This window comes from Pecten maximus, chromosome 12, assembly GCF_902652985.1.
Source record: "Pecten maximus chromosome 12, xPecMax1.1, whole genome shotgun sequence".
Classification (NCBI taxonomy): Eukaryota; Metazoa; Mollusca; class Bivalvia; order Pectinida; family Pectinidae; genus Pecten; species Pecten maximus.
The window spans coordinates 17,858,711-18,065,940 of record NC_047026.1 but is presented as its reverse complement, the minus strand read 5'-3'; the positions used below and the strand labels follow the sequence as shown (position 1 = coordinate 18,065,940).

Below are 207,230 nucleotides of genomic sequence, written 5' to 3'. Positions count from 1 at the left end.
TATGACTTGCTTAATTGCTCTTGTTCTTTCCATCCTAAGCAAATGTCCTAACCAGATGTCTATATCATGTACGTCTGCGGTCAGTAGACCTCCAGCAGCATTCTTCTTAGATACTTGGGTAAGAAGGTATCCCGTATCTCTTTGTCCCCATTATTCATCTTTCAAGTTTCACTTTCGTATAGCAGTACTAAATTTTAGCTCTACTTATCCAGCTGTTATTGCCAATATCAAATAACCTTTTTTGAAGACGGATTGTGCAGGCCCTAATTGATTTTCCTGATATCTTTTTCTCTCTCTTTTTTTTACCCGGAATTCATCTGTGGTATTTGATTTCCATTGGAGATAATGTCTTGTACTTCCTGTTAATGCAATATCATCTGCGTAAGCGACCACAATGTTCTCTCTAGAAATCCTGACATAGAATGTCATTGTTTTATGTCAGTTATAAAGTTGAATGTGTTCCGCCTGTTACTGTAGATCTTCTGCACTTTCATGGTATTCCATAAATTAACTCAATGTTCCCTCTAGAAATCCTGACATAGAATGTCCTTGTTTTATGCCAGATATCACGTAAAACCAGTCCATACATTTTCCAGTTATATCTGTGTACCATGCAGCTATCATTGTAGACGAATTGAATTAATCCTGCACATTCTATCAGAAAAACATAGCAGTGTTTCATGGCATCACATGACGTTTCCTATGTTCACTGTTGTTAAGCCTTTTTAAATCGACGAAACAGATTACAAATTATTGGATGATATTGCGGAGAATGAATATCTGTTGTCATTCTTATGTATGTTTCCTTTTCTTTTTATTATGTTTCTAAACTCTTCGTTGTCCCCTTGGTTATTCCAAATGATAAACAGGATATAACCATTCAAAACAAATTCTGGGTTATATATATATACAATAGAGCCGAAATAAATTGTAATCAAAATACTAAGGGATGAAACAAGATCTAGATATACATTAGACCCTGACAAAGCCAAGGGGATTAAGACCAGGCGTTCAGAATGATTACATGCTACACTTTATACATAGGACCAAAGTTTTTGAGGCACAAGTTTAATATGTTTGTATGGCTGATATTTCAATGTAAATTCTAAATTACAAAATAGAAATCCAATTTAATTTCAGTCTTTTGTTTGATTTGTTGTTCATATTTATTTAACAAACATTACGAAATACACATCCAATTAAATTCAGCCGTTATGAGACTTTTTAAACAATTTCACTAAGAAGCTAACCCTGGCTGAAGTCATGTATGAACTTCTCTTACGTAATTGTGTATCATTAAAACAACAAACAAACAATAATTCAATGATCAAAGGGAATCCAATACCTAGATAATGCTGATGTTGACATGCTGATCCATTTCCTTCGCGAAACAATCTTGTTAATCACACCTTTTGTTTGTATAGGATTGATTGTCTGTCTGGTAACAACACTGCGCACATATTTGTAATAATGAAAAACCTCTTCATGTATTTTAGGTGGAATAAATATCAGGAGCATGCATACAATTCTACAACAAAAGACACTTAAAATTGATAAAAGGTTTCCGGGATAATGACGTAAGCTGTACCACTTGGGAAAATATGACACAGGTGTACTTTTAATTTCCTTTGATTACATGTTCGATAAAATTTTCGATTTTTGGCTGGATAAGACCTTGAACATGTTTTACGTGTTCTCATAATATTATTGCTGTTTTCTAATTAGATTAGTATTATTCGACAAATAAGTAATGTAATCAGGGTTGTCTACCTGTTTGTCAATAACATACATTACCAGTTTAATATTAAAGTATTGTTTCTAGTTTTTAACTCGTTGAGCAATAAATAACTTATTTAGGATTTCAAACCAGTAAAAAACGTAATCAAAGTTATATACATGTTGACCACAGAACAAGCATTTGCTGCAGAAAAAGCTTCAATCTGGTTTTCTTTGAAATGCAATCACGATTTGCTATTTAAAATGGGATTCTAGTATCTGTCTAGATTTCAACACATCTGGCCTAATTTAACGAAGAAATATTTGTCACGTGATTGGTGTATACACTAATATATACACTATATAATAAATATATTCCAAAGAATGGAATATACAAAAATGCGAAAATGATTACGTTGTATGACTGACACCTCCCCCTTCTCTTTGCCAAGTGACCATTTTTTTGGAAGAATTTCATCATCAAATAGCGGTGCAAAAGCATATATTGGGTAGAAATATTTAAACGCCCTATATAAGGAAAATATAAAAAAAAAATTAAAAAAAGAAACCCACTCAGCGTTAAAATTCTTCCGTGAGTAGGATGGTGTTTCCTTTCTGCTTGTCGACGTACTGTACGGTGTTCAACGTACAGGTGATTGGATTAGATTTTATATATCGTATAGGTACTATACAACCTGTTATTACTGTTCTCTATTGTATAGTAGTAAGAGGTTATATACTCTCGTAGTACAGTTGTACCAATAAACAATGTAAAACTATGTACGATCTATCGTCACGGGCAGTGCAGTTTCACACAGCAGATTTTTTATCATTAGGCCTATAGAACACCTCATTAATCCACTCGATACATTCGAAACAACTTAGGCGCGGAACGTGAGACTCTACTACCAAACAATATGGCGAGAGAGTGGGTCTTTCCTGAACATGTTAATATTTTACCAATGTTAAACGTCATACCGTTGGTCTAAGACTGATATTGATTCTTTGTTTGATGGTCTTAGTGTTGACCTTCTACAATAACCCTTTTCGACAAACGATGTAGTGTTAAATTTGTTTGTCTTTTGGGAAAAGGCAATCACTTTTGAATGACGCTGTCATTTACATGTGACCTCAAAGTTCCGGATTGCTTGACTTTTTCTATTTCTTTGTAAGGGGGTTAAGTGCACAGGCGCTTGCATAGAAAATGTGATTTCATTTTTTTATATGACAGTGGTATATGTACTCTGTAAGTACTTAACAGAGTACACATACCACTGTCATATTTATATTAAAAAAAAGAAAGAAGGAAAATCACATTTTCTATGCAAGCGTCTGTGGTTAAGTGCCCTACTCTCCCAGATCTCACGATCGAGACCCTCCCGCTGCCCTAGCAATTGTCAATCGCAAAATCGTTAATGCTTCACACATCTAAATAAAAATTTGTATAAAACAAAAACAAAAAAAGAAAATGAAAAAAAAAAAATGGTTTCTGACACTAAATTTCAGGCCCCGCCCCTCGGGAATAGAACAATTGATGACTATAATTAAGCGCCGTTAAATTTCAAATACTGCCCGTTTCTTCACATATTTTTCATTTTCTCTTCACCCTCATATTGAAAACTCAATTTTGATAACTTCTGTGAGGATACCACTACAATACAAAGAAGTCATGATATTGCCTACCACCTTGTTATTGTTTTCTCCTTTAGTTACATGCGATCGAAATTGATATAGTCACACATATAATCACAGGATTTTGAACCAATTCTCTGAAAGCTTCCGGGGTTTAGGCACCCCTTACCCCTCGCCCTATTTCTTTATGTCCCACAACCCCTAGCATACCATCCTGGAACTTCAGAGGCAAGATTTGATTTTTTTTCTCACTAAAATGCTGTCATTCAAAACACTACATGTTCCTTAAAACTTCAGTTATGATTTTGTTGGAAATGTGGCCCCGACAGTCTCAGAATGCAGGACCATAGGTGTCCCCAGACCCCTCGCCATAACTTTCTGTTTCACCCCCGCCCACAAACATCAAAATCCTAGATCCGACCCTGTTTACCCCAGCATCACTGAAGAGTCATACAAAAAGGAAGAAGCAGTTGTAGGATGTCCCTATCATTACTGACGAGTCCTAGAACGAAGGATGTCCCTATTATTACTGACGATATCGAGTCATAAAATGAGTAAACATTTGTTTGATTGAGTTTTATAGTCATATTTAGACTTATTAGATATCCGGCATTTATTTTATTGCATTAACTACAAAATTTATAATTCAATTCAAGTGTTTATTGCACAATTCCTATTACATAAGTAATTTGATGTCACTACATAAACATAGTACAGAACAATTTGAGTTAAGTATTTGCCAATGTCTGTTGACATATTTCCATTTTATTGAACAAGATATGTACAAAATCAATCATTAAACCGAACATTTTTCAAGATTAACACATCGTTAAAAACAATATGGTTTTATCATGATACCGTTTGCAACAAAAACCAATAACATTCTCCGAAATACAACATCGCTAGAGACAAAACTCCAATGCTTTAATCGATAGACATATATAATGCATAATTGATTCTTCACATGAAATTATACGTTTATATTCGTATTACAGTATGACGTTTTCGGGTAGGCAATCAATGTAATTTATCACGAAATCTAATCGATACTATTTAAAGCGAGAAGCACCATATCATAATAATGAAAATCACTGATAAAATTTAAAATGGGTATATTCCATTAATTTTGCACAATGACACTAAAGAATGAAAAGGTTATTCTAACTCTTAAATCGACAAAAATAGGACAAAATATCAACAAAATATAGATTGCTGGAAACTCTTGAAAATATATAAGGAAAATAAGACCAGGTGTTTCATTAGAGTTACCGTCTTCAGCAACGACACCCGCCATGCAAACCCTTTCGCAAAATATAATTCGAATCCTAATTTTGAAGGGTGTAATTACTATAAAATAACATAAGCTACCACAAAATGACAAACGATAATACCAAAGTACCTGGAGAATGTAGATTCTCATCCCGCAACATAACCAAATTGGGCTAAAGGGATATTAATGTTTGTGAAAATATGAGATGTATCTAAAACAATATGTTCATCATTAGTAAATTATTGACAAATAGTATCGCTAGGTCCCCATAAAAGCGATATGTACAAATGTATTTATGCACAGGCTTATTATGAGAGAGAAATATTCACAATAACTGAAGATGAACAAACATGGTGTCCTATAAATAACAAAGTACTAGTTTATGTTATACGAGTTATATTCATTTACATGTTTGATGAAGAATAAATCAACACATTTGGAATAAGCAAACTATAGATGATGAAAGAAAACTAGTATTTACAGTAGGGAATATTTGAGCTTATGTAAACAATCATTTTCTTTTTGGGAAGGACTAAAGACCGTTTGTATATGATTGCCAATTAGTTTTTTTACCAACACCAACCTTAGAATTTATACATTTTCATTTTCCTACAAAATGGAGTTATTGAGAACAATTCGATAGACGGTGTTCTCACATATATTTATCTAAAACCACATCCATTACATTTTACTTTTGTCCACAAATCCTTTATACTATTACAATAGATATAAACAATAGATTCACAATTTGCATCGATTTTCATATGATGACGAGATCGAGTACAGGTATATTCAGAAGATATTTTACAATAGTTTGCATAATTAGACAGTTTTTGAAAGTGTCTCAATATTTCGCCGACGACATTAAGCAAGTGTGTGCGTGAATGATGCAAGTTCCCATGAATAAAATGTTAGACTGTCACGAAATCTGAAGAACATTAATTTCACCATCAATCAGTCGTTAATGAATTTTAATATACGTCCAACATCTACAATGGCTATACGGATCGATTACGCATATAGCGCGTGTATATATTAATGTAAAGTTTATAATCACTATTACACAATACACATTGATTTTTCCGCAAGCACATTACATCACCAGGAACAGATTTACATGATAATCCCTTGGATTAATATCCTTTGATCTGATGAGGGAGGCCAGCCGTCCATGTTCAACCGTCGTCGCCCCCACAATTCATGTCTACAGGGGGAACTGGCTTAAACGATCAATCGAAATGCGTCTTATTAATGAATCTTTTATTCATCTGGAAAATAGAAATGATATACCAAGATGGCTGCGCCCATGTGTCGACATTATTTATTATCCGACATCTTGTTAACCAAACCAAAGAACATATAATCGACGTTTCTGATTGGTAAGATTTTCCGTTGTCATTTTCTACGGAACCAATCAGATTACTGGATTTGGTTCATGAATAATTCATGAATACGAGATTCATTGTGCAAATGCTCCAACGGAATCTATCGGAGCTACGCGTGAGTACCAATGATGCTGTCCAACTGGCTTTCACCACGAGTACATCGGAATTGGTTAACGATACATGTCGTTCTGTTGATCATTGGAAAACGATTAAACTATGCATATGACCAAGTAGGCGTGGTCATATTTAAATGATGCATGGTTATCCTTTGTCAAAATATCATTTCCATAGAAAAGATAATTTCTCAAACATAATCCACTTTTGATAAACCTTGATATATGTCTTTCAGTACCGTATATGTAGTTTATCCCCAAGATCGATCCCATCGATTTTGACTTTCACAAGTCAAACCATTCGTAGCCACAGTGGCTCCTTCCTGTTGTTTTTGTGAGTTGTGTTACTACTCCGAAGGTCTGTACTCATGATTCTGTTTGGATGCATAACCTCCTCACGGTCGCCATTCGACAACCTACACAATTGTACATCTCTACCACAAGGTCTATTGCTGTCACCCACAGATGACATTCCTGAAGACCTTGCCGATGACTTTCTAGAAGTGTTTCTGGAAACGTTTCCCGAAGTATTTGAAGACTGTTTAGACAAAGAGCTGTGATAGCTAGGTGAGATATCAGAACCTCGATCTGTCCCAGTTCGGTTTGAAGAACTTCTTGATATCACTGACGACACCGAACCTGAGCATGATGGCGAAAGTGAACATTCATTGTCAATAGGTATGGATAGCATTGACATATCATTTCTAGCTAACGTCAAATCTCCCTTCTTTCTTTTTTCCGCAACTGGGGATGCAGCGGAACTCACAACAACTGGACAAGTTGACGCCGTAAACATTTTCACTTCTGACACGGTTGGATCCACATGACGCACATGGCGCACGTGACTTGCCTCTTTGTCTCTACAGAAACAACTCCTAACATTGTGGTACATGTTATGTAAGTCTGACTTTAGCGTGCCTATGTCCATTATAAAGATGGAGAGAAGGACAATAACAAGCATCCCTACACCAAAAGATCCTATACCCGTTGCAGACATCCTGTCATCACTTGCACTTATAAACTTCCGTTTGTGGAGAGAAGTGTTTTTCTTATTTACTGTGAGGTCCTTTTTGAGTTTCTCAACCTTCTCTTCAATGGTAAGTTCCGGCTGATTGTCAGTGTTACAAGCACACACACACATTTGTGGAGTTGTCGTTTGGGATACTCCTGTCGTCGGTAAGACTGCAGTTGTCGAAATTTCAGTGGTACTTGCTGTATCTGCAGTAACAGAAAAAGTACATGTATATGCAACTTTAGTGCAAATTAGATACATTTACTCAATTTTTCATTTTTAAATAGGAATGGGAAAAGAAATTGGTAAAATGTTTCTTTAAAAAATCATAATAATAAAAATAATCATATGCAATAATAGGTGATCCAGGGGACAGGTCCTGAGGCTTATTTTTCATTCCGGCTCCTTGGAACGTGTCAAGTCCCTATTCTCCGGGGGGACCTATTCCCCACCAGCATGCACATCGACCTAGTGACGTTTACTACATTTTACAATTAAACGGCTTTTGATAAACATTTGTCATTATTTCATGATTGATTAATCATAAATTAGTTTTACCTGTAGAAATACTTGGTTTTTGTTGTGTGAGACAGATGTCGGTAGGATCTGGGTCCACATTGATAATGTTGCCTGTATCACCGAACCCTGAAGCAAATTAAGCGAAAAAAACAGTTGAACATTGTTTACGCAATATATCGGAAAAGGCAAACTATTTTCTATACTTTTTTCAATAGGCAACTTTTCATGGGTCATAAAGTATATGCACCTTATCAGAGGCAGAATATATTTCATTGGCAGGGACACATATAGTATACCTATATGGCGATCGTTAATACTATTCTTATCTCTTACTGCAACTTCGCTAGTCAAGTCTGTTCAATGCGATACTCCCCTTACACAAGTTGGCTGGCGAAGTTGTTCGTACTTTTGAGTTACCTATAATAAGCGTTTACATTTCCCCTTTAATGACATTCGTCTTCGGTCGATATTTTTTCTCATTTTAATAACTTTCAATTATGGACCTTTAGAGAGTTCAATATGGTATCATACCGACATGGTAAAATCCAATCACCCTTGGGCAATATTTTAGATTATCAGGTTGATATAACATCATAATGACCGAATAAAAAGGTCCTTAATTTTTATATTAGATTTGAAACTTGTTTGTTATAGGGTTGAATTGCATTATAGTTATGGAAATTTACAATGGGGCATTGTGACGTCACAACGATTATATAACGCCATAAACGTAATATCTCAAAACATTTGGCCATTTTTTAGCAACTGGGAATGGAGAGAATATATATCGACCTAATCAAAAAGAATAATTGTATATTACTAAAGACACCAAAAATATATTGATCATTACTTTTTTCACTTATAAACTCCTCAAAAGTACCATACATCATAAATCCATTAGAATATTAACAATTGTGATATAATATATCTCCTTTTGTATCCAGCTTAATTTTTGTGATTTGTGTTTTTTGTTTGTGTTAGCAAAACTTTTTCTTCTTCGCACGTGCAGTTTTCAATGCAGTGAAAATAACGATTGGTTTGAAAATTCTACATACTATATATATATATATATATATCTAAATATAGAAATGAAATATTAACATGGCAACTGTAATTCTTTAATATTTCAATTGTTTTTATCTATATACAAGATACACAAATTGTTTCTCTTATTTGAACTATATATACACGTTATATACTGATACCTCAAATAAAACTTACCATTATTATCTGGACAGGTGTTTATGACATCATGTCCACTTAGAAAACATATTCGATAGAAGGCGGTGTTCGGCTGGATTGCTACATGCAGGAATACATGACAAATCCCCAAACCGGATATATTTGTAAAGTTAGTGCGGCACTCTGGGTAGTTATCGGTGCACATGCCTGTACATTCACTGGTATCCCTGACTACACGGACGTGCTCGTCACAGCCATGCGCAATACACGTGTCATTTCTCACTACAAAATACAGGATAAATTTATTGACAATTGTTTACATGATTTTTATCGCCTGATATTTTTACGGCTGCCATCTTCAAGTGACTATTAGATTTCTATGTCTACAATAATAAAGCAATCATAAAACTCAAGGTACTTTACTAACATTCTTTCTATGGTTGATGCTGTATTTTTTTACGTTTTGGAATCATTCTGATTTTCCAAGTTGATTTTAAGTTCGGGACAATTTTGTGTAATTTCGGGATGTTCCATTACATATGCCCATCTTGAGTTATACGGCGGTGAAGTTTGATAGGGAGATTAAAATAGGTTTGACAAAGTACTGTTGATACTCCAACAATGCTATTAGTTTAGTCACACATGTGTATTACTTACTAAACACATGATATATACCAAAAATAAATCTAACTTCTGACGTGCTTTTCATGCAATCCTTCACAAATTGCAGTATATTACCTCGTTATTGATTTATAAATACGTTTTCACCTCTTTACTTCGAAGTCAATGGGTCATGAAAACAACTTCGATATTTCCCGAGTATCCGCGAGATAACCCATTATATTTTTCATCGCACTTTTACAGTAGGAACTCAATATCTACATCGAGTAAAGTAGAGTATTCGTGTTATCAGAGTTCGAGATAGCAATGTTTGGCTGTATGTATTGTGAAACTATTATTGGTTTGTATTCAACATAAATTCCTTTCATATAAAGAGTGGGCACTGTTAATGATACCCCGTCACTCGAAAACTAGGTTTTATGTATACGTGTATAACCAAGCGGTTAGTATTAAAATAACCATAGCTCAGATTATTTTGATATATGCTTTGCCACTTTATTGAAGAAATAATGCTTCTAATATTCTGTAGTGAAAACAGACAATATATTGAAATTATTTGTCAACAATATGCTTTGCTTATTATGACGTCATCATACCATGCGGTTTCAGAGAGAACGTTTAGGAATAACATTTAAAAAAATCAAATCTAGATAGACATATATGCTTATCTCTTCTTAAACAGTGGAAATTCAGAGCATGCTACCTTAACACATGGGGGAAAGGGTTACATGCAGGGACTTCAAGACGATTAATATCTAAAAACGTACCCGTCAATGGCTCGCTACAGACGAAGAAATTTTCCGTGGAACACGAGTCTGCCAACCAGATTTTGAGCAGAATCGTACTGAACGGTTTAAAGAAAACATCGAATGCTAAACATGGATTGTCTGGGACATAATTACGGCCACCACTTTTCCACTCTATCCAGGAAGGATCAACACAATCAGCCCACCTCAATGACGTCATGTTGTTTGGGTCTGGGGCATGAAGTCCAAACCAGTACCTAGAGTTGTCAATGTCCCTGTGAAGGGCTCCATTTTCGGGATTCCTGAAATAGGAAACTATATCTTACGAGTAAATTACAAATTAATTTTTATTACATTTTTACCAGTGAAATATCAAAAATTATTCATTCTATAAAAGTGATATTTTTCACTAGTGAAAAATATCACTTTTGCTGATTTGACCAATCAAATTAATGATCAGAAAATACCAAAATAATTGACCAATCAGAAAGCCCGACATATATGTCAGCACCTGGACAGGGGAAACTACTTTTTTTGTTTACAAATTATCGCTGTAGTCCTAGTTAGCATACGGGGTAGGGTTTTCGTTGATAAAAAATGTAATAAACAGAATATCTAACAGTGTCTTCAGTAAAACCAAATATATTTCACTCGTGTGGCTAATATTTTGATATTTTTCACTCGTGCTGCGCACTCGTGAAAAATATCAAAATATTAGCCCCACTCGTGAAATATATTTGGTATTACTGAAGACACTGTTAGATATCCTCTATATCTTAGACATAGTATCTATTTAGCTGGACTACAATTTCAAAAGTATAGCACCACCTTGTCGTGACTGGGCCATATGTTTGGAACCGTTTTCTGAAAATGTTCGCTGTTTCTGTTAAACAACGCTGTTTCGCTTGCTGATGTTATAAAGTCAAATGGCGCTCTATCTTTGTAACGCGAAAAACAAAAATGCCCCTATAATAAACCACCAAATTTGTACGATGTTTAAAACCAAACATGAAATGATGGGCTTTCTCCCTTCCCAGGCCTAATTATTGCAGCTTATTGAGTTATAAACATCAAGCTAGTTTGCACAGAGGATGTGGTCTACCTGTACCAATCTAGTGCCTTACCAGCGATTTGCAATCATCTCTCAGGCCTCAAAGGTCAAATATGGGACATTTATCCAAAAGCAGTACATATGTAATTAGGATTGCGGGGAGCAACATGGAGCTTTCCTTAATGCGTGGCTTACACTGGGTCAACCGTAGGCTCAAGCTTTCAGCCGCTCCATTTCTAGCCCAATGGAGGCCAGGGACAGCTAGCTGGTACCCATGTATTATGGCAACTACGGTCTAATTTGTGAGCTACACATGTGACCGAAGTGAAGTGAGCTCTTAAACTAGCTTGTATTAAAAAACGTATGGGACTATAACATAATGACCTGGTCAAATATGTAAAACAATTTAAAGATATGCAAACAATGCAATTTGGTCATATTTTTGATGACAAATATCTTGGTTCGAGTTATACCGGTAAACAAAGTATATCCCAATTTGCTGTCCCTTCTATGTTTCCATGTGGTGTAATTAGCCCTACGATAAATGACCTTTTGACCATGAAGGATTGACACTAGTCACAAGATGTTCGCATTTTTTCCGTGCAAATCGAAAGCCATAAACTTTAGTACATAGAGTCTAAACAAAGGAGGACCTAGGAAATTCAAAGTAAGGGATGTCAAATCTGGATGGGTAGGTGCAAAAGCCCTAAAATTAAATAAATGTCAAAAATTTCAACATTGGATTTCAACGGAAAGTCAAGTACATGTCTCACAATTCAATTGAATTGAAATGTTACAGACAGGTTTCTATCAGAAATGAGCCTCACTACACTGCATCGCGTTCCTCATAAGCATGTATAATGTAACAGTCTATAGTCAATGCAATATTATATTTACAATATGAATAATTTATATACTGGTAATGAAAAATTACACATGTATTCAATTACTCCTATCATAATCAATACCAAAAAAATATACATGTACATATACATGTATTATCTAATTAATGTAAACTTTATTTTATTCATTCATTGGTAACACATGAAAAGTAGACACAATCAGAAAAAAATACAGCATGAAATGGATTCAGAAACAAGTTTTTTAAAAACTTATATTAATCCGTCTCCGTTGTTGACTCATCAATTTAGCATGGTAACAAAGTGGGAGAATGAATATGAATATTGAAATAACTCTATATTGGAAAGAGACAGGTAGTGGGAAATGATAAGATGAGAAGGGAAAGAGAAAGAGGGAGACTGCCGATACCATTGTTCATTTAAAAAGAACTGCATGATGATACAACTGTGAAAACGATAAATACAGAGTTGAAACGTGGAATTAATCGAATCTCTTGGAGCTGATAATGAATTGTTGCACACATTTAAAAATCAAGGAATTTTCGTCAAAAGTTAAGTTGTTGCTGCCAAAAAGTAATATTTCTGTCGAAATAGGATGATTTAGGGCAAAGAGGGAACGATTTCGAAGGTCGGAAAAAAGTCTACAATGTAATAAAAAATGTTCGTTAGTTTCATCAACTTGACAGTAGGAGCAAAGTGGACTATTTACCAGATTCCTACGAAACAAATAATATTTTATTATCTAATTGATTCATAACAATAACATTTTCAACAATATCGAAACCAACTATTGCATAAGCCTTTTTCCAATTTAAAAGCAATATTGCTATGTTTAAAGGCGCATATTCTTTATGCAAATCTATAATTATTGTATTCATTCTTACCCTCATTTTATCGAGTTTGAATTAGAATTACGGTTCCGTTTACATGTCGTATTTCCTGTTATTTTCAAAGAAATAAGTAATTGGATCAGGTTCTGAAACCATGCATGGTGACAGAAGTTCTCCCCGAAAAGCGATTGAGAGTCCGGGTAAATCCTGAGTAGACTTTCTTAGCCTTATGCTATGGAGTTCATTTCCATTATCATGTGCGCTTACAGTTCCCCAAGGGCAATAGAAACAGAAACACAGACCAATTTACCAAACTGCATATTTAATACCGGTAATGTACTTTAAACCAATAGAAATCGTTGGAGACAAGGTTGATATATCTACATTTGAAATACTGAGAGACAATCATAGGAAAAATAATTCTTGATACTTATAGCAATTTAAAAATAACTGATCGATAACAAATGATATTATTTTTATACTGATATGCTATGGATGTATATGCTGTATCGTATCATATTATATATTAATAAAGTATAGCATTCAGTATTCAATGAATAAACTTAATTTCCGAAATACTCATAATCACTGTCATCTGAAACACTACTATCGTGTTACAGGTCATTAAAGATAACCAATCAACTGAGTTTATTATGTATGTATGGCGATTCACTACCTTATTTCTTTGTTTGATGTGATAATACACAGATTCGGTATTGATATATCATCGGTTATAGCTGGGAAGTTCAATGATCCGGAAATAGAACCATCCATGATCAGTCAGGCCAAAACAAAACATGACCTTTACATGAACCAGAGCTACGGCGATAATCTGCGGCCGTTAGATGGTATAGGTGGGGGTCTGTGCTTTTCACATTGTTTACGGCATGTAGTCATTTACCTTGCATTCAAAGTGAAAATAATCATACATGTGAGCAAAATAGTTATACATTATAAATACGATATGATACAGTAGCCATAGACTACAGCAAAATCCTCCGCTCAACAGACTCAAGCAAGACAAGCACACCCCTACACATTCAAACACATATCTGCTACCAGACACGTATGAATTCTGGTTGGTCGGGTGGCACAGTGGTAACGCACTTGCCTTTCGCCTAGGCGGCCGGGTTCGATACCCCAATCCGACGTGAAAAGGTATGGGGTCACCTGCCTGACCACGTGGGTTTTCCCGGGGTACTCTGTTTTCCTCCCACAGTGAGACCCCTCACGCGCTTCCATCCGGGCCAACAAGCGTAATTAATATAAGTTCATATAACTTGTTTCGAAATTGTCATAAAATAAATAAAGTTTATATCTATATACGAATTCTACTTCTGACACACAATTGCACAATGGAACCTCCTCCTCCCTGTAGCAGCATGACAATGCACTACACTAGAGGACTTCAATGCACACATACCACAGACAGTCCTTTAAGGTCTCATTAAAAACGCTAGTTCTAACATATCTCTTCTGTCCTTTGCACCACACTAAAACATCTTTGAACTTTTACTAGCATCTCTGTGTTCCCCTCAAACCCCTGTAATCTTCAGTATTGACGGAGGGAGCCTTAATAGAAGAAGAAGAAGAAGAAGAAGAAGAAGAAGAAGACATGTTGCATGACGTTGATGCCTTACAATTTAAGAAGCGAAGGAGATGGTATATCTGAATAACTTATATTTGGTAGGGCATTGAACTCTGATGTCTTTTTATTTACTGAAGGACTGGTCGCTGGCCCTCAACGCATATTCATATTTACTCATACACGTAGATGTAAAGACAATCCAGTTTTAATATTCATTTGTATAGATATTTGGAAAAGCATTACATCGCTACTAGTAGACAAACAATATAGAAATATGTATTCAATATACCACTATCCTTTGTAAATTTTAGCTGGTCAGTGTTCCAGTTAAAAGAATACAGTAGATAAACTGGTTGCAAATGGTTTGTAAACAAGACACCAATTCATACCGGAAGTAAGACTTGGAAAAAGCTTTCAAGGGTGAAATTTGAATCATCAAAACACACTTCGATGTAGAAATGGCAGAACAATACGTAATACAAATTTACCATTAATTCATTACTTGTTTGAATACATATCTTCTCAAACCATTTCTAATGTCATATTGTGTATATGTGATATACTTAACATATAGGAAGTGCCAACCAACGAATGAAATATTGACCCCGAAAAAGTTCAAACCAACGAATGAAATATTGGATCCGACAAAATAAATTGAATCTACACAGGTATACTGTAATTAAAATTGTATAGAATAGCGTATACATTCCATATTACAATTAAAGAATTAATTGTTTCGAACAATGAAATTTATAAAATAGATATACAAGACATAATCACTATGAAATATCCTGAATTTCTGCATTTTGCATTTAGTAAAGTTGTGTATCGAATAAAACGTGTAAAGCATACTTACATGTCCCCTTTTTTGGTCGAATATTTTTTTATGGTGATGATGATAAAATAGTTCATAATTTACAAGACTTTAAAGCTGACCTCGCCTTCGCCGGTATTAGAAAAATATATAAAAAATATTTTTAGAAATTTAATGAAACGTTTTAGGAGGTCCTAAACACATTTCCTCCAAACAAGATTGACGTAAAGTTGATGAATTAGTTATCAGGGGTTTGCTGTGATGTTAGTGTGTTTTAAACAAAATGTTTACGTTTATTAGTTAGGTTTTGATACTGTCGGAATGACGAATTAAGAGTACATCTGATAAGTGATGTTTTAGAACTGCTAGGCCCACTGGTTGTGATAAAGTAGAATCAAGTCTCTCATACATTGTATTAGCATATCATATTTCCAATTCATTTCAGTGGGCTAGATTAATGATATTGTTGACATGGTCGCGAGATTATATGCAAATTGGTATCCATTTCGGGATTAAATTATCCAATTGTTGTTGATTCTGCTAGTTTGATACCATCATGTTTATTGACAAGTGTTTGTATTCAATATAAAATTAGCGCCAATGTGGACATCACATGTAATCGATATACACAGACTATAGTGATTGATCGACCTACCATTGGACGTTCATTGGAAATTATGGAGAACTATGGTGAAAGCAAATCGACTAAGTGGATATGAGCAGGGTTTTTATTACGCAAGAGCACTTATGTATTCTTCTTTGCAGGCGATACTGACGAACAGATTTTCCTCGTGAAAGAGGATATGATAAAACGAAAATTAATGTTGAATTCAATCTGTTTCAATGTCAATGCAAAGAACATCAAGCGTGTTACACATTAATCACTGTTAACATATCTATTTGAATGAATTTTAACAGATTACCACACTGATGAATAGGCGCGCCCAGATTACTTTCCGGAGAAAACAATATACCGACACTATAATGAGCGTAATCAACGCGAAAAGATAAGATTGACGATGATGTATATATACATATATACGTATATGTTTATAGTAATTAACTAGTATTCGATTGTTTACGTTTGAACCTCTGAAGGTAAGTATTGTTGGACACAAAAATGTTAAAGTAATGTTTAACTAAGAATATCTTTACCATGGCCTTTATTGTGAAATATTTACTCAAATGTAATTCTACAGAATTAACCAAACAGATAAGTTTTGGCGAGGAAATTTACAAAAAGTAGCCGTTAATAACCAATAAGCAATTAAAGAAAGTAAATGATGATAAACCTTTTAAAACAACAGAGAATATCGATACAATAACAATTGTAAATTTAAATTAAAAGCAATACATTATAATTATAAACAAAAATCCGAAAATCTAGACTTACAGGGACCTTGCAATAGAACAAGGATAATAAGACCAGGGGTGCCACTAGAGTAAGCGTGTTTTTTTATCGATTACACCCGCCATACCAATCTAGGTCAAATTCAGATTGAGTCATATTCTCAAATTGAAATCTAGAGTGGTGACAACGCAACCATTGAGCATTTAACAAGTATCGAACACATCTGACTTCATATACTAAATCAAATATTTCCAAATCTCGTGGTCTTCATCACCCTGCATATCTCGCAACCTCGCGTTGTTATTTTTTTCGCTATAAGGATCAGACCCTTAAATATCGATTAAACTGGGTATGTAAATACCGTCGGAGAAGTAGTGATGCTACTATCTAGAAATAAAAAAAAAGGTTCCGATTGACATATTTTTTCACACACTGTTAGCCCAACGCAACATACGCTGTCATCAGTATAACAGGAATTTGCAAAACTCAAATTCGTCATAATACAAAACAACCAACCAACCAACCAACCAACAATGTAACCAACCCACCAACAAACAAACAAATAAACAACAACAATAATCATAAAACAATGTATTTAGTTATCACAGAAGATGCCATCAGTGAAAATTTCTGAAAAATGATGTATACTTACAAGACAAACTTCCAGAATGTCCAGTAGTTACTATCTGGTATAGTAAGAAGTGTGTTGTTATTGTGTTCACAGATTTGTCGTGCTTCATTCCACGTGTGTTTGTTTCGGAACACTGTGAAGGCGCTAGGTTGTACAACCCAGCCCTGAACATGATTACACACGTCAAACAACAGACCTGTAAACGAAACATAATCATATTAGTATTTCACATTATCAATAGATATTTTTAAAAGTATATTTCTCAAGATACATGCATTCATCAAAATGTACATGTATTGTAGGCTAAGTTGACGTCGAAATATCAATGGACAAGCTTGTACTTATTTGTCCAGTATAAGTGTGATAAGTTCAATAAGCACAGGGATCGAGCTAGCTTTTTTCTTTACAACTTCTGCTGTCAAAATACAACTTTTTCAGAAAATATGACTAATGTTATCTCCTGCGACAACTAAATAATATTGTTGTTGTTGTTTGTTGGTTGGTTGTTACGTCCCCAATCAAAACTCTCACCTTGTACTTTGACGATGTCGATTCCTGATTAAGTAACAACTTCACAACTATACTGCAGATATTTGTTTCAGAGATTTTCATTTGAAGACGTGACATTGCTTTGATCTGATCTAGATTGATTGACCCAGATTAAGATGACATTTGATGGTTTGGTTTGTTTAACGTCCTATTAACAGCCAGAGTCATTTAAGGACATGCCAGGTTTTGGAGGTGGGGGAAAGCCGGAGTAACCGAAGAAAACCACCGGCCTACGGTCAGTACCTGGAAACTGCCCCACGTGTTTCAAACCCACAACCCAGAGGTGGAGGGCTAGTGATAAAGTGTCGGGGCACCTTAACCACTCGGCCACTGCGGTCCCTTGATGTACCATTCCCAACATGTGGTCTTATACTGAAATTCCTTCTCAAAGATTTGTTTTCATTAATCCTTAATTGATATTCAGATTTCTACTCTAGTTTCCTCGATTGTCAGTTAAAACAACAGGTACTACTATTGAAGAAGTACAAGGAGGGTTATGTCATCTGTTCCGAATAGGAAGGCGTCTTCTGTTTTGTCGACAATTACTGACATGGAAATCTAGATCAAATCTGGGTCAAGTCACATCCTCAGAATGAGGGCTAGGATGGTGTCAACGGAACCACTAGGCATGACAAGTATCGAACACGTTTGACACTACTACATTCAAAATTATGTTATTCCCTATTTATATTGTTTGTGATTTATGTGTTAACAAATTTTAAAGGACAGTCGCTAGGATGTAGTATGTATGTACCATAAATCAATTCAATCATTTAAAGTCGTGTAACTGAAAAAACAAGGTAGATAATGTTATAATGAAATAGTGAAATTAAAAATACTTAATGCCCTTATAGTTATGATAGGTGAATCGTCACACATCTGATTAATTCAAATAACCAGTTATATTATCACTTTTTTCAGTTCAGAAGAAAGAATATTCAAGTATTCAATCATAAAAGTTCGAAAGCAGAAATTGTAAAATAGTCTTTTACTTCTACATAATAATGTATTTGAAAGCATGATTTGTGTCAAACATTCAACTTACTGAAGACCAAAACTGCTCTCATCATCGTTTTGATTCAGCTGAATGCAGCGGCAGTATTAGTGATTGCAGGTTCCATTAAACTCCCAGAGTCTATCTTTCGTATCGTTTGCATACCGCTGTTGTGTTTCCTGTAATCAGAAGTCATTACTACGTGTTCATATTTTAAAATGATAATAAAGAAATATTAATGCACATATATATCGATTCCAATCTAAACGCTAATTCAGATGAAAGAATTAATCATGTGCTTACTAAAACACACACAAAAAGTGACGGAAAATTCAATTTTAATTACATTTCAGCAGCTTAATCATTTTTCTAGCATACTGAGGGAACCGAATATATGGGTCTCATTTCATATGAGATTTAATGAAACGAGTCTTAGAAGTTTTGTTTTCCGAACAAAAATTAAAAGTTCGAGACGGGTTTTAAACAATCTTATATGAAATGAAAACACATATAAGATACTTCTTTTATAAGACAATTGGGTAAAATTCCATTTTGACAGGTTTCAGAGTCGAATTGTAGAACGCTTGATCAAACAATTCATGACGTCACGTCATTGTCTATATCATGACGTCAAAATCGATTTTTGAATGGCATGGCCAGTTAAGAACGCCACATGGTATATTATACTAGTGACATATACAACGTTATTCCATGACAGATCTCGGCGGTTAATAGGAGGATTATGTGATAAAAATAAGTGTTGTTGAAATAATACATTGTGTATAATAAACTGCGTTTTTGGAATTTGTTTCTGAAACAGACTCAACTCACTTATATGCATTCGTTACATTAATGATACAAAAAGTACAAACATAGTTAAAAAAATTAATTCTTCATAGAAAGTTTAGATATAGCAGATATGTTTTGATTATCGCAATTTATGTCTTAAAACCTTTATATAGAATTGTTAAAAAGTGAAAATAAGAACAAAAATAGTGCATGTAAAAATTACGTCGATACCAACCGTTTTGTAACCTTGTTTTTACTGTTAGTCTTTGGTCACATTTAGTTAACAATCCATGTTCGTCTTTGACACTTCAGCATATCATCACATTTTTCTTGAAAGAAAAAAAATCATTGCTTCACATTGAAGATAATCACAGATTTAAAATCACTTAAATAATCAATTAAAACTATTTTATCAAATTAATTCCACAATGTTTTACTGTAAAGTAATCCTGACGATGAACTAACGAAATTCAAACGAGGTAATTCAGTATCCTCTTGTAAGACACACTTCTAGTGGTCATGGGCTTCGAAAACAATCACCGACTCAACTGTTGACAACACGCTACCACGCATATATTGGAGATGTTATCGATTGTCCAGGTAACACTAGCGCTGATGAAGCATTGAATTGCTAATCGATCCCTTTTACATAAACTATCAACATTAATCAAATTCTGTTCTAGGCATCTTTTACAAGCTTCTATTAGTTGTTATAATGAAGGTTCATTGAAATGAGTAATTACATCTAGTGTACTTTGGGATGTTTATGGCACCGGAATTGAAGGGCATTTTCTACTGAATCCTCAACTCTTCACAATGATGTAACAAGGACGTTTATCTGCCAAATAGTCTTCTAATATAGTTCAGAATTAATGGCAATCATGTCATTAATCATGCGTTGTCATGTACTCATTTTTTCCACTTTCTAAATTTATATTTAAGAATGTTTGTTAGGATTTATACACATACATATATTTATAGATGATTCCTCTATTCCCATGGCAAGCTTGTTAGACTTGTAACACATAATAAATTAACAAACACCAAATTGAATTGAAATAAGGCCGTTTTATTAACGACGTAAGGATATCAATAATGTATATATACATTTTACATACATTGTTACATCAAGTCTAAGATGGGGATATACAAAACGCCCATCAAAAAATATGTTTACATACATTGTTACATAAAGTCTAAGATGGGGATATGCAAAACGCCCCATGGATCTAGGTGGATTGAAGGGGAGGTGGTGGGAAAAGATATAGAGCTTCCAGCTAAACTATAATTAGTAAACACTAATTATAGAAATAAACAAACGTGTACAGACCTTGTTCCTCCATATCTCAGCGGCCTCTGACCTCTGCGACCAGTGGCCCTGTACTTATATAGGAGCTATAAATAGAAGCAGACTAACTCTGCATCCTTAGCCAATCACCTCACTTCAAATTCTAAAATGGTCAGCATCCATATGATGCACAAAAACTTGAAATAATTACGAATGGAATAATCCATAATATAAATGACATGATAAAGTGGAACATACATAAATGACATTAAACAAAGTTTAATTTGTATTTATACCATTAGTTTAATTAAACAACCATATGTGCTATGTGAACCTGCCGTATAAGACTTTCTTTCATAATTCAATATTGAAAATTCTTAAATTTATTAAATATCGGGCCTATTGCACCACCCCATGCAGATTGAGACATTTCGTTTGGCCTATTTTGAGTTTTAGGTCACCTGGATATCATAACTTTAGGACCTTAGCGTCACCGACATGTCCTAATAGGACAGAACAGCTTTATTATGATGTATTGTTATTAACATTTCCATTCGCTCTGCATGTCCACTATATAAGTTTACCACACAAGAACAAAAATCACCAGACCATAATTCTCACGTAATCCCCATAGGTGTAGTAATGTGAAGAACAATGCTTGTGACGTCGTCACTAAATTCGTGCTTCCGGAATGAAAACAAATAGCTAAGGAACTTGCAACAGTTTATTAAGATCTGCTGTGTAAAGGTCGAGTATCCTGGAATATATTCAAATGTTAAACTTGAATTGAAGATATTTTGTTTACTTTCCACGAACTATATTTTCTGTCGGGAACGACCGCGTGGAATCATGACGTCATAACAGTACGTGACAGCGCGGAATTTAACTCCGGAATACGATAACGCTTGTTACAGGTTGATTATAACAAAAATCTGAACTTTTGAAATGGAATAATAAGCATTGAACGGTCTTCTTTATTGACCTATAATTCTCGCAGGATTGTAGATGATTTAATTGTGACGTATTAACGTGCGTTATTAAATATGTCTGCAATCCTGTGAGAATGATAGGACAGGAATGCAAAGAATACTTAATTGGTTCTACGCCATCTAACTCTCAATGTTTAGAAAGGTGTACAATACTTTGTGCTTTGTCACTATTTTCATACATTATCCGTTAATACGTTTGATTATCAATAGCCTTATTTCAAACGTTTCAATCAGTTCTTGTTCAGTACTTATTTTTAGGAATTTTACTTGAGCAGTATGAATAGCACTGGAGTATGGTGATGTTTTACAAAAAAAATATCACATTTTCTAAATCATGTTACGATTGAGAAATGCAAACTGTCACATTCTTTGTATTGTGTATTCAAGAAAAAAAAAGAAAAATCATGATAGGCAGTGGAACTACCTTTGCAGAAAACAAGTCGCGATAGTCCTAGAAGGTAGTCTCTCCGAAAGACTACCCCAGGTCGATAGTATGAATCTAACAGTAAAATACATTATGCAAAGTACTCGGGACAAACTTTTTTGTTTTGCTTTAACAGGCCCCTGATTCACCAATATCCTATTTTTTTCTATTGAAAGCATAAGAGGTTTTAAAGAAAGGTCTTTAACTATGATTCCCTTAAATTCAATAACATTTTCCCTAGAAAATTTAATTCAAGGAATATTAATGAAATCGGGGCCATATCACTTCCTTATAATGAATTCCTTCACAAAACAAATTGAATCTAAATTACCAATGTTTAAACCGGTCGATCATTGAGTGACAATGGTTAGAGTCACTGGAACAACATCAAAGGTTGATATATAACATCAGAGGTTTTAATAGCACAGACTAAACAATGTCCTAGAACAGAACAAACACTCATTCTATCGTGTCAGGTGAGTAAAGTAAACATATTGTAAACAAAAACAATGACGACGAGAACGCTGGATACATTTACACTGCTGTTAATTTCAACTGTGATAGTGATATTAACATGTTCAGGGCAACTCTACAAAACATCGGTATAGGACACCATCATAATAGGCCTGATAACAGCCAGGATGTTCAGCTACAGGGTTTTCCACTTTACAGACGCCCATGTATATTCAAAAGGACATCCTTCTTAAGATTTTAAAGCACAATAAACACACTTACAAGTAACTAATTTCATATAAAATTCAAATATTTTCTCATAGATTGGAAAGGTGTTGTAAACATCATTCATTTATTGCATCAAAGGTAGGAGACATATGTATTTTATAAATATATTCAACATCGTTTAATACTGTAAGGTATGCCTTTACGATACTAAACACTTGCTGTTGGAACGAGAAATCAATCATCAATTCAGTAATTACCTAACCGGTTTTACACATAAAACCATCTCGGTATAAAAAGATCCTTTTCAATTTGTTTTCCCTAATACTTATTGAGTATAGCATTTCGTAATGGGTTACTTTACATTAAGTAAACCAAATAAAGTTACAGGAAACTGCAGGAAATGCTGACTACATGTCAGAGTCTGATGAAATAGCATAGTTATACTCGGGAACATCAGTCAATATACCAACTACAATTAACACAGCATTCACGTGCACCGACATGCAAAGATGAAAAATACATGTTGATCTACTAGGTTAAAATTTAAATTAAAAGGGAGCATGATTAAAAGACAGTAACAGACAACAATGGGCATTAAATCGATATGATGAACGACAACGGACAGCGAGGGGACAACAAACCAAACGGACAAACAACAATGGGCGCGAGGGGACAACAAACCAAACGGACAAACAACAATGGGCGCGAGGGGACAACGAACTAAACGGACAAACAACAATGGACAGCGAGGGGACAACAAACCAAAAGGACAAACAGCATTTGACTCAGATAGGATACCGAGCGAAAAGGAGATGACAAGATATGGGACACCAGATATTAATAACAGACAGCAAAAGATATTTACCAAAGTTACACCATATTGAAAGGATTGACAGGAGTAAATAGCTACGTAGCACCATATCACTGTGACAACAATGGATGAGCTGATAAGGGGTTCACAACAAGCGTCTCTCCTCTATAACATAGGAGCTGCTTGTATGTATACGTTGAGACGCTAAGGTTGATCCCACTCCAATGCAAATTAGAAGACAACATTTGTAGCCAAACCAATCACACTTAATCTATATATGAATAGAACATGCGTTATCTTCTTGTCCGACACCATAAAACAGACAAAACAACTAAATAATCGTTAGAATGGGACATCTCGGACTTCTAGTACAGTTGATGGAGGATGATGTTTTGCTAAAACTGCCATGTACACATCAGCACATTACACCCTAGTATAGTAGTTAACACTTCCTAGCACTTGTTTCACGCTCCAGTGGACATTATGTTACAAAAGATAACAAGCCTAATAAAATGATTATATATTGCATATAAATCACTTTGATAAACGAATTGGAAATATCGGCATTGCCATGTGTGATCAGTAACAGATTAAAATGTGTGCTATCCAGGTGAATGTGGCTGGTGTAGCAGCCTGCACGCCATTCATAAAGGTGATCTGTAAACCTGATTAAATTCCCCCAGAAAGAATCACGCAAACATCGTCTAAACACACATAAAAAGTTTTATTTCATATAAACCGAGGATGATGAATTTCTTTTCTGATCGAACGTAAAACCGAGAATTAGAGGAGATATAACTATGAGTCGATATTAGTAATCAATGCATTATTATGAGTGTGTCTCTGGGCACTGCAAATTCTCTAGACACTTGTCTCCTATGACCATAGCGGTGTACCCTAGACCCCCTATCCTCCTGGTTATCAATCTGGCCAATCACAAAGCTGTTACATTTCTTTTGAAGCTGAATTGTTCCCTGGCTCCCCTGGACATACATCATCATGTGTCCCTGTCTGTTGGAGTCCCCCTATACATACACCCTCAAATGAATCTCGCTGTTGTGATCGGGTGGTACAGTGGTAGCTTGCCTTTCACCTTTGAAAAGCCTTGGGGCTACCTTCATAACCACGTTGCCCGCCCCCCTCCCCCCCTGCTCCCTCCCAGAGTACTCCAGTTTCCTCCCACAGTAAGACCCCTTTTCCGCTTCCTTCCGGGCCAAGAAACGTTATCAATGTAAGCTAGTAGAACTTGTTTTGCAATTGTTGTAAATAAGATAATCTTAATCTTAAAAAAAAACAAACAAACGAACAAACAAAAATAAACAAAAACAAAAAACAAAGCAAGCATCTGCCACATCTCGATACATTCATACATAATATAAGATAACATTTCAATGGTTATTATTTTTTCCATATTAGCCAAACGTTACATCTATAATCTAGCTTATCAGGAAATATGTTCATAGACATGTAGCTATATAGACAATTCCCCATTCATGACTCATCTGACGTGCCAACATTGTGTTCGTTCGGTGTAGGCACACTTAAACACAAATGTTTGTTCTTTATATCGAATATAGAACCTATCTTGTGAATTATTTTGTCTGATCACACCAAACGATGCCCGGAGCGGTTTATACAAAATCATATATTCGCTCAAATGGAATAATTGTATCTGGTGTGATAAAAAAAATACAAAAAAAAGAAATAAAAAAAAAAAAAAATCTGATCGATAAATTGCATGCATGTTTGTAAAACCGTGGTGATGATAATTGCTTAATTGTCTTTATGAGTTAAATTTCCATTCTCGATAGTTGCCCTGTTGACGTTCTCACTTAATGTCGCATAAATCTGCCAGGAAGGTGTCGCCTCACCTGACACGTTGACACAGCTTTTGAGATCAATTACAATCACCTCCCCGCATCCCTTATCTAAAGCATGTCATGCAGCAGTCAGTCTGTGTCCCGATCAATCCGCTTGTCGAGATGGGGAAAATGTCGCTAAAACAGCATGTTGATATCTTAGTTAATGTCTACCATTATCTAGGCTTTGTAGAGCTCGATCTGTCAAATATTCCAAATAATCAATATACGTGTAATAGGCATGATTACATTTTTTTTTTATCTCGATGGGGAAAACACAGGTTGTTTTCCAATGCGTTATATAATTTGATCTGTCACTAAAAATATACAGTAAAAATAAGAAATATAAATATGCATGAAATATAATTATTCAATAATAAATTCTTATCTTGATGTGAAAACGCTTTGTTCCCGATTATCTATATTCTCTGTAACTCATTTTGTCACTGATATAGGGGTATACAGCGAATATATCAATCAAATATAATTATTGTTATATATTATTTATTCTAAATATGGTTGAATCAAACCAAAAAAATGTAATTTGTTCAATGATTGTAATGCCAATTTATGTTAATTTTTCATTTAAGTTACATTCAGTAAATTATATGATATGATGTCATATGCTTTTATTCGCCTAGTGGTTCCCTTGCCGACACCTTAACTCTCAAATAATGTGGTTACTGAACCCGGATTTGACCTAGATTTGTATGGCGGGTGTCGCCGTGACGTAGATTTGTATGCCGGCTGTTGTCGTGACCTAGATTTGTATGCTGGGTGTTGTCGTGACCTAGATTTGTATGCCGGGTGTTGTTGATGAAGCAGAAGACGCGTACTCTTCCGAAACACCTGGTCTTATTCTCCTTGTACTTTTTCAGGAATCTAAAAATGCAAAGTAATTTTGTTGATTGTTTTTATTTCGATTTTTTATGCAATTAATGTATATGGATATTTACGTTTAATTTCGTTTTCTTATGCAATTAATGGATATGGATATTTACGTTTAATTTCGTTTTCTTATGCAATTAATGGATATCGATATTTACGTTTAATTTCGTTTTCTTATGCAATTAATGTATATGGATATTTACGTTTAATTTCGTTCTTTATGCATTTAATGTATATGGATAATTACGTTTAATTAAATGTCTTGATATCTTGTGTTAGCCTGTCAATGCGGTATCGTCACACTGGACAATGTAATTTGCTAAATGATTGAGTTCTATTAATTTATATTCAATTTAAAGTAAATGCAGTTCAGACATAATTAACATACATTGTATATAATAAGTTTTTTTTATGCTGTACGTTATCCTGTCTATAGAATATCTATAATTACCTGACAGACATTTCCCCAATCAGGACACACAGAAACATTATCATCCCATTATCGGCCATTGTAATGACATGCCGCAACATTTTAACATTAAAATGCCATATTCCAATCACCCTCTACGACAATCTGTCGCTAATCGTTATCGCAGTAGAACGGAATGCCATTCAGGGGTTGACACCCGAAGTATGTAAATATATGGCTCTTACGTATCTGATCTTATGTCTATACCATTAAAATGTTATTTTGACTGTCAAACAGGAAAATCTATACACACAGCTCAATAGCTGATGGAAACACTCCCACTTTTGATATTTAAATGTTATAATCCATTGTTACCTTTCACAGAAAGATTCAATTGCTATTTCGAAAAGCTTAAACGTTCAGGTGCAGTCATCGATTTCCTTGTTGATTTAAACAATGGCTGGACTTTGTGTTTTTGTTTTGTAAGTAGTAGATTAACGGGGAAAAATACATGCTCAGCGTTTATCAATTTATAAGCCAGTACAAAATCAGCGGGATACTGTAACGATTTAGATGATTACTCGATATATATTTTGACACATTAACAAGACCATTGGATTGAGAACTACTTGATAAATATTTTTAATCAAATCGAATTTACATTTGTACACCTTGATACATATAATATGATTTTACAGTAACTTATTGTTTTTATGATATGGTTTTAAGCTTAAACTACGTAGCACAAGAGATAGCATTGACAAGGTCTATGTGTTTGATATATACCAACATGCACCCTTCGAAGGTACTTCATGTTGTTGTTTACTTATTTATTTAATTTGTCTTTTATTATTATTGGGGTGTTTATGTTTCTTGATGCAAATTTCCATGAAAATCCAATAAAAACAAAAAGTATTCATTATTTCTATTCATTTATTGTTATTTGAAGTGCCCTGTGATACAAATTTCTATGGATAACCATCTTCTAGTTGCAATTTCCACAAGTAATACTAGTATTTAAACGTTTGTTCAGGCAAGTTTTCATTATGCAATCTTTCCGTCAGGATTTTTTTATCCTTTTGACTCCTGTCATCACCGTTCAAAGAGTCGTATATGTAACAATTGTTTGATGCAGTTTTATAACCAGATTACAATCTGGTGAAAATTTTGCGTTAAATTGTATTTTTCACTTGCATGCCTTTTGTACTTCCCTTAAACACAAAATATCGTATTTTAGAACACATTGGAAAGTGATAATATTTAGGAACCTTAGACGGAGAAAGTAAGCATGCTATTTAGAAACCTTAGACCGAGAAAGTAAGCATGATATTTAGGAACATTACGCCGAGAAAGAAGCGTGTTATTTAGAAACCTTAGACCGAGAAAGTAAGCATGTTATTTAGGAACCGTAGACCGAGAAAGTAAGCATGCTATTTAGAAACCTTAGACCGAGACAGAAGCGTGTTATTTAGGAACATTACGCCAGGAAAATAAGCGTGTGTACAGTATTGAAAGAAAATCATTACTGATTAATTGCCGTGTCATTTCTGGCGCAATTTTCTCATTCCGCGAAAAGCTTAGATAATAATAATAATAATTTATACAGGGCAACCACCAAGGCAAGCTTGTAAGACTTTTACAAGCAAAATAAATAAGAACAAAGACACTTAATGTTGAATTGAAAATGGCCGTTTATTATATTAAACGACGGATGTTAAAGAATATAACATCATAGATAACAATTCTTTCCTTAAACGTCTTAGATGGGGGTCAAAACTTGCCACATCAAGTACAAGTGTACATAAAAAATAAGTTCTCATATAGATATATAAGAGTTAAAAGTCTTAGATGGGGTCGAAACTCGCTATATCAAGTACATGTATACAAATTTAAAGTTCTCATACAGATATATAAGAGTTTCTACAGAGAATATCCCTGCAGAATTTACAAAATACGATCATACGGCACAGACCAACAGAGGTTTAAAATGATAATTGATGTTCGTTAAGTACCTATGAAAATCGTAATATGGTATTGATAACAACTTCGGAAAGGAGGCAGTAAGGGGAAGGTGGTGGGCAAAATAGAACGTACGCACATATAAGCGTTTCGCTGGCGGTTCAACACATATCTTAAAAGGTTTCGTCTTAACTCCATCCATTAGGAAAGCTACGTGCTTCATGGTAATTGATTCTGAAACATTATACTCAGTTAATTTATAAGCAAAGTAATATCTAGTTGTTTAAATAACCCGAGAACATGTGCATTGTATGTTAGAGTTTGATACCAGTAATTAAAATACATATATTGTACATATATTTAATTAATCAGTACCTGCTCTCCTCTCGTATTGACAGTCCAGTCACAATACCAGAAATCAATTATTATCCCATCTCATATAGACATACTAGTATATGAAGCTGTCCATTCTCTATCTACGACCAAACAATACTATTTCTTACATAACATGGAGCATTATCGCTAGTAGTATTTACCTATAGTGGTTTCGGTCTACACTGAAGAAAATAAAATTTATGATCCCCAAATATGGATGTATCATTAGGCATATGATGACCACATATTTTATGGATATAGAGCAATATATTATGTTTGTTGAAGCTTAGTTGTATTTTGTCATTTTGTTTGTTGAGTTTGTGGTGCATTTTGTCATTACCGATTGTGAATTTGTCACGGTTTATTGAGATAGACGCTCATTTTGTCGATATTTTTAGAGGTATATAGTCATTACTTGTTCAATGTTGCCATTGTTTGTCGAGATAGTTGTAGTTTGTTATTCTTGAGTTTGAGATACACTTTGACATTTGTTGTCGAGGCTGGGGTATAGTTTTGTCATCATTTTTGAGGTAGATGTAATATTTTATCATTGTTTGTTGGAGCCGAGTTATATTTTGTCATTGTCGATGTTGAAATGTATCTTATTATTGAGGGTGATATTTTCACTGTTGCGATAGTCATATTCTGCTAATATTTGTATTAGGTTGATATATATATTGCCATTTCTAGGTTGATATATATTTTAAATCGTTTCTTGTGGCTGTAGTTTTATTTATCCTTCTGTTCAATCTGTGGTAAATTGTCGTGTTGTAGTTTAAGGTTGTTATTTCTATCCATTTTGTGTGCCTAAACTACTCGTACTTATTGATTATTTCTGTTTCTTTCTTTGTTGTGTTTTAGAGGTTTGATGTCCCCACAACAGCCAGGATCATATCCTCAGAACAGCCGTCCCTTTGTGGATCTGCTGCAGAATATTATCTGTGTTGAGGCCGTGCTATATTTTGATAAATTTCTTACGTTTTGTCAAAGTGTGCTGAAACTGTTGTATCACTTTGAGGATGTTCTATTTGACCTCATCACAACAGAAAAGAAGATACAATGCTTAATGCACAAGAAGAAATAATTTAAACCCCTGGTAAGTGGAGGTGATTGCGTTGGTACGTCAGACGGCTATTATTGTCTGGCGTGAATATTCATCAATAAAATGACAATATAATTGTTTACTTCATTAACAATGACAATAAAACTCCCCAGTACAGAACGGTGGCCTGAGTAGATACATTAAATACAAACGTGTCACATCTACTGCAATATCTTAATGCAGTAGATAGGTCTGTGTCAATAAATGTACACGTTACTGTATTGTTGTGAGTTGTTTATATATTTTGTAGGCATATGGCAATATCGATTATAAATGCCATATCGCTGACGTGTGCACTGCTCTGTCACAAAAATACATAAAATGGCATCCATGGTTTAGACATATCTCACTTATAGTTAATAAATGAAAAAAATAAGAAAGGCGTCCTTAAAATGATCGTTTACAAGGCCAACAGTTACATAACAAAGAAAACCCTCGGGATGCAATTCACTGTTGATATACTTTCAATTCAAAGGACTAAGAAGCCAATCATGTTTTTTTCGGTTCACTTTTTTTTTTACACTGGTGTTTGTTTTGTGGGCCGACTTGATACAATATATATTTTTTTCTTATCCAGCAAAACAATATGGAAATATTGCAGAAGAGTAACTTATTTGTCAAGGCAAACCTGTTTCTCTTCACATTTGTTCCCATTTTGTTTAGGAAGAATGTACGTGAGGAAGCAGACACATAGATCTGTGGAAGACATAGTGACACAATAAGAATGGAAGGTCTAAGGACGTAATGCAGGATCGTATTGTCCTACAACAGATTAAAATCTAGCACGTGTTACTGAAGGGACTGTGGACGCTACTTCCGTGGACGGAATCCAGACCATAGACAAATAAACGATTGTAAATGGTTTGTTTTAAACAAGGAATGAAGTCAAGTGTCATCTGTCAGATCAGAACATCACTCTTAAATGTGAAAAAGAAAATCCATGTTTGGTAAGTAGAAGTCTGATGCAAGAGATTCAATGGTCAATCACTTTACAGGACATGGAGGTCAACGGGCGTGGTAGATAGAATGAAAAGAAGGCCAACAAGGCATGGAAAGTAACGAGAGGCTGCCAATCTAATCAGTAACAGCAGCTAGAACCGACCAGTTCCAAACACACAGCGTGAATGAGGAGGGCACCTATAATATCACTGATCTGTACAGCACGTGCATCCTGTTATTATAAAATAATAATCAGCAGCATAACTAAATCATTTCCAAATTTTGTATACAACATAGATGTTTTATTAGTTAAATATGCATGTACAATTGGTGGTAGGTGGTTGTCCCTCTTCAATGCACTATCAGCTCATTAGAGGATGACGCCTGTCAAATGAGGCCAACTTAAGTCTCATATTGTTGTCATTTCACTTGGTATGTCACAACAAGGGGACAGAACCCATAACCATCCTCACTGGGGTGAACGCCCAACTAATGACCAAAAGTGGGACAGTGTACCGGGAAGATTGTTGTTTGAGAAGATTGTTGTTTGAGAAGATTGTTGTTTGAAAGATATATCTCAAATTTAGATCCTACTACAAATCATTCAATGATGACAGAAGGTAGCATAATACAATCATTACAGAACACTTGTACAATTGGAATCCCATGTTAAACATCAAACAAAAAGCATAAGAAACATGAACAATATTTTATTACATAATTTAAGTTTTTGCTTTCACTTTAGATGTTGATGGTCGGTCTGTTTCCTGTTCATATTCTATCTCCACACGACCACGTTTCCGTTTCAACAGTTTCTTTTTACGCATTGCTGCTGCAGCTCTCTCGTCCTCTGACGAACTGCTGCTATCACTGCTAGCTTGTAGTCGCTCGCCATCCTGTAAAGTAGAACACAGTTAGCTCCCCTGTCTTCACAATTGATGGTATGGAGATACAAGTTGTCTCCCCTGAACTCTCATTGCCAGTGTTGTTCATTTTGAAATAAGGACGGACCAAGTTATCTATTTTACTTCCTGGCTAGCCTTTACAAAGACTTTCAAGTTCTGTATCAATATATGAAAGTCTGTCAAGATTTATGACTGCTTAAATACATTAAAAAAGATTAACAATCTGGTTTGTCACAGGACTTTTCCATAAAAGTGTGTCTAGTTGTCAAATTCATGTTTTAAACAGCTTCAGCTTTATTTCAGGAAGTGACAGAAACCTACCTCCATGTCTGACAGATCACTTTCTTCAAACTCATCTTCAGCCACAAACTCCACATCCCCAACATCCTACGATACAAATAATATAACTTGTCATCATTTTCTGTGAACATAGACATCATAATTATTCAACTCTAAATTGAAAAAATTCACCTCCAGAAACTTTTGTTCTCTGATAAAAAAAACAAGTTTTTGGCCCCATTAACAATGGCAAATGGTGACAAAAGTTTCCCTGTACATAGTATACGAGGGTCAACCGGTTGATTGATATTTTGTGAGCCTTGTATTGAAGGAGGTACTCTAGGATGCTCTTTTTTAAGTCCTACTATTCTCTGACTATATACAACCGTGTACCTAAGGACTGGTCTCATTTGGTTAGTATATATTGACGAGGTAGCACTCTAAAGTAAACAAGACAAGCAGCTTTTGCAAAATGGACAAAATCAGTTAGGGTTACGGTGAAAGAGTCAGTCATTGCAATGGCTGCCATTCACGATTGTGGCTTTAAATTTATTGAGCCTTATTCACCTGATCTCACTCCATCAAATTTCATCTATTTCCAAAACTGAAAACAGCTATTTCAGGCACCCTAACCCTAGCCCTAAAATGCAGTGGATGACTTTCTGAACAGCCAAGAAAAGGAGTTCTATAAAAGTGGCATTGAGGCCCTTAAACGCTGCTGGCAAAAGTGTATAGATACTGAAGGAGATTATGCTGAAAAATAATAAAATATGTCCGGCAAAATTCAAATCCTTCAATATAAGGCTCACAACTTATCAACCAGCCCTCATGTCCATTAAAATTAACCAAACTGAACTTTACAAAATTACATTTAACTTAAATCACATCTCTGTTTTCTAGGGAATGCTAATGATTTTTCCCTTAAGAGGTTATAATTTAGTAGAATTCAACCCACCTATTTTCATGTCTAGTCTCAATTTCATTTCATTAATAAATCAATCTATCAAAGGTAAGACTATCTGTGGGCTACTTAAGGTTATATAATATGTCTCGGTATATATCCGTCGGGAAATGCTGCGACATGATTTACAACATCCCTGGAAGCTTGTTTTGGGGAGGGTGTATATGCAAGTCATATCCTGTCACGGAAATTTTACAAGGTTGTAGAAAATATACACACGAGATGATGAGTTTTGATAGTACAAATTGTATAAGTTGATAGTTGTTGATCAATTGAATTCGATTTTGCCACATGCCTATTGTGCGAGCATGTAATCAAAGCCATGGCCTTGTATTGTTGATTTGAGTGTTTGTTATCTTTAATTATTATGTACATGACATATTGCAGTACAATTGGGTTAATTCATCCTTTCTGATTTATTTATCAGCTATTCATATAGACGAGGTGGAACTTACATCGTCATCTTCCTCTACTTCCTCATCTTCTTCCAACTCCTCTTCCCCTTCTTCATCCTTTTCTTTCTCTGTTTCAGATTCTGACTCACTTTCTGCTTCGTTCTCCATTACTTTGTCAAAAGCATGTGTAGGAAAGTTGTAGATATCGCCATACTACAAAAAGAAAACAATTTAAAATTTGTTCATAAAAACAAATAAAAACTTAACAGACAAATGTGTTGATGAAGTGGAAAAGGAAGTTGTTACAAAGTTTTAATCAATCTTGCCTTTAACTTCAATAAGCAAAATAAGCTTTTTGACACTTATTATTTTAAGAAGAAATGGTTTAAATTAAATAATGATTGTGTTAAATTGCTAACTTCCGATACGAAACTAGAAACATTCATTTATCTTTTTGTTAATTTTACTGAATATTAAAGATTTGAATAAGCATGCAACCCACTTTATCTACATGCATCATTCCAGTATTTTATGAATAGTTTTATCATGTTATAATTTACCAATGGGACACTAAGTACATGTAGGCTGTTTTTGACAAAGAATGGATCTATTATGCTATATTCACCAATGGAACATGTACAATATACTATAGCCTGTTATTTACAAAGAGTGGTTTTATTATGCTATACAGTGGACCCGCGATAATCCGGACGCCGATAGTCCGGAAAACTCGCAGTCCGGACGGAATAGCACGGGAACGGATTTCCGTAACGTTATTTGTACTCACCAGTCCGGAAATTCGGTTTCCGATTCCGAGAGCCCATTTTGGGAACGGAAAGTACTTTTCATTAGTAAATTTCCCCCGATAATCCGGACGATTTTTTCACCACGAGGAGAGAAAAATGTCGGGCAAGTCACCCGTGTCGACAGCTGTACAGACTATCGCTTGACACTGTGCGTAGTCATAGCGACCGCTGCCAGGTCATAGCCCCGGGTGTTTACCTTTGTTACAATTAATGTAGCTCTGTTTTTATAACGGTACATTGCTTTTCTTTACGATCGACCTAAATGCTACAGTATTAAGGTTTTATAGTGTAGACTGGTCTTGCTTTTATCAACTTGACGTACAATATCTATTATAGTTATTTTACATAGTGCTATTTCGTAGTTAGCAATAATTAATTCACTAACATACAGTATGTGATACGATACTTAATCAATCACAAATGCATGTAATAAATTTATTATCGGTAATTAACATCACTAACAATTGTATTGGGTAAACAAGGATATCGGCTTGTAACATCGTTACGTGTAATGACGACTCATTGAAAGATGCATGTTATTAATTACACACATGGTACATTTACGTATTAAGCAGTGATCACAAGAACCGGGTTAATTACACACTAATAAGTCGTCAGATACCCGATTTACTTCAGTAAGTGTCACATTGTTAAGTGAATACAGGTTTAATAATTATCGGACAGCTTGGGTAGTTCTCGCTGGTGTCGCGTACTTTTAAATAGGTAGCTTGGAGTTTCTGGTACAGCAAAGTGAGTTACGATTCACCACATTAATTAATGTTAATTATTACGTGGCGTATGTCTGAATTTTATTTACACGATTAAAAACACACAATATTGTGAATAGTTTTTATTATTATTATCCAATCAGAATAAATGGGCGTAACGTGATGCGATAACTTCTTATATAAAGACTGTGAACATACCAAACTACACATTGCAACTTATTCATTGTATCTTCATACTTACGTAAAAATCATATAAAAAAGCATGGACTAATGGTAAGTTGTACATAGTGGGTCTTTCATTTCACGTTTCTGATTTACGTAACAAACGTACATTGTACATAGCAGTTCGTTTATTTCAGGTTTTTAACTTACAGTAAAAAAAAACACAAAAACACAGACTGTTGGTAAGTTGTAAAAACCGGGTCTTTCATTTCAGGTTCATAATTTACGTAAAACAAGAGGCCCATGGGGCCTGTATCGCTCACCTGGTTGGATTAGACCAAATGTCAAAATATTGTTCATATTCAATTTGTTTTATTTGTAAATCTCAAACAATGCTATATAAGGTTATAGTGTGGTAATCCCAACTGCTTTAAAGATTAATGAAGTCCACTCTCTAAGGTCTGAATGACCTCAAGAATTGTTTTTAGAACATGCATTCATAACTTTATGACTAGTAGCGATTTAAAGGAATTACCTCTATTTCCCCTATTGGGCCCTGCCCCTTTGGCCCCTTTGGGGTCAGAGCCACTATTTATGCAAAATCTGTTCCCCTTCCCCCAAGGATGTTTCCGACTAAATTGGGTTCAAATCCATTCATAACTTTATGACTAGTAGCGATTTAAAGGAATTACCCCTATTTCCCCTATTGGGCCCCGCCCCTTTGGCCCCTTAGGGGTCAGAGCCACTATTTATGCAAAATCTGTTCCCCTTCCCCCAAGGATGTTTCCGACTAAATTGGGTTCAAATCCATTCATAACTTTATGACAAGTAGCGATTTAAAGGAATTACCTCTATTTCCCCTTATGGGCCCGCCCCTTTGGCCCCTTTGGGGTCAGAGTCACCATTTATGCAAAATCTGTTCCCCTTCCCCCAAGGATGTTTCTGACTAAATTGGGTTCAAATCCATTCATAACTTTATGACTAGTAGCGATTTAAAGGAATTACCTCTATTTCCCCATTGGGCCCCGCCCCTTTGGCCCCTTGGGGGTCAGACGCACCATTTATGCAAAATCTGTTCCCCTTCCCCCAAGGATGTTTCTGACTAAATTGGGTTCAAATCCATTCATAACTTTATGACAAGTAGCGATTTAAAGGAATTACCTCTATTTCCCCTTATGGGCCCGCCCCTTTGGCCCCTTTGGGGTCAGAGTCACCATTTATGCAAAATCTGTTCCCCTTCCCCCAAGGATGTTTCTGACTAAATTGGGTTCAAATCCATTCATAACTTTATGACTAGTAGCGATTTAAAGGAATTACCTCTATTTCCCCTATTGGGCCCCGCCCCTTTGGCCCCTTGGGGGTCAGCACACCATTTATGCAAAATCTGTTCCCCTTCCCCCAAGGATGTTTCTGACTAAATTGGGTTCAAATCCATTCATAACTTTATGACAAGTAGCGATTTAAAGGAATTACCTCTATTTTCCCTATTGAGCCCCGCCCCTTTGGCCCCTTGGGGGTCAGACGCACCATTTATGCAAAATCTGTTCCCCTTCCCCCAAGGATGTTTCTGACTAAATTGGGTTCAAATCCATTCATAACTTTATGACAAGTAGCGATTTAAAGGAATTACCTCTATTTCCCCTATTGGGCCCCGCCCCTTTGGCCCCTCGGGGGTCAGAGTTATCATTTATGCAAAATCTGTTCCCCTTCCCCCAGGGATGTTTCTGACTAAATTGGGTTCAAATCCATTCATAACTTTATGACAAGTAGTGATTTAAAGGAATTACCTCTATTTCCCCTTATGGGCCCCGCCCCTTTGGCCCCTTTGGGGTCAGAGTCACCATTTATGCAAAATATGTCCCCCTTCTGCCAAGGATGTTTCTGGCCAAATTTGGTCAAAATCCAATAAGAACTTTTAGACTAGTAGCGATTTGAAGCAAATGTTGACGGACGGACGGACGACGGACGGACGGACGGACGACGGATGCTGCGCCATGGCATAAGCTCACCGGACCTTCGGTCCAGGTGAGCTAAAAACGTACATTGTACATAGTGGGTCTTTCATTTCAGGTATTTAACGTATGTAATTTCTACTCGTTTGTGAACCTCTGGGACGTAACCCATGTGTGTTGTTTGTAGGTCACCTATGCCCGCTATAAATAAAACAACTTTCACTTCACATGTTCTTTTAAAAACATTGTTTATTTTTTAGTTTCTACAAAATAAAAGAAAACAAGAATCATTTCAAGAACATAATTATATTTATTTTTTAAAAAGACTGACTATTAGACGTGTTTATGAAACGTCATTAAAACGTCCCGTATTGTATAGAGTCAAGGGAGATAACTCTTACACAACAATTTTTTTTTGACCTGGTAGACGAAATTCGGTAGTCCGGAAAACTCGTAATCCGGACGGTTTGGGCTGGGAACGAAGGTGTTCGGATTATCGAGGGTCCACTGTATTTACCAATAACAGGACAAAATGAACTATAGCCTGTTTCAGACAAAGAGCTGTTTTATTATGCTAACCTCTAATGGGACAATATATAGTCTGTTTCTGAAAAAAGAGCAGTTTTATTTTGCTATATTTAGTTTATTTACCAATGGAACAATATACTATAGTCGGTTTCTCATTAGGCTTTATTCACCAATTATAGGACAACGTGAACTGTTTCTGACAAAGAGTAATATCTAAGCACTAAGGTTTAATAGTGTTTTCCCCAATTATCTATATATACCGGTAGGTAATACAAATGCTCAACGCCAAATTAAAACACTAGATTAAAAGGAAATTGCCAAATTTTAACCCGCCAAAATTTAACTTTCATGTTTTCATGACTAAATCGCCAAATTTTATGATCGCTAAAATTTCCCGGTATCAGGCCTATTCCAGGAACAAAACAAAGAAAATTTTGACACCTCAAAAATACAAGAGGCCCAGAGGGCCTGTATCGCTCACCTGGTTTCATGAGATATGAAACAAGAACTATGCTTAAGTATATTTGCCACTGGTATTGCTATGTCAATATATCAGAGGCATTTTATATGGTTACATGAACATTGTTTTGATTGTAATTCTAAAAATGTAAATTTAGCCAAATTGATCCCTTTTGGCCCCACCCCTCAGCCCCCCGGCAGTCAGCCCCACCAATTGTACAATTTTGAATCTCTACCCCAAGGGGATATTACCAGTCAAATATTTGAGATATCCATTGCTTAGTTTCAGAGGAGAAGTCGTTTATATCAATCTAGCCAAACAGGCCCTTTTTGGCCCCGCCCCTAAGACACCCAGGGGGTTAGCCCCACCATTTGTACAATTTTGAATTCCTACCCCAAGTAGGTGCTACAAAGCAAATACGTGAGATATCCATTGCTTAATTTCAGAGGAGAAGTTGTTTATATCAATATAGTCAAATTGACCCTGTTTGGCCCCGCCCCTCAGCGCCCCGGGGGTCAGCCCCACCATTTGTACAATTTTGAGTCCCCACTCAATAGTGATGCTACCAGGCAAATATGAGCGATATCCATTGCTCGGTTTCAGAGAAGAAGTCGTTTATATCAATAGAGCCAAATTGACCACATTTGGCCCCGCCCCTCAGGCCCCTGGGGGGTCAGTCCCATCATTTGTACAATTTTGAATCCCAGCCCCATAGTGATGCTACCAGGCAAATATGAGTGACAGGCATTGCTCGGTTTCAGAGAAGAAGTCGTTTATATCAATATAGCCAAATTGACCACATTCAGCCCAACCCCTCAGGCCCCTGGGGGGTCAGCCCCATCATTTGTACAATTTTGAATCCCCACCCCATAATGATGCTACCAGGCAAATATGAGCAATAGCCATTGCTTGGTTTCAGAGAAGAAGTCGTTTATATCAATATAGCCAGATTGACCACATTTGGCCCCGCCCCTCAGGCCCCTGGGGGGTCAGTCCCATCATTTGTACAATTTTGAATCCCCACCCCATAATGATGCTACCAGGCAAATATGAGCAATAGCCATTGCTTGGTTTCAGAGAAGAAGTCGTTTATATCAATATAGCCAGATTGACCACATTTGGCCCCGCCCCTCAGGCCCCTGGGGGGTCAGTCCCATCATTTGTACAATTTTGAATCTCCACCCCATAGTGATGCTACCAGGAAAATATGAGTGATAGCTATTGATTGGTTTCAGAGAAGAAGTTGTTTATATCAATAGCGCAAAAATGACCCCTTTTGGCCCCGCCCCTCAGGCCCCCAGGGGGTCAGCCCCATCATTTGTACAATTCTGAGTCCCCTACCCCTAGGGATGCTTCTGACCAAATTTGGTCAAATTCTGATGTGTGGTTATGAAGAAGAAGTCAATTGTTGACGGACGGACGGACGACAGACAACAGACGGACGGACGGACGACGGACGCAACGGTATGGCATAAGCTCACCTTGGTCCTTTGGACCAGGTGAGCTAAAAATGAATCTCAAAATAATTTTCAAATGTAAATGTAAAGGTCATTATGCTTATAATGTACAAACTCAATGTTAACTCTTTTGCCAGTATACAGTGTATAATTTAGTTTTAAAATGAGCAGGATATTGTGGAGTGAATTATAATCCAGTCTTCTGTCAATGTACAATGTCATTAATGCTGAGTGGATAAAATGTGTATCGAGGTCTACTGCAGTCCCACAAGGATGCCAACTAATACTATTGCATTGTCTTGCAATAAAGTAAAGAGTTTTACAGTATATAACTTACTGTTCTCTGCTTCAGTCTCTTCCTACTGTGAGTCAGAGTTTATGTGTTGGTCCCTGGGCTTATTACAGGATAAATATGGTATATAACTTACTGTTCCTTGTTTTCAGTCTCTCCCTACTGTTAGTCAGAGTTTATGTGTTGGCCCCGGGGCTTATTACGGGATAAATACGGTATATATAACTTACTGTTCCTTGTTTTCAGTCTCTCCCTACTGTGAGTCAGAGTTTATGTGTTGGTACCTGGGCTTATTACAGGATAAATATGGTATATGACTTACTGTTCCTTGTTTTCAGTCTCTCCCTACTGTTAGTCAGAGTTTATGTGTTGGCCCCGGGGCTTATTACAGAATAAATATGGTATATATAACTTACTGTTCCTTGTTTTCAGTCTCTCCCTACTGTTAGTCAGAGTTTATGTGTTGGCCCCGGGGCTTATTACAGGATAAATATGGTATATGACTTACTGTTCCTTGTTTTCAGTCTCTCCCTACTGTTAGTCAGAGTTTATGTGTTGGCCCCGGGGCTTATTACAGAATAAATATGGTATATATAACTTACTGTTCCTTGTTTTCAGTCTCTCCCTACTGTTGGTCAGAGTTTGTGTTGGCCCCGGGGCTTATTACAGGATAAATATGGTATATAACTTACTGTAACATGTGTTCCTTGTTTTCAGTCCCTCCCTACTGTTAGTCAGAGTTTATGTGTTGGCCCCGGGGCTTAGTACAGGATAAATACGGTATATAACTTACTGTTCCTTGTTTTCAGTCTCTCCCTACTGTTGGTCAGAGTTTATGTGTTGGCCCCGGGGCTTAGTACAGGATAAATACGGTATATAACTTACTGTTCCTTGCTTCAGTCTCTCCAGCAGTTCCTTTTCTATGTTTGTATCGATCTGTGCTGCCACCAATGCTTTCTCCTAAAATACATTACATACAACAGAAATATAACCATCACTTACACTCAGTGACATTATCTATTACATTAAGGAGACAAATCAATGAACCGTCAATCTAATCAAAACAACTATATTTTTTTTCATAATTACTATTAGTCCTTTGTACCAGGTAATATAAATAGAGGTTACACAACGAGTGGTTGTTGGATATGGAATTTATTTCACACGAGTAAGTTATTTTTTAAAAGTTACAAAAGACACGAGCTTTAGCGAGTGTTTTTTGCAACTTTAAAAAAATAACTTACGAGTGTGAAATAAATTCCATATCCAACAATTTTGAGTCGTGTGACCTGTTTCTACCACAATAATATCGTCTTGAATCAAAGGGAAACGTGGCCAAGTATAATTTCGCGTATGCAAATAAAGTGTACCAGTGACGTCCGGGACCCGGTGATGTGACGTCATTAGATTATTGATGACGTCAATAACAATTACAGCTTGGGTCAAAGTTCACCGTGTTAGCCAATCAAAATGCGTACAGAGTTTATACCACGTGTGGTATAAACAGATTGTTAATCAACAGCTGTAATGATTAACTGATGGTCTGAGAGTTGAATAACACAGGGTATTGTGGTAGAAAATTCAATAATCAATAGAATTTAAATACATTTTTTATATAACAAAACAGTTCAATAAAATTCATTAAGTTAATGAAGTTTCTTAAACAAAACATTCAGTATGACCTGTATGGTAAAAAAAATTTAAGCATACCTCTTTCCTTCTTTCTCTCTTTTCAACCTTCCTGCTCAAAGGTACAAGCTTGTTTCTGGAAAAGAACATTTACAATTCAATGGTAATACTGATGGCTACATATATATTCACTCAATGGTTGTAGGTCAAACGTCAAAGTGACCTACTTTTGATACCCAACATGCACCTCACCAAGGTGAACTTAGCCCCAAGTATGAAGTTCCAGTGACAAGAAGTGTATGAGATAAAGCTTGAACAAGCTAAAGAGTGGACGGATGGAGGGGTAGATGGACAAAATGGAATCCATCCTGGTTCCTTGAGAGGGACTACTAAAATCATGATTATTATTGTATTACTGTGCCAAGTCAAACAACCAAACAGAAATTAAATTGATTAATAGTAACAAAGCTTAAGAAATGTTAAACTAATGTCAGACATTTTGTAAAAACCTATGTAAAAATAGTGTAGCTATGAACAAAGTTTGAGCCTCAATCTAGCTTATTTATCCAGTCATTACTAGACACACAGTAGACAACCTGAGATAACTTACTGTCTCTTCAGTGTCAGTTTACGTATTCTGATCAAGTACTGTGTTATTTTGGTGAATCTCTGTTTACATTTGTGTTTCACAAATCTGCAAAAAAACAAAGATAATCAAGATGAAGGAGTTTGTATTATAATAATGTATCTTTTTTAAAACAGCTACCTATAGTTGGTTTGGTGTTTTTATTGTAGAAATGCAATGTGTAATAGTTATTGTATATTGGAACATACATTTTTGAAATTGATCATTAACTTAATGTTAGACAAATTACATGGTCAAATCTGTAATGCGAACAACTTACAAGAAAATGGATACCTGTCATACATTTACTTATAATCATATACATTTTACTATAAACTGACAAAAAAATATATTTTAAAAACTTACTTTGGCCAGTAAATCAAATTTTCATTAATTTGTTCAATCGCCTTTTCATAGTTCCTTGACAGTTTGACTTTTTCCCACATACGAGCTGGGAATGCCGCTCTCTCAACTGTTTTCATATACAGGTAACATATGCCTAGACAGGAAAAAAATGGTGAAGGGACTTTGTTATACATGTACATGATAAGGATATGAAATACCCATGGAAGTTCCTTTCCTGAATGTCATATCAAATTATTCAGTTTTTTCCCCCAACCAAAACTTTATTTTTCATGAACAAAGGCATTGCTACTGTCGGGCAATCTGGCGACTTCATTAACATGCTTTTAGATATCTACCCACGTAAATAAAAGGTTGACAAGATCATTTGGACTGATTACAAGGCAGTTAAGTCTATATTGCCTTGGCCATGGTTGAATGGTGAAAGTTATTACAGTTTGTAGAACTAGGCAGTAATTTTTGTAGGATTACTAATAGTAAGAGATATCAAGTTTACACAAATTTCCACAGGAGAAGCATGTGTCTAGGTCTAAATTATCTTCATCCAAAAAACTACTGAAATATAAAAACCTTTATTGTGAGGGTAGAATTATCTTTGATATACACTAAAGGGTCTATAGTTGTTACCTTTCTCCTCCCGTACTGTTGCATACTGACTGTTGGCCAATGGACATGATGATCTGTTACAAATTCCTGTCAGATTATATTCATTCCTGCAAAACTTCTGAGCTTTTGTCCTGAAAATAAATCAAAATTATTTGATGATTTTATAACTTACTTTTGAATCTCTGTTGAAATATATTGTGCTTTTTTATTGTTGTGTTTATGCAGCGTAAACTAAGCTGTTTCGCCTAGTTATAATGTTATTTTCGCATAATGTAAAGAGATGTGGTTAACACCTGCGCATTACCAGATAAAAGGAAATGTTTATCTTAGTATAAAGGTATAACAGACTAGGGGTAATTGATGTAGCTTCTGTGTAACCATCAAAGGAAAGACATCAGTCTAGCAATTGGATCAGTTTTATGTCCGAAATCATACATGTAACCAAAAACCTCTCAGTTTTTCATGACAAAGTTGTGTACATTTATATTGTTTACTGTAGAACTAGCCCGAGTTTCCTCTGACCCTGACACCAGACATAGTGTCGTCAGGGCCAGAGGAAACTCGGCTACACTAGAACGTACAATAGATATACATTGTAAGACACATGTGTATGGCTTCTTGGTTACAGTCTTCATTCAAATGTACATAAATTGTATGTAAATCGAGAATGCATCGAGCCAAATAACGTTGGGCTTCAGTTAAACACCACAAAAATTAACATAATTAATATATATGTAATTAATTAAACAAATATATATATATATTTGAATGATGATCATGAACGTGTTTAATACTACTCACCTGACTTTGAAAGAACAAAACGTTCCGTTGATAATACCCCAAATTACCTGAAAGTGTTAACAATATCCAGTGATTAGAATGAAAATTACAAAATAAAGCAGGAAGGGCCAAAATAGAACAGACAGACTAATATATAATAATTATATATAATGTATCATTGCATTGGACAGTAGCCAAAGCATTTGACAGTAGCCAAAGCATTTGACAAAGTCCCACACAAACGCCTCCAGTACAAACTCAAATACTACGGAGTTACAGGGAACACACTCAACATGGATTACAGACTTTCTAACACACAGCACCCAAACAGTATTACTTGAAGGGAAATAATCGGACAAAGTCCAAGTCACTTCAGGAGTACCTCAAGGAACCTGCTTGGGCCCCATACTCTTCCTCATATACATCAACGACCTACCAGACTACATCAAACACAGCACTCTCAGACTCTTCGCCGACGATAGCATCTGATGATCATCTACAAGACAATCCACAACATAGACGACGCACACAAATTACAACAAGACATAAACACAGCAGGACAGTGGGAACAAGACTGGCTCATGAAATTTAACCCAAACAAATGCAATATCATATCCACTTCAAACAAACGCACCAAAACAACATACAACTACAAACTGCACGACCACACACTGCAACAAGTCGACGCCAGCAAATATCTAGGACTCACGTGTTACGTACATTACAGAAAAATCTCAAATGGGATACACACATCAACAACATCACTGCAAATGCCAACAGATCACTAGGCTTCCTAAAACGCAACCTGAAAATAAACTCACAACATATAAAAGAACATGCATACAAAGCCCTAGTGAGACCCAAACTGGAATACTGCTCTTCCATATGGGACCCGCACAACACAAACCAAATCAACCAAATAGAAAAAATTCAACGCAGAGCAGCACGATACGTACAAAACAGATACCACAACACAAGTTCAGTACATGATGGACAAACTCAACTGGCCCACACTTCAAAAACGCAGACTCAAGACCAGACTTTTACTATTATACAAAATCATTCACCATCATGTCGCAATAGACCCATGCACCCAGCAGACCCTAGGACAAGGCAAACACACCCCTACACCTTCAGACACCTATCTGCCACCAATGACACATACAAATACTCCTTTTTCCCACACACAATAACACAATGGAACCTCCTCCCGGTGGCAGCAGTACAATGCACTACACTAGAGATCTTCAAGGCACATTACCCATATACACAATGCAGCCCTTGATGATCTCAAACACACACCGTAAACACACCCTCATGTTTTTATCTTATAGTTTCCATTAAAATTAATTAATAAAAAGAAAAGAAAAACTCTCACTGTACCCAAAACCCCTCACTTTTTTTTTCTTTTAACAGCATCCAACCATCAAGTGACCGTAATCGTCATTTTTGACGGAGGTCTCACCAATAAAGAAGAAGAGCTGTTTATGAAATCAATGAATCTTATAAAATGCTGATATATAAGTATTAAATAACGCTTACCGAAGATCATTAACTACTTAATATATCAAAAACCTACGATCATGAGATGATCAATGAACAAACCTCGTCGTTTTGCATGATTATCTCAATAACTTGTCCAAGTAGACCACGCTTTTTACCAGGGCGCAGACATATTGAAAGATACTAATATTTCGGACGAATCCGGATTTATTGGTTCCGGAAATATGTGTAACGTTTTGCATGTAAATCAATATAAAATAATTTCTCATCCCGGTAAAAATGTTTGCCACTTCCTACCAATATTGATTTTTCTATCATTTTGTGTATTGCATATAAATACATCTTATTTTAATGATACACGAAAAGAAATTATTATTTTTATTTCCGAATGACGGATATTAAAATCCGTTTCAAGTTTTACTTTCGTTATCACCCTGTGTCACATGATTGGCAAAATGGAGACTGGATGATATCATAGTCTTGTGTCAACACCGTCAACAGATATAGAGGAAAATGATTTTGGACATCTCTAAAACGTGAACGATGCAGACTCGTTTTTATTTTGGTTTGTACCATGTTTTCATGATTCACCCTGTCTGTACGTCTGTTGAGAAAGTTAATTACTGTCAAATTTTTATTAGAAGGTTACAGTACAGTATTCAGGTATTTCTCCACTTATCATGTAGTATACTCATATGCATTTGATTGACCACTCATGAGCACTCCAGTAGATTACATGATATATAGGTCATGGCATCAGTGTAAAGTAATTTCAGCACACAAAACGTTTTATACACATAAGTTTTGGGGGATATAAATATAATTTCCAGTAGGATACTGTATAAATTATATTGATAAAAAGCAATTAGTTTTCAAAAATTGTCAGACTAAATATAGAAAATATAGATTCAATATAAATACATTGCATTCAATAATTTTAAAATGTAAAGACATTTCAAATGCCTATAGGTACTGTGAACAGCACCCTGTTTTTGAACATTAAATTAGTTTTAATTTGCATTGTATAAAAGATGGATTTATTGCACTATATTCCATGGTTAACCAATTGTCAGCATGATGTGACAGATTAATTAAATTATGCAACATTGCTCAGGTTATATTGAGCATTAAAATATGGACCGTGACATCTTCCATTGACATCAAATTCATACAGTTGTGAGCGTTACACCGTGGTGCACTATCTTTAGATCAGAGGTATCAACAGAAGTGCTGTAGATCGAACCACTTCAGATATATAGCCCCTAACAGGCAATGGACAGTGCCCTTTGCTACCTGTGGCTTTTACCTGCATGTACAGCTATATATAGTCTGGTTTATTACCTCCCTATTAACTGACTGCCATTTATGTTTGTCTTTAATTAAATTTGTTTTGTCTTTGTTAATAAGAAATAATGAAATTTACTGATACATTTAGCTCTACTGGTCACAGTCTATTATCAGTACTCCTTCTGAATCACAGCTGTTAAGTATAAGGACCTCCACTAATTCACAAGTAAGTAAGGCATATGACATGATAACGAAAATTAGGCCATCACCCACATGACATTCAAGATGGCCACCATAACTGCCATTTTGAAAATCTTGTTATTCCTAAACTCCTTTAGCCTGAATGGGTTAGAAGTTATACATCAAACTCAATATTAAGACAGGACATTCATCAATGAGATGTGAATTGGTCTATTGATGGTCATGACTAAACTTTGAACCCATAAGGGCTATTCTGTGGGGGATTATATATATATAATTATTGTGATACTAATAGGTGCTACATGTGCATATATATTGAACATGTTATATAATGTATGCTTGCAGTTGAATAATTAATTTTAAATGTCAATGAACTTACATAATGACATTATATAATACACACCAGGAGTTGGAGTTACACTTGTGAATTGGTTTATTAGTATATACCCGGTACATGTACAAAATAAATGTACATTGATGTTTATGTTAGTGAGTTTTTACAGACCTAGTAAGTTACTGTAAAAGTGGATATTTTCGCGTGTGGAAATTTAAGCTTAGCCAGCTTCCAAAGTGTTCGTGGTGTGGATATTTTCGCGCCGTCAAGATATTTTTGCGCTCACTTGTATCTTTTATATTTAGTATTTTTATGTGTTAACATATTCCTGGGTGAAAATTTTCGCGGAGATTTACTGATAGCGGAATAAGCGAAAATTTCCACACCGCGAATATTTCCACTTTTACAGTATTTGAAATGTTCACATGTATGGTTAGAATGGTGAAACCCTGGTACATGTATATCTTTTTGAGAACATGTAATAGTGTTTGTACATCTCATGATTACACAGTGACTGGAATTCAGCCCTCCCTCCTTTTCAAAAGAAATCTGTCCAGGGATTCATCAGATAATTGTGTTACACAAGCTTTCTATTTTGGAAGCAGACAAGTGCAACCTTAAACCTAAATGAATGACCAATGATCATGACCATCAAATGGACTTTAGTGTATAGTTTAGAAGTGGAGGTTTTATGTTATGGTGTTAATATGAAGATCTTATTTAAAATCTGTCCAGTGGTTCATGAGATTTAATAATCGTGCATACCGTACATGCTTTGCACGGATGGTCTGACATGTACAGGCAGACACTTACACACGCACACACAGACAAAATGATTACTACCAGTACGTTATATACCGCAAGATTTAAAGGGTTGTGTATAAGAAAAGTCTCACCAGGTTCTTTATATATATGTATGAAGCAGTTTTATGGGTACCTATATATGTATATATATATATATATATATATATGAATTGATTTTTCAGTTAAATTAAAGTTCACAGTGAGAAAGACTTAAAACATGTAATTTTATTTACATGAAAACTTGTAGAAATATTTGCAAGGACATGTACAGTTTTTGGATTTCAAGTACTTAAAGGGACCATGAGAGAAGTATAGATCATAATTATTATTTATATATATAATAAAATCAGATAAAAGCCATTGTTTTAATGTGTATGTAATCTACATCAATAGCTTTTCTATGCAGAATTATCATTCTGATGCTGTGATAAGCGTATACTATTCATGACATCTGAACTCACCCTGTAACCTTTTGAACTTTGATTTTATCAGTCAGACGTCCCGATACCTGACATTTGTATGATCATACGAGTGTAGAGGTATTACTTAATGTACTTTTAATTATATAAATTCGTTATTGGGTTGATATTTCATTTAATTTTTTAATTTTTTTAATAGTTTTCTGTAACTCCTTTTGGAAGAAAATTGAATTAAATTTTGTTTTAAAATCTTTTTCTTCTAATCTAATTAATACCGGATAAAAACAAAAGTCATCCTGTTGTTGAATCATATCAAAATAATCTCAGTGAAAACACTTAATATTATAGTCCTTGATGTTTCAATTACTAATCTTTCTAATTGTTCTTGTTTGGCCAGTACATGCATTAATTATATAGAGTTGCCTAAACGTGACCTAGGATTTTATAATATATGTTTGGGAAGGTGTACCTACACTATAACAAGAGAAAATAATTTATTCTATTTTGAACACAAATTTATGTCTTTTTATTATTATTAGTATTACTTATAATAAAAGATAAATAATTGTTTAATTATTTAATGCTGATTAATAACTAAAAAAATGTTTATTAATTATCCTGTTTACCTGTTGACAGGTGTGGTACTACTACTAGGATGTCTGTACCACCATGTGCCCCTCGTGATCAGCGGGGATTCCACTAATCACCCAGAAAGTGAAGCCTTCTTCAGTCCAAGATCATTCCTGCTCGCTGACATTAACTGCACCAGTTCCAATGTATCAGTTTGTCAGCCATGCTCCGAGGGCAGCTTTTCTAATGAGAGTGAGTAGGAATATATCCATAAATCTTTTCCTGATCAACTTGATTCTGTATCAAATTCATGAATACACAATTATTGTTCCTCATAATTTTCATGAATATTTTCTTGAATAATATACATGTATATGTATTGAATATCTACACAAAGGGTTGTTCAAAGCCTTTTTGATACTGTTGTGGGGATAGATTACTGTTCTATAAGTACTGTATTCAACCTTATAAACACACTTGGCACCTTAAAACATTTTACAAGGAGAAGTTTCTGTGTGAAATTAGACTTGAAAATAGAACAAAGTTGTTTTTGTGAAAAAAACGCTGCTTTCTAGATTTCTCTGGAACTGTTTCAGCTTAACATTGAGAGTGCATTGGCATATCAATGAAGTGCATTTTTATGGGCTTTAATTAAATGCACTCATCCTGTTTCATTGGAAAAATTAGAGGTACCTTACAATTGGGTACGCCTATGATGAAGAATACAGTATGATGAATATGACTGATGAAACTGATACAATCTTCCTTGGTTTCCTTTCCAGGTTTAACAGAGTGTGGTTGTTGTCCTAATGGGGCTACAGGAGAGTGTTTTAACCAGTCATTTTGTGAGAGGTGTGCTAAGGGCCACGCCCAGAACCTTACAGGACAGGAGAACTGTTTCCCTTGTGATAAGGGACATTACCAAGACGAGTTAGGACAGCCCAGCTGTAAACCATGTCCCAAAGGATCTGCCACAAAGTATGGCTATTGTGGTCTTTAGGCTGTTAAATAAGGGGGGAAAAGACTTGATTTATTTATTTGAAATCATATATGATAAGAATTTTGATTGTATGGCGATCGAAGGTTGTATGTAAATTATGAGATGTAGGCTAACACAAAGAGCATAAGATTCATTGAGGTAGTTCTAGATAAAAACAAAAAATGTTTGTGTCTCCAGGTTGAGGTGTACAATTTTGTGTTAACAGAAAAATTTCCAATTTTTGTGCAGTAACACTTTCTTAAGATGGACAGGCTTTACACAAGTGTCAATTGTAATCCCAAATTTTGCTTAAACTTGTAAACTTCAAAACCTTTCAAAACATTTCAGGTATGACAGACGATTTCTTCTAGTCCAGTAAAATTCATTATAAACAAGTTTTAATGTAAAATTTATTTCTCCTTTCAGTGCCGTTGGAACTGTGACATGTTCTAAATGTGAAGCCGGTGAATATACCAATGTCACGGGATCTGTGGAATGTTCGGAGTGTCCGTCAGGGAAAGTACAGCCGGATACTGGTGGAGGGGTTTGTACTAACTGTACCAAAGGACAATTATCAGGATGAGAAAGGAAAAACAGAGTGTAAAAACTGTACAAAGGGAACATTCCAGAATGAAACTGGACAATCAAACTGTCGGAATTGTTCTGAAGGTCATTTCCAAGACCTGGAAGGTCAAGTAAAATGTAAGGTTTGTAATGTAGGGGAGTATCAGAATGAGGAGGGACAAACCGAGTGTAAACTGTGTGCCAAGGGAACACACCAGGAAGAGAAGGCACAGAAGGAGTGTCACAAATGTGAACCAGGCTCCTACCAGAATGAGACTGGTCAAGTCCGCTGTCATAAGTGTCCGGGAGGAATGTTTCAGGAGAACCCTGGCATGTCTGCCTGTGAGCTGTGTAAAGTTGGAACATTTTGTGGGTATGTATAATTGTATCAGAGCTCACCTTAATGCTATAAAGATAATACATGCTAAAAGATGGATGGATTTGATTGAAACTTCATTTAATGTTAGTTATGAGGTAATACAAAGTGGGATTGAGTCAAGGGTAGAAAGGTCAACTATGAAGGTCACTGTTGCTAAAAAATGATATTTTTCGTCAAATTCGGTGTCAAGATGATCACTTCACTGTTGAAATTGGGATTGTGTTTGGGTCCAAAGGTAAGCTATGAAGGTCAAGTTCGAGTTTCAGTGGTTTTTTGGTCAAGATTACTGTAGAGAAAACTGGTATGGGTTCTCACCAGCCTTCTCTAAAGACTAATGAATATGCTCCCGTATCCCAAAACCCTCAACAATGCAGTGAGTACTCACGTTTGTGGTCTTGCTAGTGTGGTGGTTCAGGATCAAAGAGGGCGCTCTCCGTCACCTCGCGGGATTATATACGAGAGCGCACCTCCAGCTCGTGCAGGGAGCGAGTTCCAACCAGGGGAGATCACTTTCCCTGGATTTTCACTACATTACTATTTTTAGCAGGGGCCAGTAGGGGATATGCATTGCTTTAGCAATACCCAGTATTTTTGTTACTAATGTGGTGTAATACGTTGGATTGGTACATTAATGTCCTGTGTTTATGACTTTTGTGATATAGGTAATTGATACTAGATCCTGCATTTATTACTTGTTTTGTATTATACATTGTTACTGGGTCCTGTGTTTATGACTTGTGATATTATACATTGTCACTGGATCCTGTGTTTATTACTGTTGTGATATACGGTAGGTAATAGATACTAGATCCTGTGTTTATTACTGTTGTGATATTATACATTGTCACTGGATCCTGTGTTTATTACTGTTGTGATATACGGTAGGTAATTGATACTAGATCCTGTGTTTATTACTGTTGTGATATTATACATTGTTACTGGATCCTGTGTTTATTACTGTTGTGATATTATACATTGTTACTGGGTCCTGTGTTTATTACTGTTGTGATAGGTAATTGATACTAGATCCTGTGTTTATTACTGTTGTGATATAGGTAATACATACTAGATCCTGTGTTTATTACTGTTGTGATATTATACATTGTTACTGGATCCTGTGTTTATTACTGTTGTGATAGGTAATTGATACTAGATCCTGTGTTTATTACTGTTGTGATATTATACATTGTTACTAGATCCTATGTTTATTACTATTGTGATGTTATACAATGTTACTGGATCCTGAGTTTATTACTGTTGTGATATAGGTAATAGATACTAGATCCTGTGTTTATTTCTTGTTTTGTATTATAAATTGTTACTGGGTCCTGTGTTTATGACTTTTGTGATATTGTACATTGTTACTGGGTCCTGTGATTATGACTTTTGTGATATTATACATTGTTACTGGATCCTGTCTGTGTTTATTGCTGTTGTGATATAGGTAATTGATACTGGGTCCTGTGTTTATTACTGTTGTGATATAGGTAATTGATACTAGATCCTGTGTTTATTACTGTTGTGATATAGGTAATATATACTAGATCCTGTTTATTACTTGTTTTGTATTATAAATTGTTACTGGATCCTGTGTTTATTACTGTTGTGATTAATTGATACTAGATCCTGTGTTTGTTAATGTTGTGATATAGGTAATATATACTAGATCCTGTGTTTGTTAATGTTGTGATATTATACATTGTTACTAGATCCTGTGTTTATTACTGTTGTGATATAGGTAATTGATACTAGATCCTGTGTTTATTACTGTTGTGATATAGGTAATAGATACCAGATCCTGTGTTTATTACTGTTGTGATATAGGTAATATATACTAGATCCTGTTTATTACTGTTGTGATAGGTAATAGATACCAGATCCTGTGTTTATTACTGTTGTGATATAGGTAATAGATACTAGATCCTGTGTTTATTACTGTTGTGATATAGGTAATATATACTAGGTCCTGTGTTTATTACTGTTGTGATATAGGTAATATATACTAGATCCTGTGTTTATTAATGTTGTGATAGGTAATAGATACTAGATCCTGTGTTTATTACTGTTGTGATATAGGTAATACATACTAGATCCTGTGTTTATTAGTTTATCACTGTCACAGTATTACTGTTGTGATATAGGTAATACATACTAGATCCTGTGTTTATTACTGTTGTGATATAGGTAATAGATACTAGATCCTGTGTTTATTACTGTTGTGATATAGGTAATACATACTAGATCCTGTGTTTATTAATGTTGTGATATAGGTAATACATACTAGATCCTGTGTTTATTACTGTTGTGATATAGGTAATAGATACTAGATCCTGTGTTTATTACTGTTGTGATATAGGTAATACATACCAGATCCTGTGTTTATTACTGTTGTGATATAGGTAATACATACTAGATCCTGTGTTTATTAATGTTGTGATATAGGTAATACATACTAGATCCTGTGTTTATTACTGTTGTGATATAGGTAATAGATACCAGATCCTGTATTTATTACTGTTGTGATATAGGTAATACATACTAGATCCTGTGTTTATTAGTTTATCACTGTCACAGTATTTGATGTCATTGGTACCAGATCATGTGTATACCTTGATCCTGTTCTATACTCTGTCTTTTATCTATTAAGTTTTGTTGTGTTACAGTTCGGGTTGTTCCCATTGTTCTGCATGTCCTCCTGGAACCTACAGCGGTAACTCCACAGGACTGATCACCTGTCCAGCTTGTCAACCAGGTACAGTCAAACATGCTTTAATGACCACCTGAGTTAATTGATTCCCTCTCATATGCAACCAGATTTTCCCCTCCCAGTGTAATTTACTGTACTAGTGACCTGAACCTGGATTAAGAGACCACCTGTCACATGTGGCCGTTATTACTGCTTCCCTTAGAAGGTCACATATGACAGGTTTGACTGTATATATATATCTAACAACCTCTTTATTGTCACCCTTGATACTCGAAGGGTTATGTTCGCTCTATCTGTACCCCAGGAATATCTCATGGCAAATTAAAGTCGCACAACTAGCTATTTGGTTGGTATCAGGGGAAAACCCTGACCAATCTCTAAGCTGTTGGATTTATTTTGAAGATCACAGAGAATGACAACCAAGTTAAAAATCAGTTGATTTAATGGTATTATAGCCACCGTACAATTCACTGTTTTATATACAAGGTTGTGGTGACTGAGTCTTCAATTGTACCGTGACATATTCCAGGGATGCAGAGGTGAAAAGTGATGTCCTGGAGGATCAAGGATGTATGATATCATCGTAGACACTAGTACTTCTCCCAGTACATTTAGTCCATTCCCACATCAATCTCGCAGGTTTTGAATTAATTCCAAAACTCAAAGTCTGAACATGTGTCCTGATAGAGTTCTGATTCTGTGACACGCTTCAAAAGAACTAACAAATAAAATATGACAGCTAGATTTCTTTTAATTACTGAATCGGCAACATATCAATGCCCTTCTAATAACTATTATTTCTAAATTTACACCATTCAGTTTTTATAAAATTTGAATGTCTACTGAAAAACTAGGCCATGTGCACCTGTTTAGAAGAAAAAATGGCAGAAATCTTTAAGTATGGTAGTTGTAATAGGAAGGAGTCATGAAAATTACCCTGCTCAAGCTTGGCCTCATACGAGCTACTCTCGCTCTCCGAGCGGACAGCCTACCACTAGGCCTTAGGGAAATTCCTGGTAGCCTCAGCTAGTGAGGTGACCTATACTCTCCACTTTTACAGCCTAGTCCAGTTTGGATAACTATTTCATAGTAAAAAAAACTGGCTTGAGCTGGCTCATTCTCCTTTATTAGACTGAGTGATTGCTGTGTGTAGTACTTGTTGCTTGAATCAATGTGTCAATCACTATATATATATACACAGGTTTTACTATATACAGATTCTGAATTATACAAGTTTCATTAATTACATATTTCAGTGTTAAGGTTTCATTAGTCAGTTTTCACGCTATATAGGTGTTGTTAATGATATACATGTCATGCTATCTAAAGGTTTCATTATATTAATGTTTCACTATATATACATGCTCTGCTTTATAAAAGTTAATATTTCACTAAATATAACATACAAGTTTCCTTCAATTCAGTTTTCACTATGATATACACTGCATTACATACAGGAGTCACTATATATAAAGGTTCCACAATATAGTTTAAAGTTTCACTTTACACTGTCTGAGAATATCAACTTTTGTATTCATGTTGAACAGGACATTTTTCTAAAAATGAAAGCTCCCAAAGCTGTTCCAAGTGTGAGCCAGGGATGTTCCAGAGTAAATCAAATCAAACAACGTGTGTTTATTGTCCTGTCGGCAGAATCTGCAAGTAGGTCAAATAAGGCAATATTGTATTTTCAGGTTTGTTTGGTATAGCCATGATTTCACTGGTGATTATCATGGATAAATATTTTAGGATTAGACAACTATTTTATAAACGATCATGTGTATATAATGGTGAGTGAAATATAGAATGGTGGTCAGTAAGGCTGTGTTAATAGGTTTGTATGATATGCATGCATGATGTTCAGTGAGTGTATAACATTGTGCATGATGTGTAGTGAGCGTGATGTTGTGAAGGATGTGCAGTGAGTGTATAACATTGTACATGATGTGTAGTGAGTGTGATGTTGTGAAGGATGTGCAGTGAGTGTATAACATTGTACATGATGTGCAGTGAGTGTGATGTTGTGAAGGATGTGCAGTGAGTGTATAACATTGTACATGATGTGCAGTGAGTGTATAACATTGTACATGATGTGTAGTGAGCGTGATGTTGTGAAGGATGTGCAGTGAGTGTATAACATTGTACATGATGGTCAGTGAGTGTATAACATTGTACATGATGTGTAGTGAGTGTGATGTTGTGAAGGATGTGCAGTGAGTGTATAACATTGTACATGATGTGTAGTGAGCGTGATGTTGTGAAGGATGTGCAGTGAGTGTATGAAATCTTTACGATGATTATTTTGTACGATTACCGGTACTCGCTTTTTCATAATTTACTTGTCTTTCATGTCGTATGATGTGTATGTGTTTGAAAAATCTGACTAAAGTTGTAAGTTGAAAGAAAAAACAAGCAGTTATTTCAAAGCAGTCTTCATTTTTATCTATTTTTCAAAACTTTTTTTATTGGAATTCATTTCCTTGTCTGATTTAGGTTTATTGTAACATTTGTTACATATATAGATTCATCACTTTATATACACATAGGGTAGATGGTGCCTATGGTGATTATGTACTACATATGTATATTTGTGCCTGGTGTGAGATTTTGAAGTACAAAAGTTCCATATAAGAATGAATAAAAACACTTGTGTTCTTGTATTGCAGTGCTCATGGTTGTGTAAACTGTACTATGTGTCCAGAAGGACAAGAGACCACAGCTGAGGGTAGCACCAACTGTACACTGTGTCAACCAGGTATGTACTGGTACCGACTGTACACTGTGTCAACCAGGTATGTACTCGTACCAACTGTACACTGTGTCAACCAGGTATGTACTAGTACCGACTGTACACTGTGTCAACTAGGTATGTACTGGTACCGACTGTACACTGTGTCAACCAGGTATGTACTGGTACCGACTGTACACTGTGTCAACCAGGTATGTACTGGTACCGACTGTACACTGTGTCAACCAGGTATGTACTGGTACCGACTGTACACTGTGTCAACCAGGTATGTACTGGTACCGACTGTACACTGTGTCAACCAGGTATGTACTGGTACCAACTGTACACTGTGTCAACCAGGTATGTACTGGTACCACTTTGATGTAGGTAACAATTAATACAACATACCAACCAAAACCATCAATCCAATTTGTATTATTATAGTAAGTATTAATTGCGACAATTTGAATGTAGTCCCCTACTGACTACTAGTAAACCCTCTGCCTGTCCAAACCTTTGGTTTAGGTTTTGGTTAAAACATTTTTAATTGCTTACCATTAACTTACTATTTGTTTAATGATGCTGATACATCACCCGTGTGTCACTTGGATTATCTGACATTCGTTATGAATAGGAACTGGTAGAGGAAATGCACAGTACTCTCAGAGAGCTTGTTACAATAAAAAGCAGCTGACAACCTCTTCATCAACTATCATTACATGTATGCTGAGAAAACTGAAAACTCTGTGAGGTATTTTGTAAGCAAGGCAGTTATCAGACGATATCAAATCTAGGTCTTATAATTACTTTATATACATATATATGTACCCGGTAAGCTATAATAAAACTGCCAGAATTTACATTGAACCTTTTGAGATTTTATTTTTCATCAGCTGAAAACTGAAATTTTAGTACTTTATCATATTTTGTCTTACTGGCATAGTCATGAATTAGTGACAGCCAATCCACCATATTTTTTACAGTGTAATACAATACAATATAATGAAATCTTGATTACGCTTAATGTTTCTAATGCAAAATTGCTAAAATATACAATCAACATTTACAGTATTCATGTATTCAGTATTCAGACTTACTTGCTATTGTATTACTAGGGATTCCATCAATGACCTGACGTTGTATTACTAGAGATTCCATCAATGATCTGACATTGTATTACTAGAGATTCCATCAATGATATGACATTGTATTACTACAGATTCCATCAATGATCTGACGTTGTATTACTACAGATTCCATCAATGATCTGACGTTGTATTACTACAGATTCCATCAATGATATGATGTTGTATTACTAGAGATTCCATCAATGATATGATGTTGTATTACTAGAGATTCCATCAATGATCTGACGTTGTATTACTACAGATTCCATCAATGATATGACGTATTACTAGAGATTCCATCAATGATCTGACATTGTATTACTACAGATTCCATCAATGATCTGACATTGTATTACTAGATTCCATCAATGATCTGACATTGTATTACTACAGATTCCATCAATGATCTGACGTTGTATTACTAGATATTCCATCAATGATCTGACGTTGTATAACTACTGATTCCATCGATGATCTGACATTGTATTACTAGAGATTCCATCAATGATCTGACGTTGTATTACTAGAGATTCCATCGATGATCTGACGTTGTATTACTACAGATTCCATCAATGATATGACGTTGTATTACTAGAGATTCCATCAATGATCTGACATTGTATTACTACAGATTCCATTGATGATCTGACGTTGTATTACTACAGTTTCCATCAATGATATATGACTTTGTATTACTAGTCTAAGAGATTCCATCAATGATCTGACATTGTATTACTACAGATTCCATAGATGATCTGACGTATTACTAGAGATTCCATCAATGATCTGACGTTGTGTTACTAGAGATTCCATCAATGATCTGACGTTGTATTACTACATATTCCATCGATGATCTGACGTTGTATTACTACAGTTTCCATCAATGATATATGACTTTGTATTACTAGTCTAAGAGATTCCATCAATGATCTGACGTTGTATTACTACAGATTCCATCAATGATCTGACATTGTATTACTACAGATTCCATCAATGATCTGACGTTGTATTACTAGAGATTCCATCAATGATCTGACGTTGTATTACTACAGATTACATCAATGATCTGACATTGTATTACTACAGATTCCATCAATGATATGACGTTGTATTACTAGAGATTCCATCAATGATATGACGTTGTATTACTATAGATTCCATCAATGATATGACGTTGTATTACTAGAGATTCCATCAATGATCAGATGTTGTATTACTACAGATTCCATCGATATCTGACATTGTTTTGCTTATATTAGTGATTTTTCCCATTGTATAGGTTTCTATAAGATCGGTTTGTCTGGTGGCACATGTAAGCCCTGTAAAGATGGATACTATCAAACTTCACCAGGATCCGGTTCATGCCTGGAGTGTCCATCAGGATTCTTCTGTCCAGTAAGTTTGAAGCTTCACATGATTAATAGATGAGCTATTTCCAGTTATCCAATATGGTAAACAAAAACAAAATACAGGAATTAATTTCACTATGACAGAGCCACTGTGACTGATTTATTCCACAAATCATTTGTAATCATATGGTATGTTTGTATCAGACATAAAACATGTATATAAAAATAAGGGATATGAAAAATAGTAAGTATCCAAATTCCAATATTACCAAAAATACCTCCAATTGAATTAAATGTTTAAAACAAGTTTTATGTCTGTCTGTCTGTCGCATCCTTTGTCGCCTGAATGACACATACATGCATAGTACAGGTAACACGTGGGTCGGGATTTCCACGTTAAATAATTTCATCCTAATTCCTCTCTGTCAATTATCAAACAGCTGAAATTAAATTCTATAAACACTGCAAGTTTTATTGCAAATGTTGCTATTTTAAAGCTATTTTACAGAATATATATGAAATCATGAAAAAGTTTATTCCTACAGTGCTGGGGAGAGAAATTATACATTTTAGCATGTTTTCATAGTTCTTGTGATAAATATCTCTGAATTTTTGCTACAGACATTTGATAGCCTTTTAACACGTAAACAATTATTCAGATATGGAGATTTTCACAATACGAATGGATGTTCATGTCGGTATTGCAAGCAAAACTCATTTTATGTTTGTTGAATTTGTACAAAGTGATGTGGTTTTATTATTATAATAATGGTCAGTGTTGAATGTGAGGAAAATTAATAATATGCAAAAACATTTTGCTGTACATTTAGTATTTTTTCACAATTTTTGTCACAAAGGCACTGAATGCTAATGCATTAGTATATTGATTTTTTTATGACATGAACAGAAATCATGATATGCCTGATATTATCAATTACAGATAGCATCAGAACCGCCCCTACGATGCCCAGTCAGCGCTATCTGTCCCAAAGGTACTGGTCAAGCCATACCTTGTGCTGGACCATTCTATAAAGCCAATAAAGAAAGAACAGAGTGTTTGGCCACACAGGAATTAATAGCTGTAGTGGCTGGCTGTAGTGTTGGTAAGATTCGGCATATATGATACAATGTATCAAATATTACCTGACAATAAGCCCATGTCTGGAAATAAGCCCACCATGTCTATTTTAGTTCAGCTAGTGTAACAACAATGGCTGTTTGGTTGTCCAGCATTGAGTTAATGCCTTACTTTGTGACAAAGATTTTGTGGTCAAGGTTAAAGGTCAAAAATCACATTTGACCACTTTTGAAATAGAAAGCTATGATGTGAATATGAACTAAGTAACTTTATGTACTTGACCCCTTGCCTCCTGGACTGATTTATTTTATTGATGATGGGTGTGGGGTTACATCTATGTGAGCCCTCTGTGTTTGCCCTAGGCTTATTACAGGATAAATACAGACCTCTTATCAATCTAGAATATTTGAGAAATATTTAATTTAGACTTTAATAAAATTGGTGACAAAATCTGAGACAAAAATGATTGGTGTGGTAAAATATTCATTAATGTTTGCAATTTTGATGTTAAGTTGTATCAATTAGAATTTAGAGACTTTGAAGACAGATAACATTTATTATATGAATTTGAAATGAGTACTATTATTTCATTATTTTGCAGTATTGCTAGCATTTTCTGGGATAGTTTTATACAAATGTCGACAGTACAGGAAAAGACGAAAAAATTCTGAAGATAACCAGCTATTAACAACTTCAGGAAGTCAGATTTACTCTGGATGGTGACGAAACAAGGAAAAAATTCTAAAGACAACAGCTATTGATAAATTCAGGAAGTCAAATTTAGTCCAGGTGGTGATGTAACAACGAAAACTTTCCTAAGATAATCAGGTTTTAGTAACTTCAGGAATTCAGATTTACTGCGGGTGGTGATGGACCTGATTTCTTCATTCCATCTTTTTCAGGATACAAGAGTTCATCAGGATATTGTGTACATACATGTGTCAGGCAGGCATTTAATAGACAACTATCTTTACATATTTTGTAATAAGATAATTATTAGTCTGAATTATCCCCCTGTACAACCTTTCAGCAGCTCTGATTAACACAAATCAAATATGTACTAGTTTTAAGTTTTTACAGGATGTGCTTACCTCATGGAATGCCCTTTGCATTATCAGTGTTAAGCCGATTTTAAATTGGGGAGATAAGTGCAGTTCATATTGCAGTTTAATCAGAGTTGTCTCCCCTTGTAATTCATTCATGTCTGACTGATCGCGTGGTAATTTAGTCATGGTTGTTACTTTCTCTATTGATGCAGTCATGGTTGACTCTACTGATGATTTAAATATAGTTGACTAATTGTGGCGATTTTGTCTTGGTTGACTTAATCTCCTGGCAATTTGGTCACAGTTGACTGAATTCCTGATGATTTAGCCATGGTTGACTTATCTCGAGGTAATTCTGCCACAGTTGACTGAATTCCTGGCAATTTAGTCATGGTTGACTTATCTCCTTGCAATTTGGCCACAGCTGACTGAATTCCTGGCGATTTAGTCATGGTTGACTTATCTCCTTGCAATTTGGTCACAGTTGACTGAATTCCTGTTAATTTAGTCATGGTAGACTTATGTCCTGGCAATGTATTCACAGTTGACTGGTCTTGAGCGACACTCTTTGCAATTAAGTGAAAATAAAATGATATATATGTAAATGCCTGTCTGTTTGTAAAACTACTGTACACATGAATTTGTCGCACAAACCTCATAATACTCCTATTCACCTGTCCAAAAGAGGGTATAATTGTGATTTTTCATGCAGAAAGTTTTCAAAGGCTTGGTATTCTATTTATTTTTATCCAGAGTTTATCAAAATCGTTTATTTATAGCACAATATATATATATTCTCTCAAACTGACATAATTTGTATATTTTATAATTAAGAACAATTTAATGTGTAATATCTGTAGTAAATTAAATGTGACCTAGCTCTGTTTCATCAATATTCATTAACTTAAGGAAATGCCTTATCAACATGTTTTTTTCATAGGAAAACACAATTGGATTTACGGGAAAATCTTAGTTTAATAAAAAATTATCCCGAAATATTGTTTCCAGGTTAATTTTTAGTTTACTTCATAGATTTTCCAAAAGTTTAGAAATGTTGATGAGGCTGGGGCCTGGAACTTGCAGCATCCTATCAGGTATAGGATGTGCATATGTTTGACTTTTGTTTCCATATATTATTAATAGTACTGATTACCTTGTTGCTGGTAGTGTAAGTTTAAAACTACTGAGAATTTCCTGAACTGTAAATTGTTGAGACATTCTCCTCTTGAAGAGAGAGAGATTCCTTCCTTGTCACCAGGTCAGGGACAGTTTACAATTTGTGTTGATAAGTCACATTTGGGAACAGTTTAGTACATTATTTCAGAAACAAATATATTTTAAAACATAATCTGTCTTACCTAATTGCGTCAAACACTACATACCATTGGTACTTCTATTGTATCATCAAGAGTTTGTATCTCAGTACGACAGGAAACAAGCTTTTGTGGTTGTTTTAGACTTACATGGTACATTATTTTGAATAGAGAGTATAATACGCCATGCCATGATAGCGATTTATACTAAATAATAGACTTTTATCGTCAGACTTATGCCAGACAATAGACTTTTATTGTCCGAATTATACAAAACAGTAGACTTTTATTGTCCGAATTATACAAAACAATAGACTTTTATCGTCAGAGTTGTACTAAACAATAAACTTTTATTGTCAGAGTTATACTACACAATAGACTTTTATCGTCAGAGTGGTACTAAACAATAGACTTTTATCGTCAGAGTTATACTAAACAATAGACTTTTATTGTCAGAGTTATACAAAACAATAGACTTTTATTGTCAGAGTTATACTAAACAATAAACTTTTATTGTCAGAGTTATACAAAACAATAAACTTTTATTGTCAGAGTTTGTCTGATCTTGTGTCCTGATACAACTGGGAACATGTTCCAGACTTACATATATATTACCAGTTACCTGATGCTTTTCTGTGATAAATATTTATGCAATTCGTTATAATTACACTACACATTCCCTATGATATTTTTCTAAATTTTTGATTCTTTCATTCCCTGTCTATAGTTTGTTGTTTATAAGTGGTGATTCATCTGAACAAAGTATGAACGTGTGTGAGTTCCATTCCGTGTTTAGTATATTGTGTCATTTCTGTGTTTTTATGTATCTCCCCGACTTGTCATATTGCATTGTATGCACATTGTATCTGTGTAACAATAAATTGTATTTATCTGTACAATATTACATTGTACTCTATATGATGTTAAATTTTACCTGTTAATTCTTTGTACAATGTATGCTTCTTTATTAAGTTACATTGTATGTTTCTTTTTTAAGTTTTATTGTATTTGTGTAAAGTTACATTGTATGTATTAGTGTAAAGTTACATTGTATGTTTTTGTGTAAAGTTACATTGTATGTTTTTGTGTAAAGTTACATTGTATGTTTTTGTGTAAAGTTACATTGTATGTTTTTGTATAAGTTAAGTTACATTGTAGGTATTTTTGTAAAGTTACATTGTATGTATCTATGTAAAACTGCATTGTATGTATTTGTGTAAAGTTTTATCTAATTTTGCAGATTACAATGACTGTGTTGAATAGTTAATGTTAGGAGTATGACCACATTTTGGGACAAATACTAGCTATTTAAGATAAATTACTCAACCAAAAAAAAGTTCAATCATCAAATTATATTAATGAAAATATTTGATAAATAATAAAAATCACCCCCTGTCATTTCAATGGATATATTATTCTCTGGACATCTATCTGTATTACCTGTTCTATATATCAAGGTTCTCTTAGATTAATGACATGAAGTCATTTAGGTTGATTCTTTTATGTTAATGGTCTACATTACTTGATATGACTCCAAATTCTTCCAGAAACAGACTCTTCCTTCTGAGATATCACTAAGCAGCTCTTGTAGCCAATCAAAAGGGACGTTACAAACAGCAACACTTTTTAAAGGTGACATTTTAACCAATAATAGTCATCATTATTTATCAGCAAGGTAATTTGGTGGCATAGATAGTTTGTTAAAGTCTGGTAGTAAAGCAGTCAGATGGGTAGTTTCAGTGTTGTTTTATAAAATTTACAAAATTAATTTCTGGTGCATTTTTAAAAGAAATTGTAAAATGTTATTTGTGTGAAGCTATCAAAAATTATCTTGATTTTTTATATCTGATCTGTGTATTCATAATTATCTTGTTGATTATACACAATACATGATATGTAATGGACATCTGTTTGTGACATTGTATCAAGCCATTATATTATACTATTATAATTCAAGGTCTGTAGAAAGACTTTTAATTATATTTTCATGTGTTTTTTGTTATTAAACTGTTATGTATAACATAAGGGATGAATGTATTGACAATATTGGTAATATAACAATATAATAGTTAACAATAAATTATGTGTTTCTAGCTCTAGTTTCAGTCCGTTAGAGTGCTGACCATGTGATCTGAGGTGCATGGTTTGATGCTCGCTACCGTTGTTGGATTGTGTTTCTCAGGATGTGGTCTGGATGACATTCGATGGGCCTCCCATATGTTGTTAAGTGAGGTAATCACCAACTACTACAAGGTGACCCACCTCAAAATGACCCTGGCTTGTCATGGGGCGATAAACCCAGCAACAAACAAACAAACCAGATTAATCAATGTTCTGTATACTAAAAGGAATCCTTTTATTTCAAATTTATAGGAAAGCATTTTCGGATTTAAGGGGAAAAATTTTGCTTGAATTCTGTAAAGCTTTTCACTGGAAAATGTTAAGCAAAAGAATTTTCTAAAATTAAGTTGAAGGATATTGACAAAACTGGGGTTTGATTACATTTATGAAAATTATTTCATTTTGATATTGGATGTGTATGTCAGGGATCCAAAATAGGACATACATGTGGCTCAGGTGTTTAAGACTGCCAAAAAACGTATATATATAGTACATATTACAGAAATGTACAGCTTAGGGTTTAGGATTTGTTAGAGATGTTATAAAACCATTAAAATATCATTAATATTACCAGTATCGCATACTTTAGTTAAAACAAATCATGCCATGGTATTGTGTGGTTTAGAGATGCTATAAAACCTTTAAAATACCATTAATCTTACCAGTATCACATACTTTATAGTTAAAACAAATCATGACATGGTATTTTGTGGTTTAGAGATGTTATAAAACCATTAAAATACTATTAATCTTACCAGTAATGATACTTTATAGTTAAAACAAATCGTGACATGGTTAATCTTACCAGTAACGATACTTTAGTTAAAACAAATCATGACATGGTATTGTGTGGTTTAGAGATGTTTTTAAACCATTAAGATACCATTAATCTTACCAGTAACGATACTTCATAGTTAAAACAAATCATGACATGGTATTGTGTGGTTTAGAGATGTTATAAAACCATTAAGATACCATTAATCTTACAAGTATCACATACTTTATAGTTAAAACAAATCATGACATGGTATTGTGTGGTTTAGAGATGTTATAAAACCATTAAAATACCATTAATCTTACCAGTAACGATACTTTATAGTTAAAACAAATCATGACATGGTATTGTGTGGTTTAGAGATGTTATAAAAAAATATTATAATACCATTAATCTTACCAGTATCGCATGCTATATTACCAAAGCTAAAAACCACGACACGGTATTGCATGGTGCTACTTTATATTATAGAACCGTATATGGAATGCCTTGCACTTAAAATAATCACTGTTGAAAGACCTAGCACGTACTATATGACAGGAAAGTAGCATGTTATAAATCCGTTAAAATAACGTTAATCTTGATTAAAGCATGACTACCTAATTAAAAACATGACATGTATTGTTATATAATATCTCAATTTTGTGTTGTTTTAAATTTTTAGCAAAGTTACAGCTCTTTCGTTTAACCAATCCAATTAAAATACATCATTATACACTACGTTATGATTGGTGTTTAACAGTGTAGTTTTGTTATGTTACAGGAATAAACTATATTATTATCTGTTTTTATCTCAGTGTTTGCTATTGTTTTAATTCATATATTCTGAAATAAACCATATCACATTGTCATAAATCCAACACTTTATCAAACATGCATAGAAATGTTATAAACTAATTACACAAAACATAAAGTGCAAAAACCTTTCATGACAATAAATCCGTTTATATGCACATTTGTTTTATTATTATTAGTCCCCCAGCTACTGGTAAAATTGGGATCGATGGTCGTCCTACATTTCTATCTGTCCGCCCATCTGTCCGTCCGTACTCACTACGATATACTTGTGGGGTGAATTAACGATTCATTCCGTGCTAATATCTTCGTCGCTAATAGGTGAAATTAAATGTAATTTTGTGTTTTCCCCCTAATTCATCATTAAATATCACTGCGCATGTGCTTTTTAGCGACGGAATGAACGATATTGATTATTTGAGGGTCGTGTATTTTAATAAGTTTTGTCCGAATCGATACAAGGATATATAGACATAAGTGTCGTCTTTTACACTTTTATCTTAATCTCCTCTGAAAATTAATAAGATAAAGTTAAGATCGGAACGCGTTATTCAGTATAAGTATCAATTAAGATATAAAAAAAATAGACAGGTACAACTAATTATTGAATTATTGTTCAAAAGCCACAAAAGAGGTATTAGATTAAAAATCAATGTATTGATCCAAGAGGTCAACAGATGGGAAGTGGGGGGATGTAAACTTGAATTGTGAGTAGAATTGATCTGAAAATTGAATCTGCTGATATTAGATAAATTAACAAGAATATGAAATTCGCGGGTATATACTCTGAACCGGTGTCACTATTAAGGAGAATCCGAGGCGAAGTCATGGCACTTTAACTATTTAGTTATTGGCTCGCGCGTTAACTGCAAACCTTAAGGGCATAGTTCACCCATCAATCTCAAAGGATTGCACTCATGACAGCCCAGTTAAATTAATATTAATTGAGGAAATAGTTAAGTTGTTGATCTAATAGATCATAATTTGTTAATGTTTGTTTCTGATCATTTTTGCAGACGATTGCATGTGCATCCAATTAATTCTATCTTATTCAGATTTTTCTAAAGCGTAATTTAAGAGATAATAATTATTTTAATATGCAATTGGAAATATCTTATTTATGTCATATTTATAATTACCTTTGTACAAGAAAAAGTATAAATTACATAAACTGTGTGTTTAGCACACATTAAATATGTTAAATATGCGTGATTGACAAAGTGGTCAAAATGTTACGTCTTAGAATGCTTAATATATATGACTCCAATGTCTACCATTTCATTATGCTACAGCAAAAATGCATTTAAATGTCCATATTTCATATGTATTGAATTAAGCATACGAAAATATGTCACGAATATTTGAATATTTGGAAGTGTGATGAACACATCTTTCATTCGTTTCCATTTACTTTTAAATCAATTAAATCCCGTCTAAATTGTAACTCGCACCAAAAGTCTGATATGAACTTACTGCAGGTCATCTTTGTAGGTCAGTATGAATCAATATTGAATACATTACAATGGGTTTAATAACGAACTATCAAATTTCTTACCTTGACTGTAAATATTTGCTTCGAGATGGATCTTGTTGAAAAAAGATGTGCGAAAAAACCGCATCGTCGGAAACCAACGAGACTCTGTCTGACGTCTGAGCGAAACGTAAGGCAGAGTCTTGTGGGTTTCGGAAGATGAAAAATAAACTTGTCTTATTAGAAGTGTATTAATATAAGGTTGCCCTTCTGTTTTGTTCTGGTACCGATTATCTTTAAACTCACCGTACCGAGCAAGGGAAGGATTTGCCAGCTCTATCTCACTTCATGTCATAAAGGGCGACTAAACTTCATCCTCAATACTCCAGGGCCCCTGGAATCTGTCGAGACAAAATCGAAGACAAACGGCTAGCTATTTGGCTGATGTCAAGGAAAAACCCTGACAAATCTATGAGCTAGACGCATTTCTTTTGAAGGTTACATGGGAGCGACAGCCAATTTCAAAGCCAGCCAATTTAACGGTGTGTCCACCTCGAGACTGAGCATGGAGTATCGATGATGGCTAATGTGTCTCCCCTTCCCATCTCTTGAAGGATAAATACTCCCCAAATCCACTGGAGACTCCAATAATAAGGCTTGCTGTATTCCACTGCCTGTTGATCACAGGAGCCGACCAAAAGTGTCACCATGAAAAATCGAGGAATTTGCTGCTCCAGTCACAACATTTTACAATGTTGAAAAGTTATGAATTCTTTTTTATTGTACCTCCCCATCCAGACATTTGTGTCGGCATATGTCGAGGTTTTTGATTGCCTCCTATGATCATCACTGCCAAGTCCTAGAGGGACAATTAAAACAGCTGTATGATGCAGGCTTAATTGATATTGGCTCTACTGGATCTGATTCTCAATTTGTTTCGCTCTCTTCATCACAGACACTAGCCTCGTGTGCCAACCCGCCAGTCCCCTCATTATTTAATTGACACACCTGTACTAGTAGTACCTGTATTTCGGGGTCGTCATATCGTGAAATTGACTGGCTTTGAACTTGGTAGTCGCTCCTCAGTAGTATTCAAATGAAGTGCGTGGTCAGGGTTTTAATGAAGCCAATTAAATAGATTTTCAAGCACAGGGACCTATGGTCCATATGTAAATGCATTTTAGTATCAATACATGAATATATATATTCAAGGGATGCAGAGAGCGAAAAGGAGCGTGACCTTTGATATATGGTATGAAAAATATTAAAATCGCTGGATGCTTTGAATTATCGGGTTAAAGATACAAATGTATGTCTGTAATCAATGCTAGATATCTGAATGGTATCCGAGGAAATTTAATTATATATTTAACGTTCGATTTTGCCTTGATTTTCCCTCAGAGAGCGCAAGTAAACATAAATACTGGAATGTCAAGGATGCTCCACCCTAGGAATATGTCATAATGACGTCGAAGGGCACCACAACTAGCTATGTGATTGGTGTCAAGGAACAACCTGACCAATCGCTACACTGATGCGTTGCTTTTGGAGGTTTACAGAGGAGTGGCAACCAAGTTCAAGTCAAGCCAATTTAACGGTCGGAGACCTCGAAATTCGTTTTATACTCCTGAAATGACCATACTAGCTTTTTTCTCACAACCTTGAAGTGACAGGGCTGTATCGATTTTGCCATACACATTCCAGAGGTTTAGAGAGCGAAAGTAAAGTAATCACTTCAGTATCGAAGATGGATGGTAGCCATCATTTGAATTTTAGATGGTGAATGCTAAATATACAATGAAAGATATCTAGGTTATGGATACTACATATCTGACCAATGTTAAGTATTAGATGATTGTTATCGGGTAGATATATTGAATGCTTTCTATCTGATCTTAGGTATCTGAGAAAATTTAGATATCTGATGGATTAAGGATATCTGTCTAATGTTTGATACTCTATATAGATTGATGTTGAAATGTGTTCAGTTTTGGAAAACTATTTTATAAGATTTTTTATAACTATAGGTATACAGGTGAATATTGATATCACTTAAATGCTGATATATATATATGTTAAAATATGTTAAATGCCGATATCTAAGATATTTGGTGGACGATGCCCCAGGTGAAAATCGCAGTTACCACTTCCATTTGGCCTGGGGATGCTTATGCTCGAGCAATATCAATATCTGTAAATCACTGCTTTGGATCGATTGTTCTATGATCAAGTTTGTCTTTTAGGTACAATTTAACGACATATTTTTCGATACTGTTTTTCACTGTTTCCTCGCTCTAGAGTAGTATCCGTACCTCTATGGACAGTTAACTACAGTTTGCACATGTTTACATTGTTGAAGACTATTGATATATAATGGGATGTATAGATTCTTTTGATGATTTATACAGACTGGCTTGTGTAGTCTAGACTGGGTCAAATGTCAGCAATCAGATAGGACTTTTGGAAAAGTTCCGGGTTCAAACTCCGATAAATCCGTTCCTTTCCCTGTTCCCAATACACATTTCTTTTAAAATAAAAAAATATATATAATGAAATGATTTAAAGTAATCTTATGTAGCATTTATTCCTCTCATACGCGCATGACAACCAGTAATGTAAACAAACTTCCGTGCTGGTTGCACGCCTATATAACACTGCAGGTAAAAGCACTTACTACCATATAGCTCGATATCGTGTAATAAACGGAGATAAAATACGTCAACAATACCGTTATCAGGAGTTAGATTGACCCCTGACCCCGCCCAGCTATATCAGTCGCAGGCGCGACACTAAAAACAGTCGATCAGGACACATCCGTATTTAGAAAGTAGAAACAGGGATCATACCTATGTCGTATTACTGATGGTCGGATCATCTCAGAGGAGAAATTAGTCATAGTTTGGATCTATTAGAAGATCCATTTGTTTCAGTATGGGGAGGAGACAAGATAAAACCGCAGTTAATCCCCTCACCAAATACTTCCTGTTCTTTGAAAATTTTATCATATGGGTAAGTAGTGTTTTTTTACCATCTATTGATCATCCTTAGGTATGGATTTATTTTGAATTTGTAACATAACAGTATCGATTTAAGCTGACAGGTCATTCGTATGCATATTTAATGTGTTGAATATAGCCCATGATAATTTAAGTGTAATTTTGGTCAACTTAAGGTCATTCCTATCAACCCAGGATCTTTACTTACCTTAATATTGTAATCGACAGGTGACTCATACCATCCGTGTTATGATTTAGAATAACCGTATTGCTACTAAAGATAGTGTATACAATGTACATGTAGTTGTTTCAGTTACCACCCGTACAAGTCATTAACTATCAAAGCCGGTCATTTATACCTTTATTACCTGATAACTGCTGACAACATTTGCTATCAATAACAACCATATATTATGAACTTCAACCATTTGATTCCAACATCGGATATTTAAATAATGATACAAGCCATAGCTTTTCAATATCGGCTCAATATTATCAACATCGAGGCATCAACCATTTGCTATCATTGCCGTCATTTACATCCTATTTACTATCAATGCTATCGATTCACTTATTCATTTACATGTATCAAAGCCAGCTGAAAAATATCGATACCAACGATTTACCATCAATGTCGATTATTTCTTCATAAATATGTTCACAACTTACATACACTGTTTTATCATGGCAATGATTTATAAAGAGATGAGATTGAACGAAGTCTTATCGACATGATAGGACTTCTACTCACCTTTATATGTCTAGTTCATTGGTCCTCGTTTATCAACACGTTATAATAAATCTATTGATGTTTACTTAAGATAGGCGAACACGACACCATTGCAACAGTTTCGTTTACTTACCATGACATTATAACATGTAAACTGTGAATAGCAGAGGCGAGAATTGTAGTTCAAATGAAGTGCTTATGATTGCCTAGCTCGAGTTTCCTCTGGTCCCTGACACCAGACATGGTGTCAGAGGACCACCAGACATGGTGCCAGGGCCAGAGGAAACTCGGGCTAATGATTGCTTTTCTGTAGACTTTTATAACTATTTAATTCGTATATGTCTTTTGCTAATTTATGAAAAGGAGAAGACCTATAATGTTTTAAAATGATTAATTCAGTATATCTTTGATGCATGTCTGAATTATATTGTGGTGTAAATAAAAAAATAAAATATAGTTTGTGTATTTGGATGTGTGGCCTGTGGAAGAAGTTAGTGTTGATCTCATATTGCAGACATGACCATATAAGGAGTCTCTTATACTGGCATGACCTTATAAGGAGTGTTTTATAATGATAATGTTTTAGACATGAGGTTTGAATTGTATTGCAGTGAATACCAAGACTTTTGGTTTTTGTTAGTTTTGCGTTGCCTGTAGAAGTCGGACTGGTCTGATATTTTGAGATCAGTAGAGATTAAGCAATGTTACCGTGTAATTGAGGCGTTGTGCCATGTTTCGACTCTATTAGTACCGTGACATTTGAACTGTAGTTAGCATTGTTTATCACTGCAGTGGCGTAGGAAGCGGGGGGGCAGGGGGGGCAATTGCCCCCCCACTTTTTACAGTGGGGGGGCAAACATATCTTTTTGCCCCCCCCACTTTTTGACATCCAAAATCTAAAAAAGGGGAAAAAACACGAATTTATATATTCATTTCGATAAATATCTGTATATTTTCGAACCGATAATGTTTTCTTGAAGGCAACGATAAAAACTAAATATCTTGTACATCCGGAACATTCCGACTTTTATACTAGTATATAAATCCTCAGACCTGTGTGTCGGTCGTCTGCAATAGCCTGGTAAATCAATATTTATATCTTAATACGAAATTTTGCTTAACTTCATCACATAGATTCAATAAGTTGATGATAATTTGTGAAGTTAATTGAGTTCATAATGAGAACAAGACAGAAACACAACATGAATAAGAATGCGCGGTTTTAACGTGAATAGAGTGATACTAATTACCGACAGGTACGAGGAAATACAAAAAAAATTCGGCTCGCGCCTACGGCGCTCGCTTTATCACTAAATTACTGCCCCCCCCCCCTTTCGATTGCAGATCCACAGGGGGGCTTCGCCACCCTGGGACCCGCTGGGCGGCCCCCAGACCTCTCGCAAAAAGGGGAAAAAATCGGCTCGCGCCTACGGCGCTCGCATGATCACTTAATTACTGGATCCGCGCGTGATCCCGAATTATTGGAAATGTGCTATATTCATTTTCCGCGGAGGGCTTAGACCCCATTGAACCCCCTATCAGGGAGCTGCCCAGGACCCGCTGGGCGGCCCCTCAGACCCCCGCGTAAAAAAAAAAAAAAAGGCAACAAAAAATCGGCTCGCGCCCACGGCGCTCGCATTATTACTAAATTACCCCGCCCTTTCGAAATTCCTGGCCGGGCCTGGTGATTCATGTTTTGCCATAAATAATATATCCTGATTTGCGTAAATAACTTATTTTGTACTACATAAATTATCAAAATTATCATGGGATGTTGAAATGATAATTATTGGCTAATTTTGCGGAGATAGCATACGATTTGTTTAGTGCGTAAAATTTAAGGTTAAAAATTTTTTTGCCCCCCCACTTTTTGACGACTTCCTACGCCACTGCACTGTGATATCTATAGTGTATTGTTGGTCCCAGATGGAAATGCAATGCGTTAATTTGGTCTTACAAATATTACAATGACTTTATCAGTGCGCGCTTGATGTATTGTGAACAATTAAGCTTCATTTTAAATTTACTCGTGATGTATTTGCGTGTGATTAATTGTTACCTATGTTTTTCGCTTGTGGTTGTTTTGAAGTGCATGTATTTATCTGACATAAGTTCTAATGCGTGGACAAGTTACGCATGGTGTGATGTCATAACGTGATGCATGTGTCTGGATTGAATTATAAACATGTATTCTACGTCTAGTTGTCGTATGTCGTTGTTCGTCCTCATTAGAATACGCTATCAAAAGTATTATCTGGGGGAAAGGATTTTATCATAGTCTTTTAAGCATTCCAAGAAGAAGGACTGGTACAAGAATGGTTTCTTTAAATATTCTCCAAATGTCACTGGTAATGTTTTGGATGGCATGACTATAATGGCAACTGTTTGGATATGTTGTGAGGAATAAAGATGATGTAAACGAATTTTGACTCAAAATCGTTAAAAACAATGTGCAAACTAGGAAAAAACGAATACTTACACAAAGACTCGTCAACATTAAAGGACAATGGCACTTTATATGTTCCGGAAGGTTAAGCGTCTTCTGTTCCATGGATGACACACACCATGTAAATCTAGGTGTAAACTCCGGGTTATATAATGCTCCAAGAAACCAATGGAACCACTACAAATAGCAAGCACGTCATATTGTCACACAAGTAAAATGGAATACTAGGCTACAGGGGAAATGAAATCAATAAGTTTATCGTACATCAAATTGTAAACTGTTTGTGCTGATGATTTTTGCAAGGTCTTGCTGTCTTTTCTGAGAAGCTCTTCGATGTAATGACTTTTGTATGAGAACATAATCTATGCCGGAAATGGTGTTTGGACCTTCTACAAGGGAAATTAATATTTCCAATTTCAAATTAGTGTAGAATGTTCTTATCAGAAGATCACTGCCATTTGTTTTCAAACTATTATCGAAATCTCTATATGCACACCAGATTGCCGGACTGGCCATCACGGGGCTTGGGGCGTATGTGCTGTGGGTTAAACAGAAGGTCGTTAAAGATGCTTTTGACTTCTTCCTCGACCCAGCCACAATCATGGTGACAGCAGGGTCTATAGTCGTCTTCATCTCGTTCTTTGGTTGTATGGGGGCACTCAGGGAGAATATGTGCTTTCTCAAAACTGTAAGTATCTATTGTTTAAACTCTTTAAGAAAGATTGTTCACTGGAGCAAAGATTAACGGAATCCCATTGTTTGTACATAAATAATTTTAAAATTGACCAATTCTAAAATTTGTTTCCATATTGACTGGGCATAACCTTCTAAACTAGAGCTTGCATATACATATATTACCATAATGTTGTTTTCGTGTCAAGTCCCATTGGTTTCATTGCGCTTTTCAATTCTGGTTAAAGATAGATTGAATGCACATTTGTACAAAGTCCATGTGAACTGTATGAACACTCATTTGCTATTTCAGTATAACATTATCCTGTCCATCATGTTCTTTGGAGAACTGGCGCTAGTCGTCTTTGTTTTCGTGTTCTACTTTGTTCCGGATGCCCGGGAACAGCTGGGCCTGTTCCCCGGAGACAGCATGAAGGAAGCAATCCGGAAATATGGAGTTGAGGACGACGAGGATATGGTGAACCTCATAGACAATATACAGAAAACGGTAATACATTATAGAGTGGGTACCTTGAGTCGTGGATTATTGAAAGTTATCAATAAGTGATTATGGTATCGACGGTCACTCACTCCTGACTTGTAATCAGGTTCAGAAGGGGTGTGGTTATGTCCCATGTCGGACCCACAATAGTGATACTGTATATTTGTTAAATTTCACGGAGCAAATATTTCGCGGTTTTCCATGGCGGACTTACGTTCACGGCTTGTCGGCATTCTGCAGCAAACACTCTTATATACCAGGTATTCGTTTGTATGCATGGCTTTTCGCTGGGTATTTATTTCCGTGCTATATTTAACGTATGCGAATATAACGAAATTAAATCACTCTCGAATATTACCAACATTACTTCCTACTGTTCCTAGATTGGACCTCAGGTGTTTATTTAGGTGTATTACCTATGTTACAAGAAAACCAACCAAAACCTTTAGCAAAATACCTATGTGTATACACCTACATTTATATATATACTTGCTACATAGTATAAATTAGCAACACAAATGACGAAGGAAGACAAAGTTTTGACTCGTGCCCTGACCGGGCCTCGAACTCACGATCTACGGCACCCAATCGCCTAGCCAGAAATACCCACCGCTTATACCGCTGCGCCACATCGGCGTTGTAAAAAGAACGTTTCAATGGCGCAGTGATGGTCGGCCCGATACCCTGACATGATCATATATATATATATATCATTCTTTGCAAATTCGCTTGACAAGGGTTTTTGATTCAACATGAGTGTTTCATCAAAATGTAAACGTTATTTATTTTATAACAATTGCGAAATAAGCTATATCGACGTATTTAATCACTCCTGCTTTCACCTGATCGTTTTCACTATCGAACCCCGATCCCGGCTGCCTTGGTGAAAGATAAATGAGTGACCACTGCACCACTCGACCACCCTTATCATATAAAACACTCTTGGCTAGCAAAGCATTATAAATTCCTGAATACTATATATGTATTATCTTTGAGAAGCCGTTGAATCTCTGAAAACATATATAGGCTACACACTTCCCTTCCGATGACAGCGTGTACTGTGTAAATTGTGCAATAAATAGGATCCAAGCCAAGTTGACATTAGTTCAGGAAGTATTATTGATCAAGTTTATCATTTTATTGTATAAAATCTTACATAATTTATAATACAGTTGCATTGCTGTGGTTTGAGTGACAACGAGGACGGCTACAAAGATTGGACCGATAACATGTACTTCAATTGTACCATAGCAGGAAAGAGTGCAGAGAAGTGTTCTGTTCCACCGTCGTGTTGCAAATTAAAACCGGTAAGTTTAGTTTTTAACTAAACCATATGTATGAAGTGTTGTTGACGTAATCATTCACCTTTAACTTACCGTTGTTGACGTCATGCAGTAGAGGTCTTCTACTACATCCGGAACTCCTCGAGGAATCTAGTGTATTTCAGCGAAAATACCCGATGAGTTCAGGATGCTTCTACTACTGACGTGTCGGACGATGGAAGAGAATTCCAGTTGACCGTCACTTTGTTCGAGACAACATGTCCGCGTAGTTTGGTTCTTGTTCTCTTCTAAAAAGCTGTCTGCTATTTCCTTGAATGTTAGAAATATTCTGTCTTTCGGAGTAAGCAACAAATTTACTAAGATCAAATCTTCCAGCCCGTGACATGTCATGTACAGGTTGACCATGTCTGCTGTATATCACAAAATTCGTATCAGATCCACAACTGTCAGTTAACAAATGCCCAGTACAATCCAGTCAATGGCAATACATTATTATAGGACTAACCTCAAACCAATTGCATTTATTTCTGTGGTTTGGATAATTTATTAACAGTCAGTATATGATTGCAAGGAATTGGAAAAACAGAAGATAATGTATCGTAAACACGTAATTGTGTTTTGTTGTAGGGAGAATATATTAACATTCTTTGTGGCCGTGGGGTGATGAAACCAACAGCTACGGTAAGTGGTCATACAGCTCAACATATAACAGTAGCAGGCAATTCATACATTTACACCTGTACTTATTGTTCGTCCTAATTGCAGAAGTGATGATGATATATTTATTTTCTAATGATCATGGTTATAAAACTTTGAATTATTTGTAACATAGAATAAGAAGAAAGCATGTATGCCGTTGGGATTTATAAAATGATTTTGCATAGCGGGTGTCATCGATAAAGCGTAAGACACAGAAGACGTTTATCAGTCCGGAACCTCTGGTCTTATTCCCCTTTTTCCAGTAGTCTCTATACAAATCTATATTTGGTTCGTATTTTGCCCCCCCCCCCCCCCTTTTTTTTTATCGATTTTGAGTTGGAATTACAGTATATCTCGAAATTCTGTGTTGTTAATATACGTCATGCCATTCGTGTTTGTTATGTTGGGTACGTTATTTGCTGTTAATACTATTTTTTATCTGTAGGGTAGCAGCATTACTCTGACAGAGACGGCCAAGACGGTGGGGATATATAAAGTAGGTTGTCTCCGGGCTCTGGGGGAATGGATCAACAACAATGCTCTCGTCCTAGGGGGCATTATACTGGGAATTCTCATTCCACAGGTAAGGATACATGGTATCACTGTCATGGTGGGGAGGCGTGTCATACAGGGAATCACCGTCCTGATGGGGAGGCGTGTCATACAGGGTATCACCGTCCTGGTGGGGAGGGGCGTCATACAGGGAATCACCGTCCTGGTGGGGAGGGGCGTCATACAGGGTATCACCGTCCTGATGGGGAGGGGCGTCATACAGGGAATCACCGTCCTGTTGGGGAGGGGTGTCATACAGGGTATCACCGTCCTGATGGGGAGGGGCGTCATACAGGGAATCACCGTCATGGTGGGGAGGGGTGTCATACAGGGTATCACCGTCCTGGTGGGGAGGGGCGTCATACAGGGTATAACCGTCCTGATGGGGAGGGGCGTCATACAGGCTATCACCGTCCTGATGGGGAGGGGCGTCATACAGGCTATCACCGTCCTGATGGGGAAGGGGCGTCATACAGGGAATCACCGTCCTGATGGGGAGGGGCGTCATACAGGGTATCATCGTCCTGGTGGGATGGGGCGTCATACAGGGTATCACCATCCTGATTGGGAGGGGTGTCATACAGGGTATCACCGTCCTGATGGGGAGGGGCGTCATATAGAGCATCACCGTCATGGTGGGTAGGGGCGTCATACAGGGTATCACCGTCCTGATTGGGAAGGGGCGTCATACAGGGTATCACCGTCCTGATTGGGAAGGGGCGTCATACAGGGAATCACCGTCATGGCGGGGAGGGGTGTCATACAGGGTATCACCGTCCTGGTGGGGAGGGGCGTCATACAGGGTATCACCGTCCTGATGGGGAAGGGGCGTCATACAGGGTATCACCGTCCTGATGGGGAGGGGCGTCATACAGAGTATCATCGTCCTGATGGGGAGGGGCGTCATACAGGGTATCACCATCCTGATTGGGAGGGGTGTCATAAGGGTATCACCGTCCTGATTGGGAAGGGGCGTCATACAGGGTATCACCGTCCTGATTGGGAAGGGGCGTCATACAGGGTATCACCGTCCTGATTGGGAAGGGGCGTCATACAGGGTATCACCGTCCTGGTGGGGAGGGGCGTCATACAGGGTATCACCGTCCTGATTGGGAAGGGGCGTCATACAGGGTATCACCGTCCTGGTGGGGAGGGGCGTCATACAGGGTATCACCGTCCTGATGGGGAAGGGGCGTCATACAGGGTATCACCGTCCTGATGGGGAGGGGCGTCATACAGAGTATCATCGTCCTGATGGGGAGGGGCGTCATACAGGGTATCACCATCCTGATTGGGAGGGGTGTCATAAGGGTATCACCGTCCTGATTGGGAAGGGGCGTCATACAGGGTATCACCATCCTGATTGGGAGGGGTGTCATAAGGGTATCACCGTCCTGGTGGGGAGGGGTGTCATACAGGGTATCACCGTCCTGATTGGGAGGGGTGTCATAAGGGTATCACCGTCCTGGTGGGGAGGGGTGTCATACAGGGTATCACCGTCCTGATTGGGAAGGGGCGTCATACAGGGTATCACCGTCCTGATTGGGAAGGGGCGTCATACAGGGTATCACCGTCCTGGTGGGGAGGGGCGTCATACAGGGTATCACCGTCCTGATTGGGAAGGGGCGTCATACAGGGTATCACCGTCCTGGTGGGGAGGGGCGTCATACAGGATATCACCGTCCTGATGGGGAAGGGGCGTCATACAGGGTATCACCGTCCTGATGGGGAGGGGCGTCATACAGAGTATCATCGTCCTGATGGGGAGGGGCGTCATACAGGGTATCACCATCCTGATTGGGAGGGGTGTCATAAGGGTATCACCGTCCTGATTGGGAAGGGGCGTCATACAGGGTATCACCATCCTGATTGGGAGGGGTGTCATAAGGGTATCACCGTCCTGGTGGGGAGGGGTGTCATACAGGGTATCACCGTCCTGATTGGGAAGGGGCGTCATACAGGGTATCACCGTCCTGATTGGGAAGGGGCGTCATACAGGGTATCACCGTCCTGGTGGGGAAGGGCGTCATACAGGGTATCACCGTCCTGATTGGGAAGGGGCGTCATACAGGGTATCACCGTCCTGGTGGGGAGGGGCGTCATACAGGGTATCACCGTCCTGATGGGGAGGGGCGTCATACAGGGTATCACCGTCCTGATGGGGAGGGGCGTCATACAGGGTATCACCGTCCTGGTGGGGAGGGGCGTCATACAGGGAATTGTAATACCATTACAAATGTCAATATTGTCGTAGTGGTCTTGAGAACATCTAATCGGATGTTAATAAGCAACATTTATTAGATAATTGTCATAGAAACCGTAACTCACATGTATACCATAAAATCTTGAAAATATATTTACCTTGAGATCAACCTATTTCGAAAAGAAGAAAAAAAGTCATGGATTCCTTGCAGGGAGAATAATCCCGATAATACGTTAATTGTGTATTCTGAATTCTATTATTGTTTATCCCTGAAAAGAGTATCATGATAAATGGCAGGGTTATTAAATGATTATCGTTTTGAAGGTAATGCAGTCGAGGAAAGCTTGCATGATGTTGGTATTTGTATAAACCATTTTAATGCAGAAACAAAGGGAAGATAACTAACGATTTGTTTTATTTTTACAGATATTTATAATGTGTTTGGCCAGAGGTCACTAAGAGACCAAATCAAACTGCAGAAACTGAAATGGCGGCGTTATCGCCCTGGGCCATCAAACGAGGAGCACTTTCAACAAATGACATGAACAGCTGTAACGAATCAAATATAAAAAGGATATATTTATACAAAACTTGAATTTGTCAGTGTTAAACTTATTTTGTTTCGAGGAAATTAAAGACCCATTTGGATGATTTTTCGACAGTAATAAAAAACACTCCGTCGACTTGCGCTACCTTAATGATGAAGTAAGACGACGCCATACCAGGGTGTTTCTTCACAGGTAGATTTGATGAACAAAAAAAGAAATGTAATATTCTGTGATGGTTTGTCTGGTATTTACTAACTTTTTGTTTATATAATACTTGTTGAAATAAAGGTCTGGCCTATGGACCATTGTATACGGTTGCCTATATAGCTTGATTTACGATTGCACTTGTGACAACAATTTATTCAAACGTGGGTCCATTTTGTCTACCATTACACGGCGTATTTTTCTAGACAATTACATTAATATGCGAGAAAAGGAAATAAGATTTATCATATATACTATATTAGATACATCTCATAAAATATGTAAGATATTAAACACATTCATATGGGTGTATTTACGATAGGGATAACCCACACGATGCGGCAAAATGTTTGTGCTGAAATTTCACGCTCGTCAAGAAATTTGATACAATTTTTATTAATTACTGGATCAACAATACTCGATTAATAAATAACAATTTGTCTTTTATTTTTTTTCAGTGCAGTAAGCTTATATTAAACTGTTATATGCAACCTAAGATTAGCATTTTACACTTAAAGCAGTGCCACTAATGCATTGCAGTTTCTGAGCATAAAGATCTACGGCAAGTAATTCATCAGTGCGACAATCAAAATAAATGTAGGGTTACAAAGCTATTATATTTGGATGTGATTGCAGATGTTAATAATCTGTCACTTGGCCGTTACCTCTTTGATGTTATATGAAATAAATCATACGTTTCTTCTGCAGGTTGTGTTTTTATTCGACAATTTTTGAAAGAGTTGGTGCCCTTTCTTGTTTTTACTGATCTCACTGAAAAAAAATTATTGACATGATGTCAATTTGATTTAACAATTCTTACTACATTTCATATACATTTTTATATAAGACGTATTGTCATTTTGACTGACATCCATTGGACTACTATATTCATACTTATTTTGGCGCACTCAAACTTTACCGCACAACCAAGCTAGAACAGATTCCAAGCTAGAACAGATTCGCGCAAAGATGAATAAGTGAATACACAATACTTGCCATAGAAAACAATGTAACGACAATCAGCGCAATCCTGTTTTAGCGGTATGTTTCTACAATGATATTCGCTAAAATAAGATGACCGCTAGAATATGTAAGTTTACAGTATATTGTTTCGCGTCGTATATATACTCGCATGCTCTCTCCTCTGTTATGATATCGAACAAAGAAGCGGCCAATCTAAACATCGTCCAAAAACTCTGTGAAAACCATATCTGTGCCACCCACGTACGATGTATTTTACAGGGAAACAATCCACCTTAAAGTCTTATGACCTGATAATGTCAAGAGACACCGTTGTATGATTTCTATCGGTCCTATGAGAAATTATTCTTTTTTTTTCTATAAACTTTCCCTTCTTTTCCCTCTTTATTCTTTTGTCTATTTTTCCCTTCATTTCCCTCTTCCTTTTTATCATTTGATAATATGGGGAACCTACATATGGATTCTTAGAAAGATTTAATAACTTTTTGAAATGTCTCAAGAACATATTTCAATTGTCAAAACCCAAGATGACCACCTGTCTACCATTTTGTTTCTCAATCAGTCTCAAAATTTATTGGGCACAACTAGATACCAATGGAAACCTACCTGTAAAGTTTGATAAAAATTTTCCCAGTACTTCTCAAGAAATAGCGATAACAAACTTTAACGGTAAAAATACATATGATGGCTGCCTGTCGGCCATTTTGTTTTCCGGATCAGATTCATAATTGAATGAGCACAACTAGGAACCAAGGGAAAGGAAAATCTACATGTGAAATTTGAAAAGTATCTCTCCAGCATTTCTCAAGAAATAGTGTTAACAATGAAAAATCAAAGGAAATAGGGCGAATTGAATAAGAGAATACCAACATATTAACGAACCGTAATTCTAAATCAAAATAGACAAAACGAGGGAAAATATGAAATAAGTACATATGTATATAGATTGCATGGATATCCTTGAAAAGTACATTGCAAGCAAGACCAGACGTTCCAGAGGGTAAGCGTATTTTGCTTCATCGACAACACCCGGCAAAAATCTAGGTCATATCCGGGTTAAGTCACGTTCTCAAAGTGAGAACTAGGGTGGCGACAACGAAACCACTACATAGGTATAACTACAAGCATCGAACTCGTATGACACGTTTTAAAAATAGTTTTTACTAATGTTATATAGACAAGGTATCTTGACTTTAATGGTCCTTCCTCGAAAATGACCAAAAAATACTTCAGAGAAGCTAAAAAATATCGGCTCATTAGGGTTAGCGGAAACACAGGTATTGTTTTAGGCCTTACTCCGTGATCTGTCCAGCAGTGTGTATTCATCAAATAAAACAGGCATGTAGGACTGAATTAGTGTTTACAAATGAGAACCAAAACATAAAATGGGATCTTCCATCACAATGTGTACTAGCTCGAGATTCCATGGCTCTAAAGCTGTGTCTGGTGTAGGGCCCATTCACCATTCATAGTGTTAGGACCAGAGGAAACTTGGGCTAGTAGGGTACAAACTACATCACAATCCCAGGACAACATTTAAGTTTTTAGGGACTGCAAGCTGATGGCCAACTTTTCACCATTAGGTGAGGATGCCTTGGTACTTTCGGATGACCGTGATGGGATAGGATATCTGATATATCTGACACTGTCCAATAATACCTGGATTATTAACGTCAGAGGATGTCTTGTGATGGACTCAACAGAGGCTTGGTCAGTAGTAACTACAGAGATCAATTCTTTTCAAGCGGAAACTCAAATGATGCCGAAGTCTGCCTACATCGTAATGATTGTTGCTCCGTTCTGATGTTTTGCTTTTTAAGCAACATTAAACATATCTCAGCCCCGTGACCTTGAAATAAACTTGGTAACCCTTTATCCCTGCATGATACTGGCTCAAAATTTTGACCCTAGGGGCTATTGAGAAGTAATTTAAAGATTTTACGAGATTTGACCCCTGTGACCTTGAAAGTAGGTAAAGGTCCGTCCTTTGAACAAACTTAGTAGCCCTTCATCCCAGCATGCTACTTATTCAATATCACGACTTTAGGCCTCTTGATTGTATATTGGCGGACGAAAGGCAATTGCAATAGGTCACTTGAGATTCGGCTAAAACTTGCCCGAAATGATCCCGAGGTACGTCGACTGGTCATGAACAAGTGTTGTAATTTTTTGGGTCAGCTGAAATTTATGATGTATGTCATCTTGAAAAACACAATTTTAACTTCTCCAGTTCCATCAATGGGATAAAGCTGAAAATTGTCTGAAATGAAGTTTTTTTTTCTCAAAACATGAAAACATACGACCCCTGTGATGTTGAAAGTAGGTTAAGATTTTGAACAATCCCCTTTTTCCAGCATGCTGATGGCACAATATAATGAACCTGGGCCTCTTCGTTTAAACACATTTGACCCCTGTGACCTTGAAAGTACATGTATGTCAATTGAAAAAGCTTGAATGTGCTTCATCTCAGCATGCTACTTACTAGCCCAATATCATGACCCTTGGTCTTTGTTATGAAGAAAAAATTGTTTAAGATTTTAAATGACTTGGCCCTTGTTACATTGAGAGCAGGCCCAGGTCATTCATTTGAAGAACTTTGAGGCCAATCATTGTAGAATTTTAGTGACCTTTTATCCCAACATCCTAGAGGCCTAATATTATAAGTTGAGGCCTCTTGATAATTGATAGTCAAAATTGTTTATGGATGTGTAACTCACATAGACAGAGAAAAGTCAATTAGAAAAGGTCACTTTAAGAGACAAAGCCTCAAGTGAATTGAGTCTTTGTCTCAGGTGACTTAAACAAAATTATCAAGTTGATGCTCTTCCAATGACCTAACAATTTGAATAATTGAGTTTTTTTCCTGTCCTCCTGAAATTTAACACTTGTTTAAAACAAATTGTCTTCGATTTGATTATGGATTTCAACACTTTTTGACTAGGCCTCATTGAAGTCTCAAAATAATGAAACAAGTTATTTGGTACATTGTTTTAGTTATTCAGCATATTTAAAAGTAAAATTCACATTTGTCTAGTTTTCTAGTTTATGCAATATTTTGAACATTCAAAGTATTAAATATATTGTGTGTGCTGTAAATGCTGTGGAGTATTTTTTTTTTTGAAATGTGGAAGCGATTTTCCACCACTACCATAATGTACATATGATATACATGTACTGGCAAATACCTTTTGATTATTTTTGTATTAACAATATAAGACGCCACAAAAATGATTATTTTTGCATTAACAATATAAGACGCCACAAACATGAAAAATTATCATTTTTATTAAAAACATATGTACTCCTCTGAAACAAGGACTTACCGTAAAAGTATCACCATAAAAACTTAGAAAGACAATTTGAAGTAGGTGTAATTTTTACATATCAGACTTCTGCATATATGTCTCTGCAGATATGCTGTTCCTTTAGATACACCTGCTTACTCAATTACAATGTACATTGTACTAAAAATTAATTAATCTAACACATATGTGGTATTTGTGAATATAACATATTTTGAATACAAATGTTTAGCCTTCTCCACAAAATCTCCACTAATTAATATTAATAATGATAATATTAATAATTAATTAATATAAAACCTGTGTGCTTCAAAACTAAAATGGATTAAAAAATCATTCACATGGAATAATTTCAATTTGAAATTAGGGTTGGAAAAAAACATTTTTTTTTCTTTAGAGAGAAGAGTCTTTAAATACACCACTTAGGAATTGTACTGGCAGATCAGTGAGGGAAGTAACATGAATTTCAAACCCGGTCTAAATGTCTGAGCGACACCCTCCATTTCTACATTGGATCTCCTTTGCCCAATAATGCTCCAGACCCCCTTCACTCAAGGATTCTCCAGACCTAATCCTTTCATTCCTACAGAAAAAGAAGGATTTAACAAATTTTCAAAATTTCTTCTATTGAGCCTTGTCCCTGGGGTCCCTGAAGGGGCCAAATCCAATTTTTATACAATTTTGGTTCCCCTTCACCCAAACTAGTAGCATTTTCATAAAAAAGTTGACAGATATACACCAGGTGCCAGACACTGGGTCAGGTGACCTTAAAAAAATTGTTATAATTCTATCATAATGCCCTCATAGTACATGTGCATGTTGCCCACCAGCCTCTTCTCTGATCCAAGGAGGCTGTACAGAATACTAGGTTACAATAGGACTTTCTGAATATTTACAGCTGTTTTTTTCATTATCTACCCTTGTGAATAAAGCTCTAAACAATGTTTGAGCCTCTTTGCCCATAAAGTATTCTCAAGATGAATTCAGATTAAAAAACTGATACATATTGAAGAATTTTACTCTCATTTCCTTTCTAAACCCACATGGATCTTTATGATACATTGTAACACATTAAAACCAAATCTGTTCACTAATATAAAAGATTCTAATAATGTTAACCTCTTTCCTTATTGATCAACCATCATGCCCAACTATTCTACACATTTGCTTTATACAAATCTTTAATCCCCTTAGTCTATGGATCCTTCATAATAAATAAGATTTAAATTATCTCGTCTAATTAGATTTTGAAGAATTGTGTGTATGTTCCCTATAGGGTTTAGTCCCTCTGCCTAAAAGGGGATTACAATTTATTGACATCAATCAGAAGTAGTCAAAGTTGATAGGCAGATGCTGGATGCTGGATGCTTTGCCATACCATAAGCACACTTTCCCTTCGACAAGGAACAACAATAAAAAAGAACACTTTAATTACTACTAGTACCATTAGCTTTTGTCTTCTGTCATAACTCGCTATTGTGTCCGCTGTTTTGTGGTGTGGCAGTATCAGGATGGTCAGTGTGTCTGTCCTGTTGACTGTTTCTTCTCTTCACATCTCTCGTTTGCTCACGCTGTCCATACTTATCACTTTGAAGTCTGTTAGACCTTTCATGACTCTGAGGTATGTCAGACTTTTCATGACTTTGACGTCTGTTGGAACTCTTGTATTCCCTGGAGTTGTACGAATTGTACTGCTGGTGATTGTGTTGTCCACTTCGTGAGTGTTTCCAGTCGCCTTCGGGTGACATCCTCCTGTCTTCTCTCCATGACCTGTCATAATCTTGACCCCTGGAGTTTTGACCTTGTCTTTCAAAGCCTTTACCCTGTTCTCTATAGCCCTGATTTATATAGTGCTGACCTCCATAGCCTTGACCCTGACCTCTAAAGTCATGACCTTGACCACCATAGCCTTGGCCCTGACCTCTATGTTCATGACCTTGACCTCTATGTTCACGACCTTGACCTCTATGTTCACGACCTTGACCTCTATGTTCACGACCTTGACCTCTATGTTCATGACCTTGACCTCTATAATCATAACCCTGACCTCTATAACCATGACCCCAAAATGAATTTTCCTGACTACCACCTCTATGTCTCCAATGTTGATCATTGTCACCATCATTCCGGCCTCTGTATTTATCATGGTAATAGTGATGATCTGAATGGTTTGAACGATCTCTATAATCGAGCTCACTTTCCATGTCTCTCTGTCCTTCTTCGATCTCATATGTATATTCACCGTAAGGATATCTATCTTCCATGGAAGGCTCATACCTGGTGCTGTCATGGTAACCACCAGAGTGGAGGTCTGTGTCCCGACTACTGGGATGCTGGTCATGGTAACTGTTGTCCTTACCCTGACTAACGGAACGTTCTGATCTATGTTTTCTGTCTTGCCGTTTATGTGAACCAAATCTGGAATTAGGTTTCTTTTGTTCAAGCCTGTGTCTTCCTTCATTCTGGTAACCTTCCAAGCTGAAAACAAAACAATGAAAAACTTATTCAATATTTACCTTACTTATTACAATGTATGACTGACCATTAACTCATGAAGTACTTACCATATCTATCCACAACAAATAAGCCCCGTCCACAAATAAGCCATTTCTAAAATTTTACAAAATATTCAATCCCAAAATAGTTACCAAAATGTGGTCCAAAAACAAACTATTTAATTCTCAAACTTCAGCATTGTTTTTTTTTTTCACTTAGAGGAATGGGCTCACTTGAGAATAAATATGGTACAAGTTGTACGTATAGATTTTTCTTAACTGCGCAGTAGTATTAGACAGGTATATGTACAGTTGTTTCAGGGGTATATTTTATAGACAGGTATTTCTTAGGTCAATGTGGCATCTATAGAATTACCAATGTATGTAGAGGTAACTGAAGGATAGAGATGGACAGGTTTTACCACATCTGTAGAGAAAAAGGACTATATACATAAGTTACCGTATTTACTAAATAAAGTCTAGACATGTTGAAGAGACAGATTTTTATACACAAGTATTTCATACAGAAGCTATGGCAGGTGTTTTAACTGTACAAACTATAAATAACCTACAAAGTTTTGGTGCGTAGATCATCAAGATAATTCTCCCGCTCGATGTCGTGACCTCTGGCAGCATTGAACGCTGAAAAAATGAAAACAATACATAAAATATTAAGGATTATTTAAGTTTGTATGACAATGAGGAACAGTTTGAATGATTTGCACAAATATTTTATTATATTTCCTTATTAATTGATTTACATGTATATGATGGCACTCATTACTAATTGATTATCAATTTACAGCAGTGTACAATGGTCATATCCACATCCGTAGAACAACATATAATGATAAACATTGACATCCGTATTTCCGCTGTAAATTCTATTCTTACTTTATCACCTTTTCACAAATTTAATTCACAGGACATACCTTGTATGGCTTCTTCTGGCTTAAAGGCTAGACGTTCTATCATGTACCTGTGAATATTTAAAATGAATACATGTAGTAATTATGAACTAATTTGTGTTAGTTATATGTACAAAAATAAATTTTGGTATATCACAACCAGAATTTTATGTGTGATATTACAGTGACCACTTCATCATTAATGACCTCACTGACCTGTGAAGCCTATGTACACTGAGGTATGAAGTGTACGAGTTTATAATCAGATCAATGTCTTTTCACTAAAATCTACTGTATTGTTGTTAATATTTTCGGCCCTTAAACATAGCACTTAAATAAATACCCAGCGAATATTTACATAAACACACAGATGTATAGAGGTGTTTACTGCACAATGATTGCAGGGCAATTTTTTCACATTACCTAATAAACAATGGTACTTTTCAAACAAGGGGAACCTATAAATGAAATCTGAGATTTAGCGATAATGGCTGTCTGTTGGCCATGTTGTTTTCAGATTGGTCCCAAAATGCAATAAGAGGGACCAAGGGGAACCTACATATGAAATTTTAGAAAGATCCCTTCAGTACTTTCTGAGAAATAGCGATAACAAACTTTAATGATCAAAATCCAAGATGGCTGCCAGTCGGCCAGGTTGTTTTCTGGTAAATCCCAAAATGCACTATGCACAACTTGGGATCAAGGGGAACCTATACATATGAAATTTCAGAAAGATCCCGTCAGTACTTTCTAAGAAATAGCGATAACAAACTTCAATTGTCAAAATCCATGATGGCTGCCTGTCGGCCATGTTGTTTTCCGATTGGTCCCAAAATGAAATACCGTATTTGACCTAATAAGGGCGCAGGGCGCGGGTAATTGACAGTGGGGGCGCCCTTATTAAGATTAGTTATTCTGAAGTTTTATGAAACAGACTATACCTTATAGCAGAATACCCAAGGTTGTGGAAACGGTAAAATATTCAGTCATAAAAATATTCCAGATGAAGATATCTATTCATTATCATATATTAAGCTTAAACATCACTTGAATACTCCTGTAAACTTGTAAACCATGCCAGCTGATCTTTAGACCAGAGAACGTGTGTTCCACCATTTATGTTCAAATGGAACTCTTTTGTGTTCTATTTATAGAAACAGGTGATTTCCCAGATCATATTAGACATCGTTTTCTTTGACCTAATAATTGATTTACAATGTCTTTTACTAGCTTTCTGTTCTGAACAAAAGTTATTTATCAACAAGAATGAAGTCTACTTTATCTTCAAATAAAGATGGTAAGTTATTATTTGTATGTGTGTTTAGTTTTGGGTGCTCTTTGCACTGACATGTCATCTGTAGCCTGTAGGAATACACAAAATGTGGCGAAAACATGTGTTCCAGTTACTTAATTTGCTGAAGAAAATTGAACACATAAAGTAGCAAAATATTTCACATGAATTATTACTTTTGAACACCATTTTGACACTCAGTCAAAGATTTATTTCCTTGAAAAAAGGTAGGGGCGCCCTTATTAGGTCAAATACGGTATGCATAACTAGGCACCAAGGGGAACCTACATATGAAATTTCAGAAAGATCCCATCAGTACCTTCTGAGAAATAGCGATAACAAACTTCAATTATCAAAATCCAAGATGGCTGCCTGTCGGCCATGTTTTTTTCTGATTGGTTTCAAAATGCAATATGCATAACTAGGCACCACGGGGAACCTACATATGAAATTTGAGAAAGATCCCTTAAGCACTTTCTGAGAAATAGCGATAACAAGAATTGTTTACGGACGTACGTCGGACGAAGGACTACGGACGCAGGGTGATTTGAATACCCCACCATCTGATGATGGTGGGCTAAAAATGTCTAGTCAAAATTCACACCAAGATACTGTATATCAAGTGTTGGTGAGGGTGCTCATATTGTCTATGAATTGACTACCATGGGAGAACTAAAAGTGTCTGAATTATCTTTAATATGTATCAGGTCAAATTTAACCTGCCGAGTTTTGAATATCCTTGTTATACACACCTACAGTAAATTACCCATGACAGCGAACCATAAATGTAATATTAATTCATGTACCGTTGTACTGCAAAAGAAGTGACGATAAGAAATTGCAAAATTCACAGTAAATTTGATGCTAAAGGGATGAAATACAGTACATTGTACAGCTACCCCCTATGTAGCTGGTCCTGTTGTATATTAAGATGTTTCTCACCTGCAAACCATGTAGCCAGTTCTGTTGATTCCATGGGTACAATGTACTCCTATCACATCAACTGAAACAGTTCCTCATTTGTTTGTATCTTGTGTAAATTGAAGTGCATTTGCTATTTTCCTAAGTTTCAAACTGACTTTCTCTATTTCAAAACAATACATGCCCAAGTACATATCAAACACATTGAAATTTCAGGCAACGTTAACACCATGTGCTGAGAATGATGTGCTTAAGATAATAAAATAATGATAAAAATCATTAGAACAGAGATTAAAATGTACTTTATCATTTAACTGCAGATTAGCAACATATTATATAAATACTAGACATCGTTATTGTTTAACAGACACTTTTTATTGTCATTTGGCGTCAACTTGTGCCAATATGTCTATGGAGAATGAGACAATTAATTGTTACCTTTCTCAGATGTAGCTTTAGTTTTTGTTTCAACAGCATCAAAGAATCTACAATATAAAAGAAAACATGTTATCTTTACTGTCATAGAATTTAACAAGAGATCCCAGAGGGATCTTGGCGCCCACCATTGAATGGTCTTTATAGGTTCCATGTCAGATTGATCTTTTCTCTACTTTTCCCTTCCTCTAAGTCTTACTTATCTGTGTAATTTCAGAAACAGCCCTCTAGTACTTTTCAAACAAGGGGAACCTATATATAAAATTTAAGATTTGGCGATAACAGCTGCCTGTCGGCCAGGTTGTTTTCTGACTGGTCTCAAAATCCAATATGCATAACTAGGCACAGAGGGCAACCTACAAATGAAATTTAAGAAAGATCCTTTCAGCAATTTCTGACAAATAGCGATAACAAACTTCAATTGTCAAAATCCAAGATGACTGCCTGTCGGCCATGTTGTTTTCCTATTGGTCCCAAGATGCAATATGCATAACTAGGTGCCGAGGGGAACCTACATATGAAATTTTACAAATATCCCTTCATTATTTTCTGAGAAATAGCGATAACAAACTTCAATTGTCAAAATCCAAGATGGCTGCCTGTCGGCCATGTTGTTTATCCGATTAGTCTCAAAATGCAATATGCATAACTAGGCACTGAGGGGAACCTACATATGAAATTGGAGAAAGATTTCTTAAGCACTTTCTTAGAAATAGCGATAACAAGTTTCAATTGTCAAAATCTAAGATGGCTGCCTGTCGGCCATGTTGTTTTCCGATTGATCTCAAAATGCAATATGCATAACTAGGCACCGAGGGGAACCTACATATGAAATTTGAGAAAGATCCCTTCAGTACTTTCTGAGAAATAGCGATAACAAACTTCAATTGTCAAAATCCAAAATGGCTGCCTGTCGGCCATGTTGTTTTCCGATTAGTCTCGAAATGCAATATGCATAACTAGGCACTGAGGGGAACCTACATATGAAATTTCAGAAAGATCCCTTCACTATTTTCTGAGAAATAGCGATAACAAGTTACAATTGTCAAAATCTAAGATGGCTGCCTGTCGGCCATGTTGTTTTCCGATTAGTCTCAAAATGCAATATGCATAACTAGGCACCAAGGGGAGCCTACATATGATATTTGAGAAAGATCCCTTTATTATTTTCTGAGAAATAGCTATAACAATCTTCAATTGTCAAAATCCAAGATGGCTGCCTGTCGGCCATGTTGTATTCCGATTGGTCTCAAAATGCAATATGCATAACTAGGCACCAAGGGGAACCTATATATGAAATTTGAGAAAGATCCCTTCAGTACTTTTTCAGAAATAGCGATAACAAACTTCAATTGTCAAAATCCAAGATGGCTGCCTGTCGGCCATGTTGTATTCCGATTGGTCTCAAAATGCAATATGCATAACTAGGCACCAAGAGGAACCTACATATGAAATTTCAGAAAGATCCCTTTATTAGTTTTTGAGAAATAGTGATAACAAACTTCAATTGTCAAAATCCAAGATGGCTGCCTGTCGGCCATGTTGTTTTACGATTGGTCACAAAATGCAATATGCATAACTAGGCACCAAGGGGAACCTATATAAGAAATTTGAGAAAGATCCCTTCAGTACTATCTGAGAAATAGCGATAACAATCTTCAATTGTCAAAATCCAAGATGGCTGCCTGTCGGCCATGTTGTTTATCCGATTAGTCTCAAAATGCAATATGCATAACTAGGCACTGAGGGGAACCTACATATGAAATTGGAGAAAGATTTCTTAAGCACTTTCTTAGAAATAGCGATAACAAGTTTCAATTGTCAAAATCTAAGATGGCTGCCTGTCGGCCATGTTGTTTTCCGATTGATCTCAAAATGCAATATGCATAACTAGGCACCGAGGGGAACCTACATATGAAATTTGAGAAAGATCCCTTCAGTACTTTCTGAGAAATAGCGATAACAAACTTCAATTGTCAAAATCCAAAATGGCTGCCTGTCGGCCATGTTGTTTTCCGATTAGTCTCGAAATGCAATATGCATAACTAGGCACTGAGGGGAACCTACATATGAAATTTCAGAAAGATCCCTTCACTATTTTCTGAGAAATAGCGATAACAAGTTACAATTGTCAAAATCTAAGATGGCTGCCTGTCGGCCATGTTGTTTTCCGATTAGTCTCAAAATGCAATATGCATAACTAGGCACCAAGGGGAGCCTACATATGATATTTGAGAAAGATCCCTTTATTATTTTCTGAGAAATAGCTATAACAATCTTCAATTGTCAAAATCCAAGATGGCTGCCTGTCGGCCATGTTGTATTCCGATTGGTCTCAAAATGCAATATGCATAACTAGGCACCAAGGGGAACCTATATATGAAATTTGAGAAAGATCCCTTCAGTACTTTTTCAGAAATAGCGATAACAAACTTCAATTGTCAAAATCCAAGATGGCTGCCTGTCGGCCATGTTGTATTCCGATTGGTCTCAAAATGCAATATGCATAACTAGGCACCAAGAGGAACCTACATATGAAATTTCAGAAAGATCCCTTTATTAGTTTTTGAGAAATAGTGATAACAAACTTCAATTGTCAAAATCCAAGATGGCTGCCTGTCGGCCATGTTGTTTTACGATTGGTCACAAAATGCAATATGCATAACTAGGCACCAAGGGGAACCTATATAAGAAATTTGAGAAAGATCCCTTCAGTACTATCTGAGAAATAGCGATAACAATCTTCAATTGTCAAAATCCAAGATGGCTGCCTGTCGGCCATGTTGTTTTCCGATTGGTCTCAAAATGCAATATGCATAACTAGGCACCAAGGGGAGTCTACATATGAAATTTCAGAAAGATCCCTTCATTATTTTCTGAGAAATAGCGATAACAAACTTCAATTGTCAAAATCCAAGATGGCTGCCTGTCGGCCATGTTGTTTTCCGATAGGTCTCAAAATGCAATATGCATAACTAGGCACCAAGGGGAACCTATATATGAAATTTGAGAAAGATCCCTTCTGTACTTTCTGAGAAATAGCGATAACAAGAATTGTTTACGGACGGAGGGAGGGACGGACGGACGGACGACGGACCACGGACGCAGGGCGATTTGAATAGCCCACCATCTGATGATGGTGGGCTAAAAAGAGGCTATATTAATACACCTCAACATTCTTTAAAGGCTATGTCATTACAGTTTCATGTGGCAATAAATACATAATGTGATATTCCCCTTACACTACCATGATTAAGTCATATATCAAGTGATGATGTCATTACAATACCATGAACACAAATCACAATAGTGAAAATACAATACCATGAACATACTGGTACATTATACGATAGTGTCATTACAATACCATGAACATACTGGTACATTATACGATAGTGTCATTACAATACCATGAACATACTGGTACATCATACGATAGTGTCATTACAATACCATGAACATACTGGTACATCATACGATAGTGTCATTACAATACCATGAACATACTGGTACATCATACGATAGTGTCATTACAATACCATGAACATACTGGTACATCATACGATAGTGTCATTACAATACCATGAACATACTGGTACATCATACGATAGTGTCATTACAATACCATGAACATACTGGTACATCATACGATAGTGTCAATACAATACCATGAACATACTGGTACATCATATGATAGTGTCATTACAATACCATGAACATACTGGTACATCATACGATAGTGTCATTACAATACCATGAACATACTGGTACATCATACGATAGTGTCAATACAATACCATGAACATACTGGTACATCATATGATAGTGTCATTACAATACCATGAACATACTGGTACATCATACGATAGTGTCATTACAATACCATGGAAACACATCATGTGAAATTGTCATTTCACTAACATGAACATCCAGTACTCTAGTTAACCACTGACCTGTGTACTATCCAGTACTCTAGTTAACTACTGACCTGTGTACTATCCAGTACTCTAGTTAACTACTGACCTGTGTACTATCCAGAACTCTAGTTAACTACTGACCTGTGAACTATCCAGTACTCTAGTTAACTAATGACCTGTGTACTATCCAGTACTCTAGCTAACTACTGACCTGTGTACTATCCAGTACTCTAGTTAACTACTGACCTGTGTACTATCCAGTACTCTAGTTAACTACTGACCTGTGAACTATCCAGTACTATATAGTTAACTACTGACCTGTGTACTATCCAGTACTCTAGTTAACTATTGACCTGTGTACTATCCAGTACTCTAGTTAACTACTGACCTGTGTACTATCCAGTACTCTAGTTAACTACTGACCTGTGTACTATCCAGTACTATATAGTTAACTACTGACCTGTGTACTATCCAGTACTCTAGTTAACTACTGACCTGTGTACTATCCAGTACTCTTGTTAACTATCCAGTACTGTAGTTAACTACTGACCTGTGTACTATCCAGTACTGTAGTTAACTACTGACCTGTGTACTATCCAGTTCTCTAGTTAACTACTGACCTGTGTACTATCCAGTACTCTAGTTAACTACTGACCTGTGTACTATCCAGTACTCTTGTTAAATACTGACCTGTGAACTATCCAGTACTATATAGTTAACTACTGACCTGATAACTATCCAGTACTCTAGTTAACTACTGACCTGTGTACTATCCAGTACTATATAGTTAACTACTGACCTGTGTACTATCCAGTACTCTAGTTAACTACTGACCTGTGTACTATCCAGTACTATATAGTTAACTACTGACCTGTGAACTATCCAGTACTCTAGTTAACTACTGACCTGTGAACTATCCAGTACTCTAGTTAACTACTGACCTGTGTACTATCCAGTACTCTAGTTAACTACTGACCTGTGTACTATCCAGTACTCTAGTTAACTACTGACCTGTGTACTATCCAGTACTCTAGTTAACTACTGACCTGTGTACTATCCACTACTCTAGTTAACTACTGACCTGTGAACTATCCACTACTCTAGTTAACTACTGACCTGTGAACTATCCAGTACTCTAGTTAACTACTGACCTGTGAACTATCCAGTACTCTAGTTAATTACTGACCTGTGTACTATATCATCACTAGGTATCACATGGCCCTCTGTAAACACTTTCAGGTGTTCAACTCCATTTTTAGTGAATTCCTGCAAATAAGAAATTTATATAAATTCCAACTCAGCAATGATTTAGGAGAGTGGTGATCTTTGTGTTAATTAGTAAAGTATTTTAACAATGAGGAATAAAATGGACTTTTAGAAGCTCAAACTGTTCTTTCAGTGCTGGTGTAGTATGGTAAAGTGAAGCCCATGGTAAAGTGAAGCATTTCACTATTGTCTTACTAATTCACTTTTTTTCATCAAATCTTTTTTTAGATTACCTTTTTTCATTCCTCTAAACACAATAACACACAAAAAATGTTTGGGGTCAGGAAATTTAGGGTGGGGCAGGGCGCTTCACTTTAACATAGCCATGGTAAAGTGAAGCATTTCACTATTTTCTTACTAATTCACTTTTTTTCACCAAATGCTTTGGCCATGGTAAGGTGATCAGCGCACTGCCCCAACCTAAATTCTTGTTTTATCAGATGTACAATGTAGAACAATAACTAAGCTAATTGATAAAAAATTGTGTAAAGAAAAGTTAATTAAAAACAACTTATAAGGTGGCTTCACTACCATTATGGTATTTTGACCTCGGTTCATTTTACCATGCTTCAAAAGACCATGCCATACCAGAATCGACAGTTACAGATTCACTGATTTTGTAATTAGACAAATTGGATATTTCAAATCCCTTTACAATGTAATTGGTAACTTCTTTTGCTAAGAGAGTGTGTGTGCTGCATTTCACTCTAATCATGATTTGACAATACTTACATCTTTAAATAGTATTTTGTGGTGAAAGTGAGATCTATGACCATTACAAGTTTATGGCATTCCTTCTCCATGTTGTCTATCAAATTTTTGGGTGTGAACCTGTCAAAAAACATTTATAATATATGATATCAGTAACCAGTCCGCTTTTGAAGCAACTGTTTAAAAAATAATGAAGTTTAATGTTTAGGCTTCTTTGATGTATATTTTATTTTTTCATGTCCATAAGAAACCAGTATATACAAATTTAAATATATGCAGTTATTTTACAGTCAGTGGGATCATGAAACAAATGATCCTAGAGAGATCTTGGCACTCTCGACCGAATTACCTTGGATCTCTGTAAGACTGGTCTATCTGAGAAATAGCCATAAAAAACTTCAACTGTCAAAAATTAAAATGGCTGCCTTTCGGCCATCTTGAATTCAGATCAGTCCTAAAATTGAACATGCACAACTAGGGAGCAGGGGTATACAAAAACAAACTGACTGGGAAAGACACTGACCAGCCGTCACCTACATAATTATGAAATTTGACAACGATAGATCCAGTGCCTTACAAGAAATAGCAAGAATTATATAAAGACGGATGGACACCAGACGTTGGATGAAGAGCAATTGGAATAGCCTGCCATCTGATGATGGTGAGCAAAAACTCCAGAATATCCTAAGTATTAGGGCTAACAAAGTATATATTCATATAGAACTTTACTGCCAAAACTGAACTTTCACATGTATTTTGAATTTAGCACTAGGACCCTCAAGTTTTCGGAGTATGAGATAAAAAAAGTTTGACTGTATGCCCCTTTACCAATTAACCTTTAGCTTTTAGGCTACTAAACATATGGTTCATTGGGATACAAAATTTTAGTACAGTGTATATATATTATAAGTTTGATCTAAGCCAATGACCTTAATTATGGGTCAATATAAATTATTTGAAAATCTTTTGATGTGGTGTATATATAAATTACTAAATTGGTTGAGGGGTTCATGACATAACTGGTGACAGACTGTTACACAAACAAATTAATTTCCTAATTAAGGTATATAGTTTACATTAAACAGAAAATAAACCTAGAAAATCTGCATGTTTAAGAACTGGATAAATAAACACTAATACTTACCACATTTCTGGTGGAACCTGTCGCAACAGTCCCTTTAAATCAATAAATCAAGATTATTCAAATAAGCTTTCAAATTTGTTACAAACAAAAGTTACCAGCTCCGTTAATAGATGGCAATGTAACTTCACATAAACTTGCATGAACACTAGAGCTAACTGTCTAATAAGAGAGATCAAAATTGTTTTGTCTTTTTGTGTAGTGGGATACCATATCTCTACTTTTAAAGATAATTTAAATATAATTATTTTGACCAAGGGTGAGAATTGTCAAGCATCAATGTAAATGTGGATTACTATGGTCTAGCTGTTGAGAATTACAAATCCAATGACATGTATATCTTTAATACACAATATTTAATGTATATGTAGTAGCAGGAGAAAGAAACATCATGATGTGACTTCTTTGTATATCTTAATCATTTCAAGTAAAGGTGTATGGTGTCAGATGTTTCTTACATACATTTTTCAGTGGTACTTTGAAGCAAACAATGTTAGTTCCTGGAATAACTTTTCCTACATTGGAATAATCCAGCCACCTGTAATGTGGAAATAATCAACATTTATTGATAATTTAGACATCTTCGCTAATGTGTCCTCACTGTACATGCATGGTCAACATGTTCAGAGTCAGTTGTAAAATCATAACTGATTATATTGGTTAAACATGAGTTGCTGATTATCAATTAAAGAGGCTTGCCCGCAGAGAGATCAGAAAAATTGGCTAATAGAAAAAGATTTTTTACACATGACAGATTGTTGGAATTGTTGAGTTTTTCATTTTATTTTCCTTATAAAACGCTGAAAAGTGATATTAAAACCTCATTTTTTAATATTATTTATTTAATCGCAACCCGCAATAAGTCCGCGCTATAAAGTGGAGTCTAATTTGATTGACACATCAAAGAAACAAGCACGTGCACAGTGCCGCACAATAATAACTTCAAAGGCAGCGGCGATTTACAAAGAAGATTTGCCGTTATATTCCATACATTTCCCTTTCAGGTTGAGTTTTAAAACGTCTTTTAAATACATATTCTGTAATTGTTTTCAAGAAATGAAGTCGGAAAGCCTCTAATTTTGTCACATAGAAACGTGTACTGAAGTTTATTTAGTGATCAGAGATGTGCCGTTTACCGGTCCGTCTGCGGGTAAGCCTCTTTAAGTAACCTGTTGGTCATGCATTGTTCCTTTAATCAATGAAGTAGGTTTACATTTTCTCTATTATCTTTATTACACTTTCATTCTATACCAGGCTGTAATCCGAAGGTTTCTGATGTTTTATCAACCTTTTAAAAAACTTATATGGGCCAACTTACATCATAACTGCTGCCAAAGTGAAAAGGGGGAGAAAAGCTGACCCAGCCTAAGGTTGCCACTTCAGTCTTTGTTTGCAGCTGTTCAATAATGTTGCGTGGATTGAAAACACTCTGGAGTTTCAAACATTTTGCAGCCATATTTGTAATGTGAATTACATGATTACCCAAGGGAAACTATTTTCAGCATGAGGATTACCCTGCGTCACACAAGATCTTGCCAGGTCACCTGACCACGGTCAATACAAATGTGGCCGTGAAATGTTTTGAAACTCAGTCAGATTAAAGAGTGGAATGACCTGAGGTTCGGGTTGGCTCCCCCCTCCTCCCCTTTCGCTATGGCATATCTGGCTGGAGCTCTCTGATGTTTGTCAGCCCATATCAGATTTTTTAAAGGCCCGATAAAACACCAGAAATCTTCAGATTAATCAGGCTGTACCATTATCAATTATATCACAACAACTACAAGCCAATACATGCATGTCATATTTTATTCAGCCAAATACAAAGTGTAATTAAACACAAGTTTTAAAGTTTTTTTGTGAATTTCCATCAAAAATACAGAATCACACTAAATGAGGGTTGCACTAATCAGTCATTCTATCATTTCTATTATGATATTATGTCACGGTTATATTTAAAACACAGATTGCATAATGCATTATGCAATCTGGGTGATAAATATAACAAGGACTTCCTTTTTTATTTATCTGTCAGTCAGATTACATTCTATCTGACGACAGTACTATTAGTTCAATGGTTAAATAATCACGAGTTTGATGCTATATATAGCTAACCAGTAACCAATAAGGATCTAATTATCCCTATGAAAATATCCTGAATATAAGGTCAAATCTAAACGAAGGTTTTCACAAAAGGAATGCAAAATTAGCCAAAAAGCCACATGATTTTGTTATGATGAAAAGATAATAAAAAAAATAGTTAATAGAGTCAAGATAAATATAAACATTATGTTCTCATTTCACTAATTGATTAAAAGGGTCAGGTTTATATGCTTATATTGATCTTGACTCTGTTTTTTATCTCATTACAAATAACCCCCTGTGTTCAAGCTGTGCCCTTATAGTTGGTTTCAAGTTCTGTACAGTACAGTGTTTGGCAAAGTGATGTATTTCATCACGTAATGCAATACGCCGAAAGGCGACATGTCCACATTATAGACCCCAGCTGTAAATAAATGTCATGAAATAACTTATATTTACCTATCAGGAGGAGGCATGTTCTGACGGAAAGTTATAAGCCTGCGGGTTGACGAAAAAACAGTGTTTTTGACACTTGTGATTTCTTTCAATCGAACCACATGCTGTAAAATCCGCATCCTTTTGAAGCTTGAATTTTGGGCGCGTTCGAATATTGAATGTGACGGCCTTTTTAAAGGTACGAGTAGAGACATTTGGGGTATTTGCGGATAAACTGGCTCTGAACTTTTTAACGTAAAATTTCAAGTACACATCTTGATAAACATATAGTAGATGTTAGTAAATGTCTTTAAACCCTTTGTCAAGGTTAAGCTCAAAGGAAAATTAGATAAGTATACGTCCGCAGGGACGGACGTACATGTACGTCCCTGACGTCCGTTTATTCTTATTTCATAAAAAAAAAAAAAACATACAAGAATGTGTATATTTAGACTCGTGTTTGTAACGATACAACTTAAGTTTAGTAGAGCTATTCTAACGACTATATAACAATTCAAAATTAATAATAACAACACAAAATCTCACAATTGTAGCATGCATCGCAGATAAAATGAATAGTGCACTAGCTCGAAAAGATTATAAAATGATCATGCAAACAAAATTCCATACAGCATATAAATCAATTTAGAGGACACCCCAGTCTAATGTACATTATCATATTTACCAAATGTGACAAGAACTATAAATTGGGAGAATACAAGCTAATATAGCATAATCTAAATTAACACAAGATTTAATAAGAAATATAGGAATGTGCAGCATAAAAGTTATAACAACACAAAAGTAAATAAACAGCATTAAGGACAAGAAAGAAGAAGAAAAAAACTTAGGTTGTCAATTATGAACAAACTAGGAACTTGAAGCAAGAGCTACCACTTAGAGGCAATAAAACCTATCAATTACCAAATACATACCTTTCAATCGTATGTTGTAGCTACATATCGAATCGTCCCTGGTATTTAACTGTCTCATGAGACAGGAAAGGGTTCGGCCTCTACAGGGTAGACTGTTTCACACTCGGACCGCCTCGAAACGAAATGATTTATCGCCATACCTACATGTAGCTGTCTTGACCTGCGTCAGAGTAGCTAGTGAAGCCTGGCATGAAATCGTAATTTGTCATTTTAAAATCCACAAGATCTGCTATATACTGTGGACTAACAACTTTTAAAATCTGAAAAACTTCCATAGCCATGCTTCTCAGGCGAACACGAAGAAAAGAGCGATTATTTCTTTCTAAAAAGTGTATGCAATAAGAATTGTAAAATCATTCTCTATAGATCTGATTGCTTTTTCTTGTATCTTCTCTAATTTCCTGGTGTTTTTTTTTTTTACTACAGATCGAAGTGCCATGTAGTGGGCAGTATTTAATAAAATAAAAAAGAAATGAGAGGGGCATTAAAAAACAGTGCTAATGCACGTCTTGATGAGGTAACAGCCAATTCTTTTTAGATTACTATAAAGTACATAGTTTTCCTGCAGATGTTTGATATCATGTAAATCAAAATTCAAATCAGAGTCAATGTCAGCACCTAGTAGTTTTCAAACTTAATTTTGTGGCTGCTAAATGCCAATGCTAAAGAAAGGAATAATTTGATTCGTTTTCTTGCATGGACAGCCAGATGGCTTGAATTTGTTCGCCTGCATCCCATTACAAATAGACCAATATAGACAAATAGACCAATATAGACAAATAGACCAATATAGACAAATAGACCAATATAGACAAATAGACCAATATAGACAAATAGACCGATATAGACAAATAGACCAATATATCAAGTTCTGGGTCTCTTTTCCCAGTGTATTCGAAAGGAGAGAGTGTTGTCATCTCCATAATTGTACAATTTTGCAATATAATAAAACATATCATTAACACCCCCCCCCCCCCCCTCCCCCCCAAAAAAACAAACCAACAAACAACAACAACAACAACAACAACAACAAACAAACAACAACAACAAAGTAACTCCCAGTCACTGGTACTGGACCCCAGACTAATCAGCTGGAGTCTGTTGCTGGACAAGATCTACTGATGAATAGTCTTGTCTATATGCCTGATGCTTCACCAGTAACACTTGGACAGATCCATCAAGATAGCTCCAACATATTTGTTGTTATCTAAAGCCTGGCGCCAGTCCCCCAGGAGTCGCAGAAGAAGAGAAGTCTGACACTCTGAGCCCTTCCAGAAAAAAATTAGTTGATCACGAATGATTCTCTCAAAAACCTTAGAAGCAATAAGAAACTTTTTGTCTTGCCCAGTCACTGGCATTTATATGTCTTTGTTTTATAAAGTCCTATATCATGCATTTTATTATTGTTGTTATTCAATGTATAACTGCAATTGCCCGTGGATGTAACTAGGTGACGAAGACCACGGTGAAGTTGTATGGTTGACATCATGCTATTAATGGGAAATATTTTTACTGTGTTGTGCGAAATGAAATAGAAGGTCCCCTGCAAGGTCAGTTGATATAAATGTATATGACGTTGAGGGTGTGGCTTAACCCCGATTTGCATGGCGCCGGGGTGTGAGCGATAAAGTGGAGGTTTATCCAGGTTTAAATCCCTTGGTACTTTTCAACGGTCTTCATGGAAATCTTTATTTTGTTCGTATTTTGCCGATTTTGAGTTTTTTTGTTTTGTTTATTTGTTTGTTGTTTGCTTATAAAAAAAAATCTTAATTAAAACAATGTCTTCTTAATAACCAAGAGGTTCTGAACCAGTAACATATACTGAGTTAAAGGCCTGTTGTATTGCCTTCAGATGAAAGTACTTGACCTACTTCAAATGTCGGAGGAGTCGATTTTATTTAAATCTTTCAAAACGACTTCTCATCAATAACCAAAAGACTCATGGTCATGACATTGGGCCAGTATATAATATTGGGATGAAAGACAGTTTGTTCAAATGGGTGGTCTTGGCCTACTTTCAGTGTCATATGGGCCAAATTATTAAAACCTTTAAAAGACTTCTCAACGACTACACTAAAGGTCCATTGTCGCTATATTTGGCCAGTGTCGCAGTGCCCCAGCACCCAAAAATGCTTCAGACCTACAAAGCAATGTCACAAAATCAATTCATATAGCACCCTTTCCGTTTCCCCTTCATTTCTAAAACGTCAATTTGAAACTTAAACATATACCACTGTGGCACATGAACGGAGAAAGGATTTCACTTAACAAAATAAAATTCAAAGAAAACTCGCTAGAAAATTGATGTATTTTGTTGATCCGGATGATTTTTCCGATTTTTACAAATACCCAAACATCGAAATGACTATGATCTGTGGTAGGGGAAGCGTCGCAATGATTGTGAAGAGTGGAAAACGAGAAAATGTCAAAAATCTTACATTTGACTAAAATGGCATTTGCATCTTCATCACAGCAGCAACAACATATTTCGACAGCTTTAAAGTCAGTTATATGTAAGATAGAGTCAGCTACATCGAAAAGACCAGAGGTAATGTGTAATCATGCACCACCAGCCACGATGATGTTACGTAAACAGGGCGGTTTCGGTTATCGGATCGCGGTAAAAACCGTAAACGGTGCCGAAAATGCAAAAGTAAACAGTCAAACACACACTGTGTCGTCATTAACATCTGTAAACCGCTGTTTTCGCTGGGAGGCGGTTAGTTTAATAGTTTATTTTTGAAACACTTTGAAACTAATGGGTTCCTGACTAATTAGTAAATAAATATCTCATTTATCCATATATGCAAGGTAGGTGTTATGTCACTCCCGAATTTATTGTATTTGCACCAGATTCTTAGCGACACCAAACGGTGTCGGATAATTCCACGTTTTCATATAGTAGTGCGCTCTGGCCCTACACCAGACATGGTGACAGGGCCAGGGAAAACTCGGGCTACTGACTAATGAGAAGGAAGGCAAATTAGATTGTCAAAAAACGAACCTATCGATAGAATTTAGGGCCAGAGAAAACTCAGGCTACATAGTATATAGTAGCCCAAGTTTTCTCTGGCCCTGTCACCATGTCTGGGGTGACATAACACCTATCTTACATATATGGATAAATGAGATATTTATTTACCCCAGAACACCCATTTACTCAAGTTGTTTTATTCAGTCCGTATAGACCCTCGCTTTACGCTAGTCAAAATTTCATACTGTTGACCCGCCATTTTGTAAGTGATAGTACGACTAACACAGTATTATAAGTCCAAACTTGATGACAATGGTGTGTACTTACAGTTTAGGTATATGTACGTATATCCCTTTAATCAGTGCAGTCACTTATTCACACCAGGCTGATAATACTTTGACACTTAAAAAAAATTGTTACATCATTGTACTGCTTCAAGTAACATAATTGGAATATGGTGGCATTTGTTGTAAAAGATATTATGTTTGCAACAAGCGAAACAAATAACAAGTATGAGGAAAATAATTTTTTGTTTGTTTTTCCTTTATTTACTGGGCAACCATTTTTAATCAAGAGTTGTTACCAGAATGAAGCCCAGAAATGTAAATAGTCATGATTTTGTTTCTTTGATTACTATTTATGTAGATTTAATGATCTGATGGATTCGTGAAAAAGAGGTATAATGACATTGCACATTAAATTGTGTATGTAATTTAGCTGTTTGATATGATCAAAATACACATTGGGAAGTTAGAAGTTACATGTGCACAGCGCCGTCATAAGTTTCTCGCTGTGTTATTTTCAAACACTTGTGCTTTGTGTTCTTAGTCATGATTGCTTATGTGGTGACTGTGTCGAATTCTGTATAATTTCATGATGGACATTTTGTTATGCCACTACAAATACAAAGAAAAATTGGTTGGAATTAAACAAGAAGTCAAATGACTCAAGATCACAGTGACTTGGGTCAAAGATCAAGGCCATTTGGGTCCAAAAGTGAAGGTTATTTGGGTCCAAAGATTAAGGTCAAAGTGAACCGCTGACAATGACCAATGGCTGGTTAAGAAAAAATAGTTGGAATTAAACAATATGGTTGGAATTACACAATAAGTCAATGTAGTCAGGACCAAACGTTAAGTTCACAGACACTGGATCCAAAGGCTTTAAAGGTCAAGGTATAATGTAATTAAAGACATTATTCAGCAAAGTTGGTTGGAATTAAACAACTTGCTGAAGGCCAAGGTCATTGGGTCAGAGATCAAGGTCAAATTTTGCATGTTTTCACTGATAAACATTATATGAAATCAATTATGATTTACTGATGATGTGCAAATTTCTGTTACAGTCTTTGCCTTCAATAAAACCGAGACTTGTAGCTGTCAGCAAGACAAAACCAGCAGAGGCTGTTATTGCTGCATATGAATGTGGGCAGCGATACTTTGGAGAGAATTATGTAAGTTGTATCAGCTTCCTCGATCACTTTTTTGTTTGTCCATTCATCAGCCTTGTTATCACTACTTTTTTGTTTGTCCATTCATCAGCCTTGTTATCACTACTTTTTGAAAATGAATGATAATAAGTGGTAAAAGACTTGGACCACAACCAGTGAATAATGCATAATCTATAGTAGAATTTTGATTTGTACAACATTCAAGATGACTGCCATTTATGATTGTTTAAAATCTTGTTTTCACTATTTCTCCTGAATGGTGTCATATTTAGACAAGTGATTTGATAACATTTATTTGATATTGAATTCTTATGATTGTTACACTTACAGGTTCATGAATTGGTAGAAAAAACACAGAACTCTGATGTAAGTATAATTAATTAATTACATGTACACTAGTAAAAACATATTTAGTAAAGTTATTAAAGAAACTAATTCGGTATTTGGAATTAGTATTTATTGATAAATGTTACTTAGTTTTCACACTTTAGTTCAAATCACCCTTTGTCAAAAGCTCTTTCTCAAATTTCAAGTTTGCTGTTGCTATTTCGTCAGATGTTCTGCATAATTTTTCTCAAGTATCACTTGTAGGTTCCCCTTTGTCCCTAATTATACCCCCCGCAATGAAGTTGGGGGGGTATACTGGAATCAGGTTGTCCTTCCGGCCGGCCGGCCGGCCGTCCGTCAGTAGACACAACGATGTACCAGCTACTCCTCCTAAAGTACTGATCCGATTTCAACGAAACTTCATGACAATAATCCTTATACATTGTAGATGTGCGTAATCTATATCACATCGTAATTTTTGGGTAACCAGGGCACAAAACTTAGTTTTTTGGTCTACTACTCTTATGGTTACCATGGTAACCAGGGCACAGAACTTAGTTTTTCATGACAATAATCCTTATACATTGTAGGTGTGCATAATCTATATGACGTCGTTATTTTTTGGTTACCATGGTAACCAGGGCACAAAACTTAGTTTTTTGGGCGAGTTTGACGCAACAATGTACCGGCTACTTCTCCTAAACTACTTATCTGATTTCAACGAAACTTCATGACAATAATCCTTATACATTGTAGATGTGCGTAATCTATATCACATCGTAATTTGTTGAATAAATCCCATTCACACTTTACCTTTCTCATAACCTTTTAAATTTTTCTTTGTTATAAATTGATCAATTGAAAAGATTTTCTCATGTGAAATCATTTCATAATGTCATGTACAACAATTTATTCATAATATAGATAAAAAAAGAATTAGGGTAACCAAGAAAACTAAATACGACTAAGTGAGATTTAACTGTATATCTCGTTTATTGTATAAATGAACACATAGTAACGATGGGGGTTGCAGGAGCGGGGGGTATGAGTTGGCCCTCTGGACGACAGTTCTAGTTTTGTTTGTTTCAATTTAAGATTGATGAAGTAAAAAAAAATAGCTTACATGCAGCCATTTGGAATACCAGGAATAGGCAGTTGGAGATTGTTGTAGACATTTATTGGTATTTCACAGCTCATTGTGGAGATTGTTGTAGACATTTATTGGTATTTCACAGCTCATAGTGGAGATTGTTGTAGACATTTATTGGTATTTCACAGCTCATTGTTTGAGGCTGATCAGAAAAACAAAAGTACAGATTGATATACCTTGTCATTACACACTTCAGTAAAATATATTTAATTTAAGAGAAAAGATTAATAATGTAAGAAAAGATTAAACTCACATGCTAAAATAGGAACCAATACAAATCATGCATTCTGCTTCTACATTTATTTTCATGTTTAAGAAATTTAGCTTAAAAATTCTATGAAATTTTAGTCGGTGGGTGCCAAATTCCCTCTGGTATCTCTTATTTCCTAGTACAAAATAATACTTTCTATGAATAAACCAATCAAAATACAGATTACAAAACCTGCATGTAGCTATGGATATAGTATTTATCAGAAAGATTGTAGTAAGCATGTTGAGCAATCCCTAATTTGACTTCTGATATTATGTAAGTTTTCTTGCCATTAATGATGGTCCCATCAATGATAAAGATATTTTGATGATTCAATGGTGTCATTATTGTTGAATTATCTCCTTTTTCAGATATTAAAACTCTCCGACATAAAATGGCATTTCATTGGTCATCTGCAAAGAAACAAAGTTGGGAAACTACTATGTGAGTATTAATACTGAACTTTAACATATTTAGAGGGTTGTGTATTGACCAAGGTATTTTCCCCAGAAACGATTTGAATTATATTCTGCACCATACCTAAATGTAATGTATATGGTGATAAACAGCTGCTAAACATATATTGTCAAATACTGAGAAAAGACTGCATCATCACAGTTATTTTCTAACCTCAACACTTTATGATACATGTACATGTGTATCATTAATTTTAAGTGTCTTCTTGCGACCTCATCTCATCCCTATAACCCACCATCCAAGGATTTTGCTTGGTATTTTAGGAGTGGGTTCTTATACTGTACTTAAATTGGGGAAATTCAAAGCATTTTTTTTGTTTCAATTGTAAAAATTGCATCAGTGTTTCCAAATAGTTGTCATATTTCTATAGCATTCAACCATACAGTAATACAGTCAAACCTTGATATCTCAAGCATTCGACCATACAGTAATACAGTCAAACCTTGATATCTCAAGCATTCGACCATACAGTAATACAGTCAAACCCTGATATCTCAAGCATTCGACCATACAGTAATACAGTCGAACCCTGATATCTCAAGCATTCGACCATACAGTAATACAGTCAGACCTTGATATCTCAAGCATTCGACCATACAGTAATACAGTCAAACCTTGATATCTCAAGCATTCGACCATACAGTAATACAGTCAAACCTTGATATCTCAAGCATTCGACCATACAGTAATACAGTCAAACCTTGATATCTCAAGCATTCGACCATACAGTAATACAGTCAAACCCTGATATCTCAAGCATTCGACCATACAGTAATACAGTCAAACCTTGATATCTCAAGCATTCGACCATACAGTAATACAGTCAAACCCTGATATCTCAAGCATTCGACCATACAGTAATACAGTCAAACCTTGATATCTCAAGCATTCGACCATACAGTAATACAGTCAAACCTTGATATCTCAAGCATTTGACCATACAGTAATACAGTCAAACCTTGATATCTCAAGCATTGGACCATACAGTAATACAGTCAAACCTTGATATCTCAAGCATTCGATCATACAGTAATACAGTCAAACCTTGATATCTCAAGCATTCGACCATACAGTAATACAGTCAAACCTTGATATCTCAAGCATTCGACCATACAGTAATACAGTCAAACCCTGATATCTCAAGCATTCGACCATAAAGTAATACAGTCAAACCTTGATATCTCAAGCATTCGACCATACAGTAATACAGTCAAACCTTGATATCTCAAGCATTGGACCATACAGTAATACAGTCAAACCTTGATTTCTCAAGCATTAGACTATACAGTAATACAGTCAAACCTTGATATCTCAAGCATTCGATCATACAGTAATACAGTCAAACCTTGATATCTCAAGCATTCGACCATACAGTAATACAGTCAAACCTTGATATCTCAAGCATTCGACCATACAGTAATACAGTCAAACCCTGATATCTCAAGCATTCGACCATAAAGTAATACAGTCAAACCTTGATATCTCAAGCATTCGACCATACAGTAATACAGTCAAACCTTGATATCTCAAGCATTGGACCATACAGTAATACAGTCAAACCTTGATATCTCAAGCATTCGACCATACAGTAATACAGTCAAACCTTGATATCTCAAGCATTCGACCATACAGTAATACAGTCAAACCTTGATATCTCAAGCATTCGACCATACAGTAATACAGTCAAACCCTGATATCTCAAGCATTCGACCATACAGTAATACAGTCAAACCTTGATATCTCAAGCATTCGACCATACAGTAATACAGTCAAACCCTGATATCTCAAGCATTCGACCATACAGTAATACAGTCAAACCTTGATATCTCAAGCATTCGACCATACAGTAATACAGTCAAACCTTGATATCTCAAGCATTTGACCATACAGTAATACAGTCAAACCTTGATATCTCAAGCATTCGACCATACAGTAATACAGTCAAACCTTGATATCTCAAGCATTCGATCATACAGTAATACAGTCAAACCTTGATATCTCAAGCATTCGACCATACAGTAATACAGTCAAACCTTGATATCTCAAGCATTCGACCATACAGTAATACAGTCAAACCCTGATATCTCAAGCATTCGACCATAAAGTAATACAGTCAAACCTTGATATCTCAAGCATTCGACCATACAGTAATACAGTCAAACCTTGATATCTCAAGCATTGGACCATACAGTAATACAGTCAAACCTTGATATCTCAAGCATTCGACCATACAGTAATACAGTCAAACCTTGATATCTCAAGCATTCGATCATACAGTAATACAGTCAAACCTTGATATCTCAAGCATTCGACCATACAGTAATACAGTCAAACCTTGATATCTCAAGCATTCGACCATACAGTAATACAGTCAAACCCTGATATCTCAAGCATTCGACCATAAAGTAATACAGTCAAACCTTGATATCTCAAGCATTCGACCATACAGTAATACAGTCAAACCTTGATATCTCAAGCATTGGACCATACAGTAATACAGTCAAACCTTGATATCTCAAGCATTCGACCATACAGTAATACAGTCAAACCTTGATATCTCAAGCATTCGACCATACAGTAATACAGTCAAACCTTGATATCTCAAGCATTCGACCATACAGTAATACAGTCAAACCTTGATATCTCAAGCATTCGATCATACAGTAATACAGTCAAACCTTGATATCTCAAGCATTCGACCATACAGTAATACAGTCAAACCTTGATATCTCAAGCATTCGACCATAAAGTAATACAGTCAAACCTTGATATCTCAAGCATTCGACCATACAGTAATACAGTCAAACCTTGATATCTCAAACATTTGACCATACAGTAATACAGTCAAACCTTGATACCTCAAGCATTCGACCATACAGTAATACAGTCAAACCCTGATATCTCAAGCATTTGATCATACAGTAATACAGTCAAACCCTGATATCTCAAGCATTTGATCCTCCATACAGTAATACAGTCAAACCTTGATATCTCAAACATTTGACCATACAGTAATACAGTCAAACCCTGATATCTCAAGCATTTGATCCCCCATACAGTAATACAGTCAAACCCTGATATCTCAAGCATTGGACCATACAGTAATACAGTCACACCTTGATATCTCAAGCATTCGATTATACAAGTAATACAGTCAAACCTTGATATCTCAAGCATTCGACCATACAGTAATACAGTCAAACCTTGATATCTCAAGCATTCGACCATACAGTAATACAGTCAAACCTTGATATCTCAAGCATTCGATTATACAGTAATACAGTCAAACCTTGATATCTCAAGCATTCGACCATACAGTAATACAGTCACACCTTGATATCTCAAGCATTCGACCATACAGTAATACAGGCAAACCTTGATATCTCAAGCATTCAACAATACAGTAATACAGTCAAACCTTCATATCTCAAGCATTCGACCATACAGTAATACAGTCAAACCTTGATATCTCAAGCATTCGACCATAAAGTAATACAGTCAAACCTTGATATCTCAAGCATTCGACCATACAGTAATACAGTCAAACCCTGATATCTCAAGCATTCGACCATACAGTAATACAGTCAAACCTTGATATCTCAAGCATTCGACCATACAGTAATACAGTCAAACCCTGATATCTCAAGCATTCGACCATACAGTAATACAGTCAAACCCTGATATATCAATCATTCGACCATACAGTAATACAGTCAATCCTTGATATCTCAAGCATACGATTATACAGTAATACAGTCAAACCTTGATATCTCAAGCATTCCACCATACAGTAATACAGTCAAACCTTGATATCTCAAGCATTCGACCATACAGTAATACAGTCAAACCTTGATATCTCAAACATTCGACCATACAGTAATACAGTCAAACCTTGATATCTCAAGCATTCCACCATACAGTAATACAGTCAAACCTTGATATCTCAAGCATTCGACCATACAGTAATACAGTCAAACCTTGATATCTCAAACATTCGACCATACAGTAATACAGTCAAACCTTGATATCTCAAGCATTCGACCATACAGTAATACAGTCAAACCTTGATATCTCAAGCATTCGACCATACAGTAATACAGTCAAACCTTGATATCTCAAGCATTCGACCATACAGTAATACAGTCAAACCTTGATATCTCAAGCATTCGACCATACAGTAATACAGTCAAACCTTGATATCTCAAGCATTGGACCATACAGTAATACAGTCAAACTCTATTTCAAGCAATCGACCATACAGTAATACAGTCAAACCCTGATATCTCAAGCATTCGACCATACAGTAATACAGTCAAACCTTGATATCTCAAGCATTCGACGATACAGTAATACAGTCAAACCTTGATATCTCAAGCATTCGACCATACAGTAATACAGTCAAACCCTGATATCTCAAGCATTCGACCATACAGTAATACAGTCAAACCCTGATATCTCAAGCATTCGACCATACAGTAATACAGTCAAACCTTGATATCTCAAGCATTGGACCATACAGTAATACAGTCAAACCCTGATATCTCAAGCATTCGACCATACAGTTTACAGTCAAACCCTGATATCTCAAGCATTCGACCATACAGTTTACAGTCAAACCTTGATATCTCAAGCATTGGACCATACAGTAATACAGTCAAACCCTGATATCTCAAGCATTCGACCATACAGTAATACAGTCAAACCCTGATATCTCAAGCATTCGACCATACAGTAATACAGTCAAACCTTGATATCTCAAGCATTGGACCATACAGTAATACAGTCAAACCTTGATATCTCAAGCATTTGACCATACATTAATACAGTCAAACCCTGATATCTCAAGCATTCGACCATACAGTAATACAGTCAAACCTTGATATCTCAAGCATTCGACCATACAGTTTACAGTCAAACCCTGATATCTCAAGCATTTGACCATACATTAATACAGTCAAACCTTGATATCTCAAGCATTCGACCATACAGTAATACAGTCAAACCTTGATATCTCTAGCATTCGACCATACAGTAATACAGTCAAACCTTGATATCTCAAGCATTCGACCATACAGTAATACAGTCAAACCTTGATATCTCAAGCATTGGACCATACAGTAATACAGTCAAACCTTGATATCTCAAGCTTTCCACCATACAGTAATACAGTCAAACCTTGATATCTCAAGCATTCGACCATAAAGTAATATAGTCAAACCTTGATATCTCAAGCATTTGACCATACATTAATACAGTCAAACCTTGATATCTCAAGCATTTGACCATACATTAATACAGTCAAACCTTGATATCTCAAGCATTGGACCATACAGTAATACAGTCAAACCTTGATATCTCAAGCTTTCGACCATACAGTAATACAGTCAAACCTTGATATCTCAAGCATTCGACCATACAGTAATACAGTCAAACCTTGATATCTCAAGCATTCGACCATACAGTAATACAGTCAAACCTTGATATCTCAAGCATTCGACCATACAGTAATACAGTCACACCTTGATATCTCAAGCATTCGACCATACAGTAATACAGTCAAACCTTGATATCTCGAAGCCGTTGGAGTAATAAAGAAACTTTTAAATATCCAGAGTATTTGAGATAAGTGAGTATATTATAAATAGAATGTCAGTGTTGCTGAATGATCAGAGTTTGAGATAACAAAGACTATATTTAGTATAGAGCCTTTGTTGTGGCCTTTTATTGTACATTTCTTCATGGGGAAAATATAGGTTAAATATTGTACAATGAAGAGGGGATTTTCTTTAGGAAATGGGACCTCATACCAGATCCTTCAGAGGGTTCAGACACATTACTGCCTTATCACACCCCACCTGACCACCACCGAGTGGTTAAGTTGTCCTGACACTTTATCACTAGCCCTCCACCTCTGGGTTGCGAGTTTGAAACCTACGTGGGGCAGTTGTCAGGTACTGACTGTAGGCCGGTGGTTTTTCTCTGGGTACTCCGGCTTTACTTCACCTCCAAAACCTGGCACGTCCTTAAATAACCCTGGCTGTTAATAGGACGTTAAATAAAAACAAACCAAACAATCACCACCTAATTTCAGACTCACAATTATTTACAGTTTTACCTATCATGGATTTCCTTATTTCTTATCTAGCTATTCCCAATTTAGACATGGTAGAGACTGTGGATTCTATAAAACTTGCAGAATCTCTTGATAATGCATGGAAAAAGCTGAAGAAAACGGAGCCTCTGAAAATAATGATACAAGTAAACACAAGTCAAGAGGAAAGTGAGTACAAAATTACTAGAAAGTGAGTACAAAATTACTAGAAAGTGAGTGCAATATTAATAGAAAATGGGTACAAAATTAATTGAAATTGGGTACAAAATTAATAGAAAGTGGGTACAAAATTAATAGAAATAGTGTACAAAACTAATAGAAAGTGAGTACAATATTAATAGAAAGTGGGTACAAAATTAATAGAAAATGGGTACAAAATTAATAGAAAATGGGTTCAAAATTAATAGACTTTCAACAACTGGAATTTGTATTGATTATGCCATATTTATCCTCAAATAAACCCCCTCCCCTACTGTAAAAGTTAAGCATGAAAATTTGGGGAGGGATTATTTGTGAACCACAATTTATTCTGCAAAAATGAAGAGGGCTTATACATGTACTTATTTGTGGGCAGGGGCTTATTTGCAGTTAGTTTGTTAAAATGCCATTGATATATGTAGTACATTTTTGTATCTATATAAACAAAAGGGACAATTCTCCTATTCATTATTATACATAAATGTACCTTTTAGATTTGATGACTTCAGGAATTAAAAGCATTTATGAATGCAAAATGAAAATTATGTCCTTCAGATAAGGCTGGATGTAATCCGGACAAAGTTACGGAAATATACAAATTTGTGACAGAGGTGTGTGTAAACTTGGATGTGACAGGACTGATGACTATTGGTTCCTTTGACCATGATTTATCAAAAGGACCAAACCCAGACTTCCAGGTAACACATCTTCCATATTTCAGTGTAGGAGTTAGAGTGAGGTTACCAATTCGCCATGTAACCTGGCCATATACACCATCCTTGTATGAAGTGTGATTTGATGGAATCAGTTATCATGTAGCAAAAAAATCCATAATTGTACTTAAAGCCACATACTCACGAGGAAACATATATCAATGTTTACATTTTGAGCTTTTTCAGTTTTCGGACTTGATATATAACTTACAAACTATCATGAATCAGAAACTGAAAGAAAATGTATATTTATGAAAGTATAAGGGGAATTCCCATAAATAATAACTGTGGCTGCCGGACCAAGTTTCTCTGAAAATTAGTCCCATAATGCAACGGCGGGTTTTACACTCCACACAAAATGGGGGAACGCCGAAAGCGTGGACCTGGGCAAACGGATTCTGCCAAAAAAAGACGCAAACGTGAGTGGAATCGGCAAAATCCGAGTATTTCCTTAGGAAAGGAAATGATTTGTTTGAACTTAGCGAGAAAAGAAAAGGGAATAGACTCGAATTCCGATTTTGCCGGACGTCTATTGGATTGCTGGTTAGCTTTTGAACATTGTCAACTTCACTCGATCTAAGATTTTATCAATGTTTTGCTGTATGCATATTGCTACATTTTAAAATTAAGTATTCAAATGTAAATTGTGTTTATTTTGTTCAGTTATTACGCGAATAGTCTGTTAATATTTTTAAATGAAAGCAGTATTAGGCGAAGTTCACGTGTGCTCGATATGTAAACAACGGCCATGTGTGTAGTTTATATGCAGCGCACGTTGTTATAGCCTCATTCTTGGCTCCGTGACAAATCTTGCGATAAATATAAATGCGGCGAGTTATTTTTATACACTGATGTCTCAAGGACTCCCCCTGTCAAGCGTCCAGGCCAGTGGTCATTATAATGTTAGGAGAGCGTGAATGAGCATTTTAGATTGCCATTAATACATGTGTGCAACTAGAATTTTAGGTTGTTTGTGAGTATGTGGCTTTAAGGGGAATCTGTCATCCCATTAAGTAAGTAAATCTGTTGTTTTGATCAAATTCTAATGGATAAGTGAAACAAGCCAACATTTTATACAAATATTACATATTTACCATTACATTCATTAGTCTTATCTAAAGCAAGATACAAAAAAATCACAAAAAGAATATTACGATATTACATTACTACTAATATCACCACAAACACCATTTGAATATTTTACATTTAATCTTCTTTTTTTCCAGTCTTTGTTCCGATGTCGAGAAGATTTATGTAGCGAGTTTGGTATCAATGTCGATCGACTTGAGCTGAGTATGGGCATGTCAGGAGACTATGAACATGCTGTAAGTTATAACTCACAAACATTAACATATACATGATATCATCATGTTCATAACTATGAAAAAAAATTAAGATTATATCGTTATATCCTACATATTTGATTTGAATTGTTGACAATATAAATCATATACATTTGTATAATCTTTAGTTTATATACACATGTACAAAAATGTATGGTATATAAATGAACATGACGATCTCTGGTCTAGCATGTAAGACTAAGTTTACAAAGAAAAATGACATTGTCTAATTACTTGTATAGAGTTTTATAGTTCAAGGTCAAAATAGGTCTTAAATAAAATTAAAGGCCAAAAATTGCATTTATGTCTTACAGATGTGTTCTAGTTTAAAATAGTTAAACCAAAAGACTTTAAAAGGACAAAATATCTTAATGTCTGAACATGCTTTCCAGAATAAATATCCGTATTGTACAAAGAAAAAAAAGTCTTCTCATAAGGCTTCATCAGTTGTGAAGAAATTATAGTTAGATACAATATAGTATTCTAGAATGCTTCGAAAGTTTGTGTAAACAAATTGGATATTTTTATCCATCTGAAACATTACAAATATACTTATTTTCCTTGTAAGAGACAGTTCAAATTTGATGGTTAAATCTTTTCAGATTGATTTGGGAAGTACTAACGTTCGTGTGGGCAGTACTATATTTGGAGCAAGAGAAATGAAGAAGAAAGATGTTGAAACAACAAAAACAAGTGCAGACTCCTCAGAGTCTGGGGGGTCAGGGGCCATTGCCAATATGTCTAATGCTATGTCTGATTTAGCTGTTGGGCAATGTTGACAGACAGTACCAATATAGTGCTGTTAATATAATAGGTCCTTAGAGACAATGTCTCAAGTTATCTGCTGTGATTGCCTTTTCTTCATCATTGTCTGTCCATAAAATTTTGACATTTTTAACTTCCTAAAAAACACTTCTGTTATACTTTGTTTTCAGTTGGAACTAATTCAAACTGTGGGTTATAAGCACAAGATGATAATTTGATTGTATGAAAGTTTAAATCTCACTAACTCCAAAGGACCTGAGGGATTCAGGGCTTAAATAGGTCAAAATGGTTATTTTTTTATTACTTCCCTTTAGGCCAAGATGTGTTAGAAAGAAATATTCTTCATCCATAGACTTGTATACTGGATTATGGATGGAGCAGTTATATTGTTTTATTTTCCATATTGCAGTAAAATAATATTACATGTGTATATTACATATGTATGAGTTGGTCGTGCATATTTATGAGTTGGTCATGCATATTTATGAGTTGGTCTTGCCTCATTAACAATTTGTTGGAAAAGTCATGCTTTCTACATTTACATGATGACCATATGTACTGGAGACCTTGCTATGCTTACGTGATAATTCTCATGTTATTTATGAAAATCAACTACAGGTATTTCAGAACTCAGGTACACAGTTAAGGCCCTTGGGTCTCTTGTCTTTACTATAAGGGGACACAGTTTGTCTTTTGTTAATTTGTTTACACCATTTCAGGGTGAGGAAACAAAGTCTTGTCCACAAATACATGTATATTTAAAGATTTCATAGGCAACATGTGATATAGGAAATGATGAACAGCTGATTTGAAAGATCACTTAGGAATGTCAATTTCAGCTTTGAATCACTTTTAACATCATATTAATAAAAAACATGAGTGTTATATTAACTTTGCTGTAATATCTTTCTAAGAATATTCCACCGTGTAATTTACTTTATACAGCAATAGATCCAATTTACAAATATTAATGTAAGGTTAGCTAAATTCATTTGTAGTTACTGTAGGTGTGCATAGTTTTAGTGTATCAAATTCAAACATATTAGCACATCATTTAAAAAAAATTAACTGAACCCACAATATAAATATTGCAGAAAAAAAAACATAGAAAGAATGAAATTAAGCACAATTATGATTTATTACTTTGTATTGATTAAGTACTAGAACACACTTACAGTTGTTGTATTGTGTGTTTATAGATTAACCAATTGTAATGTAATATGCTGAAAAGTTGGGCTTTAAAGTTCATAGCACTGTGTCTGCCATTTACTGGTTTATAAATTGACACTAAAATATTGCATTACAAAAGATACTGTATTCCTTATCAGTATGAAAAAGCTTACTCATGTATGTGTTCTATACACAGGGACTTGGCAAACATTCCAGCATCATTATTCCACATAATTATCTTATTTAACTTATAATTTCACTGCTCATCGCTGCAGTGAAAATATAAGTTTTATTAGTTTGATCAGTTTCTATACTTCACTTGCAAAAATGCAGTAAATATGTATACAAATGTATTACCACTATTTGGAATTTATGTTTGTCAAGTCCCTGTGTTCTAGAGTATAGTATAAACAAACTATAATTATGACATGGTATTTTAAGTTATACAATACACCTTACTAAAATGTCGGAAAGTTGTCATATAAACATCACATAATTTAATTAACGAATGTACACATCATCAGGAATTGTTTTGTTGGAATTGTTTATGTTTTTGTTTGGCAGGTGAAATCTATATATATACAATGTAGTATGATTTGACAGGGCTGCCTTATTTATTTCATCAATTAAATATTAAATACAGTATATAAGTACTGGGTACACCTATTAAACAGATTTTTTGTTGCTATCCACCATATAACAGATGAAGTTTTATTTCCTGGGAATATGTGCTATTACCTTTAATTTTATCTGTAGAGTGGGAAATACAAATTTTGTTATTAAAATATTTTTGTTTATTTGTTTGTTTTGTGTTAAATATCTTCACAACAGCCAGGGTGATCTACATAAACATGTAGTGGCCAGACACATACTACCGATATATATAGGATCTCGAATGAATTACTCTGGGTCACGGTGGCCAAGTGGTTCAGGTGTCCTTACAGGCTTACACTTGATCACTAGCCCTCCGACTCTGAGTCACGAGTTCAAAACCCACGTACGGCAGTTGCCTGATACTGTAGTCCGGTGGTTTTTCTCTGGGTACCCCGGCTTTCCTCCACCTCCAAAACCTGGCACTTCCTTGAATAACCTTGGTATATATATTATTAGCGAGGAACTGGTTACCAGTAATTAATCTGACATTGGATGCATATACATGTACATAGCATGTTCTCTTCTTCAAAATGACCTCAAAGGAAGACGTCTTGAATGTCTGAACTAATTTGATCCCTGTGACCTTGAATATAGATCAAGGTAATTTTTTTATGTAAACTTTGTTGAGCGTCATCCCAAGAATCGTCCAGACAAACGTTGCTTCTAGGCAGACATTTAGTTAATCAGAAGACGTTTTTTTCACCAATTTTGTTGTATGTCATCAAAGAACCCTACCAGTCTAATATAATGATTCTATGCCTTTTGGTTTGTGACAAGAAGTCTTTGGAATATTTTAAATTGACCCATGTGACCTTGAACCCGGGTCAATTAAGGCCTTTCTTTTCGCAAAATTTCTGGGGCTCCATCCTTTCGAACCTCCCTGCCAAATATCATGATTTGATGCATTGGTTTTGTCAGAAGTCATGATTTTAATGTTTTAACAAATTGGACTCCTTACGACCTTGAATGCATATATAGGCCAATGTCATTTCTTTTTGTAAAATTTATAGGGTTCCAAACCAGGAACCTACCAGCCAATTCTATGCATTTTGGATTGAAGAAGTAGTTTGAATGTTTAAACAAAGTCAACCCCTGTGACCTCGAATATAATTCAGGTCAATTTCTTTTTGCCTACTGTATGGGTTTTTCTACGCATATTGGTTTTAAAAAAAAAGTTGTTCAATGGAAAATTATTAATCAGTTGAATGAGTTGAATGTCCTAAGAAATTTGACTCCTGTAACCTTAAATATTGGCCAAACTAATTTCTTTTTGTTAACTACATGTATGTGCAGCTCTATCCCATGGATCTACCATGAAGAATGGTTAGAATGCTTTTAACACCTTTGGCCCCGTAACCTTGAACAGAGGCCAAGGTCCTTTGTTTTGGCACATTTTGTGGGCTCAATCCCAAGGTTTGAAAGAAGTTGTTTGAATGTTTTTACAAATTTGACCCCTGTGACCTTGAATATGAGTCAAGGTTGTTTCTTTTCTCAATTCCTTTGGCGCTCCATCCCAGAAACCAGCCAAAAATCATGATTCTAGGTCTTTTGGTTTTTGAAAAAAAAGTTGTTAAAAGGGAAAATCATGCCAGTTGGACAACGGATGATAGAGAGGCAATAATAGCTTACTTGGCTCTTCAGGCCCAGTGATCTTACTAGAGTACACTGGGGTATTATCGACCATTTAAGGGTAAATTCACTGCATCCGAGAGTTGCACTGTCACATACTGCTCAAACATCGATGATCCGATAGCCTAATCCAAGAGCAATATTTATTGACCAACTGGATGCATAGACGTTGTATGACCTTAAGATAACCTTCTGTGTTAATCAACAATATATGCTGGGTATTATCAACCACTTCCGGGTATTATCGACCATAAGAACACATTTCAAAGAATTGATAGTATCATTTTATTTTTCGACAACATTTTCATCAAAACTATTAACACGCTCTTTAGTCATATAAGAATCTTTATAAAATTATAATTTTTTAAGTACAAAAATGCCGAACAACAATAAGGTGGCCGAAAACAAACTATGGAAACAAAACACAAAAGTTATTTCAAGCTATCTGGGCCTTACAAACAGAAGTCGCACCTGAACCTGTATGCCTGAATATCTGCATCCCGATTCAGGTTTACGAGAGTTGTATTGTTGCTGCACGGAATGTGACACCATAAAGATTTACCACCTGTCGACTGACAGCCAGGACAAAACAGTTTATCATAATCAGACTCGAATTTTACCTGGAAATCATCACTGTCCGAGTCAAAAAGTTGTTCACATGTCATTTTTGACACAAACGTAAGTTTGAGTCTATGTCAGCGCTTTTGAGGTGTAGCTGACAAAATCTACGATGCCCTCTGGCGGATACTGCCTTGGCCAATCTAACCGTTGCTTTACAGTAACTCCGTAATGCTATGCAGTAAATATTTGTAAATATCGTAAATATTCACGATAAAAAATGACATATTGTAAAGTTCAGCTATAAAAAAATCACCTTTTGTTTTGTTGACACAAACGTAGACACAAACGTAAGTTTGAGTCTATGTCAGCGCTTTTGAGGGTAGCTGACAAAATCTCGGCGGATACTGCTGTTGGCCAATCTAAACGTTGCTTTACAGTAACTCCGTAATGTTATGCAGTAAATATTTGTTTAACTTCACGATAAAAAATGACATACAGTGAAGTTCAGCTATTAAAAAAATATAGAAGCTGACAGGACAATGTGGTTTTTTTTGGCATTTTCGTTCGCTCTGACACAACTCCCACTGCCACTTCACAATCATATTCTATCGCAAAAAAATAATAGTCCCGTGACTTACGGAGTTAAATGCAACACTGCAGTTTTCGTTAGATATATGACAAAACAACAGAACCTCACAAATATATAGTTTTCAAAGTATTTAATTTAAGTATGTTCTGTCGATGATACGTAAGAATATTTTCCCGCGTTGAACGCATTAGATTTCACGCGGAATGATACAATCGACTTTTCGCTGGCGCCATATTGCTGCTTACCTGTGACCCGGAAGAAAAATCTACTAACATATCACGCTGAATTTTCATCATCGACATCTATGTGTTTTTTTTTCTTTGGTGGCATGTTACTGAATGGGTTATAATATTGATAAAGTTTCGTCGGAATATCGTTGTTATTTTGTACATTGAAAATCACTCATCCAGCATCCGATTTTGTCCGCCATCTTTCAGTAATGTAAACAATAATAAAAGCAAGAGTAGGTGATCAAACCCAACTTTGACTGCCATTTTCTCACTGAAATAATAACTTGCATGTGATTGATGTAGTCTGCAGATGGTTAGATTATATAGATGTTTTTTTACGAAAGAAAAAAGTTGTCTATTCATCATGACAATATCACAACAACGGCAGTCGAGTACCATACGCATGTTTGCAAATAAAAAGTTAAATAAATTCTCACTGAATAGGGTTTCGAAAAGGCAAATGGACTTGTGAATATTAATATTGACTTCGGATCTATTGATTATATCCTACGTAATGCACATGAAGTTTTTCGTTTACAGAACGCGTACCGCATTAACGTGGCTGTCTGCATGCAGATTTAGACGTCACTGAAAATTTCATCTCTAATTATAGCGACTGATTCTTTTTTTCTAATATTCGTGATGGTTTAAAAAAAAAGAAAATGATCTATCATTATCATTTGAAATATTACATAACAGTCGAAGCATATTATAAAAAAGAAAGGGGTCTACGATGTACATCTACATAGACCTTTATTATGTTTGGTGGAGTTTTGAACGCTTCAGGGATGGTTAAAGGGCAGTAACTCTTTAGAAAACACCATTTTTCATGGAAATGTACTGATTGCTAAATTTAACCAGAGATATTTAAAGGCAGTGGAAATGTTATATTCCTACATCTGCGGTTTTTTCTGTCTTAAATCATTTCAGCTTCTGAATTAAATTAACCTTTAAACTAATGCACAGTAAAGTATTGATAAATCAATGCATATAATTTATTATAACTTAGATTTATTATTATTATTTAATCTTTTTTCTTTACAACACTAGTACATATTATTTGAGAAGAACAGCAAAAATTACTAAGTTCATTATTCTTCTAAACAACAAAAATGTGTAAAACTTGTTTGTGTTGTGCATATATCCTATTGTGAAATAACTTGGCATGACTAAAGATAATAGTATTGTCTTGATGGCTGTTACATACTATATCATAGGTTGAGTTAAATAATTATTTTCTTCTTATCAATTATGGTCAATGGTGAAAACACATTTTTTTCATTTAAATTGTTAAGTCGGTTTAATGTTCAAATTCAGATTAATTTAATTAAAGCAACTATTAATAATGTATATATGTGTTAACTTTTCTGACAAAGTCTTCAAGTAACCTGATTATATTTGACAGAGAATCAAAATGAGTAATTTTGTTGTTAAGAATAGTGGGCTTAGCCATTTACAACTGTTTAGATTCTACTTAATAAGGTTTGATTTTTAACATTTTGGCAAATTTATCTTATCAATATCCAATTTAGTTTTAAAGATAAGCAGTACTTCCATTTTTATGAAAATAAAAATTACTTCAGTGTTCTAATAATTTAAACACATGAACAATTGAAAGAAATACATTTGTATGAAAAGCATTCATAATGGACTTTGAAGAAGGCTACTACATGTACAGTTCATCCAGTTTGGGCATTCGAACTACATTTTCATCTGACAGATGCTGCAGATTAAAAAAAAAAACTCTGATTTTGAAATCGACGATATCAATACATATAGCTACATTCACATCTCACTAACATTAATTAACATGATATATATACCATACATATATATATGTATCATGCAGTTACAGTTATGTATATGGTACATATACTATTGCAGAGAATATTTGATGCAATGTACATAGGTGAAAAACAAAATTCCACTTCAAATTGATTTGAACTGTACATGTGAATGAATGTGTTTTTGTTGTATAGATTATTTGTAGCTACACAGTATGGAGTGTAAACATATAACGTAGAGTGCTATATGAAAATCATGTTCACTCTAATGAGCGATTAAGAAACTGTCTCAAGTCTGAGCTGATATGAGCATGTAATTCTAAGTTTTGAATATAGTGCTTAGTTTAATGTGGCCGTTGTGATGGTATACCCTGCCCTGTCTACATCCGCATTCTACGCCTCCAGAGTCTGTTTATCAGACCCAGGTGTTTTTAACCCACCATCATCAGATGGTGGGCTATTCAAATCGCCTGCGTCCGTGGTCCGTCCGTCCCTCCATCCGTAAACAATTCTTGTTATCGCTATTTCTCAAAGTACTGAAGGGATCTTCTAAAATTTCATATATAGGTTTCTCTTGGTTTCTAGTTATGCATATTGCATTTTGAGACTTATCGGAAAACAATATGGCCGACAGGCAGCCATCTTAGGTTTTGACAATTGAAGTTTGTTATTGCTATTTCTCAGAAAGCACTGAATTGGTCTTTCTCAAATTTCATATGTAGGTTCCTCTTGGTGCTAACATTAGTTATGCATATTGCATTTTGAGACCAATCGGAAAACAATAAGGCCGACAGGCAGCCATCTTGGAATTTGTCAATTGAAGTTTGTTATCACTATTTCTCAGAAAGTGTTGACGGGATCTTTTTCAAATTTCATAAGTAGGTTCCCCTCGGTGCCTAGTTATGCATATTGCATTTTGAGACTAATCGGAAAACAACATGGCCGACAGGCAGCCATCTTGGATTTGGACAATTGAAGTTTGTTATCGCTATTTCTCAGAAAGTGCTGAAGGGATCTTTCTCAAATTTGATATGTAGGTTCCCCTTGGTGGGTGGTTATGCATATTGCATTTTGAGACCAATCGGAAAACAATATGGCCGACAGGCAGCCATCTTAGGTTTTGACAATTGAAGTTTGTTATTGCTATTTCTCAGAAAGCACTGAATTGATCTTTCTCAAATTTCATATATAGGTTTCTCTTGGTGCTTACATTAGTTATGTATATTGCATTTTGAGACCAATCGGAAAACAATATGGCCGACAGGCAGCCATCTTGGATTTAGACAATTGAAGTTTGTTATCGCTATTTCTGAGAAAGTGCTGAAGGGATCTTTCTCAAATTTTATATGTAGGTTCCCCTAGGTGCTTAGTTATGGATATTGCATTTTGAGACTAATCGGAAAACAACATGGTCGACAGGCAGCCATATTGTATTTTGACAATTGAAGTTTGTTATCGCTATTTTACAGAAGGTACTGAAGGGATAGAACAATCTGCCACAAAATATCATTCAAAACCTTGACATAACATCATTCAAACCAGGGCTCACACACACGATAACATCCTAAAACAATCACACAAGTGTTTTTAACCTGAGCTCTGATCTAAAAGCTGGTAGCTAGATGGGGCGCTACATCAAATGTATAAATATCTTTTCAATGGCTAATGATAATGATAATTTGTGAAGCGCTTATAGGCATGGGATCCTCAAAAGTTGGAAAAGAAAGGCCTCATTAATTTTACTGGTAATCTAGGACCTTCATATTACATCTACAACTACGTATACATTAACCCATTGAAGATGTCAAATAAGATTACCTGAGTACCTATTCTGACAATTAGCTGCCAAGACGCACTTGCAATCAAAAGTAGATATGAATTTCTTTTCTTGCCAATATTTTGTCCTAGTCCTAATCAGGTATTGGTGATGTTCCATACAAAGCTGACCATGTCCCCACTAAACAAAAGCAGTTAAAATAATTTGTTTTTCGTTTGTGTCTTCAGTACTTTCAGTACTTTGATTTCGTTTTAATAACCGTTTGCTTAGTTCCCTTCCCCCTCTTAGTCGTTTTCGTTCCTCTGTATGTTGTTTTGCTCCTTTTTTTTTTCTCTTTCTGCTGTTTTTCTCCATTGATTTGTATTCAGTTTCTTTTCTATTTGTCAGTAACATCAAGCATAATGCTCTGGAAACACATTTCTATTCGCTTCATCTATAAGTAAAATTAACTTTATATATATATCCTTTTTCATAGAAATAGATTCGTCGAACTATAGAACTGATATTTATCATCAATCTGATACGTAACCAAGTGCATGCTAATTAGTTTCTCTTATTTTATTGTAATGCTATAATTTTGATATAAATTGTAAAAAAAAAAAGGGAAATTTTATGTTTATGTTACAGTGGGATTAAAGCTGGAATCTGGTTCATTTGGGACTGTTCTGGTAAATAAATATTAGCACAAATATCGCTCTATATAAAAAGATACACATGTAACTTATCAATAAATTAGTCCTTTTGTTGTAAGTTTGAACCCATCAAATTACCAATATAATTTTAAATATACAGGTTATTTGAGTACTTGAGACTCCACAGCATATTTTAATTCAGTTTATTACAACAGAAAAAAAAAAAAAAATGAAATACGTGCCGGTGAGTGTATTCAAATTTGTACACGTATACAAATGCAAGAAGAGTCAACAGACTAAGTACTACGCTCACCATTACACTGTCGTGTAAATATGAACATATCTATGGCACGGGAAGGATGTCATAATTAAATATTTTTGCCTAGGCAAAAATAGAATATTGCTTAGGCAATTAGTATTTCAACCTAGGAAATATTCGATTTATGCTTAGGCAAAATTAGTTCTGCCTTGGCAAAAATCGAATATTGCTTAGGCAAAAATATTTCAGCCTAGGCAATATTCGATTTATGCTTAGGCAAATTTTTTTTTTTTTATAATTTTTTTATTTTCAAAGACATTTCATTTTGGATTACAAGGCAATAAACATCACATTCACACACTTCACATTCACACACATATATACTGAAGAAAACCAAACTGTCAATTAATGGGTTTTTTTCATTGTATTATGTATTATGGAATAAATTTAGTATATATGAAATTGTCAAAAGTCAATTGATCTATAATATTGAGTATAGTTAATTGATTAAATGACATAATAGTCACTATATTGCTAAAGAACTTTTAAGTACATATAAGTTGTCCAAAATATTAATGCCATATATAAAGTTATATGTATATCCAAATTACTATATAATATCAACAGTAACATGTAACATAAACACTGTACGTAATATTGCACAATCAAGAAACATACATATCTCTTTCATATATAGTTTTCCTTTTTTAAATTATAACTTTTTTATGTGTGTGCATACATAACTCACAAACATATACACCTTTACATCCATTCACCATACATACCAGGATAATACAGTAGACAAACATTGAAGAGATAAAAATTAACTGTATTAAATTGAAATAGTAACACTAAATATTGTAGGAGACAGAGACACACACAAAATAGAAAGAGAACAATAAAGAGAGAAAGAGAGAGAGAGAGAGAAAGGGTGTAGGTAGGAAAGAAAAGGAAGTTAGAGGTCCCATAGCTAAAATATCCGAAATATATTCAAAATTCCTTGTATAATTTGAGTATTAATAAAACATTACATTTTCGAACAATAGGCAAAAGTCAGAGCATGCGATAGCATTAACAATAAAAAACATGTAAGATGGGCATACAGTATTAATAATATTATTTGTACTACTGTTACATTTCAACAATGGCTTTCCATTTCCTCCAATTAATTTCAAATTTCCTTTTCATGTATTCATTTTTGCTGCTGATGATATATTTCTGAACAATGAAGTGGTCTTTAATGACATTGATAAGAGCATTCAGACTCAAAGATTTATGTAGACATCTACTTTTATAGATGTAGTGTTTTATAATTACTAAAATTTCGTTATCAACCATATTTGCTTGAGATGATAGTATACCAAAAAGAAAAGATTCTTTATTTATAAAAATAGGAATGAGGAAAATGTCACATAAAGTTTCAAATCGCTGTAGTAGTTCCTGCACTTCTGTGCATTCCCATAGACAATGGACAATAGTTTCTCTTTCCATGTTACAGAGTGTACATAAAGGACTAGGGTATATGTTTATTTTAAAAAGAAAAGTGTTAGTTACTAGAATATGATGTAAAATTCTAACTTGAAACCATTGCAATTTAGAACTTTTCGTGATAGTAAATGGAAGTTTAAGTATTTTAACCCATTTTTCACGATTAAACTCAAAGTCAAATTCTTCATTCCATTTTCTTACCCCATTTGGTGTTGAAGGTGCTGTAATGATGCAGTTATAAAAGTCTTTAGATCCCTTTTTACTCTTATAAAATATTTCTATGTTTGATGGTAAAAATGGTAAGTCTGGTCTTTCTATCATAAACTCAAATCTTCTAAGAAAATGCTTTACAGCTGTGACTAGACCATGATATTGTAGAAAATTTGTATTTATTCTATAGTTTTGACGGAATTCATTAAGGGAATAAAAAGTCATATCACAAATATTTTTTACAAGGTCATTTATAGTATAAACAGTGGCTTTAAACCAGTGTGGATAGAAAACAAATTTATTCCCTATTTGGATGTCATTGTTATACCAAAGTGGTGTTTTTAATATAGAATCTTGGCGTATCACCCTCATATAATTTGAGTTATTCAATCTAACCCAACATTTGAAGATTTCCTTCCAAAATTTATTTTTACAATTAGAAACACATGTACTAATATATTCCTTGCCACAATTTTGTAATTTTTTTATATCAACAGTCAAATTTAAAAGTACATTCCATTTCCCTGATGACTGAAAAACTCTCCTGACCCAACTTAGCTTAAGGGAATCGATAAATGCATGCAGATCAACCATTTTCAAACCTCCATCTACATAATCTTGAATAACAACATCCTTTTTTATTTTATGAGGTTTACCACCCCACAAAAAGTTGAATAATATAGAATTCAGTTTAGTAATATATTTTTCAGGTGGACTTGGTAGGGTAATAAATAGATAATTAAATTGAGAGATTAGTAAGGATTTGATTATGTTAATTTTACCAAGCGGTGTAAAGTTCCTCCTACTCCATATATTGATTAGAGATTTAAGTTTCACCAACTTTTTGTCAAAATTCATTCTAGGGATTTCACCAAGATCCACAGAAAAGTCTATTCCTAAAAAAGTGAATTTGTCTTTTCCCCAAATCAGATTCAGTTCGGGTAAAAAAGTTTCCTGACTGTATTTTTTACTGCCAATCCATATTACCTGAGTTTTATTAGTATTTATATTAAGCCCTGAAATATTGGCAAAACTATTTAATTCAGTAATTGATTCTTTTAAAGACATCTCTGAACCATCTAGAATTAATCCTGTGTCATCTGCATATTGTACATTCAGAATATCTATATTTTGGAGTTGTATTCCCTTGATGTTTCTATTGTTTCTTATTCGTGCTGCTAAAACCTCAACACAAAGGATGAAGATATATGGGGCAATGGGATCCCCTTGACGACAACCACGCTGTATGCTAATTGATGAAGAAATATTACCACCCTGATTAATTGAAGAAAAAACATTATTATGAAGAATATTAACCCAATTCCTTATATCTGTCCCAAAGTTAAAATATTCTAATACGTTATTGATAAAATTCCATGAAACTGAATCGAATGCTTTTTCAAAATCTATCATAAGTAACATACCTGGGATGTTGAGATCCTCTGCATAGTGCATTATATCATATACTGTACGAATGTTTTCCCCAATGTAGCGCCCTGCTAAAAATCCTGTCTGATCTTCATTAATGAGCTTTCCTAAAACTGATTTTATTCGATGGGATATAATTCCAGAAGCTATTTTATACGTGATATTTAGGAGTGAAATGGGTCTCCAGTTTTTCAAAAAATGACGTGACTTATCTCCCTTAGGAATACAAGTTATAACTCCTTGTCTTTGTGTGATTGACAGTTGACCTACTGAAAAACTATAATTAATTGAACGAACAACAAAATCACCCAGGTAATACCAGAATACCTTAAAAAATTCAGCTGTAAAACCGTCAGATCCTGGACTCTTATTATTTTTCATATTTTTTAAAACATGGCCAGCTTCATTCAAAGATATTTTACCTTCCAAACCATTTGCATCATACTCGCTTAGCTTTGGAACACCACAGCCTTCAAGAAACACATCAAGATTAACATCATCAACTTCTCTAAATCTATATAATTCCTCATAAAATAATCGCACTTCATTTAATATTTCATCCTGATTAGTAATTACAACATTATCTTCCTTCTGTATCTTCGGAATGATTTTTGAAGTAAAATTTCTATTTTCTAGATTAAAAAAATATGATGTTGGTTTCTCCCCCTCCTCAATCCATTTTGCTCTTGATCTTATCATGCTACCTCTAATCTTTTTCAAACGAATAGACTCTAATTGCTTTTTCTTATCACTAATTTCATCCTGGTCAGAGTCTGAATTACCTTCTAAAGTTTCTATTATTTTCTTTAACTCTTCTTCTCTCATATTCTGTTGCTTTTTCCTAAAAGATGCATATGAAATAGACTTTCCCCTTATTTCCATCAGCAATGTTTCTAAAAATAATTGATCGTTAATTAGGAATTGAATATCACTATTTGGAATGTTAGACAAAGTGTTAAAGTTATACACAGGCGGGCAGTATTGTAACTTGACAGTCTCAATAGTTTGTTTTATCATATCTAAATAATCTGGTTCATTAAGCAAGGAATTATTCAGTTTCCAAAAACCCCTCCCTCTTTTGAATTCGTTTATTTTCAGAGATAATATTACGGCTGAATGGTCTGACCTATAGCTTGGCTCAATATTAGACTTGTTAATACTAGATAAAAGATTTTCTGAAACCAGGAAAAAATCTAGTCTGGCTTGTTTTATTGGGTTAGTTCGACGCCAAGTGTATCTTCTACTGTTAGGATGCAATTCCCTATAAATATCGATCAGGCTATAATTTTCAATAAACTCTAAAATCTTTTCCCTAGAGGCACTATTATTGTGTAGATTTCTGTAATTATCATCATAGTCGAAATCTGGGTTCAAAACAAGGTTAAAATCCCCACATATTATTATCTTATCATTATCAAAAGTCTCTATTGTATCTGAAATTAGATCATAGAAATCTGGGCTGTCTCGATTCGGGCCGTATAGTGAGATAAGAGTTGTTCTGGAACCTTCAATATCAATGTCAAGCGCAAGAAAATTACCATTTAAGTCTCTCTTCTCTTTATGAACTTTGCTTTCAAAGTTGTTATTAAGTAAAATAGTAATACCCCGTGAGTTGGATGCAAAAGAACTAAAGTAGCAGTCATAACCCCATTCATTTCTAATGATATTTTCTTGGTCTGATGTAAAATGTGTGTCCTGTAAGCAAAATATACCGTACTGTTTGTCTCTCAGGTACGAAAAGACATCTTTCCTCTTTAATCTATCCCCAAGGCCCTGACAGTTTGCCGAAAGTATGCAGATATTACTCATGTTAGTTCAGAAATTCCATTACAAATCATTAGTATGAGACCTCCTAGAAAACAGAGTGAGACAGAAAAGAACATAAAACATAAAAAGAGAACAAGAAAACATAAAATCATATACATAGGTCAACGTATAGATGACCACCACTCAGCACTTACATGACCTTTTCATCGTTGAATATTATCTTATTCTGTTAGTCCGCGGAGATCTATGAACAGAATGCACAGTATGCCGGAAAAAGAACCGGATGTACGTATTGTAAACTAACAAGAGCGATATTGGTCTCAATCAACTAAACGCTTGCTCAATCCGATGGGAGACTATAAGCTTCCCATTGATACAGACCAAATTATATATATTTCCGGAAATTTATGATAAAAAAATATATATATATATTATATATATTTTTCTGATACTACTAAGTATATATGTTACTTATTTTTGACTCGTTAAAATAAATTAAAAAATTGAGACTGTTTGAGAGAAACTGTACATATATTCATAGGTATCCATCTAACTTAATTGTTCTGGGGACTACTACTTTTCCAGATCTTATTATACGTCCCTGACTTTTCTTAAAAGTACAAATAAATAGGTAAATAAATTGTATGTAAAATTGCCACTAGGCCTAATACAACTTCCAGTAGGCCTATATAAAGCTATATGGGTTAAGCAGTTATATACAATGTGCATACCTAACAAAACTATGTTCAAGATGTTTACAGACATATATATATATACATGTAGTAGCACTAAAATAGCTTGTAGAATAATATAATAACTCAAGATAAACCAGCAGAACTGATGGTAGTTATAATATTAACAAATAGATCTTACCTGCATGCATTAGAATTAAAGGTCCATTTATACATCCGTGCGCACCGAATAACCAATCACACACAAATTGAATTTAAAGACGAATTGAAACACAAATATAATCAAATAGAAATCAGCCAGTTAGATGTATAACTGATCGGTAACCAGATAATATACTGGTTTGATGTCCGCACCGATCATCAATTATGTCTAATTCCTCATCACGAAATTGGCATCGTCTAATAAATAGCTCTCCTCGAGAGGAGTGCTCAAGGATAGTCTACGTTTCCTTTTGTCTTGAAGAAGAACGAATAGCTTCCCGTCAATACTGTAGGATCTCTTCACACAGTTCAGTTTGTATGCTTCCGTCAGTTTTTGCCTGTTGATGCGCGTCAAGTCCTCATATACCACAATCTTGGTTCCTGCTAGTTCGTGGCGGGCACTGATGATTTCATGTTTTTTCCTTCTATGGGTAAATTTTACAATTAGGCTTAGGCAAATTTTGCCTAGGCAAAATTATTTTTGCTTAGGCAGAAATATTTTTGCCTATGCAAAAATCGAATTTTGCCTAGGCAATATTATTTTTGCCTAGGCAATATTCTATTTTTGCCTAGGCAAAATTCGATTTCTGCCTAGGCAAAAATATTTAATTATGACATCCTTCCCGCGCCATACATATCCTGTATACCGTCAAACTAGCCAACGGTCGATAATACCCTGCGATTAAAATTTCGTCAGGGTATTATCGACCATCCCATTTTTTTTTCTTGTAGCTGACTTGACTATCCCATTTTTCATTAAAACCTTAAAATACTCTTTCACATACAGTTCATACAATAAAAACTGTCATAATATCTGTGTGTATATCATAAAAAACACACTTTAATTTTCCCTTTGCTGTAAATTCTCCCGTAACATTACGTTGTTTTGAAAAAACCCGCGCCTAGTCACTTTCAACAACGTCATCCATTATGAATATGAAGGCACTCAGAAATATAAGGAAAGCATCTAAGTTAGTCAAGGTATTCAGAAGTGAGATTTCTGAGTGATGGAAGCGATTGAATGACAAGACAACGCTTCTTACGACTTGTATCAAGCTTTGATCAGACAATTGGTCGATAATTATGGGGCGCCGTTTTGCTATTTATTCCCATTTGGTGATATCACCTATTCAAATGAGTGATATCACCCATTCGAATAGGTGATATCACTTATTGAAACGAATAGGTGATATCACCAATTCGAATAGGTGATATCACTCATTCGAATAGGTGATATCACTTAATGAAACGAATAGGTGATATCACCAATTCGAATAGGTGATATCACTTATTTGAAAAATGAATGAGTGATATCACCTATTCGAATAGGTGATATCACGGATTGAATAAGTGATATCACCTATTCGAATGGGTGATATCACCAAACGGGAATAAATAGTAAAACGGCGGCCCATAGTGATATCACTCATTCGAATAGGTGATATCACTTATAAAATGTCATAAGTGATATCACCTATTCGTATAGGTGATATCACTCATTCGAATAGGTGATATCACTTAAGAATTTTATAAATGATATCACCTATTCGAATTGGTGATATCACTTTAGAATATTTTTAAGTGATATCACCTATTCGAATGAGTGATATCACCTATTCGAATAAGTGATATCACCTATTCGTTTCATTAAGTGATATCACCTATTCGAATTGGTGATATCACCTATTCGAATAGGTGATATCACTTATTTGAAAAATGAATTGGTGATATCACCTATTCGAATAGGTGATATCACCAATTCGAATAGGTGATATCACCAAAGGGGAATAAATAGTAAAACGGCGCCCCATAGATAATACCCCAGTGGGTTCTAGATAGATCTTCATTTTTATCAGCCTGTAAACTTACATTGAAAGATTTCAATAAATATCAAAAATTGCCTTGCACTAAATAACATCTGTAATAATCAAGTTTCGAGTGGGGTTAACGTACGGATACCTTCTGACTTGTTAAATTGCTATGCTGAACTTTTGAGCTACCGGTACTGTACTGTAATATATGTTTCCGTTTCAAGTGCTGAAAATGGTAATCATATTATAACGTGCGATATAAACAGTATGGGAACAAGTCTTGAGAAGTTGTTTACAGTTCATAGGTTTCTTCGCATAAAGTTCATGTTTAAACGCATATTCTGTATGATTTATCTGATTTTCACCCCTACCCCGATTGAAAATTAATCCTGACATTAGTCGTACCAGAAGATATACAATCGTGGTGTAACACGCGCTTAAGATTTTGGATTTGTGTGAGGCACGAAAGTCATGTCGCTGATTTCTAAAACTCTCTCTCTCTATGAAACTGCATCTCGCTTGACATGTTTTCCTGCATTGACATTTGTCAGATGGCGGAAACCAAGACACCTTCCCAAAGCCCGTAGTAAGATATACATTGTAAGGCAGCCGACACCAAAAGATCCTGAAGAAATGAAGCTGATGAGAATGCGTACGAACCAATACAACACAGAAATGAGATCGATCAGGTGAGATGATTTGGGTTTTGTATGCATGACGAAATTGGATCTTAAAAACCATTGTATTAATCAATTGAGCAGAGATGACATAAGATTTACAAGATGCCGAACTGACATGTGATGACAGAATATAAGAAGAAGAAAAAGCAATAAAACGTGAGACTAAATGTAAGCACTGTAGAAATTCCTGTGCATCTTTTCAACTCGGACAATAAAAATCATCTGAGCTCGGACACATTAAGACACGGCTAAACCATTAAAAAACTTAAAATAACAATAGAAAGTGGCAAAATAATGTCTATTCACAGAATGAAATATACATTTGGGAGTAGAAAATATACACTAGAGATATATTTTTCTCCTTAAAGACTATCAGGCATCTGCCTATCGAAGCCACTACTGCTTACTGGACTAACTTAGCTATGCTCTACAGTACGGAATATACGCTAAAGAGAAATCCTAGCTGTGAAATAGGATAGAGTATTGAAAAACATCCTGAATGCATTGGGCCACATACAAACTAGTTTATTTAAGATGCATTTCACAGATTTGTTGTTTAAAGTTTTACATTAATTATATTTTGGAACCTATTTATCTTAGATCCCACTTGGTCCAGGTGATAGAAGAAGTGAATAAAGAGAAGAAAAAGAAAATGCTTACTTTTGGAAAACTGGAGAGAGAGCAGGAGTGGACGAGGATGATAACACAGAATGAACAATGGAATATTAATGTAGCAAAGAATAGGTGAGCGATGAGAACGGTCTTTATCATGGTACAAACTGTTGGACCAGAGATGCTGTAAACATGCATATTTTAGCTGTAATCTGACCTAAGTGTTTTCTGCACTGGACGCATTATGCTAAATTAATATGTTTGTGCTAATTGTAGTTTTTATACATTGGTTTCTGTGGCAGTCATTGTTGGTGTGCTAATTCATCCTTCCCTTAATCTGTTTTAATTTGGTTTTGCACTAAAATTTGAATGTGTCAAATAAAGTACGTTTACAGTATGCCTAAAACATTATATTTAAAAACAGACGAGGATAAACAAACAGGCACCCCAGGTGTATGTATGTGAACTGTTCAGGTCTAGACTTAACAGCCTTCCCCTCTGTATGGTCGCCCTGTTTTTCTGCTGGTTTCCCAAACTAAAACATCAATAGAGTCTTCCAAGTTATCAACTGATGCTGTAAACCTCTCGTATTCTTTTTCCTTCATTGAATTTGATGTGTTGCTTTTAAAATACTGTAAACGTAGAAATTTACGCGAGGGGGAAATTTACGCTAATTACACGGGGTCCTTTTGATCGCGAAAATTTCCCCGAGTATTATTTTGATATCAATTTGCATAATCTCAAATGACAAACGAAGGTGGATCGATCGCGAAAATTACCCCAACGCGTATCGTTTACATATTGAAATCAACCCTCAGCGAAAATAACCATGTTTACAGTAATTACAGTACAGTTACAGTAACAGAAATTCTCCTTATTCAGTTCTGTTCATGATGAGATTTATCAGGTCGGTTATACAAATGTAATATTCTTTGGAAAGACAGCTTAAAAATTGTGTTTGCAAGCTTTGAAAACAAAAAGGGGCATCACCTCCTTCTGAATGCCTGTAGTAGTGCTTCACTGCTATTGGGAAGAACCATTGCTGAATAGTGAAAATTTGCTTTGCTTGACAAAGAAAGCAGATTTTCGAAAAGCTTGCAAACACTCCGTTTTCAATCGATGTTTGTAGACTGTTCATACAGCTGTTCTGCCTTGATATTATCCCTCAGTGATGTTTTTTCACAGAGACATTGATGAACATCCACCAGACATTGAGGTTATTTTCAGATTGTCCACATTAAGGTTGATGCCAGTTATAATTCTAAGTTACTTTTAACATCTTGTTCAGGGCATAGCTTTTTAAAATATTTTGATGACACATACACTTTATAAAAAGTTATAAACATGATACATCAGTAGATTCAAAAGTGTGTCATATTAAAGGTAAATCTTTTACGTTTACTTCAAGGTTAAGGTCACAAATAGAGGTCGAAGTTCAAATACAATGTACATGTATGTAATACTTTTTTGTATTACATTTCATGGTTCTTGTTACAAAAAAGCTAGAATTGAAGGTCATATAAATATGGGTAAATACATATTTAGAACTTCTGTACAAAAACCTGCAACCAACTTACCAGAAATGTTTCCAAATTTTTTGTCAACTCCAATGTATTGAACTTGTGATTCAAGAAATTTTGTCTCAGGTCATGGATGTACAGGCTTTTAGCATACTTGGTTTATCTTTTATAGGGAACTAAGACAAAGTAAAGATGCTGCTGCAAGACTGGATGAGATCAACAGGATTAAGTCTGTACGAGAGCGAAGAGCTGCAAGACGACACCAAGAAGCCACTGAAAGAGTTGCATATGAACTGGTAATTGTGTTTAGTTTGTTATGTAAATTGTCTTTTCGGTGTTTGCATTATGAACTTTGAGGTTTCCTGCTTAGTTTTGGAAATCATTATTGGGAGGACAGGCAGCCAAATGGTAATTTTTTCCGGATAAAGAAAAAAACTAAAATATTGGTGCCTGAATGATAAGAACTTTAACAGTTTAAATACATGTACCATCGATGAATCATTTTAGCTCTCAAACTATTGATATTACCAATAAGATAACCCAAAGATGATGTTTTCTGTACATTTAAGTGAAATTAAATCATTTGTGCGATTTCAGGACCAGGTTGATAACTTTATTACGGAGAGTAACGCAGATGAGGTGATTGATCGTTTGCTGGACTCCACCGAGAACTACCTATTTGCTGTTGACCTTAAGGGCAATGTTATAGGAGCTGAATCAAAAGAGCGGGTCACAGATTCCGAGCCAACAGTATCAGAAGTACCACCAACGTGATTTAATAGCTTTGTGATTAAACTTTTTTTTTAAATGTATAAATGACTCAAGTTATTTGTTCAATACTGCTGTTGGCCTGTGAGAGTAGAAGGGGATAAAGTGTTTGTTCGGTCCATAAATATTTATTATCCGTTGGTGGTTTAGCGTTCACATCCGTCGTTATGCATATCTGCTATGTATGAAAATTGTTTTCATGAGTATGACATAAGTATCTAATTTATTTCTTTATAAATTTACAGATTAGTAGTGTCACCCATGTTACACCAATGACTTAAAATTTCAATCGAAGAAGCCTGTTGTTAAATCGAGCATTATACATGTAAATGTACTGGTATGTGAACCCCGGTATTACACCGTGACTTGCATTACATTTCCCATTTGATTTACTTTGATTAGACTTTAATATTATACAGAAATTTCACTTAAATTATGTCAACACCTAAAATTGACATAAGCCAGTTAACCTTTACATCAAGGATAAAGTTATTTAAACTGACAAAGTGTTTTCTTAACTTAGAAAAATCATGACACTCTTGAATATAGAATGGAAAGAATCACAGTCAGCAAAATTGTGATCTAAATGTAATTTTGTAAAATTGTAGATAGACTTAAATGTCCTCTTTTATTTGGTACCATGTAATTAGGTACCTTTCCTTCAGCACTTACCATGCACAGAATTTTTTTTTTTTTAAGTCATATGACCCGAAGGGTCAGGATGACCTATAGCCATTGTGCTCCATCCATCGTCGTCAGCCATTAGACTTTTACTTTCAAAAAGCTACTCCTCCTTAACCCAATTATATTTTATATAAATGAGGCTGGTGTGACCCATGGGGCCCCGAGTGGCAGGGCCCCTATAGGGGATCTTTGCTGTAATTTTGCTTTTATATGTAATGATTCAATTGTCAGATGACCGTTAAGGGCCATGGCCTTTTTGTTTTCTTGAGATATCCCCATAGGATATATACTTTACTGGAATAGCTAGCCATAACTATTTTTTTGTATTCAAAGATCAAAATATATCATTTTTTGTATGCTGATTAAACTGATTCAGTGCTAACGAACCCCCCCCCCTTAATATAAATTTCCAATGATTTAATGGGTAGTAGGACATACAGTCCAGACAAATGGTTTTGTTGATGTAGGTCAAAATGTAGGTCAGTGACCTACTTTTGATACATGACACATCACCTAATTTAGGTAAAGCCATGGTCCAAGTATTAAATTTCAGTGATAAGTAGTGTAGGACACACAGCCCGGATAAATGGAAATATTTTAGATCACCCAGGACATAGTCTCAAGTGACCTATTGCAATCGTCTTGTGGGGGTCGTCATATGCCCTATGTTCGTAAACAATCTACATTTTCAACTTTTTCTCAAATGAATGACATTGACCTTTCAAGATCACAGGGTTCAAATGTGCTAAATGTCGGTTGAAAAGGCAAAAATCATCTATTGGTGTAGATACTGAAACTCAGGTGACCACTAAGGTCCATGGGCCTCTTGTTCTTTCATGTAGGTGAGGTGTTGAAAACTTCAATTATAACTAAGTCATATATAAGATCATTTTAAAAGCAAATTTTTCATTTATTCCATAACAATTTCTTTTCCAATGTACAGAAAGTAATACAAAACAGTCGAGTTGAGCACTCTGGCAGTGAAAAATCATAAATGCAACATTCTAGAATGATCAACATCTGGGAAATATTTCTTACAACTTGTGTTATATATGAAACACTTTGCATTCATACTTCAACCAATGTAAACTACTGTATGATATGCAGACAGTATGTAGACCGAACACAGAAACATTATTTCCCCCCAAATTATGAGAACTATTTTTAGTACCAACATGTACCTTATTTGGATTCTATGAATTCTAGTAGAGATGAGGTTGAAATGAAATTGGAATAATTACCGATAAAACAATTACCCCACTCCTGCATTTGATCAGCATTTCTTATATTGCCTTCATGTTGGTAAAGCTCCATTTTAGCACCCTAACTACCCATGGGGAATTTATAGGGACCCCATTTTGACACATTAGAATACCATCCAGGGTTTAATTTTGGATGAGAGCACATTTGTCAACACCTTATTAGCACACAGAAAAGAACCGTCAACTTTATAGCCATGTTCTGCATCAACATAATGAAATGGGTATTAAATCACTAGAGGTTTATTTTCGCTCTTTTAGAGTGTTAATTCAGTGATGAATCTAACTGTCAGCCAAACTTCTGTACTCATAGAATGTTGATGGGACCGCAGAATTAAAAAAAATACTTCAATTTAACATTGTAGGACTCCATACTTAAAATTAGCAGTACAGTTGAAAAGTAATCATGCAAATAAATTTAATATTGATCACTGCTAATTACTTTTTCAATATATTTTGATTTGCTATGTTTACACATCCTTCTCTTTGGGGGTCCTGATTTTCTCTGTTTACACATACGTACATCGTACTGTTTGGAATTCGATATACATGTTAAAACATAGTAGTGTTTGTGGTCCTGATTTTCTCTACACATCGTACTGTTTGGGGGTCCTGATTCGCCTTGTCCTGGTAGAGGCGACATGAACTTTAGTAGGAGTGACATAAGATGTTGTGATGGCTGGTGCTACTGCACTCTTACCGGTCACTGATTTGTTAGTAACTGATACACTGGACAATGGTGTGCCACTCACAGTCATCACTGTGGCTGTTGGTGTACCAACACATTTAGTGTCTGTCTCACTGACTTGTGAACTACTCACTGGCGGAGAGGTAAATGTACTTGTTACCAATGGCGATGATGTCGATCCTTGTATCACTGGACTTGATTCAAGTAGGGATGAAACTTTCCCTAATGTCTCTGTTGCCATGACTACCTTGATTTGCTTCTCCTGTATCTGCGTCTGTACTGGTTTAGCAACAGCAGTCATGGAACCACCACTCATTAAAGTTTTCTCCAATGTTGTGGCTGTTCCTGGAGAGGATGATGATACAGTCACCATGGAAACTGTCCCACTTGGAGTAGACGTGTTACTTTCTGTGACAGAAGAGAGCTGAACAGGAAGTGATGTCACAATTGAAGGAACATGTGTTGTTACACTCTTTCCAGAAGTGCTAATTGTCTGGGGTTTCACCATACAAATAAGTTCTTGCCGTGATACTGAATGGACTTTCGCTTTAACAACTGAGGAACTTGTATCAGTGAGTCCAGTTGTGGTGAGAGGAAAGTCATGAAACTGGAGTTTTTGTAAGGTCTGAACTTTCTCCGACTCTGTCTGACTGCCAGCTGAAGCATGCATTTGTGTGGCTATAGTAGTCGTTGGAACACTGACAGTAGCTGGTACACTGGCAGCCACTGAGGTGGGGATGGCAACAGTGACCTTATTGGCATGCTGGACACTAGCTGCAGTAGGAGATGACAGGGTCTGAAGAAGTGTAGGCAGATTTGAATGAGCCACTACGGGATGAGACTGTGGAGATGAAGAGGAAGATGATCTTGCGATAGAGGAAAGAAGCTGTTGAATCTGATTACAATTTGTAGCAGATGCTGATGTTATGTGAACAGGGGGCTTTATACCACCTGCACGTAGAGCATTGCTGAGTGTGGTGAGGGTCATCTGCAAGGAAGAAGAAGAATTTGGAGTGGATACACTATTTGCAGATGACAGTGTCACACTGGCTGTCAATTCCTGTCTCGCATCCTTCACAGAATGTGAAAGGTCAGAAGACGAAGGCCCACATACACTGTGGCTTGGCTTGGTTAACGACTTAGAAGCCACTTTGGCTGTAGTCTTGTCCAGAGCTTGGTTCTGACTGATGAGGGTAGCAAGGCGATCAGCCAGGCTTTTGCTTGCGATAGGTGACACTGATGCTGCTGTCTGCTGTGGACTTTGTGAAGATGCTAGATTTTTTGTTCCATCTGAACTAGACAGAGCTGTTACTGTTGATGGTAAACGTGACTGTTGAGTAAGCTCACTTCCGCGAATGTTAAAGGACAATGGCCCAGGTCTACACAATAGTCCTGACAACTCTGGTGCACTCTTCATGGCTTGAAGTGTTGATGGACTAGTGACAGCTGGAGGCTGACTTGCAAGAGCTGTCTTCATTCGCTTCTTTGGAACAGTACCAGGGGCACTCCGCACATACTTCCTCTTTGGAGCATTTTTTGGTTCTAAAATTGATGAAAACATCTTTCTGATAAAACATTTTTTATGCTATTTTTGTAATAATATTCAAGCTAATTTTCACATACATTCCTTAACCAAACTTTTTTCTAATAATTTTTGTTCATTAGACAAAATATCAATTTTCTGATTATTAAAATGAAAATATAACTTTCTACAATCCAGAACTGTTTACAGACCAATATCTCTGGGTGCTGAGCTTTACAACAAAGCACTCTATACAAATTATTACATGACTTGTATACCTTTTAGGTTAGAACTGAAGCTGGATATTATAGTAACTGGTCACACTGAAGCTGACAGGCTATCAGGCTGCACTATGATAAACATATCTACATAACTAATCCCAACTTACTAGTCCCTGAGATGACAGGCCATGAGGCTGTATTATGATAAGCATGTTTGTACTTATTAGTCCCCGAGATGACAGGCCAACGGGCTGTATTATGATAAACATGTTTGTACTTACTAGTCCCCGAGATGACAGGCCATCAGGCTGTATTATGATAAACATGTTTGTACTTACTAGTCCCCGAGATGGCAGGCCACCAGGCTGTATTATAATAAACATGTTTGTACTTACTAGTCCCCGAGATGACAGGCCATCAGGCTGTATTATGATAAACATGTTTGTACTTACTAGTCCCCGAGATGACAGGCCATCAGACTGTATTATGATAAACATGTTTGTACTTACTAGTCCCTGAGATGACGGGCCAAATGGCTGTATTATGATAAACATGTTTGTACTTACTAGTCCCCAAGATGACAGGCCATCAGGCTGTATTATGATAAACATGTTTGTACTTACTAGTCCCTGAGATGACAGGCCATCAGGCTGTATTATGATAAACATGTTTGTACTTACTAGTCCCCGAGATGACAGGCCATCAGAAACATGTTTGTACTTACTAGTCCCCGAGATGACAGGCCATCAGGCTGTATTATGATAAACATGTTTGTACTTACTAGTCCCCGAGATTATAGGCCAAACGGCTGTATTATGATAAACATGTTTGTAATCACTAGTCCCTGAGATGACGGGCCAAACGGCTGTATTATGATAAACATGTTTGTACTTACTAGTCCCCGAGATGACAGGCCATCAGGCTGTATTGTGATAAACATGTTTGTACTTACTAGTCCCTGAGATGACGGGCCAAACGGCTGTATTATGATAAACATGTTTGTACTTACTAGTCCCTGAGATGACAGGCCATCAGGCTGTATTATGATAAACATGTTTGTACTTACTAGTCCCCGAGATGACAGGCCATCAGGCTGTATTATGATAAACATGTTTGTACTTGCTAGTCCCCGAGATGACGGGCCATCAGGCTGTATTATGATAAACATGTTTGTACTTACTAGTCCCCGAGAAAATGACAGGTCCTGAAGCAGCACTTATGCCAGCAGTGGTTGTAAAGCCCTGGGCTGTGAAGGTTCCGCTAAGGAATGTGAGGCCCTGTCGAGCAGATTTCAGGGCTTTGGCTACTGTAAGGCCTTTAGGGCTCACTGGGGACACAGGACTGGATCTCTCATACTGTAAAGATGGACAAATTCAATTTTTTTATTGAACCATAAAGTGGGCCCACGAAGGGGCAAGTGGACAATATGATGTGAAACATGCATACTTATACAATACAAACATATTAGAAATTATACAATACAAACAAGTTTGAAGTGACAACCTACAGTAAGGCCTTGCTAAGGGTAAAAACTGGGTGTACAGTACTTGCATACATTAGAAGACAATAAGTTATGAATTACAGTTTATATTTGGGCCCAGGTGGGTCGACTAAAAGTTTATTCTTTAAATTTACTCCTTTTTTCAAAGGCATTGATTATATACTTGGCAACATTTGTGAAAATAGTTTCGTCTTCATTTGTGACCAGCCATATAAATTTAGAATTATCCGGTAAAGCAACTAAGTTTGGATATCTTTTGAACAATGGCTGCATGAGTTCATTTCTAAGTTCATCATAAAGTATACAGTTGGTGAGAAAATGACTTTCATCTTCAACTAGATTTGAAGAGCAGTATATGCAAATTCGCTCTGATCTTTCCAATAAGGGCTTTGTGTGCCGCCCTGTTTCAACCCTTAGGCAATGTGCCGAAATCCTTAGTTTACATAATGCCTGTCTATGTCTGAAGTCTTTTGTTTTCAGGAAAGGTTCCATTTTGAAACAGTTTTTAATGTTAAAGTAGGTATCAAGTTTGCCACTTATGGACTCTTTTCGTAAATTGTTTTGAACATGGCATTTAAGCTTCATGACCGATAATGTAGTTTTCGTTACATTAAGCTGATTTAATAAATAATCAACAGAGGAATACCATGTTTGTATATGGTTATTGTGTAACTGTCTATTACAGGTATATGCATCATACAGCAGACCCTCTGTGAGCTCCTCAAGCATTTTATAATAAATAATTATGGATAAAATTATAGTGAAATAGAGATTAAGCAGGACCAATGGAAAAGGTTAATAACTTTGTATACAGAAAATACCCTTGGTTAAAATCCTTTCATCATAATGAAATCAGGAAGATTTTAAAAATTTAATCTTTTTTCCTTTATATTGAAGGAAACATGTAACTATGATTTACAACTACCGGTATGTAAGGATTGGATTTCCTCAATTTGGATCCTTCTACCCAAAGGGGCTACAACATTTTCCATTTATACAACTCAATGAGTCCCCACAGCCCAAAAAGTCTCCAAGACAAAAGTTTTGTCAAAACACAGTTATTTTTTATTTTCTGTATTACCTGGTAGTATTTTAAACATGAAATTGATTGCCAAGTGACTCAATACTATTAATTTAATCTTGCCCACACTAATGCATATTAAATATTTTAAACTAACCTTCTTTTTCTTCTTCTTTTTCTGTTCTGCATCTGACACATCTGCATTGGACTCCATATTGAGATGGGCAGACTTGCACAAAATTCCTCCCAGAAAGTCAGACAATTCTTCCTAAAATGAAAGAAATGTTCAAAATTTTAAAACAAATACGAAATTTCAATATAGCATTCTGGTACTTCCATTTGAATTTTATTGTTAAAGTTTGACACTGGTTGAGTGGTAAAAGCTATAAATTGCAAAATCATGTTTTAAGTATTGTTTTATTATTGCATATATTGTATTATAATATATTGTTTTTTGGCCCATCAACAATTTCAGCCATTAGGGCCAAAAGTTTTTCAGGTAACCAATAAGAAGGTCAAAAGAAAATCACAGGAAGACTGCAGAATAATGCCATCATTAGTATGAATCACCAAGACAATCACTGTTGGGGGGGAAAAAAGATCAGACAGATTAATATGTTGAGTGTGAACTCAAACTTACCAGGACTCGTCGGTCGACCATTACTTGGGTAATGCCCTCTTCTTTTTTCTTAGAACTTCTCACACGGAGATTACTGTCAGCTCCTCCTATGACTAGCAGTCCATTCTCTGCCTTCATGCGTTCACGGAGATCCTCCATGTCATCTATGCCAGCATTGTTGCTATGTTGACCAATCACAAACAGGCTAGGTGTACGACTGTCCAACAGTGCATCTTCAATGTCCTAAACAGTCAAAGATACATTATATTATCAAAATGGTATCTTATTTTTTAGATTTAATATCAAAGCACCAGAAATTCAAGATTTTAGATATTTGGTAAACCAGAACTCCTTGCTTTCATAACAGGGTATAAGATTTTCACATCATGAAACTTAACAATGGCCAATTAAAGTACACAGGTAGTTTATCTAATATTCAATTTTTAAGAAACATCTTTTAAATGATAGTTTAACTGAATGTCTAAGATTTTTCCTGAATCACATTTGTGGGACAAAAATCATGTACAGTTTGGTTTGTTTTTGTTTAACGTCCTATTAACAGCCAGGGTCATTTAAGGACGTGTCAGGTTTTTGAGGTGGAGGAAAGCCAGAGTACTCGGAGAAAAACCACCGGCCTACGGTCAGTACCTGGCAACTGCCCCACGTAGGTTTCGAACTCGCAACCCAGAGGTGGAGGGCTAGTGTTAAAGTGTCGGGACACCTTAACCACTCGGCCACCGCGGCCCCTATCTCTGACACACCGGTATATCTACTCTGCTGATGTTTTTACAGGTGTAGAAATGAAACAGTCACCGGTGCCTATTAAATCTTTAAACTGCTGAAAGCGTAATTACTGCCGAGGTGTTCAGAGTATGACTGTTACGGTCAGCGCTGTCTATTAAATCGGATAACACGCCAACTCAGTAACAGTAACATTTTACATGCACATGCGCAGCCCAACTTCCAGTGCTAATATGCATGGAAATGGCGTTGTTGTCAGTAAAACGTAAGTAAGACTATCAACCAAATTTATAGTCCAATATAAGGTAATGGTTCTGTTACGTTTTACATATAATCTGTGTTAAATTTAAAAGGCTATTTGATATTACATTAATAAATTGTTATTCAGTTGAATTTCACTTTATCGTTATTACTTTTACAAACATGACATGTACATCGGATCGTTATTGAAGTGATTAAGTGAAAGAAACTTTATCGAGGCTATATATCGGCAAAACTACACCAAACTACGAGTGACAGAATGAAATATTACATATACATTTACATGTATTGACCAGTTTTTACACTTAACTGATGAGTGACAAAGCGGAGTTATAATGATTATATAATGTTGACAAATATTGACCAAACTTTGCACCAAAAATGACAACTCGCTTAATTCGAACACTCGGATAACTTGAAGTTTTCTCGTGGTCCCGTCGAGTTCGAGTTAACAAAGTTCCACTGTACGTTTTTTACAAGCAGAATCTAAAGCTACAGATTTTGCATTAGGCATTAATGTCTACACATAATATACAAATTCTAAGAGGGAATTGTTGTCCTAGGGTAAGCTTTTTTTTTTTTTTATATACACATCCCAACCAATTACAAAACCTCGTTAATTTACTGAGATTTTTTTTTCTGTGTGATAAGATATTTATATATATAGAGATATAAAATAAGTTATCCTGATAATTATCCAAGTAGAGCCAGGATATGATCCAAACCACTCACCCCACGACTTCCATTGGTCCCAGTGAGTGGGAAGCCTAAACAGACAACAGCACTGACTGCCTCCAGCAACGCCACCTATTGTGTAAAATAAACATCAATAACAGCATGTCAGGTCTGTAAATACCTACAAAGCCATCTTTATAACTTTCTAGCAAACTAAAATCCAGGATATTCTGATAATTGAAATAAAATTTGTTGGTATATATCTGTATGAAGTTTTTTTTTTTTTTTTTTTTTAAGTATTTTTTTTTATAATCTTCATTTTGCCAACAGAACAGGTTGTGAAGTTTGTGTCTCAGATTATATTTAAATAATAAGTTACTGGTGCAGATTGTTCTAAAGTTTGGAAATGAATTACTCACATGGCATGCTATTAATGCACCGATATTCCATCCCAGTAAGACAATGGGGCGGTGCTGGAAATGTCCTTTCAGCTGAAATATATCAGTGTATTGATTTAAAGGTAATTACCACAGACCGGATAATTAATTCATGTCAAAGGAAGAAATATAGACAGATTTGTATATATTTTGACATTATAGAGATCTTAACACAACTATGACTGTCCATTCATAAATATGAAGTTTAACAATAACTGAATATTAACTCTGCCAATACTGCATTACACCATTGACAGAGATGTAACAAGTGAAGGGAATGATAACTCTGGGTTCAAAGTGATAAGTACAAAACTTGTATCAATTGTACACATTTCTAGGCCCTTAAAATAGCCAAATATGCATAATTTCTCGGTCCTGACCATAATAGCTTTTAATTTAATATACAAACCTCCAAAACTTTGGTGCGGACAGCTCCGATCATGTGCTCCAAACACTGGGCAATGCCTACACCACTACCACCACTGACGGTGTGCATGGTTACCGGAATGACCTTCCCTAGGTGCGACAGTTGGGAGTTCCAGAAGCGTGTTCGCTTGGAGTAAGCACTGTTGTGGGTAGGGCCCGAGGGAGCAATCAGTATCAGAGGGTTACCAGGCAGTTTACGCTAGAAAAATTAATAACTCAAACTTTCTACTTGATCATACACCAGTAAGTCTCTTCATAACTGATTATGATTTGAAGTTAGAAAAGATTTCTATATCATGGAAATTGTATAGACTAAATCATAAATTTGTACCTGTTGATGCTAAGAATGGACCATCCATAGTGCTTAATGTTTTTTAATTGAAAGTAATTAACAAATGTCAGTTCAAATTAAAAGATCTATGACAGAAAGACAGGAATTTTAACGCCAGGGAAAATGTTTATGGTTTTTTTTCATCAATCCAATAACTGTCAACATGGAAATCTTGACAACATAGTAAACCTGTAACACCTAGGGATAAAGAATTCACTACCCACCAGCTTCTGTTGAGAGTAGACACTGTAAACAGGATCCCAGGGTCGCTTTAGGAGTAAGTTGAGGGCATCAACTGACGCAGAGGGTGTTTTGCCTCCTGATGCAGTCATGGCAATCATTTTCTCAATGAGGGAGGGGACCTTCAAATATATCGTCCCAATTTAAACAACAGTTACAGCAAACACCTAACTACATAAGTAGATACTTTAATTTAAATTTGTACAATTTTTGTAAAAATCATCCTAAGAAATCCTAACTTGTGCAGAATACATTGTATCCCTTGAAGCATTAGCTTGTCAAAATGAGGTCTACAGTGATTTTTCAGCCTATAAAAATGGGGTCAGATACCAATCCCATTCCCAAAGAGATTTCATTAAAAAAATTCCCAATTGGCCCACTGAAATTCCCAACAAATTGCCGATTTTGATTCTGGACATTTTGACCCTGACCGTTTTTTTCCCATTATGTTACATGTCACTTTAAAGCGCTTGGATGATCATGAAATGCAAAAAATGGCTGCACAATTATGATGAAAAAAGGAAAAAGAAATCAAACAAATTAAAGTGATCAGAATATATCCAATATGTTTATTTAATAGCTTTTATGTATAAGTTTCAAAGTTCCCAAAAAGGCAAGTTTCCGCGTTAAAATTTCCCAATTTGCAGGAAATATTTTTTTCCCAAAATAGCCAGAAAAATCACTGGTCTATAATTGCTCAAGAAAGGCGGTCCAAAAAGTGAAAATGACCATATCAAAGTCATAGGTAAAGGGCCAGTACATTAATGTAACGGGGTGGTAGGAGATAATTTTTAACATGAGAAGGCTGTTGAGACCTTTGACTTCAGTGTCTGTAGGACATCGAGGTAGGCACTGAGTACCGGCACACTGAGGCTGTCCAACAGTACACTGTGTAACCACTGGGTGAGGCGTGGGTCCTGAAAAACAGTTACATGATCATCTCAGGGAGGCAGACATCATGACACCATTTCTGGTATACTGGTAAACTTGAAAGGTGTTCAGAATGCTCATTAGTCAAAGATAAAGCATTAATGTGCTACAATTGATTATTGACTTTATAAGCATGCTAAATATAGCTGCACATATACTTCTCATTTATGCATATCAGTTTTCCAAACTGCATTAAAACATGTGATATGTGATCGAGTTTAATTACAGACTTACCCAAGACACCCCAGCTAGTGCCTGTCGGATTCGGCGGGCAGTCTTGTCTATGTGGATTCTCCTCATCACAGGTTCATTATGGTGCTATGGAGACAGACCAAGTGCATCAATGATTGATTTGATTGAAGCGCAGTGACAGTACTATCACAATTTTCTATAGATAACCTTAACTTGCTTTGGTACAAATGATAAATATTTGACAATCTACAAAATTTATATTCACTAACTTTGAGACAGGAATTTGAGAATGCCTTCAAATCGACATTATTCAGTCCATATGTAGGCAGTTTCAAGAACAATATCCATGAATCTTGTGTATTTTAAGAATGATATATTCATTCATTTTACAAATTTTGATTTATAATTATGATTTTGTTCAAGAGAGAGATTTTTTTCATTAAAATTTTACATATACTTTGGAACAGTACATTCTGAATTAAATTTTTTTAGTTTATCTTTACCCCAGTGTAAGCTAGTCGTGAGAGTCGATCGCCTTGTAATGCCTTCATTACTTTGTTGTATAATCGGTTCTGCTGTAGAGTCCAACCCACCCTACAAGTAACAACACTAAAAATCGCACCTCGTTTATTTATTGGATGAATGAAATGAGGCAATGAAATATGAAATGAATGTGACAAGCAACAAAATGATACAACAGTAAAACAGAGACACAAAGTGACCTTCATAGCTCAGGGTAAATGCATATGATATGGATGAGAATGATACACAATTACATCACGTATGATCATTTACAAAATAATGTATGATAATGGTGTTCATATAAGAATGTATGATATTGTTGTATGATAACGGTTTTCATAAATCGTAATAATGTATGATAATGGTGTTCATAATAACGAACGAAAATGTATGATAATGGTTTTCGTAAATCACAATAATGTATAATAATGGTGTTCATAATAATGTATGATAATGGTGTTCATAAATCATAATAATGTACATTGTAAAATAATGGTGTTCATAATAGTATTTGATAATGTTGAATGATAATGGCTTCCATAAATCAAAATAATGTATGATAATGGAGTTCATGATAATGTATGATAATGGTGTTCATAATGTATAATAATGTACAAAATGATGTATGATAATGATACACAATTATTATAATGTATGATAATGGTATTCAAAAGAATGTATGATAATGTTGTACACAAAAATGTATGAAATCACATCATTACTTGCTAACATGGTCCTCAGCATCATCAGCACAGTTATCTGCCCGAGCAAAGTTAACACTGCGGTCACACTCATGCATCAGACTGCGAGCCTTAGCCATCTCATACGGAGGGGGAGGGATAACTTCATCTCCAACCACATCTACTTCAATATCACGGACACTGCAGGCAAAATATTAATTTTTATACACTACCAATGTGTATTCATCATAAATCAGTAACAGTTTTCTTCTGGTTTGTTAAAATGCAGTACTAGTGTTGGTCAGGTCAGTCATGGCAAAACCAATCAAAAGTTATAATTATAATTAATCATTTCCTTGATTAGTTTTATATTTATCATCTTCATCGGAAAATTACTATTTATCAAACTTTACCATAATACACTACATACAGTCAGTGTTCGAAAGTTAAAATGGCCCGATGCTATAGAAAACCTGGTCGGTCTATGTAAAAATTTCTATGTGTTGGCCCAATTGGCTATGAGAAGTCCGAGTCCTGACATACATTACGATTCGTGTAAACAACATTCCTATATTTTCTGTCAAACGATCATATGAAATCAGAGCTTACAATCGAGATGATTTTACAGAGAACAGTGTATTATTGGCTTCAAACATTTGAGCGAGTATGAACTGGACTATACAAGAGTTTGCACGACACAGTTATGCTACTTTCAACAATGTGTTTACAAAATGGGTATATGGAAAAATGACTTGGGCCATCGGATTTCAATTTTCTTTAGACCAATTGTCTAAGGAATTTTCATACATAACTTCATACACTGTACAGTGCAAACCTACAGTATGTGTTAATATATATCTAACAAAATGTATATGGTATTAGTCGTGTTACTGTATATTTCATAATCAATCTTTGACTAATTAGCATGGTTAACACTTAAGGTATAATATAAAGGAGATGACAATCAAACCGACAGGTGTTTTCCACTTACAGTACTACACATTCAGCCTTTTATAGGAGCTTACAATGTATCATTATGTAGAAAGTTGACATTAGACTTTGTCTATATTTTAGTCCTCTCCTAAAAATGAAAACAGGTGACCAGTCACCTGTGGTGGATGGCCATATTTGAATTTTGATTTGGACTTTTGATCAAATTTCACCAGGCACAGATCTATTTGTATTTGTTTAACTAGTTTGGCATTTAATTCATGAATACGAAAAGTTTAAATTTTCATTACGCTAGAATCTGATCTTGAGTGGTTTGGGGTTTTGATGGCTTGGTCATAAAGAGTAGTTTCACAGGGCGGGCATTGCTAGCGTCTGGGTGGGCACTCCAGGGTTTGGAGTAGCAGTGGTCCAGACCCACAAAATCCACAATATGCATCCTGTACATAATGAGTCTTCAGATTAATCAAACTTGTACAAGGATCCAATTACAATTTGACATCGTTAAAATCTGGAAAATAAAAACATTCAATTATGTACATTCGATTTCCCGTCATTAATGTACATGGGTCTTTGGAATAAAAAGGCAAGTTTGTTCATAATTCGGTTATTCTGTTTAAATTAAGGACCTTATATACACCAAAAATGTATAAACATCAACAGAGATCTCTGTGTTGAGATCCAGTAAATTAGGGCAGGTGGTCACGGGTTGGAACTTGGAGGAGAGTTATAAAATGCATTAATACATTATATCTATAATCTTGTTTCGAAACAAGGCTTGTGTTAATTATATAGCGTGTATAATTAGCTAGGTTGCGTTCCATACAGGGGCTATATGTAATGATCACCGATCATATTTTGTACCACTACGCGCGCGTACGAGTTTGAATTTAGAATCTGCAATATACACCGATATAAACAAATTGAATATCGCAAATTCGAATAGGATATAAAGTCAAAGGACATCCAAGTCAGCTCGGGTGTGAAATATCTACCTAAGTCAAGTATACACCAATTAAAAAAATGTAGATATATATTGAGTAACAGTTACATTACCAGTCTACAATCGACGTTACGTTTTCCGTCGAAACTGGAGACCCAGTACAATCATATGGCGTCAGAAACAAGATATAGGCCGTCTGCGTATCAATACATACGTACCTGTAGGTGTCAGAGATAATGAATATCATACTGTGCATTCCAGTAAATACATCTGCCAACAAAATGTGTATATTGTCTACATAATTATTCTCTGTATTCTTCGTTGCAAACCAAAATGGCGCTAGACGGTAATTGCAATGTATTAAACGGAAGACGGGTGTAAAATCCGGAAAATATTCGTAGGGAAAAAAAGTTTTTTTTTTTTTTTAAATTCAGTTCAAATTATAAACAAGTACTGATTTATTTCAACATTTTTATTCAGTAAATAAACATAAAATAATGATACAGTCACTGACATAAAAATCCATTCACAAAATAAACAAAAGAGAGACAAAAACCGATCAAATAGTCCATGATTCAACTACTGTACTCATACATAACAACTATATTAGTATGCATCCCTGGCATATTATACTATTGTCATTAATTATCAATTTTATTAAAATTTCACAAGAAATGAAAATGTGAGTACCATATTTTAATGACAATGGAGACTCAGAGTACTGTGCGCTAATTTGAAATGGAAGACAGAAAAATATGACCTATTTCAGCAGGAACGTATATGTGTAAACGCAACTGATTTCAGTAATGGAGTGAATGCATGTACACCTCATTTTTTTTGCCGGTAAAGTTTTTAAAATACTCTTTTTCCCTCTCTACATGCACATAAGGTACTTTTTGTTTTGTTATTTTTATTGCATTTTAAAGACATTGCCCCCTTCTGATTGATATAAAACACATTTTTAATCTGTTAATTTAATCAGACACAACTTAACACTACAACAAAGCTTTTTCATTTAATACTTTTTCATAAAATTAATAACTACACTTCCAAGATATATGTACGGTATATGTGACTTTGCTAATCCTAGAACACAAATTAACTGTGTCTGCAACTAAGTATGATTCAGATTGCACATACAGGTATTCTTATGTAGTTACACAAGACACTTTAAAAGATGAAACGTATTCACAATTCTGATAGATCATATACATTTGTAGTTATAAAGTTATTTATTTTCAGTCAAATTATGCTTTCTATCAAGATTGCATGTATATCATCATATTCATAAAGCCCACAAAATGGTTGCTTGTTTGACTGATCTGTCAATTAATTCCTTCGTATTAATGATACACAAATTTACCGTCCCAGCTCCTCCTCCTCCTCAAAAAAAAATCCACAAAAATCAAGCAATAAAAAAACAACTTTTAAAATATCATCCCCCCCTCCCCCACCCCATTAAATCCATAATTTACATTTCAACTTTTCTCTGTAAATTAATTAAGTAAGTTATAACAACTTATATCATACAACTAATACATCAAACTACAGTACTTTATAAACCTGTAGTAAGGTATCCCTACACTAGCAGGCTTTATAGTTTTATTACTATAACTACCGTTATACAGAATTTAAAACAACATACGGACAAAAATAAGTCTCCGCTGTCCGCATTAGGAAGGTGTCCGCTAGACATGATATTTATATAGTGATTTTCATTGGGGATTCCGGGAACTCTCTGTTAAAGACAGGTGTCCGCTATATAAGGGTGTCTGCTAGTACAGGTTTGACTCTATGCTTAATAGACTGCAGATACAAAAAAGTGCCTTGTAGAATTAACAGAATTTAAACATACCTACAGGAAAGACATGTTTCCATTTACTTGCTGTTGTTCTCTTTGTTGCAATTTTATACAGCAAAACCTGTCTATAACGGCCACTCAAGAGAGCTGAAAAAAGTGATAATTAAACAGAAATGATCCTCACAGTTACATACTGTATTTATCTGCAATTAAGTCCCTTCTTCGTTCTTGCAGAATCAGCAATTTCAAAACAGTAAGCTAATAGTGGTTCACAAATAATTCCTCCTCAAACTTTATACCGAAAATTTTACACTTGGCAGGGGCTTATTTTCAAATAAATACAGTACTAATTTAAATGTTTTTGCTAGGAGAATGGGTAATTGAAGATGAATTCAATACTAAACATTTACACTAGGAGAGAGGATTTATTTGAGGATAGATAGAGTAATTAAGCTTTTACAATAGAAAGAGGCTGATTTGAGGATAGATACGGTAATAAACTTATACACTAGGAGAATGGGCTTATTAAAGGATAAATACAGTACTAAACCTTTACAGTAGAAAGAGGCTTATTTGAGGATAGATACGGTATACTAAACTTTTACACTAGGAGAGAGGGCTTATTTGAGGATAGATACGGTATACTAAACTTTTACACTAGGAGAGGGAGGCTTATTATTGAAGATAAATAAGGTATAATAAATTTTGCATTTAATCATGATCTTAGCAGAACAATTACGATAAAGAGAATTACCATTCAATTTTGAGGAAGCCTTTATATAGAGGCTAATTACAATGACTTTTGTTACATTGTTAACCAAAACAGATGGTCTTTATAGACAGGTTTCCTTATCATGTAGAGGGAGCGTTTAAGTCAAAGTTTGACTGTATACATGTATGTTTTCTCCTATGATGACGATATACTGTAAAAATATTAATGTAAAGTTACAGTGATAAATATAAGCTATTTGAAATCATTGAATAAAATGTTTGTTTTGAGCAACATGTTTTTTATGATGATGGCAGATATTTGGCAGAATAAAAAATTGGAAGCAGACGAAGCAAAAACCGAGTCAGAACATCCTGGTAAACTATAAATAACAAGCAATAATAAACACCAATACTAAAACATACAGAGAAAGCTAGACCTCTGATACACAAAAAATAAAAATAAAATGTCTTTGGTTGGTATTTTCAGCAATTATGGCAGTTTTCAAAATCACAATGTCATTGTGTTTACATTTATTAACATCTATTTCAGATGCAAAAAAGCAAAGTATTACCTGGCAAACAACCACAACTTTAAAGCACTTGAAGTCCTGTTTATTACTTATATACTGGTAAATCTATACAACAATAAGCTGCAGTTTATCATATTATCATCATGCTATTAGAAGTAGATTGCATTTGCATATGGTTTATATCAACTTAGTTTGCATCAAAGAAATTGGCCCTGAAATTTCACTGTGCATAGTAAAAAAAAACAACCCCCAAAACAACAAAAAAACAACAACACAAAATCGAGAAACAAAGAAAATATTTCACATACCTGACTGATCAAGTATGTATCAACCTTGTTATGCAGATACAGGTCAATTATGCCTAACAATCAAGACTACATAACACTAAGTGTTTATTATGGAAGATCCCAAATCACATTTAACAATATAATCAACCTACATCTTCTAAGTCAAAATTCCACTCTCCAGAGTTTATCAACAAAACTTCATCACAACAAACTTATTTTACCGGCACTGATATGTTATTGATAATGTAGCATTTTTAAAGCCTATGTAGAATACAGATGTTAATTCATGAATATTTTTGATATATGTAAGTTTATGTGGTCATGTGACAATGCAGGAAATCCCAATTAACTTATCTAAAATATACTTAAAACTTGGATCTCCCACTTCCTGTAAAAGCAATAAGAAAAGTTGTCAGATGACAATAAAGCTCACGGGTTATAATTCTGAACAGATTTTGTTAAAAGTAGGTCAAAGGTTATGGTCAAGGGCAGCAGGTACACAAACATAGTACCAATGGAGAGACCTTATTACAAAGGAACACACATGTCAAATATAAAAGCCCTTTCTCGCATGGTTAACATACTGTGGCCAAGATTAATGTTTTTTGAAAGTAGGTCAAAGGTCACATTCAAGGTCAGCAGGTTTGCAAATGTAGTATGAATCGAAAAAGGTCTTGTTACAAGAAGTAACACACATCATCAGTATTGACACAACACTTTAAAAAAAAACAACTTAAACTTAGCTGTCTACGGTTGACACTGACTCTAGAGGTACAGCAATAGCTGCCCTGGTCTTCGTTCCAGCGAGCTAAAAATGTTTCAAAGGTATAATAAATCTATTGTTCTCTATTCTTTGGAAATGTCATAAATATAAAGGGCTTTAGATAACTCAGTGGTCCACCAAAACATTTTAACACTTAGGTACATGTAAGTACAATGTAATAATTTGCAAATTATTAGTTTCATATCATTGTTAGTAAATGCCAACACCATGTAATTATGTACACAGGGTCTTGGCAACCGACCGTCCATACATACAGATGTATTAATATAATACAATATCATATTATATTATCGTGATGCATATATTATATGGAGAGTGCCAAATCCCTGTGATTTTTTCATGAGAAGTCTTTTCCCTATAGTGTACCCGTTTTATTATTTAGTGTTAAAACTCCTAATCCCTCAAGTTAAACATGTACCTGATTACTTATGATTATCATCAACTTGTTGAACACAATGGTCAAGAATATTAAGTGAAATTTTAGTAGCACTACTGATAAAAATCCACAAGTTAGTACCAGAAAAACTACATGTGACACTAAAATAAAAATTAAATAAAAAGACAACATTACAATGTACTGGTGACTTTGACTTCCACAACAATATTTAAATAAAACCTAAAATAAACACAAACTTCAACGATAACAAAGACTTCTAGATTTCTCATCAACATTACATACATGAACATGACATTTGTAGATTTTTAAGTTATATTGCAATCTCAATATAAACATTTATTATTAGATCTTTTTTATCACATACAAATGTATGGTCCCAAAATATGTCTAATAAGAATAATTAATTAAATAAATGTACTTTTATCACAGAAATATTGAAACAAGAAAACAGCATTTTCAATACATGTATACAATTATACATAACTGACTCACTGTCCATTATAAAGAGGAATTAAACATCATTTAAATGGACTTCATGCTAATTACCCACAGGATAAAAAATACAACCTAATAATTATTTGAAAGTACTATTTTGCTGAAAATTGGAGATACCTGGTATATCATGTTTCACCGTCAAACTCATTACAACAGATCACAGGGGCAAGTTCTCCTTTCATTAAATAGGTGTAGAGAACCATATAATTGCATGAAATTGTATTGCATCATTCATAAATTGTCTTGCCCCTGTGTTTGTTATTTGATAGCTTGAATCATTATTTTTTGGTCCCTTAAAAAAACCCAATGTTAGTAATAAATTAAAATGAAAGTGATATTGTATGATGCTATGAACATATTAATAAAATTATATTTTGCATTGTTAAATCATCTTTGGGAAAAAAAGTAAAATAAAATCTGGTCCCAATGTCACCAACAGTCTGGGTTCCATCTCAAGGTGAATTTTAACTGAAAACTCTATTAAATGTTAACATAAAATCTGAGGAATTATGTTTGAATTTCAGCCTCAAGTTAAGTCTATGAAATACTTTAGCTGAAGTCTATGTAAATTTTTTAAGTATGGAATTTTGTTTTTAAACTTAACTTGTATGTGAAATCTAAGGGATATAATATCCCAGCTGAAGTCTCTATGTCAAGTCTATAAGGACATGATATTGGAGCTGACCCGACACGTCACTATAAAACGTTGCTATGTTAAATTCAGGGTTGCATTCACCTTCGATGTGATTACCAGATAACGAGAACATATCTCTTGGATCCCAAAGATGGAGAAATCCTCAAACTGTTGATGACATTGTGACCAGGAGATTCAACTCTATAGACATTGTGACCAGGAGATTCAACAATATTTTAAAGGAAGTTTGTGATAAATTTATATATATACAATGTATATTGTATTCAATATATATATATGTACTGCATTCAATCTATATATACTTACCGTATTCAATCTAAATGTATATACTGTATTCAATCTGTATATATAAACAGTATTCAATCTATATATATTTACCGTATTCAATCTAAATGTATGTACCGTATTCAATCTATATATATAAACAGTATTCAATCTATATATATATATATATATACCGTATTCAATCTAACAAGTGTATTGTGCACTGACACAAAAGGGTGTATTTCATACATAACCATGTACAGGGAAAAGTTTCCATGTAGAATCTGAGTGGAAAAATAACCCATTTTTCATTTTACATACCTTTATGTAGCAGAAGTAACCTAGAGTCTTTGGTTAAAAGACTGAAGAATAAATTGGCAGCTAGATCAGTGAGGTAAGAAACTTTATATAAAGTTTATGTTTCAATTCGTACACCAATCCTCTTTTCCTTAAAAAACGGTTGGGGTGTGCTAATAGGGACAGGTGTGCTTACTGGTATTAGGTCAAATATGTAGTAATAATCAAAATACCCAAACCATGCTACCTAAAAAAAATGGCTAAAGAAAAAGACATACAAAACTACTGTATAGCTTATAATGAAATATGCTGCTGCTACCATGAATGTCAATGCAAATTATGCATAGATTAGTAAGAATTAAATTTGACTTTAATCTAAATTTTGGAAATGTCACATACATAATAACATAACTATATGTACAAACAACAAAGAAGAAATCTTAATAATGTCTTTAGTCTGAAATGATCAAGATTTAAACCCAGACTTAGGTTTGAAATGATCTGAGAAGTAATCTATTAACCATCAGTTTTGGTAGTCAACCTTGGTGACCGAGGCATGATCCACTGATCAGACGTGAAAATGTATTGGGACACCTGTCCAACCACGTGGGTTTTCTCCATGTTCTCCTGTTTCCTCCCATAGGAAGACTCGTCTACTTGGTATTTTACATTCATTGTATTTTATAGTTAATGTGTTATTCCAAGCCGTATTTAACTTTGGATATAAAAAATCAATTTTACATATGAATATACTGATAAAAGTTACAATGGCACATACATCTATTTGTTTTTAGTTTATAAAATTATGACTCATGAAAATACATACAACTTCATATTAATTAATCATGATGTAAAAATAGCTCTGTTATACAGTGATATTACCAGTATAAACCAGTATATATTTTCACTTTATTCTATATTCAGGGAGACATTAAATTTTGTGACTTTACTTTGATAAATATGAACAACAATTGATATACGTTTTTTGATTAACACTTGTTTTGCAGAACACTTTTGGTATCTTGACTTTAAGATAAGTAAGCGTTTTTTTTCAGAAATTATCTTAAAAGTCATGGGGCCTATGATATTTGTGCGATATTGGTGTGCATTTTATTTAAAATAATATGCAATACACTAGAAACAACAATAATCTTAACTAACAGATATTTATCAATATACAGGATCTACTTCCTCTCCTACAGGATCCACCTTCACCTGTTAACAATGAAATCAAAAGGTCCACAGGGCCTGTTCTGCTCACATATTTTTTCTAATGTTTTCTAAACCTACAACAACTATCAAAAATTAAACTTAATCTATATTTCCGATTATTAAATAACAGGTCTTAAAATTCTCTTAAATCATAAAATAAAACTTCAAAATCAACAATGATTATTGATATACACAACGAAATCTGTGCCCCTTTCCCACAAAAATATCTCCATACAAGGAATTCAGCACTATTGTAACAGTATATAAATTGTATTATATAGTCTGTAATAACATGTAACAAAAGACCAATATGACCTGTACCACACATCTTTATCTGAGGCTCAGATCACCATGGCAAAATTTCACTCATGTTATAATTATGCAAATTGATTCCTAGATCCTTATTTCATAGGACAGAGGATTTTTTTGCGTAGCATATTTAGGAGAGATATGCATATCTTTAATATGTACCAGCAATATACAAGATAATGGGACCAATGCTTAGAAGTCATGCTTATGTGACCTGTACCAATTTCGGAGACCATTCATACCTTAACAGAATTTCTGACAAAGTATGCACCTTAAATATCACTTTATCCATACTTTAAACATGATCTGTCTAATAAAAACAAAATTTAACTCTGATACTAGCAATGACTTGCTCCTCTAAATTTCTTATACAACCTCAACATGAGGTATACCAAATTACTCTAGATTTATCTACATAAACAGTCCATCAATAAAATCGTGTAAACAAACATAAACAGACAGTAAACATCTTTAACACAGTTGTTCAAAACAAAAGCAGCTGACAAGAAAGGCAAATCATTTTAGAACTGTCAAATTATGATGTCTGTGAGTAAAATACAATGTAGATTGGTAGGCAGTCGAGGATTTAATCCAACACTATATTTGTCCAAGGAGTGTCCAACTTTCACAGCTATTTGTCCAAGACAATGACCATGATTTTATTGCTTGCATACAAGACTGTTTCTTAATCTGGCTGTTGCTTACAGAAGCAAACTGAAGAATTATTGGACCGGATGATTTTTTATCCTCTGGAATTTTTTTTCACTAACAAGTTTCCTCTAATTTTGAAATACTTCCTCCTGAATGGCCAGTTTTTCTTCTAAATGCTGGATTCGATCCCCAAGAACTTGTATGGCAATTTTCTTGTTGGCTAAGGCTTCAGTCTTATCATGTAACTGTAAAAATGTGATCAACATAGTAAAATTTTATAGCAATAAGAATTAATTGATCAAGTTACATAAAACACAAGATTAATAAAGTTAAACTGTCACAAAAAATTACAAAATGTAAGAAATGAACAATACATTATATTTCTAAATCAGTTAATAAATACAAAGTGTTAATTTATTGTAATTATATAAATTTATTAATTATTGTATATATTCTGTCAACTCCTGAGGGCTATTCCTGTCCAGTAAAATATAGAGAGAACTCTAGTGATAAATAAATTCTATACATGCAGCTTTTCATCAATATGTGATGAGCTTGAATTAAATCACTTCTATTGGTGATCCCTGTATGACAAACCTGGAGTCTTCCCTTGGTTAGATGTTTTACTGGAATAGCCCTCACGAAATGAGAGTTATTTGAAAGGTATAGGTAAAAAATTATTTATGAAATTATATGAATAATCTATATTATTTAATAGATAAAGGTGTTGACTCGGAGATATATTCAAGTTTCAGCATACATCTTTTTAGAAAATAAACTATTATCATAAGAGTTGTAATTCACACATTTTCTAAGTCTCTTAAAAAAAAAAGAAAAGAAAAAAAACAAGAGGCCCATGGGCCTTAACGGTCACCTGAGATTTGAAATATTTCAGTTAATTTAATTGACCCTTTTTGAGCCCACCCATCAGCCCCTAGGGGTCAGTCAGGGCCAACAGGTGTATAAAATTAAGCTGTCATCCAATGCTGATAATGTTAACAAAGTTACAATGAATTCTGATAGAAATCAAACAAATAATAGTCAAAAATGTGATTTCCCTATATAAACTATAGTAAAATCTACCCCCTCTCCATAGGCAAACTTGTGACCCCAGGGTCATGAAGTTCATTACATTAGTAAAGCACCATAAGACCCTTCCATCTATGAAGGGTATTTGATTCTACCTCATTTGGGTCTTGAGTAAAAGATCTTTGAAATTTCAGTCTATTTGACCCTTTTTAGCCCCGCCCATCAGCCCCTGGGGGTCAGTCAGGGCCAACATGTGCATACCATCAAACTGCCATCCAAAGCAGATAATGGTAACCAAATTAGAATGAATTCCAATAGAAATCAAACAAATAATAGTCAAAAATGAGATTTCCCTATATAAACTATAGTAAAGTTTACCCCCTCCCCAGGGGCAAATGTGAGACCCGAGGGTCATGAAATTCACAATTTTGGTAAAGCACCTTAAAACCCTTCCATCTATGAAGAGTGTTTGATTCCACCATATCTGAGAGTAGAGAAGAAGATTTTTGAAGTTTTAGTTAATTTGACCCTTTTTAGCCCCGCCCATTAGCCCCTGGGGGTCAGTCAGGGCCAACATGTGCATACCATCAATCTGTTATCCCATACTGATAATGTTAACCAAGTTAGAATGAATTCCAATAGAAATCCAACAAATTATAGTCAAAAATGTGATTTCCCTATATAAACTATAATAAAGTTTACCCCCTCCCCAGGGGCAAACCTGAGACCCGAGGGTCATGAAATTCACAATTTTGGTAAAGCACCTTAAGACCCTTCCATCTATGAAGAGTGTTTGATTCCACCGTATCTGCATGAGAGTAGAGAAGATTTTTGAAGTTTTAGTTAATTTGACCCTTTTTAGCCCCGCCGATTAGCCCCTGGGGGTCAGTCAGGGCAAATATGAGCATACCATCAATCTGTTATCCCATACTGATAATGTTAACAAAGTTAGAATGAATTCCAATAGAAATCAAACAAATAATAGTCAAAAATGTGATTTCCCTATATAAACTATAATAAAGTTTACCCCCTCCCCAGGGGCAAACCTGAGACCCGAGGGTCATGAAATTCACAATTTTGGTAAAGCACCTTAAGACCCTTCCATCTATGAAGAGTGTTTGATTCCACCATATCTGAGAGTAGAGAAGATTTTTGAAGTTTTAGTTAATTTGACCCTTTTTAGCCCCGCCGATTAGCCCCTGGGGGTCAGTCAGGGCAAATATGAGCATACCATCAATCTGTTATCCCATACTGATAATGTTAACAAAGTTAGAATGAATTCCAATAGAAATCAAACAAATAATAGTCAAAAATGTGATTTCCCTATATGAACTATAGTAAAGTTTACCCCCTCCCCAGGGGCAAACCTGAGACCCCAGGGTCATGAAATTCACAATTTTGGTAAAGCACCTTAAGACCCTTCAATTTATGAAGAGTGTTTGATTCCACCATATCTGAGAGTAGAGAAGAAGATCTTTGAAATTTTAGTCAATTTGACCCTTTTTAGCCCCGCCCCTCAGGCCCCTGGGGGGTTGAGGACCATATAATTCACAATTCTGGTTGACCTTTAGGCATAAAAGCTTCCTGCCAAATTTCATTGAATTTGGTTTTAATATATTAGTGGTTTTGGAGAAGAAGTTGAAAATGTAAATTGTTTACGGACGGACGACGGACGACGACGGACAAAAGGGGATTAGAATAGGTCACTTGAGACTTTGTCTCCGGTGACTTAAAAGACGTACTATTTCTGTGAGGGCGAGGACCAGATCCCTGTCAGTAATTGGCGGTACTCCGGGGGGTTGGGGACAAGTCCCGTTACTTTCGGAACCCTTCTCTTGTACATGCTCCCTTTTCATAGCTGTTGTGTAGTCCTCTGTTCAAAGTAAAAACTTAAAGGTATAATCAACCCAAAGCTGTTAGAACAACAACAGTTTGTATCAATAAAACATTCTTCGGAGCATTGGACAGATTTACAATCTACAGTTGTGATTCAGATGCAATTTTATCTATTTATCCATCAGACACTGCCTTAGTGTAACAAATAGCAGCATCATACAATTTTTTGCTCTAACACTTAAACCAATAAAACATTTTTATATTAGATTAGCTATATATATAATAATATCAGGGCATTTCTACAATATAAACTAACTAGAAAGAAATGTGATTGATTGCACTGTAAATGCCATCCATTGTGTGCCCATTATGACATCATAATTAAAGCCACGATATTGGAATCAGCTGTGATTTATCAGTTTAGTGTCATGTCAAAATGAAGAATCATTTTTGGTAATGAATAAATAATAATGAATACTTCATTTGTCATATGAGTGTTAATCAAATTACTATCTAGCTAGCACAATGAGTGGAATATAAATATACAATTATGGCATTTTTCCTATCGATATGATTTATGGAGCGATGATAACCTATATCAGGCCTCAATTAATATTGGTTATCCTAGTTCAACAAAACCCTTTAATTTAATAGCCTTGGAATATCTATTTGTTTTAAATTATAGAGCTTTCAGAAAAATATCATATTTCAAACTAGTGCAATATGTTATGTTTGCCAGCAAAATTCTGTTATTCAAAACGACTATAAATACCATTATATCAACCTATTTCATTGCTGAAATATTGTACATGGCATTGTATATTTCTCAATTAAACCTTCCTATTTACAGTATTGTCATACCATCATTGAGCATTTGTATGAAGCGTTTGACAATGGCCTTGGCCTTGGTGACACGGGATGGTCCGGAGCCTGAGGTAGCAATATCTGATATGTATAGCATGAGGGCTTTGCTCTTGGATAACTGTTCCTCAAAGGCCATGTGGTAGGCATCGGCTGTCATGTAGGCCTCGTCTCGTCTTCGTAGGTACATCTCATTCTAATAAAGAGATTAATTATAAGAGTTAACCTCACATCATACATGTCAATGTCAAAAATGAATATGTTCTGTTCTTCTGGTTTTTTTTTGTTTGTTTTGTTTTTGTTATCACTCGACATCCAATTATCAATATGAGTTGTATTAGATGTAGTATGATAATGTATGAATGTGTTGAATGTGTGTCTAATGTGATGTATAAATATGTTAAAAATTAAAAAAAAAAAAAAAAAATGAATACATCAAAAATGAATCTGTCCAGCAAATTCTTAACCTTGTCATGGTTACGTCTCGTGGGTTATTTAAGTCATTTCTTATTATAGCTATTGAAATAATCTGCTAAACCTGACCATAATTGTTGGCTGTAAAATTCTGACCTGTCGTCCTAAACAGGATTTTGAATTCTGTGGTCAAGGTCAATGTTAGAGGACGACTATTTGAATATTTCTTGTAATATCTATTTCTAAACATCCAACAGCAAACTCCTACCGTGACCTGACTGCAATACTATGAGATGTAATGATTGACCAAAAATCACTGATGACGTAATACATCACAAGTAATCAGACGAATAGAAAATGTCACCATAATAATGTTAAAATGGGCATAAATTGATAAGAAACAAATGACGGACAGAAAGAGAGGTACCTTCTCATTACACTTGATGATCTCTCGGCGCAGATGAGCAGCAGCCATGGCACATCCACACGGTTCCGGTTCAGTGCCTCGACATTTACAAGCACCCATCACAGCTAGCTGTTTGTATAAAAGGAAATATGTAGTAAGTCAACTAATATTATGCTGTTTAGATATTAATAAAATGTCTGAATATTGAGAAAGGAATAGTATTCAATTCAATTTTCCATGGATTTACTCAACCAGCCTGATAAATCAGACTTGCAGTTGTATCAGGTACCAGGGTAAAATCAGAGATTTTAACACTTAACAGATTGCACATATAACTTTCATGTGATGAGTTGCCAAGAACACATTTATGTTTCAAATTCATAACCAGTACATCAATGATTAAAATATATTAAAACTATATCAACTACAATGGGATGTATCGAGAAAGCATATTTCAATAAAATTTTCTTTATGTGGGGAAAAAAATGTCAAGTGGTAAACAATTTTGACCAGCAAAATTTTACACTGAATTTGATTTTTCAAAATTGTATATCATGTTTATCATTTCGACTGCTAATATTAACTCTGACTTATTTTTAAGGCTGTTTGCAGTAATGACAACAATGATCATAAAACTAGAGAGTAAATAATTCATGCAAACATGCTGCATTTATAACCAAAATTACTGCATAATGTAAATATGTCTGTAAACATCCACACATACTAAGCGGAAGTACACTAATTACAGATATTTTTCATTATGCTGGTTTACCTTGTCATTGATTCAAAAGTGCAAGTTTTTTTTAATTTCAGAGCTCATCTATTACCCTTATGTTTAACTTACTTGTATACTGCTCACTTAATCTGCTTTCAAGTTTATCATGCATACTGTAACATGCCACATGCTTAATCAAGAGATATCAACATACCTCTGATGACACTTGACCTTTACTATGACCTTCAACCTTTACCTCTGCAGATGTGTACTGGCTGTACTCCTGATCGTCAGAAGATGTACTTTTTGATTTTGAATATTTCTCTCTTTCCTGGACATCTAACAAGGCAACAAGCTCATCCCGCTCCCGACACAGACCTGCATAAAGGATTAACACTGATAAGCCAATTGTAATTTTATAGGCTCATTCTGCTTTTATATAACATTCTATAATATTGTAACAGGAGAGGAGAAAATGTAGCGGCCAGACCGGGGTTCGAACCCGGGACCTCCGAACACTAGCCGGATGCTCTACCGATTGAGCTACCTGGTCACCGATGATCGACCCCAGTCCAGTCCCGCTACACACCTCCCTCCTTTTTTTCAAGTCTTTGCCCTCGAAGACACACAAGACCCTTATACCACCACCATGGATATTTTAGTTGGGCGCCAATTTTGTAACAGGAGAGGAGAAAATGTAGCGGCCAGACTGGGGTTCGAACCCGGGACCTCCGAACACTAGCCGGATGCTCTACCGATTGAGCTACCTGGTCACCGATGATCGACCCAGTCCAGTCCCGCTACAATATCATACAATCAATAGTATTTATTTCATTAATGTCTAGTTACATAAATATCCTTAACTTAAGGAAACTTCCCAAGGAAAGTATTACAGAATTGAAGGAAGGTTCCATATGACTAAGATTTTTCCTTAAATTCTGTAATGTTTTCCTGTGAAAAAAATTATGTTCAGGAATTTCCTTAAGTTAGGAAATGTTGAGGAAACTGAGGCCTGGGTGTGTGTTTAAGATAAAATTCTTGATTTCAAATGCATTTGGATTTACTTTTTCACTTTAAAATGAAAAGAAAATAACTTATTTAAATATAAAATCAAAAGAATTTTTTTTTAATAATTTTTCAAATAAATTATGAATGTACATACCAAAATTCTAAAATTGGTTTATTTTAATGAAGTAATTCAGTCTAGATTAAGATTCGCAGAAAAAAACTTTAAAGGGCATTCCTTCGTTTAAATAAAGTGTAGGTCACCAAAATGAAACTTGATGAGAAATATATATTTTTCCCAAGGAGTAAAAGTTATAATCTTTACATTAATACAGCAGTATTACTCTCAAGGAAAACCAAAGTACATTGTACTTAAAGTATTAAATCCTCAAAATTCTCAATTTGACCCGAAGTATCACTAATTACCACAATGACAGACAGTATTTGTGTACGAAACATATTTTTTCTATACATTTCGGCATTACTTTCATTACTGGTAGGCACAAAAACTCATATCATCCTCATTTGGGCATAGATTTTATCAATAGAAATTTTGCAACTTTCTGATGTCCGAACGAAGGAATGTCCCTTTAGGATTCAAAAACTTTTGTTTTCATTTATTATTTTTCTTTAATATGTTAAATACAAGTGTGAAGTATGTGAGTGATGATGTGACACACTAGTACTTACTTAGATTCTGTGATCGAGAAGCTTTTAGCTCCGCTGTCTTTTGTTCTAACTCCACTGTTAATGCTACATTATCCCGGCACACACTGAAATGATAAATATCTTTCCTATGCTACAAGCTCATTAACTGTTCAGTGTGTTATTATGGTATATGATATCAGTGTATATTATAAGTAGGTTTAATAATTACAATTTTTAGCAGTAGATAATCCATCAATTACTTCTCTGATACGATGGTGATATATAAAGGCTATCAAACTTAAAAGAAAACTGCAGACTTTAAAAAAAAAATTACGTAACACACTCCCCCCTCCCCCTTCCAAATGTGTAATCTCAGGTTTAATAAGATCCAAGGTGAGTGTTTGGTCCCTTTCCAGGACAGTTTGTGTTTCTCATGCATGGAAGCCGAGATCACAGACCGGTCTATACTATTGTAGTTGTGCCCTTGATAAGCCATTTACCCAAATCGCTTTGGAAAACATACAGCAGGTCTCCTGTATATATGTTGTTCAGTGAGGCAGCAACCAGCTACTACAAGGAGGATCTACCTTGAAATGACACTGGCTGTTCACAGGATGGTAAATCCAACAAACAGTAGGGTACAGTGTTAACTTAAGGACTCTAGTAGAACTATGACTGGTTATAAGCCCTTCCCATTTGTTGACCTCCATCTTTGCATTGGAAGGATGCCCAGTTATATAGGAATACTGGGGTACCAACGATACCCACCTGTCAAAGCGCACAGCCCACATCTGCTGACTGTCCTCCAAACTACTTCCCTGTTTGTCCAGTTCAAAGTTGAGTTTGTTCACCTCCTACAACACAAGAATACGTATGATATACATTCAGTATATATCGATCATCTTTAGTTTTACATTGTTCCATTTCTATGACCTCAACAAATGATATAATTTGAATTTGATGATTACGGTAAATTTCAAACATTCTAATTTAGCAGACAAGTGCAAGTGGTCTTTGTCTCCTCATTTTCAATTTTATTGCATTTTCCCTAAAATTCTGAGATGTCTTGGCATAGTTCAGAAAATGCCATTTTTTCCTTAGGTGAAGTAATGGTCATTTGGTGTCAGGTTTGTTGTACACACAAGCAGGGAATTCTTGTAATGACTTCAAAAGTAGCATCTTTATCAATATCATACATCCCCTTGTAAAAGAGTTACCTGCTCTAGGGAATGACGGTACTTTTTTGTCTTCTCATCTTTCTCTTCAATTTCTGAGACCTGTTATTAAATAAAAGAAACAAATCAAACTGATTTCCCCCAGGCTTAGTAATTTGAAATCAAAATGTTTGAATATAGAATTAAAGATTGAAATGCACATATTTTACAATAACACATTTTAATACTTCAAAGTTTCCACTTGTGACTTTCAATATACAAGGTGATATTCTAAGAGTGTACTTTAATGCAGCCCCTGGAATTTGAGGATGCACAAACCCATTCAAAGATTCGAGTTCTACTACATATACTATGCTGATACAGTAACAAACATTGAAATGGTAAATTTAATTCCTTGAATATATTTCAATATACAGGCAGATGACTTAGTGACATAATAAAGGCATAAATTAGAGAACAATGTACTACAAGAGATCCCAGAGGGATCTTGGCACCCAATATTGCATGATCTTTATAGGTTTCATGTCAGATTGATCTTCTCTCTATTTTTCCCTTCCTCTTACTAATCTGTGTAAATTGAGAAACATATATATCCCTCAAGTACTTTTCAAACAAGGGGAACCTATATATGAAATTTGAGATTTAGCGATAATGGCTGTCTGTCGGCCATGTTGTTTTGGTCCCAAAAGGCAATACGAGGGACCAAGGGGAACCTGCATATGAAATTTGAGTAAGATACCTTCAGTACTTTCTGTAAAATAGCGATAACAAACTTAAATTGTCAAAATCCAAGATGGCTGCCTGTCGGCCATGTTGTTTTCAGATTGTTTCCAAAATGCAATATGCATAACTAGGGACCAAGGGGAAATTTAAGAAAGATCCCTGCAGTACTTTCTGAGAAATAGCGATAACAAGAATTGTTTAAGGACGGACGATGGACCACGGATGCAGGGCGATTTGATGATGGTGGGCTAAAAATATGTATGATCAGTTCTTTATATGTACCTGTGTTTTTAGAATAGCAATAGCTTGGTATTTTGCCTCTAGTCGTTTATGGTATATTTCCAAATCAATCTTCAGTTCTTCAACTTCCTAAAAGAAGAAAATCATGATTTAGTATTTTCTATTAATAATCACATACTAAAAAACAGCATAAACATGTTATTTGTATAGTTCTGTAAACTATAAATTTTGTGACAAATACGAGACAGGTACGGTATACATAAATTTCAGCTTCGACTTTGTCTTTGGGAACCTCTTAAAATTAACCATTGCCTGTGTTGTTTCTGGTGTCATCACAAATGTCTAATTATGAGGACCAAACATATATTTTCCTACAGATGGAATCTACTGACCCTGGAGTTTTTATTGCCCTGAGGCCAACTTGTTTTCCAATCTTCCCAGAATATTCTTCTCAGAAGATCGTATTCCGTTATATGTAAATCGAGTAAACCGGAAGAACATAACCCAAAATAAACAAGTTTTTAAGTTTTCTCAAAAACTGTGACACAAACCTGCACACTTAAACATGGTCACTGCCAGCTTCGAGACGGAAGAGGTAGAAGATCTTCCAGAAGCAGAAGAGCTACGAATCGAGTGACCGGAAATTATATTCTAAAAGAAGAAGAGTGTAAATCGAGTTGGCTTCTGGCTGTGTTGTCCAAGTCCTTCCACACTTAACCTTGCTGGGCTCAGTTTCATGTCAAATAGGCCGAGTGATCATGTAGGAGGTACACCAGTTACTAATTAGTTATAACTACCCGATACATGTACACTACCTGTCACTGGAACTTCATACTTGAGGTATGGGTTCACCTAGGTGAGATGGTATGTCATCCATCAAGTAGGTCACTCTGACCTATATTTTGACCTTTGACCTATATTAAGGAAAAAAGTTGGTCTGGGCTCTTTCTCCTACCTTTAACTTTTTACTATTACCATCATATTTACTATATACAGTATTGTATATATTCTTAGTGATATTTTAAGGGGCCGCGGTGGCCGAGTGGTTAAGGTGTACTGACACTTTATCACTAGCCCTCCATCTCTGGGTTGCGAGTTTGAAACCTATGTCGGGCAGTTGCCAGGTACTGACCGGTGGTTTTTCTCTGGGTACTCCGGCTTTCCTCCACCTTCAAAACCTGGCACGTCCTTAAATGACCCTGGCTGTTAATAGGACGTTAAGCAAAAACAAACCAAAACCAAATATGTCCCCCTGTTTTCGCACTGTAAGCGGGTCTTTTTCCCCAGCTGAAATTTTGTTATTTCTCCAAAGTAAAGAAAAAAGAAATGAATAATCAATATCTTCCCAATTACTATATTACTAGCACAGGCTGTTAGAAATTTCATTTTATGTCATATAAGTTTTATTGTCAGTTATGCAACAAAGAGTAGCTAAAAAGACAAATGAGACTTTATGTTCCTTGTACTGTAATGCTTATAAGGATCCATTTTTACATCTTGATAACAATAGACTTACAGGTGATCATTAGTACTGCTGTTGAAAAGGAGTGTATATGTACTCTATATTTAATTGTTTATTAATTGTAAACTGATACAGGTTTGGATACAAGATTTGCATACATTAAATTACAATAGATATTTCCAGGGTCAATCATACAAAATCTAATTTTCTACTTAACAATTTCCTTGTAATATGTTTGCATGATGAACAAATTTCCCTAAATTAAACAATTCTTTTGTATTACCAAACAATAGAAATATAACTAATTTAAAGACGGAGGGATTTATTCGATAATAGGGATTAATATATTTGATTCTCAGCTCACTGTACAAAGGGCATTTGAAAATGAAGTGATATTCATCCTCGATGTCAGTAAGACAAATTAAACATGGCAGGTTCGAAGATGCATTTCTATGTCTACCGGATTCGATAAGAAAACAATATATACCATGTTGACAGAAAACTGACTATAGACTGTGAGACTGATCAACCTAATCGGTGGAGTCATGTAGGCAGATATGGAGAGTACATAATTATACACCTTTACTAGCTCAGGCTACAGGTAATGTCTTTTAAGCCTAGTGGTAGAATGTCTACTTATTTATTTCTATTTTAACAGAGAGGTGGCTGATTCAAGCTCTAGTTCATATACAAGCAGGATCATTTTCTTAACTTGATGTTATTTTTTATATATATAGTTTTCCTCACCTGTTCTGCTTCCAGTAACTTCTTTTCGATTGCATCTCTGCTCAGACTTCTCTGAAGTTTTGCTGCAAAAACATATCATTAAATGATTTAAACTATATCAAATTTTAGATGTACATGTACATATAGTTAAAATGAGTTTAATATGAGTACATTTGCAGTTATCACTATACACATTAATGCATAATAAACATGGTGGTTAAGTTTTTTAGCACCGTCGTTTATACAAGAATTATTATATCATACCTTATAAAACTAACAGTAGTTAAGCTTCATTTAGGATCTTTGATTATTAAGCATGATAACACAGTGGATTATTTGAAGCTTAAAATAAAGATAAGTATAAAATGATGAACTGATAACCGATCACATTTGCAGAGTATAAAGCACTTTTATAAGATCTGGGCCTGTTCGTTTATGCAGACAAACCGGTCCGTCAGTATTTTCAAACATATACTGATAGTAGGCCTATCTTGACGGACTTGCAAATGTTAATACAGGCATTGGCAGTCTTTGTCAGGGCTCGTCTGAAAGCAATATAAAATCACCAGGCCCGTATTTATTTCATAAACTAACAACACTGGTCCAACCATTTGGACTGCAAAAACGAAGACGGCCCTGATATGGATGAGAGAACATTGTTCTTTCGTGGACAGCTCTGGGTTTTACGCAGGATAAACATGATTGGTGTACGCCGTACTGTCTGTAGCAAAATTCACCTTTAATGAAGTAGCGAGAAACAATATTCAGGTTAGGAAATAACCTAGATCTGTGAGTCGTCATCAGCCAATCAAAATACAGGATTCCTGACAGTAGCAACCAGCTCATGGAAAATGATTTTAAATAAATTAAGACCACCTGTTTCAGCTACACGGATCCAGAAAAGTTTCCATATACATATATGGAAACGGCCTGAACTGTGAGCATACCGTGATGCGAGATCAAAATACTGTGAACCGAACCGTGCCATTTATACCGCGATATATTGAACCATTGATTACCATTGCAGCACTAATATACATGATATACTCTAAGCTTCCACTACAGTAGCTTTAACATGATCACGTCTAACAGGTTAAGTTATTGCTGCTTACTTTTTGAAAAGCCTTCGGGGAGAAACATCTGTGAAGAGGAATCCAAAGACATGCATCTTTGCCTTATATTTGACAAATCTTTTGCAAACAATCGCCTTTGTTGCTTAAGTGAAGTTCCATATGGAACATCAGCAAATGTTGGGAAGTTATCTTCATTCCCATTTTCACTCATACTATCAGATTCTATCGAAGACTGACTATGTGTTCTCGTCTTTTTAGGAAAGATCAGACGTGATTTACTCTGTATCGGTGGATGCAAATCTTCACAGTAAAAATCATCTGGTAAATATTTCTCTGGCTTTTTTGGTGTTTTCTTCACTTTCCAATCTTTTAATATTCTAGGGAGGGCTCCGGGTCGTAGCCCTTCGCCAAGCCCCAAATCACCATTTTCTGGGTTACTGTCTTCTGTATTAGTTGCATCAAGCGACATGACGATGCCCCAACACAGCTGAGGTAGACGTTCTCATTTGTAAACAACGTTCTAGATCAAACGATATGCAGTGGCAGTCGTGGAAGACCGAACAACATCTATAAACAGGAACAGCTTGCGCAGAATATAGTTCTGTAAAATGCAAAAATAATCGATACATCAAGTTAGTTTCTTACTTGATATAACATATTATAGTTATTTAGAGCCAATCAATCATGATTTCGCTTGTCAGTTCTGTTTCTTTCTTAGATATAATTAAAATGCGTATGGATATAATCGAAAAGTTTACGTAAACAGTCAGGGATAGTCTAGTTAACACATCACCCTTGACATTATCCGGAAAAATAATGATGCATGGTTTTTGCTTTACCCGGGTTTCTAAGTCGTAATCTATAGCATTTCATTTTCATTATTGAAGTTTATGACTAAATTTTATGATATCTAACTTCAATCCAAAAACTATGAAAATAAATCGGCGGATTGTTCATTTCAACATTTAGACAATCCATCCATCCGAATCATATGTGAGTTTGTTTTTGACGGTCATTTGATGTAATCGTTCTTGAGCGTGCATTTGACGCAGAAATAGCAAAAAGCAGCATGTCGTTCGATTTGGGAGGGCTTGTAAGTCGTTACTAACTGCTATCCTCTGACACTGATTTAATATCTTCTTTGTATAGTTGTCGTAGGTATTTAAACGATCAGGTGCCAACGTTTGTCAGACTACCACGATCATGTAAAAACGAGATTCCTATATTTGTGATGATTTAGTTTGTGAAGAGTCGCATAGTTGCGATAACGTAGCTCTGGACGACGGACGGACAATTTTTGACAGATGGTCGTCGTATTCCATTTTGTGGACAGTTATGTCTTTCAGTGTGGTGGTTATGGCCATTGTATTAATAACGTACCAGAAAATGAGAAACTGCACAGATATGGAATCAAATATTTACACAGTCTAGTGTTAGGTTACGGTTTTATTTGTGTCCTTCATGACTATTGCCAAATGTAGTTATTCATGTTTGTATGATCATTTTTAGCTCACTGGGAGGAAGTCCAGGGGAGCTATAGCTATACCCCTGGTGTCAGCATTGTAGACAGCAATGTCAGCATGGTTAAATTTGTCATACTGATGAGGACACAGCTTAGGTATTTGACATAAGTGTTTCTAGGTGACAAGACCTTTCTAGAACCATTGGTACTACATATGTTGGCCTGCTGACTTTGACCCTGACCTTTGTAATTGACCTACTTTCAAAAAACTTTAACCCTGGCCACAGAATGTTAACCATATGAGATAAGATTTTCATGTTTGAGAGTTAATTCTGAATTTCACCCCACTGGGCAAACTATATGCTGACAGCTCTTGTTTTTTGTTTTGATAGAATGTGAACCAGGTGACAGCAGCAGGGAATGCTCTCTCTGCGGATGCCTCAAAATATGTTAATGATGTAAGTATGGTATCTCCTATTGAGCAGCATATAATCTTTGCCATTGATAGTATTATACCTTTAAGACAGGTTGAATTTGAATTTTACCACTGACACAAATAACTGATTTTAAAGGGAAATTTGATTTAAAGAATGATGTAATTATGGAATGAAAATGTTAGTATCTAACTTATGGTGATCTACGAATGCTTCTTTATTTTCTGTATGCTATATATTGTAAAAACTTAAACAAATTGTTATCTTTTAAAATAAGGTTTACAGAGTCTTTTTTTTTTCAGGCAAATCTTGAAATGCAGTGGGCTATGAAAGCTTACCATCATGCGGAAACATATTTCAATGTAAGTCATCAAAGAATAAAATCAAGAATCAGTCTTCAATGGATAGAGATAAATATACCATTTGATCATTATTAAGATAAGATAAGATTTTATTACCAGTGCTAGCTGGACCTTTTGATCCTCTATGCCGGACTCTTAAATATGATTTAGATTATTACAATAAATAAAATTAATAAATTGTGACAACAGTTCCAATTCCTATATAATTTCACACTTATAGTTATATAAAAGTTCCTGCTTTAATTCCTGTATTAATCTTACATATATAGATTTTAACTCTCCTGTCTGAAGGGCTAGTGTGCTTATTCTATGGGTTGGTATGCATACATTCTCTGTCCAGCGTCAACTTTTACCTTCAAAATAATTCTTCTCAATAACCAAGGTCAGGATATTGGGTCAGTATCATGCTGGAAATGCTAATGCTGTAAAGTTTGTTCAAATGAATGACCTTGTCCCACTTTCGAACAGGACCAGGGTCATGATATTTGAGCAGTAGCAAATTTGTTCAAATGAATGACCTTGACCTACTTTTAAGATTGCAGGGTGTTAAATGTGCAGATATCTTTTTAACAAATTCTTCTTATTAACCATTAAGTCTAGGGTGCGATGTTATTGGGCCAACAAAGCATTATGCTCGTTACCGGTTGAAGGGCTATCAAGATTTTTTCAAATTAGTTAGCAAATCGACTAACTATAAGATCACAGGATTCTGGAGTCAAATGTGTTAAAATCTTCAAATAACTAGGAATCACATGGTTATGATATTAGATGTGTTGTACTTCATACTCAAAAGAAGGGATATTAATTTGATTTCCATCAACTTTCAAATTTATGATTTTAATAGCGCAATTTATTTTACAAAATTTGAAGTATGATTTAGTGCAATCAACTTTTAAATAACAAAATCTAACATATGATATACATATACATTGTATATTGTTATCTTTCTGTAATATTTTGTAAATAAATATAAGTACTTTCAATATTTTCATTTAATCAGTGTTAACAATTTGTTTTCCCTGTAGTTGCTGTGTTCTGTTGACACTTCATTGCTGAAACTGACAAAGAAAGATGATGAGATTTATGAACACTTTCGAAAAACCTTCCCAGACATGGCTGTTGACATCCTTCAGGAAAATGAATTGAAGACAAATGATGCAAAATCTGTACGTTACTTTAATCACTGTAATACTATAATTAGACCTGTTATCTCACAGAATGATTTTAAGTCCTCTCAAACTTCAAGTTCAATGTACCCAACATGCTCTAACTAACCAGCAATTAATTCCTCTTCACAATCTAAAGTGTTTGCTTGTCATTCTTACAATATCATATCTTATCGTGAAGTGTCTTAACTTAGTAATAAGCAAAATATTTGTGAGAAATTTCTCTTTATTTTTTTCAGATATGGCGTCCATTTGTACAGAGCTATGAGGGTGAAATTGAGGATTATAATTTTGGAACACTTGTACGCAAAGATAGTTCCGGAGATATATCTGATGATAACACAATTCTTGGTAAACATTATTGTTTTATATAATTTATGGATCATGATTAATGTATTGTTAGAGGGAACCCTCTTGGAGGTTGTTATTTACATTGTCTCGATGGATATTGGGCCGTTGATAACTTGTTGGTGTTCTATCTATTTTCCCTTTCCCACAGTGGGTGATGGATGGGAGCCAAATCTTGTGTTAGTATGTGTAAGTGACTCTGAGTATTTGAAAACTTCATTTTCAAACTGACTCCACTTGCTTGAATTCAAATTGGTAATTGAACTGCTTAAGAAGAGAAAATCCATCATAAAATGGCAGCTTTCAGAGAAGAGAAAAAATAAAGGGATTCACATTTTCTTTACCCTATATATGTACATAAATATCTTGTGACATCCAACGTGCACTTTCTTTGTGAACAAAACTATAATGTGGGTTGGAAATACCAGGTATCGTCTAAAATGATAACAAATTTGGGGTTAATGTCCTCATACAAAAGCCTTGTAAAGGAGTAGTAAAATTGACAGTCAATTTTCTTGAATTATATTTGGAATATTTTTTGTCAGGTAAATCATTGCTACCATATTGCATCAAGTAAGTTCTATTTATTTCCAGTTGTAAGAATCCTCTTTATTTTTAGTTTTAAGAATCCAGTTCTTGGCCATAGAGATAGCAAGGAATCGTGAAGGCCTCAACACCGCAGTACGGGAAAAAGCAAAGAAACAGAAAGAAGAATCAAAGTCATAGCACAAACCCTTTTATATTAGGATGAATATGGATGAGGATCAGTTTTCATAACTCTAATACTGTGAACGTAAAAAATTTGTGAGGGAGAAATTTACGCTAAAAATGCAATGGCAATTCAGCTGTGAAAATTTCACTTGCATGTATTTTGTGACATATATGGTATTTATGGAACAGATACAAAAGAAATTTGTGGGAAATAAACACCATACATATAATTTACCTGTCAAAATCGTGAAACTAAACCTAGCCACGTTTACAGTAGATATATACGAAAATAGTCCATAATATTGCAAAGATACTGCAGTGCTGTTTGATCCACTACAAATAAACATTGTTGGACCTAACGACAGATGAATTGGAGTATTAATATAATTACCAGTATGTATGAAACTTCTGCTACCTGGGGTGTGCCTTGGTACTGTACTTGAGCTCCAGTGAGTGAGAAATGCAGGCTTTCTGATCCAGATCGGTGACTCTCTTCATAATGTTGTCTGACCATTTACATTTATTTCATGGTGTATCCTCCATTTTTGACAATTTGTGTCTGTTGCCAGAATTTCATTCGGAATGATATTTTTTGACTGACTGAAGCTACTGCAGAGTATTTTCAGTTCCTGTTTTTGCTGTACATATATTTGTGGGTACAGATGGACTGTTGTAAAAATACACAATCTCCTGAAACTTCATCATGGTATTAAAAACTGCACCTTACTTTTGTTGGAAACTTCAGTTAAATACTGTTACATAGAATATATAGAAATGGAAAGGTTTTGATTAAAATGGGCTTTGTTTAAACTCTTGTTATATATCTACATGACAACGACAACAGACAGGAGAAAGGGGGGGGGGGGGGGGGGGGGGGGGGGGGGGTGCTTGGTTACAAATTATTTCCGTCATGGCAGGAATATATGAGGGAATATGTGTTTTACAAGTATTCTCAATTTGACAGATTGTCAAGTTGTATAAGGCAAAGTGGATTATATTGTATTGTATCCGATTATTACATATGGTTTAACCCAAAATGCTTTGACAGCATGTTATTTTATCTTCTATGTTGACAATTCACCTTACTGCTATATGCTTTGATATTAAAGACATGCTGTACAGTCAATAGGATCTTTGTTGTGTTTGATAAGGTTTGAGAGCACAACTCAATTGCTGGAATTGTTATCGTGATAAATACTTAGGTGTGCATAGGAGCCAGTAACAGTAATCATTGTTACAAACCTCTAAGTGGTCCACCCTATGCCCTCATACCATAATACACAACAATACATTGATTCAGAAGGGTCATGATGTATTTCTTTAATACAATGTACTAGTAAAAAGTGATTTGGTTTTGGTGTTCCTGGAAGTGATTTTGATTCGTCTTGGTTAATGTGTTACCCATGTGACTTTGATCTGTCTGTGTGTGTTACCCATGTGACTTTGATCTGTCCTTGTGTGCTACCCTTGTGGCTTTGATCTGTCTCTGTGTGTGTTACCCATGTGACTTTGATCTGTCTTTGTGTGTGTTACCCATGTGACTTTGATCTGTCTCTGTGTGTGTTACCCATGTGACTTTGATCTGTCTTTGTGTGTGTTACCCATGTGACTTTGATTTGTCTTTGTGTGTGTTACCCATGTGACTTTGATCTGTCTCTGTGTGTGTTACCCATGTGACTTTGATCTGTCTCTGTGTGTGTTACCCATGTGACTTTGATCTGTCTCTGTGTGTGTTACCCATGTGACTTTGATCTGTCTCTGTGTGTGTTACCCATGTGACTTTGATCTGTCTTTGTGTGTGTTACCCATGTGACTTTGATCTGTCTTTGTGTGTGTTACCCATGTGACTTTGATCTGTCTCTGTGTGTGTTACCCATGTGACTTTGATCTGTCTCTGTGTGTGTTACCCATGTGACTTTGATCTGTCTCTGTGTGTGTTACCCATGTGACTTTGATCTGTCTTTGTGTGTGTTACCCATGTGACTTTGATCTGTCTTGGTTTGTGTGTTACCCATGTGACTTTGATCTGTCTCTGTGTGTGTTACCCATGTGACTTTGATCTGTCTCTGTGTGTGTTACCCATGTGACTTTGATCTGTCTTTGTGTGTGTTACCCATGTGACTTTGATTTGTCTTTGTGTGTTACCCAAGTGACTTTGATCTGTCCTTGTGTTACCCATATGACTTTGATCTGTCTCTGTGTGTGTTACCCATGTGACTTTGATCTGTCCTTGTGTTATCCATGTGACTTTGATCTGTCCTTGTGTTACCCTTGTGACTTTGATCTGTCCTTGTGTTACCCATATGACTTTGATCTGTCTCTGTGTGTGTTACCCATGTGACTTTGATCTGTCTCTGTGTGTGTTACCCATGTGACTTTGATCTGTCTCTGTGTGTGTTACCCATGTGACTTTGATCTGTCTCCTTGTGACTTTGATCTGTCTCCATGTGACTTTGATCTGTCTTTGTGTGTGTTACCCATGTGACTTTGATCTGTCTCCTTGTGACTTTGATCTGTCTTTGTGTGTGTTACCCATGTGACTTTGATCTGTCTCTGTGTGTGTTACCCATGTGACTTTGATCTGTCCTTGTGTTACCCATGTCACTTTGATCTGTCTTTGTGTGCTACCCATGTGACTTTGATCTGTCCTTGTGTTACCCATGTCACTTTGATCTGTCTCTGTGTGTTACCCATGTGACTTTGATCTGTCTCTGTGTGTGTTACCCATGTGACTTTGATCTGTCTTTGTGTGCTACCCATGTGACTTTGATCTGTCTTTGTGTGTGTTACCTATGTGACTTTGATCTGTCTTTGTGTGTGTTACCCATGTGACTTTGATCTGTCTCTGTGTGTGTTACCCATGTGACTTTTATCTGTCTGTGTGTGTTACCCATGTGACTTTGATCTGTCTTTGTGTGTGTTACCCATGTGACTTTGATCTGTCTTTGTGTGTGTTACCCATGTGACTTTGATCTGTCCTTGTGTTACCCATGTGACTTTGATCTGTCCTTGTGTGTGTTACCCATGTGACTTTGATCTGTCTCTGTGTGTGTTACCCTTGTGACTTTGATCTGTCTCTGTGTGTGTTACCCATGTGACTTTGATCTGTCCTTGTGTTACCCATATGACTTTGATCTGTCTCTGTGTGTGTTACCCATGTGACTTTGATCTGTCTCTGTGTGTGTTACCCATGTGACTTTGATCTGTCCTTGTGTTACCCATATGACTTTGATCTGTCTCTGTGTGTGTTACCCATGTGACTTTGATCTGTCCTTGTGTGTTACCCATGTGACTTTGTGTGTTACCCATGTGACTTTGATCTGTCTTTGTGTGTTACCCATGTGACTTTGATCTGTCCTTGTGTTACCCATGTGACTTTGATCTGTCTCTGTGTGTGTTACCCATGTGACTTTGATCTGTCTCTGTGTGTGTTACCCTTGTGACTTTGATCTGTCTTTGTGTGTTACCCATGTGACTTTGATCTGTCTTGGTTTGTGTGTTACCCATGTGACTTTGATCTGTCCTTGTGTTACCCATATGACTTTGATCTGTCTTTGTGTGTGTTACCCATGTGACTTTGATCTGTCTCTGTGTGTGTTACCCATGTGACTTTGATCTGTCTTTGTGTGTGTTACCCATGTGACTTTGATCTGTCTCTGTGTGTGTTACCCATGTGACTTTGATCTGTCTTTGTGTGTGTTACCCATGTGACTTTGATCTGTCTCTGTGTGTGTTACCCATGTGACTTTGATCTGTCCTTGTGTTACCCATATGACTTTGATCTGTCTCTGTGTGTGTTACCCATGTGACTTTGATCTGTCTCTGTGTGTGTTACCCATGTGACTTTGATCTGTCTCTGTGTGTGTTACCCATGTGACTTTGATCTGTCCTTGTGTGTGTTACCCATATGACTTTGATCTGTCTCTGTGTGTGTTACCCATGTGACTTTGATCTGTCTCTGTGTGTGTTACCCATGTGACTTTGATCTGTCTCTGTGTGTGTTACCCATGTGACTTTGATCTGTCTTTGTGTGTGTTACCCATGTGACTTTGATCTGTCCTTGTGTTACCCATGTGACTTTGATCTGTCCTTGTGTTACCCTTGTGACTTTGATCTGTCTCTGTGTGTGTTACCCATGTGACTTTGATCTGTCTCCGTGTGTGTTAACCATGTCACTTTGATCTGTCTCTGTGTGTGTTACCCTTGTGACTTTGATCTGTCCTTGTGTTACCCATGTGACTTTGATCTGTCTTTGTGTGTGTTACCCATATGACTTTGATCTGTCTTTGTGTGTGTTACCCATGTGACTTTGATCTGTCTCTGTGTGTGTTACCCATGTGACTTTGATCTGTCTCTGTGTGTGTTACCCATGTGACTTTGATCTGTCTTTGTGTGTGTTACCCATATGACTTTGATCTGTCTCTGTGTGTGTTACCCATGTGACTTTGATCTGTCTCTGTGTGTGTTACCCATGTGACTTTGATCTGTCTCTGTGTGTGTTACCCATGTGACTTTGATTTGTCTTGGTTTGTGTGTTACCCATGTGACTTTGATCTGTCCTTGTGTTACCCATATGACTTTGATCTGTCTTTGTGTGTGTTACCCATGTGACTTTGATCTGTCCTTGTGTTACCCATGTGACTTTGATCTGTCTTTGTGTGTGTTACCCATATGACTTTGATCTGTCTTTGTGTGTGTTACCCTTGTGACTTTGATCTGTCTCTGTGTGTGTTACCCATGTGACTTTGATCTGTCCTTGTGTTACCCATATGACTTTGATCTGTCTCTGTGTGTGTTACCCATGTGACTTTGATCTGTCTCTGTGTGTGTTACCCATGTGACTTTGATCTGTCCTTGTGTTACCCATGTGACTTTGATCTGTCTTTGTGTGTGTTACCCATGTGACTTTGATCTGTCTGTGTGTGTTACCCATGTGACTTTGATCTGTCCTTGTGTTACCCATATGACTTTGATCTGTCTCTGTGTGTGTTACCCATGTGACTTTGATCTGTCTCTGTGTGTGTTACCCATGTGACTTTGATCTGTCCTTGTGTTACCCATGTGACTTTGATCTGTCTTTGTGTGTTACCCATGTGACTTTGATCTGTCTGTGTGTGTTACCCATGTGACTTTGATCTGTCTCTGTGTGTGTTACCCATGTGACTTTGATCTGTCTCTGTGTGTGTTACCCATGTGACTTTGATCTGTCTTTGTGTGTGTTACCCATGTGACTTTGATTTGTCTTTGTGTGTTACCCAAGTGACTTTGATCTGTCCTTGTGTTACCCATATGACTTTGATCTGTCTCTGTGTGTGTTACCCATGTGACTTTGATATGTCTTTGTGTGTTACCCATGTGACTTTGATCTGTCTTTGTGTGTGTTACCCATGTGACTTTGATCTGTCCTTGTGTTACCCATATGACTTTGATCTGTCTCTGTGTGTGTTACCCATGTCACTTTGATCTGTCTCTGTGTGTGTTACCCATGTGACTTTGATCTGTCCTTGTGTTACCCATATGACTTTGATCTGTCTCTGTGTGTGTTACCCATGTGACTTTGATCTGTCTCTGTGTGTGTTACCCATGTGACTTTGATCTGTCCTTGTGTTACCCATGTGACTTTGATCTGTCTTTGTGTGTGTTACCCATATGACTTTGATCTGTCTTTGTGTGTGTTACCCATGTGACTTTGATCTGTCTCTGTGTGTGTTACCCATGTGACTTTGATCTGTCCTTGTGTTACCCATATGACTTTGATCTGTCTCTGTGTGTGTTACCCATGTGACTTTGATCTGTCTCTGTGTGTGTTACCCATGTGACTTTGATCTGTCTCTGTGTGTGTATCCCATGTGACTTTGATCTGTCCTTGTGTTACCCATGTGACTTTGATCTGTCTTTGTGTGTTACCCATGTGACTTTGATCTGTCTGTGTGTGTTACCCATGTGACTTTGATCTGTCTCTGTGTGTGTTACCCATGTGACTTTGATCTGTCTTTGTGTGCTACCCATGTGACTTTGATCTGTCTTTGTGTGTGTTACCTATGTGACTTTGATCTGTCTTTGTGTGTGTTACCCATGTGACTTTGATCTGTCTCCGTGTGTGTTAACCATGTCACTTTGATCTGTCTCCGTGTGTGTTACCCATGTGACTTTGATCTGTCTCTGTGTGTGTTACCCATGTGACTTTGATCTGTCTCCGTGTGTGTTAACCATGTCACTTTGATCTGTCTCCGTGTGTGTTACCCATGTGACTTTGATCTGTCTCTGTGTGTGTTACCCATGTGACTTTGATTTGTCTTTGTGTGTGTTACCCTTGTGACTTTGATCTGTCTTGGTTTGTGTGTTACCCATGTGACTTTGATCTGTCTCTGTGTGTGTTACCCATGTGACTTTGATTTGTCTGTGTGTGTGTTACCCATGTGACTTTGATCTGTCTCTGTGTGTGTTACCCATGTGACTTTGATCTGTCTCTGTGTGTGTTACCCATGTGACTTTGATCTGTCTCTGTGTGTGTTACCCTTGTGACTTTGATCTGTCTTTGTGTGTTACCCATGTGACTTTGATCTGTCTTTGTGTGTTACCCATGTGACTTTGATCTGTCTTGGTTTGTGTGTTACCCATGTGACTTTGATCTGTCTCTGTGTGTGTTACCCATGTGACTTTGATCTGTCTTTGTGTGTGTTACCCATGTGACTTTGATCTGTCTTTGTGTGTGTTACCCATGTGACTTTGATCTGTCTTGGTTTGTGTGTTACCCATGTGACTTTGATCTGTTTGTGTGTGTGTTACCCATGTGACTTTGATCTGTCTCTGTGTGTGTTACCCTTGTGACTTTGATCTGTCTTTGTGTGTTACCCATGTGACTTTGATCTGTCTTGGTTTGTGTGTTACCCATGTGACTTTGATCTGTCTCTGTGTGTGTTACCCATGTGACTTTGATCTGTCTTTGTGTGTGTTACCCATGTGACTTTGATCTGTCTTTGTGTGTGTTACCCATGTGACTTTGATCTGTCTTTGTGTGTTACCCATGTGACTTTGATCTGTCTTTGTGTGTGTTACCCATGTGACTTTGATTTGTCTTTGTGTGTGTTACCCATGTGACTTTGATCTGTCTCAGTGTGTTACCCATGTGACTTTGATCTGTCTTTGTGTGTGTTACCCATGTGACTTTGATCTGTCTTTGTGTGTGTTACCCATGTGACTTTGATCTGTCTTTGTGTGTGTTACCCATGTGACTTTGATCTGTCTTGGTTTGTGTGTTACCCATGTGACTTTGATCTGTCTCTGTGTGTGTTACCCATGTGACTTTGATTTGTCTCTGTGTGTGTTACCCATGTGACTTTGATTTGTCTTTGTGTGTGTTACCCATGTGACTTTGATCTGTTTTTGTGTGTTACCCATGTGACTTTGATCTGTCCTTGTGTGTTACCCATGTGACTTTGATCTGTCTTTGTGTGTTACCCATGTGACTTTGATCTGTCTGTGTGTGTTACCCATGTGACTTTGATTTGTCTTTGTGTGTGTTACCCATGTGACTTTGATTTGTCTTTGTGTGTCACCTATGTGACTTTGATCTCTCTTTGTGTGTGCTACCCATGTGACTTTGATCTGTCTTTGTGTGTTACCCATGTGACTTTGATTTGTCTTTGTGTGTGTTATCCATGTGACTTTGATTTGTCTTTGTGTGTGTTATCCATGTGACTTTGATCTGTCTTTGTGTGTGTTATCCATGTGACTTTGATCTGTCTCTGTGTGTTACCCATGTGACTTTGATTTGTCTCTGTATGTGTTACCCATGTGACTTTGATTTGTCTGTGTGTGTTACCCATGTGACTTTGATTTGTCTTTGTATGTGTTATCCATGTGACTTTGATCTGTCTCTGTGTGTTACCCATGTGACTTTGATTTGTCTCTGTATGTGTTACCCATGTGACTTTGATCTGTCTCTGTGTGTGTTACCCATGTGACTTTGATCTGTCTTTGTGTGTGTTACCCATGTGACTTTGATTTGTCTTTGTGTGTGTTACCCATGTGACTTTGATCTGTCTGTGTGTTACCCATGTGACTTTGATTTGTCTCTGTGTGTTACCCATGTGACTTTGATTTGTCTTTGTATGTGTTACCCATGTGACTTTGATCTGTCTCTGTGTTACCCATGTGACTTTGATCTGTCTTTGTGTGTGTTACCCATGTGACTTTGATTTGTCTTTGTGTGTGTTACCCATGTGACTTTTGATCTGTCTTTGTGTGTTACCCATGTGACTTTGATTTGTCTCTGTGTGTGTTACCCATGTGACTTTGATATGTCCTTGTGTGTTACCCATGTGACTTTGATCTGTCTTGGTTTGTGTTTTACCCATGTGACTTTGATGTGTCTTGGTTTGTGTGTTACCAATGTAACTTTGATCTGTCTTGGTTTGTGTGTTAACCATGTGACTTTGATTTGTCTTGGTTTGTGTGTTAACCATGTGACTTTGATCTGTCTCTGTGTGTTACCCATGTGACTTTAATTTGTCTCTGTGTGTGTTACCCATGTGACTTTGATCTGTCTCTGTGTGTGTTACCCATGTGACTTTGATTTGTCTCTGTGTGTGTTACCCATGTGACTTTGATCTGTCTCTGTGTGTTACCCATGTGACTTTGATTTGTCTCTGTGTGTGTTACCCATGTGACTTTGATCTGTCTCTGTGTGTGTTACCCTTGTGACTTTGATCTGTTTGTGTGTGTGTTACCCATGTGACTTTGATTTGTCTTTGTGTGTGTTACCCATGTGACTTTGATCTGTCTGTGTGTGTTACCCATGTGACTTTGATTTGTCTCTGTGTGTGTTACCCATGTGACTTTGATCTGTCTTGGTTTGTGTGTTACCCATGTGACTTTGATTTGTCTTTGTGTGTGTTACCCATGTGACTTTGATTTGTCTTTGTGTGTCACCTATGTGACTTTGATCTCTCTTTGTGTGTGCTACCCATGTGACTTTGATCTGTCTTTGTGTGTTACCCATGTGACTTTGATTTGTCTTTGTGTGTGTTATCCATGTGACTTTGATTTGTCTTTGTGTGTGTTATCCATGTGACTTTGATCTGTCTTTGTGTGTGTTATCCATGTGACTTTGATCTGTCTCTGTGTGTTACCCATGTGACTTTGATTTGTCTCTGTATGTGTTACCCATGTGACTTTGATTTGTCTGTGTGTGTTACCCATGTGACTTTGATTTGTCTTTGTATGTGTTATCCATGTGACTTTGATCTGTCTCTGTGTGTTACCCATGTGACTTTGATTTGTCTCTGTATGTGTTACCCATGTGACTTTGATCTGTCTCTGTGTGTGTTACCCATGTGACTTTGATCTGTCTTTGTGTGTGTTACCCATGTGACTTTGATTTGTCTTTGTGTGTGTTACCCATGTGACTTTGATCTGTCTGTGTGTTACCCATGTGACTTTGATTTGTCTCTGTGTGTTACCCATGTGACTTTGATTTGTCTTTGTATGTGTTACCCATGTGACTTTGATCTGTCTCTGTGTTACCCATGTGACTTTGATCTGTCTTTGTGTGTGTTACCCATGTGACTTTGATTTGTCTTTGTGTGTGTTACCCATGTGACTTTTGATCTGTCTTTGTGTGTTACCCATGTGACTTTGATTTGTCTCTGTGTGTGTTACCCATGTGACTTTGATATGTCCTTGTGTGTTACCCATGTGACTTTGATCTGTCTTGGTTTGTGTTTTACCCATGTGACTTTGATGTGTCTTGGTTTGTGTGTTACCAATGTAACTTTGATCTGTCTTGGTTTGTGTGTTAACCATGTGACTTTGATTTGTCTTGGTTTGTGTGTTAACCATGTGACTTTGATCTGTCTCTGTGTGTTACCCATGTGACTTTAATTTGTCTCTGTGTGTTACCCATGTGACTTTGATCTGTCTCTGTGTGTGTTACCCATGTGACTTTGATTTGTCTCTGTGTGTGTTACCCATGTGACTTTGATCTGTCTCTGTGTGTTACCCATGTGACTTTGATTTGTCTCTGTGTGTGTTACCCATGTGACTTTGATCTGTCTCTGTGTGTGTTACCCTTGTGACTTTGATCTGTTTGTGTGTGTGTTACCCATGTGACTTTGATTTGTCTTTGTGTGTGTTACCCATGTGACTTTGATCTGTCTGTGTGTGTTACCCATGTGACTTTGATTTGTCTCTGTGTGTGTTACCCATGTGACTTTGATCTGTCTTGGTTTGTGTGTTACCCATGTGACTTTGATTTGTCTCTGTGTGTGTTACCCATGTGACTTTGATCTGTCTTGGTTTGTGTGTTACCCATATGACTTTGATCTGTCTCTGTGTGTGTTACCCATGTGACTTTGATCTGTCTGTGTGTGTTACCCATGTGACTTTGATCTGTCTTGGTTTGTGTGTTACCCATGTGACTTTGATTTGTCTTGGTTTGTGTGTTACCCATGTGACTTTGATTTGTCTCTGTGTGTGTTACCCATGTGACTTTGATCTGTCTTGGTTTGTGTGTTACCCATGTGACTTTGATCTGTCTCTGTGTGTGTTACCCATGTGACTTTGATCTGTCTCTGTGTGTGTTACCCATGTGACTTTGATCTGTCTTTGTGTGTGTTACCCATGTGACTTTGATCTGTCTTTGTGTGTGTTACCCATGTGACTTTGATCTGTCTTTGTGTGCTACCCATGTGACTTTGATCTCTCTTGGTTGATTTATCACATGAACATGGTCTCTAGCAATATTAAATTTCATGTTACTAGTTATTTCTATGAATATAGGCTGCAAAATATTGCAGAATTAAATAAAATAAAATTTTGAATGCACCCCCTGAACCACTTACTAGTATCTTAATTAAGTATTCATTGTTAAGAAAAAAAACATGACAAGTAACAGACAGTTTAGATAAGATTTTATTCCTTCAGGCAATAGTTGATTCTAACTTAAATAGAAACACCAATCTGAACCATACATACACTCGGTTTCCATTCATTCATTCATTCAATTAATTATTCATTCATTCAATTCATCATTCATTCATTTAATTCATCATTCATTCATTCATTCATCATTTATTCATTTAATTCATCATTCATTCATTTAATTCATTCATTCATTCAATACATCATTCATTCATTCAATTCATCATTCATTCCAATCTAATTAAAATCTAGATGGTTATTTTTACAGTTGAGAGTTCGCCCCAGTGAGGAAGGCTTTGGGTTCTGTCCCCTGTACCAGAGTCATTAAAAATGGTAGTTGCTACTCCCGCTTAGCACTCAGCATATTAGGAGTGGGACGACTGGTTCGCCCATTGTCAGTATAATGTGACCGGGAATTCACTTCAAAGATTCTGTAAGTAGTAATTTCATTGGTTAATCCTAAAGGTCATTCTGACATGACCCTTATGCGATGTCGTTAGATGTTCATATAATGTAGTGAGAATGACCATCTAGATTTTAATTAGATTGCATTCATTCATTTAATTCATTGTTTATTCATTCATTCATTTGTTATATTGATTATAACTTCATTAGACGTAATATATTTACCTAGCATTCATTCAATCACATGAAGACAATGTACATGACCATACATAGTCTCCCTTTTATCCTGTACCTGTTATGTTGATAGTTCTTACCTCTGTTAATACATGTTATACTATAGCTATCTTGTTTCTTAGTATGTTGAAATTAAGTAATATCACATGAAAAGTTTTCTCTTAAAAATAAGAAAATATTAGTACACAGTTGAAAGTTGACACTCATGTTTTTGTTTGTTGTATTATAGATAAGAAAATTCTGTGAACAATCTAAAATCTCTCGTGGAATTCAGATTCAAGTTCAGAATTGCTGAAACCACATCAAAAACATTATCCTCCCTTTCAAAATTGTGAATAGTATCTACTGAGCTAAGTACACTGAAAAATAGTAAGCTCAATTATGTTTTCCCACAAAGAATTTAAAAGAGAGAAAAGGTCACCATCCTTTGAAGTCGATCACAGAACCTTTCTCAAAAAATTTGTCACCATGATCCTCTGAAGTAGATGACAGAACCTTCCTCAATTGGGTCATCACCATCCGTGGAAGTCGATGACAGAACCACCCTCAAATAGTTCGTTCCAATGATCCCCTGAAGTAGGTGACAGAACCTTCCTCAATTGGGTCATCACCATCCGTGGAAGTCGATGACAGAACCTTCCTCAAAAAATTTATCACCATCCGTGGAAGTCGATGACAGAACCACCCTCAAATATTTTGTCACCATGATCCTCTAAAGTGGATGACAAAATTTTTCTGAATTAGGTCATCACTATCCCCTGAAGTTGGTGATGGAACCATCCTCAATTAGTTCATCACCATGATCCCCTGAAGTAGATGACAGAACCTTCCTCAACTGGGTCATCACCACCTGTGGAAATCGATGATAGAACCACCCTCAATAAGTATGTCACCATCACCTGAAGTCGATAATGGAACCATCCTCAATTACTTTGTCTCCATCCCTGGAAGTTGATGATGGACCATCCTCAATAAGTTTGTCACCATCCCTGGAAGTCTATAATGGAACCATCCTCAATTACATGTAGTTTGTCACCATCCCTAGAAGTCTATGACAGAATCATCAGCCCTGGAAGTTGACACAAAATGAGTAAATTCCTCAGCCATGAAACTTGATCACAGAGTGAATTCATCAGCCCTGGAAGTTGATAACTCCAAAGAGTGTAAGTACCATTTTGAGAGTGTCGGTTTGAGAGGAAAGGTTAGCACCTATAGCCTTGTGATTGGCTATATCATCCTCCAACTTGTTCTGGTAGATCTACAACACAATATCACCAATACTGTTATTTATAAATATAGATGATTATGTCAGGATTTTAAAATTGAAAGGCATCAATTAAGTTTCAATGTCCTAGTAACAACATCCTAGGTCATAATGTGGACAGAGTCCTGGGCTCACAAATCAAAGAAAAAAAAACACAGAGGGAATGGTTGGATAGAAAAAAGAAAAGAAAAAGCAGGTATTGAAAAAGTGTATAAATTTCATATTGAGACATTATGGAAAGAATAAATGAGGTACATGTTACCTAATATCCAGGTTTCATACTATCATTTTACTCACCTTCAATTCATTTATCTGTTTATAGAGAGACAGGTTTTCATCCTGAAGATGTTTAAAAGATTTTCTCATTTCTTGTAATTCTAATTCCCGTTCTGCAACAAACAAGACACAATGCTGTCATTACAGTCTCATAAAATATCATCCATTGGTTGTGATCCATAACCTGAACAGGAAATGACATCATCCATTAGTTGTGACCCATGACCTATACAGGAAATGACATCATCCATAAGTTGTGACCCATGACCTGTACAGTAAATAATATCCATTAGTTGTGACCCATGACCTGTACAGGAAATGACATCATCCATTAGTCGTGACCCATGACCTGTACAGGAAATAATATCATCCATTAATTGTGACCCATGACCTGTACAGGAAATGATATCATCCACTGGTCATGACCCATGACCTGCACAATATAGAAAATGATCATCATCCATTAGCCGTGACATATACAGGAAATCATTCATCTCATTCTTGAATTTTCATTTTCATATTAACTACTAATAATTAACTATTATGCTCTTATTGCATTCAACTTGAATCTTACCATAATTGTCTTGTATGAAATTCTGTATAAACCCGCCTATATCTAGGGGCGGAGATTCTTTGTCACCCACTGGGAGGCTATCAGATTGGTTACTGTCATTGCCTAGGTCTGGGGGAACTGGTCTTTGTGTTGGTGACAGAGTTGAAGAATTTGGAGTACTGCCCATGTCTTTCTGTATCTCGCCTATAAAACAAAAGGTTTCCATGATATCTCAATTTAGAGACAAGTTTTTAATGCAATGGGACGCATTTAAATAATTAATGTCTCCCAAACCTATCCATACAGTCACAAAAGAGTTGTAGTTATAACACAGCTACCCTATAGGTACATAATACATTTAACTCACCTGTACAACATGCATACACACCCATACAGCATGCATATCGGTACTCACCTGTACAGACTGCATGCTCACATGTCAAAATGCATATACACACCTGTACAACATGCATACACACCTGTACAACACAGTCTCTTCTGCACAACATGCATTTCCACCTGTACAACATGCATGCTCACCTGTGCAACAAGCATACTCACATGTACAAAATGCATTTTCAACAGTACTGTACAACATGCAAACTCACCTGTACATTATACATTTTCTGTATTTCAACTCCATAACATGCCTAATCACTTGTGCAACATCATACACACATGTACCATATGCATTTTGACCAGTACAGCATTTGTACATGTACAACAAGTACACACCTGTACAACATGCACCCTGATAGCCACTTGTACAGTTACAAAGCGTGTAACCATCATAACTCACCTGCCATGTTCTGCACATGTTGTCTCCCCAACATATGTTCTTTTTTATTGTGTTGTGAGCTGAAGTACTTGTCACAGATTCTACAGTAAAGTTCATTCATGCCATCCTCCTGGTGAAAATAAAATGACATACAGGATGAATTTTATTTTTTTGCAAAGTCTGAAATCAATTTGTGAACTGTTACACATTTTGTATGAATAGATAATTCATCAAGTACATATCAGCAAAATAATTTCCTTTTAATATGACCTTGACCTTATATATCTACAGCTATTATTTGCCTAAGCATGCAATGTAACAAAAGATTTCTTTTAAGTCAGTTTGTGTGCTTGTACCTACTAATTTGATCTGTTTAATACAGACTAACACATTCTTTACTAACAGAGAACTGTGTAGGAATATCATTGTGTACCTTTGGAAGACTACTTACCTCCATATCTACAGACATCAGCTGGGAGTAGTTCTCTTCATTCTCCCACTCACCATCTTCACCTGAGCAATGACATTTAAAAAAAATTTACATTTCGTTTCTGTTGTCATAATGTCAGTTTTGTCATAACAAAAAATTGTCCTCTTGTTAGATAAGATGATATAAACTGCTATAACCTTTGACCTTGAAACCAAACTACCTTGAACCTGTATGACAAATAGGGTCGATAACAGAACATATCTAGAAATAATTCTATAAATTTACAATATTAATCAAACAGTGCAGAATTTGAATACTACTGTTGTGCCATACTCAGCATAAAGCAATTTTCTGAAATGCAACATTTAAAAAACTAAACGGCATGGATTTCATGACACTAATCAAATACTCTGATGATACCCGCAGAGAAACTTCAAATCACAAATATAACTATTGAAATATGCGTCAAAAATGTAATTGAAATGTCATATTGTTGAGTTATGAACCATAAGTTGTTACAAGCAACCCATACTTTGATTACAGTGGTAAACATTAAAATAATTTTGTCATCCGAAGTGGTACATGGATATGGCTATGCTAGTTGATAAGAATCTATGAAATATGCTGCAGACAAGAGAACACTGTGAACAAAGGGCTACAACTCTGTATAGTAGTGAAAATAACAAATTCATGTCATCCAAAGAGATACTTGGGTATAAAATTTAACTGTAGAAGTTGATCATGAGTCAATGAAGTATGCATTAAAGGGGCATAACCTTATACAAATATTGGTACATGAAATAAGCTCATAAAACGTTAATTGTGTGTAAACATTCAGTGTTTTCGTGGTTGCTATGAAACCAGAATATAAGTACCATAAATTATGTAATATGTGTTGTTTTTCTTTTCTTTTTCTTTTTGTTGCATGGTCTAACCCCAAATGTTTGTACCCACAAAATAACTTGAAAGCTCCAAATCATAAAAGAAAGTACACATGAACATTTATTTTGCTATACAGCATAGGAGGAAGAGATATGCTTGGACAAGATAATGGATAAAATAATAAATCATTAATTTGGATTTTCATCATCATGTTGGTTTCTTCTATTTCAACTGCATGAAAGTACAAGTTAAATGTTAATAGTTATGATTTATCAAAATTGACATCAACTTGTTCTGTTTACCTCTGATGCCAGTCTTCATTTTCTTTTTCTTCACAGTGTTTTGATAGGTTTTCAGTTCTTCTTTGTATCTCTTCTTATCATTGTCGGCCTCATTAAGATATTTCTGTATAGTAAAAGTAAAGCTCAAGTTGTGCCACACAACATTTTCATTATAGCGTGGTTGGTTGGTTTATGACTATCAGACCTCTCATACTTCTATTAAGTCTTGACGAAGGTTTACTGCTAATATACAGGTACATTTATAAAGATCCACTATGGTTCCTCCTTTAACACCCTACGTTTAACAGTAAACAGTTGCTTCTTCTTTTTTTCAGTAAAAAAGTTACTGTAATCATGCTTTATTTGGTGTATCAGTACTCAAGATTTAATGCACAAGCATATCTAAATAGATAAACAAAGTGATGAATCAGTTCACCCAAAATATTTTGCTGTAGAAAACTATAAAGAGAAATTGCAATGGTGCGATTATGATTTAGCAGAAGGCTTTTAGTGCACAAAAACAAAACAAAAAAAAAACAAAAAAAAAAAAAAAACAGTTAAGATTTTTAGAGAGTACTTAAATGGCAGAATAATGTAATTTGATTCCCCTGTATCTTTAGAGTACCTGTATTCTTATTTACTGTACAACTGATACAAAATGCTATCTAACATGTAAATCTAAAGTCACCCATGGAATCGGTGATGTTTAGAGCAATGCTGCTAGCTGCAGAATTCAGAAGGAACCAGTCAAATGATTTTAAGACTTCTGTAACCATTATTTACAATAAAAGCATACATGTTTGATAACATGTTTTTATAATCTTTATTCTTAAAAACCCAAAGGATTGTTACTCTAGTGTTTATCTTACACCACTGTATTGTTCCTTGTGATATTACAATGGATATTATAATGTGTTCCAAATAAAAATCTACATGATGACATTACAAAACTACAAAGTAGTATTCCATAAATTAACACTCAGACTTTCTCCAGTCTCACCTGTTTCTTCTCTGCTGACATGGCAGACCACTCTTGGCCCAGAATCTTGGTCACTTCAGAAAATGGTATTTCGGGATTGCTTCCCTTTATTTCCTGTCGGCGCTCTATAGCATACAGCAAATATCTAGGAATCCAGAACAAGATGAACTCATATTTTACAAAACAATAAGTTTTACAAATGAATAAACTCCAAAAGTATACTATTTTACTGTTGCCAAAAGAAATCTAAGTGGATAATACAGTATAGTGGTATATACTGGACAAGTACTATCATATCAAATTATAGATATTGATATTCTATAATGATTTCCAAAAATGTCAAATATTTAATTTGACAGATATTCATACCACAAAATTTTGAAGAATAACATCATATCAATTCATAGTTTGGTATACATGTAAGTCAATAATAACAGGCGATTGTCACTTGTCACAGGCCAATTTTACCTCCAATGATTTTAGAAATGAAACTAAGTTTTAATATGATTACTTAATATATTCTTCATAAACTTCAGTATCAGTGGGTCCATCTTAACAACATCTTCATGCAAATATTTGAAATTTTATATTTTCTTTTATATTTTCAGTTATTGATATTTGTTATTTAGAATTATTGATTTTAATTTCAAATAAACCCTCATCAATATACCTATTATATAAAAGTATCTGTAAGGTAATGCCTATAGTGGCATCTTGATCATTGCAATTTACAGGTCCAGTATTTGTTTTTTTTTTTTTTAACTTTCCCTGTTCATCACTCACCCTGAAGCAGGTGCCCGAGGAGTATTGAAGTCTGGAGCAGGCTTGCGTCTTTTGCCTTTGGGCCATCCTCCTCTCCTTTTCTAATACATCAAAATATAATCAGAAAAAAATCAGAGAAAATACATGGAGTTGTTTCCCTTCATTATCAAGCATTGGTGATGAGATATGGTCAGATATACAGGGAGATGTGTCCCTCTCATTATCAGGCACTGGTGACGAGAAATTGTTAGATATACAGTAAGTTGCTTCCCTTCATTATCAGACAATAGACATTAGAGATGAGAAATGATACAAGATAATGAAGATCAAGACTCAGAACTTATAGACTGATACATGTATACTTAAGAATATTTGGCAGAGGCACCCTGCCTTAATTCCTTTGTAGGTAACAAAGTCAACCATGTGAAGGTATGACTGTTGTATCTCCAGTTACACAAATCTAAATGTTATATGATGAATTATTAAGTTGTTGACATACACACAAAAAACTTGAAAACTGAAATCAAATTTGTGTTATGAAATCTCAAACATGAATACATGACAAAATTTCACCTATTTCCACGTTTGATCTAAAGGTCAAGCATAAATAGCAAGGCCACAAACCTTTTCTGAGGACTGGTCACCACTGGATGAAGTACTGGTCAATGGTGACTTAGGGGTCATGATTTGGTCAGTCTGGAGTGGAGTAACTGACCCTTCAAATGTGCCCTCACATACAACAGCTCCCTCTCCTGGGGTGGGTGGTTGGTTGATGAGCAAAGTTGTTCCCTGTGACTCGACTAGACCATTCTGGGTTAGGATTCCAGTCACTGAAAAAACAAAGGATTGCAGTCACTGAATAAAACAAAAGATTGCAGTCACTGAATAAAACAAAAGATTCCAGTCGCTGAAAAAAACAAAGGATTCCAGTCACTGAATAAAGCAAAAGATTCCAGTCGCTGAATAAAACAAAGGATTCCAGTCACTGAATTAAACAAAGGATTCCAGTCACTAAAGAAAACAAAGGATTCCAGTCACTGAAAAAAACAAAGGATTCCAGTCACTGAAAAAAACAAAGGATTCCAGTCACTGAAAAAACAAAGGATTGCAGTCACTGAATAAAACAAAGGATTGCAGTCACTGAATAAAACAAAGGATTGCAGTCACTGAAAAAAACAAAGGATTCCAGTCACTGAATAAAACAAAAGATTCCAGTCGCTGAATAAAACAAAGGATTCCAGTCACTGAATTAAACAAAGGATTCCAGTCACGAAAGAAAACAAAGGATTCCAGTCACTGAAAAAAACAAAGGATTCCAGTCACTGAATAAAACAAAAGATTCCAGTCACTGAATAAAACAAAGGATTCCTGACACTGAATAAAAAAGGATTCCAGTCACTGAATAAAACAAGGGGGGGAAGGCAAATCAGTGAAATGAACATACCTTAGCAATTAGGTTGTCGCTGACCCATACAAGGCTATACATTTGTATTTGGGAAACTTAAGAATTCTTAATTTGGGTCAGTTATTATAATTTCCTAGGGTGTGATCAATGGATACTGTTTTGTAGCAATCGGATAAAGAGTTTGAATAATGAATAATTTTGATATAAAATCTATCCTACAAAGGATTCTTACATTTGTCTCAGGTCCAGACTAATACCGTTGATGGTTCCTCTGTTATAACTCATTATGCTAATTTATGCAAATTTATGCAAATATTAACAAATATTTTTAGAATGGGTATATGATAATGAAATAAATCACAATAAACATGAAACTACACACTCATGTTTTAATCAGGGCAGAAATGAAATTTCTACAATAAAACTTAATTACTTGGTAATGCTGTTGTGAGGATTTGTCTCCCTTGAATGTCTGCATCTGTGTAACTAACAGTACCCAGTGTATCCCCATTCACTGACAGCAGCAAATTCCTGAGGAAAAACAAAAATAAAACATCATGGTGGATATCAAAATACTCAGAACTCATTCTAACATACTTTCTTGCATTATATACTAATATAGTCATACTCTTGTAGTCTCATTGTAAACAATTTTAAATGCTTTGCTGAAAACGGCTAGAATACCGTTAAAGTCATATTGCATTGCTACTGATCATGAGCTGTTACTAAAAATAAAAATGAATATAGAAAAATAATTCGATAAATTCCTTGAGTAAAATGATGACAAACATCCAATATTTAATATGTGATTGCCAAGAGGAAGACTTATTTAGATTTCTAGCCATAGAACCTTTAAAATTCTGAGTGGTTAGAAAAAAATTAACAAGAGGCCCATGGGGCCTGTATCGCTCACCTGGTTGGATTTGACCAAATGTCAAAATAATGTTCATGTTCAATTTATTCATACACATACTCTCTAAGGGACTGAAAGACCCTATGGATTATTTTTACAACCTAATTGTGTTTGAAGAAACTAAGTTCCTTAGGGTGGGGAAAGACCCTTGGGCCTCTTAGACTCCGCCCCTCAGGCCCCTGGGTGTTCAGAGTAAAATTTATACAAACTCTGTTCCCCTCCCCCCAAGGATGTTCCTGACCAAATATGGTTCTAATTCATTCATAACTTTATGACTTGTAGCAATTTAAAGACTAATCTCTATTCCCCTATTTGGCCCCGCCCCTCAGGCCCCTGGGGGTTCAGAGTAAAAATTTATACAAACTCTGTTCCCCCTTCTCCCAAGGATGTTCCTGTTCAAATTCATCCATAACTTTATGACTAGTAGCGATTTAAATGATTAACCCTATTTCCTCTATTTGGCCCCGCCCCTCAGGCCCCTGGGGATTCAGAGTAAAAATTCATACAAACTCTGTTCCCCTTCTCCCAATGATGTTCCTGATCAAATCTGGTTCAAATTCATTCATAACTTTATGACTAGTAGCGATTTAAAGGATTAACCCTATTTCCCCTATTTGGCCCCGCCCCTCAGGCCCCTGAGGGTTCAGAGTAAAAATTCATATAAATTCGGTTCCCCTTCCCCCAAGGATGTTCCTGACCAAATCTAATTAAAATCCATGAAAAATTTTATGACCAGTAGCGATTTAAAGACTAATCTCCATTTCCCATATTTGGCTCCGCCCCTCAGGCCCCTGGGGGTTTAGAGTAAAAATGTATACAAACTCTGTTCACCTTCCCCCAAGGATGTTCCTGACCAAATCTAGTTAAAATCCATTAAAAAATTTATGACTAGTAGCGATTTAAAGACTAATATCTATTTCCCCTATTTGGCTCCGCCCCTTAGGCCCCTGGGGGTTCAGAGTAAAAATGTATACAAACTCTGTTCCCCTTCTCCCAAGAATGTTACTGACCAAATTTGGTTCAAATTCATTTATAACTTTATGACTAGTAGCGATTTAAAGGATTAACCATATTTCCCCTATTGGGCCCCACCCCTAAGGCCCCTGGGGGTCAGACCAACCGTTTATACAAAATTGGTTCCCCTTCACCCAAGGATGTTTCAGACCAAATATGGATCAAATCCCTTTATTCCTACGGAAGAAGAAGGATTTCAAAGAATTTGCTATATTTTCCCTATTGGGCCCCACCCCTAAGGCCCCTGGGAGGCCGACCCACCGTTTATACAAAATTGGTTCCCCTTCACCCAAGGATGCTTCAGACCAAACATGGATCAAATCCCTTTATTCCTGCAGAAGAAGAAGGATTTTAAAGAATATACTATATTCCCCTATTGGGCCCCACCCCCCCAGGTCCCTGGGAGGCCAGACCCACCGTTTATACAAAATTGGTTCCCCTTCACCCAAGGATGCTTCAGACCAAACATGGATCAAATCCTTTTATTCCTGCAGAAGAAGAAGGATTTTAAAGAATATGCAATATTCCCCTATTGGGCCCCACCCCCCAGGCCCCTGGGGGACCAGACCCACCGTTTATACAAAATTGGTTCCCCTTCACCCAAGGATGTTTCAGACCAAATATTGATCAAATCCCTTTATTCCTACAGAAGTAGAAGGATTTTAAAGAATTTGCTATATTTCCCCTATTGGGTGCCGCCCCTCAGGCCCCTGGGAGGCCAGACCCACCGTTTATACAAAATTGGTTCCCCTTCACCCAAGGATGCTTCAGACCAATTATGGATCAAATCCCTTTATTCCTGCAGAAGAAGAAGGATTTTAAAGAATATGCAATATTCCCCTTTTGGGCCCCACCCCCCCAGGCCCCTGGGGGGCCAGACCATCCGTTTATACAAAATTGGTTCCCCTTCACCCAAGGATGCTTCAGACCAAATATGAATCAAATCCCTTCATTTCTACAGAAGAAGAAGGATTTTAAAGAATTTGCTATATTTCCCCTATTGGGCCCCACCCCTACGGCCCCTGGGGGGCCAGACCCACTGTTTATACAAAATTGGTTCCCCTTCACCCAAGGATGTTTCAGACCAAATATGGATCAAATCCCTTTATTCCTAAAGAAGAAGAAGGATTTCAAAGAATTTGCTATATTTCCCCTATTGGGCCCCGCCCCTCAGGCCCCTAGGAGGCCAGACCCACCGTTTATACAAAATTGGTTCCCCTTCACCCAAGGATGCTTCAGACCAAACATGGATCAAATCCCTTTATTCCTGCAGAAGAAGAAGGATTTTAAAGAATATACAATATTCCCCTATTGGGCCCCACCCCCCAGGCCCCTGGGGGGCCAGACCATCCGTTTATACAAAATTGGTTCCCCTTCACCCAAGGATGCTTCAGACCAAATATGAATCAAATCCCTTCATTTCTACAGAAGAAGAAGGATTTTAAAGAATTTGCTATATTTATCCTATTGGGCCCCATCCCTACGGCCCCTGGGGGGCCAGACCCACCGTTTATACAAAATTGGTTCCCCTTCACCCAAGGATGTTTCAGACCAAATATGGATCAAATCCCTTTATTCCTACAGAAGAAGAAGGATTTCAAAGAATTTGCTATATTTCCCCTATTGGGCCCCGCCCCTAAGACCCCTGGGGGGCCAGACCCACCGTTTATACAAAATTGGTTCCCCTTCACCCAAGGAGGCTTCAGACCAAATATGAATCAAATCCCTTCATTTCTACAGAAGAAGAAGGATTTTAAAGAATTTGCTATATTTCCCCTATTGGGCCCCGTCCCTAAGGCCCCTGGGGGGCCAGACCCACCGTTTATACAAAATTGGTTCCCCTTCACCCAAGGATGCTTCAGACCAAATATGAATCAAATCCCTTCATTTCTACAGAAGAAGAAGGATTTTAAAGAATTTGCTATATTTCCCCTATTGGGCCCCGCCCCTAAGGCCCCTGGGGGGCCAGACCCACCGTTTATACAAAATTGGTTCCCCTTCACCCAAGGATGCTTCAGACCAAATTTGGTCAAAATCCACTGAGTAGTTTAGGACTAGTAGCGATTTAAAGGAAAAGTTGACGGACGGACGACGGACGACGGACGACGGACGGACGACGGACGACGGACGACGGACGCTGCGCCATGCCATAAGCTCACCGGCCCTTCGGGCCAGGTGAGCTAATAAAAATCTAACACAGATTTCCTTTTAAAGACTATGTGATATGGACAAATGAAAACAAGATGAATGCCAATATCAACTGTGAAGGATATTTTTTTCAAGAGAAGAATGTTTAAGTTTACCCTCGTGAAGTTTCAACAAGAACCAAGCCGCCATGTTCTGGCAGCAGAGTAGCAGCTGTGGTCGTAGAGATGAGAGATTCTCCTGTTTCACTTTTAGATGCGACTCCTAATGCACCAATGGCCACAGGTTCAGTGACAGTTAGGACCGAGTGGTGTTCAGAATTCTCATCTGTTATGTTCAACATTTCATGGGGATCCATTTTAACTTCCATGATCTTGTCTGCACCAGCGGTCTCGGCTAAGACTTTTTTCCATGTTCTAACAACAAACTGCAAAGTGAAAACATTTATCTAAAAAAATTGTTATATGATAGTTGCAGATTAAAATGGGAACATATAATGAGCCACAAGTAGATTTTGAGGTAGCTACATTCCTCAAAACAATGCAAACTACATGTTTATTGTGGGAGCTAAACACGAACTTTGATTCCATAGCTTAGAACATCCATACCACATTACACAACATAGAGACAGCCCAGTAGCACTTTAATTCAACTTACAGGAAACGATACAAATACAATATGGCAATATACCAGTAAAGATATTGTGATATTTCCATCTGATCACTCCCACCACTACAAATTGAAAGTGCTGAATTGTGAACGGGAAAATGCTTTATTGTAATATAAGCTGACAAAAAATACTCATCAAATCAATAATTATCACAACAAATATTGTCAAATGTTTGGTAGCCAGCTGGTAAGCAGGAAATTGTAAGTCCAATTAAACCTTAATTCCCGATGTTGAAAAATTAATCTTTCTTTAGAACCACTAGTACTATTTCATTACATGTGTACTTGGTGTAAAATATTGGTCATCATGCCCCCAAATTTTACACAAATTACTGAAAATTCACATTGATAATGTTTTAATAATTACTACTTAACAAACTGTTTTAAATGATTACAAGTTTATTTTATTTAGTTCTTTTTGAATTTGTGCTAAAATACTCAATAGTATTGATGACTTATAAAGAATCATGTCAAGCACTCTCATCATCAAAATTATCAAGTGCATATGAGATTGAATCATTGACCGAGAGTGAGATGATTTTTGATAAGGCAGGTTTTGGTTCTTTAATTTGTTAATTATAACTAAAAACCTAATTTTGACCATGCATTATAAAATGAATATATGGGGATTATATGCATCTATACACAACGTATTGTAACACAAGATGAGTTGGCAGCATATATACAGGCCTAAAGAGCAAAGGATTTGATTATAAGGTATCTCAATTCAGCTCTCTGATCTCCAGGAAGAAGATGTGAGATTTTTTTTTTTTTTGACATTTTGTTCAATTTAATTAGAGATTTGTAATTTGCTTCAGGACTCACACAAATAAATCAGCCAAACAGCTGGTGTTTCACCTGAACCAAGTCCCTGAAGAAAATATGTTTCTTAGGTTTGTAGCTGTTTTCCTGATTAGATAACAATGAAATGGGTACTTTCTATATATACAAGATTAAGAGTAGGGTCTTGAGACAAGGAAAAATTTAAAAAATATACACTCTAATCAAAAATAGAATGATGTAGGATTCCAGGTGTAAAAAGGCAAAAACGGAATTGCCCAAGTGGAGGTTCCCCAGTGTTCTGTAAATGTCAGGGTTACTGTCTATACAATAACAAATTCATTTTTCAGGTAGAAAAAACTTCAAACTTTAATTTGATATGAATTTCACATCATTTGAACTTCAATTGAGCGAATGAACTTATTATGAAGGGATGGAGTCACTAGTAATAACATGTAGTAAAATATTAAGTTGTGCGAGCCCTTAAGCAGTGACCACATTTAGGATTTTTTTTTAATCATTCTTGGCCCCTATCAGAGCTCACTAAGATAATCCACATGTCTGAAAAAATGACAAAAAGTTCTCTTAAAATGACACTAATATTTAATCCACAAACCAAATAACAATGGTATGGGTCATACAATATACTTTAAACTTCAGGGGTGACTTATAATTATTATCAATCATCTATTTAATCATCTAATAGTTTTAACAGGTGCCCTTTTGTGACATTTTTTTCTTTGTTTTGAAATTAAAATGTCTGATGTCAGAGACACCGACATAGTTGTTATCAATAATTTACTCAATACGCACACATAGGCTAAATTTGGGTAAATCCTTAAATTGACAGAATAGTCAAAGTTTACTTTTGATATTCTACTTACCAGTGATCGTCAGCTGACAGTATCGCAGATTTCGACTCATCAACATGCTGGTTTGTTAGCATTTCTATTTGATTCTGACGGTAAACATTACAAAAAGATTGCACTGTTGGGCAATTTTTTACACAATTTGTGAATAAGTTACCTAATTAGACATAGAGTCGGTTGACAACCGTTGAAAAAAAACCCATTTGAAGTTTCACAATTTAGCAGGGAAAAATCGACCAACCGGAAATGAAAGAGGAGTGGTGTCCCTTTACTTTAAAATATCTTAAGGATGTACGCTCCATCATTTTTATATATAAAAAAATCCAGGCATGTGACAGATGAAAGAATTAAATCTATTCTGAATTTAGATCAAAATTATGTAGATTGACCCTTAAACACCATTAATAGGAATCTATTCAATTATACTGCACTTTAGTATATGAAAATGTAGACCTAGTACTTAATATATAAATTAAATCATAGCAGTCTAGGCCTTTAAGTCAAATTTCAGTTGATGCCGTAATTTTAGTTTATCATATGAACTAATTTAATTTGCGTCGTAACGCGATTTCGCTGTGGTTTATTTATTCTGTCTTTCAAGTGATATATCGAAAAATGAAGCACATGTTTTGATTACGTAATATCAGAGACATATATACAGAGAGATTGGCAGCTCTCTATTTGCCCTTGTGTTAACATAGTGCCCCCTGACCTTCCCACAATCCTTTGCGGTCGCTCGGTTCAGTCCTCACTAGGAGGTACGGACAAAAGCCCCCCCCCCCCGGACATTAGCCCCTAGGACAAAGCCCCTCCGGACAAAAGCCCCTTCACACTAATCAAAAAGTGGACAAAAGCCCCTTCATAAAAAAAAAAAGATATTTATTTTTTTATTGATTTTTAATTGCTACATATACATATGTCATCAGTGGCTTGACATAAGCCCCTTCATAAAAAAAATGATATTTATTTTTTTATGATTTTTAATTGCTACATATACATATGTCATCAGTGGCTTCGGCAATGTAAACAACCGGTTCCAACAACAACTACTTGAACTGTTACATAAACAATAAGCTGTTACACAGGTGTTTGGTAGGTTTATCATTGATGTTGTATTCTCCTGGAAAGAAATATATCATTGATGGCTTCATTGTTTCTTTGATTTTAAATCATTCCTAAAATTAAACTTATTACAACGCAGAGCAACATGTTTGGTTAGGTACTTATTATATTATAATTTGAGACACTGCAAATAGGGATCAAATGTGTATTGCTTTTGTAGGCATTTCTTTGATTATCAATATTTGCAGTATATTAGGAAGTCAAAAATTATGTGTAATCAGTAACAATATGTTCATCATGGAGAACTTTCCTTAAATTTTTAGCTTACTTAATAATATAAAGTTTGAAAAAATGAATTATGATGTTTAACCACAGACATATAATGCTACACTGACATTGAACCAAGGACCTTCATTTTGCACACAATTATTCTCCAAATTTCAGAGATAAAAACAACAATATATATATATATATAGTTTCTGTTTTTCAAAAGTACAGATTAATATAAAGTATACCAGCTAAATTTATAAAGAAGGGGCTTTTGTCCGGGGGGGCTAATGTCCGGGGGGGCCTTTCGTCCGGAGGGGCTTTTGTCCTAGGGGCTAATGTCCGGGGGGGCTAATGTCCGGGGGGGCTTTTGTCCTACACTCCCTAGAGAATATTGGAGAAAACTTGAAAACCAGACACATAATTATCGATAATTTCTATTTGAAATCATCACCAAGATCCAATTATGTGCGTTAATTTTATTAATATCAAAGTGCAGAAGTGTCATCAATACGAAATATATCACAATTTGCTGTCCAAGTGTTTGTATTTTGAGTATGAAAGTCAAGCACAACGCAGGAAAGATAGGCGGGAATCTCCAATTTTCGAAAAGTCCCTATGGGGTTTTCGAGAATACGGATAAATGACAACAATGTGCATGATAATCAAGACCACATTCCATAAGTATGATTGTTTTTGGTTAATGTGGTAACTTTTGTAGTGGCCTAGATAAAACGATGTGCTTTTTGTGTGCGTTTAAAATTGACGATGTTTTGTCGGACGTAATGGCTGCTTAATTACAAAACTTGGACATGTCGAACAGGACCCAATGGATTTTAGAAAATACGGATAAATGGCAACAATGTGCATGATCAATAAGACTATATCCCATACGTATGATAGTTTTTGGTTAATGTGGTAACTTTTGTAGTGGCCAAAATAAAACGATGTGCTTTTTGTGTGCATTTAAAATTGACGATGTTTTGGTCTGACGTAATGGCGGCTATTTACAAACTTGGACATGTCGAATAGGACCCAATGGATTTTCGAAAATACGGATAAATGACAACAATATGCATGATCAATAAGACTATATCCCATAAGTTTGATAGTTTTTGGTTAATGTGGTAACTTTTGTAGTGGCCTAGATAAAACGATGTGCTTTTTGTGTGCGTTTAAAATTGACGATGTTTTGGTCTGACGTAATGGCGGCTATTTACAAACTTGGACATGTCGAATAGGACCCAATGGATTTTCGAAAATACGGATAAATGACAACAATATGCATGATCAATAAGACTATATCCCATAAGTTTGATAGTTTTTGGTTAATGTGGTAACTTTTGTAGTGGCCAAAATAAAACGATGTGCTTTCTGTGTGTATTTAAAATGACGATGTTTTGGTCTGACGTAATGGCGGATTAACCAGAACATGTCGAATAAGTTCCAATACTACGATACACACATGCGCATAGCCCGATTTACCTGCGCTCGCGTGTATTTGATAGGAGACAGGACGCTCTCGATAAGGGATATGCTTGAGTGGTCACGAATAAAGGGAGCCACTATGTGTACGGGGAAATAGCGATGTTACTAATCTCTCTGTATATGTTAATAAAAAACTCTCTATATGCAAGCTATACAGTGGATGTTGTTGACAAGTCTAACGAGGATATACTATGGGTGAGATTTAGGAACAACATCGACAGAGACCTTTACCTTTGTGTATGTTACCTTCCTCCAGAAGGAACTACACGACCCGTGGACAGTGATAAATTCTATGGCACATTGTTAGAAAACGTATATTCGTTCCAGAATTTGGGATCCGTGTGTATAACGGGGGACTTCAATGCCAGAACTGGTGATCTCTCGGACTATATTGAGGGAGTGGATGTTGTTACTCCCCGGGCACATATAGACGACGGCGAGAACCGTCTTGGTGTAGCGTTCATCGACTTTTTAGTTGACACCAACATGTGTATGTTAAATGGGAGACTAGGATCAAATGATAACTTCACGCATGTGTCCACTAGAGGTCGGTCCGTTGTTGACTATGTCGTGGTGCCACACGAACAGTATACGCAATACACCGATTTTAAAGTACACATTATGTCCTCTGTGATAAATCAAATACCCAATTTGGTGGCAGACAGCGCATCGGATCACTCCATTTTAGAATGGGTAATGTGTACATGCAATTCCACTTCCGGAACTATCGAGGAACCGGGCCTTGAGCGTAAACGTCATATTATGTCTACAACGCCACACGACTTTTTACAAGATGACGCGACGCGGGATCTCATCCAAGCAACGATCGACAAAATCGACAACGATCTCCATACGTCGAACGATGTCAACTCAGCCTATGCGGATTTTATTGCCCTTGTGTCCGGTGAAATGGATAAAAGAATTAAAGTAAGCTGCTCGTCAGGCAACCGTCGTCCGGGTGGTAAATCTAGAGCGAAGCCTTACTGGAATACGGAGTTACAGCAACAGTGGGATATAGTGTGTAAATGTGAAAAGGAATGGCTTTCTTGTAAACAGCAATTCTAACTAGATTTGATCAAGATCAAAACACGGG

The 207,230-nt window shown here is 35.7% G+C and overlaps 11 protein-coding genes across 16 annotated transcripts; 5 read left to right on the top strand and 6 right to left on the bottom strand.

Annotated features, from left to right (window-relative positions):
* Positions 1–3,993: 3,993 nt before the first annotated feature.
* LOC117339389 lies at positions 3,994–19,039 on the bottom strand. The gene is made up of 6 exons (XM_033900951.1): positions 18,916–19,039; positions 17,343–17,517; positions 10,218–10,498; positions 8,869–9,111; positions 7,687–7,773; positions 3,994–7,334 (listed from the first exon to the last, which is right to left on the bottom strand). The coding sequence occupies exons 1-6, from the start codon at positions 18,938–18,940 to the stop codon at positions 6,409–6,411; spliced, it is 1,737 nt and encodes a 578-aa protein (XP_033756842.1). The 5' UTR covers positions 18,941–19,039; the 3' UTR covers positions 3,994–6,408.
* Positions 19,040–32,071: 13,032 nt separating this feature from the next.
* LOC117339388 (protein MAK16 homolog) lies at positions 32,072–46,020 on the bottom strand. The gene is made up of 10 exons (XM_033900950.1): positions 45,911–46,020; positions 44,327–44,373; positions 43,547–43,656; positions 42,923–43,055; positions 42,542–42,625; positions 42,013–42,067; positions 41,188–41,262; positions 33,978–34,130; positions 32,604–32,669; positions 32,072–32,273 (listed from the first exon to the last, which is right to left on the bottom strand). Exons 1-10 carry the CDS (start codon positions 45,923–45,925, stop codon positions 32,100–32,102), a joined length of 912 nt encoding a protein of 303 aa, XP_033756841.1. The 5' UTR covers positions 45,926–46,020; the 3' UTR covers positions 32,072–32,099.
* Positions 46,021–46,255: 235 nt separating this feature from the next.
* On the top strand, positions 46,256–66,542 carry LOC117339301 (major surface-labeled trophozoite antigen 417-like). The gene is made up of 10 exons (XM_033900811.1): positions 46,256–46,373; positions 49,490–49,675; positions 50,206–50,401; positions 50,829–51,339; positions 54,009–54,097; positions 55,600–55,714; positions 56,719–56,807; positions 59,187–59,302; positions 60,197–60,359; positions 60,936–66,542. Exons 4-10 carry the CDS (start codon positions 50,879–50,881, stop codon positions 61,055–61,057), a joined length of 1,155 nt encoding a protein of 384 aa, XP_033756702.1. The 5' UTR covers positions 46,256–46,373; positions 49,490–49,675; positions 50,206–50,401; positions 50,829–50,878; the 3' UTR covers positions 61,058–66,542.
* Positions 66,543–70,627: 4,085 nt separating this feature from the next.
* LOC117339754 (tetraspanin-33-like) lies at positions 70,628–81,397 on the top strand. Its single transcript, XM_033901470.1, has 7 exons — positions 70,628–70,864; positions 74,527–74,715; positions 75,013–75,207; positions 76,374–76,508; positions 77,112–77,165; positions 77,629–77,766; positions 80,365–81,397. The coding sequence occupies exons 1-7, from the start codon at positions 70,787–70,789 to the stop codon at positions 80,395–80,397; spliced, it is 822 nt and encodes a 273-aa protein (XP_033757361.1). The 5' UTR covers positions 70,628–70,786; the 3' UTR covers positions 80,398–81,397.
* Positions 81,398–84,933: 3,536 nt separating this feature from the next.
* Positions 84,934–100,739, bottom strand: LOC117338895 (filaggrin-2-like). The gene is made up of 11 exons (XM_033900260.1): positions 100,597–100,739; positions 98,521–98,596; positions 98,062–98,093; positions 96,939–97,037; positions 96,402–96,453; positions 96,127–96,206; positions 91,027–91,073; positions 90,610–90,670; positions 88,401–88,447; positions 88,041–88,110; positions 84,934–87,451 (listed from the first exon to the last, which is right to left on the bottom strand). Exons 1-11 carry the CDS (start codon positions 100,710–100,712, stop codon positions 86,437–86,439), a joined length of 1,695 nt encoding a protein of 564 aa, XP_033756151.1. The 5' UTR covers positions 100,713–100,739; the 3' UTR covers positions 84,934–86,436.
* Positions 100,740–103,883: 3,144 nt separating this feature from the next.
* Positions 103,884–119,233, top strand: LOC117339532 (pyridoxal phosphate homeostasis protein-like). The gene is made up of 8 exons (XM_033901190.1): positions 103,884–104,055; positions 105,827–105,934; positions 106,262–106,297; positions 108,030–108,102; positions 114,281–114,415; positions 115,001–115,143; positions 116,385–116,483; positions 117,104–119,233. Exons 1-8 carry the CDS (start codon positions 103,930–103,932, stop codon positions 117,278–117,280), a joined length of 897 nt encoding a protein of 298 aa, XP_033757081.1. The 5' UTR covers positions 103,884–103,929; the 3' UTR covers positions 117,281–119,233.
* A 15,331-nt stretch (positions 119,234–134,564) lies between these two features.
* LOC117339531 (probable 28S ribosomal protein S26, mitochondrial) lies at positions 134,565–137,772 on the top strand. The gene is made up of 4 exons (XM_033901189.1): positions 134,565–134,837; positions 135,429–135,572; positions 137,133–137,256; positions 137,558–137,772. Exons 1-4 carry the CDS (start codon positions 134,620–134,622, stop codon positions 137,732–137,734), a joined length of 663 nt encoding a protein of 220 aa, XP_033757080.1. The 5' UTR covers positions 134,565–134,619; the 3' UTR covers positions 137,735–137,772.
* A 1,521-nt stretch (positions 137,773–139,293) lies between these two features.
* Positions 139,294–152,918, bottom strand: LOC117339530 (KAT8 regulatory NSL complex subunit 3-like). Of its 5 annotated transcripts, none has more exons than XM_033901183.1 (14): positions 152,683–152,918; positions 151,920–152,137; positions 150,721–150,879; positions 149,980–150,085; positions 149,519–149,602; positions 149,170–149,271; positions 148,339–148,476; positions 147,767–147,982; positions 147,340–147,411; positions 146,978–147,052; positions 145,265–145,486; positions 144,782–144,892; positions 143,283–143,457; positions 139,294–141,901 (listed from the first exon to the last, which is right to left on the bottom strand). In XM_033901183.1, exons 2-14 carry the CDS (start codon positions 152,072–152,074, stop codon positions 140,259–140,261), a joined length of 3,258 nt encoding a protein of 1,085 aa, XP_033757074.1. In that variant the 5' UTR covers positions 152,075–152,137; positions 152,683–152,918; the 3' UTR covers positions 139,294–140,258. The 5 variants fall into 5 exon arrangements, with proteins under 5 accessions (XP_033757074.1, XP_033757078.1, XP_033757076.1 ...); XM_033901187.1 differs by having other exon boundaries at positions 149,980–150,070; XM_033901185.1 differs by having other exon boundaries at positions 152,784–152,918.
* A 7,199-nt stretch (positions 152,919–160,117) lies between these two features.
* LOC117339528 (coiled-coil domain-containing protein 125-like) lies at positions 160,118–173,852 on the bottom strand. Of its 2 annotated transcripts, none has more exons than XM_033901181.1 (11): positions 173,315–173,852; positions 172,224–172,285; positions 170,057–170,143; positions 169,094–169,153; positions 168,645–168,730; positions 167,919–168,001; positions 166,438–166,601; positions 165,530–165,637; positions 164,689–164,884; positions 163,734–163,864; positions 160,118–161,207 (listed from the first exon to the last, which is right to left on the bottom strand). In XM_033901181.1, the coding sequence occupies exons 1-11, from the start codon at positions 173,742–173,744 to the stop codon at positions 161,091–161,093; spliced, it is 1,524 nt and encodes a 507-aa protein (XP_033757072.1). In that variant the 5' UTR covers positions 173,745–173,852; the 3' UTR covers positions 160,118–161,090. The 2 variants fall into 2 exon arrangements, with proteins under 2 accessions (XP_033757072.1, XP_033757073.1); XM_033901182.1 differs by having other exon boundaries at positions 166,480–166,601; positions 173,315–173,851.
* A 450-nt stretch (positions 173,853–174,302) lies between these two features.
* On the top strand, positions 174,303–178,884 carry LOC117339694 (protein PBDC1-like). The gene is made up of 6 exons (XM_033901412.1): positions 174,303–174,368; positions 175,130–175,195; positions 175,474–175,533; positions 176,559–176,699; positions 176,939–177,050; positions 177,667–178,884. The coding sequence occupies exons 1-6, from the start codon at positions 174,345–174,347 to the stop codon at positions 177,771–177,773; spliced, it is 510 nt and encodes a 169-aa protein (XP_033757303.1). The 5' UTR covers positions 174,303–174,344; the 3' UTR covers positions 177,774–178,884.
* Positions 178,885–188,654: 9,770 nt separating this feature from the next.
* On the bottom strand, positions 188,655–203,571 carry LOC117339567 (thymocyte selection-associated high mobility group box protein TOX-like). The gene is made up of 12 exons (XM_033901251.1): positions 203,336–203,571; positions 201,161–201,429; positions 197,364–197,461; positions 196,150–196,355; positions 195,547–195,626; positions 194,785–194,908; positions 193,806–193,908; positions 192,643–192,704; positions 192,213–192,321; positions 191,435–191,617; positions 190,882–190,973; positions 188,655–190,578 (listed from the first exon to the last, which is right to left on the bottom strand). Exons 2-12 carry the CDS (start codon positions 201,370–201,372, stop codon positions 190,453–190,455), a joined length of 1,395 nt encoding a protein of 464 aa, XP_033757142.1. The 5' UTR covers positions 201,373–201,429; positions 203,336–203,571; the 3' UTR covers positions 188,655–190,452.
* Between the last annotated feature and the right edge of the window lie 3,659 nt (positions 203,572–207,230).

Coding starts and splice junctions, on each gene's coding strand:
- LOC117339531 (XM_033901189.1), top strand. CDS start 134,620: ATGTCGCTGATTTCTAAAACTCTCTCTCTCTATGAAACTGCATCTCGC. Junction 134,838..135,428: donor ACAGAAATGAGATCGATCAG/GTGAGATGATTT, acceptor TATTTATCTTAG/ATCCCACTTGGTCCAGGTGA. Junction 137,257..137,557: donor AAAGAGTTGCATATGAACTG/GTAATTGTGTTT, acceptor GTGCGATTTCAG/GACCAGGTTGATAACTTTAT.
- LOC117339528 (XM_033901181.1), bottom strand. CDS start 173,744: ATGTCGCTTGATGCAACTAATACAGAAGACAGTAACCCAGAAAATGGT. Junction 163,865..164,688: donor CATACAAATGCTCAATGATG/GTATGACAATAC, acceptor TACTTTGAACAG/AGGACTACACAACAGCTATG. Junction 161,208..163,733: donor TCCTCGCCCTCACAGAAATA/GTACGTCTTTTA, acceptor ACATTTTTACAG/TTACATGATAAGACTGAAGC.
- LOC117339567 (XM_033901251.1), bottom strand. CDS start 201,372: ATGGAAGTTAAAATGGATCCCCATGAAATGTTGAACATAACAGATGAG. Junction 192,705..193,805: donor AATGAAGACTGGCATCAGAG/GTAAACAGAACA, acceptor GTCATTGCTCAG/GTGAAGATGGTGAGTGGGAG. Junction 190,579..190,881: donor AACAGATAAATGAATTGAAG/GTGAGTAAAATG, acceptor ATTGTGTTGTAG/ATCTACCAGAACAAGTTGGA.
- LOC117339388 (XM_033900950.1), bottom strand. Junction 43,657..44,326: donor TTTTGTTCTTTCAAAGTCAG/GTGAGTAGTATT, acceptor ATTTATTTTCAG/GACAAAAGCTCAGAAGTTTT. Junction 41,263..42,012: donor AGAGAGAAAGAAGGAAAGAG/GTATGCTTAAAT, acceptor AATGTATTTTAG/GAGAAAGCATTGGTGGCAGC.
- LOC117339389 (XM_033900951.1), bottom strand. CDS start 18,940: ATGATGAGAGCAGTTTTGGTCTTCA. Junction 10,499..17,342: donor ACATTCTGGAAGTTTGTCTT/GTAAGTATACAT, acceptor TTCCTATTTCAG/GAATCCCGAAAATGGAGCCC. Junction 7,335..7,686: donor AAAACCAAGTATTTCTACAG/GTAAAACTAATT, acceptor CTGTTACTGCAG/ATACAGCAAGTACCACTGAA.
- LOC117339301 (XM_033900811.1), top strand. CDS start 50,879: ATGTCACGGGATCTGTGGAATGTTCGGAGTGTCCGTCAGGGAAAGTAC. Junction 56,808..59,186: donor CTGTACACTGTGTCAACCAG/GTATGTACTGGT, acceptor CCCATTGTATAG/GTTTCTATAAGATCGGTTTG. Junction 59,303..60,196: donor CATCAGGATTCTTCTGTCCA/GTAAGTTTGAAG, acceptor TATCAATTACAG/ATAGCATCAGAACCGCCCCT.
- LOC117339530 (XM_033901183.1), bottom strand. CDS start 152,074: ATGTACAGGATGCATATTGTGGATTTTGTGGGTCTGGACCACTGCTAC. Junction 150,880..151,919: donor ACTCAAGATCAGATTCTAGC/GTAATGAAAATT, acceptor TTTTGCCTGCAG/TGTCCGTGATATTGAAGTAG. Junction 147,412..147,766: donor TCCGCACCAAAGTTTTGGAG/GTTTGTATATTA, acceptor GATATATTTCAG/CTGAAAGGACATTTCCAGCA.
- LOC117339754 (XM_033901470.1), top strand. CDS start 70,787: ATGGGGAGGAGACAAGATAAAACCGCAGTTAATCCCCTCACCAAATAC. Junction 74,716..75,012: donor ATATGTGCTTTCTCAAAACT/GTAAGTATCTAT, acceptor TTGCTATTTCAG/TATAACATTATCCTGTCCAT. Junction 77,166..77,628: donor TGATGAAACCAACAGCTACG/GTAAGTGGTCAT, acceptor TTTTATCTGTAG/GGTAGCAGCATTACTCTGAC.
- LOC117339694 (XM_033901412.1), top strand. CDS start 174,345: ATGTCGTTCGATTTGGGAGGGCTT. Junction 175,196..175,473: donor CCTCAAAATATGTTAATGAT/GTAAGTATGGTA, acceptor TTTTTTTTTCAG/GCAAATCTTGAAATGCAGTG. Junction 175,534..176,558: donor ATGCGGAAACATATTTCAAT/GTAAGTCATCAA, acceptor TTTTCCCTGTAG/TTGCTGTGTTCTGTTGACAC.
- LOC117339532 (XM_033901190.1), top strand. CDS start 103,930: ATGTCAAAAATCTTACATTTGACTAAAATGGCATTTGCATCTTCATCA. Junction 114,416..115,000: donor AAACACAAGTCAAGAGGAAA/GTGAGTACAAAA, acceptor TATGTCCTTCAG/ATAAGGCTGGATGTAATCCG. Junction 116,484..117,103: donor CAGGAGACTATGAACATGCT/GTAAGTTATAAC, acceptor AAATCTTTTCAG/ATTGATTTGGGAAGTACTAA.
- LOC117338895 (XM_033900260.1), bottom strand. CDS start 100,712: ATGCGGATTTTACAGCATGTGGTTCGATTGAAAGAAATCACAAGTGTC. Junction 96,207..96,401: donor TGATGAAAAAAAGTGAATTA/GTAAGACAATAG, acceptor TCTTATTTGCAG/GAATTCACTAAAAATGGAGT. Junction 91,074..96,126: donor AGTGATGATATAGTACACAG/GTCAGTAATTAA, acceptor TTTATATTGTAG/ATTCTTTGATGCTGTTGAAA.